Raw genomic sequence first — 288,358 nt, 5'->3', positions numbered from 1 at the left:
TTGAGAAGGTCCGACCAGAGTGTTGTCAAAAATGTGGACCATTCGAAATTGTCTCATGTAGTTGGTACCAAAAAACAGGTCTAATATTAGCGCTTTAAAAAAAAATCATGACGTCATAAAAACCAGATGGAGTTGATGTCGTGGGGCCCCATCTTCATCCTGGAAACTTCAAAGATTACTGTAGGAAAATTTGTTGCTTGTTATGGGAAATTTAAACATTAACAACAAGGACATACACTGACATATAAAGAAAGACACAGATATGAGGAAAAGCAAAGAAAGTTTAAGACATATATATATATATATATATATATATATATATATAAATTAATACTTACAGAACATGTCCCTCCATCAGTAATTAAATATTAGGGGTACCTTAAATTCTTTGAAGATGGGTATTTTCCTGTGGAGATAAGAAGAGAACCCTGCCCCCAACTTATCTGTATTACTTACCATCAGTATGATTGCCATCCATGTGATTGAATTGTTATTTATCTTTCCCAACTGGCTTCTCTTCATCAAAACGAACCTTTATCAATTTTGATGGTATCCACAATTTTTCCTCACCTGTGGAGACAAGAGCAAATCCCCTTCCCCAACGCAGCACATCTCCTGGCTTCCATTGTGAGGTCAGCACATCCTTGAAATAAACTGGTTGATTTAGTTCAGTAGACTTTTCCATTATCCAATGTCTTTCTGCAGCCAATGTTCCCTTCTCATTAGCGTTGAGGAAATTCAAGGTTAACAAAGCATTATGTAACCTATTTCTGGGGTTGTTTTCCACCCCTTTCTGTTTGTTCAACATATCCTTTATAGTTCGATATGATCTTTCTATGACTGCTTGACCTGTAGGATTGTATGGTATACCTGTAACATGCTTGATATTGTAATAATCAAAAAACCGTTTCATTTTCCTAGAGATATAAGCAGGACCATTATCTGTCTTTATTTGTGCAGGTATACCCATGATAGCCATGACTTCTAATAAATGAGTGATAACTGAATCAGCTTTTTCTGAACTTAAAGCCGTTGCCCACTGAAAGCCTGAATACGTGTCAATGGTGTGATGAACATATTTTAATTTGCCAAATTCTGCAAAGTGGAACACATCCATCTGCCAGATTTCATTCCTTTGGGTGCCCTTTGGATTAGCCCCTGCAGGCAGTGGCGTTTGGTTATAGAAAGAACAAGTAGGGCATTTCTTTACAATCTCCTTAGCTTTTTGCCATCCTTTTGGCAATAAAGAGGGCAAAGGAATTCCAGATTGCAGAGGGCCCATAGGTTGAATAACCTTGTTGATAGCCCTGAGATCTGTCACCATTCTCCATTTACCTGATTTCTTCTTAACCACAAATACAGGAGATTTCCAAGGGCTGGTAGATTCTTCTATATGTCCAGCATCTAATTGCTCTTGTACCAACTGATCTAAAGCCTGTAACTTTTCCTCAGCTAAAGGCCATTGCTTTGTCCATATTGGTTTCTCAGTCAACCATTTTAAAGGCAAGGCTGTTGCTATCTCTGAAGGAACATCAATTGCTTTTTCTTGTACAGCCCGAATGGCCGGTTTTCTCCGTTTGTAATATCTTTTAATATTATCCCCAGAAATATAGGCTCTAGAAGTAGCAGGAATGTTAATTTGGGTATTCCATTGTTGTAATAGGTCACGACCCCATAAATTCATTGCAATATTGGCTACATATGGCCTTAATTTTCCTGTTTGTCCCTCTGAACCTATACATTCAACCCATCTCGTGCTCTGCCTTACTCGAGATAGGGTTCCAATTCCCAGGAGCTGAACATTTACATTCTGAAGAGGCCAATATGGATGCCAAGATTCTGGGGTAATGATACTTACATCCACACCTGTGTCCAGCAGGCCAGTAATAAAAATGCCATTTACACACACTCTCAGCTTTGGTCTTTGGTCATTTATAGAAGTTTGCCAAAACACACGGAACTCATCTTTCTGATCATTATTGGTTGTAACAGCAGGCATGGGGCTTTCTAATTGTCCTGACGAGTCACGTTTTCTGTAGTAACTGGAAATGACTGAACCATGTTTGCCATGGGGGCCTGTGAGGCCGCCCCTCGCACGTTTCCCGTCCGTATCAGGTTGCCTTGTCTATCTCTTGTAGACCTGCACTCATTCGTCCAATGTCTGCCCTTTCCACATCTTCTACATAAACCTGAAGGCTGAGTCCTCCTATTTCTGTTATTTCTAGAAGATGCATTATTATTATTTCTGAAAATCCGTTGTCTACAATTCCTTTTCATATGACCCATTTTGCCACAATTAAAACATTTGGTATTCTGATGTCTCCTTTTACCATTGGAAATTGCTTCTTCTACCCATGCTTCAGTGCCATAGTCAAATGTATCAACATCTAGTGTATGCAAGACCCATTCTTCTAATGGCGCTGATCTGAGCTTTAAAGGTCCCAAAATCCTTTTGCATTCCACATTTGCATTTTCATAAGCCAAAGTCTCGATCATTATACGTCTTGCTTCTGGGTCAGATATCCCTATTTGTACAGCTTTAGTTATTCCTTGTAAAAAGTAAAGGGTTCTCTCTGACTCTGTTTAACTCTGACAAATGATTCCATCCTCTGTCCTGGGTCTTGCACCCTGTTCCAAGCCCTTAAGGCTGCTGTAGTACACATGGAGAGTGTATTTTCATCCCAATTAACTTGATCCTGAGGGTCAGAAAATAGCCCCTCTCCCAAAATTTGATCTATGGAAATCTCAATTCCCTTTGCTCTTTCCTGCTGTTCTAAAAGTCTAGCCTCTTGCCTGAATAAGCATTTCCATTTCAATTGCATTCCACTCTCAAGGACAGCAGAGCTCAGTTGAAACCAGTCAGAGGGCGTGACTTTATTTTTTGTGGCCCAAGATCTTAGCATCTCTTTAACAAAAGAGGCATTCATTCCAAAAGTCATTACAGCCTGTTTAATTTCTTTGAGATCATTCATACGGACAGGTTCCCATGTATCTTCCTTGATGACCCTAGGGTTTCTGGAAGCAACTACTTTCTCTGTTGTTACAACTGGAAAGGCAGGTAGAACTGTAGGTAGAGCTTTGTGGGAATTGTCCCGGAGAGATTTACCCACAGATTTAGTTAAAATTTGCCTTTCTACCTCTTGCTCTTCTTCCTCAGAATTTAGAAATTCCTCAATCTTTTCAATTCTATTCACCATTGCCTTCTTTAATGTCTGAATCTCCTGTCCAGAATTATGTTCTAAAGCCTTCATTGAGGATTCTAAAGTATGAAGTTTGGCCATTAGAGATAACATCTCATCTTTGGACATAATTTTTATAGTATATACCGTGCCTTCTGGTATCGATAATCTTTCCACCAATCTGTCATAAGCTTTAGACAAAATCCGATTGTCACATTCAGCAGTTTTGATTCTCTCAGTTAATGTTTCAGTTCCTACTGAAAGGGACTGAATCTTACGACTCAAATCAGCTGTTCCCTCTTCCATAGTAATGAATTTCTCCTTAACATCAGCCTGTACCTCTTCTAAATTTTGTTCAGTTTGTCGAGTTGTGTTAAACAAAGATCTGTTCTCTGCCTGGATGACTTCAAACTGATTTTTGAGAAGACTGCTGTCATTCTCAATTGTTTTTAAGCGTTCAACCTCGTCTCTTAAAGACTTTATCATATTTCTATTATCAAACCACACAGTACCAAGGAAAACTACGAATCCCAGAAAGATCCATATCTGTGGGCTGACAGACACTTCTTGTAAAATATCACACATGGTACAACTGAAAAGGCTGTTAAAGTCTTGAATGGTAATGTTTTCAGACATTTTTCTTATTTATAAAAGAAAATTATGTACCTGTAATGAAGTTTTCCTGCCAGTGGTGGCGAAAGAAATGCACCTGAGTCCACGTGGTCTAAGCCAGAGCCGGTCTGAAACAATTAACTCAAAACAAAAATTATTGTACTGCCTGTTAAGGGAAGGGGTTGGCGGCTTTTGCTTCAAAACCGCAGGTGCTTCCCTTAAATCAGGCAGTGAGGGTTTGGAAGAAGTAGGGAGCTATTAAATGCTCTGTGGAGGTCGCTGCTCTGAGATTGGAGTGGCCTGGAATGGGGGAAGGGAAAGTGAGCAAGGAGCGCACTGTAAATCACACTTCCTGAGCTCGGGTAACTAGCTGGGAAAGATGGAGCTTGCGCCCCACCCCGTGCCTGGTCGGGGGCAAAATAGCCCCATTGGGCGCCAAAATGTGGCGGCGTAAATGAATGCAGACAGATTATATAGATATATACAGCTTTAAAAAGGAAATAGACTTACAGGACCACAGGTTCCCGCGGAGAACAGGAAAAGCAGAGCAAAAAAAAAGGGCTGCTGGGAACACGCACGGCAGATTTATCCGTAAACATTAGCCGGAGGCGAAAACGCCCCCAATGGGTAGGGCTATATCACTACCAAAAGGAACACTGTTTTCAGTTCTAACAATGCTTTCACATGTAGCAAACAACTGCTTGTCTTTCCAAAGAAACACATTTGCGTTTCTTACTAAAGCTTTTGTGAAATTAATAAACTTTCAAAAGAACGTGATTATCTTTCAAAGTAAAGTTTGTAATGATAAAAGGAACACTGATCTCTGTTCTAACAATGCTTTCACACGTAGCAAACATCTGCTTGTCTTTACAAAGAAACACATGTGCGTTTCTTACAAAAGCTTTCATGAAATTAATAAACTTTCAAAAGAACGTGATTATCTTTCAAAGTAAAGCTTGTACTGAGAAAAGGAACACTGATCTCAGTTCTAACGATGATTTCACACGTAGCACACAACTGCTTGTCTTTACAAGGAAACACATGTGCGTTACTTACTAAAGCTTTCGTGAAATTAATAAACTTTCAAAAGAACGTGATTATCTTTCAGAGTAAAGCTTGTACTGAGAAAAGGAACACTGGTCTCAGTTCTAACAGTGCTTTCACACCAGGCAAACAACTGCTTGTGTTTACAAAGAAACACATGTGCGTTTCTTACTAAAGCATTCGTGAAATTAATAAACTTTCAAAAGAACGTGATTATCTTTCAAAGTAAAGCTTGTACTGAAAAAAGGAACACTGATCTCAGTTCTAACAGTGCTTTCACAAAAAGCAAATAACAGCTTGTCTTTAGAAAGAAACACATGTGCCTTTCTTACTAAAGCTTTTGTGAAATTAATAAACTTTAAAAAGAACGTGATTATCATTCAAAGTAAAGCTTGTACTGAGAAAAGGAACACAGTCATTGTTTTTTACCGCAGAGTAGTACTCTAATGTGTATATATTCCACACTTTCTTCATCCATTCTTCCATTGAAGGGCATCTAGGTTGCTTCCAGGTTCTGGCTATTACAAATAATGCTGCTATGAACATAGTTGGACAAATGCTTTTGTCATATGATAGGGCATCTCTTGGGTATATTCCCAAGAGTGGTATTGCTGGGTCCAGGGGTAGGTTGATCCCAATTTTTCTGAGAAACCGCCACACTGATTTCCAAAGTGGTTGCACAAGTTTGCAGTCCCACCAGCAATGGATGAGGGTACCCCTTTCTCCACAACCTCTCCAGCAAAGGCTATCCTTGGTGTTTTTGATTTTAGCCATTCTGACAGGTGTAAGATGATATCTCAAAGTTGTTTTGATTTGCATTTCTCTGATTGCTAAGGAGGTTGAGCATGACCTTAAGTATCTTTTGGCCATTTTAACTTCTTCTGTTGAGAATTCTCTGTTCAGTTCAGTGCCCCATTTTTTAATTGGGTTAATTATCCTTTTAAAGTCTAGTTTCTTGAGATCTTTATATATTTTGGAGATCAGACCTTTGTCTGTTGCGGGGTTGGTGAAGATCTTCTCCCAGTCAGTAGGCTGCCTTTTTGTCTTAATGACAGTGTCCTTTGCTTTACAGAAGCTTCTCAGTTTCAGGAGGTCCCATTTATTCAATGTTGCCCTTAATGTCTGTGCTGCTGGGGTTATACATAGGAAGCGATCTCCAGTGCCCATATGTTGTAGGGTACTTCACATTTTCTCTTCTATCAGGTTCAGTGTGTTCAGATTGATATTGAGGTCTTTGATCCATTTGGACTTGAGTTTTGTGCATGGTGATAGATATGGGTCTATTTTCATTCTTCTACAGGTTGACATCCAATTGTGCCAGCACCATTTGTTGAAGATGCTTTCTTTCTTCCATTGTATACTTTTAGCTCCTTTATCAAAAATCAGTTGTTCATAGGTTTGTGGGTTAAAATCCGGGTCTTCTATACGATTCCATTGGTCGACTTCTCTGTTATTATGCCAGTACCACGCTGTTTTCATTACTGTAGCTCTGTAATAGAGTTTGAAGTCAGGGATGGTAATGCCTCCAGAAGTTCCTTTATTGTATAAGATTGTTTTGGCTATCCTGGGTTTTTTGTTTCTCCATATAAAGTTGATTATTGTCCTTTCAAGATCTGTGAAGAATTTTGATGGGATTTTAATGGGGATTGCATTGAATCTATAAATTGCCCTTGGTAGAATTGCCATTTTTACTATGTTGATTCTCCCAATGCAAGAGCAAGGGAGATCCTTCCATTTTCTGGTATCCTCTTCAATTTCTTTCTTCAATGCCTTAAAGTTTTTGTCAAATAGATCTTTCACTTCCTTGGTTAGAGTTACCCCAAGATATTTTATGCTGTTTGTGGCTATCGTGAAAGGTGATGATTCTCTTATTTCTCTCTCTGCTTCCAGATCCTTTGTGTATAAGAGGGCGACTGATTTTTTGGAGTTGATCTTGTATCCTGCCACATTACTAAAGGCGTTTATCAGCTGTAGGAGTTCTTTGGAGGAGTTTTTGGGGTCGCTCATGTAGGAACACAGACCTCAGTTCTAACTGTGCTTTCACACGTAGCAAACAACTGCTTGTCACTACGAAGAAACACATGTGAATTTCTTACTAAAGCTTTCGTGAAATTAATAAACTTACAAAAGAACGTGATTATCTTTCAAAGTAAAGCTTGTACTGAGAAAAGGAACACTGATCTCAGTTCTAACAGTGCTTTCATACGTAGCAAACAACTACTTGTCTTTACAAAAAAACACATGTGCATTTCTTCCTAAAGCTTTTCTGAAATTAATAAACTTTCAAAAGAACGTGATTATCTAACAAAGAAAAGCTTGTACTGAGAAAAGGAACACTGACCTCAGTTCTAACAATGCTTTCACACGTAGCAAACAACTGCTTGTCCTTACGAAAAAACAAATGTGCATTTCTTATTAAAGCTTTTGTGAAAATAATAAACTTTAAAAAGAACGTGATTATCTTTCAAAGTAAAGCTTGTACTGAGAAAAGCAACACTGATCTCAGTTCTAACTGTGCTTTCACACGTAGCAAACAACTGCTTGTCTTTACGACGAAACACATGTGCATTTCTTAATAAGCTTTTGAGAAATTAATAAACTTTCAAAAGAACCATTTCTTTCAAATTAAAGCTTGAACTGAGAAAAGGAACACTGATCTCAGTTATAAAAATGCTTTCACACGTAGCAAACAATTGCTTGTCTTTACAAAGAAACACATGTGCGTTTGTTACAAAAGCTTTCGTGAAATTAATAAACTTTCAAAAGAATGTGATTATATTTCAATGTAAATCTCGTAATGAGAAAAGGATCACTGATCTCAGTTCAAACAATGCTTTCACACAGCAAAAAACTGCTTGTTTTTCAAAAAAACACATGTGCGTTTCTTACTAAAGCTATCGTGAAACTAATAAACTTTCAAAAAACGTGATTACCTATCAAAGAAAAGCTTGTACTGAGAAAAGTAACACTGATCTCAGTTCTAGCAATGCTTTCACACGTAGCAAACAACTGCTTGTCTTTACAAAGAAACACATGTGCGTTTGTTACTAAACCTTTCGTGAAATTAATAATCTTTCAAAACAACGTGATTATCTTTCAAAGTAAAGCTTGTACTGAGAAAAGGAACACTTATCTCAATTCTAACAATGCTTTCACAAGTAGTAAACAACTGCTTGTATTTCCAAAGAAACACATGTGCGTTTCTTACTAAAGCTTTCATGAAATTAATAAACTTTCAAAAGAACGTGATTATCTTTCAAATTAAAGCTTGTACTGAGAATAGGAACTCTGATCTCAGTTCTAACAATGCTTTCACACTTAGCAAACAACTGCTAGTCTTTACAAAGAAACACATGTGCGTTTCTTACTAAAGCTTTCATGAAATTAATAAACTTTCAAAAGAACGTGATTATCTTTAAAAGTAAATTTGTTCTGAGAAAAGGAACACTGATCCCAGTTCTAGCAATGCTTTCACATGTAACAAACAACTGCTTGTCTCTAGAAAGAAACACATGTGCATTTCTTAGTACAGCTTTCGTGAATTTAATAAACTTTCAAAGAACGTGATTAACTATCAAAGAAAAGCTTGTACTGAGAAAAGGAACACTGATCTCAGCTCTAACAATGCTTTCACACGTAGCAAACAACTGCTTGTCTTTACAAGGTAACACATGTGCGTTACTTACTAAAGCTTTTGTGAAATTAATAAAGTTTCAAAAGAACGTGATTATCTTTCAAAGTAAAGCTTGTTCTGAGAAAAGGAACACTGATCTCAGTTCTAACAATCCTCTCACATGCAGCAAATAACTGCTTGTCTTTATAGAGAAACACTAGTGCGTTTCTTACTAAAGTTTTCGTGTAATTAATAAACTTTCAAAAGAACGTGATTATCTTTCAAAGTAAAGATTTACTGAGAAAAGGAACACTGATCTCAGTTCTAACTGTGCTTTCACACGTAGCAAACAACGGCTTAAATTTACAACGAAACACATGTGCGTTTCTTACTAAAGCTTTCATGAAATTAATAAACTTTCAAAAGAACGTGATTATCTTTCAAAATAAAGCTTGTACTGAGAAAAGAAAGACTGATCTCAGTTCTAACAGTGCTTTCACACGTAGCAAACAACAGCTTGTATTTACAAAGAAACACATGGGCGTTTCTTAGTAAAGCTTTCGTGAAATTAATAAATTTTCAAAAGAACGTGATTATCTTTCAAAGTAAAACTTGTACTGAAAAAAGGAACACTGATCTCAGTTCTAACTGTGCTTTCACACGTAGCAAACAACTGCTTGTCTTTACGACGAAAGACATGTGCGTTTCTTAATAAAGCTTTCTTAAAATTAATAAACTTTCAAAAGTACGTGATTATCTTTCAAAATAAAGCTTGTACTGAGAAAAGAAACACTGATCTCAGTTCTAACAATGCTTCCAGACATAGCAAACAACTGCGTGTCTTTACAAAGAAACACATTTGCGTTTCTTACTAAAACTTTCGTGAAATTAATAAACTTTCAAAAGAACGTGATTATCTTTCAATGTCAAGCTTGTACTGAGAAAGGGAACACTGTTCTCAGTTCTAACAATCATTCACACATAGAAAACAACTGCTTGTCCTTACAAAGAAACACATGTGAGTTTCTTACTAAAGCTTTCGTGAAATTAATAAACTTTCAAAAGAACGTGATTATCTTTCAAAGTAAAGCTTGTACTGACAAAAGGAACACTGATCTCAGTTCTAACAATGCTTTCACACGTAGCAAAGAACTGCTTGTCTTTACAAAGAAACACATATGCGTTTCTTACTAAAGCTTTCGTGAAATTAATAAACTTTCAAAAGAATGTGGTTATCTTTGAAAGTAAAACTTGTACTGAGAAAAGGAACACTGATCCCAGTTCTAACAATGCTTTCACACGTAGCATACCACTTCTTGTTGTTCCAATAAACACATGTGCGTTTCTTACTAAAGCTTTCGTGAAATTCATAAACTTTCAAAGAACGTGATTATCTTTCAAAGCAAAGCTTGTACTGAGAAAAGGAACACTGATCTCAGTTCTAACAGTGCTTTCACACGTAGCTAACAACTGCTTGTCGTTAGAAAGAAACACATGTGCGTTTCTTACTAAAGCTTTCATGAAATTAATAAACTTTGAAAAGAACATGATTATCTTTGAAAGTAAAGTTTGTTCTGAGAAAAGGAACACTGATCTCGGTTCTAACAATCCTCTCACATGCAGGAAATAACTGCTTGTCTTTACAAAGAAATACATGTGCGTTTCTTACTAAAGCTTTCGTGAAATTAATAAACTTTCAAAAGAACATGATTATCTTTCAAATAAAAGCTTGTACTGAGAAAAGGAACACTGATCTCAGTTCTAGAAATGCTTTCACAAGTAGCAAAAAAATTCTTTGTCTTTACAAATACACACATGTGCGTTTGGTACTAGAGCTTTCGTGAAATTAATAAACTTTCAAAAGAAAGTGATTATCTTTCAAAGTAAAGATTGTACTGAGAAAAGGAACACTGATCTCAGTTCTAACAGTGCTTTTACACATAGCAAACAACTGTTTGTTTTTCCAAAGAAACACATGTGCGTTTCTTACTAAAGATGTCGTGAAATTAATAAACTTTCAGAAGAACGTGATTATCTTTCAAAGTAAAGCTTGTACTGAGAAAAGCAACACTGATCTCAGTTCTAACAGTGCTTTCACACGTAGCAAACCACTGCTTGCCTTTCTGAAGACACACATGTGCGTTTCTTATTAAGCTTTCGTGAAATTAATAAACTTCCAAAAGAACGTGATTACCTATCAAAGAAAAGCTTGTACTGAGAAAAGAAACACTGATCTCAGTTCTAGCAATGCTTTCACACATAGCAAACAACTGCTTGTTTTTCCAAAGAAACACATGTGCGTTTCTTACTAAAGCATTCGTGAAATTAATAAACTTTCAAAAGAACGTGATTATCGTTCGAAGTAAAGCTTGCACTGAGAAAATGAACACTGATCTCAGTTCTAACAATGCCTTCACACGTAGCAAACAACTGCTTGTCTTTCCAAAGAAACACATGTGCGTTTCTTACTAAACCTTTCGTGAAATTAATAAACTTTCATAACAACGCGATTATCTTTCCAAGTAAAGCTTGTAATGAGAAAATGAACACTGATCTCAGTTCTAACAATGCTTTCACAAGTACGAAACAACTGCTTGTCTTTACAAAGAAACACATGTACGTTTCTTACTAGAGCTTTAGTGAAATTAATAAACATTCAAAAGTACCATTTATCTATCAAATTAAAGCTTGTACTGAGATTAGGGACACTGTTCTCAATTCTAAGATTGCTTTCACACGTAGCAAACAACTGCTATTCTTTACATGATACACATGTTCGTTTGGTACTAGAGCTTTCGGAAAATTAATAAACTTTCAAAAGAAAATGATTATCTTTCAAAGTAAAGATTGTACTGAGAAAAGGAACACTGATCTCAGTTCTAACAGTGCTTTCACACGTAGCAAACAACTGCTTGTCTTTCCAAAGAAACACATGTGCGTTTCTTACTAAAGCTTTCGGGAAATTAATAAACTTTCAAAAGAACGTGATTATCTTTCAAAGTAAAGCTTGTACTGAGAAAAGGAACACTGATCTCAGTTCTAACAGTGATTTCACACGTAGCAAACAAATGCTTGTCTTTACAAAGAAACACATTGCGTTTTTTACTAAAGCTTTCGTGAAATTCACAAACGTTCAAAAGAACGTGATTATCTTTCAACGTAAAGCTTGTACTGAGAAAAGGAACACTGATCTCAGTTCTAACAATGCTTTCACAACTACCAAACAACTGCTTGTCTTTACAAAGTAACACATGTTGTTTTTTTACTAAAGCTTTCCTGAAATCAATAAATTTTCAAAAGAATGTGATTTTGTTTCAAAGCAAAGTTTGTAATGAGAAAAGTAACACTGATCTCAGTTCAAACAATGCTTTCACACGTAGCAAACAACTGCTTGTCTTTACATAGAAACACATGTGCGTTGCTTACAAAAACTTTCGTGAAAATAATAAACTTTCAAAAGAACGTGATTATCCCTCAAAGTAAAGCTAGTTCTAAGAAAAGAACACTGATCTCAGTTCTAACAATGCTTTCACACGTAGCAAACAACTGCTTGTCTTTACAAAGAAACACATGTGCGTTTCTTAATAAAGCTTTCTTAAAATTAATAAACTTTCAAAAGAACGTGATTATCTTTCAAAGTAAAGGTTGTACTGAGGAAAGGAACATTGAACTCAGTTCTAACAATGCTTTCACAAGTACAAACAACTGCTTGTCTTTTTGAAGAAACACATGTGCGTTTCTTAGAAAGCTTTCGTGAAATTAATAAAGTTTTAAAAGAACGTGATTATCTTTCAAAGTAAAGCTTGTACTGAGAAAAGGAACAATGATCTCAGTTCTAACAATGCTTTCACACGTAGCAAAAAACTGCTTCTCTTTAGAAATAAACACATCTATGTTTCTTACTAGACCTTTCGTCAAATTAATGAACTATCAAAAAACGTGATTATCTTTCAAAGTAAAGCTTGTTCCAAGAAAAGAACAGTGATCTCAGTTCCAACAATGCTTTCACACGTAGCAAACAACTGCTTGTCTTTAAAAGATACACATGGGCGTTTCTTATTCAGCTTCCGTGAAATTAGTAAACTTTCAAAAGAATGCGATTATCTTTCAGAGTAAAGCTTGTACTGAGAAAAGGAACACTGATCTCAGTTCTAACAGTGCTTTCACACGTAGCAAACAACTGCTTGTCTTTACAAAGAAACACATGTGGGTTTCTTACAAAAGCTTTCGTGAAATTAATAAACTTTCAAAAGAACATGATTATCTTTCAAAGTAAAGCTTCTACCGAGAAAAGAACAGTGATCTCAGTTCCAACAATGCTTTCACACGTAGCAAACAACTGCTTGTCTTCAAAAAGTAACATATGAGCTTTTTTTACTAAAGCTTTCGTGAAATTAATAAACTTTCAATAGAACGTGATAATCTTTCAATGTAAAGCTTGTACTGAGAAAAGGGACACTGATTTTACTTCTGAAAAGGCTTTCACATGTAAAAAACAACTGCTTGTCTTTACAAAGAAACACATGTGTGTTACTTACTAAAGCTTTCATGAAATTAATGAACTTTCAAAAGAACGTGATTATCTTTCAAAGTAAAGCTTGTACTGAGAAAATGAACACTGATCTCAGTTCTAGCAATGCTTTCACACGTAGCAAACAACTGCATGTCTTTACAAAGAAACACATGTGCGTTTCTTACTAAAGCTTACGTGAAATTAATGAACTATCAAAGAACGTGATTATCTTTCCAACTAAATCTTGTACTGAGAAAAGGAACACTGATCTCAGTTCTAACAATGCCTTCACACGTAGCAAACAACTGCTTGTCTTTCCAAAGAAACACATGTGCGTTTCTTACTAAACCTTTCGTGAAATTAATAAACTTTCATAACAACGCGATTATCTTTCAAAGTAAAGCTTGTAATGAGAAAAGGAACACTGATCTCAGTTCTAACAGTCCTTTAACACGTAGCTAACAACTGCTTGTCTTTCTGAAGAAACACATGTGCGTTTCTTACTAAAGCTTTCTTAAAATTAATAAACTTTCAAAAGAACGTGATTATCTTTCAAAGTAAAGCTTGTACTGAGAGAAGGAACACTGATCTCAGTTCTAACAATACTTTCACAAGTACCAAACAACTGCTTGTCTTTACAGAGTAACACATGTGGTTTTTTTACTAAAGCTTTCGTGAAATAAATAAATTTTCAAAAGAATGTGATTTTCTTTCAAAGCAAAGCTTGTACTGAGAAAAGGAACACTGATCTCAGTTTTAACAGTGCTTTCACACGTAGCAAACAAATGCTTGTCTCTACAAAGAAACACATTGCGTTTCTTACGAAAGCTTTCGTGAAATTAATAAACTTTCAAAAGAACGTGATTATCTTTCAAAGTAAAGATTGAACTGAGAAAGGGAACACTATCTCAGTTCTAACAATGCTTTCACAAACAACTGCTTGTCTTTACAAAGTAACATATGTGCTTTTTTTACTAAAACTTTCGTGAAATCAATAAATTTTCAAAAGCACATGATATTCTTTGAAAGCAAAGCTTGCACTGAAAAAAGGAACACTGATCTCAGTTCTAACAATGCTTTCACACGTAGCAAACAACTGATTGTCTTTACAAAGAAACAAATGTGCGTTTCTTTAAAAAGCTTTCGTGAAATTAATAAACTTTCAAAAGAACGTGATTATCATTGAAAGTAAAGCTTGTACTGAGAAAAGGAACACTGATCATAGTTCTAACAATGCTTTCACACATAGCAAACAACTGCTTGTCTTTCTGAAGAAACACTTGTGAGTTTCTTATTAAGCTTTCGTTAAATTAATAAAATTTCAAAAGAAGGTGATTATCTTTCAAAGTAAAGCTTGTTCCGAGAAAAGAACACTGATCTCAGTTCTAACTATGCTTTCACATGTAGGAAACAACTGCTTGTCTTTACAAAGAAACACATATGCGTTCCTTATTCAGCTTCCGTGAAATTAGTAAACTTCAAAAGAACGTGATTATCTTTCAGAGTAAAACTTGTACTGAGAAGAGGAACACTGATCTCAATAATAACAGTGCTTTCACATGTAGCAAACAACTGCATGTATTTACAAAGAAACACATGTGCGTTTCTTACTAAAGTTTTCATGAAATTAATAAACTTTCAAAAGCACATGATTATCTTTCAAAGTAAAGTTTGTTCCGAGAAAAGAACAATGATCTCAGTTCCAACAATGCTTTCACACATAGCAAACAACTGCTTGTCATTACAAAGTAACATATGAGGTTTTTTTACTAAAGCTTTCGTGAAATTAATAAATTTTCAAAAGAACATGATTTTCTTTGAAAGCAAAGCTTGTACTGAGAAAAGGAACACTGATCTCAGTTCTAACAATGCTTTCACACGTAGCAAACAACTGCTTGTCTTTACAAAGAAACACATGTGCGTTTCTTTAAAAAGCTTTCATGAAATTAATAAACTTTCAAAAGAACGTGATTATCTTTGAAAGTAAAGCTTGTACTGATAAAAGGAACACTGATCTCAGTTCTAGCAATGCTTTCACATGTAGCAAACAACTGCTTGTCTTTCTGAAGAAACACTTGTGCGTTTCTTTTTAAGCTTCGTGAAATTAATAAACTTTCAAAAGACGTGATTATCTTTCAAAGTAAAGCTTGTTCCGATAAAAGAACACTGATCTCAGTTCTAACTATGCTTTCACACGTAGCAAACAACTGCTTGTCTTTCTGTAGAAACCCATGTGCGTTTCTTACTAAAGCTTTCGTGAAATTAATAAACTTTCAAAAGAACGTGATTATCTTCCAAAGTAAAGCTTATTCCGAGAAAAGAACACCGATCTCAGTTCTTACAATGCTTTCACACGTAGCAACAACTGCTTGTCTTTACAAAGAAACACATGTGTGTTTCTTAAAAAAGGTTTCTTGAAATTAATAAACTTTCAAAAGAACGCGATTACCTTTCAAAGTAAAGCTTGTACTGAGAAAAGGAACACTGATCCTAGTTCTAACAATGCTTTAACATGTAGCAAACAACTGCTTTTTTACAAAGAAACACATTTGCGTTTCTTACGAGAGCTTTCGTGAAATTAATAAATTTTCAAAAGAAGGTGATTATCTTTCAAAGTAAAGATTGTTCCAAGAAAAGAATACTGATCTCAGTTCTACAATGCTTTCACACATAGCAAAAACTGCTGGTCTTTACAAAGAAACACATGAGCGTTTCTTACTAAAGCTTTCGTGAAGTTAATAAATTTTCAAAAGAACGCGATTGTCTGTCAAAGTAATGCTAGTTGAGAAAAGGAACACTGATCTCAGTTCTAACAATGCTTTCAGCTTTCGTGAAATTAATAAAATTTCAAAACGCGATTATCTTTCAAAGTAAAGCTTGTACTGAGAAAACGAACACTGATCTCAGTTCTAACAATTCTTTCACACTTTGCAAACAACTGTTTGCCTTCACAAAGAAACACATGTGCATTTCTTACTTATGCTTTCCTGAAATAAATAAACTTTCAAAAGAACGCGATTATCTTTCAAAGTAAAGCTTGTACTGAGAAAAGGAACACTGATGTCAGTTCTAACAATGCTTTCACACATAGCAAACAACTGCTTGTCTCTACAAATAAACACATGTGTGTTTCTTACTAAAGCTTTTGTGAAATTAATAAACTTTCAAAACAACCAAATCATTTTTCAAAATAAAGCTCGTACTGAGAAAAGGACACTGATCTCAGTAAAGCTTGTACAGAGAAAAGGAACACTGATCTCTGTTCTAACAATGCTTTCACACGTATCAAAAAACTGCTTGTCTTTACGAGGAAACAGATTTGTTTTTCTCACTCTAGCTTTCTTGAAATAAATAAACTTTGAAAAGAATCGATTATCTATCAAAGTAAAGCTTGTACTAAGAAAAGGAACACTGATCTCTGTTCTAACAATGCTTTCACACGTAGTAAACAACTGCCTGTCTTTACAGAGAAACACATGTGCGTTTCTTACTAAAGCTTTCCTGAAATTAATAAACTTTCAAAAGAACGCAATTATCTTTCAAAGTAAAGCTTGTACTGAAAAAAGGAACACTGATCTCAGCTCTAACAATGCTTTCACACGTAGCAAACAACTCCTTGTCTTTACACAGAAACACATGTGCGTTTCTTAAAAAAGCTTTCGTGAAATTAATAAAATTTCAAAAGAAGGCGATTATCTTTCAAAGTAAAATTAATACTGAGAAAAGGAACACTGATTTCAGTTCTAACAATGCTTTCAGAGGTAGCAAACAACTCCTTGTCTTTACAAAGAAACACATGTGCTTTTCTTAGTAAGCTTTCGTGAAATTAATAAACGTTCAAAAGAACGCGATTATCTTTCAAAGTAAAGGTTGTACTGAGAAAAGCAACACTGATCTCACTTCTAACAATGCTTTCACACGTATCAAACAACTGCTTGTCTTTACAAAGGAACACATGTGCGATTCTTACTGAAGCTTTCGTGAAATTAATAAACTTTCAAAGGAACGCAATTATCTTTCAAAGTAAATTTTGTACTGAGAAAAGGAACACTGATCTCAGTTCTAACAATTCTTTCACACTTTGCAAACAACTGTTTGCCTTCACAAAGAAACACATGTGCATTTCTTACTTAAGCTTTCGTGAAATAAATAAACTTTCAAAAAAACGCGATTATTTTTCAAAGTAAAGCTTGTACTGAGAAAAGGAACACTGATGTCAGTTCTAACAATGCTTTCACAGGTAGCAAACAACTGCTTGTCTTTACAAATAAACACATGTGTGTTTCTTACTAAAGCTTTTGTGAAATTAATAAACTTTCAAAACAACCAAATCATCTTTCAAATAAAGCTCGTACTGAGAAAAGGAACACTGATCTCAGTAAAGCTTGTACTAAGAAAAGGAACACTGATCTCTGTTCTAACAATGCTTTCACACGTAGTAAAGAACTGCCTGTCTTTACAGAGAAACACATGTGTGTTTCTTACTAAAGCTTTCCTGAAATTAATAAACTTTCAAAAGAACGCGATTATCTTTCAAAGTAAAGCTTGTACTGAGAAAAGGAACACTGATCTCAGTTCTAACAATGCTTTCACATGTAGGAAACAACTGCTTGACTTTACAAAGAAACACATGTGCGTTTCTTACTCCAGCTCTCATGAAATTAATAAACTTTCAAAAGAACGCGATTATCTTTCAAAGTAAAGCTTGTACTGAGAAAAGGAACACTGATATCAGTCCTAACAATGCTTTCAGCTTTAGTGAAATTATTAAACTTTCAAAACGCGATTATCTTTCAAAGTAAAGCTTGTACTGAGAAAAGGAACACTGATCTCACTTCTAACAATGTGTTCACACGTAGCAAACAACTGCTTGTCTTTACAAAGAAACTCATGTGCGTTTCTCACTAAAGCTTTCGTGAAATTAATAAATTTTCAAAAGAATGCAATTGTCTGTCAAAGGAAAGCTTGTTGATAAAAGGAACGCTGATCTCAGTTCTAACAATGCTTTCACACGTAGCTAACAACTGCTTGCCTTCACAAAGAAACACATGTGCATTTCTTACTTAAGGTTTCGTGAAATAAATTTTCAAAACAACGCGATAATCTTTCAAAGTAAAGCTTGTACTGAGAAAGGAACACTGATCTCAGTTGTAACAATGCTTTCACACGTATTAAAAAACTGATTCACTTTACAAAGAAACACTTGTCCGTTTCTTAATAAAGCTTTCCTGAAATTAATAAACTTTCAAAAGAACGCGATTATCTTTCAAAGTAATGTTTGTACTGAGAAAAGGAACACGGATCTCAGTTCTAACAATGCTTCCACACTTATCAAACAAATGCTTGCCTTTACAAAGAAACACATGTGCGTTTCTCACTAACCTTTCGTGAAATTTAAAAACTTTCAAAAGAACGCGATTATCTTTCAAAGTAATGCTTGTACTGAGAAAAGGAATACTGATCTCAGTTCTAACAATGCTTTCACACGTAGTAACAACTGCTTGTCTTTACAAAGAAACACATGTGCGTTTCTTACTAAAGCTTTCGTGAAATTAATAAATTTTCAAAAGAACGCTATTGCCTGTCAAAGTAAAGCTTGTTGAGAAAAGGAACACCGATCTCAATTTTAACAATGCTTTCACACGGAGCAAACAACTGCTTGTCTTTAAAAGAAGCACATGTGCTTTTTTTACTAAAGCTTTCGTGAAATTATTAAGCGTTCAAAGAACACGATTATCTTTCAGAGTAAAGCTTGTACTGAGAAAAGGAACACTTATCTCAGTTCTAACAATGCTATGACACATATCAAACAACTGCTTGTCTTTACCAAGAAACACATGTGCGTTTCTTACTAAAGCTTTCGTGAAATTAATAAACTTTCAAAGAACACAATTATCTTTCAAAGTAAAGCTTGTACTAAGAAAAGGAACACTGATCTCAGTTGTAACAATGCTTTCACACGTAGCAAACCACTCCTTGTCTTTACAAAGAAACACATGTGCGTTTCTTACTAAAGCTTTCGTGAAATTAATAAACTTTCAAAGAACGCGATTATCTTTCAAATTAAAGCTTGTATTGAGAAAAGGAACACTGATCTCAGTTCTAACATGCTTTCACACATTGCAAACAACTGCTTGTCTTTACACAGAAACATATGTGCGTTTCTTAAAAAAGCTTTCGTGAATTTAATAAAATTTCAAAAGAAGGCGATTATCTTTCAAAGTAAAACTAATACTGAGAAAAGGAACACTGATTTCAGTTCTAACAATGCTTTCAGAGGTAGCAAACAACTCCTTGTCTTTACAAAGAAACACATGTGCTTTTCTTACTAAGGCTTTCGTGAAATTAATAAACGTTCAAAAGAACGCGATTATCTTTCAAAGTAAAGCTTGTACTGAGAAAAGGAAGACTATCTGAATTCTAACAACGCGTTCACACGTAGCAAACAACTGCTTGTCTTTACAAAGAAACACATGTGTGTTTCTTACTAAAGCTTTTGTGAAATTAATAAACTTTCAAAAGAACATGATTATCCTACAAAGTAATGCTTGTACTAAAAAAGGAACACTGATCTAAGTTCTAACAATGCTTTCACACATACCAAGCAACTGCTTGTCTTTACAAAGAAAGACATGTGCATTTCTTACTAAAGCTTTCGTGAAATTAATAAACTTTCAAAAGAAGGCGATTATCTTTAAAAGTAAAGCTCATACTGAGAAAAGGAACACTGATCTCAGTTCTAACAATGCTTTCACACGTAGCAAACAACTGCTTGTCTTTACAAAGAAACACATGTGCGTTTCTTACTAAAGCTTTTGTGAAATTAATAAACTTTCAAAAGAATGCGATTATCTTTCAAAGTAAACCTTTTTTTTTTTTTTTTTTTTTTTTTTTGGTTTTTCGAGACAGGGTTTCTCTGTGGTTGTGGAGCCTGTCCTGGAACTAGCTCTTGTAGACCAGGCTGGTCTCGAACTCGCAGAGATTTGCCTGCTTCTGCCTCCCAAGTGCTGGGAATAAAGGCGTGCGCCACCACCGCCCGGCTCAAAGTAAATCTTGTACTGAGAAAAGGAAGACTATCTCAGTTCTAACAACGCGTTCACACGTAGCAAACAACTGCTTGTCTTTACAAAGAAACACATGTGCTTTTCTTACTAAAGCTTTCGTGAAATTAATAAACTTTCAAAGAACGCAATTATCTCTCAAAGTAAAGCTTGTACTGAGAAAAGGAACACTGATCTCAGTTCTAACAATGCTTTCACACGTAGCAAACAACTGCTTGTCTTTACAAAGAAACACATGTGCGTTTCTTACTAAAGCTTTTGTGAAATTAATAAACTTTCAAAAGAATGCGATTATCTTTCAAAGTAAATCTTTTTTTTTTTTTTGGTTTTTCGAGACAGGGTTTCTCTGTGGTTGAGGAGCCTGTCCTGGAACTAGCTCTTGTAGACCAGGCTGGTCTCGAACTCACAGAGATTTGCCTGCCTCTGCCTCCCAAGTGCTGGGAATAAAGGCGTGCGCCACCACCGCCCGGCTCAAAGTAAATCTTGTACTGAGAAAAGGAAGACTATCTCAGTTCTAACAACGCGTTCACACGTAGCAAACAACTGCTTGTCTTTACAAAGAAACACATGTGCTTTTCTTACTAAAGCTTTCGTGAAATTAATAAACTTTCAAAGAACGCAATTATCTTTCAAAGTAAAGCTTGTACTGAGAAAAGGAACACTGATCTCAGTTCTAACAATGCTTTCACACGTAGCAAACAACTGCTTGTCTTTACAAAGAAACACATGTGCGTTTCTTGCTAAAGCTTTTGTGAAATTAATAAACTTTCAAAAGAATGCGATTATCTTTCAAAGTAAATCTTTTTTTTTTTTTTTTTTTTTTTTGGTTTTTCGAGACAGGGTTTCTCTGTGGTTGTGGAGCCTGTCCTGGAACTAGCTCTTGTAGACCAGGCTGGTCTCGAACTCACAGAGATTTGCCTGCCTCTGCCTCCCAAGTGCTGGGAATAAAGGCGTGCGCCACCACCGCCCGGCTCAAAGTAAATCTTGTACTGAGAAAAGGAAGACTATCTCAGTTCTAACAACGCGTTCACACGTAGCAAACAACTGCTTGTCTTTACAAAGAAACACATGTGCTTTTCTTACTAAAGCTTTCGTGAAATTAATAAACTTTCAAAGAACGCAATTATCTTTCAAAGTAAAGCTTGTACTGAGAAAAGGAACACTGATCTCAGTTCTAACAATGCTTTCAAACGTAGGAAAAACCTCTTGACTTTAAAAAGAAACACATGTGCGTTTCTTACTAAAGCTTTCGTGAAATTAATAAACTTTCAAAAGAACGCGATTATCTTTCAAAGTAAAGCCTATACTGAGAAAAGGAACACTGATCTCAGTTCTAACAATGCTTTCACACGTAGCAAACAACTGCTTGCCTTTCCAAAGAAACACATGTGCGTTTCTTGCTAAAGCTTTCGTGAAATTAATAAACTTTCAAATGAACGCGATTATCTTTCAAAGTAAAGATTGTACTGAGAAAAGCAACACTGATCTCAGTTCTAACAATGTTTTCACACGTATCAAACAACTGCTTGTCTTTACAAAGAAACACATGTGCGTTTACTACTAAAGCTTTTGTGAAATTAATAAACTTTCAAAAGAACATGATTATCTTACAAAGTAAAGCTTGTACTGAGAAAAGGAAGACTGATCTCAGTTCTAACAATGCTTTCACACATATCAAACACTGCTTGTCTTTACAAAGAAACACATGTGCCTTTCTTACTAAAGCTTTCCTGAAATTAATAAACTTTCAAAAGAAGGCGATTATCTTTAAAAGTAAAGCTCATACTGAGAAAAGGAACACTGATCTCAGTTCTAACAATGCTTTCACACGTAGCAAACAAATGCTTGTCTTTACTAAGAAACACATGTGCGTTTCTTACTAAATCTTTCGTCAAATTAATAAACTTTCAAAAGAACGCGATTATCTTTTAAAGTTAATCTTGTACTGAGAAAAGGAACACTATCTCAGTTCTAACAATGTGTTCACACGTAGCAAACAACTGCTTGTCTTTACAAAGAAACACATGTGAGTTTCTTACTAAAGCTTTCGTGAAATTAATAAACTTTCAAAAGAAGGCGATTATCTTTAAAAGTAAAGCTCATACTGAGAAAAGGAACACTGATCTCAGTTCTAACAATGCTTTCACTCGTAGCAAACAACTGCTTGTCTTTACAAAGAAACACATGTGCCCCCTTTCTCAACTGCAGTCATCCAGCCCTTGGAAGCTAATATAACCCTTTTCTTTGGGATCTGGGAGAGTCTGTTGAGATGTGATAGTCACAGACCTAAGTCCCTTGCCCTGTCACGACAACACAGGTATCCTCTGTGAAAGCATAGATGATGTTGGGTAGGCGTGGGGCATCAGGCAGAGGGTCCACAGCAGCAAAAGCAAACAACTCAAGAATACATGGACAAAACCTAAATAGGGCCACCAAGCTGTCTCAGCATGTAAGGGTGCTTGCTACCAAGCTTAAAGATCTAAGTTTAGTCTCCAGAATGCATGTGGTGGACAGATCTTACCTCCACAGGTTTTCCCCAAACCCCTCCACAAACATGCCATGTGTGGCACACACACACACACACACACACACACACACACCTTATTTAAGAATTCAGACTCATTAAAGCAGTTACTTGGGGGGATACACTAGGTGTTTAAGAGCCTGAGCCAGCCAGCTGGTACGAGAGCCCGTCTGTAGACAGGCATGTGAAGGCTCTGTCAGGACACCTGTGATAAAGCACATCCTGTCCTCCCACTGTCACAGTCTGTAGGGACTAGCCTCCCAGTGCACATAGCAAGAGCACTGCCTGGAGCCAGCAGCTACATGGGGAAGAAATAAATGTGAGTTTCCAGGTCCCCTCCCTGTGGAGTCCTAACAGTCCATTCAGGACCTGGCCCCTTGCTGAAGACCTGCTGTGCCTACCCCAGTTCCCCCACAGGTCAAATGGGCCCAGGGCCTGAGGCAGGTCACCCCAGGTGCTGCTCCTGCAGGAGCTTCCTGCAGACAGGCCTTTCTTCCCTAGATGGCTTCCGTGGCTCTGTCTTGCTTAGGTATTTAAGCCCACCCCTTTTCCTTCATCAGTTGGCAGTACAGCAGTCTACCTTCTAACCCCTTTGCTTTCTGCCATTCACCGTAACACGCACGGGTCCCGGGCTGCTGCAGTCTCTCAATGGCTGATTCAGTCGCAGAGCTGATAGCATAATGAATCCGCCACTGCAGACTTTTGTGATTCACGTTTTCTGGGGTTCACTGCCTACGTTATCCTGGGAGTCTGGGGCTTGGGTGACAACTCCTGTCTGTGACCCACCACTCCATCACTGCCCAGCCCAGAAGCAGGGAAAAGATGTCCCATCAAAGTCGGCCTTCTGGCTTTCACTCAAAGCTCATTTTTCATGTCCAGTTGCAACAAGTATGGATTTTTGCATTTCACCAGCTGCAGAAACGGAGCCTCAGATCAGGAGGGGTGCAGCGCATCCCTCCTACCGGGCACACTAGTAGGGGCGTGGGTAACAGAAGGCCACAAATGTCCACCTTGGGTTGAAGAGAGGGGTCAGCTGCTAAGAGCACCTGATGCTCTTGCAGAGGGCCCAGACTGGGTTCCAGCACACACATGACGGCTTACAACCCCCTGTAGTTCCTCTTGCAGGTATCCAATCCTGCTGGCCTTGGCACCTACATGCACGTGGTACACTAATGAGCACTCAGGCGCCCGCGCCCGCGCGCACACACACACACACACACACACACACACACACACACACACACACGAGAGTGTCAAACTTCAGAGAGCCCAGTCCTGGCAGTCGGCGGTGACTTTACATGTCCCGGGTACTTGAAAAGGACAGCCCTCAGAAACATGGAAGACCACACATTGTGAACAGTGTACGTCCGTGTCTGTAAGACAGGCAGCGTGTCCTCAGAAAGCTCCACCACGCTGTCCTGAGGCACTGCTGCGCACGGCTGTGAAGACAGACTCAGCAGGGGCAATGGTTCCGTCCGGCTGCTGTTATTGTGCCCTTGGCCCCACACTTTTTTAGACACATCTATTTTTCAAAAATATCTTTAATGTATTAAAAATGTAAAAATATAAAAATAAACCCTGTCCCAAAAAACCAAAAAAAAAAAATATATATATATATAAACAATTATAAAAGATATAAAATATGCCATCTCCACTGCCATGAGTGGGAGGAGCCCCCAGGCCCAGCAATCCCTCTGTGAGAGTGAGCAAGCACGGGTCCAGGCTGCTCGGAAGCACACCCTGGTATGGGCCTTGAGGCAGAGGCCCCCTGCAGACTGGAACCTCCCTCTACCACCGGAGAAGGACAAGTAGTGAGTGATCAGCAACTGCAATCCTGTCCTTGCCTGGGACTTGGACTAGCTTCCGCCTGACCTGGAACACAGAGGAAGGCACTTTCAGGTCTGCCATTGTCCACCTGTACCCGGGCATCTCACCACTGTGACACTCTGAAAGACACCTGTGTCCGCAATAGCAGGAAGCCAAGCACTGTGGTAGGTACCTGTGAGCAGTCTGGTTGGTCCATCTTGTCCATGCCACCACCCCTGAGACCAACCACACCAGAGGTGGCAGTCCTGATGTGTGAAAATCTCAAGTATACAGTGGCAGCCCTGCCCTGTGTGGGCATGTTGCACAGAGTCAGAATAAGGCTGCTAAATGATTCTGCTGTACATGGCTCTCTTTGACCATGAGAAATGGACCTCGATGGCTTGGTTTTGCTGATTACCATGTTATCCAAGCATGGAGCTCTTACTTGCTCTGTTCCCCTGGAGATACAGTAGAACCTCCTTAGTGGGCAGGGCAACTTGCCCCTCTCAACCGGCACCTTTTACTGTTTTTTGAAGACTTTTAAAAAGAAATACACATGGCCTTGTAGGAACTACAGAATTTGGGGTCTAGAAATCCAAGTCACAAGCAGAGTCAGAGTTCAAGTACAAGGAATATGGGATTTAGGTCTTCTGATTTCTTCTCGTCGTTATTGTATTAAAAAGTGTTTCCCATGTTCAATTCCAAAAGTAACCTGAAAATTAAAGCCACGTTTGCTACACTTTAAAAAAATAAATAAATAAAGGGGCTGGAGAGATGGCTCAGCGGTTAAGAGCATTGCCTGCTCTTCCAAAGGTCCTGAGTTCAATTCCCAGCAACCACATGGTGGCTCATAACCATCTGTAATGAGGTCTGGTGCCCTCTTCTGGCCTGCAGGCGTACATGCTGACAGAACACTGTATACATAATAAATAAATAATAAATAAATCTTAAAAAAAATGCTCAAGGGGGCCGGAGAGATGGCTCAGTGATTAAGAGCATTGCCTGCTCTTCCAAAGGTCCTGAGTTCAATTCCCGGCAACCACATGGTGGCTCACAACCATCTGTAATGAGGTCTGGTGCCCTCTTGTGGCCTGCAGACACACGGACAGACAGAATATTGTATAAATAATAAATATTAAAAAAATGCTCAAAAACAATAAAATAAAATATACCATCTTTTAAAAACAGAACTCAGGCTGGGGCTTCTAGCGTGACAAAATGTAAGGGTAATAGTCCCATCACCACTGCTCTACCTCAGAGGTCCTCGTGTCTGCGGCTAGCCGACTGCTTCTTGGATCTTGCCAAGGGCCGGTAGATCTTATTATGGTCACACTGAAGCTTGTGCGCTGTCTTCTTATGGCAAGCAATGTGAACCAGCTTCAGGTTATCAGACGTAAAGAGTAAATTATAGAAATATGCACAGTTGATCTTCCTCCTTTGCTGAACTGCCTTCAGAAGTGTACGCACCACAATTCGCCTCTCTATTCTGTCAAGTCAGAGAAGACTGTCAGTGCCATGCACCGCAGGGTGCTGTGCACTTCCCACCAGCCACAGACACTCATAGCACAGTCAACCATAGCTAATATCCCTGCTGTGCTTCTTAGATTTTGGTCAACTTGACACAAACTGGAGTCATTTAGGAAGAGGGACCCCCAAGTGAGAAAATGCCTGCATCAGACTGGTGTGTATAAAGGCTGTGAAGCATTTTCTTGGTTAATGATTGGTGTGGGAGGGCCCAGCTCACAGTGGGCAGTGCCACCCCTAGGCCAGTGGTCCTGGACTGTATAAGAAAGTAGGCTGAATAAGCCAGTAAACAACAGCCCTCCGTGGTCTCCGCATCAGTTCCTGCCTTGAGTGACTGTCCTGACCCCTTCATGATGAACTGTATAGTTTCAGATGAAATAAATCCTTTCCTCCCCATGCGGCTTTTGGCTGGTGCTTTACCGCAACAGTAGAAACCCTCAGACACCTGCTAATAGGTGTAACAGATGTGAGGATCTTGAAGATTCTTAAGGAACCTAAGCTGGGAATATCCCAGAAGGGCAGGGGCAGTGGAATGGGTGGGGCTTGTGGATAAGTCACCAGACGAACCCAGCACCGTGCTTCACAGACCGGTGGCACTGGCCCAACACTGACATGGCCGTGGGCGGGCATGGGCAGTGTAGCAGAGTTTGGAGCTAGCGATGCTGTTGTCTTACTTTGCAAACTTGAATTGTGGGTACTGCTTAACATACTAGAAAGAATACAAGGCCAGGCTGCTCACATGGCCATTCAACAAAGCCGAGCCCCACATGGGAGTGCTTCTTGGCCCAGAGTGACTCCCATTTACACAGAACCACCCTCCCCAATCCCGTGTCTCCCACAGGCATGTGACCCAAGTGTGTATGACCAATGTGACACAGAAGTGGCAAGCAAAAAGAATGTCGTGTTGCTTCAGAGCTACTGAAACTGAGACGCCTACAGGGAAGAAGTGCAGACTACTCTGCAGAGACACTTTGACAAGCCAGTGACAGAAAAATGGTCACCAAAGAAACTCAGATTCAAACACAGTCCCAAGAACAGCAGAGTGGAAAGCAAGCCACCTCCCCCTCATCTATCGTTCCACAGCTCTGAGCTGGAAGTCTAAGCCGTTGCACAGTCTGGTCTGATCAGAGCCAACTTGCTGGCTTGTCCTCACACGGCAGTGACACCATGAACATGCTCTCCCATGCACAAGATTATCTGTTCTTGTTGAATCACTCTCCTCCCTAGGACACCAATTCACCTGAACTGTTTACCAAAGGACCAATCTCTGGATGTGGTCTCATTGTGTGACAGTTTCAATCTACGGGCAGTGGTGGGGGGTGGGGGGAGGTGTTTGCAACCAATTCCACAGCAGGAAGTTATCCCAAAACAACAGCACTGAGCCAGAGCAGGCAAGCAGAGTCAGCATAAAGTGGGTGGGTAGGTGGCAAGGAGTTCCCAGAATGCCCATGGGAATCCAAGGGACTGCAGAGGAGAATCAGAACGGAGGACAAGTCACAGCAGAAGCAAAGAGAAAGAGCTGGCTCTGGATGTGTACCCCTTTCAGGTAAGGGGGACAAACCAGTCTTCACTGTGTACCCCTTTCAGGTAAGGGGAACGGACGAACCAGTCTTCACTGAAAAGGCAGAATGCTGACTGGCACCAGCTCCCATGAGTAGGCACCAGGGATCAATGTGATCAGCCTCCTCCAGGGAGTGCAGAAGGGACCTAGATGCCTGTGATCCCAGACCCAGTGTGAGACAGTCACCCTACACTCACTCAGTGGTTGACGTTCTAGGAGGGAGTTCACCCCTAGGCCCTCCTTAAGAAGCACGAGGGTCACTCATTAGCCAGCCCTTAGCAGGAACAGGGAGATGCAGGAGGCAGTGAGCAGAGACATGGACAGCCTAAGTAGGTACTGAGATGAAAATGAGCATCCGTGCAGGCTTACGGCCAGGCAGGACAGCACTCAAAACACAGCCCTGCAAGAGAGACAGGTGGGTCCAGGGTGCACAGTGAGACCAGGACAACAGGTACAGCAAACAGAAAATGAGACAAACCCAGTCACACTTATTCATGCTGAGCAGCCACTAGGAGGAGGGACCCATGCAGGACAAAAGGCAGTTAATGTGCCAACTAGAGACCTCCTGTTTGATGGCAACAGAAACCGAGTCGGGGGAGTGTGAGGCAAAGAGCAGAGTGGGCGTAGGAGTCGCAACCTTCAGGTACCAGAGCAGAATGAGGGAACAGCCCTGGGACTCCGAGACCTGCCAAAGGCCACATGTCAGAACAATCACACTGACCCCAAAACACTAAGGTCAGGTGCAGCCGGAGACACTAGCCTTCAGCATTTGTTAAAAGACAAAAGAGAGAAACTAGAGAACAAGGAGAAACCCTAAGAGGAGTGCAAAGTAGGAATAAAAATAAAAGCAAAACACCCTGCAGTTAAACACAGGGCAAACGCAGGTTCAGCAAACAGAGGCCCCTGCACCTGCAGGAGGAATGGCAGGATCTGTGCAGGCTCTGGGCCTGCAGTCAGGATCCTGACAACTCAGTGGCTCAGACCCTAAGAAAGGGGCCCAGTCTCCAAGGGCTCGCCAAGGCCACCCCATCCAGTTGTTATAAAAGACATCAGAAATGTGGCAAAACGATTGCAACAATGTCTCTCACAGACAGCCAGGAGAGAAGCAGTGCCGGGGACAAAAAGTAAACACTGAGCAAAAGGAAGCAACATGAAAGAAAGCCATGAATGGCAAAGAGGCCTCAGCCTTCCTGGGAGCCAGGAAAACACAGAAGTTGCAGAGTGGGTGCTCTCCTCAGTCAGGGAAATGCAAAGAGGCACAGTGACACCGAGTGGTGGTGAGGACATGGAGCAACTTGCAAGTGTGTGAGCTGGAACATTCAGAGAAGGCTGGAGATACTCGGAAGGGGAACACCGGTATCGATTTCCCAAGGAGCCTGGAGGTCAGAGCCAGGGCACTCTTTCTCATCGAGAGTCCACACCAGACCCTGGATGCCCTCTTGATGCTGGGTGGGGTCCAAATCTGCATTGCTCACCAGCTATGGATGCAGCCGGTCCACAGATCAGACGGACAGGGATAGAACTGGGAGACAGTTTCATCCCAGGGTTAGGTAACGGCCTAAATGCCCAGGAGGGAACAAATGTGGGCTAGTCTGCAAACAGTGAAGGAGTCTGCTGTGCACTGAGTTGTGTGGACAGAGCACCGTGGAGCCAGAGAGCAGCAAAGGCATGGAAGTCCACACTTGCTGGCAAAGGTGTACAGCAGGCATTAACGGGGCACATTTCAGGACAGTGGTTTTCTGTGGCAACAGGGCAGGGGCACTGAGTACTGAGGGATAAAGGGGCCCTCAAATAAAACTCACTCTTTGTATATGTTTCATAGTTTGACTCCAAGAGTCAAGTAGCCATTTGTGGACACTTGGAGCACTTTGCCTTCACAAAGCAAGGTCAAGGGTAGTTACAGTCAAGAGCTGTAAGAATATGTCCCGCCCTGCCCTGGTTGGGAGTGGCTGCAGCTTGCCCAGCTGCGATACCATCCTACTGGCCCTGACCTCCCACGACACAGCCCAAAATCAGACTCCTGGTTCAAACACAGAGCACCCACTCTCTTAGAATCCACCACTGGGCCATGAAGAGTCAGGCCACCAGATCCGCCCACAGATGGGGGTGGGAGGGCAGAGGGACAGTTTAGCACTGGGCACTGACAGCTGAGAGGTCAGGAGCATCACTCCAGACGCTTGGGGTCTATCCCTGAGCCTGAAGCACACAGGTGTAATGGATCAGACCTGAGCAAGGGTAGGAGCCCAAGCAGATGCTGGGTTAGTTCTGGTTAGTGACTTGGAATCTCGGTGACAGATACTCACATATGATCCAGGTTCCAGGTGCTGAAGAGGAGCCGGCTCTCCCTTTTGCTATAGGGGTTTATGTAATGCTTGTAAAGACACATCTCCAGGTCAAAGGGGCCCTGCAGGGACCGAGGTAGGGGTTGGAAAGGCAGAGGGAGGTACGTTACTGCTCTCCTCCAAGCCAACAAGCTTGCGAAGGAGTAGGCCCCACAAGGCATTCAATCCATGAACCAACATTTGAACCAGGCAGTGGCATCCCCAGCACTAAGAGGCAGAGGTAGGAGGATTTAGAGGTAAAGGCCAGGGAGATGGCTCAGCAGGAAGAGCACTTTCTATGCAAACCTGAGACCAATGTTTGGATCCTGAAGTCCTCGTAAAAGCCAGGTGTGGTCTGTCCTCTGACCACACCCATGCTGTGGCATGTGCACACTCACACACAAACACTACACACATATACATAAAAGGAAATAAATATTAAGTCAGCCTCAGCTACATAGTGATCTTAAGCCTAGCCTCAACTACATATTAAGACCTCATTTTAAAAAATGAAAGTGTTTGCTGTTCATTAGAGATTGAAAATTCTCTCTTTGTGGGGTGGAGAGACGGTTCAGAAGTTCAGAGCACTGTCTGTTCTTCTAGAGGACCAAGGTTTGATTCCCAGCACCCATATGTGGCTCACACCCATCTGTAACCTCAGTTCCAGGGGATCTGACACCCTCTTCTGGTCTCCACAGGCACCAAGCACACATGGGCACAGACATATACACAGGCAAAACACTCATATTCAAAAACTAAGCCTAATTTTTAAAAATGCTGTCTTTGGAATTCGACCTGCCCCTAACATTCCATTGCCCCTGATCTTAATATTTTGAGTTTTCAAAAGATGAAGGCATTTCTGTCCCTGATACTAGAGAATCATCCTTTGCTAGGTGCCTCTACAGATCCACACAGGAGAAGACCTGTTATTCCCAACATGTTCCTGTGCAACTGCGGTACCATATACTAACAACTGTACACCCCAACAATTGCACGCCCCCATCCCTGCGACTACGGTACCACATACTAACAAGTGTACACCCCAACAATTGCACGCCCCCATCCCTGCGACTATGGTACCATATACTAACAATTGTACACCCCAACAATTGCATGCCCCCATCCTTGCGACTACGGTACCATATACTAACAATTGTACACCCCAACAATTGCACGCCCCCATCCTTGCGACTACGGTACCACATACTAACAAGTGTACACCCCAACAATTGCACGCCCCCATCCCTGCCTCCTCCCGCACTTTGAACTTGAGGGCTACCAGCACCTATTCTTAGGCCAGCTGCTGGATGCCCTACCCGCCTCTCACCCCTGGAGAGCTGTGCTCAGCAGTGACCCCAGAATGAAGGGCACAGAGCTCACCTGACAGGTGAACCAGCCTTCTAAATTGCAGAGCCTGTCACTGGCCTTTGCTTTTCTGTCGAAATAGCTGCTGTTATACTTCTTTGACTTGAGTTTTCGGCACATAGAGGTGAGAACTCGTTTTAATTCTTTTTGAGCCACTCTGTTCATCACAGAGGCACGAGCGTGCACCTGTGAGAGTGAGAAAGAGGCATCGCTGAGCCCGTGGCCTGCCCGTGCCCTGTCCGTGCCCGAAAGCCTGCCTTCAGTTACCAACTTACGCCACGCATTGGAGCCAGCCTACGCCTAGTTCTACAGTCAGAGTGTCTGACCACTGCTCAGCTATCACATCATGGCCATTGGGGGGCCGTGAAGTGGAATCAACAGTGCTCCCATCAGGCTGGGAGAACGAAACAAGATCAGGCCAGGCAGAGAGGTTCACATCTGTAAGCCTATCACTTGGGAAGCTGCAGTAGGGGGATCCAAAAGGCCAGCCTGCTCTACAGAGCAAGATCCCATGGTGGGGGAGGGGCGAATTAAGATCCCATAGTCAGCAGGAAGAGCGTTCCCTCTGGGCTAAGGTGAGCAGCACTGACAAGAGGGCCCCATCCATACAGCCAGTACTAGGATCAGTCTGGGTTAGGTCATGTGGGGACAGTCACCAAGGCCACATGAAGTACAGAACACTGGACACCATACATCAGCAGCTGTGACGCAGTGAGCAGGTTGAGGTAGATATGGGGAGTATGGGGACAGCACACAGCCACATTAGGGCTCCTGCAGCACTTTCTACCCGCCAATCAATATAAAGCCTGACATGCAAGTGAGCAGCAAGGAAGGTCAAGCTGACCCCACTGTGGGAGGGAGAGGAGAAAGGGAAAAGGTTTAAAAACAAAAAAAAGTGCAGGGTGAAGGGGGACCCATGCCTGGCTTTGTTCCTGCAAACTCGAGCTGTGTATTCTACCAGCCCTCCCGTCTGTCTGGGGTTGTTACTGCCACCTAGAAGAAACCTGGGCAGAGCAGTTAGGCATGGAGCACCACTGTGCCCACTGCCCACCACACTGCCCCTATGGACCTCACTCCGGTGTGGAGGACAGCTAACAGATAGGTGAGTACAAGCAGTTCCACAGCAGCCTGAGAAGGAAGTCCTAGAGCATGCCCAGTGGAGATTCTGAGCCCAGCTAGCCAGGAGGCAGTGTCCATGGCGACAAGAGAACAGGCAAGGCAGTCAGGTTCCAGGCCTGGTCAGGAAGGGAGGGTGGCTTCAACCAGCAAGGGGCTCTGTCAGGTTTTCCCCATAGACACCCAGCTTGAGCTATACCACGAGATAAGAAGATTTCGGAGGAGGGTGTGCACGGAGGAAGAAGGCAGCCTTAGAATCTACTTTTAACCAAGAAGCTCAGGGGTAGGAACCCAAGCAGATGCTGGGTTAGTTCTGGTTAGTGAACTGGAATCTTGGTGACAGACACTGACATATGATCCATGTTCTGGGTGCTGAAGAGGATGCTGTAAAGACAGACAGATGGAGAAGCCCCAGGTCTGTGCCACTAGGCAACTGCTGGGTGGTTACCCAAGTTACCCCAAAGAGAGCAGGGAGAAGCAGGTCCCCAAGAACAAGCTGCTGTCCCCAAACCACCCATCTGCTGCTTATCCTATCTGAATGAAGGCAGTCACGTGGAGCCCAGTGCAGAGAGGCACAGAAGGCTCACCTGGCAAAATGAGGGGCACCTCATGCCCTCGGTATGGGCAGATCCCATCCACCATAGAGGGTCCTCCTTCCACTCTGCACCTCACTGGCATTCATGTCTTCATGAAAGGAAGCCAGACAATGAGGGTATCAGGACACCAAGGACAGCCTCCTCCTAGAGTTCAGGCTAGGTGCAGTGGAGCCGCTGGCCACCCCTCCCAGGGAAGACCGGAATTGAGTCCCAACAGTCACCTATCTACAAAGCACCTCAAGCAAAGGTATCTTCAGTCCTGTGTTCCACTTTTCAAGGTCACAGGACGGCAAATGTGCCCAGAGAAAAAATAAGCCCAAGTGTTGGGGAAACAACCACCTGATCATGAAGGTGTCATCAAAGCAATGGAGGAGACACAGAAAACTTCTCCATAACAGAATGAAGCTCATCAGAACAGACCTGCCCGCTGCACAAGATGCCAGCTGGTGCTATTCTACATAACAGCATCCTTGCCAAAGAGGTGAGGCTGAGGCCTCTGACCCTCTCCAAAGGACACGGCCCAAAAAGGTTCTAATATCTGCTAGATGACAGGGTCAGAGGCTAAAGTACAGAAGAGCTCAGATGCAGGAGACAGGAAGCTCTTGCTCCTCTGAGGTATACAATCCTTCTGCTGCCTCAGAAGCAACCTTACAGACATGCATCAGCAGTGGAGTGGCAACCCCACCAACCGCACCATCCTCCCTCAGCGTGATCTGAGCACGGCCTTACCTCTTTAATATATCCATGGATTCTTTGCTTACAACAAGACCTCAGGTAACTTGACTTACTCCTGAACCGAGATGGCAAACCTACAAGAAAGATAACTCTGGGATCTACAGGCAGACCACGACCTCTTGGTTTATGTCCTGCATGGCTCAGGAGCCAAGCAGATGAGAAAGGGGCAGAGGGAGGTGTGTCAGGGACTGCATCAGCCGCAGAGATGCCTGATAGCAGGGTGTGTGTTCTCCAGTTGAGGGAGCTGGTTTTGAGGCACCTCAAACACTGCTAAGAGGTTTCTGCTTGGCTGGCCCTCAAACCCTCAAGAAATTCCAATTACTCAAGGTCACCCCCATCTGGACTTAACCCAAGTAGTCAGCAGCAGAGGAGAGGGTCAAAATGTGCTCCATCCGTATGATTGGACACTATTAAAAGAGAAGGACGCTGGTCACCCAGGCGAACATAAAGGGCAGCATGCTGACGAGAGGAGCTGTGGGACAAACACTGCTCCAAGTCTGCTTCATACTCAAAACTCAGTGAGATCCACTGTGTTAACAAGCTGAAGAAATAAGGTCTTGTGGGCATAGCAACAGATGCAGAAAATGCAGGGGGAAACCTCAGGAAGACAGGACTCACCAAGAGATTCCTGAACAGTGAAAATGCACAGGAACATGAAGAAACATCAAAAATAAGTAAACTAGTAATATTAATGAAGAAAAGAAAAGAAAATGCACAGCGAAGAAAATGACAATCTGGATGTCATCGAAATCAAAAATTTTGAAGCTGGGTGTGGGACACATGCCTGGAATGCCAGCAGTTGGTAGGTGGAGGCAGGAGAAACAAAAGCTTTAGGCCAGCCTTAGCTACAGGGTGGATTTAAGGCCAGCCTCAGCTACATGTAACCTTGGCCTCCATTTCCCTCCCAAATCTGAACCGTTTGCATTACAGAGCACGAAAAGAGCAAGGTCGGTTAGTTCAGCTGGTTGGAGCTCGGTTCCAAAACAGAGAATGAAAGGGAACCCAACAGACGATATTAGAAAACCACATTATCTGACATGGAAGTCATAACCAGGATTTGCTGGGGGTGGGGTAAATATTTCAACAGCTTAAAAAATCCTATTAAAAAGCACAAAAGACATGAAGACTGCTTCACCAAGGAGTGCCTGCAGGTGGCAAATAAGAACACAGAATGATATCCAATCCCATTAGCCACCGGGGAAATTCGGATTAAGGCCACACTGAGCTGTCATCACACACCTACCTAGAAGAGCTTTAATAAAAACTACGATCCCTGAGAGCATTTCAACACTCACATGTCGGAGAACGGCCCTGAGCAAGGGTGAGCGATGCCCAGCACAGCACAGCAAAACCTTCCCCAGGCTCCCCCAATCCTTCCCCCTTGCTTTTCCAGTTACGAAATAAATAAATAAAACACTGGAAATAGAGTTCTTCATCAAAAGCTCTTGGCATTCAGCGCCCCTGACCTGATCTACTAGGCTCGGACACTGCACGCACTGGACAACGACGAGTGACCCTCGCTCCTCGCCCCTCCTGGAACTATGGCGCGTAGGCGCCTCCCGGAACGCTTTTCTCTACTCCTTGGAGGGCACGACCCGGAACATCTGTAGGACCTTTCCCCGGCCGGAACCGGCGAAGCGTGGCTGCGCGCGCAGGCGCCTACGGACCGCCGCTCCTCCGCTGCCCTCTCCTCAGTGGCCCCCTCCTCAGTGGCCCCGGGTGGGGGCGGCCGGACAGAGGCGAGGCCCCTCCGAAGCGAGTGGAGACCGGCATCACGGCAGCGTCCCGCCTGCTCGTCTCCGCGGCGCCCGGTGACCCCGCGCGGGCTCGGTCCTCAGCAGGCACCGAGGAGGAAGACTTCTGACAGTGGAGAGACGTGGCCGCTGCCTGCTTGAGGCCTCTGGGCAGCGCATCTCGGCTTTCCTGTCGGGAATCCGGTTCCAACCCCGACTTGTCCTCTACTGCATGCATTATTGAACAGAACCAGTTACCACGAGGCTGAAGACTGTAGCTCTGGCCCCTGGTAAGCCAGACACTTTGATCCGTGTTGTTTGCGGGGTTTGAGATTTTTTTAAGCTTAAAAGTTCTGTTCTTTTGGAGACAGGGCCACGCATGAGCAGAAAATACAGCCTCAGTGGACTACGAATCCCAGTGGTACAATGGAAAGCCATGCATGCACAGGACATTTTCTCCCAGACACACCTGAGCTCCCCTTTAAAAACGGGGGGACACCTTAACCCGCCCCTTTTTTCCCCTCTCCTTTCGTCTCTTCACCCCCCGTCCCTTACCTGTTGTACCCATTAATGTTCGCTCACGTGGGACCCCACGTGTCTCGGCTCTCCTTCCCCAAGCCTGCATGTCTTGTCTCTCCTTCCAGCAACCCCGCATAAAAAATAATAACAAAAAGATTCTCTAAAAACACTTTGTTTCTTCCCGCAGGGTGGAAAGGAACACAAGGCCGAAGGTGGTCGCACGGTGGTGAGGGTGGTGAAGAGAAAAAAAGCGGCGCGAATTATGGCGTTCTCCATTTTTAAAAGGAAGCCAGATGCGTCTGGGAAATAAGCCCTGCGCATGCGTGGCTTTTTTCGAACGTTGAATGCTTTTGGGAATTGTAATCTGGTGGGGCGCTGTATCTTCTGCTACACCAGAAGGTGCTAGTTAAGACCAGAGATCCAGACCCAGCTGAGTTAAGCTGTTGTCAAGGCAGAAATCTCTCTCTCTCTCTCTCTCTCTCTCTCTCTCTCTGTCTCTCTGTCTAAAACTGTCTCACTATGTAGCCCTGTTATTCCCACATAGACCATGCTGACCTCAAACTCAGAGATCCTCCTTCCAAGTGCCGGGATTAAAAGTGTATGCTACCACAACTGGCATAGGCCAGGCCCTTGAAGATGGTCAAAGAATTGAAGTCAGAGCCAGGGGTATACCTCTTAAGTGTTTGGATCCTTCTAAATTTCACAACACGCTGAAGCATAGTGGCACATGCCTTTAATCTCAGTACTTTGCGTGCCAAGGCAAGAGGATCTCTGTGAGTTTGAGGCCAGTGTAGTCTACATACTGAGTTCTAGGCTAGTCGAAGCTAAATATTGAGACTCTGTCTCAAAAATAACAAATTTCAAGATAAGAAGTAAGAATGGAGGAAACGAGTGTCAGAACAGAAGCAGCATTTTAATTCCTAGATGGAAGCCACAGAGGGCTTTGGAATTAAGACCTGAATAGAGGTAACTGAAATTGGGTGTAAGAAATGTTGTCTGGTAGGAACATGCGAGGAACAGAAGAGCCAAGTCAGTGGAAGTGACTGAATGCAGTAGACTTTACATGCTTCCGTGGGTGTTGAAGGGGAGTGTAGTGCCTGAGAGTAGCTCCAGGCTTGGGGACCTGAGTGACCTAGGAGTGTGGTTCCCCCCAAGTCCACTCCTCTATTTCTGTTCCGGAAGGGGAAGGCCTCCCATGGGTATCAGCAAAGCGTGACATATGGAGTTGCGGTAGGACTAAGCACCTGCCTTTGTACTAAGGCTGGGCAAGGCAACCCAGTATGAGGAATATGTTCCCAAAAGCCAGCCAAAGCGCTAGGGACAGGCTGTGTAGCCCAGCGCTAGAGTGTTTGGTAGAACTCAGTCCCACCCTGACAAAGAAGATCAGGTGTGCCCAGAACAATCTTGTTTGCACACACATTTGTACCCCTTGCTGCCTCTCCAAGAGCAGTAGGAGAAAGCCAACAGGTCACATTGTGGCAGGTGAATGAGCTGTGAGATGCTCAGCTGCTAGGAACTGGTTTGGTTTTTTTTTTTTTTTTTTTTTTTTTTTTTGGTTTTTCGAGACAGGGTTTCTCTGTGGTTTTGGAGCCTGTCCTGGAACTAGCTCTTGTAGACCAGGCTGGTCTCGAACTCACAGAACTCACAGAGATCCGCCTGCCTCTGCCTCCCAAGTGCTGGGATTAAAGGTGTGCGCCCGGCTTGCTGCTAGGAACTGGTTAGGAACCTGGACCACAGTGATGGGTGGGAAGGAGAGCGACTTCCCTGCCAAGGCGAGAGGTGAAGCACCTGGGTTAGCTGGGCTGTGTCAATTTAGTTTCTTTTCCTCGTCTGGGGTAATGTGGGTAGAGACCTCTTATTGGGAGACTGCTAAAAGTCTAGGTTAGTGGTTACTGTTTTAGAAACCTATAAGCCATAGCAACTTGGTTGAGCATGAGAAGAGCAGTTGTTGTTATCTGCTGAGCACGTCACAGTTCTCTACATCAGCGTGACCCTTACTGTCATTGCACACCCTCCTACCCGATAACAACATGGGCAAGATATGGTTCAAGAGCTTAAGGCATCTCAAACACTTCATACTTGATTTCTGCTGATTTAACTATTTCTTAGGTGGCTTTGGTTGCGATAAACATCATTGGAGACCCTGCAGATTTTGGTGATGAAAGCAATATTGTAAGTATGAGAAGTTTAGTTCCTAAAGTAAAGGGAATTTCTGTGGGAGGAGGAATCATTAATTCTCATCACAAACACACACACACACACACACAGACACACACACACACACAAAATGTATCAATTATGAAGGCCTCAAAACTTTCCTCAAGGATTTTAGCTGCCTGTCCAGAAAACTAGGGCCACTGAGTCTTACTGGCACCTCTCTGTTAAACAGTTGTAAAATTAAGGTTTGTTTTGTCCTTTGTTTGCTGAGAGTCTAAGAAGATGTTTTGTCCCCAAAGACCTCTAGAGAGAAGCTGATTGACCATTACCTTGGCCACAGTCCCCACAATGAAGGAACTTTTGCCCTAGAAGGAACTTTTGCCGGGTAAGACCTTTCCCCATTTCTTCACAAGACAGCTCATAACACCTTGGTCATTCCAGAGGATTTGGGTCTCCATGAGGCTTAGGTCAGGTGAGAGTAGGAAGCCACTGGTCGGGTTGTGTTATGTCCATGCCGAGATTAAGGTGACTGCATATCTTGCACACCTGCACTGCTGCACTGCTGCCATTCAGAGATGCTTCAGTTCCGAGTGTTCAAGTGTTAGCACGGGTGCCTGAGAACAGTGATGCAGCTGCCCACTGTGCCTCAGCTCTCAGTGTGTGCTCAGAGAGAGCCAGTGCACCCTCATCTCTCAGCCTGCTGGAGGGCCAGTGCACCCTCAGCTGTGTCATCGCTAGTCAGCTCCTTCCTGGTAGCCACCCCTTGGTTTCTGCCTCCCCAAAGCCTGAGCCCACACAGCAGCCACAGCAGCAATGGCACGCTCCAGCAGAGCTTCCAGCTTCGGTGGTAGGGCAGGCTGTGCCTGGCCTGACCTGTCTGGCCCCCAGGACTCTGTGGAGTTGAGTCTTGGTGCTGAGATTCATGGTGTGAGAACCTGACCTTCCCTGGGGTGCTGCATAAGAGTGAGTGTGCTCCTGCCCTGCAAATTCTGACTATGGCAACATGGAATTTTTTTTTCCTTTTTTCTGGTAAGGTTTTTAAAAATAAAACCTAATTTCTGGGACATCGTGGCCAAGTGATGTAGAGTTGCAAGCATAGTGTTGAGAGTTAATAATGTGGCGTGTGGGGCAGCATGTATGTTATATCAACCCTGAGACCACTTGACGGAAGGAATGGCCAGAGCCGCTGCAGCTGTCCCTTACAGTCACTGGGCTGCCAGGCAAAGGGCATGGAGTGGCAGAAAGGAACCTGGGGATTTTTAAATGTGGTGTGTGCCCAAGTCCCACTTGAACTTATTATTAAAGTTTTCCAACTAAAGTCTTTGTGATAAATAATATCTAATTAAGCTTTACTTCTATGTAAAATACCCAGATCACAGCTTGTGTTTGGCTTACTTGATGCAGCCAGTGCAGCTGCTGTGAGACCCTGAGCTGGTCCTGAGTCTGCAGTGGTCCCAGCAATGCTATTATACTTTGTGACCGCAGAGTGAAGTTCATCACTACCATGCTGTAAATTTTAAGAATAGTGGCATAATCACGTGGTCATGGATGCTAAATTTATCTGTGGTTTGGCCTGACACACAGCTCGGTCAAGCACCAGGAGCAAGAGCCCCAGATAGTTCATGGCTGCAGCCTGACCAGCCGAGGCTGTACTCCCTCACATAGGAGACCTTCTCACCTGTGTGTGCAGCATGAGCTCTTGACTGTCCTGACCTGAGGTCGTCTTCTCTCCTTAGGAGATCTGACTATATCTCTCCACTCGATGACTTGGCGTTTGACATGTACCAAGACCCCGAAGTTGCAAGATCATTCGCAGGCTGGATGAAAAGAAACAGGATGCTGTCAAGAAGGAGCGCTCTGATTATGCAAAGAAACTGAAGCAAGCTATCGCTGATTTACAGAAGGTCGGTGAGCGCCTGGGGCGCTTCGAGGTGGAGAAGCGCTGCGCAGTGGAGAAGGAAGACTATGACCTGGCCAAAGTGAAGAAGCAGCAGATGGCACGCTACTGTGCCCAGGTGTACGAACACCTGGAGCTGCACAGCCTCCTGCAGGGCGAGCCAAAGGTCAGAATGGGCCACAGGGTAGGGGCAAGTGGGAGAGAGTGAAAGGCTAACCAGAGTTGTGCTTGGGCTCTGTGAATGTGTGGGCTAAAGCAGCTGCTCCGTGCCATGTGCAGTCAGCAGGTTTCTGCTGGGATGGGATCTTCTAGAGTTCACATAGAAGATGAGGAGAGGGAGCTCAGGGCTGGAAGATCAAGGCACTGTCACTTTTCAGGGACCCCTCCAGCCCAGTCACCATATTGTATGGAGTGTGGTACCTGCGCCACATGCCCTCAGGTGTAAACCCCCTGAGTAGTCTAAGTGAGTGGAGACTGACTTCTAGCAAGATCCATAGGAGCCTGACTTCTAGCAAGATCCATAACCTTACGATTCATCAGGCAGATGCTGAATGCAGATGGGGGTAGGCGTGGTGTGCATACAGACTGCCAGTTCTCACCAGTCCCACCCTCCAGGCTGCTGGTCTCAGGCTGGTACTGCCGGCTCTATATCTACCTCTGCCTTCCTGACAAGTAAAACATAGATCAGTGAGGATCACAGTGTGCCATCCGTCAGCCCTGCCTGTTTGGATTGTGAAGAGTCACTTGACCAGCTGTGAACAGCATAGACCAGTTCTGAACCCAGAGTCCTGCCCAAGTGCCACCTGCCTACTGTTGTGCTTCTAGCACAAGTATGTTTGTGATCATGCCCAAGCACGCATGCTCAGGCTGTCAGGTATTTGGGGCTGCTGTGATCTGCACTGTAACTGTGGCAGAGACAGCTGAGGTGATGCCATGGTCCCGTGACTAACCAATAGGCCATTGTGTGCTCAGCACAGCTTCCTTCAGATGGCCTGCAGTGGTCATGGCCCCTTGTCCTTCAGATGATCTGCAGTGGTCATGGCCCCTTGTTTTCAGATGATCTGCAGTGGTCGTGGCCCCTTGTCCTTTAGATGGCCTGCGATGGTCATGGCCCCTTGTCCATCTTTCCTCCAGATGCAGAGGCCCTTCGTTTTGCCCCTCCAGCCCCTTGCATCTCCCAGCAGTCCCCAGCACTGGAAGGCAGCGTCCTCACTGCCGCGCATGGAAGAGCTGGAAACAGAAGGCACATTTGCAGGCCCTGCGCTCCAGGAAAAGCCCTCGGCATATCCCTCGGCATCATCTCCTCGACATTCAGCAGTGGACCAGTCCCCACCTGCCGCAGGCCCTGTACCTAGGAGCCATGTAAGTTACTCCACGCCAGCTTGACTCCTATCAGCTGCATCGCTGAGGACCTGGGTTGGACTGGGTACTAATCCCAAGGCATAGGTACGTGCCTGTCTCCAAGGCCAGCCCTCCTCCCCGAGTCCAGAAGGGACCTGGGATGCTGGCTAGAGTAGAGCACAAGCAAGCATAGTCCATTGGCCACGTCCCTTGAGAGGCACATCTGTCACCTGGCCTGTCGGGCCCTCTGGGTCTGCCATGTCATCTGTGGGCTCACAAAGTCTTTACGTCTACTTCAAGCATTGCTTCAAGGAATAAGAGAACATGTGTAAAATGCCCATTCCTGGAGCGCTCAAGAAGCTGAGGCAGGATGGCTGCCAGGTCAGCTTGGACTACATAGCGAGGACCAGGACATCCAAGGCAATAGAGTGAGATCCTGTCTCAAAATAAACGGGTAAATTCCCTATCCATACTTTTCCAGATGACACCTTAGTCATGTACCTGTGGTCACTATGCCTCTTAGAACAGCTTGGTAACAGGAAACCTGAGTCAAGCTGGGCTTTATATTGACTGTTCTAGCTGGGAACACAGTAGGTCCTGCAGGTTTCAGGACTGGTTTGACTTGGGAGCTCAGTATTGTCATTAGTAACCTGATTTCTGTTGCTGATTATAATAAAGCCCCACACTAGCCCAGAATGGAGTACAATAAAGGTCTCTTTATCTGGGGTAGACTCACAGACCATCAGTCTTCTACATGAGTGGGGCACAGGAGCCAAATCCAGCAGCCAAGGGGCCGCACACGTTTTATATCTGTATATGTAGTGTGTTTGACCATGCCCCAAGTGGGTCAGTATCTTAAAGGCTGTTGGCTGAAGGAGTTCCCACAGCAGATTTCCTCCCATCACGTGACTCCCCGGCTCCTTGTCTCTGGGCTGCCTGCTGTCACGGTAGCACCTTTTGCCCATGGGTCCTCACTTCAGTCAGCTGGACCAACTTAGTCATGCACTCCAGCCTCTGCAGCAGCCTCGAGAGCAGAGCAGATCCCTGTGCTGACTGCCACCAGGCCTCTACAGAAGGGGCCTTGACCCATGTGTCCATCTTAGGGTCCCGATGTCCTTGTGCCTAGCCTTCCATGTGTCTCAGGGATTCACACAGTGATTTCACTCACGTGTGCACTCACCCGCTCTCTCAGCACCGTGTGCTCCCTCTCCGCTCTCACCCTGCTGTGTCCTTGCCTCTTCAGTTCTGTGCCTTTGTCTCTGGCAGAATGGAGCTGTGAGGGCAGAAGGTCCATCTTCCCTGCTGTGTGGGCACCAAGAGCAGCACCTGGTGATTTAGGTGTTGAGGACTGAAGGCTGGGTTGGCAGCTGCCTCACCAAGGAGCACCACAGAGGAGGCTTGTTACAGCTTCCCTCACTGGGCCCCAGAGGAGAAGCATGTTTATTGCTCTATGCAATGCAGTAAGAGTATGTCAACAGACACTAGTCTGAAAAATAATGGGATGACCCTTCCTCCTGTCCTCTGTGTCAGCCGAACTGGAGTGGCTGCAGGTGACTAGTGTGTGTCTGAGCTGACTTCTGAGGTGGCACTGCTGCTGCTCCATGTTTGGGCGAGTCTGACAGGAATGGAAGGCTTCATCAATTTTTTCCAGTTACAGCCCACTTGTAGGAATTATTCTAATCTGGTGCTTAGCAGACTGACTCCTTTAGAGCTCTCGCCCAGCAGTCTGTGAGGAGACACCCCAGCAGAGCACCCACCCCCAGCACTCTGCTCACCTCCAGGTGGACGCCGTGCCCTACGATGAACGGCCTCTTCCCATTACTCGGAAGCAACTGAGGGAAGCATCCACTGAGCCCGAAGTGAAAGACGCAGACAGCAATGACGTCCGGAGACGAGATGTCTCAGGAGAACCAGAGCCCTTGACAGAGAAGGCCTTGAGAGAAGCCAGTTCTGCCATTGACATCTTAGGTAAAAATCAAAACCAAGTTATGCAGGTGTATGGCATGCAAGTGTGCAGATACATGCAGACACAGAGCACACCAGCATAGGGAAAGAAGGGAAAACAGATACAGAGAACACCAGCATAGGGAAAGAAGGGAAAACAGATACAGAGAACACCAGCATAGGGAGAGAAGGGGAAACAGACACAGAGCACACCAGCATAGGGAGAGAAGGGGAAACAGAAAAAGAGAACACCAGCATAGGGAAAGAAGGGAAAACAGATACAGAGAACACCAGCATAGGGAGAGAAGGGGAAACAGACACAGAGCACACCAGCATAGGGAGAGAGGGGAAAATTGCTGCAGGGGTTTTGCTTTGTTTAATGTGTGTGTGTGTCCTAACCCTAACCGTGTGTGTGTGTGTGTATACATCCTGCCGTTCACATGTGGAGGTCTCAGGTCTTAATTTCCCCCCAGTGTAGCTGAGCTCTCCCCCTCAATTCTGCAGAGGGCTTCCTCCTACAGAAGAGTTTTGAAGTGCAGGATGGCAGTTGGGATGGCTGTGTGGGGCTGGACAGTCTGCCTCCTGAGCTGAGACAGGACTGCTGTTGGCTGGCAGGTGGCTGGGGCCTATTCTAAGACGCGGTCCTGCCGGAAAGATGCCCTGCTGGCGCTGTACCAGAAGCTGATGGAGATGCCTGTTGGAACCCAGAAGGAGGATTTGAAAAACATGCTCAGAGCATCTGTCTTTCTCATCAGAAGAGCCATAAAGGACATCGTGACCTCAGTAAGTCCCTCTGCCTGCTGTCCCCAGGTCATTGACATAACTGTGACTTAGCTTTCAGTGAGACCAGGAATGAGGATTCTCCAGTAAGAGGCACATCCTAGCTCCAGGACAATGGCAGATGGGAGATGCCATGCTTCCTGGGCACGTCTCTGCTCTGCACAGCCCGTTTCCACAAAGAGCTCAGCAGGTGTGCTGAGTGCTCTCCTTCTCGTGAGACTGTGGGGTCAATGAGCTGAGTTCCTTTTTGTAGCTCCGGACAGGCTTTATATTGAGTGTTCAGAAATGAAAAGTGGAGAGGCTGGGTGTCTCTCAGGAGTGCTGAGCTGGCATCACGTGGTCAGGAGGGTCAAGTGGGGGGGGGCACAGTGAGCAGGTGGGGTGCTGTACTTGGAAGCAGTTTGTAGTATAAGGTTCACATTAGTTGGTCTCCTGTTTCCTCCTGAACTCCCACCACAGTGGCTGATGTGTCTGACCTCGTTTCTTCAGGTCTTTCAGGCCTCATTGAAGTTGGTGAAAATGATAATTGCCCAGTACATTCCCAAGCACAAGCTGAGCAAACTGGAGATGATGCACTGTGTAGAGAGGACTGTTCCCCTTTTACTCACCAGAACCGGAGATTCCTCTGCTCGCCTCCGTGTCATGGCTCTGAATTTCATTCAGGTCTGAACCTCCCCATCACCTTCCTGTGACTGTCTGACTCTGCCTCACAGGGTTCTCTACTGCTGATCCTCAGACAGCTGCCGTGATGCTCGCCAGTGCTGGGAGGAATGAGCTCTGTCTATACCAGCTTGTGTTGTTTGTTTTGAGACAGCCTCATTCTGTAATGCAGGCTGGACTTGAACTCACCATGTAGTCCAGGCTGGCTCCTTGAGACTCAGTGATCTTCCTGCCCTAATTTTCCAAGTGCTCAGATTGCAAGCATGACTCCACGCCCAGCTTATCGGAGATAAAAAGAAGGATTGTATAAAGCTAGGGAGATGATTCAGCAGTTAGAGCAGTTGCTGATTCACAGATACAATCTTTTGAACCCACATAAACACAGGGTGAGCATGGAGCAAGCTGCCTAGCAAGACTAGCCATGTCGGCAGTCTCTGGGTTCAATTAAGAGACCCTTCCTCAAATAAGATGGACTAGGTATGGACGAAGATTCCTGAAATCAACTCGAGCCTCCACATGCACCTACACACATGCTGGTATACATAGATATTCACACACTTGCCATTCACGTGAACAAAGAAAGGGCCGGAGCAATGGCTGAGTGGGTAAAAGGCGCGCCTGTCACCAAGCCTGACAACCTGAGTTTACTCCCTGAGATGGACTCACAGGGTTGAAGGAAAGAACTCCAGCAAACTGTCTTTTGCCCTTCACTCTCCCTCTGTGGTATGCTCACACCCACACACATACCGAGATCAGAGGAACGGGGTGCGGTCACCTAGAGGGCTGCTAACAAAAATGGAAAGGAAACCCAGTCCTGTCTGAGTCCGTGCTCACCCTTTCACCAAGCACACTTAACTCTATCCTCGGTGTGAAAGTCACACAACATACCTGGGCAAGAATTTAGGAAGTGCTGTGAAAGTATTGGATTTATTTAAGTTAGCTGATGAGCGCTTCTAGTTGAGGAAGCTGTTTTGTTTTGCTTTGCTTTGCTTATTATGAGACATGGTCTCATGTAGCCCTGGCTCAGCTGGTACTGTGCGTAGCCAAGAGTAACCCGGAACTAGATATGGTGCTCCCGGCTCGGCCTCCTAAGCCCTGGGGTTGTACAGGTGTGCACTGCCCAGCAGATTTTGGGATCCTAAAGCTCCGTATCTGGACTGGAGAAAACCTAAGAACTCCTTAAAATTTGATGCAAGTTTTGTGACTTAGAACATCTGTCTTAGGGCTCTTGTCATTCATCAAGATGTGAGGAATCCCAGACTTGGTTTATTAAGAAACTTATTTTCAGGGAAAGCAATTATGGGAAAAAATAAGCAGAACAGGCTGGCGGTGGTGGCGCACACCTTTGATCCCAGCACTTGGGAGGCAGAGGTTTGTGGATCTCTGAGTTCAAGGCCAGCCTGGTTTACAGAGTGAGTTCCAGGACAGCCGGGACTGACACACAGAGAAACCTAGTCTCATGAAAAGAAAGAACAAAAAGCGGAAGTGCTGCCATGTGCTTGTAGCACAGAGATTGGCAGGGTATCACCGTAAAAAGATTCGTCAGCCCTTGAAAGACAGAGGCAGGAGGATTTCATGAGTCTCAGCACAAATGAAAATGTGTATTGCTTCATTTCTTTTCTATGTGTGAAGTCGGTTTGTTTTTTGTTTTCCTGAAGAGACAGGGTCTGTCATGTCACCCAGGCCGCCTCCTTCTGGGCACAGGTGTTCCTCCTACCTCAGCCTTCCCACAGCCAGAACTGCAGGAGTGTGCCACCACACTCAGCTCACATTCAATATTTTTTTAAGACAATTTTACCATATAGCCATGCTACCCTCAACTCACAGGTCCCCTGCCCCAGCATCCCTTTTGGTAGTGCTCCAGGAGTGTGCCTCTCTGCCTGGCTTTTCCTGTTAGTTTCTGGGTGGTCTAAAGCTCCCTCACTAGAGCTGAAGAGACAGCTCTGTGAAGAGTGCTTACTGCTCTTTCCAAGGACTGCAGTTAGGTTCCCAGAACCCATGTGTGGTTTCTCACACTGTCCTGTGACTCCAGCTCACAGAATCTAGCGCCCTCTTATGGCCTCCACCTACACTCCTGTGGCATATACACACAGACACATAGCACAAGTGCACACGTAGACACACATGAATAAAAATAAATTTTCAAAGTTGCCAGGTTACCTGTCCCTGAGCCTTCATGCTCAGGCCCACTTGTCATTTCAGGAACCTGTTGTCCTGACCTCTGGAGGCCATATTTACTGTGCCTTTGTCTTTTGTATCTGAGCCATCTCTCATCACTCATGGCCCAAATACCAAGAGAGATTGTGACTACATACTGAGCACAGTATAGCAAGTTCAAGGAGACTAAGCATCATAGTGAGACCCTGTCACCCAACAATGGAAGCAATAGATAGGACTTTCTTCTGGCCCACCGGTCATCACATTACTAGAGAATCACTGACACTTGATGCTGAAATTCTATCTCTAAGCCTAATCTTTTCCCACATTTTACATTCAGAAAATGGTTTTATTGGGGTTGAGAAATTCCAAGAACAGAAGCCTTCAGGTTTTCAACGTTCTCCTGACTCTCATGTTGATCTCTTCTGTTTCAGATCTGTGGTTCTACCCCCTCCCTAACTGTTTCCAAGAAACCCCAGCTCCCATTCATAATTCTCGTCCCTTCACTTCCCTGTTTGTTCCTTCGGGTGTTCAATGTGACAGTCATACTAAGTTGTACTGAATTACCTCTAGCTTTTTACCTGTAATAATTAACAAATCATGCTATGTTTTGTAGGAAATGGCCTTGTTTAAGGAGGTGAAACCTCTCCAACTCATTCCATCCTACTTAGTACAGCTACTGAAACCCAATGCTTCCACTCATCTGGCAATGAGCCAGGTGGACCTTCTGGCCTGGCTGCTGAGAGACCTGGGCACTGGGAACTCAGGCTTCACTGTGGACAGTGTGATGAAGGTGAGCCAGCCTCATGCGACAGGATATTGGTCACAGCTTAGGGCAGGGCTATCCAATCAGTGACTGAGCCAGGGAACATGCGGGAGCGGTCACTGTCCAAAGTGGGGAGAAAATCATGAGAGTCATTCTTTGGGGAGTTGACTGAATGCTCACCTGGCAAGCATAGATCCCGCAGGTTCAATCTGCAACACTGCATACGCCAGGCTTTACACTCCTGCAATCCCAGCACGTAGGAGGTAGAGGCAGGAGAATCAGGAGGTCAAAATTGTCATTGGCTGCATGGTGAGTTTGAGACCAGCCTGGGCTACATAATATTCTGTCTCAAAAAACCTGAAAAACAAAAAAACTTATTTGCTTAAGAGTACATCAGAGAACATAAACAAACCATCCCTACCTTGGTCTCCGGCCTGGATCATTGCCAGACACTTGTTTCATGACTGAACCTCGCTGTCCATGGTACAAGACACCCCTAGTGTGTGTGACCCAAGACTGAGGTGAAACAAAATAAACCAGTGGGGCATTGATGGCTGCCGTCACATTCAGCGCCCCCTGATGATATGAAGGAAAGGAAGAAGGATACGGGGTGACTGCAAGCCAGGGTGAGCAGGACCTGGGGTGGCTGTGCAGTGCAGACCCAGTACAGAGGCCGGGAGACTCGGCAGCAGGGTGGATCAGAATCTCTGATGTAAGAGTAGAGGAAACACAGACGCAGTGTGAGAGCCAGATGGTGCCAGCGCACAGCCAGGCCTAGGTAGAGCCTAAGAGTGGGGCTCAGGCTCTTCAGAAATGTGGGGGGTGGGAGGCCCAGGGCCCAGAGCCACTGGGGAGGCATTGACCTGGGTATGACAGCACCACAGTGCAGTGAAAACGAAAGTCATAGGCAGAGGTTCTCAGCCTTCCTAATGCTGGGACCCTTTAATACAGCTTTCATGTTGTGACCCAACCATAACATTATGTTTGTTGCTACTTCATAACTAATTCTGCTGCTGTTAGGAATTATAATGTAGATATCTGTGTTTTCCGATGGTCATTTGGGGGTTGGGAACCACTGACACAAGATGCGTGAGCTCAGGGTGTGGAAAGCATGGTGTTGAGCGCTGCTGGAGCAGAAGACACAGTGTACATGTGGAGATGACCAGGTTGAGGCCAGCCTGGGCTGCATAGATGAGACTGTCATAGATAGATAGACAGAGAGAACGAGCAGAAAGCACAACGTGCGTGTGGAGGTCAGAGGATAATTTTGTAAGAGTCATATTCTCTTTCTACTCTGGTTCCCAAGGCCAGGACTCAGGCAGTCAGGCTGGGTGGCAAGTACCTTTACTGGCTGAGCCATCTCGCCAGTATTTTTGGTGGTCTGATCGATTACGGTTCTAGGGAAAGAACACATGGATATGTTAGACCAGTGCTCTTAACACTAGCTGCATCCCAGCACCCTGCTCATAATGCCAAAACAACAAACTACACAGACACTGCTATGCGCAGACACTGTGCAAAGTGACAGCCTGCAGGCAGCAGCACGTGTCAGCTGCCGATAAATGGGAACCTGCAGGCAGGGGAAGAAAACAGCCCAGGCAGACAGACAGACAAAAGTCCCAGAGGCGCCACCCACTTCATCCCTGTTTGGAGTGTTTCCCAGTAGGAAGTATGTGGATGTAAATTAAGGAGGGCTTCCCAGTGCACCAGTGGTGCTAGACTCGAGTGGGCTGTGTCACATGTGGAAGAGAACTCTGGGTGTGTGGCCCCCTCTGCTCTTGTCTTTATTTTTCCAAGTCTCTGCGGTATACCTGGGTCTCTCCTGTGCTGGGGGAAGTTAACTTTGTTATTAGAAAGTCAGTAGCAGAGCTGAGACTGCTTTCTTTGCAGTTTGCACTGAGTGCCCTGGAGCACAAGGTGTATGAGGTGCGAGAGACAGCAGTCAGAATCATCCTGGACTTGTACAGACAGCACCCAGCCCCTCACCCTGGAGCACCTTCCCCCGGAAGACAGCAGCACACACAGGAACCTGCTGTACAAAGCCATTTTTGAGGGAATCGCTAAGATAGATGGCAGGCCGACAGAGGCTGAAGTCAGGGTGAGTGCCTCACGGATCGATGAAACTGCAGTCTGGGTTGAAGAAGTAACCTGGACCACGGACCAGCCTCGCTGACTCATACCTGTGGTCTCAGCGTTGGGAGGCTGAGCTGAGAGGATTGCTGTGAATACAGGACAGGCTGGGCTGAGGAGAGAGAGAGAGAGAGAGAGAGAGAGAGAGAGAGAGAGAGAGAGAGAGGTGTCAGTAAACGGCCAGTTTCTTTCTAGGAGCCCATATGGAGAAGCACAGTCTGGTAAGAAGCATACCCCTGAGCGAGGCCCTGGCCTGTCTGTGCCCTGCCTGTAAGACCAGTGTTTCCTGTCTAGGAAGAGTGGGATCAGTGCTGTACAAACCTTTAGTAAATTACCGAAGAATTTCCTTTTAATACGAGTTACAGTCATGTCCAAATTAGATGCTTCAGTTTGTCTCCCAATGTCTGAAGCTACCCTAAGAAAGTTCCTCTAATGGGGAAAATGTTTTTTTAACCAGGCCCAGAAAAGAGCAGCCACTAAAGAAGCAGAAAAGCAGAAGAAGGAAGAGGCGAAGGCTCTGCAGGGCCAGTTGGCAGCGCTGAGAGAGACCCAGGCCGGAGCCCAGGTCAGAACGCCAGCACCTTCCACCTGAGTGTGTGGAGTGCCACGGTGATGCAGATGGTGCCTTGCTTTCTTTCTGGTTGGCATGGGCACAGATAAAAGAGGGCCTGCCTCAGGCCTTTGGTGCCCATGTCAGTAGTTAGCCAGCTCCACTGCTGCTCTGAGGCTTGGGGGGAGCATCCTCCTGCCTGTTCTCAAGACAACCTGAGTTCAGTCTCCCTGAGAGCCATGTGGTAGGACTGACTCCATAAAGTGGTCCTCTGACCTCTTCACTTTGCACCGTGGTATGCATGCAGCCGCCCCCATACACGTGTACACACAAAGTAAAGTAATTTTGAAACTGTAGGAGGGCAGAGGAGTTAAGGAGGGCCACAGTCCCAGATGAAGGCTCAGTCTTACCAGGTGTACTTGGAGCCTGCCTCCGAGCTGCTTGTGCCTGTGGCCACAGCTACTACACAAACCCAAGAATGCTGTGGAGAGGGCGGAGGTCTACACGCTACTGTCCACACAAATGGGAAAGAATAAAGAGAGAAGCAGAAAACACATCTACAAATACATTTGCCCAAGAAGGGCTGGAGGTCCCTAGACCTTCCCACCAAAGGCCAAAGTGAGAGGAACAGTAAGGAAAGGAGAAGTGGTGGGGGCAGGAGCTGGCCGCTTCCTTCCCCTGCCTCCTCTACCACTGTAGCACTATGGCAGCCATGCTGTGTTTTTCCCACTGGTTCACAAGTGTGATAAACAAGAGACTCACTCCAGGTCACATGCTAGCTAGAACATGACCAGGCCCTGCTGCCCATCATACCTGTGCTGGGGCTGATGATCACTTGGCTCCTAAGAGTGACAGTCACCTGTGGAGGAGATTGGTAGCCTTGGTATTTGTGTGTCTATGGAATGGTGGAGCTAAGGGGCTTAAAGAAAGCAGGAGAAAATGTTGGAGTTGTTTTGTTCTTGTTTTTAGCAGTGAGTCTCACAGTTGTAGCTAAGGCTGCCCTAGAACTCATTCAGTAGCACAGACTGGCCTCAAATTTGTGATCCTCTTGCTTCTGCTTAAGAAGTGCCAACATCACAAGTGTTCACCACCAGGTTTGGCTTGAAAAGATTGCTGATAACCCTTTCATAGTTTTGTGGAGCCCAGTGCCTATAATTACAGCACTAAAGAGGCTGAGGTGGGAGGATTGCAATGTTGCGACCAGATGAGACTGTTACAGACAGATGGATGGACGGACGGACAGACGGGAAGGAAGGAAGGAAGGAAGGAAGGAAGGAAGGAAGGAAGGAAGGAAGGAAGGAAGGAAGGAAGAAAGGACTGTCCTGAACGAATGAATAGAAAAACATGATTCTGTTATTCTTTGATAGAAATATCAAACAAAACCTAGACATGCACTTTGAGGACAGTGAGTCCTGAGTAGACTAACTCACAGCTGCAGTTCACTCTGACCGTTGCTGTCTGTGTCCTAGGAGAATGAGAATGATGGCGTGAAGCTCAGAAATCAAGGTGAGCGAATTCCAACCAAGACACCACAACACTGACCTCACTTCCTTTGCCGAGCACAAGACACCGCAACATTGACCTCACTTCCTTTGCCGAGCATGGTTATGCATTCCTTTAATCCCATGCCTCAGAGACTGGAGAATTTCTTGTGGGTTTGATGCCAGCCTGGGCTACAAAACAAGTTTCAAGCCAGCCAGGGCTGCATAGTGAGACTGTGTCAAAACAAAATAAAATCGCTTCCTCTAGCAGGCCTGGTGCCAGACATCTGAGTCCAGTGAATGGCAGATGAGGCAGGAGGATGGCAAATGCCTTAGTTACTTTTTTGTTGTGATAAGATGTCAATAACTAAGGCACCTTATAAAAGAAAAACTTTATTTGGGGCTTGCGGTTTCAGAAGTTGAGCCATGACTACCCTGGCAGGAGCATGACTGCAGGCAGGCAGGCATGGTGCTGGAGCAGTAGCTGAGAGCTCACATCTGATCCACGGGCACCAGAGAGAGGGACAGATACTGGGAATGACACACCTCCTCCAACAGGCCACACCTCCTAATCCTTCCCAAACAGTTCTGCCACCTGGGGACATGTGTTCAGACATGAGCCTGTGGGGGCCGTGCTCACTCGGAGCACTGCAGCAAGTTTGCAGCTACTCCAAGCTGCGTAGCCGCAAGGCCTTGGCCACAAACCTGAGGCTGCAGCTGTAGCTCATGGTGCCAGTGCTTGCCTGGGATGTGTAAGGCCTCGATTTGGCTCCTAGCACATGAAGAAAAGGAAAGAAAGCTGCTTCTCTTGATTCTGCAGCCCCAACTGGAGCTTACTTTGTGCTTGGACACCTGACCACTGGTTTATAGAAACCAAACTGGCAGTTTCATAAATTACTATTTTTTGCTGAAACTTTAAACATTTCAACCAAACATTACTTAGATTATGCTTTTTTAATCTCCTCAGACCCTCAAGGAAGGAAAGCTGCCCCACCAGATGCTCCAGAAATCCCATATAACTGTGGCGGAGCAAATGAATGTAGACAGATTATATAGATATATACAGCTTTAATAAGGAAATAGACTTACAGGACCACAGGTTCCCGCGGCGGAGCAAAAGACAAAAAAGGGCTGCTGGGCTCACGCCCGGCAGATTTATCCGTAAACATTAGCCCGAGGCGAACACGCCCCCAATGGGTGGGGCTATGTCCCTACATCTCCCCCTTTTGTCTAAATAAGATAGAACCAAACCAAATACAACTATATACAATAATAACAAATAATAAATATAACAAACAATATTGAGAACAAAACTTTTGCTAAACATTCTATCTCAAGGAGTCTAAATAACATAGAGAGTAACTACAATTATATAATCTTCAACTCCGTCAAAGATCTGAGAAGGGAATAAAGATTACTTAACAATCGAGAGATATCCAAAATGTGCAACAATTGACAGAGACAACTGACTACCTGGGCAATCACCCAAAGTCTCGTTTGCAATGTTGAGTCAACCAACTTTGGCTAAGGCCTAACATAACTGGCATACCATTATTAAAGGCAAGGAACTTTCTTAGGACTATCCTACCCTGTCTTGGCAAGATAAGACAATCCTGTTTCATCCACTTAGGGATATTCTGTATCTTTGTCAGAAGTTGAGGTATGGGCTTTTCTTAACCCAAAGGCCAGTTCTGCCAAGAAGACAAACTCCCAGTGGAGTGTCTTTGGTGCTCAACGTTCTCTCGGGAGTAGAGTGGTGTTGCCAGGAGTAATTGTGTCTCTTTGGCATAGAAATTTTAGGTTAGATTAAAGGCCATTTTCTACAGCTCTTCGAAGAGGCTGAAGATCATACTATCTATACTAAATATAATCTCTATGTAACTAAAAGACCTGATAAACTTAAAAATAAATATGACAAACATATAATTCTCAATACCTATCTAACTTTGAAGACTAAAAGAATAAACAACTGTGCAATATATGAAGACAATGATCTTCAACTGTAAACAATGTCATAGTATCAGAGGTAGAAATGTACAATGTAATATGGTAGAAGTATCAATACAATATAGACAAAGTTATAAGCATACTCATACAAAAATAGAGGTAGGAACACTCACATTCAATATTCAACATATCAGTATACAAGAAACAGTACCAGTACAATTTTCTATAAACAGTAATTCACAAATACCAATCATCCCAAAAAACCAGTTAATCCCCCTTCTTCTTCCTCTTCTCTCTCTTTTTTTTTTTTTTTTTTTTCAAAAAATTATCACCCCATCCCCTCAACCCTAAACCAACCACTAAAAGATGTCCCCAACCCTGAGGGCAAACTCTGTTGGGAGAGGGGACGTCGTCCTCTAAGATTGCTTCTAGCTGACATGGGGGCGACGTTCTTCTTAGGGGGTCCTGTGAAAGCAAATGATGGTAAAATTCCCAAATTAACCTTTGACCTAAGAAAATTGTAACTAGTCTCAGAGCATTTTGAGAAGGTCCGACCAGAGTGTTGTCAAAAATGTGCACCATTCGAAATTGTCTCTTGTAGTTGGTACCAAAAAACAGGTCTAATATTAGCGCTTTTTTTAAAAAAAAAATCATGACGTCATAAAAACCAGATGGAGTTGATGTTGTGGGGCCCCATCTTCATCCTGGAAACTTCAAAGATTACTGTAGGAAAATTTGTTGCTTGTTATGGGAAATTTAAACATTAACAACAAGGACATATACTGACATATAAAGAAAGACACAGATATGAGGAAAAGCAAAGAAAGTTTAAGACATATATATATATATATATATATATATATATATAAATTAATACTTACAGAACAAGTCCCTCCATCAGTAATTAAATATTAGGGGTACCTTAAATTCTTTGAAGATGGGTATTTTCCTGTGGAGATAAGAAGAGAACCCTGCCCCCAACCTATTTGTATTACTTACCATCAGTATGATTGCCATCCATGTGATTGAATTGTTATTTATCTTTCCCAACTGGCTTCTCTTCATCAAAACGAACCTTTATCAATTTTGTTGGAATCCACAATTTTTCCTCACCTGTGGAGACAAGAGCAAATCCCCTTCCCCAACGCAGCACATCTCCTGGCTTCCATTGTGAGGTCAGCACATCCTTGAAATAAACTGGTTGATTTAGTTCAGTAGACTTTTCCATTATCCAATGTCTTTCTGCAGCCGATGTTCCCTTCTCATTAGCGTTGAGGAAATTCAAGGTTAACAAAGCATTATGTAACCTATTTCTGGGGGTGTTTTCCACCCCTTTCTGTTTGTTCAACATATCCTTTATAGTTCGATTTGATCTTTCTATGACTGCTTGACCTGTAGGATTGTATGGTATACCTGTAACATGCTTGATATTGTAATAATCAAAAAACCGTTTCATTTTTCTAGAGACATAAGCAGGACCATTATCTGTCTTTATTTGTGTAGGTATACCCATAATAGCCATGACTTCTAATAAATGAGTGATAACTGAATCAGCTTTTTCTGAACTTAAAGCCGTTGCCCACTGAAAGCCTGAATACGTGTCAATGGTGTGATGAACATATTTTAATTTGCCAAATTCTGCAAAGTGGAACACATCCATCTGCCAGATTTCATTCCTTTGGGTGCCCTTTGGATTAGCCCCTGCAGGCAGTGGCGTTTGGTTATAGAAAGAGCAAGTAGGGCATTTCTTTACAATCTCCCTAGCTTGTTGCCATGTAATAGAAAACTCTTTCTTCAAACCTTTGCTATTAACATGATGTTTTTTATGAAATTCAGAGGCTTGTAGCACACTACCAATCAATAATTGATCAATTTCTGCATTACCTTGTGCTAGAGGACCTGGCAGACCCGTATGGGATCGGATGTGTGTTATGTACATAGGGCAAAGCCTGTTCCTAATCAAATCTTGCACCTGGATAAACAAAGAGGTTAGTTCTGTATCATCAGGTATAAATTCAGCAGTTTCAATATGTAAAATAACTCTTTCTGCATATTGTGAATCAGTAACTATATTAATAGGTTCTTTAAAATCCCTTAGCACCATAAGAATGGCATATAATTCTGCCTTCTGGACAGAATCATAAGGACTTTGTTCCACCTTACCCAAGTCTTCTGATTTGTAACCTGCCTTCCCTGATTTACTGGCATCAGTATAGAACGTACGGGCTCCAGTTATTGGAGTATCACGGACGATTCGAGGAAGGATCCAAGAAGTTCTCTTTATGAAGTTAAGCCTCTTGCTTTTTGGATAGTTGTTATTAATGTCTCCCAAGAAATTAGCACAAGCTCTTTGCCATGGTTCATTATCTTCCCATAATTTCTTTAGTTCATCAGCAGTGAAAGGCACTATAATTTCTGCTGGGTCTATGCCTGCTAGTTGACGAAGTCTCAACTTGCCTTTTATAATTAACTCAGAGACTTTTTCTACATAAGTTTTCAGTTTCTTACTTGGTTTATGTGGTAAAAAGATCCATTCCAAGATAATATCATCTCTCTGCATTAAAATTCCTGTAGGGGAAATTTTTGATGGTAGTATGACGAGAATACAGTCGAGCTCTGGATTTACCCTGTCCACATGCGCCTGTTGTAATTTTTCCTCAATCATTGTCAGTTCCTTTTCTGCTTCAGCTGTTAATTCTCTGGGACTGTTTAAATCTTTGTCACCATCCAAGGTTTTGTTCAAATGAATTATTAGATCAGGTGTTATCCCAATAGCTGGCCGTAGACTGGAAATGTCCCCTAATAGTCTTTGAAAGTCATTAAGAGTCCGTAGGCGATCTCTCCGAATTTGTGCCTTTTGTGTCTTAATTTTTTGTAAACCTATTTTATAACCTAAATAATTAACAGAATCTCCCTTCTGAATCTTTTCAGGAGCAATTTGCAATCCCCATTTTGGTAAAAGTATTTTTATTTCTTCAAACAGTCTGTTCAAGGTATCCATGTTTGAATCGGATAACAAAATGTCGTCCATGTAGTGATATACTATCGATTTGGGAAATTTCTTGCGTATTATTTGCAATGGTTGATTCACAAAATATTGGCACAGGGAGGGGCTATTTAACATACCCTGGGGGAGGACGGTCCAGTGGTACCTCCTCGAAGGTTGAGAATTATTATAAGTAGGCACTGTGAAGGCAAATTTTTCTCTATCTTCTTTTTGTAAAGGTATAGTGAAAAAAACAATCCTTTAAATCAATAACTATGAGAGGCCATCCTTTTGGCAATAAAGAGGGCAAAGGAATTCCAGATTGCAGAGGGCCCATAGGTTGAATAACCTTGTTGATAGCCCTGAGATCTGTCACCATTCTCCATTTACCTGATTTTTTCTTAACCACAAATACAGGAGAATTCCAAGGGCTGGTAGATTCTTCTATATGTCCAGCATCTAATTGCTCTTGTACCAACTGTTCTAAAGCCTGTAACTTTTCCTCAGCTAAAGGCCATTGCTTTGTCCATATTGGTTTCTCAGTCAACCATTTTAAAGGCAAGGCTGTTGGTATCTCTGAAGGGACATCAATTGCTTGTTCTTGTACAGCCCGAATGGCCGGTTTTCTCCGTTTGTAATATCTTTTAATATTATCCCCAGAAATATAGGCTCTAGAAGTAGCAGGGATGTTAATTTGGGTATTCCATTGTTGTAATAGGTCACGACCCCATAAATTCATTGCAATATTGGCTACATATGGCCTTAATTTTCCTATTTGTCCCTCTGGACCTATACATTCAACCCATCTCGTGCTCTGCCTTACTCGAGATAGGGTTCCAATTCCCAGGAGCTGAACATTTACATTCTGAAGAGGCCAATATGGATGCCAAGATTCTGGGGTAATGATACTTACATCCGCACCTGTGTCCAGCAGGCCAGTAATAAAAATGCCATTTACACACACTCTCAGCTTTGGTCTTTGGTCATTTATAGAAGTTTGCCAAAACACACGGAACTCATCTTTCTGATCATTATTGCTTGTAACAGTAGGCATGGGGCTTTCTAATTGTCCTGACGAGTCACGTTCTCTGTAGTAACTGGAAATGACTGAACCATGTTTGCCATGGGGTCCTGTGAGGCCCCCCCTCTCACGTTTCCCGTCTGTATCAGGTTGCCTTGTCTATCTCTTGTAGACCTGCACTCATTCGTCCAGTGTCTGCCCTTTCCACATCTTCTACATAAACCTGAAGGCTGAGTCCTCCTATTTCTGTTATTTCTAGAAGATGCATTATTATTATTCCTGAAAATCCGTTGTCTACAATTCCTTTTCATATGACCCATTTTGCCACAATTAAAACATTTGGTATTCTGATGTCTCCTTTTACCATTGGAAATTGCTTCTTCTACCCATGCTTCAGTGCCATAGTCAAATGTATCAACATCTAGTGTATGCAAGACCCATTCTTCTAATGGCGCTGATCTGAGCTTTAAAGGTCCCAAAATCCTTTTGCATTCCACATTTGCATTTTCATAAGCCAAAGTCTCGATCATTATACGTCTTACTTCTGGGTCAGATATCCCTATTTGTACAGCTTTAGTTATTCTTTGTAAAAAGTCACTAAAGGGTTCTCTCTGACCCTGTTTAACTCTGACAAATGATTCCATCCTCTGTCCTGGGTCTTGCACCCTGTCCCAAGCCCTTAAGGCTGCTGTAGTACACACGGAGAGTATGTTTTCATCCAAATTAGCTTGTTCCTGAGGCTCAGAAAATAGCCCCTCTCCCAAAATTTGATCTATGGAAATCTCAGTTCCCTTTGCTCTTTCTTGCTGTTCTAAAAGTCTAGCCTCTTGCCTGAATAAGCATTTCCATTTTAATTGCGTTCCACTCTCAAGGACAGCAGAGCTCAGCTGAAACCAGTCAGAGGGCGTGACCTTGTTCGTGGTGGCCCAAGACCTTAGCATCTCTTTAACAAAAGAGGCATTCATTCCAAAAGTCATTACAGCCTGTTTAATTTCTTTGAGATCATTCATACGGACAGGTTCCCATGTATCTTCCTTGATGAACCTAGGGTTTCTGGAACCAACTACTTTCTCAGTTGTTACAACTGGAAAGGCAGGTAGAACTGTAGGTAGAGCTTTGTGGGAATTGTCCCGGAGGGATTTACCCACAGATTTAGTTAAAATACGCTTTTCTACCTCTTGCTCTTCTTCCTCAGAATTTAGAAATTCCTCAATCATTTCAATTCTATTCACCATTGCCTTCTTTAATGTCTGAATCTCCTGTCCAGAATTATGTTCTAAAGCCTTCATTGAGGATTCTAAAGTATGAAGTTTGTCCATTAGAGATAATGTCTCATCTTTGGACATAAGTTTTATAGCATATACCGTGCCTTCTTGTACAGATAATCTTTCTGTCAATCTGTCATAAGCTTTAGACAAAATCCGATTGTCACATTCAGCAGTTTTGATTCTCTCAGTTAATGTTTCTGTTCCTACTGAAAGGGACTGTAGCTTACGATCCAAATCAGCTGTTCCTTCTTCCATAGTAATGAATTTCTCCTTAATATCAGCCGTTAATATTTCAGTTCCTACTGAAAGGGACTGAAGCTTACAACTCAAATCAGCTGTTCCCTCTTCCATAGTAATGAATTTCTCCTTAACATCAGCCTGTACCTCTTCTAAATTTTTTTCAGTTTGTCGAGTTGTGTTAAACAAAGATCTGTTCTCTGCCTGGAGAACTTCAAACTGATTTTTGAGAAGATTGTTGTCATTCTCAATTGTTTTTAAGCGTTTTTCAGTTTGTCGAGTTGTGTTAAACAAAGATCTGTTCTCTGTCTGGAGAACTTCAAACTGATTTTTGAGAAGATTGTTGTCATTCTCAATTATTTTTAAGCGTTCAACCTCGTCTCGTAAAGACTTTATCATATTTCTATTATCAAACCATACAGTACCAAGGAAAACTACGAATCCCAGAAAGATCCATATCTGTGGGCTGACAGACACTTCTTGTAAAATCTCCCACATGGTACAACTGAAAAGGCTGTTAAAGTCTTGAATGGTAATGTTTTCAGACATTTTTCTTATTTATAAAAGAAAATTATGTACCTGTAATGAAGTTTTCCTGCCAGTGGTGGCTAAAGAAATGCACCTGAGTCCACGTGGTCTAAGCCAGAGCCGGTCTGAAACAATTAACTCAAAACAAAAATTATTGTACTGCCTGTTAAGGAAAGGGGTTGGTGGCTTTTATTTCAAAACCGCGGGTGCTTCACTTAAATCAGGCAGTGAAGGTTTGGAAGAAACAGGGAGCTATTAACTGCTCTGTGGGGGTTGCTGCTCTGCGACCGTAGTGGCCTGGAGTGGGGGAAGGGAAAGCGAGCAGGGAGCACGCTGTAAATCGCCTTCCTGAGCTCAGGCAACTAGCCGGGAAAGGTGGAGCTTGCGCCCCCCCTGTGCCGGGTCGGGGGCAAAATAGCCCGACGTTGGGACGCCAAATGTGGCGGAGCAAATGAATGTAGACAGATTATATAGATATATACAGCTTTAATAAGGAAATAGACTTACAGGACCACAGGTTCCCGCGGCGGAGCAAAAGACAAAAAAGGGCTGCTGGGCTCACGCCCGGCAGATTTATCCGTAAACATTAGCCCGAGGCGAACACGCCCCCAATGGGTGGGGCTATGTCCCTACATATAACCATTATTTGGATAAGTGAGTGACGCTGCCTGTGTCTGTGACATGGGGGCTCTCAGGGGGAATAGCCTGCCTGTAGAGCACCAGGCCTTTCAGGACAGGAGGGGCCTAGCGAGTTCTGAGTCTAATGCATTGGGGGTTGAGTGGTCATGGTAGCCAGAGCAAAGCCTTCTCTTCTGCCTTTTCTTATTCATTGTAGTCTGTGCATCTTTTGTGGGGAGAGGAATGAGTCTTTCACAGAAGAGGGCCTGGACCTCCACTACTGGAAACACTGCCTCATGCTGACAAGATGCGACCACTGCAGGCAGGTCAGGTGCTGGGCATGGGCCATGGCCACTCACAGGTGACCACTGCAGGCAGGTCAGGTACTGGGCATGGGCCATGGCCACTCACAGGTGACCACTGCAGGGCACTAAGACACCAAGGTTTTGAGAAAAAGACCAAAGCATGGGTAACCCCGATCTTTGAAGCTTGAGAGGGAAGTCATGAAGAGAGCAGAGAAGTCTGTGCTGTGACCCAGAGTGACTGACTGTGTCAGGCACCCTCTACCACCTACAACCCAGTCTGTCCCTGTCCCCCTTTGACAACATTTACAGCATTTGTTGCTTGGCCTTCCTGTAAGTGGAATCCTGTTGTGTGGGCCCACGCTCTCCTGTGTCCATTGCCTGTTGCTATGTATGTGTTTTGCATAGACCATGATTGATTCATACCCTGACTATTTCAGTTTGGGACTGCTGGGAATAGCTTTGCTGTTGGCATTCTCATGTTTCATTACTCCTGGAACACACAAAAACATCCATTGTCCCCAGCTAGGACACTAATTAGGATCCTCTAAGTCCAACTTACCAGGAAGTTTATTAGTTACTTATGGCTCGTGGGCATTGTGTGGCCCTCCATCTCCAGCAAGTAGCCAGGTGATGGGCACTACTGTGGCCTGCTTCCAGTCCTGTCCCCAGTATGCTCCAGTTGAGTGTGTTTTCAGGACCTCCAGCTATACAAGACAAGAACAGTCACACTGAGATTCTCCTGCACATGCTCCAACCTTAGATGGTTCGGCCGCGGTTGCAGATGCCTCTTGTTTCCCATAACAGGCAATGCAGCAGCTTGTCCAACACTATTCCTTGGCTCTATTGTGTCTATAGTCAGGCTCTGATTTGCTGTGTGGATTTTCCTAGGGAGATATACAGAACATTTGTTCACCTCCATAAGACACCAGCTCAGGGTACAGCTGACAAAAGCCATGTCAGTGGAGTGCCATCCTCAGTGAACCTTCCACTTCCTGTGTGTTGCAGCTGAGGGGCAGGATCAGGAATGGTAGGTGGAATCTTGGAGGGCTGCAGTTCCATCCCTTACCATGTATCAGGCTATCGGTGTATTGTTTTGCATAATTTTATTGCCATAACTATGGGTTCAAGATCAGCACAGCAATCTCTGCTCTACAATGGCCATGGTCGAGTTAATTATGGAGTCTCAATGTGACCACAGCACTGGGGCACATGCCTAGCCTGGTCCTGTTGATGGGCCATAGTGCAGCACTAGGCCATATGTCCAATCGTGGTCCTGTGGATGTGACCACAGGGCAACTCTGGGCCACATGTCTAGCCGGGTCCTGTTGGACAGACATTTTCTACTGAACTAGTGCCCAGAGGTGCAGAGTCCCGACCACCTTACAGCTCATGGCAATGAGAAAGAGGGCACCTCTGTTCTCACATGCTACATGCTGCCTGTGACTGAGGGAGGCACCATTTGTCTACTGGTCATTGGCCTCCGTTGCTAGGTGTCTTTTTATCGTCATCTTCTACATCTGGGTATATCCCTCGGTCTCATTCTTGGCAGCGTCTCTTGGATGTGCCGCCAGCCGACAAATGATGGCAAAGACTCTGTTAATTATGAGAGCTCGGTCCTTGGCTCGGGCTTGTTGCACCAGCTCTTATAACTTACATTAGCCCATATTTTTATAAATCTACATTCTACCACATGGCTTCTGCTGCTCTCGTGTTCAGTGTGTTCAACTTGTTCTGCATTTCAATGGTGTCTCCTGCGTTCCTTGATTGCCTCCTCTTCCTCTCTCTGTCCAGAAGTCCTGCCTCTACCTCCTGCCTAGCTATTGGCTGGTCAGTTTCTTATTACACCAATCACAGCAGTACGTCTTCACACAGTGTGCAAATATCCTCAACATTTCTCCCTTTTTTCTAAATAAAAAGGAAAGATTTTAACTCTAATACAGTAAAACTATTTGGCAAATTTGCAATACAGTAAAACTATTTGGCAAATTTGGAAAGATTATTTTATTATGTATTCTATCTTGATAAATCCAAGATTTTACACCTAAGTTGTTTTTTTTTTTAATTGGTTTTTCAAGGCAGGGTTTCTCTGGAGCTTTGGAGCTTTGGAGCTTTGGAGCCTTGGAGCCTGTCCTGGAACTCACTCTGTAGACCAGGCTGGCCTCAAACTCACAGAGATCCATCTGCCTCTGCCTCCTGAGTGCTGGGATTAAAGGTGTGTGCCACTATCACCCAGCCCTAAATCATTTTTTATTATAATTTATATTGCCACTTTGAAAATATCCTTTTACCTTTTAGACCTTAAAATGTTTTCGTAGATAAACAACTTAGGTTTATATGTCTCTCAACCTTTATAAGCTTGACATCTCTTATATGAGTGTCTTTTCTGAATTTGGTAACAAAATCATAACTTTAACTGTCTCATCTTCAACCCCATCAGAGACCCGAGACGGATATAATATTACCTGAGTAAACAGGAAGTGCAGAGCAAGCAACTTCTAAAATTGTAGAAATGATAGAGCAGCTGACTTCCTGGACAATCAGCAAAGTTTCCCCTACAGTGTTGGGGCATTACGTCTTCAGCCTACAGGCTTAGAATATTCGACAGACTTTTCTGTGAAGCAGGAATTTTGGAGGACTGTCCTACTGTGTCTTGACAAAGTTCAGCAGTCACTCTTTTGTGTCCTGCTAGTCCAATTTGGACAGTACACTGTCAGCAGTCAAGGCAAGGGCAGTTTCTTGCCCAAATGGCTAGCTTTACTCCAATGAAAGCAAACTCTTCAATGTCTGTCATCATTTTTTAGAGTAAAATGGTGCTGCCAGGAGCAGATGTGTCTCACTATCACGAAAAGTTTTATGCTATTAAAAACATCTTTTTTTTTTAATTTTTTTTATTTATTATGTAATATCTGCCTGCATGCCAGAAGAGGGCACCAGATCTCATTACAGATGGTTGTGAGCCACCATGTGGTTGCTGGGAATTGAACTCAGGACCTTTGGAAGAGCAGGCAATGCTCTTAACCGCTGAGCCATCTCTCCAGCCCTATTAAAAACATCTTAAATGCCATATCCTGTAGGTCTCTGAAGTATTTGAAGACCATCTACCAAAAATACCTGTTTGACCTGGAAAACATACCTAACATGGCTACAAGTTTGACTGTTATAGATGACTAACTACTAGCCTACATTTTCTTAATTGTCCTAAACAATTTGTAATAATAGCATTTAAGGACTAGAGCTTTACATTGCATTTTAAAATGAGCTGCATAGGTACAATACCTTAAACAAGAGTAGGAACATATATACAGTATATTAAAATAAAAATAACTTTAAATTTGTATCAGTATACAAAAATCCTTACCAATATAAACTACTTAAGACTAGTAGTTGCTTTTTTTTACTTTAAAAGTTGATTCAATAATTTACCCTTTTATCCTATCATTCCTATATCCCCCTTTTTATTTTCAAAATGAGATCCATGAATATAATCTCTTTTGGTCAATTTATTTTCTTGACTATGATCAACAACAATTTGTAACCAATTCCCCTAAATGATGATAAACATCTTTAACCTTCCAAAAGACCAAAAACCATTCACCCCACCTTTTGGGGATGCAGATGTTAGGTTTTCTAGACTGCTTCCTGTTGTCTGGGGTGATGGTACCTATAGGGGATCCTGATAAAATTGGGATAATGGTCAAGTCCTGAGAGAGCTAGCTATATTATTTTTTGTATAGTTTCTGTGTGATGGGAAAGTGCAGGGAAAGTCCTGGCTGGAGTAGTCTGTGAGATTGGACCATCTTAGTTTAGCAGCTTTGAAGTTGTTCTGGATGCAGAATTTTGAGGAAGTTCTGAGAGACTGGATCAGCTGGGCTACTTGACTTCATTGGTGTCTGATCATTTTTTTCTGAAAACATAGACTTTTAAAGGTAGCATACATATCAGCATTAACACAAGAACCAGAATGTGCCGTAAGCACAGTCAGCTAAAGATGATTCTCTGCTCTATGTTCTAGCAGGTAAAAGGCATCTGCCAACCTTATGAACAGTCTCTCTGAACTGTATAACCAACCTCTATCCACGCCATGGAAAGACTACGATGTCTCATACAATCTCAGAGCTATTCCCATGTCAAGGAATCAGCGTACATGTCATCTGTCCTGTGGTCTTTCCTGTCTTCCTCCCTCACGTCTGCAGCCAAGATCCTCGGAGGTCTCCGCTGGTCAGATCTGATCTTTGTTCACTTTGAGGGAAACACTGTGCAAACAAAACACAACCTCTCTCGCATTCTGTGTGTCAGAGTTGTTCTGTGTCTCGTTGGTGTCTCCTGCATGCCTCCATTATCGCCCCTTCCACTCTTGACCCAGAAGTCCCGCCTATACCTCCTGCCTAGCTATTGGCCATTCGGATGTTAAAGTTAAAGCCTTCCTTCCTTTTTGTTTAAACAGAAAAAGGGTTTTTTTTGTTTGTTTGTTTTTTGTTTTTTTTTTGGTTTTTCGAGACAGGGTTTCTCTGTAGCTTTGGAGCCTGTCCTGGAACTCCCTTTGTAGACCAGGCTGGCCTTGAACTCAGAGATCCGCCTGCCTCTGCCTCCCGAGTGCTGGGATTAAAGGCATGCGCCACACCGCCCGGAATTTAAACAGAAAAAGGGGAAATGATGGAGGAAGGTCATTGGTTAAACAAAGAAACTGCCTTGGCCCTGATAGGACAGAAAATTAGGTAGGTGGAGTAAACAGAACAGAATGCTGGGAGGAAGAAGAAGTGAGCTCAGACTCGATAGCTCTCCTCTCTGGGGCAGACGTGATGAAGCTCCGACCCAGGATGGACCGTAGGTTAGAATCTTCCCGGTAAATGCACCTTGGGGTGCTACACACATTAATAGAAATGGGTAATCAAGATGTAAGAATTAGCCATTAAGAAGCTAGAGCTAATGGGCCAGTCAGTGTTTAAATGAATACAAAAAAAACCATTTTCTGGCTGGATGGTGATGGTGCACACATTCAGGAGGTGGAGGCAGGTGGGTCTCTGTGAGTTCGAGGCCAGCCTGATCTATAGAGCTAGTTCTAGGACAGCCAAGGCTATACAAAGAAGCCATATCTTGAAAACTGCCCCCACAAACTCCTTTTGTAAACGAAGCTATAAGACTGTGTGTGTGTGTATGTCTGTGTGTCTGTGTGTGTGTGTGTGGGGGGGTGGGTGGTGCTGCAAGTTTGTGCAATATGCCAGCCTGGAATTTAGAGAATAACTTCCAGTGTTAGCTTCAGGCTATTTCTAACCTTTATTTGGGATAGAGTCTCTCACTTGAACATTGACAAGCATGCCCAGGGGGCTACCTGTCTCCCACCCATCTCGCCCTCTCTGGGATTACAGGCAAACCCTGCCTTCATTACAGAGGTTCTCAAATGTGGGTGGAGACACCTTTGGGGGGGTTGAACAATGACATTTCCACAGGGGTCACATGTCAGATAGCCTGCATATCAGTTATTTACATTACAGTCCATAACAGTAACAAAATAAATTACAGTTATGGAGTAGAAACGGCATATCGTTTTTGTTTTGTTTTATTTTTTCAGGACAGGATTTCTCTGTAGCTTTGGAACCTGTCCTGGAACCTGCTTGGTAGACCAGGCTGGCCTCAAACTCACAGAGATCTGGCCATCTCTGCCTCTTGAGTGCCAGTATTAAACATGTGTGCCACTACTGCCTGGCTACAATGAAATAATTTTATGGTTGAGGGTCACAACTTGAGGAGCTGTATTAAAGGGTCAAAGCATTAGGAAGATTGAGGATCATGGCTTTATTACTTTCTACTTTATAGTTTGCAATATGGGTTTTCACTGAACTTCCAGCTCACTTGATGATGTGGGAGTCCCCTCTGTGTGCTGTGATTACCATTAATGAATAAAGAAACTGCTTTGGACCTATAGCAAGGCAGAACTTAGGTAGGCAGAGAAAGCTAGGCTGAATGCTGGGAAAAAGAAGAGCAGAGTCAGAGAGAAGCCTTGGAGCCACCAGAGATAGATGCTGGGAACTTTACCCGGTTAGCCACAGCCACATGGCAATACACAGATCAATAGAAATGGGTTAAATTAATATAAGAGTTAGTCAATAAAAAGCTAGAGCTAGGCCGGGTGGTGGTGGCACACGCCTTTAATCCCAGCACTCGGGAGGCAGGGGCAGGTGGATCTCTGTGAGCTCGAGGCCAGCCTGGTCTAGTTCCAGCTAGTTCCAGGACAGGAATCAAAAGCTATGGAGAAACACTGTCTTGAAAATCAAAAAAAAAAAAAAAAATGGCTAGAGCTAATGGACCAAGCAGTGATTTAATTAATAGTTTCTATGTGATTATTTCTGGCCTAAGCTAGCTGGAATCAACAAGTAGCCTCCATACAACACTCACTGATAGGCTGGACCTGCAGGCCAGCAGGACCCCAGGATCCTCCTAACAAACAGGCAGAATCAGTTGCTCATATTTGCACAGTTGTTGTGGGAATTCCTTCAGCCACTAGTCTTTAAGATACTGGCCCACTTAGGGCATGGTTTCATGTACTATAAGTGCAGACAAAAAGCGCCAAATTGTAGTAGCATCAAAGAGTTCCACAATAGCCAGGAATGGACTATAACAAAGGTTTATTTATTCGGAAATAAACTCACAGCAAGGGTAGCGATCCACAGCCCTCTGTGTGCCGAGGAAACTGGAACCGAATTCAGCAGAAAAGGGGGCAGTGCACGCTTTTCATCTGCACTTCTAGTACATGAGATCATGCCCAAAGTGGGCCGGTATCTTAAAGACTATTGGCTTAAGGAGTTCCCACAGCATACAGTGATTGTGCTCTGAAACATCTCCCAGCCCCTCCTTATGGTCTCGGTCTCTCTCTCATTCTCTCTCTCTCTCTCTCTCTCTCTCTCTCTCTCTCTCTCTCATTCTCTCATTCTTTCTCTCTCTCTCTCATTCTCTCTCTCTCTCTCTCATTCTCTCATTCTTTCTCTCTCTCTCTCTCTCTCTCTCTCTCTCTCTCTCTCTCTCCCTCTCTCTCTCTCTAAAGGATGGTCTCATGTAGTCTAGGCTGGCCTCAAACTTACTATGTAGTTGAGGATGATCACCTTGAACCCCCTAAGTGCCGGGACTGCAAGCCTGTGCCTGGCTTCTTCTTTGAGGCAGTTTATGAAGTTCACTGTTCAGGCTTACAGATGGGAGAAGAATGTTTACAAAGTTCAAGTCGAGGTTGCAAAGTTTGATTCATTACACGGGAGGGTCTGTTGTGGACTACCACTTTAACTGTGTAAAGCGATGTTACATTTGCTTAGGCTGCGTTTGTCTAACAGTATAAAGATGTGTTGCTTTGCCTGCTTAAGGTACCTGACTGGTCTAATAAAAAGCTGAACAGCCAATAGCTAGACAGTAGGCAAGCAGAGAGGAGGAGGAGGAGGAGGAGGAGGAGGAGGAGGAGGAGGAGGAGGAGGAGGAGGAATCTAGACTCAATAGGAGAGAGGGAACAAGGGAGAAACAGAGGGAGATGCCTGAGGCCAGCTAGGCAGCAGCCAGACAGACAGACACGGAAGAAGCAGGAAAGTAGAACATATAGAATGAAAGGTAAAAGCCCTAAGGCAAAAGGTGGATGAAGAGAAACAGGTTAAAATAAGTTATAAGAGCTAGTGGGACAAGCCTAAACTAAGGTCGTGCATTTGTAATTAATAATAAGTCTCTGCATCATGATTTGATTTTTTTTGTTTTGTTTTGTTTTGTTTTTTTGATTTTTCGAGACAGGGTTTCTCCGTAGTTTTTGGTTCCTGCCCTGGAACTAGCTCTTGTAGACCAGGCTGGCCTCGAACTCACAGAGATCCACCTGACTCTGCCTCCCGAGTACTGGGATTAAAGGCGTGCGCCGCCCGGCTTTTTTTTTTTTTTTCTGCGTCATGATTTGGGAGCTGGTTCGTGGCCCAGAGTAAACCTGCTAAAAGGGTCAGTCCTTGCTTCAACAGACACTGCTCAGAAATGGGATAATTGTCACCATACAGGAACATTTAATAGTGGATTTTGTTATTTGGGTGGAGGATTTTGATTGTCAATGTCAAGAAATGCAATCCAGATTTGGAGGAATGTGTGTCCCCTGAGCTTTCCTGGTCTTTCTGTCCCACCTGTATCTGGAAGACACCCCGACCTTCAGGCTATTTTGAAGGAAGTCAGATTTAAATATAGAACATTAATTTTCAATCTTGCCAAAAGGGAAATGAAGTCACTTTAGAGAAAAGAAGTTAAAATATTTATTTATAAATATTTAAATAAGATAAATACTAAAATATTTATCTATATGAATGTTTTACTTGCATGTACTTGCATGTATCACACTTGTCTGGCGCTGGCCGAGGCCAGAGAAGACACAGCAGATGCCCTGCACCTGGAGTTCTGGAAGGTTGTGAGCCACCAGGTGGGTGCTGGGGATCAAACCCGGGGTTCTCTGCAAGAGAAGCCAGAGCTCTTAACTGATAAGCCATCTACCAGCCATCTATCCTTAACTACATAAAAAAGGTTGCTAAGGGCTGTAGAGATGGCTCAGTGATTAAAAGCACTGGCTGCTCTTCCAAAGGACCTGGGTTCAATTCCCAGCACCCACATGGCAGCTCACAACTGTCTGTGACTCCAAGATCTGACACCCTCACACAGACATACTCGCAGGCAAAACACCAACGCACATAGAAAAAGTTTGCTAAACAGCAGTATCAGGAGAGCGTTGCTGTAGACTAGGTTGTTGCTTTAGACCCCAACAAAAGGGCCTAAAAATCAAAATACAGACTCGGAGCGGCTCAATTCTAGAATACTTGCCTAGCCTGAACAAGACCAAAAGTCTGATCTCTAGTATGGGAGGGAGGATACAATTATGCTAAGATTCCACATTACTGAATTGCGATGTGGAGGTTTATCTGAACCTCCCAGAAACCAAGATTAGAGGGAGATTTCTCAAAAAGGCTCTCTCTGCTTGGCAAGATCATGGAGTTCCCTCTGCCTTAATTCTTACACAAGGCAACCTGACACGGCCTGATGTTGCCTCACCAGTTACTTTCCTATTGTTTTATCTCCTTGTCTTTGATTCGCAAGGCCTGCAACTTTGACGTGATGAATCCTCTTCCTTTCTTTTCCGCACTTTTTCTGGCTATAAACCCAACCTTTTCTGTCCTGTTCATCGAAGTGGTGCATGATTATAGAATTGAAAATAAATAGAAGTGGAAATTAAGAAAATTTGTCCTCTGGAAAGACAGAATGATGAGATCGAAAATCAGAAAATAAAGGAAAAATGTAAATTACAGAGATATTTGAAATGTTCAGACTCAGCTTGGCAACACATTCCTCCTGCCTCTAATACAAGCTTGTTTTTCATTGTGGAATATTACTTTAACTATGTAAAGATGTGGGGCTGGAGAGATGGCTCAGGGGTTAAGAGGACTGGCTGCTCTTCCAGAGGTTCTGAGTTCAGTTCCCACAACCACATGGTGGCTCACAACCATCTATAATGAGATCTGGTGCCCTCTTCTGGTCTGTAGGCATACATATAAGCAGAACACTATACATGATAAATAAATCTTTTCTTTTCTTTTTTTTTTTTTTTTGGTTTTTCGAGACAGGGTTTCTCTGTAGCTTTGGAGCCTGAACTAGCTCTTGTAGACCAGGCTGGCCTCGATCTCACAGAGATCCACCTGCCTCTGACTCCTGAGTGCTGGGATTAAAGGCGTGTGCCACCACCGCCCAGCTATGATAAATAAATCTTAAAAAAATCTATGCCCTCTCCCTATAATCAGATTGATGACTAACTTAATTGTCATCGTAGATTCTTTATCCAGTAACTGATGGCAGCAGATGCAGTGATCCACAGCTACTAAACACTGGGCCAAGTCATAGAGAGGGAAGAGCAATAATATAAGCATGGGTCAAGACCATAATGGGGAAACCCACAGAAACAGCTGACTAGAGCTAATGGGAGCTCACTGACTCCCAGACTGTCAGCTGGGGAACCTGCATAGAACCAAACTAGACCCTCTATATGTGGGGAACAGATGTGTGGCTTGGGCAGTTTGTGGGGCCACTCACAGTGGAACCAGTATTTATCCCTAGTTCATGAACTGGCTTTTTGGAACCCATTCCCTAGGTACAGGGAGGAAGGCCTTGGTCCTGCCTCAAGTGGTGTGACAGACTTTGTTGACTTTGCAAATCCATGCAGTGCATTTAAGGTTTGGCTCATGGGATCAGAAAAGGCTAGAGATAGCCGGGCGGTGGTGGTGCATGCCTTTAATCCCAGCACTTGGGAGGCAGAGGCAGGCGGATCTCTGTGAGTTCGAGACCAGCCTGGTCTACAAGAGCTAGTTCCAGGACAGGCTCCAAAACCACAGAGAAACTCTGTCTCGAAAAACCAAACCAAACCTAAACCAAGAAAAAAAAAGGCTAGAGATATGCAGGAAAGACAGGTCTAGATGAAAAAAAACCCTCTCTAAACAGATTACAGTGCTTTTAAAATGTGCATAGGCTGAGAAATAAAAAATGGGTATAGACAGCCATAGAAAAAAGTAGTTTTCAAATAATAAAGTCTGTAGAGTAATATAAAAAGAAAAATGCCATATAAAGATGGGAAATACACAGGGAGTCTGGGTCCTGTATGGAGCTGTGTTGGCTTGGAATCTTTTGATTGCTAATCAGTGAACAGCAGTTGCTGAGAGACATGGGATTGTAAAAAGGATTGCTGAATTAAACCAGCCTACATATTTTAGGGATGCCTTAACTTTAAAATGGAATTCAAAAATTGTTTTGAGTTGGGGAAGAGGTTAGTCTTTTGATTTCACAGGAAACATAAAGGCTGTGGATTCTTTCAAGGTTGATAGAGATCAGTTTTGATTGGGGGAGATCCCCTGAAAACCTTGACTACCGACATAAGAAATGAACCAAGAAGAAAGTATGTGACATGTGACCTGTATGCAGATCCCTGGGTATGGGAACAGTTCTGAGACTTGGCAACAAAGTTACAACTGGTTTTCCCAGGACTTGACCTTTATCTCAATGTTCTCAGGATTTTCTAAAGATGCCTTTGCCCACAAACAACAGGAAGCAGTCTAGAGAACTCAGTGGCCACATTTCCAAGAATGGGGTGGGTGATTTTTAGTCATTCGATGGGTTATGGATGACTGCTGTCTGAGGGGTCAGCCTCCAGCCGCAGCACAGGGCTTCGAGAGGAATCCACACAGAACTGACATAAACTAGCCTTTTCTATCTGGGGGGTCTAGGAGAGGAAATGCGCACTTTCTTGATGGCTTGCTCCTTTAGTCTCTGCTCTTCTCATGTTCTTTGTGTTCTTTCACTTTCTGTGTTCTTTCTACTGTATACATTTTTCCTACAGCTTATACATCCCAATGAAGTTTTTTCAGGCAATGTAAGAATTACAATGTGGTTACATTCTATTTTTAGAATGAATGATTGCAAAGAATGCAAAACAAACAGTAAAAAAAATCATGTTTTTCATATCCCTTACATGACTAAACATTTTATGCACTACAGGTGAAAAACAAACCATCCCAGGAACCCACATGCATTCCTATGACGGGGAAGCCTTGTTGACCAATTATCTTTCAGAGGTGAGACCAAGTTAGGGTGTGATTTTTCTGGGACCCGGAGACATTCTGGGGTCTGTAGTCCCATGACCTTGCCTAAATGAGATTCAACCATCAGAGAGTTGCCTGGTGGCTGACACCTTGGACATCAATTGCCACTTGCTGATCCTTTGTCATTGTCATCCTTTTTTCTTTCTTTCCTTTTTTAAACAGTGTCAGGTAGCCTAGGTTGGCCTTGAACTCAGACTATCCTTGAACCAGCCAGACGTGGTGGCGCACGCCTTTAATCCCAGCACTCGGGAGGCAGAGGCAGGTGGATCTCTGTGAGTTTGAGACCAGCCTCGTCTACAAGAGCTAGTTCCAGGACAGGCTCCAAAACCACAGAGAAACCCTGTCTCAAAAAACCAAACAAACAAACAAACAACAACAACAACAAAAAAAACCCAGAATATCCTTGAACCTGATTCTCCTGCCTCAGCCTCCCAAATGCTGTGATCACAGGTGTGGACCACCAGACAGGTATGTAAGGTGCTAGAATCCAGTTTTTTAGTGCATACTACTAACTGAGCTACAAATCCCATCTGAAGAATCAGTTGCAATGTAGATTAACTACAGGCATTAGGAGAGACGGTCTGAGAGAGCATCGCATATTAGTATATACTTGGGTTTCTCAACAGAGTTGCTGAGTATGGGCTCTTTTTATTTCTAGTACCTGTGAACACTTCTGAGAAATGGTAGGTACTCAAGGATTAATAGTGTACCAAGTAGCTAAAACTTTAATTTCCATTTTCATGTGTTTACTAAATAGTCAACAAATGTGACCACAGTGCTCTGAGAATAGGGAGGGTTTTAATTCAAGAATTAAAATGTGAAGAAAAAATCCCTTTAATCCCAGCACTCGGGAGGCAGAGGCAGGTGGATCTCTGTGAGTTCGAGACCAGCCTGGTCTACAAGAGCTAGTTCCCGGACAGGCTCCAAAACCACAGAGAAACCCTGTCTCGAAAAACCAAATAAATAAATAAATAAATAAATAAATAAAAATAAAAAATGAAAAAAATAAAATGTGGGGGCTGGAGAGATGGCTCAGCGGTTAAGAGTACTGCCTGCTCTTCCAGAGGTCCTGAGTTCAATTCCCTGCAACTATATGGTGGCTCACAACCATCTGTAGTAAGATCTGGGGCCCTCTTCTGGCCTGTAGAATACTGTATACATAATGAATAAATTAATTCTTAAAAAAAAGAATTAAAATGTGTGTGGTACACACCTGTAATCTCAGCATCGGGAGGTGGAGGCAGGAAGATCAGGAGTCCATCCTGGGCTACACAGGAAGTTTGAGGCTATTTTGAACTACATGAGGCCTTGTCTAGAAAACAGAAACAAATGAAAATCCCCTTTAAATGTCCAAACATGTAAATCAATTTATTTTTAAAAAGAAGGGGAACCTGGTGGGCCATATGGGGAGAGTGAGGGGAAGGAGTTGAAGGCAAACGTGACTAAACCCCAAAGTCAACATAAGAACAATGTAAAACCACAAGAAAAGATATCCTATTAGAAATCGAGAACGGGGACCATGGGCTTTCCTGTAAACTGCAAGGTAACCCCTGACACCGGGCTCATCCCTTTCTGCCAGGAGCACGCCCACATCGACAGGCTCAGGTCCTTCTACTTTGGTCTTGCCTGAAGAGCCAGAGCGAGCGCTCTCGAGAGACACTCGGGCCAGCGGCGGTCGATTAGTCAGGTCTCAGAAAGATGGCATCCTCGGAACAGGCAGAGCAGCAGAGCCAGGTGAGGGGAGTGGGACTGCCCCGCCGCGAGTGGCGGGGACCGGGGCCGCCGCGGCACTCGGCGCTCGGCTGGCACTGGGGTGGCGACCCGAGTCCTGGAAGCCGAGGTCCCCCGACGTGGTCTCTCCCCCGGGCCCCGCCCCTCTGGGGTCCTCGGCGCCCGGCTCCTGCCCCGGTGACCCCTGTCTCCCCACATCCCGGAGTTGGGGTCTCGGCCGCAGCCTCAGGCCCCCTAGGAGTCCGCTGGACTTGGTCGTGGGGGACGGCGGGCCCCGGCTGGGTCCTCGGCGCACTGATGTGAGGGCCCTGCCGGAGGAGAGGTGGGGAAGGAAAGAGCTGGTACCAGGCTGTCTCCCCCGTGGGGAGGGGCCCGACGACTCCCCTCCCGCCGCCGCGGCCCCTCCAGGGCCGGCATCTTGGTATTCGGTCCCCTGGAGGCTCCCTTGCCAACTTGGAGGGTCGCTCCGAGGACTTCTTCGCCTCAGTGCGTTCGTGGAGAGTGGACGGAGTGTCAATAACAGACGCAACCGAGCTTTTGGCTGAGGACCCAACCCGCGCTTCTCTGCTTCTCCGTTCGGTTGGTTTTCTTGGCCGAGGACTCCCCTCCGAGTTCTTCACCTGTAGACAGGAGCAAACCCCGCTTCGGTTATGGGGCAGGGTTGCTGCTTGGGCTTCTGGGTGGGGAGGTCGTGATGCCCAGGAGGCTTGGGATGAGGAGCGATGTTAAGGGACAGCCCACTTACTGATTGAACTTTGTCATTGTCGGGCTATGTTTACTTTTAAATTGTGTTTTATTTCTGTGAATATGCGCAAGCCGTGGCACTGGGGGAGGGCGGAGGACAACTTTGAGGGAGTCGTTCCTCTCCTTCCACCTTGAGAAAGGCGAAGATGGGCCTCAGCTGTGTTAGACTGTCTGCTGTTTGGGTGTCTTATTTGTCCTCGATATACTCACAGGGGTGGCACTTCTGTTGGAGTGGGTGTGGCCTTGGAGGAATGTGTCACTGTAGGGGTGGGCTTTGAGGTTTTCCATGCTCAGGACCCCCGCCCCCCGCCCCCCCAGTGTCTCAGTTAACTTCCTGTGGCCTGCAAGATGCAGGACTCTAAGCTACTCCTCCAGCACCATGTCTACCTTCATGCCGCCATGATGATAATGGACTAAACCTCTGAGAACTGTAAGTGAGCCACCCCAATGAAATGTTTTCCTTGTAAGAGCTGCTGTGCCAGGCAGTGGTGGTGCACGCTTTTAAACCCCAGCACTTGGGAGGCGGAGGCAGAGGCAAGGCCGATCTCTGTGATTTCAAGGTCAGCCTGGTCTACAGAATGAGTTCCAGGACAGACTCCAAAGCTACAAAGAAACCCTGTCTTGAAAACAAAAACAAAAACCCTAACTGAGACAGAATGGATCCATATGCTCATGATTAATACATGATTAATAAGTTGGGCATAGGTGAGTGAAGTACTTGCGCTCATGAGGACCTGAGTTTGGGTCCCTGGCACTCATGTAAAGAAAGCCAGGAGATGTAATGTACACTTGTGAACTGACTCCAGTGTTGGGGTCAGAGGCAGATCCTGTGAGTTCAGTGACTAACCCATGCGCCTGAAATGGCCAGCTTCAGGTTCCGTGAGAGACTCTGTCTTGCTGTGGGATCATGCTCTTGTACCCGGTAAAGATTTGCCACGTGTATTGGTTTAATGGAATGCTGAGTGGCCAGTAGCCAGGCAGGAAGTATAGGTGAGGCGTCCAAACTAGGGGAATTCTGAGAAGAGTAAAGGTTCAGTCTGCAGTCGCCACCCAAATGCAGAGGAAGCAAGATGAGAATGCCTTACTCATAAAATGTACCAGGCCACGTGGCTAAACATAGACAAGAATTATGGGTGAATTTTAGTTGTTAAGAGCTAGTTAATAATAAGCCTGAACTAATAAGCCAAACAGTTTATAATTAATATAAGTCTCTGTGTGTTTCTTTGGGAATAGACAGCTGCGGGCCCAGGTGGAATAGAAACTTCTGTCTACACTGTCACAAATGAGCTTGAGAGGGAAAGGAAGACAGCCCATCAACCTCTGGTTTCTCATGTGCCGGACCCACACACATCCATACTACACACACACACACACACACACACACAAATAAATGAAGAAAAAGCTGTAACGGGTAAAGAGGTAACTTCCTGCATCAGGATTTAGGTATACTGTTTCCTTCTTAAAAACATTGATTTATAGCCAGGCAGTGGTGGCGCACACCTTAAATCCCAGCACTTGGGAGGAAGAGGCAGGCGGATCTCTGTGAGTTCGCGGCCTGCCTGGTCTACAAGAGCTAGTTCCAGGACAGGCTCCAAAGCTACAGAGAAACCCTGTCTCGAAAAACCAAAAAAAAAAAAAAAAAAAAAAAAAAAGATTGATTTATTTACTGGGTGGTGTTGGTGCATGGCTTTAATTCCAGTGCTCAGGAGGCCAGCAGATCTCTGTGAATTAAAGGGCAGCCTGGTCTGCAGAGCGAGTTCCAGGACAGACTACAAAACTACAGAGAAACCCTGTCTCGAAAAACAAAAACAAAAAAGATTTATTTTATATAGTGTTCTGCCTGCCCACCAGAAGAGGGCACCAGATCTCATTACAGATGGTTGTGAGCCACCATGTAGTTGCTGGGAATTGAACTCAGGACCTCAGGAAGAACAGCCAGTGCTCTTATCCTCTAGGCCATCTCTCCAGCCCCAGAGCAAACTTGTTCTTGTTTTTGTGTTTTGGAGACAGGGCCTATGTAGTCCTGGCTATCCTGGAACTCACTGTGTAGACCAGGTTGGCCTCAAGCTCAGAGATCCACCTGCTTCTGCATTCTGAGTACCACCACACCAGTTTAGAGCATGCCTTTCTGTAGCTGGTGTAGTCAGGATATGGCCAGTGTCACAAGACCTGGTCAGCTGATTCGTCCACTCTAACCCAGAGTTTATCACTGGTTATTTGACTGCTGAGGAAGAGTTGAGTGTCCTTCACTTCCTCCACAGGATTTGTATTTTTGGGGTAACAGCAGAGGATGCCAGGCTTTGGAGCCTTGCTTGGCCCAGTAAACTCAAGGGATACACCTTGCACATCTTAATCAGTAGCTTCCACAGGAACAAACCAGGAAAGAAAGCATCTAGTTATTTGACAAAAGAGACACTCTCTTTTTAGGTGGGGAAGAAGCAAGAGCAGCCAAGCGACCCATTATTTATGACTTCTTTCTGAGGCCGCATCTCATGTCACTGTGCTGGTTTGAAGATGTCCCCGTAAGTCCCAGGCATTTGGATGCTTGGTCCCCAGCTGGCAGATGTTTGAGGAGGATGAGGGGAAATACGTCACCTGAGGGGTGATGTTTCAGAGGACGAGGACGTTATCTGCTCTGCCTGTGGTCCGAGACGTGCGCTCCCTGTTGTCAGTGCCTGGCTCAACATGGACTTAACCATCTGGAACTGTAAATACAATTCAACTTTGTGAGTGTGTGTGGGGGAGGTGGTTGTTTTATCTATGGGTGTTTTGCCTGCATGTGTGCCTATGCACCATGTGTCTGGCTGGAGCCAGAAGAGGTAACACTTGTGGAACTGGAGTTATGGACACTTGTGAGCCACCATGTGGTGCCAGGAATCCAACCCAAACCTCTGTAAGAGCCAGTATTGTTGTTGTTGTTGTTGTTTTTCAAGACAGGGTTTCTCTGTGTAGCTCTGACTGTTCTGGAACTTGCTGTGTAGATCAGGCTGGCCTCAAACCCAGAGATGTATCTGCCTCTGCCTCCCAAGTGCTGGGATTAAAGGCCTGAACAGCACCATATCTGGCCCCAAGTTTCTTAAAAACCACAGGTAGGAGCCAGGCAGTGGTGGCATACGCCTTTAATCCCAGCACTTGGGAGGCAGAGGTAGGTGAATCTCTGTGAGTTCGAGGCCAATCTCGTCTACAGAGTGAGTTCAGTCAGTTCCCAGTACCACATCAGGTAGCTCATACACTGCCTGTAACCATCTCCAGGAATCTGATGACTCTGACCTCCGAGGGCACGTGTGTGTGTGTGTGTGTGTATGCATGTGCATAATTAAAACTTCAGAAAAGATGTAACAGAAAACTAATAAAAATACAGCAGAAAGCCAACACAGTGGTGCACACTTTAATCCCAGCACTCAAGAGGTAGAGGCAGATGGATCTCTGTGAATTTGAGGCCAGCCTGGTTTACAGAGCTAGTTACAGGACAGCCACGGCTCTGCTACACAGAGAAACTCTTTTTTGAAGAAAAAAAAAACTATTAAAAAAAACCAAAATAATCAAAAAAACAAAATAAAAATAAACAAACAAGCAAAAGTATAGTATACACCAAACGTACAAAACCCTACAAATAAAATATAATAGACAAATCTGAAGAAGCAAGATGCATAGCCAATTAGGAACTGAATGGCTAGATAGTCGAGTAAGGACCCGGTAATAACTCTTGTCATGAATGAGATATATATATATATAATTCAGAGACGACCATTAGCCCTTTCTCTCTGGAAAATGAAAAATCCACTCATTTTAATCTCTTGCTTTTATCTGGAAATGAAAGGTTAGTAAGTGGTGATTAGCAGGGCTCCTGTCAAAGCCAATTGCCTAGCAGAGACCGACATTTGGACCAGAGTGGAAAGAGCGCAGTAAGGTTAATGGAGAGGTCATTATCCCCGCGTGGCCTCAACATTCTTTTCTCCTACCGGACAGGCAGGCCTCACTCAGCCTCTCTCTCTAGCACACAACAGTCTGGCCTCACTCAGCCTCTCTCTCTAGCACACCACAGCCTGGCCTCACTCACCAGCTCTCTCTCTAGCACACCACAGGCAGGCCTCACTCAGCCTCTCTAGCACACTGGCAAGCAGCTGCATTTCCCTTGCAGGTCAGGTTCCATGGTGGAGTGGGAAGGGGATGGGGGGGTGAGCTCGCGCTCTCCAGCTGCTCTCAGCCCATCTTGGGGCAGGGCTTCCCTAGACTCACTGACAGTGCTGACGATGTTCCTGCCTCACACCTCCTGATGCTGGGGTGTGAAAGGGATCCTGCCTTCTCCCGAGGTCACGCAGCATTTTATGTAACCTCTGCAGCCTTGGGGATTTAACACCCAGTGTCCTGAGCAGATGACCCAGTGGCAAAGGTCAGAGCGAGGGAGCCTGGTGACTTCGTCTCTCGAACTCGCGTGTGTGCCCTGGTACCCACAATGTCTGCATCTGACTTGCGTGTGTGCCCTGGTACCCACAATGCCTGCATCTGACTCGAATGTGTGCCCTGGTACCAAAATGCCTGCATCCACTTCAAATCTCACACACACATACAATTTTTAAAAATGGCGGAGGGGCTGGAGAGGCGGCTCAGCGGTCAGTTAAGAGCACTAGTTGCTCTCGAAGAGGACCTTGAGTTTGAGGCTCTCAGTACCCACGTGGCAGCTCACAATCATCCATAACTCCAGTTCCGGGGTATCCAGTGCCCTCTTCTGATCCCCAGGGACACCAGACACACCTGTGGTACACAGCGACTCATGCAACCAAACACTCTTCCACTGTAAGTCAATCTAAACATTTTAATAAGTAAATCTTTAAAATTGTACAGAATGCAAAGAATTGTTCCATGTCCCATAGTACTACTTTCCTATCTGAGATGATTTTGCCCAGGCTGGCCTCAAATGATCCTCCTGCCTCAGCCTCTCAAGCAGTGGGTAACAGGTGCACCATAACATGGTACCTGGCTTCCTGCAAGACTCAATCATGCTGATGATCCACACGGATGGAATCTGTTCCGTGTCTGGCAAGCTGGCTCGGCGGAAAAGGGCGCTTACCCCCTCCAGGTCTGAAGAACTGCGTTCAGTCGTCAGGGCCCACGTGGTAGGAGAGAAAGACCATTCCCAGAACAGGTAAATAACCCAAAGCAAACTCCTGGACCAAATTATTTTTGCCCCAAACCTGATTCTATTTTGAAATTCTCTCATATTTTTTGAGACTGGGTCTTCCTCTGTAACCTTGACTGGCTTGGAATTCACGCTGTAGACCAGCCTGGCCTCAAACTCAGAGGTCCTGAGTGCTGAGGTTATTAATGTTGTTAGTATTCTTAGTTCTGATATAACCTGGACTTCTAGGAACCTACACATTTAACACGAAGCCTAAGGACAGATGTTACTCTGTTCAGAACCTCACTGGGGAAATGGCACTGCCAGGACTGCTGTTAGGGCTCACGGCCCACTCACTCTGCCAGCCTGCCTCTGAGAACCCACGGTCATCAGTGACCCGACAGCTGGCTGTGCATGCGCTCACACGCAGACAGCGGCACACACACTATTTTATCGGAAGGCATTTCCCTTAGTGTTTGTGTACTTTACACTCAGAAGGGACTGGTGTTTCTGAACAAGTGACAGAAAGGACCAAGAGGCAACATCAGCAGAGGCTTTATTTAAGGACTGAGCGGCGTCACAGAGATGCTGGGAGCTGGCGGTGCTGACACAGGAACTGACGTGACTCTGACGTGTAAGGCACTGAGATGTAAAAGGGGCTGGTGGACATGACTCCTGCTATAGGCAAGGAAGCAAATCTATCTGTTCTCTGTACCCCACCTTCACCCCAAGACTTAATGCTATATTTCTTTGCTTAACTGGTCAGTGCTGAGGGATGGGTCATTAGGGGAACATGCTCAGCATGTATGAAGCCCTAGTTCAATCCCCAGCACCCAGAACCTACACACACAGACACACACATACAGACACACACAAAATGAAAAGTAACTGAGGCAGGTGTCTCTCAACAGCACTAGGTTTGTTTGTTTTATTTTGGTTTTGTTTTTTTTTTGTTTTGTTTTGTTTTTTATTTTTGGTTTATCGAGACAGGGTTTCTCTGTGGCTTTGGAGCCTGTCCTGGAACTAGCTCTGTAGACCAGGCTGGTCTCGAACTCACACACAGAGATCCGCCTGCCTCGGCCTCCCGAGTGCTGGGATTAAAGGCGTGCGCCCCCATCGCGCAGCTGGTTTTGTTTTTTTGAGACAGGGTTTCCCTGTGTAGTAGTTTGGAGCCTGTCCTGGAACTCGCTTCTAGACCAGGCTGGCCTCGAACCCACAAAGATCCACCTGCCTCGGCCCTCCTAGTGCTGGGATTAAAGGCGTGCGCCACCACTGCCTGGCTGGCAGCGCTGTTTTCTTCCCAGAATACATAAATCAAATGCCCCCAAACTGAGCATCCTTTCCCTGAAAGCAGCCAGCACTGTAGGCTGCGAAGTTGCAGAAGCCTGAGCAGATACGGGAGAGAAAGCCAGAAGTGCTGTGCTCTGCTCCGAGGAGACAGGGACCCACAGAGCATGCGAGAATCACTTAATGGCGCTTTGGACACCCTGCTGCAGAGCATATTAGAAAATGGAACGGAGTTTTGCAGTGGCCACAGCTCTGCAGCCCTGAGTCGGGTACCAGAGATGGTGGCTTAGACTCCACATCCCTGGGGGCTGCAGATTCAGAATATACCTTTAAACAAACAGCAGCCACACTCATTAGCTTGAGAAGCAAGTTCATGGCCACGATCACTGCATTAGCCTTTTCTTTCCTTATCTGTGTCTAAAACTCTACTGTTCAAGTTGTTGAATAAGGACATTGAGTCCAAAGTAGGGGAGATTTTCACAGTCTTGGACAATACTTTTACTTGGCACCTAAGGCCGAACATACATTCTGGGAGCTGGAGAGTTGGCCCAGTGGCTAAATGAAGTGGCTACTCTTTCAGAGTACCCAGAGTCTGTAACTCCAGTTCCAGGGGACCTGACACCCTCTTCTGGCCTTTGTGGAGTCAAGATACACACGTGGTAACATGGACATACATGCGAGCAAAACGCTCATACACATACAAGAAACAAAAATGAAGATCTAAGCCGGGCGGTGGTGGCGCACGCCTTTAATCCCGGCACTCGGGAGGCAGAGGCAGGCGGATCTCTGTGAGTTCGAGGCCAGCCTGATCTAGAAGAGCTAGTTCCAGGACAGGAACCAAAAAGCTACGGAGAAACCCTGTCTCGAAAAATCAAAAACAAAAGAAAAAAAATGAAGATCTAAGGGGCTGGCGAGATGGCTCAGTGGTGAAGAGCACTGACTGCTCTTGCAGAGGTCCTGAGTTCAATTCCCAGCAACTACATGGTGGCTCACAGACATTTGTAATGAGATTTCGTGCCCCCTTCTGGTGTGCAGGTATACATGGAAGGAATGTTGTATACATAATAAATAAATAAATCTTGGTAAAAAAAAGATCTAAGTACGCTGAGAGGAGGTAGAAGCATTCCTGCGTAAATGAACGGCAGACAGAAATTATAATAAAATATTAGGCTTTAATAATGAAAAGATATTTAATAATACAATAATATTTAATAATGATATAATACGACGTTCCCCAGGAGAACAGGAAAGCAGAAGGAAGGGCGGGGAGCACACCAGGAATATTACTAAAAAATATCCTAAGGGGGCCACGCCCTACAAGCTAGCTGATTGGCTGGGGGGCACTTGTGGACTGGAGCCGCCTTTCTGGAGGGCGTGGCCACCTCTGCTACAACAGCATCCTGGAAGGCAGGAGGTAGAGCGGCACAGAGGCAGTACAGTGGGAAGGGAGGTTGTTCACTGCTAACAAAACCAAGGGCTTCCTCAGCAAAGCGTGCTTCTGGTGGAGCTACTTGGGGTCTTGTCTGGCGCGTTTGGGGCTCTGCTGTTCCTCAGGCAGTGGATCTCCCTCACCAGACATTCCTGAGGGAACGTATCCCCTGCACAAGCTCCAGGCGAGCTCCTTGCTGCAGGCCCGCTGGACTGTCTCTGCTTTCTTTAAGTCCCGCTCAAGGCAACAGCCAGGGCCCTGGGGTCCTCCTTGGAGACCAGCTGCAGCGAGAATAAGAACCACTGAGCCCACAGCTTCCGGGACCCTTGCCTGTGCGGTGCGTGCCCGCTTTTTCCTCTTCTTCTCTTTAGAGACAGGGTCCGGGACTGTGGCCCAGGCTGGCCTCGAATGCCCAGCAATGCGCCTTTGAGCACAGGATCGCTCAAGGCCAACAGGAAGCTGAACGAGGCTGGAGTGGCTGTCACTCCCTTTCCTTCTACCTAGAATTGGGAGGCACCTGGTGCACAGGAACAAGAACAAAGGGTGAAGAATACCCACCCCAAGGGACTCCCTCTAGGTAGCCAGCACAGGACGGACCCCACAGACTGCCTGCTCGCCCCATGGTACTGAGGATGAAACCCACATTCACAAGCCGTGAATGTCCGCCAAGGGCTGATCGTCACCCCCAGCCCATGTTTGCCTCCTGTGCTACTACTGTACTGGCTGTGCAGTACGTAGGGATTTTTGACTCTATCTTGAAGCCACCTCAGAAGCTCGAACCCAGCAGTTCCTCCAGGTCAGGTCATTGTCAACTTGAACTAAAGACTAATGTTCTGTGACCTGAGGATCCCTTTTCTCTTAAAAGCCACTCGGATCTGGGTGGCCGCGGCACCTTTAATCCCAGCACTTTTGAGGGAGAGACAGGTCGATGTGAGTTCAAGGGCAGCCTGGTTCCACAGCTACACAGCAAGTTCCAGGACAGCCAAGGCTACACAGAGACCCTGTCTTGAAAAAAAAAAGGGAAAAAAGCCACTTGGATTTAGATCGAGATGTTCGCAAATGTGTTAAAAGGCAAACATCAGCTGTGGGTCAGCCTGCAGAGGTGAGAGAAACCATGAACATGATACCACGTACATGAAACCACATACATGATACATGCCTCCGCACCTTCACACTACACTTCCTGGGAAGGTCATTCTCTGCAGGTCAGGGCCCCTAGTTCTTACCCACCTCCAAATCCTGACTAGATAAGCTCAGGCTTCTCCTTCAGCACAGTGAGGATCTGGCTTTAAGTGCCACTTCGGAAGCCATCTCTTTGCTGATGCCCATGTCCACTGCATCCACTTCTCCACCGAGGGCGGCTTTGGGCTCTGCAGAGCAGACCAGGGGAAAGCAGCAGGTGGTGAGCCCACAATCACTCAGCCAAGCAAGAACCCGCCATGGTGACAGAAGCCACAAGCCCAGGGGACTGTCGTCTTCAGGGAATCGAGCTGCTCTGCTGACAAGGCCCCACCCTCCAGGAGGCTCTCAGAGTAGCCGACTCCTACCTTCCTGATTGGCTAAGATGGCGGCTTCCTTAGCCCGATAAAACTGTTCTAGCATCTGATTGAACTGGCGGGCATCCTCTATCTGGTCAAGCGCCTCCTGGAGCGTGTTCTGGACCCTTTGGGCAGTGGCACAGCTTTGGCAAAGCTCCTGAGCCAGTTCTGAACACGGGATGTCAATGAGCACCTGGCAGACAATAAAGGCTCTGAGAAACCTCAAGGGAGTGTGGCAGCTCTCAGGCACACCCCCCCTTTCCAAAACTCTAGTGTGAAAACCGGGAGAATCATGTATGGGGTCTTGTTAAAAACATAATTAAGGGCTGGGCAATGGGGCACACACCTTTAATCCTAATACTCAGAGGCAGAAGCAGGTGGATCTCTGCGAGTTTGAGGCCAGCCTGGTCTATAGAAGTAGTTCCAGAACAGCTAGGGCTACAAAGAGAAATCCTACCTCAAACAAACAAGCCTCCACTTAGAAATTCAACTCCATGGGCTGCCGAGATGGCTCAGCACCTTATGGACTAAGCATGCAGAGGACCTGAGATTAGTTTCCTACAGCCATGCGAGGTGTCTCACATCCTCCTGGAGCTCCGGCCTCTACCAGCACCTGTGCTCACGTACACAGGCCACTCCCCCTCCTAGGACACCCGTGTGTGTGCGCGCGCGCACACACATACCTCATTAAATCTTACCAAAAAAAAAAAAATCCAACACAGAAACTAAAGGATGCAACTGACCGTTTCCACAATCAATCAACATAAAGGGTTTTAAAATCTGTTATTGTTGTCACTGTGTATACAGTGTCTGTGAGCGGAGCCATGAAGACGACGCTAGTGTGCACAGAGGGGAATTGAGTCTTTCTACCCTGTGAGCTCCGGGGATGAAAGAAACTGAGGCCCCTGAGCTTGGTGGGGAATGCCTCTACCCACTAAGCCAAGTCGCTGGACCTGTTTCTTAAGAATATTTATGTATTTATTTTTGTCTGTGCATGTGGAGACGAGAAGGTAGCGTGGCTTTTTACTGGGGTCTGGGGCTCTGAACTCAGGTCGTCAGGCCTGTGCTGCAAGCACTTTTACTGCTGAGCCATCGCGCCACCCAAGAGTCTGCTTCTGTTTGGTTTGGTTTGGTTTTTTGAGACAGGGTTTCTCTGTGCAGCCGTGGCTGTCCTGGAACTCACTCTGTAGACTAGGCAGGCTTTGAACTCAGAGATCTCCTTCCTCTACCTCCTGAGTGCTGGGTTAAAGGTGAGCACCACCACTGCCCAGTTTGTTTATTTATCTTTAAGTCAGGGTCTTACTGTGTAGCCCAGGCTGGCCACACTCTCATGGTCCCTTTGTCTCAATCTCCCAAGTGCTGGGATATGGTCCAGTGACTGCTACCCTCAGCTAAATCAACTTTTAATCTCCACTGTAGGGACATAGCCCCACCCATTGGGGGCGTGTTCGCCTCGGGCTAATGATTACGGATAAATCTGCTGGGCGTGAGCCCAGCAGCCTTTTTCTTTTGCTCCGCTTTTCCGGTACACCGCGGGAACCTTTGGTCCTGTAAGTTTATTTCCTTATTAAAGCTGTATATATCTATATAATCTGTCTACATTCATTTGCGCCACCACATTTGGCGTCCCAACGTCGGGCTATTTTGCCCCCGACCCGACACAGGGGGGGGCGCAAGCTCCACCTTTCCCGGCTAGTTGCCTGAGCTCAGGAAGGCGATTTACAGAGCGCTCCCTGCTCGCTTTCCCTTCCCCCACTCCAGGCCACTACAGTAGCAGAGCAGCGACCCCCCACAGAGCAGTTAATAGCTCCCTGCTTCTTCCAAACCCTCACTGCCTGATTTAAGTGAAGCACCCGCGGTTTTGAAGTAAAAGCCACCAACCCCTTCCCTTAAACTTCCCTTAACAGGCAGTACAATAATTTTTGTTTTGAGTTAATTGTTTCAGACCGGCTCTGGCTTAGACCACGTGGACTCAGGTGCATTTCTTTAGCCACCACTGGCAGGAAAACTTCATTACAGGTACATAATTTTCTTTTATAAATAAGAAAAATGTCTGAAAACATTACCATTCAAGACTTTAACAGCCTTTTCAGTTGTACCATGTGCGAGATTTTACAAGAAGTGTCTGTCAGCCCACAGATATGGATCTTTCTGGGATTCGTAGTTTTCCTTGGTACTGTATGGTTTGATAATAGAAATATGATAAAGTCTTTACGAGACGAGGTTGAACGCTTAAAAACAATTGAGAATGACAACAATCTTCTCAAAAATCAGTTTGAAGTTCTCCAGGCAGAGAACAGATCTTTGTTTAACACAACTCGACAAACTGAAAAAAATTTAGAAGAGGTACAGGCTGATGTTAAGGAGAAATTCATTACTATGGAAGAGGGAACAGCTGATTTGGATCTTAAGCTTCAGTCCCTTTCAGTAGGAACTGAAACATTAACTGAGAGAATCAAAACTGCTGAATGTGACAATCGGATTTTGTCTAAAGCTTATGACAGATTGACAGAAAGATTATCTATACAAGAAGGCACGGTATATGCTATAAAACTTATGTCCAAAGATGAGACATTATCTCTAATGGACAAACTTCATACTTTAGAATCCTCAATGAAGGCTTTAGAACATAATTCTGGACAGGAGATTCAGACATTAAAGAAGGCAATGGTGAATAGAATTGAAAAGATTGAGGAATTTCTAAATTCTGAGGAAGAAGAGCAAGAGGTAGAAAGGCATATTTTAACTAAATCTGTGTGTAAATCCCTCCGGGACAATTCCCACAAAGCTCTACCTACAGTTCTACCTGCCTTTCAAGTTGTAACAACTGAGAAAGTAGTTGGTTCCAGAAACCCTAGGGTCATCAAGGAAGATACATGGGAACCTGTCCGTATGAATGATCTCAAAGAAATTAAACAGGCTGTAATGACTTTTGGAATGAATGCCTCTTTTGTTAAAGAGATGCTAAGATCTTGGGCCACGACGAATAGGGTCACGCCCAATGACTGGTTTCAACTGAGCTCTGCTGTCCTTGAGAGTGGAACGCAATTGAAATGGAAATGCTTATTCAGGCAAGAGGCTAGACTTTTAGAACAGCAGGAAAGAGCAAAGGGAATTGAGATTTCCATAGATCAAATTTTGGGAGAGGGGCTATTTTCTGAGCCTCAGGAACAAGCTAATTTGGATGAAAACATACTCTCCGTGTGTACTACAGCAGCCTTAAGGGCTTGGGAGAGGGTGCAAGACCCAGGACAGAGGATGGAATCATTTGTCAGAGTTAAACAGGGTCAGAGAGAACCCTTTAGTGACTTTTTACAAAGAATAACTAAAGCTGTACAAATAGGGATATCTGACCCAGAAGCAAGACGTATAATGATCGAGACTTTGGCTTATGAAAATGCAAATGTGGAATGCAAAAGGATTTTGGGACCTTTAAAGCTCAGATCAGCGCCATTAGAAGAATGGGTCTTGCATACACTAGATGTTGATACATTTGACTATGGCACTGAAGCATGGGTAGAAGAAGCAATTTCCAATGGTAAAAGGAGACATCAGAATACCAAATGTTTTAATTGTGGCAAAATGGGTCATATGAAAAGGAATTGTAGACAACGGATTTTCAGAAATAATAATAATGCATCTTCTAGAAATAACAGAAATAGGAGGACTCAGCCTTCAGGTTTATGTAGAAGATGTGGAAAGGGCAGACATTGGACGAATGAGTGCAGGTCTACAAGAGATAGACAAGGCAACCTGATACGGACGGGAAACGTGCGAGGGGCGGCCTCACAGGCCCCCATGGCAAACATGGTTCAGTCATTTCCAGTTACTACAGAAAACGTGACTCGTCAGGACAATTAGAAAGCCCCATGCCTGCTGTTACAACCAATAATGATCAGAAAGATGAGTTCCGTGTGTTTTGGCAAACTTCTATAAATGACCAAAGACCAAAGCTGAGAGTGTGTGTAAATGGCATTTTTATTACTGGCCTGCTGGACACAGGTGTGGATGTAAGTATCATTACCCCAGAATCTTGGCATCCATATTGGCCTCTTCAGAATGTAAATGTTCAGCTCCTGGGAATTGGAACCCTATCTCGAGTAAGGCAGAGCACGAGATGGGTTGAATGTATAGGTTCAGAGGGACAAACAGGAAAATTAAGGCCATATGTAGCCAATATTGCAATGAATTTATGGGGTCGTGACCTATTACAACAATGGAATACCCAAATTAACATTCCTGCTACTTCTAGAGCCTATATTTCTGGGGATAATATTAAAAGATATTACAAACGGAGAAAACCGGCCATTCGGGCTGTACAAGAAAAAGCAATTGATGTTCCTTCAGAGATAGCAACAGCCTTGCCTTTAAAATGGTTGACTGAGAAACCAATATGGACAAAGCAATGGCCTTTAGCTGAGGAAAAGTTACAGGCTTTAGATCAGTTGGTACAAGAGCAATTAGATGCTGGACATATAGAAGAATCTACCAGCCCTTGGAAATCTCCTGTATTTGTGGTTAAGAAGAAATCAGGTAAATGGAGAATGGTGACAGATCTCAGGGCTATCAACAAGGTTATTCAACCTATGGGCCCTCTGCAATCTGGAATTCCTTTGCCCTCTTTATTGCCAAAAGGATGGCAAAAAGCTAAGGAGATTGTAAAGAAATGCCCTACTTGTTCTTTCTATAACCAAACGCCACTGCCTGCAGGGGCTAATCCAAAGGGCACCCAAAGGAATGAAATCTGGCAGATGGATGTGTTCCACTTTGCAGAATTTGGCAAATTAAAATATGTTCATCACACCATTGACACGTATTCAGGCTTTCAGTGGGCAACGGCTTTAAGTTCAGAAAAAGCTGATTCAGTTATCACTCATTTATTAGAAGTCATGGCTATCATGGGTATACCTGCACAAATAAAGACAGATAATGGTCCTGCTTATATCTCTAGGAAAATGAAACGGTTTTTTGATTATTACAATATCAAGCATGTTACAGGTATACCATACAATCCTACAGGTCAAGCAGTCATAGAAAGATCATATCGAACTATAAAGGATATGTTGAACAAACAGAAAGGGGTGGAAAACAACCCCAGAAATAGGTTACATAATGCTTTGTTAACCTTGAATTTCCTCAACGCTAATGAGAAGGGAACATTGGCTGCAGAAAGACATTGGATAATGGAAAAGTCTACTGAACTAAATCAACCAGTTTATTTCAAGGATGTGCTGACCTCACAATGGAAGCCAGGAGATGTGCTGCGTTGGGGAAGGGGATTTGCTCTTGTCTCCACAGGTGAGGAAAAATTGTGGATACCATCAAAATTGATAAAGGTTCGTTTTGATGAAGAGAAGCCAGTTGGGAAAGATAAATAACAATTCAATCACATGGATGGCAATCATACTGATGGTAAGTAATACAGATAAGTTGGGGGCAGGGTTCTCTTCTTATCTCCACAGGAAAATACCCATCTTCAAAGAATTTAAGGTACCCCTAATATTTAATTACTGATGGAGGGACATGTTCTGTAAGTATTAATTTATATATATATATATATATATATATATATATATATATATATATATATATATATATGTCTTAAACTTTCTTTGCTTTTCCTCATATCTGTGTCTTTCTTTATATGTCAGTGTATGTCCTTGTTGTTAATGTTTAAATTTCCCATAACAAGCAACAAATTTTCCTACAGTAATCTTTGAAGTTTCCAGGATGAAGATGGGGCCCCACGACATCAACTCCATCTGGTTTTTATGACGTCATGATTTTTTTTTAAAGCGCTAATATTAGACCTGTTTTTTGGTACCAACTACATGAGACAATTTCGAATGGTCCACATTTTTGACAACACTCTGGTCGGACCTTCTCAAAACGCTCTGAGACTAGTTACAATTTTCTTAGGTCAAAGGTTAATTTGGGAATTTTACAATCATTTGCTTTCACTGGACCCCCTAAGAAGAACGTCGACCCCATATCAGCTAGAACAATCTTAGAAGATGACATCCCCTCTCCGAACAGAGTTTGCCCTCAGGGTTGGGGACATCTTTTAGTGGTTGGTTTAGGGTTGAGGGGATGGGGTGATATTTTTATGAAAAAAAAAAGAAGAAGAAGAGGAAGAAGAAGGGGGATTAACTGGTTTTATGGGATGATTGGTATTTGTGAATTACTGTTTATAGAAAATTGTATTGGTACTGTTTCTTGTATATTGATATATTGAATATTGAATGTGAGTGTTCTTACCTCTATTTTTGTATGAGTATGCTTATAACTTTGTCTATATTGTATTGATACATCTACCATATTACATTGTACATTTCTACTTCTGATCCTATGACATTGTTTACAGTTGCAGATCATTGTCTTCATATATTGCACAGTTGTTTATTCTTTTAGTCTTCAAGTTAGATAGGTATGGAGAATTAAATGTTTGTCATATTTATTTTTAAGTTAATCAGGTCTTTTAGTTACATAGAGATTATATTTAGTATAGATAGTATGATCTTCAGCCTCTTCAAGAGCTGTAGAAAATGGCCTTTGATCTAACCTAAAATTTCTGTGCCAACGAGACACAATTACTCCTGGCAACACCACTCTACTACCGAGAGAACGTTGAGCACCAAAGACACTCCACTGGGAGCTTGTCTTCTTGGCAGAACTGGCCTTTGGGTTAAGAAAAGCCCATACCTCAACTTCTGACAAAGATACAGACTATCCCTAAGTGGATGAAACAGGATTGTCTTATCCTGCCAAGACAGGGTAGGATAGTTCTAAGAATGGTATGCCAGTTATGTTAGGCCTTAGCCAAAGTTGGTTGACTCAACATTGCAAACGAGACTTTGGGTGATTGCCCAGGTAGTCAGTTGTCTCTGTCAATTGTTGCACATTTTGGATATCTCTTGATTGTTAAGTAATATTTATTCCCTTCTCAGATCTTTGACGGAGTTGAAGATTATATAATTGTAGTTACTCTCTATGTTATTTAGACTCCTTGAGATAGAATGTTTAGCAAAAGTTTTGTTCTCAATATTGTTTGTTATATTTATTATTTGTTATTATTGTATAGTTGTATTTGGTTTAGTTCTATCTTATTTAGACAAAAGGGGGAGATGTAGGGATATAGCCCCACCCATTGGGGGCGTGTTTGCCTCAGGCAAATGTTTACGGATAAATCTGCCGGGCGTGATCCCAGCAGCCCTTTTTCTTTTGCTCCGCTTTTCCTGTTCTCCACGGGAACCTGTGGTCCTGTAAGTCTATTTCCTTATTAAAGCTGTATATATCTATATAATCTGTCTGCATTCATTTACGCCACCATAGAACTGAGCTCCCAAGGTCATAACGAGGAGCAGAAGGAGGAAGAACATGAACAAGGAAGGCAGGACCAAGAAGGGTGCACCCACCCACTGAGACAGTGGGTCTGATCTATTGGGAGCTCGCCAAGGCCAGCTGGACTGTGACTGAAAAAGCATGGGATAAAACCGGACTCTCTGAACATGGCGGACAATGAGAGCTGATGAGAGGCCAAGGACAATGGCACGGGGTTTTGATCCTATTTCATGTTCTGGCTTTGTGGGAGCCTAGACAGTTTGGACGTTCACCTGCCTAGACCTGGATGGAGTGGGGAGGACCTTGGACTTTCCACAGGGCATGGAACCCTGACTGCTCTTGGGGCTGGAGAGGGAGGAGGAGAGGAGGGGGAGAGGGGTGGGAGGAGGGGGACGGAAATGGGAGGCTGGGAGGAGGGGGAAAATTTTTTTTCAATAAAAAAAATGAATAAAAATAAAAAACAGAAATGTATAAAAAATAAGGTAGAAAATAATTCTGTGTGGTTAACCCAAAAAAAAGAAGTAAAGCTTGTACAGAGGAATGGAACACTGATCTCACTTCTAACAATACTTTGACAAAACCCACACAAATGCAGCTCTTTACTAAGAAACACATGTGCGTTTCTTACTAAAGCTTTTCATGAAATGAATACACTTTCAAAAGAATGTGATTAACTTTCAAAGTAAAGCTTGTACAGAAAAGGTACACTGATCTCACTTCTAACAATATTTTGACATGTTGCAAACAACTGTTCTCTTTACAGAGAAACATATGTACGTTTCTTACTACATCTTTTCATGAAATGAATACACTTAAAAAAACGTGATTATCTTTCAAAGTAAACCTTGTACAGAGAAAAGGAACTCTGATCTCACTTCTAACAATACCTTGATATGTCCCATACAACTGCTTCTCTTTACAAAGAAACACATGTGTGTTTCTTACTAAAGATTTTCATGAAATGAATACACTTTCAAAAGAACGTGATTATTTTTCAAAGTAAAGCTTGTACAGAGAAAAAGAACATTAATCTCACTTCTAACAAAACTTTGACATGTCGCAAATGACTACTTCTCTTTACAAAGAAACACACTTGCATTTCTTACTAAGGCTTTTCATGAAATTAATATACTTTGAAAAGAACGTGATTATCTTTCAAAGTAAAGCTTGTACAGAAAAGGAACACTGATCTCACTTCTAACAATATTTTTACATGTCACAAACAACTGTTTTCTTTTCAGAGAAACACATGTGTGTTTCTTACTACAGCTTTTCATGAAATGAATACACTTTCTAAAGAACGTGATTATCTTACAAGTAAAACTTGTGCAGAGAAAAGGAACACTGATCTCACTTCTAACAAAACTTTGACATGTCGCAAATGACTGCTTTTCTTTACAAACAAACACAATTGCGTTTCTTACTAAAGCTTTTCATTAAAGGAATACACTTTCAAAGAACGTGATTATCTTTAAAAATAAAGCTTGTACAGACAAACAGAACACTGATCTCACTACTAACAATCCTTTGACTTTTGCAAACAAATGTTTCTCTTTACAATGAAACACATGTGCGTTTCTTACTCAAGTTTTCATGAAATGAATACACTTTCGAAAGAACGTGATTACCTTTCCAAGTAAAGCTTGTGCAGAGAAAAGGAACACTGATCTCACTTCTAACAAATCTTTGACATGTCACAAACAACTGCTTCTCTTTACAAAGAAACAAATGTGTGTTTCTTACTAAAGCTTTTCATGAAATTCATACACATTCAAAGAACGTTATTATCTTTCAAAATAAAGCTTGTACAGAGAAAAGGAACACTCACTTCTAACAAAACTTTGACATGTTGCAAACGACTACTTCTCTTTACAAAGAAACACATGTGCGTTTCTTACTAAAGCTTTTTATGAAATTAATAACTTTCAAAAGAACATAATTATCTTTCAAAGTAAAGCTTGTACAGACAAACGGAACACTGATCTCACTTCTAACAATACTGTGACATGTCGCACACAACTGCCTCTCTTTACAAAGAAACACATGTGCTTTCTTGCAAAAGCTTTTCATGAAATAAATACACTTTCAAAATAACGTGATTTCTCTGTTAGGTTTCTGTCTAATTGACCTGTCCATTGGTGAGAGAGGAATGTTAAAGTCTCCTACTATTAATGTGTGCGGTTTGATGGTTGCCTTCAGTTTTAGCAATGTTTCTTTTACATAGGTGGGTACTTTTATATTAGGGGCATAGATATTCAGGATTGAGACTTCATCTTGATGAATTGTTCCTGTTATGAGTAGAAAATGTCCCTCTCCATCTCTTCTGATTGATTTAAGTTTGAAGTCAACTTTGTTAGAAATTAGTATGGCCACACCTGCTTGTTTCTTAGGTCCATTTACTTGATAAGCCTTATCCCAACCCTTTACTCTGAGTAGGTGCCTGTCTTTGTGGTTGAGGTGTGTTTCTTGTAAACAGCAGAATGTTGGATCCTGTTTTCGTATCCAATCTCTTAGTCTGTTCCTTTTTATAGGTGAATTGAATCCATTGACATTAAGTGATATTAATGACCAGTGGTTGTTAACTCCGGTCACTTTTTTAGTAGTAGATTTTGTGTGTTTCCCTTCTTTGAGTTGCACTGATAAAGGGTCTCTAGATGTCTGAGTTATTGTGGTCATTGTTGGACTCCTTGGTTAGTGATTTTCCTTCTATTACTTTCTGTAAGGCTGGATTTGTGCCTACGTATTGTTTAAATTTGTTTTTTTCCTGGAAATTTTTGTTTTCTCCATTTATAGTGAATGAAAGTTTGGCTGGGTATAGTAGTCTGGCCTTGCATCCATGGTCTCTTAGTTTCTGGGAAACTCATATCTTAGTTAAGGGAGCCACCTAAGGGTTGGCAAGAGACTTGAACTTGGAGTGGCTACCAGGTTTCCAGGGCAATGTCCTCAGTTAGTTCCTTGGGCACCTGAGGATAGGGAACCTGAAATGAACCTATCCTATAGCCATACTGATGAATATCTTGCATATCACCATAGAACCTTCATCTAGCAATGGATGGAGATAGAGACAGAGACCCACACTGGAGCACCGAACTGAGCTCCCAAGGTCCTAATGAGGAGCAGAAGGAGGTAGAACATGAACAAGGAAGTCAGGACCACGAAGGGTGCACCCACCCACTGAGACAGTGGGGCCAATCTATTGGGAGCTCACCAAGGCCAGCTGGACTGTGACTGAAAAAGCATGGGATAAAACCAGACTCTCTGAACATGGCGGACAATGAGAGCTGATGAGAGGCCAAGGACAATGGCACGGGGTTTTGATCCTACTTCATGTTCTGGCTTTGTGGGAGCCTAGACAGTTTGGATGTTCACCTTCCTAGACCTGGATGGAGTGGGAGGACCTTGGACTTTCCACAGGGCAGGGAACCCTGACTGCTCTTGGGACTGGAGAGGGTGGAGAAGAGGAGTGGGGGGAAGGGGAGAGAGGTGGTAGGAGGGGGAGCGAAATGGGAGGTGGGAAGGAGGCGGAAAATTGATTTTTATCAAAAAAAGAAGAACATGATTATCTTTCAGTGTAAAGTTTATACAGAGAAAAGCAACACTGCTCTCACTTATCACCATTATTTGACATATCCCAAACAACTGCTTCTCTTTTAAGAGAAACACATGTGCGTTTATCACTAAAGCTTCTCATGATGTTAACACTATCAAAAGAACGTGATTATCTTTCAACGTAAAGCTTGTACAGAGAAAAGCAATCCTGCCCTCTCTTCTTACCATTATTTGACATGTCCCAAACAACTGCTTCTCTTTCCATAGAAACAAATGTGCGTTAATCACTAAAGCTTTTCGTGAAATTGATACACATTCAAAGAACGTGACTATGTTTAAAATAAAGCTTGTACTGCGAAAAGCAACCCTGTTCTCACTTCTCACAATGCTTTGACATGTCCCACACAACTGCTTATATTTTCAGACAGAACATGTACATTTCTCAATAAAGCTTTTAATGAAATTAAAACACTTTCATAAGAATATGATTATCTTTCAAGTAAAGCTTGTATAGAGAAAAGCAACACCACTCTCACTTTTAAAATGCTTTGACATGCCGGGCGGTGGTGGCGCACGCCTTTAATCCCAGCACTCGGGAGGGAGAGGCAGGCAGATCTCTGTGAGTTCGAGGCCAGCCTGGTCTACAAGAGCTAGTTCCAGGACAGGCACCAAAGCTACAGAGAAACCCTGTCTCGAAAAACCAAAAAACAAAAATGCTTTGACATGTCCCAAACAACTTCTTCTATTTTCAGACAAACCCATGTGCATTTCTCACTAAGGTTTCTCATGAAATAAATACACATTCAAAGAACATGATTATCTTTCAAAGTAAACCTTGTACAGAGAAAAGCAACCCTGCTCTTTCTTCTCACAATGTTTTGACATGTCCCAAAAAAGTGCTTTTCTTTTCAGAGAAACAAATGTGCGTTTCTCACTAATGGTTCTCTTATAATTGATACACTTTCAAAAGAACATGATTATTAAAATAAAGCTTGTACAGAGAAAAGCAACACTGCTCTACCTTTTGACAATGCTTTTATATGTCCAAAACAACTGCTTCTCTTTTCAGACAAACACATGTGCATTTCTCACTAAACCTTCTCATGAAATTAATACACTTTCAAAAGAATGTGATTATCTTTCAAAGTAAACCTTGTACAGAGAAAAGCAACCCTGCTCTCAAATCTCACAATGCTTTGGCATGTCCCAAAAAACTGATATTCTTTTCAGAGAAACACATGTGCATTTCTCACTAAAGCATCTCATGAAATTGATACACTTTCAAAGAACGTGACTTTCTTTCAAAGTAAAGTTTGTACAGAGAAAAGCAACCCTGCTCTCACTTCTCACAATGCTTTGACATGTCCCACAGAACTGCTTATCTTTTCAGAGAAGAACATGTGCATTTGTCAATAAAGCTTTTCATGAAATTAATACACTTTCCAAAGAACCTGATCATCTTTCAAGTAAAGCTTGAATAGAGAAAAGCAACACTGCTCGCAATTTCAACAATGCTTTGACATGTCCCAAACAACTGCTTCTCTTTTCAGAGAAGCATATGTGCATTTCTCACTAAAGCTTCTCATGAAATGAATCCACTTTCCAAAGAACATGACTATCTTTCAACATAAAGCTTGTACAAAGAAAAGCAACCCTGATCTCACTTTGCACAATGTTTTGACATGTCCCAAACAACTGCTTCTCTTTTCAGAGATATACATGTGCATTTCTCAATAAAGTTTCTCATGCAATGAATACACTTTCAAAAGAATGTAATTTTCTTTGAATTAAAGGTTTTACAGGGAAAAGAAAGCCTGCTCTCACTTCTCACAATGCTTTGACATGTCCCAAAAAACTGCTTTTCTTTTCAGAGAAACACATGTACTTTTCTCACTAAAGCTCTTCATGAAATTAATACACTATCCAAATAACATGATTATCTTTCACGGTAAAGCTTGTACAGAAAAAAGGAACCCTGCTCTCACTTCTCACCATTATTTGACAATGCCCAAACAACTGCTTCTCATTTCAGAGAAACACATGTGCGTTTCTCACTAAAGCTTCTCATGAAATTAATAAACTTTCAAATGAACATGAATATCTTTCAAAGTAAAGCGTGTACAGAGAAAATCAACCCTGCTCTCACTTTTCTCCATGATTTGACATTTTCAAAAGAACATGATTACTTTCAAAGTAAAGCTTGTACAGTGAATAGCAACACCACTTTTACTTTCAACAGTGCTTTGACATATTCCAAACAACTGCTTCTCTTTTCAGAGAAACACATGTGCATTTATCACTAACGCTTAAAATTGATACACTTTCAAAAGAATGTAATTATCTTTCAAAGAAAAGATTGTCTAGAGAAAAGCGATACCAACTCAATTTCAACAATGCTTTGACATGTCTGAAACAACTGCTTCTCTTTTCAGAGTAACAAATGTGCGTTTATCCCTAAAGCTTCTCATGAAATTAATACATTTTTGAAAGAACATGATTATCTTTCAAAGTGAAGCTTGTACAGATAATAGCGATACTGATCTCACTTCTCACAATGTTTTGACATGACCCAAACAACTGCTTCTCTTTTCAGGAAACACATGGGCATTTCTAACTAAAGCTTCTCTTGAAATAAATACACTTTCAAAAGAAGGTGATTATCTTTCAAAGTAAAGCTTGTACAGAGAAAAGCAACCCTGCTCTCACTTCTCACAATGCTTTACATGTCCAAACAACTGCTTCTCTTCTCATAGAAAAACATGTGCTTTTCTCACTAAAGCTTCTCAGAAAATTGATACACTTTCAAAGAACAAAATTATCTTTCAAAGTAAAGCTTGTACAGAGAAAAGCAACCCTACTCTCACCTCTCACCATTATTAGACATGTCCCAAACAACTGCTTTTCTTTTCAGACAAACACATGTGCATTTCTCACTTAACCTTCTCATGAAATTAATTCACTTTCTAATGAACATGATTATCTTTCAAAGTATAGTTTGTACAGAGAAAAGCAACCCTACTCTCACTTCTCACAATGCTTTGACGTGTCCCAAAAAAGCTTCTGATGAAATTAATACACTTTCAAAAGAAGGTGATTATTTTTCAAAGTAAAGCTTGTACAGAGAAAAGCAACATGACTCTCACTTTAAACAGTGCTTTGACATGTCCCAAACAACTGCTTCACTCTTCAGACAAACACAGGTGCATTTTTCACTAAAGTTTCTCATGAAATATTCCACGTTCAAAAGAAATTGATTATCTTTCAAAGTACAGCTTGTACAGAGAAAAGCAACCATGCTCTCACTTTTCACAATGCTTTGACCTGTCCCAAACAACTGTTTCTCTTTCAGAGAAATACATGTGCTTTTCTCACTAAAGCTTCTCAGAAAATTGATACACTTTCAAAAGAATGTAATTATCTTTCAAAGTAAAGCTTGTACAGAGAAAAGCAACCCTGCTCTCACTTCTCACAATGCTTCGACATGTCCCAAACAACTGCTTCTCTTTTCAAAGATACACATGTGTGTTTCTCACTAAAGCTTCTCATGAAATTGATACACTTTTAAAAGAACGTGATTATCTTCCTAACTAAATCTTGTACACAGAAAAGCAACCCTGCTCTCACTTCTTAACATTATTTGACATGTCCCAAGCAACAGCTTCTCTTTTCAGAGAAACACATGTGCTTTTCTCACTAAAGCTTCTCATAAAATTAATACACTTTCAAAAGAACGTGATTATCTTTCAAAATAAATCTTGTACAGAGAAAAGCAACACCGCTCTCACTTTCAACAATGTTTTGCCATGTCCCAAACAACTGCTTCTCTTTTTGGACAAAGAACATGATTATCTTTCAACATAAAGCTTGTACAGATAAAAGCAACCCTGCTCTCACTTCTCACGATGCTTTGACATGTCCCAAATAAGTGCTTCTTAATTCAGAGAAACACATGTGCATTCCTCACTAAAGCTTCTCATGCATTGAATACACTTTCAAAGAATGTATTTTTCTTTGACATAAAGCTTTCAAAGAGAAAAGCAAGCCTGCTCTCACTTCACACAATGCTTTGACATGTCCCAAAAAACTGCTTCTCTTTTCAGAGAAACACATGTTTGTTTATCACTAAAGCTTTCATGAAATTGATACACTTTCATAAGAACATGATTACTTTCAAAGTAAATCTTGTACAGAGAATAGCAACACGGCTTTCACTTTCAACCATGCTTTGACATATTCCAAACAGCTGCTTCTCCTTTCAGAGAAACACATGTGCGTTTATCACTAATGCTTCTCATAAAATTTATACACTTTCAAAAGATCGTGATTATCCTTCAAAGTAAAGATTTTACAGAGATAAGTGACACCACTCTCAATTTCAACAATGCTTTGACATGTCCCAAACAACTGCTTCTCTTTTCAGAGAAACAAATGTGCGTTTATCCCTAAAGCTTCTCATGAAATTAATACACTTTTGAAAGAACATGATTATCTTTCAAAGTAAAGCTTGTACAGATAATAGCAATACTGCTCTCACTTCTCACAATGCTTTGACATGTCCCAAACAACTGCTTCTCTTTTCAGAGAAACACATGTTTGTTTATCACTAAAGCTTTCATGAAATTGATACACTTTCATAAGAACATGATTACTTTCAAAGTAAATCTTGTACAGAGAATAGCAACACGGCTTTCACTTTCAACCATGCTTTGACATATTCCAAACAGCTGCTTCTCCTTTCAGAGAAACACATGTGCGTTTATCACTAATGCTTCTCATAAAATTTATACACTTTCAAAAGATCGTGATTATCCTTCAAAGTAAAGATTTTACAGAGATAAGTGACACCACTCTCAATTTCAACAATGCTTTGACATGTCCCAAACAACTGCTTCTCTTTTCAGAGAAACAAATGTGCGTTTATCCCTAAAGCTTCTCATGAAATTAATACACTTTTGAAAGAACATGATTATCTTTCAAAGTAAAGCTTGTACAGATAATAGCAATACTGCTCTCACTTCTCACAATGCTTTGACATGTCCCAAACAACTGCTTCTCTTTTCAGAGAAACACAAGTGCATTTCTCAGTAAAGCTTCTCATGAAATTAATACACTATCAAAAGAATGTGATTATTTTTCAAAGTAAGGCTTATACAGAGAAAAGCAAACCTGCTCTCACTTCTCACCATTATTTGACATGTCCCAAACAACTGCTTCTCTTTTCAGAGAAACACATGTGCGTTTCTTTCTAAGGTTTCTCATGAAATTAATACTCTTTGAAAAGAATGTGATTATCTTTCAAACTAAAGGTTGTACAGAGAAATGCAACCCTGCTCTCACTTCTCACAGTGCTTTGACATGTCCCAAACAACTGCTCTTGAACATGTAAAAATTACCTAATCTGGAAAATGGTCTTCACGCAAGTGATTGGGAATGCTGATGTGAGAGAAGCCTGTATTATGCAGCTGTGCCTTAAACATCATCATAGGTCACTGTAAGATACAGGCAAATGGAGAGTTCATGCAGATAGGAAGATGAAGACTTAGGGACCAGAGAGCTGCACAGCAGGTGAAGAACTTAGTGCTCTTCCAGAGGGTCCAGGTTTAGTTCCCAGAGCCTACATGGGTAGCTTACAACCATCTGTCACTCCAGTTCCAGCAGATCTGACACCCTCTTCTGACCTGAGGGTATCAGGTACACATGTGGTACACATAAACTTAACATACACATAAAACTTAAAAAAAAAAGCTGTGCAGTTATGGCACACACCTTTAATCCCAGCACTCGGGAGGCAGATCTCTGTGAGTTCAAGGACAGCCTAGTCTACACAGAGAGTTCCAAGACAGCCAACACTACAAAGGGAAACCCTATCTTCGAAGAAAAAAAAAACAAACCAACAAACCAAAAGGAAAAAAGAAAAAAGAAAAGACAGAGGAGAGAAGGGAGAAGGGTGTGGTGGCAATTTATATTTCTAATTCTTGGAGGCAATATTTTGAGTTTGAGGCGAACTTAGGTTATGTATTATTACAGGCCCTGGATGCTGGGGCCAGAGCATCTTCAATTCAAAACCAGCATGGGATACAAATATAGTCTTAAAAATGAAGAAAATAGAGGATGCAGAGAAAAGACAGAAGATGGAGGTAGAGATTAGATTGATGTGGACATAAACCCAGGTATGCTATCAGCCATAGAACCTGGAAAAAAAACCAGATTCTTCCTGAGTCCTTTGGCAAGCACATATTTATTGGCTCTTAGATTACATTTAAAGGTATGAGAGAAAAAATAATTATTATTTGTTGCAGGACAATTGACTATATTCGGTCAATTATGTTTTAAATAAATGTTGATTGGCCAGTAGAGGTGGGCAAAGCAGAACAAAAGAATTCATTCCTTCCCAGTCCTGTCCCAACCACAAAAGAAGGAAAATGTGATTGCTCCGCTGAACTGAGCCATGTGGCCAATATAGATAAGAATAATGGGTTAATATAAGTTATAAGAGTTAAGAAGCCTGACCTGATGGGCCAATCAGTTTGTCATTACTCTAGACCTCTATGTGATTTCTTTGGGGATAAATGTCTGTGGGACCTGGTGGGAGGACAGAAACCAGGCAGGACGAAAATGCAGACAATTATTGTTTTGGTTTTTTTGAGACAGGGTCTCACGATACAGCTCTGGCTGTCCTGGAACACATTTTGTAGACCAGGCTGGCTTCAGCCTCACAGAGATCAACCTGCCTCTGCTTCCCACGTGCTAGGATTAAAGGTGTGTGCTCCTATGCCTGGTTGAAAGAACTAATACTGAAACCTTCATAACTACTACAGAAAGTTATCAAAGAAGGAAAAGATCACATAGCTATTTATAGAGGGCCATAGGACAATCTAAATGATCCCTTAGCTTTGCTTACCTAGTCTACTAATTTCTTCATTGAGGCCACTCAGTTTCTTATCTAGGATGGGCAAATGTGACTCCAAACTGCTCATGTATGCTTTACACTTTTCAACATCTGATTGCAAGGAAGCTTTCAATTTCTTTAATGATAGTAGATGATTCTTGAAGAAAAAAATACTAAATTAGTTATTTTTACCAAGAAGCATTCTGTATTTTGAAGAAAGCAATATTGTTTACACTTATCTTAGAACCAGTCAAAAGAACTAAAAGAAAAAAAGAACTTTGGTATTACTACTGTAACGTAATAATTTAATGAAAGACTTCAGTTTCAGATAGGGAAAAACCAAGGATAATGTAGAAACACAAATACTTAATATCTGATTACTTTTCAGAACAATCTAGGTGCTCCACTAATAAAACCAAGATAAAGTTAAGTTTCTGTTATCAGGGTTATGAGTGATGCCTGCTTTCACAGGACCTGGATTCAATTTAACAACTCTCTGTATCTTGCGTTCAGATTTGACATCTTCTTCTGTTCTCCACAGGCACTGTGAGTATGTGGTACACAGATATGCATGTGGGCAAAATACCCTTACATATTAAAATAAACACCCACATTATCATCTTGCTTTTATAAAATCATGCATATTACAGTATACTCTATATGTATACACTATACCACCATGTTTTCACTACCTAAACTCAGGACCTCTTGAGAACAATGCTCCTTGCAAGTAAATACCCCAGGGACCCTGTCCAAAGGGTAGTTTGAGCCTTATATAAAGAGGCAGGAGTCTTTCATCATATTCTGAGCACCATTAGTCCACGACTGATAGACCACAAGGGAAAACAAAGTACCACAGATACCACACATGGCTTCACTGACAGTCTATATTATCTTATCTTACCTTTAAGAAGCTTATTTGTTAACCCATTTAAAAACACCTTCCATAAGAAGGTCTTCTCAAACAGGCTCAAAAGTCTAAAAAGTTGTCAAGTAAGTTCAAAAACACAGTTACTAACTGGTTCTTTTTCTCTTTCTTTCTCCAATCTTGCAATCTCTTCATGGAGTGCTTTGTTTTCTGCCTCTAATGACTCCAGCTTGGAGTCATTATATAAATCCTCTGGAAAAAAGCCCAAACATTTCATCAGAATTAACCTACAGCATCCTTCAGGTTTTCAGTACCTTATCCCCTCTCTTCCCCCAATGCAGTAGATACTACCTTCTAAAATAGCAAGTGTTATTTTTAACTCCATGGAATAGCTTATGGCCCTCAACCTGCTTCAGCTTTCTTTCATAGCACCTGTTGTTATTTACCTAATGGTTCCTCATTTAATTATCATTACTTTCTTTCTAACAGAATAAAGTCAAGATTTTCTGTTCTTTATTACTGCGTTTTTGGTGCCTGGCACACAGTAGGTATGTAAAAAATATTTGAGTAGATTAATTTATATGTTTAATTATATATAGAAATATTAAATAACTCACTAAATGTTTTCCATATTAGATCACAATGAATTTTCCCTTGTGTGTGTTATGCGTGTTTATGTGGTCATGAGTATGCATGTGTACATACAGAAGTCAGAGGTTACATTGTGAGCCTTACTCAGCTGCTTTCATCTAATGTCTTAGATAAGATCTCTCCTTGGTTTGGTCAGTTTGGCTGGCTGACAAGCTCTAGGGATCTCAAGTCTCCACCTTTCCACCTGCTACACTTGACATTTTTATGTCTATGTGCTCCCTGGACAGATGGAGGATAGTTACAACAGCTGAACTGTTCTCTACTCTTACATCCCTAGTGCATCCTGAGGAATGTTGGTTTTCCCCACTGATCTTTTGTGTCATAGGTGTCAAAGTGATATTCCCCCATCACTACATAACACTGAGAGAAAAATAATTTACATGAAAATATAATGACTTGTTAACTTCCTCCTCTCTCTCTTCTCTCTCTCTCTCTCTCTCTCTCTCTCTCTCTCTCTCTCTCTCTCTTCCCCCTGAAACAGGGTTTCTCTGTGAAGCCTTGACTCTCCTGGAACTTACTTTGTAGACCAGGCTGGCCTCAAACTCTGCCTCCCAAGTGCTGCGATTAAAGGCGTGCACCACTGTCACCTGGCTCATTTGGTATTTTATTACATTGCTTTCTAGTTCATTAACTTTCAAAGAGGTCATACATGTCTTGAATTCACATAACTAGAAAGGGGTATGACTCAGAGCTGACTATTTTTTGCTTAACTATTACTTGTCCTCATTAAAGAACCATCAAAGAACAATTCATAGATACCCACCTCATAACGTAGCTATTGAAAAAATCAGGCATGACAAAACAAGCAAGCACCCAGAGGTAAGTGGCAGCACAGCATGAAGGGCACTTACTCAGCTTCGACTTCAGCTCTGCATTCTCCTCTTCAAAGGTGTCAGCACCGGTCATGAAACTCTCATAGCATTTGATGGTGTAGTCCAGAAAAAACTGATTATGATAAGTAGATTTTAAAAACAAAAACATGATTCTGTATTTAGTGTGTTTCATTTTTTTTTCAAATTGGAAATTTAAATTTGAATAAAAATGGAGTAGGCAGGTAAATAAATTCCTTAGAATAAGAGATTGAAAACCTGCCATTAACTGTGTTATAAAGATGTAAACATGCTCCTTCCTCAGCATTCAAACAATTCAAACAGCATAATAAATAAATATATATATATATATATATATATATATATAAAGATGTAAACAATCTATTACTTCTAAACATGAATAGGGATGAAAATACACAATTTGGCAGATATTTTGAAGTCAACACAGGAAGCTTACTAAAAAATATAATTCGACATAAAATGCACAAACTTAGTCTTCTTTTTTTTCTTTTTTTTCCCCATTTTTTTATTCTTTTTTAATTAAAATTTCCAACTGCTCCCCGTTTCCCATTTCCCTCCCCCTCCTCCCACATATTGCCCCCTCCCCCCACTCTCCTCCCCCTATCCCCACTCCACTTCTCCTCCCCCCCAGTCCACTCCCCCTCCCTCTCAATACTGAAGAGCAGTCCAAATTCCCTACTCTACAGGAAGACCAAGGTCCTCCCACTTCTATCTAGGTCCAGGAAGGTGAGCATCCAAACAGGCTACGCTCCCACAAAGCCAGTTCATGTGTTAGGATCGAAACCTAGTGCCATTGTCCTTGGCTTCTCATCAGCCTTCATTGTCCGCCTTGTTCAGAGAGTCCAGTTTCAACCCATGCTTATTCAGTCCCAGTCCAGCTGGCCTTGGAGAGCTCCCAATAGATCAGTTCCACTGTCACAGTGGGTGGGTGCACGCCTCGTGGTCCTGATTTCCTTGCTCATGTTCTCCCTCCTTCTGCTCCTCATTTGGACCTTAAGAGCTCAGACGGTTGCTCCAAATTGGGTCTCTGTCTCTCTCTCGATCCATCGCCAGATGAAAGTTCCTGTGCCATTCTCCTTGGCCTCTCGTCAGCTCTCATTGTCCGCCACATTCAGAGAGTCCGGTTTTATCCCATTTTTTTTCAGTAGCAGTCCTTGGTGAGCTCCCAATAGATCGGCCCCCCTGTCTCAGTGGTTGGGTGCACCCCTCATGGTCCTGACTTCCTTGTTCATGTTCTCTCTCCTTCTGCTCCTCATTATAACCTTCAATGACTTCTCGAATTTTGCATGCAAATGGATGGAAATAGAAAATACGATCCTGAGTGAGGTAACCCAGACCCAAAAAGAAGATCATGGGATGTACTCACTCATAATTGGTTTCTAGCCATGGATAGGGGCCACTGAGTCTATAATTTGTGATCCTAAAGAAGCTAAACAAGAGGGTAAACCCAAGGAAAAACATATAGATATCCTCCCAGCTATGGGAAATAGACAAGATTGATGGGCAAAAAATTGGAATCTTGGGGGGTGGGGTGGGATGGGGATGAGGGGTGATGGGGAGAGAAAAGTGTGAAGGAGAGGATGAGGGGAACTGGGGGAATCGGGGTGATTGGGGTTAAAGGAAGGTTGGATTGGGGAGCAGGGAAACTCATACCTTAGTTAAGGGAGCCACCTAAGGGTTGGCAAGAGACTTGAACCTGGAATGGCTACCAGATGCCCAGGGCAATGTCCCCAGTTAGTTCATTGGGGCACCTGAGGATAGGGAACCTGAAATGAACCTATCCTATAATCATACTGATGAATATCTTGCATATCGCCATAGAACCTTCATCTAGCGATGGATGGAGATAGAGACAGAGACCCACACTGGAGCACCGGACTGAGCTCCCAAGGTTATAATGAGAAACTTAGTCTTCTTTAAAGGGAATGCTGGGAATGCTGGGGCTGGCGAGGTTCAGTGGTCCTCCTGCACAGGGCCTGGTTTGTTCCCATCACCAACACAGCACCACACAACATTTCACAGCACCAGTCCCAGAGGATCTGATGCCCTCTCTCTGACATCCTGGGGCAATAGGCACATATGTGGTTCACACACATATGCAGGCAAAATAGGCCATAAAAAAGCAAACAGAACATAACAATAATGTGGTGATGATGATGATGAAGCAGCGGCTACAGAGATAGCTCAGTAGTTAAGAGTAATTGTTGCTAATGTAGAGGAGCTGGTTTTGGTTCTCTGCACCTACATGGTGACTCACAACTCTTTATCATGCTAGTCCAGAGGATCTGACACTCTCTTTTGGCCTCCAGGGGCATTGCACACATATGGTACACAGACTTACATGCAGGCAAATCATCAACACATATAAAATAATAGTATTTTTTAAACAAAGAAACAAACAAGCCAAAACAAAAGCTCCGAGTCACTACTATGCATCTATAAGACTGGAAGAAAAAAAAAAAGAAGGATTTGCACCTTATGAAAAATTGAAATGGATTATGATTGTCTAATTCCAATTAGACAGACAGGGACTAATTATGAAAGTCAGAAACTTCAGGTGAATAATGCCATGGAAGGTGGAGCCCTAAGAGGAAACTATTAGAGCTGTGACCCTACAGAAAATTCTGTTTTCAAACATGAAGCATTTTGACCAATGTAGTTCAGCCTGCCTTGGAACTCACTATGTAGCCCAGTGTGGCCTCCGACTGGTGATTCTCCTTCCTCAACCTCCCTGAATGTTAGAATCATATTGTATCACAACACATGACTCTGAGAACAGCTAATCAGAGTGTTCCACAGCCTAGATAAAGTACATATTTCCCAAGACAAACACATACCCTTTCACCAATACTGTGCTTACTAAGAAACCCTCTCATTACCCTGTTGATATGGAAGAGGTAGCCTAGATAGGCAGTGAACACTCCTGTAACCAGAAAGGGACCCCACTGGTGGCAAATGACTATACCTTCATGCCACTTCAGTCTGCTCTCTTGTAAATCACTTTCCTTAGTGTGGTAAGTTTGAATCCTATGTAGTTTGTAGTCCCACAAAGCTGATGACCAGAAGCTGAGTTATCCTGTGATAAACTGTGCTAGAAGTGTAATCCACTGTTCATGCCCTGCCATGATGGGTTCTTCCCTAGGAGCTTTACTGTTACTGCTGAGGGGCTGATAGAGCTCAGGTCTCTGGATGCTTCAGGCAAGCACTCTGAAAGAGCTCTGTCTCCAGCCTGAGGATTCTCAAGAGGAAAAGGTAAAAGGTTCTCCAGCAGCCTCTGCAGCTTGGATCACTGCTTAATGTGGAGGTTTATTTTTGTTTAAAACAAAGGGGTAGGTTGGTTGGACAGCTGAGTGGGTGAAAGTACTTCCTCTGCAAGTCTGCCCACTTGAGTTTGAGACTCAGGGTCTATAGTGGGAGAAGGAGCCAACCCCTGATAGTTGTCCTCTGACCTCAAATGTGCATGTGACACACATGAATGTACACATATACACTCTGAGCAAAACAGGTCACTGATACTATGCTAGTCAGTTAATATAACTTTAAACTATTTCTCAGTCATTGATAAAAAAATAAGTCTAGAATGATTACCACTTTCATTTTGTGAGACACGCTTTAACAAGACACAGTTAAAACTAGTGCACAAAGCAATTTTTATTCTGAGATGCCTATGGTCCTTAATATATATCAGGCAATATGAATAAGGTAAAGTTCATTCTCAAGCTAATGTTTGTATTTTAGAATAAAGTGGGGTTTGTCATGCATTTTATGTTCTAATAAAGCATATGGAACGAACTTATACTTATTTTTTAAAAAATAATTGGTGCGGGACATTTGTCTATATTCTGTCAATTATGTTTTAAATAAATGTGGATTGGCAGTAGCAAGGCAGGAAGTATAGGTGGGACAACCAGACAGGAAGGAGAGGCAGGTCAATGAGAACAGGAGAATTCTGGGAAGAGGGAAGCTCCATCTGCTGTCCTGTCCAGAGACAGTGACTACGCCACTGAAAAAGGTACTGAACCATGCGGCTAACACAGATAAGAATAATGGACTAATGTAAGTCATAAGAGTTAATAAGATCCCGAGCTAATGGGCCAATCAGTTTATAACTAATGTAGACCTCTGTGTGATTTCTTTGGGACTTAATGATTGTGGGAACTGGGCAGGACAGAAATCTTGCCAACAAATAATTACTTTTCTCTTTGGCATTTATGGCCTTCTGTGTGCTGAAGTTATGGAAGTGTACCACCACACCCAACTGTTTATTACATTTAGCACAACTACTTTTGGAAGTGGTAACTGAGCTAAGTAACAATATGCCTAACTACAGCAGCCAAAACAAAATAAACCAGAACAACCTACATGCAGTATTTTAAGGGTCAATATGTGCCAATCCTGCAGTCTCAGCTACTTGTGAAGCCAAAGCGGAAGTTGTGTGAGTTCAAGGCTTCCTTGAGTACAGAGTAGTTTAAGGCCAATCTGAGTAATTAAGAGGACTTTTTGGCATGCAACATGCCTTGGATTCAAGCCCCAGCAATTCCCTAACCCCTCTTCTCACCGAATAGTAATGTTTTGTATTGACAAATAATTACATTAAAGTAAGAAACAGGAGGAAAAGGAATCTTACCTATAACACATATATTAGTTTCAATACTTTTCTTTCTTTCTGTCTTTCCTTTCTTTTCTTTCTTTCCCTTGCTTGCTTGCTTCCTTCCTTTCAGTTCTTTTTGAGACAGGTCTCACTATGTAGCCCTGGCTAGTCTGGGATTTACTATATAGACCAGGCTGGCCATGAACTCACAGAGGTCTGCTTGCTTCTGCCTCCTGAGTGCAGGGATTAAAGGGGTGCACATGGTTAAATTTGCATTTTTCAGTAAACATTTTTAAGTTGTTGTGGTTAGTAATTTTAGAAAATTATAATGTCATTTGAATAGAAGGCACACTAAGCTTTTTTTAAAGATCAATTTTTTAAAAGAGTCATTTACTTATTATGTATACAATGTTCTTTCTGCCTGTACACCTCCATGCCAGAAGAGCTCACAAGATCTCATTTACAGACAGTTGTGAGCCACCATGTAGTTGCTGGGAATTGAACTCAGGACCTTTAGAAGAGCAGTCAATGCTCTTAACCTCTGCGCCATCTCTCCAGCCCCAGACCAATCTTATTTTACTAAAAATATTTTCCTTTAGATTGATCTGTTTTACGCAATTTGCTTGGGAATGGCTTTCCATGTTGTCAGTCCCAGCATTTGGAAGCCAAGCAGGGACATCTCTTTGAGTCAGGAGCAGCCTGGTCTACATAGAAAGTTCTAGGACAGTCAGGAATACATAGTAAGAATTTGGGCAACCTTGACAAGGCCACCTTTGAGGCCATCTCCATGACTTACAGTTACCTGACCCCTAACCTCCAGAAAAAGACTATATTCACCAAATCTCCTTTTCAGGAATTCATTGACCATCAGTGAAACTCACAACAGAGTCTCTGCTCAGAGGACATAGGCTCTAGCTGTGGCCACCACATGAGAGATTTTACACAGGAAAAATTCATGAATTAAATCTGGTTTTAAAAAATCAAACTCAAAAATTTCCTAGAAAGCCAAAGACAAGTTCTATAAAAGAACACCTTTTAGTGAAGAATATAAAAGCGTCCTCTTTATATATTGTTTATAGTAATATATAGTACCTTATCATGATTAATTCCATCTTCTGTTTCTTCTCCACAAGATGTGCTTTCTTTCTTGGCACGATAAATCTAAATAGTAAACAAACAGCACACTAGATTAGTGGTTTGATAGTTTGTAAAATTTATTCTTTTTTAAAGATTTGTTTATTATATATACAGTGTTCTGCAAGGTCAGAAGAGGGCACTGGACTCACTGTAGCTGGAGTTATAGGTAATTAAGAGCTACCTGGTGTGGGTGCGGGGACTCTGGTTCTCTTGAAGGGTAGGAAGTTCTCATAATCAAGTCATCTCGCAAGCCCTTTGCTAATATTGTTTTGAGACAGAGTCTTCACCTAACACTATAGAGTGGAGCTCCCACCAGGTGAAGGTGGCATTGTCTAACAAAATACTATTTCTGAGCATTGTTCAGGGCACAGGAGATCCAAGCCAGGCCCTAACCAAAATTTATTTTGGAGGTCATGCAACCTTGTTATTTAGTCTCTAAAAGAGATGGAGCCATGGTCAAATTGCTGCTATGCAGACAGACTGTGTGCCAAATGAGCAAAGAGGCACAGTGAAGAATGAGAGAAACTATCAAGCCACTTATAAAATATTATGAAGCAATTCGGGATCAGAAAAAATAACAAATAATGGACAGAGGCCATTAATCAATATATTATATATGGAGGTGAAGAGAATAATAATATTTTCAGATTTGGAGAGAGGGCTCAAATTGTTAAGAGTGCTTGGTGCTTTTCTTGAGGACTCAAGTTCGTTTCCCAGCACCCATGTTGCATAGCTCACAAATGCGTGTGACATTGGTTCTAGTGGACCCAGTGCTCTCTTCTGGCCTCACACAGAGATTCACACACATAGATAAGTAAAAATAATATTTTAAAGGAATATTTTGAATTGTTCCTGTAGGGATATAGCCCCACCCATTGGGGGCGTGTTCGCCTCGGGCTAATGTTTACTGATAAATCAGCTGGGCATGATCCCAGCAGCCCCTTTTCTCTGCTTTTCCTGTTCTCCGCGGGAACCTGTGGTCCTGTAAGTCTATTTCCTTATTAAAGCTGTATATATTTTTATAATCTGTCTGCATTCATTTACGCTGTCACATTTGGTGTCCAACGTTGGGCTATTTTGCTCCCACCCCAGCACAGGGTGGGCACAAGCTCCATCTTTCCCAGCCTTTGCGAGCAAGCTAGTTACCCAAGCTCAGGAAGTGCGATTGGGTGAGCATAGCCTGATAGCTTTCACAACGCGCTCCCTGCTCGCTTTCCCTTCCCCCATTCCAGGCCACAAGACAGTCACAGAGCGGCGACCCCCACTCGGCCCCTTACGCCTATGTTGGGCCTGCCCCTTCTTTCAGACTTACTCGGGCCAGAGGAGGTAACCGATCCCTGCTTGTCTTCCAAAGCCTCACTGCCTGAATTAACGGAAGCACCTGCAGTTTTGAAGCAAAAGCCGCCAATGCGGCAAAGTAACCCCTTCCCTTGTCAGGCAGTACAATAATTTTTGTTTTGAATTAATTGTTTCAGACCAGCTCTGGCTTAGACCACGTGGACACAGGTGTTTATTTCGCCACCACTGGCAGGAAAACGTCATTACAGGTAAATAATTTTCTTTTATAAATAAGAAAAATGTCTGAAAACATTACCATTCAAGACTTTAACAGCCTTTTCAATTGTACCATGTGCGAGATTTTACAAGAAGTGTCTGTAAGCTCACAGATATGGATCTTTCTGGGATTCGTAGTTTTCCTTGGTATTATATGGTTTGATAATAGAAATATGATAAAGTCTTTATGAGACGAGGTTGAACGCTTAAAAACAATTGAGAATGACAGCAATCTTCTCAAAAATCAGTTTGAAGTCATCCAGGCAGAGAACAGATCTTTGTTTAACACAACTCGACAAACTGAACAAAATTTAGAAGAGGTACAGGCTGATGTTAAGGAGAAATTCATTACTATGGAAGAGGGAACAGCTGATTTGGATCATAACCTTCAGTCCCTTTCAGTAGGAACTGAAACATTAACTGAGAGAATCAAAACTGCTGAATGTGACAATCGGATTTTGTCTAAAGCTTATGACAGATTGGTGGAAAGATTGTCAATACAAGAAGGCATGGTTTATGCTATAAAAATATGTCCAAATATGAGATGTTATCTCTAATGGACAAACTTCATACTTTAGAATTTTCAATGAAGGCTTTAGAACATAATTCTGGACAGGAGATTCAGACATTACAGAAGGCAATGGTGAATAGAATTGAAAAGATTGAGGAATTTCTAAATTCTGAGGAAGAAGAGCAAGAGGTAGAAAGGCAAATTTTAACTAAATCTGTGGGTAAATCTCTCCGGGACAATTCCCACAAAGCTCTACCTACAGTTCTACCTGCCTTTCCAGTTGTAACAACAGAGAAAGTGGTTGGTTCCAGAAACCCTAGGGTCATCAAGGAAGATACATGGGAACCTGTCCGTATGAATGATCTCAAAGAAATTAAACAAGCTGTAATGACTTTTGGGATGAATGCCTCTTTTGTTAAAGAGATGCTAAGATCTTGGGCCACAAAAAATAAAGTCACGCCCTCTGATTGGTTACAACTGAGCTCTGCTGTCCTTGAGAGTGGGCCGCAATTGAGATGGAAATGCTTATTCAGGCAAGAGGCTAGACTTTTAGAACAGCAAGAAAGAGCAAAGGGAATTGAGATTTCCCTAGATCAAATTCTAGGAGAGGGGCTATTTTCTGACCCTCAGGAACAAGCTCATTTTGATGAAAACACACTCTCCATGTGTACTACAGCAGCCTTAAGGGCTTGGAACAGGGTGCAAGACCCAGGACAGAGGATGGAATCATTTGTCAGAGTTAAACAGAGTCAGAGAGAACCCTTCACTGGCTTTTTACAAAGACTAACTAAAGCTGTACAAATAGGGATATCTGACCCAGAATCAAGATGTATAATGATCGAGACTTTGGCTTATGAAAATGCAAATGTGGAATGCAAAAGGATTTGGGGACCTTTAGAGCTCAGCTCAGTGCAATTGGAAGAATGGGTCTTGCATATACTGAATGTTGATACATTTGACTATGGCACTGAAGCATGGGTAGAAGAAGCAATTTCCAATGGTAAAAGGAGACATCAGAATACCAAATGTTTTAATTGTGGCAAAATGGGTCATATGAAAAGGAATTGTAGACAACGGATTTTCAGAAATAATAATAATGCATCTTCTAGAAATAACAGAAATAGGAGGACTCAGCCTTCAGGTTTATGTAGAAGATGTGGAAAGGGCAGATATTGGACGAATGAGTGTAGGTCTACAAGAGATAGACAAGGCAACCTGATACAGATGGGAAACGTGAGAGGGGGGCCTCACAGGCCCCCATGGCAAACATGGTTCAGTCATTTCCAGTTACTACAGAGAACATGACTCATCAGGACAATTAGGAAGCCCCATGCCTGCTGTTACAAGCAATAATGATCAGAAAGATGAGGTCTGTGTGTTTTGGCAAACTTCTATAAATGATCAAAGACCAAAGCTGAGAGTATGTGTAAATGGCATTTTTATTACTGGCCTGCTGGACACAAGTGCAGATGTAAGTATCATTACCCCAGAATTTTGGCATCCGTATTGGCCTATTCAGAATGTAAATGTTCAGCTCCTGGGAATTGGAACCCTATCTCGAGTAAGGCAGAGCACCAGATGGGTTGAATGTATAGGACTAGAGGGACAAATAGGAAAATTAAGGCCATATGTAGCCAATATTGCAATGAATTTATGGGGTCGTGACCTATTACAACAATGGAATACCCAAATTAACATTCCTGCTACTTCTAGAGCCTATATTTCTGGGGATAATATTAAAAGATATTACAAACGGAGAAAACCGGCCATTCGGGCTGTACAAGAAAAAGCAATTGATGTTCCTTCAGAGATAGCAACAGCCTTGCCTTTAAAATGGTTGACTGAGAAACCAATATGGACAAAGCAATGGCCTTTAGCTGAGGAAAAGTTACAGGCTTTAGAACAGTTGGTACAAGAGCAATTAGATGCTGGACATATAGAAGAATCTACCAGCCCTTGGAAATCTCCTGTATTTGTGGTTAAGAAGAAATCAGGTAAATGGAGAATGGTGACAGATCTCAGGGCTATCAACAAGGTTATTCAACCTATGGGCCCTCTGCAATCTGGAATTCCTTTGCCCTCTTTATTGCCAAAAGGATGGCCTCTCATAATTATTGATTTAAAGGATTGTTTTTTCACTATACCTTTACAAAAAGAAGATAGAGAAAAATTTGCCTTCACAATGCCTACTTATAATAATTCTCAACCTTCGTGGAGGTACCACTGGGCCGTCCTCCCCCAGGGTATGTTAAATAGCCCCTCCCTGTGCCAATATTTTGTGAATCAACTATTGCAAATAATACGCAAGAAATTTCCCAAATCGATAGTATATCATTACATGGACGACATTTTATTATCCGATTCAAACATGGATACCTTGAAGAGACTGTTTGAAGACATAAAAATACTTTTACCTAAATGGGGATTGCAAATTGCTCCTGAAAGATTCAGAAGGGAGATTCTGTTAATTATTTAGGTTATAAAATAGGTTTGCAAAAAATTAAGACACAAAAAACACAAATTCGAAGAGATCGCCTACGGACTCTTAATGACTTTCAAAGACTGTTAGGGGACATTTCCAGTCTATGGCCAGCTATTGGGATAACACCTGATCTAATAATTCATTTGAACAAAACCTTGGATGGTGACAAAGATTTAAATAGTCCCAGAGAATTAGCAGCTGAAGCAGAAAAGGAACTGACGATGATTGAGGAAAAATTACAACAGGCACATGTGGACAGGGTAAATCCAGAGCTCGACTGTATTCTCGTCATACTACCATCAAAAATTTCCCCTACAGGAATTTCAATGCAGAGAGATGATATTATCTTGGAATGGATCTTTTTACCACATAAACCAAGTAAGAAACTGAAAACTTATGTAGAAAAAGTCTCTGAGTTAATTATAAAAGGCAAGTTGAGACTTCGTCAACTAGCAGGCATAGACCCAGCAGAAATTATAGTGCCTTTCACTGCTGATGACCTAAAGAAATTATGGGAAGATAATGAACCATGGCAAAGAGCTTGTGCTAATTTTTTGGGAGACATTAATAACAACTATCCAAAAAGCAAGAGGCTTAACTTCATAAAGAGAACTTCTTGGATCCTTCCTCGAATTGTCCATGATGCTCCAATAACTGGAGCCCGTACATTCTATACTGATGCCAATAAATCAGGGAAGGCAGGTTACAAATCAGAAGACTTGGGTAAGGTGGAACAAAGTCCTTATGATTCTGTCCAGAAGGCAGAATTATATGCCATTCTTATGGTGCTAAGGGATTTTAAAGAACCTATTAATATAGTTACTGATTCACAATATGCAGAAAGAGTTATTTTACATATTGAAACTGCTGAATTTATACCTGATGATACAGAACTAGCCTCTTTGTTTATCCAGGTGCAAGATTTGATTAGGAACAGGCTTTGCCCTATGTACATAACACACATCCGATCCCATACGGGTCTGCCAGGTCCTCTAGCACAAGGTAATGCAAAAATTGATCAATTATTGATTGGTAGTGTGCTAAAAGCCTCTGAATTTCATAAAAAAACATCATGTTAATAGCAAAGGTTTGAAGAAAGAGTTTTCTATTACATGGCAACAAGCTAAGGAGATTGTAAAGAAATGCCCTACTTGTTCTTTCTATAACCAAACGCCACTGCCTACAGGAGCTAATCCAAAGGGCACCCAAAGGAATGAAATCTGGCAGATGGATGTGTTCCACTTTGCAGAATTTGGCAAATTAAAATATGTTCATCACACCATTGACACGTATTCAGGCTTTCAGTGGGCAACGGCTTTAAGTTCAGAAAAAGCTGATTCAGTTATCACTCATTTATTAGAAGTCATGGCTATCATGGGTATACCTACACAAATAAAGACAGATAATGGTCCTGCTTATATCTCTAGGAAAATGAAACGGTTTTTTGATTATTACAATATCAAGCATGTTACAGGTATACCATACAATCCTACAGGTCAAGCAGTCATAGAAAGATCAAATCGAACTATAAAGGATATGTTGAACAAACAGAAAGGGGTGGAAAACAACCCCAGAAATAGGTTACATAATGCTTTGTTAACCTTGAATTTTCTCAACACTAATGAGAAGGGAACATTGGCTGCAGAAAGACATTGGATAATGGAAAAGTCTACTGAACTAAATCAACCAGTTTATTTCAAGGATGTGCTGACCTCACAATGGAAGCCAGGAGATGTGCTGCGTTGGGGAAGGGGATTTGCTCTTGTCTCCACAGGTGAGGAAAAATTGTGGATACTGTCAAAATTGATAAAGGTTCATTTTGATGAAGAGAAGCCAGTTGAGAAAGATAAATAACAATTCAATCACATGGATGGCAATCATACTGATGGTAAGTAATACAGATAATTGGGGGCAGGGTTCTCTTCTTATCTTTACAGGAAAATACCCATCTTCAAAGAATAAGGGACCCTGAATATTTAATTACTGATGGAGGGACATGTTCTGTAAGTATTAATTTATATATATATATATGTCTTAAACTTTCCTTGCCTTTCCTCATATCTGTGTCTTTCTTTATATGACAGTATATGTCCTTGTTGTTAATGTTTAAATTTCCCATAACAAGCAACAAATTTTCCTACAGTAATCTTTGAAGTTTCCAGGATGAAGATGGGGCCCCACGACATCAACTCCATCTGGTTTTTATGACGTCATGATTTTTTTTAAAGCGCTAATATTAGACCTGTTTTTTTGGTACCAACTACATGAAACAATTTTGAATGATGCACATTTTTGACAACACTATGGCCAGACCTTCTCAAAACGCTCTGAGACTAGTTACAATTTTCTTAGGTCAAAGGTTAAATTGGGAATTTTACCATCATTTGCTTTCACAGGACCCCTTAAGAAGAACATTGCCCCTATGTCAGCAAGAAGCAATCTTAGAAGATGACATCCCCTCTCCCAACAGAGTTTGCCCTCAGGGTTAGGGACATCTTTTAGTGGTTGGTTTTGGGTTGAGGGGATGGGGTGATATTTTTATGGACTTAGGGGTATATTAAAAAAAAAAGAAGAGGAAGAAGAAGGGGGATTAACTAGTTTTATGGGATGATTGGTATTTGTGAATTACTGTTTATAGAAATTGTATTGGTACTGTTTCTTGTATTTTGATATATTGAATATTGAATGTGAGTGTTCCTACCTCTATTTTTGTATGAGTATGCTTATAACTTTGTCTATATTGTATTTATACATCTACCATATTACAATATACATTTCTACCTCTGATACTATGACATTGTTTACAGTTGAAGATCATTGTCTTCATCTATTGCACAGTTGTTTATTCTTTTAGTCTTCAAGTTAGATAGGTATGGAGAATTATATGTTTGTCATATTTATTTTTAAGTTAATCAGGTCTTTTAGTTACATAGAGATTATATTTAGTATAGATAGTATGATCTTCAGCCTCTTCGAAGAGCTGTAGAAAATGGCCTTTAATCTAACCTAAAATTTCTGTGCCAACGAGACACAATTACTCCTTGCAACGCCACTCTTCTCCCGAGAGAACATTGAGAACCAAAGACACTCCACTGGGAGTTTGTCTTCTTGGCAGAACTGGCCTTTGGGTTAAGAAAAGCCCATACCTCAACTTCTGACAAAGATACAGAATATCTCTAAGTGGATGAAACAGGATTGTCTTATCCTGCCAAGACAGGGTAGGATAGTTCTAAGAATGGTATGTCAGTTATGTTAGGCCTTAGCCAAAGTTGGTTGACTCAACATTGCAAACGAGACTTTGGGTGATTGCCCAGGTAGTCAGTTGTCTCTGTCAATTGTTGCACATTTTGGATATCTCTCGTTTGTTAAGTAATATTTATTCCCTTCTCAGATCTTTGACGGAGTTGAAGATTATATAATTGTAGTTACTCTTTATGTTATTTAGACTCCTTGAGATAGAATGTTTAGCAAAACTTTTGTTCTCAATATTGTTTGTTATATTTATTATTTGTTATTATTGTATATAGTTGTATTTGGTTTAGTTCTATCTTATTTAGACAAAAGGGGGAGATGTAGGGATATAGCCCCACCCATTGGGGGTGTGTTCGCCTCAGGCTAATGTTTACTGATAAATCTGCCGGGCATGATCCCAGCAGCCCTTTTTCTCTGCTTTTCCTGTTCTCCGCAGGAACCTGTGGTCCTGTAAGTCTATTTCCTTATTAAAGCTGTATATATTTTTATAATCTGTCTGCATTCATTTACTCCGTCACATGTTCCTACAACCATTATGTCAGGATCTAATACTTGCTTAGATAAGCTCCCTATCACTCTGTTCCATCACCAGCCAGCAGTAACTTTATTGGGGGGGGGGCTGAATTAACAGGCATTTGTATGCCAGACCAGCAACTTATCACTGAGCTATCCTTAAGTTCTCTTTTCCTTTTTATCTTGCAACAGGATCTAAGTTGCACAGGCTGGCCTAAACCTTTCTTTGTAGAAGCACTTGTAAGGACAGATACCTGTGATTCTTCTGCCTTAGCTTCCTGGTTAGATGAGATTACAAGCCAGAATCAATAAGCCTGGCTTCAAAAGCCATTTTTGAGATAATAGCAGATCCACTTCTGTAGGGAAAACACTACCTTTTATCTGAATATATCATAATTAAGTAACAAAAAAACCTTTCTTTTTAAACAGTAGTAGTAATAGAAAATGATTTAGAATGGGGTAAGATAGTTTATTAAGACTAGTGAGACAAGAAAGTCTTGAAATATTACTACAAGTCTCAGCATTAATAACATAGAAATATAGTTAAGAAAACGTCAAAACAAATGGAACTTAAAAACATGGTACTTGATATTAAGAAAGCTATATCTTACTGAAGAAATAGAGATGAATAAATGAGAAAATCAATACTTCCCCAAATTATAACGTTAAATATTGTCAAGATGAGAATTTTTCCCTAATGTTTATGAATGCAATTTGAAACCAGTGGGGGGAGGGTAAGCAAAACACAGAATTTTAAATAATATCGATAGGCTGGGAAAATGTTCTGTGAATAAAATGCTTACCATACAAGTATGAGGAATTGAGTTTGGAGGCCCAATAACTGTAGTGATGGATTTTTTTATGTTTTAACAAAGAAAGCTTGCCTGAAGATCAGAGTAAACCACTAGAAGGCATGGAGTCGTGGCACACACCTTTAATCTCAGGACTCAGGAGACAGAGACAGAGGGATCTGTTAGTTCAAGACCACTCTGGGTTACACATGACTGAATGTCTAAAAGAGAAACAGAGCTCCCGCAGAGGTGATCCCACATCTTCAATCCCAGCACTAGAGTGGTGGAGACAGGAGTAATAGGGCTGGATGGAGAGAGGAATATAAGAGGGGAGGAGACAAGAGCTCAGAGTATTCTGAGGATTGTCCTTTTATTCTGAGGAGAGAGCCTGAGGAGGGAGACTGAGGAGAGGATTGCCCCTTAGGTTTAAGCATTGGTAGAAGTTAAAGGTCTCTCTAGTGCCTGGCCACTCTGCTTCCTGGATTGCTCAGTTTACCCTGATAGCTGACTCCAGGTTTTTATTTGAATTTGTGCTAAGGTAACCATGTAAAAGCTGAATGTGGAGATGAGCATTTGCAGTTCCATTAGTAGGAAGTGGAGACAAGTTTTTGTAAATTGATAAGATAAAAGAAAAAAGGGCTAGCGAGAAGGAGGTAAAAGCATGATATACAGTGTTGGCAACCTGGGCCTGATTCCACATATATGTTGTAGAATGCATACATGTGCCCATGAGCATGCAAATACACAGTAATATCATTATTTTTTTGCATCATTACCAAAGGAAAAAAGGAAATGACAGACAATTACTCTTTTTTTCAATAAAGATTTATTTGCTATGTATACAGTGTTCTGTCTGCATGTCAGAAGAGGGCATCTGATCTCATTAAAGTTGGTTGTGAGCCACCATGTGGTTTGTGGGAATTGAACTCAGGACCTCTGAAAAAGCAGTCCAATGCTCTTATCCTCTGTGCCATCTCTCCAGCCCAGGCAATTACTCTTTTGTGATACTTTGAATTTCAACTTTAAAAACAGAAAAATATAAAAAATAGCAATATTCTTTTTGTCATGTTGTCAGTTATTAAAAACATGAACAGCAGACCTGGCTCAGTAACCAACTCCAAAATATTATGCTATGACTTTCACATGTGTGCCACAGCATAAGCATGTCTACACATCACTCACACACACAGAAATAACAAGTTAAAGCCTTCAAAGGCATCATCAGGACTGGGAAGTGCGGTTCAGCTGAAGAGTGCCTACATAGAAAAAAAGAGGCTCTAACACTAACATGGGGGACCATAAATCTAGGGAATGTGAAGTCAACTCCAAAAACCAACAACAACAAACAACAAACCTGGATATAATTCCAAGGACTGGTGGTCCCAGTTAAGACTATCAGTGAAATACAGTTTCTTTTTTTAAATATTTATTTATTTATTATGCATACAATATTCTGTCTGTGTGTGTTTATGCCTGAAGGCCAGAAGAGGGCACCAGATCTCATTACAGATAGTTGTGAGCCACCATGTGGTTGCTGGGAATTAAACTCAGGACCTTCGGAAGAGCAGGCAATGCTCTTAACCACTGAGCCATCTCTCCAGCCCCCTGATATACAGTTTCTATTCCAAAATGATGAACCAAAACAACCACTCACCATATCCCAGTCATTCCTTTTAGACACAGCAACTTGACAACAAAACCAAACCAAACCCAACAATATGCCTTCCCAAATCATTGGCTCGGTTTGAGACAGAAAGAATTTCGTACAAAAAGGTTCAAATTAAATGCTGGATTAAAAGCTGGATGCAGTGACACATACCTGTAGTTCCAGCTATTTACCAGAAGGGTGTGCTATCACATCTGGAGGCTGAGTATTTTTAATTGCTATAAGTTTCCTTGGAGGAAAGCTTTTTAATATGTAGAAAAAAGAGGCTGCTACAGATTTACACGGCACTGTTTTACAATGCCATGGGAAGATTATTTGACCTTTGACCCCAGAGTACAGACTAGGCAACATGGTGAGATTCACTCACAGAAAAAACCAACCAACCAACCAAAGAAGAAAAGTTTCAAATTAATAGCAAAAGCACATAGCGGGATATAAAACTGAGGAAACACACAGCTTTAAAGTTTCCACATAGGTAGAGTTTGAAACAGTAATGCCTCTTCATAGGCACGCAATGCTCACCCATAGCTGTGTAAAGAAGGGCTGTCTCTGCATAGACCAGGTTGTCCCTGTACTCAGAGATCTGCCTGCCTCTGCCCCAAGTGCTAGGACTAAAAGGGGTGTGCTATCACATCTGGAGGCTGAGTATTTTTAATTGCAATAAGTTTCCTTGGAGGAAAGCTTTTTAATATGTAGAAAAAAGAGGCTGCTACAGATTTACACGGCACTGTTTTATAATAAAAAAAAAACTATCTGTTTAAAAAAATGGCATACACTCTAAAATAAGTAGGGTAAACATGTTAGGCAACATTAACTTATGTGTTATACTTTTATATGTTTGCAGCACAGGTTTATATCAGTATCACCAGAGATGAGCAATTTTGCAATGGTTCCATCACTAAGTGACAGAAATTAGTTCAGATCTGTGATAATCTTATGGGACCACCATGCCATCCATCAATGACTGAACATCAGCATGCAAAACATGACTGTACACATTTTTAGAGTAAACAGAACTTTGAAACCGATATCCAGGGCTGAAGTGCACCTCAATGGTAGAGCCACCCATGATTCAACACCTAATACCAAAAAAATAAATAAATAAATAAAAATAAATAAATAAATAAATAAATAAATAAAACAAACTATATCCAAAGAAAATGACTTAAAAGTTATCTGTAAGTTGGGAGAATATTCATTCTATATTTCCCTATTTTGTGATTAACACTGATTTCATTTTTAAAAAAGAAGAAAATGAATTTCGCACAGAAAAATGATGGGTTCATTTTTGTCTAAACTCTAACACCCCAGGAAAACAATTTGTCGAGCAGAGCTTCTCCCTGCTCACCATTCTTACACTAACAGTTTGAAGAACTTCAAATCAAACGTGCTTTGCAAGCAGAAGCAGGTTTGGAGACAAGTTGCAAAAGTCAGATAGAGAGAGAATAGAAATTCATTGTGAGGAAAAACAAAACAAAAACTAAACGTTTAAAGGTAAGATTTAAACTATCAATCAAATACCTTGATGCAGTCTATCAGCCATACCAAGGCTGCCAGGATGTTAGGCCAGGTATGAGGGGCTCCCACTGCATAGACGGGGCTCTTGGACAGTGCAAAGGGATACCTATGAGAAACAGGAAGATAAGGAGCAACCATGTTAGCAAGCATAAAGGCTACAGTAAAAGTGCATGTATACCTGCTGTGAAGATATTTGAGTCTACTCTGAAGATCTTATTCATCAATGATTTTTGTGTATTTATTCACATTCCACAGATTACTTTGCATGGTGTTTAACAGCTGAGTATAGAAGGATTCTCAAAAAAAAAAAAAACTTTTCATTTTTCTACATTCAATGTACTTTTATTACAAAGTAGTGGTTATCTGTCACTAAATCTCCTTCCGTCCCTGTGTCTCCAAACAAACAGCTATCCTTCCTCAGTTTCCTGAAGTGTTGGGATCACATGTGTGTAACACCACATCTGATCTGTGCTTGTCTTTATTTATAATGCTTTTAAACTTCATCTCTCTGCTGGTTAGCTTTGTCAACCAGACACAAACTAGAGTCATCTGGAAAGATGGAACCTCAATAAAGAAATGTCTCCATTAGGCTGGCCCATGGGCATATCTATGAAGCACTCCCTTAACTCATGGGAGAGGGCTAGTCCTCTGTGGGCAGTGCCGCCCAAGTAGGTAGTACTGGACTGTAGGAGAAAGCAAGCTGAGCAAGCTATAGAGAATGAGTCAGTAAACAGCTTGGCTTCATAGTTCCCACCTCTGTTCCTGCTTGAGTTTCTACCCTTAATTCCCTTGATGATTAATGTAATAAACTCTTCCCTCCGTTAGTGTTTTTTTTTTTGAAAGATTTATTTATCTCCTATGCATACAATGTGCTGCTAGCATGTATGCCAACACACCAGAAGAGGGCACCAGATCTCATTACAGATGGTTGTTAGCCACCATGTGGTTGCTGGGAGTTGAACTCAGTCCTCTGGAAGAGGAGACAGTGCTCTTAAACTCTGAGCCATCTCTCCAGCCCCCTTCATTAGTTTTATTCTGTGTTTTATTCAAGTATCAGGAAATCAAAACAAGAGAATCTCACCATTTTCATCAGATTTTATTGCTATGGTTTTGCCACTATAAACAGTGGTACCCAGGCTGCACTTTATGTTTTCTTGAGACCAGGACTGAGTAGCTTTGGCTAGCCTGGTATTCATCATGTAGATCAGGGTAGCCTTGAATTCAGAGGATCTATTTGCCTCGGCCTTTGGAATTCTGGGATTAAAAGCCTACCACCATACCAGGCTGTACTTTATATTCCTCGTGGTTTGAGCTTTATGTTCTATCACCTAAACTTCTGTTATAATGGACTGCTACAGTTTGAATGTTTATTCTGCAGAATTCATGTTGGGAACTTAGTCCCCAGAGTCAGATACTAATGATACATGAGACTTCAGGCAGGTGAGAGTCCTATGAATGAATCTATTCCAATACAAATGGGAGTTTGAAGGCATGGCCTTGTTATAAAGGTAATCCTTTTCTGACACACATGCTCTTCCTTGTCGTATGGTATTTTCTGGCAAGTCATGACCACCAAGAAGGCCCTTCCTTATTAGAGGCTGAGTACATGCGGATGCCATCTTTTGGGATTTCCATTCTTTATAACCATGAGTTAAGTCAGTCACACGTGTGTGTGTGTGTGTGCATGCGTGAGTGTATGTGTGTGTGTGTATAAATATATGTGTGTTTAAGCCCATAGATCTTCTGTAACAAGTAGTCTACAATAAACATATATATATGTATATATATATGTATATATATCATAAATATATATGTATTGTATATTTAAAATTTATGTATATTGATGTTTTGCCTACATATATGCATAACATGTGTGTGCCTGGTGGCTATGGAGGTCAAAAGAGTAATCATTGTATATGACTGTGAGGCACCATGTGGGTGCTGAGAACCTAAACTGAGTCCTCTGGAAGAGCAGCCAATACTCTTAACCACTGAGCCATCTCTTTAGCTCAATAACTCCTATTGGTGTTTTGTTACAGGAACCAAAATGTTGAATATGCTACAATCTATCAATTTTCCGTTCTTTTCAGTACATCGTACACATAGTGTTAACAGTGATCATCCTAAAACTGAACCTACTAATTCAGAGGATTCACAAATTTATAATACGTGTTTCTTCTGTGTTTTGATAAGATCTTAGACAAATAAAAATATTACATACCCAAGGTCTTTAAAAATTCTTGGAATCTCTTCAAATTTCCTCTCAGGAAATTTATACGATGGACATAAGAAACCGTAAAGAAATGCAAAAATCTTAAGAAAATCTTTTGGAATCATGAGGGCAAGTGGGCAGGCAGTAGGTCCTTTATATCAATAGCCTGCCTGCAGCAAGCAAGGTAAGCCCTTTATTTACCAGCTACCCAACCAGCACGGAGACCTGATCTCAGCACCAGGAGAGCCATCACTGGGGTGAGTGATTTTCTGACCTGTGGCAGCAGCCCAGGACACAGAACTCAGACATTCCTCATCCCCCCCTATACTTCCTGGTCTTCCTGCAGGGGCTATACTCCCCAGATACTGCCTCTCCCTTCCTATATGACCCAGCTTGCATCCAGAACCACCCGCCCCCTTCTGTCTCCCTTCCCTCTTCAGGCACAAAACATCACCCAGCTCAGCCTGTTTGGGTGCTGGGACCGAATCATGAGGGCAACTGGGAGGGCGGTAGTTCCTTTGTCTCAATAGCCTGCCTGAAGCAAGCAAGGTAGGCCTTTGTTTACAAGCTACCCAACTAGAATGGAGAACAAATCTAGGCACCAGGAGAGCCATCACTGGGGAGTGAAATCACTGGGAAGGTACATCAGTGAGCAAGGAAACCTGATCCTGTAAAGAAGATCCATAGGGGAGCATTCAGAGGAAAAGATCGGCAGACGCCAAAGCAAGACTTCACCCAATAATCTGAAAAACAACAAGAAACCACCAGAACCCAGAGACGTTACAACAGGAGGGCATGAACACCTTAATCAAGAAGAAGTAGAAAAAATTGACTTTATGAAAGTGATAGAGGCCCTTAAACAGCATGTAAAAAAGGCCCTTATAGAAATGGATGAGAAGTATAACAGAAAGTTTGAAGAACTGAGTAAATCAGTGAATGATACCCTAGGAAACCAAGGAAAAACAATCAAACAGATAATGGAAACAGTTCAAGACTTGAAAACTGAAATGGAGGTAAAGAAGAAAACACAAACAGAGGGCCAGCTGGACATGGAAAATCTAGGTAAACGAATAGAAACTACAGAAACAAGCATAACCAACAGAATACAAGAGATAAAAGAAAGAATCTCAGATTCTGAAGATACCATAGAGAAAATAAATGCACTGATCAAAGAAAACAGAAAATCCAACAAACTCTCATCAGAAAACATTCAGGAAATCTGGGACACAATAAAAAGACCAAACCTAAAAATAATAGGAGTAGAAGAAGGAGAAGAAGTGCAGATCAACGGTCCAGAAAATATATTTAATAATATTGTAGAAGAAAACTTTCCCAGCCTAAAGAAAGATATACCTATGAATGTTCAAGAAGCATACAGAACACCGAATAAACTGGATCAAAAAAAAAAACATCCCTTCACCATATAATAATCAAAACACAAAGCATACAGAATAAAGAAAGAATATTAAGAGCTGCAAAGGAAAAAGGCCAAGTTACTTATAAAGGTAAACCTATCAGACTTACACCTGACTTCTCTATGGAAACCATGAAAGCCAGAAGGTACTCGATAGAGGTACTGCAGAAACTAAGAGACCATGGATGCAAGCCCAGACTACTATACCCAGCCAAGCTTTAGTTCACTATAAATGGAGAAAACAAAATTTTCCAGGATAAAAACAAATTTAAACAATACGTAGCCATAAATCCAGCCTTACAGAAAGTAATAGAAGGAAAATCACAAGCCAGGGAGTCCAACAATGCCGAAAATAACTCAGACATCTAGAGACTCTTCACCAGCACAACCCAAAAAAGGGAAACACTCAAACTCTACTACCAAAAAAGTGACCGGAGTTAACAACCACTGTTCATTAATATCACTTAATGTCAATGGACTCAACTCACCTATAAAAAGGCACAGGCTAAGAGATGGGATACGAAAGCAGGATCCAACATTCTGCTGTGTACAAGAAACAGCAGAAAAGACAAGTAAAAGGCTGGGAAAAGGCTTATCAAGCAAATGGACCTAAGAAACAAGCAGGTGTGGCCATACTAATTTCTAACAAAGTTGACTTCAAACTTAAATCAATCAGAAGAGATGGAGAGGGGCATTTTATACTCATAACAGAAACAATTCATCAGGATGAAGTCTCAGTCCTGAATATCTATGCCCCCAATATAAAAGCACCCACCTATGTAAAAGAAACATTGCTAAAACTCAAGGCAGTCATCAAACCGCACACACTAATAGTAGGAGACTACAACACTCCTCTCTCACCAATGGACAGGTCAATCAGACAGAAACCTAACAGAGAAATAAGAGAATTAATGGAGGTAATGAATCAAATGGATTTAACAGACATCTATAGAACATTCCACCCAAATAGGAAAGAATATACCTTCTTCTCTGCAGCTCATGGAACCTTCTCAAAAGTTGACAACATAGTCGGTAACAAAGCAAACTTCCACAGTTACAAAAAAATATTAGTAACCACATGTGTCTTATCAGATAACCATGGATTAAAGTTAGAATTCAACAACAATGCTACCTCCAGAAAATCTACAAACTCATGGACACTGAACAGTCAACTACTCGACCACACCTGGATCAAGGAAGAAATAAAGAAAGAAATTAAAGTCTTCCTTGAACTCAATGAAAATAAAGAAACAACATACTCAAACTTATGGGACAATATGAAAGCAGTCCTAAGAGGAAAGTTCATAACACTAAGTGCCCACTGAAAGAAAACAGAGAAAGCACACGTTGGAGACTTAACAGCCCACCTGAAAGCTCTAAGAAAAAAAGAAGCAGACTCACCAAGGAGGAGTAGAAGACTGGAAATAACCAAACTGAGTACAGAAATCAACAAAATAGAAACACAGAAAACAAACCAAGGAATCAATAAAACAAAAAGCTTGTTCCTGGAGAAAATCAACATGATTGATAAACCCCTATCGAAACTAATCAAATGGCAGAGAGAGAATATGCAAATTAATAAGATCAGAAATGAAAAGGGGGACATAACCACAGACACAGAGGAAATTCAGAGAATCATTAGATCTTACTACAAAAGCCTGTATGCCACAAAATTGAAAAATGTAAAAGATATGGACACTTTTTTAGATAAATACCATATACCAAAGTTAATCCAGGACCAGGTAAACAATCTACATAGACCTGTTAGTCATGATGATTTAGAAGCTGTTATCAAACACCTTCCTACAAAATAGAAGCCCAGGACCAGATGGTTTCAATGCAGAATTCTACCAGAACTTCCAAGAAGACCTAATACCTATACTCCTTAATGTATTTCACAATATAGAAACAGAGAAATCATTGCCCAATTCCTTTTATGAACTGCAGTTACTCTGATATCAAAACCACACAAAGACCCAACCAAGAAAGAGAACTACAGGCCAATCTCACTCATGAACATCGATGCAAAAAACCTCAATAATATACTGGGAAACCGAATCTAAGAACACATTAGAAAAATTATTCATTATGATCAAGTAGGCTTCATCCCAGGGATGCAGGGCTGGTTCAACATATGAAAATCTATCAATCCAACATATAAATAAACTGAAAGAAAAAAACATATGATCATTTCATTAGATGTTGAAAAAGCATTTGACAAAATTCAACATCTCTTTATGATAAAGGTCTTAGAGAGATTAGGTATACAAGGTTTGCACTTAACTATAATAAAAACTATTTATAGCAAGCTGACGGCTAACATCAAATTAAATGGATAGAAACTCAAAGCCAAACCACTAAAATCAGGAACACATAAAGGCTGTCCACTCTCTCCATACCTCTTCAATGTAGTGCTTGAAGTTCTAGCAATAGCAACAAGACAACATAAGGGGATCAAAGGGATTCACATTGGAAAGGAAGAAGTTAAACTTTCATTATTTGCAGATGATGTGATAGTGTACATAAGCGACCCCAAAAACTCCAACAACGAACTCCTACAGCTGATAAACACCTTTAGTAGCATGGCAGGATACAAGATCAATTCCAAAAAATCAGTTGCCATCCTATACACAAAGGATAAAGAAGCAGAGAGGGAAATCAGAGAAGCATCACCCTTCACAATAGCCACAAATAACATAAAATATTTTGGGGTAACTCTAACCAAGGAAGTGAGGGATCTATTTGACAAGAACTTTAAGACATTGAAGAAAGAAATAGAGGAGGATACCAGAAAATGGAGGATCTCCCTTGCTCTTCGATTGGGAGGATCAACATAGTAAAAAGGCAATTCTTCCAAGGGCAATTTATAGATTCAATGCAATCCCCATTAAAATCCCATCAAAATTCTTCACAGATCTTGAGAGGACTTAAATCAACTTTATATTGAAAAACCAAAAACCCAGGATAGCCAAAACAATCTTATATAATAAAGGAACTTCTGGAGACATTACCATCCCTGACTTCAAACTCTATTACAGAGCTTCAGTATTGAAACAGCTTGGTGCTGGCATAAAAACAGAGAAGTCGATCAATGGAACCGAGTAGAAGACCCTGATTATAACCCAAAAACCTACGAACACCTGATTTTTGATAAAGGAGCTAAAAGTATCAATGGAAGAAAGAAAGCATCTTCAACCACTGGTGCTGGCACAACTGGTTGTCAATCTGTAGAAGAATGAATATAGATCCCTATCTATCACCATGCACAAAACTCAAGTCCAAATGGATCAAAGACCTCAATATCAATCTGAACACACTGAACCTGATAGAAGAGAAAGTGGGAAGTACTCTACAACATATGGGCACAGATCAATTTCTACGTATACCCCAGCAGCACAGACATTAAGGACAACATTGAATAAATGGGACCTACTGAAACTGAGAAGCTTCTGTAAAGCAAAGGACACTGTCACTAAGACAAAAAGTCAACCCACTGACTGGGAGAAAATCTTCACCAACCCTGCAACAGACAAAGGTCTGATCTCCAAAATATATAAAGTACTCAAGAAACTAGACTTTAAAATGTTAATTAACCTAATTAAAAAATGGAGCACTGAACTGAACAGAGAATTCTCAACAGAAGAAATTCTAATGGCCAAAAGACACTTAAGGTCATGCTCAACCTCCTTAGTGATAAGGGAAATGCTAATTAAAACACTTTGATATACCATCTTACACCTGTTAGAATGGCTAAAATCAAAAACACCAATGATAACCTTTGCTGGAGAGGTTGTGGAGTAAGGGGCATACTCATCCATTGCTGGTGGGAATGCAAACTTGTGCAACCACTTTGGAAATCAGTGTGGCGATTTCTCAAGAAATTTGGGATCAACTTACCCAAGATCCAGTAATACCACTCTTGGATATGTACCCAAGAGATGCCCTATCATATGACAAAAGTATTTGTTCAACTATGTTCATAGCAGCATTGTTTGTAATAGCCAGAACCTGGAAGCAACCTAGATGCCCTTCAATGGAAGAATGGATGAAGAAAGTGTGGAATATATACATATTAGAGTACTACTCAGTGGTAAAAAACAATGATATCGTGAATTTTGTATGCAAATGTTGGAAATAGAAAACACTATCCTGAGTGAGGTATCCCGGACCCAAAAAGATAAACATGGGATATACTCACTCATAATTGGTTTCTAGCCATAAATAAAGGACATTGAACATATAATTTGTGATCCTAGAGAAGCTAAATAAGAAGGTGAACCCAAAGAAAAACGTAGAGTCATCTACCTGGATAGGGGAAGTAGACAAGATTGCCAGGCAAAACCTGGGAACTTGTGGGTGAAGTGGCATGGGGCTAAGGGGAAATGGGGTGAGAAACGTGAGAAGGGGAGGATGGGGGGAGCTTGGGGGAATGGGATGGTTGGGATATAGGAAGGGTGGATACGGGAGCAGAGAAATATATATCTTAATTAAGGGAGCCATCTTAGGGTTGGCAAGAGACTTGACTCTAGAGGGGTTCACAGGTGTCCAGGGAGATGTCCCCAGCTAGTTCCTTGGGCAACTGAGGAGAGGGATCCTGAAATGACCCTATCCTATAGCCATACTGATGAATATCTTGCATATCACCTTAGAACCTTCATCTGGCAATGGATCGAGATAGAGACAGAGACCCAAATTGGAGCAATGGACTGAGCTCTTAAGATCCAAATAGGAGCAGAAGGAGGGAGAACTTGAGCAAGGTAGTCAGGACCAGAAGGGGTGCACGCACCCACTGTGACAGTGGAACTGATCTATTGGGAGCTCATCAAGGCCAGCTGGACTGGGACTGAATGAGCATGGGATGAAACCGGACTCTCTGAACATGGTGGACAATGAAGGCTGATAAGAAGACAAGGACAATGGCACTAGGTTTCGATCCTAATACATGAACTGGCTTTTTGAGAGCCTAGTCTGTTTGAATGTTCACCTTCCTGGAGCTAGATAGAAGTGGGAGGACCTTGGAGTTCCCGCAGGGCAGGAAATTTGAACTGCTCTTCAGTATCAAGGGGGAGGGGGAATGGAGTGGGTGGAGGCGAGAGGAGTGGGGAGAGGGGGAGGGGAGTGGGTGGAGGGGGCGATGTGTGGGAGAAGGGGGAAGGAAATGGTAAACGGGGAAGAGGTGGAAATTTTAATAAAAAAGAATAAAAGAAAAAAGGGAAAAAAATTAAACGGAGTGAAACTCAAAGCCATCCCACTAAAATCAGGAAACGACAAGGCTGTCCACTCTCTCCATACCTCTTCAATATAGTGCTTGAAGTTCTAGCAATAGCAATAACACAACAAGAGGGGATCAAGGGGATTCGAATTGGAAAGAAAGAAGTTAAACTTGCGTTATTTGCAGATGATATGATAGTGTACATAAGGGACCCCAAAAACTCCACCAAAGAACTCCTACAGCTGATAAACACCTTTAGTAATGTGACAGGATACAATATCAACTCCAAAATATCAGTTACCCTCCTATACACAAAGGATATGGAAGCAGAGAGGGAAATCAGAGAAGCATCACCTTTCACGATAGCCACAAACAGCATAAAATATCTTGGGGTAACTCTAACCAAAGAAGTGAAAGACCTATTTGATAAGAACTTTAAGACATTGAAGAAAGAAATTGAAGAGGATACCAGAAAATGGAAGGATCTCCCTTGCTCTTGGATTGGGAGGATCAACATAGTAAAAATGGAAATTCTACCAAAGGCAATTTATATATTTAATGCAATTCCCATCAAGGTCCCATCAAAATTCTTCACAGATCTTGAGAGGATAATAATCAAATTTATATGGAAAAACCAAAAACCCAGGATAGCCAAAACAATCTTATATAATAAAGAAACTTCTGGAGGCATGACCATCCCTGACTTCAAACTCTATTACAGAGCTACAGTAATGAAAACAGCTTGGTATTGGCATAAAAACAGAGAAGTCGACCAATGGAATCGTATAAAAGACGTGGATTTTAACCCACAAACATATGAACACCTCATTTTCAATAAAGGAGCTAAAAGTATACAATGGAAGAAAGAAAGCATCTTCAACCACTAGTGCTGGCACAACTGGATGTCAACCTGTAGAAGAATGAAAATAAGCCAGGTGGTGGTGGCGCACGCCTTTAATCCCAGCACTTGGGGGGCAGAGGCAGGCAGATCTCTGTGAGTTCGAGGCCAGCCTGGTCTACAAAGGGAGTTCAGGGCAGGCTCCAAAGCTACAGAGAAACCCTGTCTCGAAAAACCAAAAAAAAAAAAAAAAAAAAATGAAAATAGACCCATATCTATCACCATGCACAAAACTCAAGTCCAAATGGATCAAAGACCTCAATATCAATCTGAACACATTGAACCTGATAGAAGAGAAAGTGGGAAGTACTCTACAACATATGGGCACAGGAGATCGCTTCCTATGTATAACCCCAGCAGCACAGACATTAAGGGCAACATTGAATAAATGGGACCTCCTGAAACTGAGAAGCTTCTTTAAAGCAAAGGACACTGTCACTAAGACAAAAAGGCAACCCACTGACTGGGAGAAAATCTTCACCAACCCTTCAACAGACAAAGGTCTGATCTCCAAAATATATAAAGATCTCAAGAAACTAGACTTTAAAATGCTAATTAACCCAAATAAAAAAAATGGGCCACTAAATTGAACAGAGAATTCTCAACAGAAGAAGTTAAAATGGCCAAAAGACACTTAAGGTCATGCTCAACCTCCTTGGTGATCAGGGAAATGCAAATCAAAACAACTTTGGGATATCATCTTACACCTGTCAGAATGACTAAAATCAAAAACACCAAAGATAGCCTTTGCTGGAGAGGTTGTGGAGTAAAGGGTACACTCATCCATTGCTGGTGGGAATGCAAACTTGTGCAACCACTTTGGAAATCAGTGTGGCAGTTTCTCAGGAAATTCGGGATCTACCTACCCCAGGACCCATCAATTCCACTGTTGGGAATATACCCAATAGATGCCCTATCATATTACAAAAGTATTTGTTCAACTGTGTTCATAGCAGCATTATTTGTAATAGTCAAAACCTGGAAACAACCTAGATGTCCTTCAATGGAAGAATGGATGAAGAAAGTGTAGAATATATACACATTAGAGTACTACTCAGCAGTAAAAAACAATGACTTCTTGAATTTTGCGCAAATGCATGGAAATAGAAAACACTATCCTGAGTGAGGTGTCCCAGACCTAAAAAGATGAACATGTGATGTACTCACTCATAATTGGTTTCTAGCCATAAATAAAGGACATTGAGTCTATAATTTGTGATCCTAAAGAAGCTAAGTAAGAAGGTGACCCCAAAGAAAAAACATATAGTTATCTTCCTTGATATGGGAAGTAGACAAGATTGCCAGGCAAAAAAATTCGGATCTTGGGAGTGGGATGGGATAGGGGTAAGGGGAGATAGGGAGAGAAAAGTGAGAAGGGAAGGATGGTGGGAATTGGGGAATTGGGATGGTAGGGATAAAGGAAGGATGGATATGGGCGCAGGGAAGCATACATTTTAATTAAGGGAGCCATCTTAGGGTTGGCAAGAGACTTGAACCTAGAGGGGCTCCCAGGTGCCCAGGGTGATGTCCCCAGTTAGTTCCTTGGGCAGCTGAGGATAGGGAACCTGAAATGGCCCTAACCTATCGCAATACTGATGAATATCTTGCATATCACCATAGAACCTTCATCTGGTGATGGATGAAGATAGAGACAGAGACCCACATTGGAGCACCGGAATGAGCTCCCAAGGTCCCAATGAGGAGCAGAAGGAGGGAGAACATGAGCAAGGAAGTCAGGACCGCAAGGGGTGCACCCACCCACTGAGACAGAGGGACTGTTCTATTGGGAGCTCACCAAGGCCAGCTGGACTGGAACTGAAAAAGCATGGGATAAAACTGGACTCCCTGAATATGGCGGACAATGAGGGCTGATGAGAAGCCAAGGATAATGGCACTGGGTTTTGATACTACTTCATGTTCTGGCTTTGTGGGAGCCTAGACAGTTTGGATGCTCACCTTCCTAGACCTAGATGGAGGGGGGAGGACCTTGGACTTTCCACAGTGCAGGGAACACTGACTGCTCTTCGGACTGGAGATGGAGGGGGAAAGGAGTGGAGGGAGGGGGAGAGGAGTTGGGTGAGTGGGAGAGGGAAATGGGAGGCTGGGAGGAGGCGGAAATTTTTTTTCCAGTAAAATCAATTTTCACATCAAAAAAGGAAAGGAAAAAAAAGAAAATCTTTTGTTGATGGGGTTAGAAGAGACATTCTGGATAAACAATGTGAATAACCATTTTCTGTAAGAAAGTACAATTATTTTTATGAGGCATTGTAAGTTTTGGATTAGAAAAAGTGTTGGGAGCAAAATCACTCAAATCAGACAATTTAATACCTTATATAGATGTTGGATATTTTTCTGAATGAATACTTTATCATGGATAGGTCTTGTATCCTTTATTGTTTTAGAGCTGGAAAACATACCAAGTTGCACATTAAGAATATTTTAAGAAGGCAATCAAAAACATTTCCTTCTGTGTTCAAGTCTGCATTATTTCAAGGCTATCCATCACACACACACACACACACACACACACACAAATTGTAACAACATCATCAAACATTAGTCTTTAAGCTTTAAATAACTAAACACAATGCATTCCTTAAAGGAGGAGAGCATATCATGAGGTTACAGCAGTTTTAGGTATAAAATATGGGGGGAAGAAAATGTACTTCTGTGACAGGGATATATCTCAGTGTTTTGTTCACCTTGTGCTCAATCCTCAGCATCACAAATAACAAACCAAATTTCCTTGTGCATGACATTATCAACACACATATTATCCTTAAAGGTGTGTTTCAGGCCCATAGATCTTCTGTACCAAGTAGTCTACAAGCCTGTTCAATAACCTAAACACTTCCATCTCTATTTATGCCCCTATAACTGCTCCCTTGCTTTTACTCCCTTGTTTGCCATTATGCCTTAAGGGAAAGTTGTCTCTGAGTATCAAGAGTTAATATGCATGAAGAACTTAAGAACAGTTGACCTATATGAACACTCAATAAATATTCAGACCTACTTGTAAAGGAGAGTCTGCCATTATCTCCATTAAAAAGGTGAAAAGTTCTATTTTATTTATGTATTGTGTCTGTATAGGCATAATCACACATGCACAAGAGTGCCTATGGAGGTCAAAAAAGGGGCATCAGATCTCCTTGAGCTGGAGTCACAGGTGGTTGTGACCTGCCCAATGTGGGTAATGGGAACTGAACTTAGGTCCTGTGGTAGAATAAGAACAACTCTAAACCACTGATTAATCTCCCAGTATCTCCACTCTTTTTCTTTCTTGTTTTTTTTTTGGAAGACAGGTTTTTCTGTGTAGCTCTGGTTGTCTTGGAATTTGTCTGTAGACCAGGCTGGCCTCAAACCCAGAGATTAGACTGCCTCTGTTTAATTAAAAGCGTGCACCACCACTCCACTCAACCTATCTCCATTCTTATACACAAGGGATTCAAAGTACAAAAAGGTGAGGTCATACCCCAGGTCATACAAATAACAGACTGCTTCCTATCAGTCTATATCAAACTTACCCACCTCCAATCCAGACAACTGCTGATCTAGTCTAGAAATGTTCTCCAAGGTATAAATATCTAGGTATCACTACATCAAAACTAAGATGCTGTTTGTTCTTCTCATGCTCATCCTTTCATGCATACATTGCTTCCTAGAGACTGGCTGCTAGGACAGTCTGAATGCAGTCGCAGACATAGATTCTAACTGTCTTTCATTAGTCAGATATTAAAGGGATCTGACCTTAAAGGGGAAGACCATGTATGCTGCCCAATGAAATTGTTTTGCATTGGAAATATTTTAATTTTATTACATTTATTATTGTGTGTGTGTGTCAGAGAGAAAGAGAGAGATAGACCGAGAGAGAGAGCAGCTAGTGGTCAGTAGCTGCTGAAGCAGCAGTTCTCTTCTACCATGTGCGTCTGGGGTTTGGGTGTTGATAAGCAGGTGTTTGGGCTTGTTGATAAGTGCCTTTACCTGCTGAGCCATCTTGCTTACCCAGAATTTTTTTTTAAATTAAAAGCATCGTAGGTGATGGTGGCACGCACCTTTAATCCAAGCACTTTGGAGGCACAGACAGGTAGATCTCAAAGTTCGATGCTAGCCTGGTCTACAGAGTGAGTGCCAGGAAAGCTAGGGCTACATCAAGAAATCTTGTCTCCAAAAACCAAACCAAAACAAACAAAGAAGCAAATAAATAAATAAAACCATTTTATTTTTGAAACCATATAATGAGATTGTTATTTTAAATTGAGTTTATATTGACATTTTCTTAGTTTAATCGCTAATATAATTAATACTGACAGACTTAGAAAGTAAAATCAAAGCTCTCTGAAGGAATTATTAACCTTTGAAGAGTGAAAGACTCAAATGTGGAACTAGACCCAATTTCACCACCTGATTCTACAGTTTCTGAGAACTAGGTACAGAACATGGCAGCATGCAGCTGAGACCCATAGTTGGAGGCACTTACGCTTGACGGGTATAAAGGTCTGGTTTATCGAGGTCCTGAGATTTTAATTCCTGTGTGGAGAGGCAGCCAGCACCACCGGTGGAAATGGAACTGTGCTTCATGCTCAGAACCTAATTCATGATTTCAATATCAGAAAAATGTTCCAGATGTAAGTGGTTCATTAAGCAATAATTATCACTTTTATTCTGAAGTAGAAGAGTAACTAAGTTTATTCCTTTACGATAGTATTTTCCCTGTGTGCTGTATTTGTTTGTCATGTATACTTAAGTCCTCACTAAAGATAACACCTATGCAACTTCAAGTATTCAATACACTCAAGCAAGGCAATGCAAAAACGAACATATATGATTCCTGCATCACAAGGCAATTCATGATCGCAAAATTTCAATGTGTTATCCTGAGTACATCACTGCTATCTCTTATGTCTATTTCAATGGTAACTCACAGACTGCTTGACAAGAAATCTCAGGCTCCTTAACTCTCCTCAAAATGTTTCCTTTGGCTTCAAAACCAGGATTCATTCTCTTTTCCTAATATCTACTTTTCTTGCTTTATGTTTAACCCCATAGTTTAATACCCACTATTGTCTTTCTGGTTCTAATCTCCCTTTCAGTAAAGATGTGCAATCCGTTCCATAACATAATGTAGAGGCTGCTTCCATTCTCAAAATATTTTAGTATCATAAGCATGCCTATGTCAGACCCTGTCTTCGTCTCTGCAGCACTAGACGCTAGCCACTCAGCTTTTTCAGGTCCTGCCCTGGCTTCCTTCTAGGGTGAGACAGAACTCACTGTTGAAAAAAAATTTATATATATATATATATATATATGTATATATATATATATATATACATATATATATATATATATATATAAAATATGCAGCGAAGAGAAGTCACGCTATACGATAAGGCTTACATAGGAGGCTTATTGGAAGACGAGAGAGGAGGGACAGAGGAGGCAGAGAGGGGAGCAGGCTAGTCCCTGGGGTAAAGAGTTGGGAGAGAGAGGGAGGTAGAGACAGGAGAAGGGGGAGGTTGGGGGGTAGGTCCACCTGTTACAAGGAACCATAGCAAATGTGCCCAGAAGTGGCTACAGGTGAAGTGCTCTTAGTGGCTACAGGTGAAGAGGTTTCCTGTCAGGACCCTAAGGGCAGGCAGGCCAATGCAGATGCCCAAATATTAACAACAAATACTAACACCCACTTTATTGTTTGTTTGAGCTGGGGACTTTAGCACAATAGGCTATCCACTGAGTCACATCACTCCTTGTTCGGCTGCTTACATTCCACTTAGGTTTTATTCTCAAGCCTTCAGTTTCCCAGACTTTTTCTTCTTACATGGCTTTTCAGATGTTGCATTACCACAGGAATGCAGCGTTTTAACCTGTCCCTCCCAGGCAGTCCTCCCCTTCCCCCCCTCCCTGCCGAACACCTCGGTCAGCAATCAGCATCCTCTTTTCCCTCTCCAGGCGCTGCCCGCACAAACTTACTGATCCCTGAACCCAGAGCCTGGCAGATGCCGCCCCAGGTCTCTGATGCCACAGAGTTTCTTAGCAGGAACAGAGTTAACCCCATGTCAGCAGTTACCTTTCTCTCTGGTTCTTGACCCCCAGCACCTACTTCCACTAAAATGCACAACTGCTTAGGAAGACACCCACCAACACCAACCAAGAGCCATTTGGATTTTAAAGTCTCCGCCCACGTGACATAAGAACGCCTGTTGAGTACTCTTAAGCAAGAAGGTTATGCCAGTTCCCAGACAGTGGTGGGAAGTCCTAGGGCAAAAGCTTAGATTTCTGAATCTTGGAGCTGTTGTGCCTCTAGCTAGAATTGTAGTTTTGTCCCTAGCAGCCCTTTTGAGTTTCAATCTTTCCTAGCCATCACTGTGTCTCCTCATTTGTGTTTGAGACAATTAAGTACTTTTGCAACAGTGCCCAGTTGTTTTCCATAGTGTCTTTTATTGTTGTTTTGTTTTGTAAAATAGCCCTGGAGCTGGTGAAATAGCTCCATGGGTAAGAGCACTGCCTGCTCTTTCAAAGAAATGGGTTAAATCCCCAGGATTCATAACTATAACTCTAATTTCAGGAGGTCTTATGCCCTCTTCTGGCCTTGGTGGGCACCAGACACAAATGTGGTATACAGACATACATGTAGGCAAAACACTTTATACATAAAATAAAAATAATAAAGATCTTTTTTTAAAAAAAAAAGACAAACAAAAAGTATTCCTGTGCAGTTTTATCATGACTAAAAGTTCTTTTTTTTTTTTAAGTGCTAAATGGTAACTTTTATTTATTGTTACTATTTCTTGGTTTTATTTAGTTTAATTTAGCATTCCAGAGCACCCGAATGAAGGCCTGCATCCTGAGGGAGCAGTGCTAAAACCAGGGACATTGTTTGCTCCTTGATTTCATGCCTGGGCAGCCCGAGCTAGGCAGACATCACCTCATCGGTGAATTCATTTCAACCACTGTGGGCTTACACTCATCTTAGTTTCAAGATGCCTTAAGAAATACAAAATTTGCGGGTCAGTGGTGGTGCATTCCTTTACTCCCAACACTCAAGAGGCAGAGGCAGGGGGATCTCTGTGAGTTTGAGAAGAGTCTACAGAAGAAATATAAAATCACTTTAGCTAAGATATTTGAATTCGAAGTATTATCTCTGTTTGGCCAAGATCTCCCATCCCATATTTTGTCATTACAAGGTCAATTAGTAAGACTATTATAATAGCTATTGCTTATACATTAACTATTCCTGGATTCTTTATATAGAAGACTGAAGTGAAAAAGGATTAATGTTCTACGGGTGCTTAAATAAAACAAGTTTTCACATACTAATCCTTCTAAAATCATTCCTTATCAAAGAACTTCTAGAAACATTTTTTTTGTACAAAGTTTAAAAAGTTGAAGTCTACAGTCACCAGGCTGGTAGTCATAGACACACAAAAACCTAACAAGCTTGCTTTCTATGCCTACTTCTGAAGGCCACTCAGGATCAAGTGAGATAATTTTATCAGGATTTTAGCTTAGTGATACATGGTGTTAATAAATTATAATTCATCCTAAGGAATGTAGTGGGAAGAATTGATAATGTAATCAAGTTGAATTTAATTTACTAGATATTTTATAATGACATTTTAAGTCATAAGCAACTGTAATATACTTTACTATTAGAAACTCTTTTAATTAATGCAGGCCACCTTATTCCCATGCGGTTATGCCGTGGCAGTATCTGTGAAAAATTCTTCAGAGCAGGTAATAGAGATAAGTTACATCTCTTTTTTTCTTTGTTTTTTCTGAGACAAGCTTGTCTATTTAACAGTCTTGGCTATATCCCTTTGTTATCTTTTATGTTAATGCTTTAAAAACAGCTACTTCTTTATTTTATTTATTGTATTATGTGTAGTTGGAATTTTCCTTGGGCCACCAAGGAACTCCCAAATAATTTACTATGAATACTTATTATTAATTATAAGTGCTTAGTCTTAGGTTAGGCTCATCCTGCTAGCTTTTTTAACTTAATTTACCTGTTTCTATTCATCTACATTTTTCCTTGGGGCTTTTTACCTTTCTTTCATTCTGTATGTCTTGCTTTCCTGCTTCCTCCGTGTGTGTCTGACTGGCCACTGGTGACAAAGATTTAAACAGTCCCAGAGAATTAACAGCTGAAGCAGAAAAGGAACTGACGATGATTGAGGAAAAATTACAACAGGCACATGTGGACAGGGTAAATCCAGAGCTCGACTGTATTCTCGTCATACTACCATCAAAAATTTCCCCTACAGGAATTTTAATGCAGAGAGATGATATTATCTTGGAATGGATCTTTTTACCACATAAACCAAGTAAGAAACTGAAAACTTATGTAGAAAAAGTCTCTGAGTTAATTATAAAAGGCAAGTTGAGACTTCGTCAACTAGCAGGCATAGACCCAGCAGAAATTATAGTGCCTTTCACTGCTGATGAACTAAAGAAATTATGGGAAGATAATGAACCATGGCAAAGAGCTTGTGCTAATTTCTTGGGAGACATTAATAACAACTATCCAAAAAGCAAGAGGCTTAACTTCATAAAGAGAACTTCTTGGATCCTTCCTCGAATCGTCCGTGATACTCCAATAACTGGAGCCCGTACGTTCTATACTGATGCCAATAAATCAGGGAAGGCAGGTTACAAATCAGAAGACTTGGGTAAGGTGGAACAAAGTCCTTATGATTCTGTCCAGAAGGCAGAATTATATGCCATTCTTATGGTGCTAAGGGATTTTAAAGAACCTATTAATATAGTTACTGATTCACAATATGCAGAAAGAGTTATTTTACATATTGAAACTGCTGAATTTATACCTGATGATACAGAACTAACCTCTTTGTTTATCCAGGTGCAAGATTTGATTAGGAACAGGCTTTGCCCTATGTACATAACACACATCCGATCCCATACGGGTCTGCCAGGTCCTCTAGCACAAGGTAATGCAGAAATTGATCAATTATTGATTGGTAGTGTGCTACAAGCCTCTGAATTTCATAAAAAACATCATGTTAATAGCAAAGGTTTGAAGAAAGAGTTTTCTATTACATGGCAACAAGCTAGGGAGATTGTAAAGAAATGCCCTACTTGCTCTTTCTATAACCAAACGCCACTGCCTGCAGGGGCTAATCCAAAGGGCACCCAAAGGAATGAAATCTGGCAGATGGATGTGTTCCACTTTGCAGAATTTGGCAAATTAAAATATGTTCATCACACCATTGACACGTATTCAGGCTTTCAGTGGGCAACGGCTTTAAGTTCAGAAAAAGCTGATTCAGTTATCACTCATTTATTAGAAGTCATGGCTATCATGGGTATACCTACACAAATAAAGACAGATAATGGTCCTGCTTATGTCTCTAGGAAAATGAAACGGTTTTTTGATTATTACAATATCAAGCATGTTACAGGTATACCATACAATCCTACAGGTCAAGCAGTCATAGAAAGATCAAATCGAACTATAAAGGATATGTTGAACAAACAGAAAGGGGTGGAAAACACCCCCAGAAATAGGTTGCATAATGCTTTGTTAACCTTGAATTTCCTCAACGCTAATGAGAAGGGAACATCGGCTGCAGAAAGACATTGGATAATGGAAAAGTCTACTGAACTAAATCAACCAGTTTATTTCAAGGACGTGCTGACCTCACAATGGAAGCCAGGAGATGTGCTGCGTTGGGGAAGGGGATTTGCTCTTGTCTCCACAGGTGAGGAAAAATTGTGGATTCCAACAAAATTGATAAAGGTTCGTTTTGATGAAGAGAAGCCAGTTGGGAAAGATAAATAACAATTCAATCACATGGATGGCAATCATACTGATGGTAAGTAATACAAATAGGTTGGGGGCAGGTTTCTCTTCTTATCTCCACAGGAAAATACCCATCTTCAAAGAATTTAAGGTACCCCTAATATTTAATTACTGATGGAGGGACTTGTTCTGTAAGTATTAATTTATATATATATATATATATATATATATATATATATATATATGTCTTAAACTTTCTTTGCTTTTCCTCATATCTGTGTCTTTCTATATATGTCAGTATATGTCCTTGTTGTTAATGTTTAAATTTCCCATAACAAGCAACAAATTTTCCTACAGTAATCTTTGAAGTTTCCAGGATGAAGATGGGGCCCCACAACATCAACTTCATCTGGTTTTTATGACGTCATGAATTTTTTTTTTTTAAAGCGCTAATATTAGACCTGTTTTTTGGTACCAACTACAAGAGACAATTTTGAATGGTGCACATTTTTGACAACACTCTGGTCGGACCTTCTCAAAACGCTCTGAGACTAGTTATAATTTTCTTAGGTCAAAGGTTAATTTGGGAATTTTACCATCATTTGCTTTCACAGGACCCCCTAAGAAGAACGTTGCCCCCATGTCAGCTAGAAGCAATCTTAGAGGACGACATCCCCTCTCCCAACAGAGTTTGCCCTCAGGGTTGGGGACATCTTTTAATGGTTGGTTTAGGGTTGAGGGGATGGGGTGATATTTTTTTTTGGAAAAAAAAAAAAAAAGAAAAAAAAAAAAAGAAGAAGAGGAAGAAGAAGGGGGTAACTGGTTTTTTGGGATGATTGGTATTTGTGAATTACTGTTTATAGAAAATTGTACTGGTACTGTTTCTTGTATACTGATATGTTGAATATTGAATGTGAGTGTTCCTACCTCTATTTTTGTATGAGTATGCTTATAACTTTGTCTATATTGTATTGATACATCTACCATATTACATTGTACATTTCTACCTCTGATACTATGACATTGTTTACAGTTGAAGATCATTGTCTTCATATATTGCACAGTTGTTTATTCTTTTAGTCTTCAAAGTTAGATAGGTATTGAGAATTATATGTTTGTCATATTTATTTTTAAGTTTATCAGATCTTTTAGTTACATAGAGATTATATTTAGTATAGATAGTATGATCTTCAGCCTCTTCGAAGAGCTGTAGAAAATGGCCTTTAATCTAACCTAAAATTTCTATGCCAAAGAGACACAATTACTCCTGGCAACACCACTCTACTCCCGAGAGAACGTTGAGCACCAAAGACACTCCACTGGGAGCTTGTCTTCTTGGCAGAACTGGCCTTTGGGTTAAGAAAAGCCCATACCTCAACTTCTGACAAAGATACAGAATATCCCTAAGTGGATGAAACAGGATTGTCTTATCTTGCCAAGACAGGGTAGGATAGTCCTAAGAAAGTTCCTTGCCTTTAATAATGGTATGCCAGTTATGTTAGGCCTTAGCCAAAGTTGGTTGACTCAACATTGCAAACGAGACTTTTGGGTGATTGCCCAGGTAGTCAGTTGTCTCTGTCAATTGTTGCACATTTTGGATATCTCTCGATTGTTAAGTAATCTTTATTCCCTTCTCAGATCTTTGACGGAGTTGAAGATTATATAATTGTAGTTACTCTCTATGTTATTTAGACTCCTTGAGATAGAATGTTTAGCAAAAGTTTTGTTCTCAATATTGTTTGTTATATTTATTATTTGTTATTATTGTATATAGTTGTATTTGGTTTGGTTTTATCTTATTTAGACAAAAGGGGGAGATGTAGGGACATAGCCCCACCCATTGGGGGCGTGTTCGCCTCGGGCTAATGTTTACGGATAAATCTGCCGGGCGTGATCCCAGCAGCCCTTTTTCTTTTGCTCCGCTTTTCCGGTACACCGCGGGAACCTTTGGTCCTGTAAGTTTATTTCCTTATTAAAGCTGTATATATCTATATAATCTGTCTACATTCATTTGCGCCACCACACTCCACGGCACTGCCAATTCTAGCAAATTCCTACAAATGTAATCACAGGGCCAACATCTCAAGTTCCAGCACTTGGGAGGTAGGAGCAGCAAGATTACTTACTACAAGTTCGAGGCCAAGCTGAGCCATGTAGTAAGATCCAGGCCACCCAGGGCTTCAAAGCAAGGCTTGTCCCAAAGAAAACAACCAAAATAAAGTAAATACATAAAAATCTTCAGATGCTGCAATGATAATTATATGGCCTGTGTCTGGCTTCTTTCACCCACTACAGTGCTTTCAAGATCACTGATGTTGGGCTGGCGAGATGGTTCAGAGCATGGAGCACTTGCTGTGCAAGTCTGAGGACCTAGTTCAATTCCCGAATCCCACATAAAGGTGGCCGGACTGGGAGGACTGCCTCCACTATGTCATTCTCCTCCTTCCACACGCGGCCACGAGAGGCCAGCCTCTCCCATCACACACACTGCTAAACTTAATAAAGACTCCATGGTATTGTAGCGTGTGATAAGAGCATTTCTTTCTGTGTACATGCTGCTGTGTATACATGCATGCGGAGGACGGATGACAGCCTCGGCTAGGGTCCGTCTAGTCCTATCCACCCTTGTGTCTCTCTCTGAGCACACAGGTGAGGCTGGCTAGCCAGCAAGCTTCCCAGGGACCATCCGCCTGCCGCTCCAGTAGCTGGGACGCAGCGGGCCCCATCACAGGGGACTGTTTTCATATGGCCTCTGAGGATGGACTCATCTTTGTTCTTGCTGTCTCCTCAGCCCTGAGAGCCCAGCCTTTTTATGGACACACTCACCACACTCTGCTGACCTGGTCAGCAGTGGATGAACACCTCTGTTTCCCTTACGGAGGACATTATCTTTTTATTACTTTTTTTTTCCCAAGGCAGGGTCTCATTCTGTAGCTCTGGCTGGCGTTGAACCCATAGAGCTCCTTCTGCCTCTGCCTCCTGAGTGCTGGGATTAAACGTGTGCACCACCACGTCAGCTTATTTTTTTATACCTCTTGGATTTTCAACTATGTGAATGTATTTATTGGTTGGGGTTTCCCTCTGTATGCTGTGAATGTTTTATTACCATTGCTTAACAAAGGAAGCTGCTTTGACCTATGGCAAGACATAGAATATAACCAGGTGGGAAATTCAAGCAGAGGGTCAGGGAGAAAGAAGGCAGAGTGAGGAAGACGCCAGCAGTTGCCAGAGAAGCAAGATGTGAGGTAACGAGCCACATGCCTCATGGTAAAATATACAACAAAAGAAATGGGTTCATTTAAGTTGTAAGAGCTAGTTAATAATAAGCCTGAGCTGACAGACCAAACTGTTTGTGATTAATATTAAGCCTCAGAGTGGTTATTTTAAAAGCGGCTGCAGGACCAGGCAGGATGAGAAACCTCCAGTTACAATTTATCTTATTTATTCAAAATAAACTTGTAAGTTTAAAAAGTAATAAGAAGGTCACTTCCTTATCATCTCCCAATCTACATAGTAGCCCCCACCACTCCCTATATACCACTCTGTGTATTCTCTTGAATAAGTCTAGGGCGGGGCCTGGAAATTTACATTTTAAAAAGTTCACTCATGAATCTGATGCAAACTGAATGTTGACGAGACTGGAGAGACAGTTCTGAGGCTAAGAGCTCTCGCTGATCTCGCAGAAGACCCAAGATGAGTATCTAGGCACGGACCTGGTTATTCATGGCTCTTCGCAATTCCAGTTCTAGGGGATGGGACACCTTCTTCTGGTCCCCAAGGGCATCAGGCATGTAAATGGTGCATAGACAAACATGCGGACAAAACACTCATACGCATAAAGATCAAATACTAGATTTTGAAAAAGACTAGAGGAGGCAGGAGGTGGTGGCACATGCCTTTAATCCCAGCACTTGGGAGGCAGAGGCAGGTAGATCTCTCTGAGTTCGAGGCCAGCCTGGCCTACAGAGTGAGTTCCAGGACAGTTAAGGCTGTTACATAAAGAAACCCCGTCTTGAACCCCACCCCACCCCTCCCCCCGCCAAAAAAATGGAATTACTACAGAAGGAGAGGTGGGGGCACAGAATCTAAGGTCCCAGGGCAGCAGACACTAGGGAGCGTTGTGGGCTGTGGAGGGGACTCACTTGGAGCTCGTCTTCTGACAGCAGGATGATGTTGGACAGGTCCTCTTTCAGCATCCTGGCCAAATCCTTCCACTTTACCTGTTTTCCTCTGTCTGTTTCGTCGGCATCAAAGGACTCTTGGGAAACCCAGGCTGTTGCTCCATCTGCTACAGAGAGAATGCCAGTCAGGTCAGTAATTCAGGGGTCGCTTTGCCTTCAACGCCAGCACTCAGCAGCATGGAGAATGAGCACATCCTCCGGCCTGTCATGATGTCATGACAGGGACGCACCTTTTCACAGGATGTCACAGGAAAGCTAATCCCCACCTCGGGCCTTGTTCTCTCTTCTGTCTTCTGTGTCCCACCCCCTATTTCTGTGTGAAATTGTACTGCATTAAGTATGGTGGCTAACATCATCTTTAATCCCAGCCCTCAGGACATTGAGGCAGGGGGACTGCAGTGAGTCTGAGGCCAACCTGATCTTTGGATGAAAACCTTGTCTCAAAAGGAAAAAAAAAGGAAGCAGCAGCCACTTTAGGTCACACAGGGGCCAAAGGTCCGACCACACCTCTCTTTGATTAGTCTTTGTGCTTGGGTGTGTTCTTTTTGGGGGAGGTAGGGTTTCATGTAGCCTGAGCTAGGCTTGAATTCACGGTGTCGTGGAGGTTAGCCTAGGACTTCTGATCCGCCTGCCTCTGACTCCTAAGTTCTGGGATAACAGGCGCCGGCCACCATGCTTGGCTGAGTTTTTTTTGTACGTGACTCTGACCAGCAGCACTGGTCCTGGGGTGGTGAGGGGTGGGGACAATGGTGGCTGATAAAGCTATGGCTGAATGGTATTTCCTCAGCATAGCAGCAATGTTTAATTCCCGCAGACGCTTCGCCACCTCTCTGCTGCTGGCGCTTCTCTAGCTCTCGGATGAGCGAGCGTTAATTTGAATCTGCCGTGGTGATGATGGCGGTATCACTAACCTCTACTGAAGCCCTGTGTGCCAGAGAAGAGCAGTTACGAAGACGAGGCCTTGGATCGTGTCTGGAGACATACTCGGTTGTGGTTGTCACAGTCGCGACAGACAGATACTGTAATTATCATTTCCATAAGGACCTGGCAGGCTGTGTAATTTGCCCAGTCACCTGGCTAGACACGGCAGAGCCACAGTCTCACTCGTCTACATCCCTTAGCCCTGTGCCTGGTACACTAGGGGCTCAGGTAGCATGGCCGTGTAAGGGTTTAATTTAGACAGTCGGACGAACAGCAACCGCTTGCCCGTGAAGCCAAATGAATCGTGACAGCAACACTGGCTGTCCAGCCCAAAGTTCTTACCCGAATTGTCATACGCCCCCTTCTCATTACAGGTCAATGCCACAAACTTGGTCTTTGAAGGGAGACGAAGGAAGTAGTCGTCATCGTCCACTATTGAATTGTCCTCTGCCAGGACCAGGGTGACTGGTGTCAGGGACTCATCAATGGCCAGTACTTCGCAAGCTGAAAATAGAATGTTCGGCAGGTGACAAACATCTCCAGGAAATTACACCTCTTTTGGTACTTTCGTGTGTGCCCCAAGAGCTAGGTAGAATTGCTGGAAGATAATAATAGATAAATCATAACTATAACTCTTAGTACCAATGCAACACTTACCATATGCCCGGTACTATTCTAACTGCTTGTCAGGTCAACTATGAATCCTGAAGGGAGGCCCTATTCTTATTCCCAATTTACAGACAATGAACCCATGCTCAGAGAGATTAGGTAACCTATTCAAAATCCCACAGTAAGTGGCACAGCTGAGATGCATTTTTAGTTTTTAGATTTTGTATGTATGAATGTTTTTTCTGAATGTATGTATATGGGCCACATTCATGTCTTGTGCCAAGGAGGCCAAAAGAGGGCGCTGGATGCCCTGGAACTGGAGGTAGAGATGGTTGGAAACTGTCATATGGGGCCTTAGATCTGAACCCAGATCTGCAAGAGCAGCCAGTGCTTTTAACAGATGAGCCAAGTTGGGCGGTGGTGGCGCACACCTTTAATCCCAGCACTTGAGAGGCAGAGTCAGGCGGATCTCTGTGAGTTCGAGACCAGCCTGGTCTACAAGAGCTAGTTCCAGGACAGGCTCCAAAACCGCAGAGAAACGCTGTCTCGAAAAAACAAAACAAAACAAAACAACAGCCGAGCCATCTTTCCAGCACCCCAAACTGAGTGGCTCCTGAGAACGTTTCCCGCAGCTTCTCTGCACCCTGACTTAGGAGCCATTACCCAGAACCTGGTCTAATTTCCTGTGGACAAGTAACACTGCCTCTTGTTCACTTATTCAGTGCTCGTCTTGAGTTCTACATATCCAGTGTCAGAAAAGAGAGAAAAGTGCTTGCTTGCTTGCAGCTATATACAATAGCTTGTAGCTATCGTCCTTCACGGCTCTTCTAACCAAAGGAAAATACAGCAGCGGCAGAAGCTTGTCTCAATAGCTTCTCATTTTTATTATTGCCAGGCAAGAGGCCCTCTACAATGCTGTCATCCCCCAAAAGAGGACAGCCAGTCTCCTTTAGGCTCAGCTGCAGAGAACACAGTTCTCTGTGCCAAGGACACCCAGCCGATGCAACAGAAGTAGCCTAGTGCCAGGGGTGAAACGCAAACACTGATGTGGCAGAATCTCGGTCACCAACTCAAACCCTGCTCCTGGGTCTCAGTGGCTTTGAGGAAGAGCTGCACACCCAGCATGCACTATGACTACAGGCCCTGGGCTAGTTTCCATGGAAACCCTGCAGAACTTCTTTGGCTACACAATTTGTCGCTGCGGGATAATAACGCTTGTAAAGAATATTAACAGAACATCTCCTTTGAGAGCTCCAACAATCCCTTGACACGAGGCTGGAAATGCACCCACTACGCTGCTGAAAAACTAAGGCTCCAAAGATAAGCGCAAGGTCCAGCCGTGTAGTCAGTCAGGCTCAGAACCTGGGTCAGCTCACGTTCCTTGTATGAACTCAAGGGGGCAGGTACTGGCAGCTCCCTTTTAATGGGACAGGTACTGACTGTGGCCACCCGTCCCGACCCGGCCAACGACCCCAGGACCGCCTCTGTGAGCCAGAGTAGAGAGAATACGCTGGACTCCGTTGGATCCACAATCAGGCCAGTGAGCCTGGATCCACACAGAGCCTCACACTGGAGATAAATGAAAGCGCCAACCAAAACCCTGTCAATCGCTCGACCCACGTGGCCGCTGCAGTCCCTAGGTGACTGGGGTCACCTTCCCGACCCCTCCCGGTCCCCTCAGCAGCCCACCTTTGCGCCTCAGCTCCTCGAGGCAGGAGGCCGCCACGCCGTACTGATCGCGGTTGTGTTGGCGGTGCAGCAGACAAGGCTTGAGAGGCCGGATATCGGCCGGGTCTGGGTCCGGGTCCGGGTCGGTGGCTCCCCGCGACAGCGCCGTCCTCCTCAAAGTGCAACCTGATAGACTGGGAAATCGCGGGCAGTCCAGAGCCGCTTTCCGGGTCTTGCCACAGCAATTGACGTGAGAGCAAGGCACGCCGGGAGATGTAGTGCTGGCTAATCGCGTGCATTTCAGGGCACTACTAGAGTCCTGGGGATTCTGGGTTCAAAGTTGGGGTCAGGGATTCAGCTCAGGAAAGTGGGAGAGGTTGTTGGCTTTCCTTCTTAAAATTCTTTTCTTTCCTCTCTCCTCCCTTTCTCACCCATCCCCTCCCTTCTCTTCTTTAAAACACTGTAAGGTAATGCCTGGTGGTGGTGGCAGCGGCCAAGGCACACGGCTTTAATCCCAGTACTTGGGAGGCAGAGGCCGGCAGATCTGGACCTACAGAGCTAGTCTACAGAGCTAGTTCCAGGACAGGTTGCAAAACTAAAGAGAAACCCTGTCTCGAAAAACTAAAAAAGAAACAAACAAAAACAAACTAATAAACAAAAAACAAAAAAAGCAAGAAACACGGTATGATGGAACCCAGGATAGCACAGTTCCATACATTGCTAGCCATGTTCTTATGTTTAAGAGTTGTCAGCCGGAGCCGGGCTGTGGTGGCGCACGCCTTTAATCCCAGCACACGGGAGGCAGAGGCAGGCGGATCTCTGAGTTCGAGGCCAGCCTGACAGGCACCAAAGCTACAGAGAAACCCTGCCTCGAGAAACCAAAAAAAAAAAAAAAAAAAAAGAGTTGTCAGCCAGGCAATGATGGTGCAAGCCTTTAATCCCAGTACTCAGGATGCAGAGGTAGGCAGATCTGTGAGTTCAAGGTCAGCCTGCTCTAAAGAGCGAGTTACAGAATAGCCAGAGCTACACAGAGAAACCTTGTCTCAAAAACAACAACAAAACCCCAAACAGACAAACAAAAAGCTGACATTGAGTTGCGTGGTGGCACAGACCTCTACTCCTCAGGAGACAGAGGTAGGAGAATCTTAGTGAGTTCAAGTTGGCCTGGTCTGCATTGGGAGTTTCAGGACAGCTAGAGTTACATAAACGAAGAGAGATACTGTCTTAAAAATACATACATACCGAGAAACCCTGTCTCGAAAACAAAAAACAAAAAACCAAAAAACACACCGAAAAGCAAAAACAAAAAAATACATGCATACATAATGACTCCTGGTAAAAGAGAAGAGATAATTTTTTTTTTTTTTTTTGAATTTTTCGAGACAGGGTTTCTCCGTGGCATTTGGTTCCTGTCCTGGAACTAGCTCTTCTAGACCAGGCTGACCTCGAACTCACAGAGATCCGCCTGCCTCTGCCTCCCGAGTGCTGGGATTAAAGGCGTGCACTACCACCGCCCGGCGAGATAATGTCTTTAAAATAAACAAATAAATAAACGAAGACTCCAGGCAACCCTCCTGACTTAGCACAGCAAATGCTGGCATTAGGGTATAATAGTATAAGCCACTCTTCCAAGCCTTGCTTTTCCTTTTCCAGCCTTAGAGATCTTGTCAGTCTGCAGGAGATGCTGCCTGGCCCTGCCTGCTGTGTAGGCCGAGTTCTCAGAAACCATTAGACCTGAGGTTAATTTGCCCCAACCTGCCCAAGGACCAGGTAACTTCCTGGGAGTCTGGGAAAGTACAGTGACCTATGGGCTTTGTCCACAGAAGCTCCGCCCACACTGTCTCAAGGCCACTCACCTGGAACGTTTTCGTCTTGGTCAGTGTTCTTCTTCTCTTCCGCGGCATGTTCTTCTTCTCGGGGAGTGTTCTTCTTCTCGGAGACGAAAGGAGGACGCAAGACTCAACAAAACCCAAAATCCACGTGGCGAGGTTTATTGCAGCCTGCGCAACAGCAAAGGGAGAGAAGGGAAAGACAAAGAACGTACAGCATCTCAGCTTTTAAAGGGAGCCCACACCCACGTGCGGCAAACTACGTTTAACGTCACGTCCCCCGCCTGCGTGGCCCTGGCTTTGAACACTGCATGCTTCTGGGAAATGTAGTTCTCCAGGCAAGCAACGCTCAGGAGCCTGAGGAATAACAGTCAGTATTTAATATTTTAAGAAATGCTTGCTGCCGGGCGGTGGTGGCGCACGCCTTTAATCCCAGCTCTCGGGAGGCAGAGGCAGGCCGATCTTTGTGACTTTGAGACCAGCCAGGTCTACAAGAGCTAGTTCCAGGACAGGCTCCAAAACCACAGAGAAATCCTGTCTCGAAAAAACCAAAAAAAAAAAAAAAAAAAAAAAAAAAAAAAAACAACAACAACAAAAAAACAATGCTTGCTTTCAAAATGGTGGGGCTGTTTTTTCTCTGGCAAATTTCAGGATTATCAAGACCTCTACCCAGATGAAGCCAGGATTGTGGTTTAAGCTCTTGCATTGAAGAATCCCCAGGGAGTTAGATTGAAGAAAGGGTTTCTTAAGTAAAATAGGGTACCCGGTATATTTAGAAGCAAATAGGAGGGCATGTGTCCTTTCTTTTCTCGCGATAGCAGGCCTTATACATGCTGGGCAAATGCTTTATCACAGACCTATATCACCAGCCCTTTTTATCATTATTATTTTTTTGACAGGGTCTTGCTAAATTGTCCAGACAAGCCTTGAACTCATCCTGTTCCTGTCTCAGCTTCCTAAGTAGCTAGAATGACAGGAACATACTACTGGGCCTGGCTGATGTTGTGGCTTTTAGTTTTTTGGTGCTAGGGACCCAATCCAGGGCCCCATGCAAGCACTTCAGGACTGATTTTGTGATTTGAAGGACAATGTTCAAAGGATACAGTTTACAGTCAAGCTGAAGGATTAACTAAGCATTTGACATTACGGTAAATGGCTGGCAAAATGGCTCAGTGGGTAAAGGTGCTTGCTGTCAAGCCTTACAACCCAAGTTTGAGCCAAGGGTCCAACATGATAAAAGATAACAGATTTCCAAAAGTTGTCCAGCGATCTCCACAAGCACAATGTGACATTTGCGTGCACCTGTGCACTCACACTCTCTCTCTCTCTCTCTCTCTCTCACACACACACACACACACACACACAAACAAATATTATAAAAATATTATTAAGTAAAAAAAAAAGAGCTGATTTACTGTTTCTCTTAAAAAACATTTTCTAGGGCTGGAGAGATGGGTCAGCGGTTAAGAGCACTGCCTGCTCTTCCAAAGGTCCTGAGTTCAATTTCCGGCAACCACATGGTGGCTCACAACCATCTGGAAAGAAATCTGGTGCCCTCTTCTGGCCCACAGGCAATACACGCAGAAAGAATATTGTGTACATAATAAATAAATAAATATAAAAAAACAAAAACAAAAAAAAAACCATTTTCTAGAGACTCCATAGCTCTCCTCTCTGGAGCAGACGTGATGAAGCTCCGACCCAGAATGGATGTAGACTAGAATCTTCCCGGTAAGTGCACCTTGGGGTGCTACACACATTAATAGAAATGGGTAATCAAGATGTAAGAATTAGCCATTAAGAAGCTAGAGCTAATGGGACAAGCAGTGTTTAAATGAAAAAAAAAATACATTTTCTGGCTGGGTGGTGACAGTGCACACATTCAGGAGGTGGAGGCAGGTGGAAAATACTGCTTTCTCCCTCCCTCCCTCTCTCCCTCCGTCCCTCCCTCCGTCCCTTTCTTTGTCTTTCTTTTTTTCCTTTTTTCTCCTCCTGGTCCTCTTTCTCATCCTTATTTTCTTCATAGACAGGGTCCCTCATAGCCCAGCTCAGACTCTATGAGACCCAGGATAACCTTGCTCCCCCCTCCCCGCACTCTCCCCCCCCCCACCTCCACCATTCCCATACACTAGGACACACAGACCCCTGCTACCTAATCCGGCTTCCACCGCCTTTTCAAAGGAAGGGACGGAAAGAAATTGAGGCTTTGTCATTCACTTGTTCTAAAGAACAGCAGGAAGAACTCTAAACCACAATGGGTGGATTACAGCTGCAGCAGCCAGAGCTGGCCAGAAACATTCCTCCCCATTTTTAACCAAAAGCCTTTCACTGCAGCCTCATTGTTAGGCTCCCTATGTTCATTCAGCCGAGGGCTTGGCGTGTGGGGGGGAAACAGCTCGAATTCCCTTGCTCTGTATTTAGCATCATTGAACCAGATTTCTTTTTTAAAAAGAGTTTTGGTTTTTTTCCATTTTATTTTTCCCAGCTGGGTGATGGCGGCATACACCTTTAGTCCCAGCACTCCGGAGGCAGAGGCAGGTGGATCTCTGAGTTCCAGGACAGGCTGGTCTACAAAATGAGTCACAGGATGGGGTGGGGGTGGGGCACACTACACAGAGAAACCCAAAAAAGGGTTTTAATTTTTAATTAATCGTTTTATTTCTAATTATGTGTGGAGGAGCATGCACGTGAGCACAGGTGGTCTTGGAGGCCAGAAAGGGTATCTGGTCCCCCAGAGTAAGGGAAGGCCTGCCTAACTTGGGTGCTGGGTGCCAAGTGAAGTCCTCTGCAAGCTTTTAACTCCTGAGCCGTCCCTCGAGCCCCGAACCAGTCGAATTTAAGTAGGAAACCCCACACTGAAGGCCTCCAAGAAACCAAAGCAAAAATTCTCAGAGACAGGGAGGGACCCGGTCACTAGGGGAAAGGTTTAGGCTAGGTATTCATTTAGGCCCGAGGCCCCCTCCTCTTCTAAAGGGGTAAGATAGGAACTTTCTAGATGTAGCTTAGTAGCTAGGACGAGAAACGCAAAACCTCCGCGTGTGTAGGAGAGAGCTAAAAAGAGGAGCCAAGGAGAAAGACCTTCTTCGGGGCTCTGGAAAGATGCCTCATGGGGAAAAGCTGCTAGGGCATTTGGATCCCCGTGTGACAGGCCAAGACTGCACGCCAAGAGGTTCCTGGAGGGGGATTATTATATTCGGGGGCCCTCATCCCAGCCCCTGGCACCCATCTTTAGAATGGGGTCACTAGGTTTAACTAAAACTTGATCTCCTTGATGGTGAACCCCATGGAAAACTGTCCAGCTTCATTCTAGAACCCAAGGTCAAGATGCAGCCGGGCGGTGGTAGCGCACTTTAATCCCAGCACTTGGGAGGCAGAGGCAGGCGAATCTCTGTGAGTTCGAGGCCAACCTGGTCTAGAAAAGGTAGTTCCAGGACAGGAACCAAAAAGCTACGGAGAAACACTGTCTCGAAACTCAAAAAAAAAAAAAAAAAAAAAGGAAAAGAAAAAAAAGAAAACCAAGGTCAAGATGCTCCAACTAACTTCTCAAAGCTGCTGTTCAACATTCTGAGGTGTGAAGCATCCCCTGCAGCTGCCAAGCAAGATGCCAGGGATGTGGCTCTTGCCTTTAAATACCTCGTACCCATCTGGCAGTGGTGGTGCACACCTTTAATTCCAACACTTGGGAGGCAGAGGCAGGCAGATCTCTGTGAGTTCGAGGCAAGCCTGGTCTACACAGCAAGTTTCCAAATCTACACAGAGAAACCCTGCCTAAAAAACAAAACGAAAACAAAACAAAACCCAAAAATCCTCTTACCCTATACACTTGGGGCCACGCTTGGGTCCCCAATGCCTGAGTGTTGTCCCAGCTGGCTGGAATAAAGATTTCCAATTGTCTATAAACTGTGTCTTAGCCGGGCGGTGGTGGTGCACGCCTTTAATCCCAGCACTTGGGAGGCAGAGGCAGGCGGATCTCTGTAAGTTCGAGACCACCCTGGTCTACAAAGCTAGTTCCAGGACAGGCTCCAAAACCACAGAGAAACCCTGTCTCGAAAAACCAAAAAAAAAAAAAAAACTGTGTCTTGTTGCTCACCTCTTGTCAGGAGCCATGTCCCCCCCGAAATTATTATAAGGATCATTGCCCTGAGAAGTTTGCAGAGGGCTCCACTTCCCAATTGTATTGAGAATTGTTTTATTGACAAAGCCTATCCCACATCCAAATTAACTATTAATAGAGAGCTATCTGTTAGCAGAACCCGCCTCACATTCCAAACTATCTAGAGAACTAGGTGTGTCAACTCGTGACTTCCTGACCAAGGAACCGTGACCTGACCGAATGTAACCTTCTGGCCAACGACCTCGTGACAGGCTTGGACCACGTGTCAAGATCCCGTGCCCCAGCCCCCCAAGCTCCTCATCCAGGGGCTGCAACCATTACTCTAATAAACGGAGGCTTCGACAAATCTGCCTAGCCTCCTTCCTCTGATCAGGCCAAGTCTTTCAGGTGGTGCCACTACGTGACCCTGGAATAACTGACCAGCCAGGCGGGTTACAGACCCTAGACAGAGGGCGGTTGACACTTCACGAATTTGCACATCCTCCTTGCACAGGGGCCGTGCTAATCTCTGTATCATTCCAGTTTTAGTATACGTGCAGCCAAAGTGAGCACAAAAGGCTTAATTTTTGAGGAGTTAAGAGCCCTGGCTGCTCTTGCAGAGGGTCTAGGTTTGACTCCTAGCACCCACATGACAGCTCACAGCCATCTATAAATCCAGTTCCAGAGGATCCAGTGAACTCTTCCGGCCTCCACGGGCACCAGGCATACATGCAGTAAAACACCCAAACACATTAAATAAATCAATCTTACAAGTATTTGTGTATATGTGTATGTGAGTGGAAGCCATATGTGTGCGGCTGGCCACAGTGGTCAGAGTGGGTGTTGTGTCTTCTGAGGTCAAGGTACAGGCACTGTGGACCACGTAATGTGGGTGCTGAAAACATAATTTGGGTTCCCCAGACGAACAGCAATTGTTCTTCACCACAGAACCATCTTTCCAGCCCCTAAAGGCATTTTTAAAATAAAATGTTATTTATTTATTTGTGTGTATGTGGGGGATGTGGACACATTCCAATTTCTGCAATATGCTATCTCCCTCCACCTTGTGGGCTGTGGAGATTGAATTCAGACCCCGATCTTGGCAGCATTTATCTTTCTTTCTGAGCCATCTTGCCAGGCCTACGAGATATTTTTAAATATAGATGCTAAGCCAGAGGCATTTGAGGAGAAAGTAAGACACGCCTGAGAACATGAGCTTGGGCTCCTATAAGACAGCCTCATTTTTAGTTAAGATTTTTTTATTACCTTCATGTTGCGGAGAGAGGTAGGCACTGTGGAAGTCTGTCTCTGTTAGGTCTCAGAAACCGGGGACAAATGGCTAACTGAGGTGACTGGTATGTCTCAAAGCAGATGCTGGCCAGCTCTCCCAGCACCACGCAGTACCTGAGGCCCCTCCCAGCATTCCTCGCTGCACCCCAACTCTAAACCTTTCCCTCCCAGGTGCTGGGCTTCTGCACCTCACCGCTGCCCCCTCTCCTGATCCCCATCTAGCATCCGTGTTGACATCACGTGGCCTCTTGGCTCCTCTCTTGCTCTCTCCTCTCTTGGTCTGGTTTAGTCTGCTGGCCGTGTTCAGCCTGGACTCTTTCCTGGGTTGCTTTCTTCCTTATATCTACAATAAAAACCTCTCCATATTTTAGGAGAAGTCAGTCCTCGTCCTTTTATTTCATTTTTATCTTTCTTTCTTTCTTTCTTTCTTTCTTTCTTTCTTTCTTTCTTTTTCTTTCTGAGACAGGGTTTCTCTGTAGCTTTGGATCTTGTCCTGGAACTAGCTCTTGTAGACCAGGCTGGCCTTGAACTCACAGAGACCCACCAGCCTCTGCTTCCCAAGTGCTGGGATTAAAGACCTGCGCCACCACCGCCCAGTTTATTTCATTTTTAAATTGCTCTCTACTTCCATTATGTGGGTCCTGAGGCTTGAACTCAGGTCCTAGGGCTGAAGCAGAGGCAGGTGGATCTCGGTGAGTTTGAGGCCAGCCTAGTGTACAGACTGAGTTCCAGGGCTATGTAGACTCTGTAATAATAATAATATAATAATCATCCAAACAACAACAAAATGAGCAGGGCTGGAGAGATGCTCAATGGTTAGGAGCACTGGCTGCTCTTTGCAGAGGACCCAAGTACTGTTGTGGGATTTTAGTTTACACTGTGTTGCTGTAATTGATTTAATAAAAAAAAGTGAATGGCCAATAGCTAGGCAGGAGAGGTAGGTGGGACTTCCAGGCAGAGACCTCAGGAGAGGAATCTAGGTGTGCTGATTTTGCCAGCAAGATGCCGAGCAAGTAGGATAAACAAGAGGAATTGGGCATGGTGATCCATTTGCGTGATCCCAGCCTTTTAGAGGTAAGAGGATTGCTTTAAGTGTGAGGTTAGCTAGGAATAGGACTGGACTACACAGTGAATTCCAGGTCACCCTTCTCAAAAAACAAACAGTATGTGAGCAGAAGTTTCTTGTGTTACAATGACAACAACCCCTGGGGTCCTTTCTTGGAACCTTTGTCCTTGTTTCTTCCCCATTGTCTAGCTAGGTCTTCTACCCACAACTGCATGTGCAACCTCCGGGAGGCAGCACTGGCCAGCTTGATTCCAAAGTCCACCCTGACCGCCAACCAAAAAAAGAGTATGTTGTCCTGTCCAGAGAGGAAGGAAAAAGGGAAGAAAAGACCAGAAACGGCTGGAACTGCTCGGGATGACGACATAGACACCCGCTTTAGTGTAAATGTAAAGGGTTGTCTCTTCTCTTCTCTTCTCTTCTCTTCTCTTCTCTTCTCTTCTCTTCCCTCACTCCCTCTCTCCCTCCCTCCCTCCCTCCCTCCCTCTCTCTTTTTTACTAGAGAATTCAAGCACAAAAGACATTTAGCCAGAGCCGGGCAACGCTGGTGCACCTTTTTAATTCCAGCACTTGGGAGGCAGAGGCAGGCGGATCTCTGTGAGTTCGAGACCAGCCTGGTCTACAGAGCTAGTTCCAGGACAGGCTCCAAAGCCACAGAGAAGCCCTGTCTCGAAAAACCAAAAAAAAAAAAAAAAGAAGAAGACATTTAGCCAGACTAAATAAAGAGACCTACTCAGCGGCAAAAGCCAGCCTGGCCTTTCAGAGGCGCCTCTAGTCACTTTTGTTTGCAGACTCCTAGGAGCAAGGGGCTGGGGCCATTCTCACAGGCTCAGAACCAAGTGTTTAAGCAGGCAAATGGAGCTGGGCTCCTGACCCAGGTTTGTCCTTCATCGGAGGCTGCCCAATCATAAGACGGAGGTAGCAGGGCAAGCAACTCAGTATCAATGAGGTGTTTGAGGAGCGTAATTACCGTTTGCTAGGCGCCGAGTCCTTCAGATGACAGAGCGCCCCATGCACAGCAAGGTGAACTGGTGCTGCTTGGAGAGCAGGCGTATTTTGTGGGTGCTGCTTGGAGGGCAGGCGCATTTTGCGGGTGCTGCTTGGAGGGTGGGTGCTGCTTGGAGGGCAGGCGCATTTTGTGGGTGTCACTGCAGCTGTTATTTGCTGAGGCACTGGGGGAAACAAAGTAGGTAGGTTAAGATCACGTGGAACCGCCTTACAACGCCACCCAGAACTGGGCCACAGGAAACAAGTACAGGCAGACTCCCATCAGTGGGGGGAGAGAAATTTCACAGTAAACAGCAGGCAAAGATCCCCAGAGGTTAAATGGTTGACTTCATTCTTTTTTTTTTTTTTTTTTGGTTTTGAGACAGGGTTTCTCTGTGGTTTTGGAGCTTGTCCTGGATCTAGCTCTTGTTGACCAGACTGGTCACCTGCCTCTGCCTCCCAAGTGCTGGGATTAAAGGCGTGCGCCACCACCACCCGGCTGGTTGACTTCACCATAGCACACTGGCCTAGAAAAATCTGCTGGGGCCAATTTAGAAGCGCACACGCAGGGCTCCTGGCTTTACAGGTGCTGTTCTTTTGGAGACAAGGCCATGCATGCGCAGAAAATACAGCCTCAGTGGACTACGAACCCCAGTGGTACAATGGAAAACCATACATGCGCAGGACATTTTCTCCCAGAATTCCCAGAGCCCTTTAAAAACGGGCGTTCCAACCCGCCCTCCCCTTTTTTCCCCTTTCGTCTCTTCACTCCTGCTCCTTGTCTGTTACCCTCCCCCATTAAAGCTCACCCACGTGGGACCCCGCGTGTCTCGTCTCTCCTTCCCGACCCTCATATAAAAAATAATAACATTTTGGTGCCGTCTGCTCGGGGACCTTCTCGCCCCGGGGCCCTCACCTGAGGCCTTGACTCTGGGTTTTGGCGCCTCCTGGAGCTCGGGGCCTCCCCGGGACTAGGTCTGGACCGGACGACCTGCAACCACTCCACGTGCTCTAGCCATCTCGACACAGCCCTCTCCAACCGTCCGCGGCTAATTCGTGAGTCTACCTGGGTTGACTAACCATCCCCTCCTACCCGGAGGAGGCCGGCCGAGCTCCTGGCTTCCTCTGGTGTGTCCTGGGTGCGGTTGCTAACACCCCCCTCCCCTGGCCTTCCACCCTAGACTAGACCTGTTTTTATCTGCGCCCAAAAGTTTGGTGCTTTTGGTTCTTCCTCCTCTCCTTTCCGTTCTTTCTCTGTCCTCTGTACGTATGGTTCGGCTGCAACAGGCAGCCTTCGGGCTTAACTGTCCCCTCCTAGCCGAGACCCCCGTCTCCCGTCGAAAACTAGGACCGGGTCAGTTAGCCCATAACACGGTCCTCTGGACACTCGGACGCCTGTGTCCAGAGCAACTGTGTTCGGAGCATCTTCGGGTGCCTTCTGCGGATATTTTCACGTTTCTAGCCATGGGCGCTAAGCCTTCAAAACCAATTCCCCCTTCTTCTCCCCTGGGACAGCTGTTGGAAGCTCTGCAGCCTCACGCCTTAATCCAGATTCGTTGGTGACGCAGCTGCTTCTTCTCCTGGCCCCACAATCTCCTGATACTAACACGCCCTTTCCTCTTCCAGCCTCCCAAGTGGACCCTCTCGTGTGGGACACCCAAAATCCCGCCATCGCTAAACACCATTCCCCATCGTTATTCCGTTGAAAAAAAAATCCCACCCACTAATCCCCTCACCCTTCTAACATTCCTTCAGGAACCTCCCACTTCTCAGTTTTAGACCTCAAGGATGCCTTTTCTCTATTCCTCTCAGCCCTCAATCTCAAAACATCTTTGCCTTCACCTGGACAGATCCGGATGCTGATTTCTCCACACAACTAACCTGGGCCGTCCTCCCTCAGGGATTCCGGGACAGCCCATATCTCTTTGGCCAGGCTCTGGCCTCTGATCTGCTCTCACTGTCCCTCCTCACCAAGCCAGGGGCTCCCTTCCGGGAACTGACTGACAGCTGGATTTTACTCATATGCCCACAGTCAAAAACACTAAATATCTCCTGGTGGATACAATGTCTGGGTGGGTTGAAGCTTTCCCCACCTCTAACAAGAGAGCCCAGACAGTGTCTGATATTCTCCTCCGAGAAATTGTTCCGCGGTTTGGGCTTCCAACTTCTCTTCAGTCAGATAACGGCCCAGAGTTTACTTCCCAGATTTCTCAAAATCTGTCTAGGGCACTTGGAATCCCCTGGAATTTTCATATACCTTACCACCCCCAGTCTTCAGGTAAGGTAGAACGGACTAACCGCTCTTTAAAGGATGCCCTCATTAAGATGTCACAAGAACTTCACCTCGACTGGGTAAGGCTTCTGCCTCTGGCCCTTCTCAGACTTCGGGCTCTCCCAAAGGGCCCTCTTTTCATTTCACCATTTGAACTTATGTATGGGCGGCCAGTTTTAACCCCTGGCCTCCCATCGGGAACCTCTCCCCTTCCTGATCACCTGCTCATTCCCCTCCTTTTCCACCTACGTTCACTGCTGTGGGACTTCACAGATCACTCACTACCTCAACCATGTGCTAACACATGTCCACCACCGGTTAAAATAGGAGATAAGGTTTTATTCTCACCTCCAGGTCAACGTCCCTCACCCCTTTCCCCTAAATGGCAGGGTCCCCTCAGGGTAATCCTTCTAACTCCCACAGCTGCCAAGCTCGAGGGAATTCCTCACTGGATTCACCTGTCACATCTGAAACCGTTCATCCCCACAGCTCAAAACAATCCTCCATACACGGTAACTCAGACGGGACCTTGTTCTCTTAAGTTCCGAAAGACAACAGGTCCAACCCCCTCTACTCCAGCCTAAGGAAAACAATGGTCTCATTTTTCATTTAATCCTCCTGTGCTAATACACCCTCCCTTTTCTAAATTCCTAAATAACCATCCAGTTGTCTCTACAGAAATCATCATCAAACATGGAGTCAAGAGGTTCAGGTGATAAGCAAATGCTTAACCAAGTTCCTGACATAACAGGTTCGTCACTGACTGCAGCAGTGACTCCTAAAATGTTAAGGAATGTATGATTAAAATCTATTTCTTTTAAGACATTTTCTTTAAGCTCCAAGACACCAGCCTGACCCACCTGGACAAAGCAGACACAAGCGGAACGGAATAAGTATCATTCAATTAACGGAATAAGTATCATTTACTTTTTTTATTCTTAACCCTTGGCCTCCTAAAGCTCCCCCCTCCACCCCAACCTCCTCCACCCCAAATTTCCCCTCTAATTTTTTCTGTCTACTAATGCGACTTTTGTTTTCCAGCATCTTAACGATGACCCAGCTACTCAAGAGCCAGACAGATGCGATCTCCAGACAGATGCGATTTCTTCAATCAGCCACTTGATGCCAGCGGACAAAACATCGATAGGACATCATCAGGACAATCGGACGCTCCCCGGATCCCTCGACGCCCAAAGTCAGCAGGAAGCAGTCATGAGAGACCGGGCTATGCCCCTATTCCCTACCCGTTAAGACCCTCAACCCCCCTCAATTTTTTTTTAATAAAACCAAAAGGGTGAAATGCTGTTCTTTTGGAGACAAGGCCATGCATGCGCAGAAAATACAGCCTCAGTGGACTACGAACCCCAGTGGTACAATGGAAAACCACGCACGCGCAGGACATTTTCTCCCAGAATGCCCAGAGCCCTTTAAAAACGGGCGATCCAACCCGCCCTCCCCTTTTTTCCCCTTTCGTCTCTTCACTCCCGCTCCTTGTCTGTTACCCTCCCCCATTAAAGCTCACCCACGTGGGACCCCGCGTGTCTCGTCTCTCCTTCCCCAACCCCGCGTGTCTCGTCTCTCCTTCCCGACCACCGCATAAAAAATAATAACAACAGGAAGAGGACCCATCTCTTTACTCAGCAAAACTCTTCCCTCAGCCTGCCATTGGCTTCTGCAATTTTCTGAGAACCGAGCATTTGTTTTTAATTAATCCCAAAAGGCCTAGTGCTGGGTAACAGCAGGTAGTCTAATTAAGCATCCCCACGTTGCCACACTTAGGAACACATATGGGAACCCCAAAGAGTTCCTAATGTCGCCTTCCTAAATTTAATCCTAAACTGTTCCATAGAATCCCTTTATGTGACTAATTATGTAACATCTTAGTCTCTAGCGGTGAAAGTGAGCGATGGGGAGATGATGCCCTCAGGTGATTCTCTTCCCCTCCCAGGATAGATCAGGACCCAAGTATGGCTGTCCAAAGACTAAAGCAGAGGAGGAATCAGCTTGCAGACCTCAGCAATAAGGGCTGCTGAAGAATAAGGGAAGGCACTGACTTCTTTAGGCACTCACAGAGGTCAGAAGAGAATGTCAAGGGGTCTTGCTCTTGCTGTATCAGACTTACCTTACTCCTCTTCCTTCCTTCCTTCCTTCCTTCCTTCCTTCCTTCCTTCCTTCCTTCCTTCCTTCTTTCATTCCCTCCTTTTCTCCCTCCCTCCCTTCCTTTCTTTTTTTTGCTTTGGCTTTTCTTTTCTTTTCTTTTTTTTTTTTTTTTGTTTTTCTTGTAGACCAGGCTGGTCTCGAACTCACAGAGATCTGCCTGCCTCGGCCTCCCAAGTGCTGGGATTAAAGGCGTGTGCCACCATCGCCCGGCTGCTTTGGCTTTTCAAGACAGGCTTTCTCTGTATAGCCCTGGCTGTCGTAGAACTCAACTTGTAGACCAGAGTGGCCTCAAACTCACAGAGACCAGGACTAGAGAGAGAAACCCTGACTCAAAAAACCCAAAAAGAAGTAGAAGAGGAGGAGGGTTGGGATGTAGTTCAATTGCCAAACACGCACAACATCCTGGGTCCCATTCCGAGGGCCATATAAACTGGCCATAGGACTCTAAAGGTAGAAAGAGAACTCTGAACATCAAGGTCATCCTAGGTTACACAAGGAGTTCAGAGCCAGCCTGGGCTACATGGGACCTTGTCTTAAAAAAGAGGTAATATAATTGTAGGGTCCAAGGAAACGCTGAAGGAAAACCCAAGACTCAAATGGTATGTAAAGGTTCTTTTCTTTTCTTTTTTTGGCTTTTTGAGACCGGGTTTTTTTTTTTTTTTTTTTTTTTTTTGGTTTTTCGAGACAGGGTTTCTCTGTGGTTTTGGAGTTTGTCCTGGAACTAGCTCTGGTAGACCAGGCTGGTCTCAAACTCACAGAGATCCGCCTGCCTCTGCCTCCCGAGGGCTGGGATTAAAGGCGTGCGCCACCAAGCATGGCTAGACAGGGTTTCTCTCTAGCTTTGGAGCCTACCCTGCAACCAGCTTTTATAGACCAGGCTGGTCTTTAACAAAGAGATTATCAGGAGCCATGCCCCCCCCCCAAATTATTATAGGGATCACCGCCCTGAGGAGTTTTGCAGAGGGCTCTACTTCCCAATTGTATTGAGAATTGTTTTATTGACAAAGCCTCACCCACACCCAAATTGTCTGTTAATAGAGAGCTATCTGTTAGCGGAACCCGCCTCACATTCCAAATTATCCAGAGAACTAGGTGTGTCAACTTGTGAACTCCTGGCAGAGGAACCGTCACCTGACCGATCGTAACCTCTTGGCCTAAGTGACCGAAAAGGACCAGGTGGCAAGATCCCGTGCCCCAGCCCCCCAAGCTCCTCATCCAGGGGCTATATAAGCTGCAACCATGATGCTAACAAATGGAGGCTTCGACAAATCTGCCTAGCCTCCTTCTTCTTATAGACCCATGTCTTTCATGTGGTACCTCTCGGTGACCCTGGAATAACTGACCAGCCAGGCGGGTTACAGACCCTAGACAGAGTAGCTCACCAAGGTGGTCTACAAGAGATCTGCCTGCCTCTGCCTCCCTAGTGCTGGGATTAAAGACGTGCACCATCACGACCTGGTGCTGTGTTTACTTTTAATGAAATTATTATCATCACGTGTGAGTGTAGATGTACAGAGGTCAGAGCCAACGTCCAGGATCAAACTTAGGCTGCACCTTTGGTGTTTGAGACGGTGTGTCATCACACCCAGCTTTCCTACCTGGGACCTAGGGATGGAGAAGGCATCTGTGCCTGAAAGCTAAGAGTTTTCCTGCCTGAGGCTTCTCAGTTAGAGCCAAACTATTTTAAATATTGCACTTTGTCTTCTAGGTACAAACAAATTGACAGATCTTTACAGATTAATATATCCCTCTAATCTAAAAAAAGAAAAACTTCATATATAGACTATAAAGAAACCCGGTGGACAGTCTCCTCATGCTCTGTAACATTCTCACATAAACAGTTAAATATTAAACAACATTTCAGTCATGACAAAAGCATTTTTACACGTATTGCATCTTTTGTCTAAATTAAAAAAAAAACAGACTCCTGTTTCTTAATTGATAATTTCAATACATAGAGTATAATGTCATTTTTGTGGAGACAGGTCTCATGTAGCTCAAATTGGCCTGAAACTTCCTGTGGAGTCAAAGGTGGTCTTGAGTTCTTGACCTCCTGCTTCAGTCTCTGTCTTAAGGTTTATATTGCTGGAATGAAATACCATGAACAAAACACAAGTGTGGGTAGACTTTTCTTTCCTACCAGCCAATTCCCAAATAACCAACACAGAGACTCACTATTAGTTATAAATGCTCAGCCATTAGCCCAGGCTTATGACTAACTAGCTCTTACAACTTAAATTAACCCATTTCTATTAATCTACATTCTGCCATTTGACATTCCTTCTCTTTCACCTTGCACCTCCTGTTTCCTCCCCATGTCTCGCTGGTGACTCCTCTCTGACTCCACCACTCTTTCTTTCCCAAAACTTTTGCCTAGCCATTGGTCTATCAGCTGTTTATTAACAATAAGAGCAATACATATTTACAGTGTACAAAGACTGTTCCACAGCAGATAAGTTGGGGAGGAAAGGATTTATTCACCTTACATTTCCACATTCACAGTCCATAATTGAAGGGAGTCAGGATAGGATCTCAAACGGGGCAGAAACCTGGAGTCAGGGGTTGATGCAGAGGTCACGAAGGGGTACTGCTTGCTTTCTCAGCCTGCTTTCTTGTTTTTTGTTTTTTGTTTTTGTTTTGACAGAATTTGGAGCCTGTCCTGTCCTGTACTGGAACTAGCTCTTGTCGACCAGGCTGGCCTCGAACTCACAGAGATCCACCTGCCTCTGACTCCCAAGCGCTGGGATTAAAGGCAGGTGCCACCACCACCGCTGCTTTCTTATAGAACCTAGGGCCATCAAAGCCCAGGGATGTGTCAACCCACAATGGACTGGGCCTGTCCCCATCAATCACTAATTAAAAATAGGACCTGCAGGCTTGTGTACAGTCCAATCTTATGGAGGGATTTTATTTTTCCTTACTTTCTCTCTCTGTCTCCTTTTTCCTTTCTCTCTCTCTCTCTCTCTCTCTCTCTCTCTCTCTCTCATGTTTCTTTTTGTTTTTTTGGTTTTTTTTGTTTTTTTTTTTTTTTTTTTTTGAGACGGGGTTTCTCTGTGTAGTCTTGGCTGTCCTGGAACTCTTTTTGTAGACCAGGTTGGCCTTGAACCCACAGAGATCCGTCTGCCTTTGCCTCCAGAGTGCTGGGATTAAAGGCGTGCGCCACCACTGCCCAGCTTGGAGGCACTTTCTTACATGAGGTTTCCTCTTCTCACATGTTTAGCTTGTGTCAAGCTGACTTAAAACACTAGCTTGCAGGTTCTCGTACACTGGATCATGGATGTAACAAAACAAAACAAAAACAAAAACAAACAAACAAACCAAAAAAAACCAGGCAGTGGTGGCGCACGCCTTTAATCCCAGCACTTGGGAGGCAGAGGTAGGTGCATCTATGTGAGTTCGAGGCCAGCCTGGTCTACAAGAGCTAGTTCCAGGACAACCTCTAAAGCTACAGAGAAACCCTGTCTCGGAAAACAAAGAAAACAAACAAACAAACAAAAAAACAAAAAAAAAACTGGATCACAGATGTGCACTGACACACTCAGCTGAGTTGTTTAACGTTGGTACAGCGGCTGCACCTGAATTGCTCCTGTTTCAGCTACTGACTGCGGCTCTGCAATCACAACTGTGCTTTTCTGGCAGAGCCCTCCTCTGCAGCCACATGTAGTTTTAACTCAGTCTCTATTGTTCAGTTTACCAGTAGAGACTCGGGAGTCAGATGCTGGAGTGAAACCTGCAAGCTCAGAGAGGCTGAGAAGCAACCAGCTGGCCTTCCTCCTTAGCTGGCAACACAGCAAGAGAAAGGATCCTCCACTGTCCCAAGTCAAAAAGGACCACCACAGTCAAAGTTCCTCCTTACTACTTCCTGTGCATTTTGCCTGAATGTATATATGTGTACCCTAAGCATACCTGGTACCTAGAGAGACCAGAAGAAGGCTTCGGATCCCCTGGAACTGGAGTTTTACAAACTTGTGACCTGCCACGTAGAATTAAATTTGGGTCTTCAGAAAGAGCAATAGCTGCTCTTAACTGCTGAGCCGTCTCTCCAGCCTGAGATATATAGTCTTCTGTAACCCAGCCAATTCTGAAACCCATGGTATAGCTAGAGAGGACTTGAATTCTGGTCCTTCTGTCTTAGCCTTCTAACTTCTTTTGTTTGTTTGTTTTGAGACAGGGTTTCTTTGTAGTTTTTTTTTTTTTTTTTTTTTTGGTTTTTTTGAGACAGGGTTTCTTTGTGGTTTTGGATTTGGAGCCTGTCCTGGAACTAGCTCTTGTAGACCAGGCTGGTCTCGAACTCACAGAGATCTGACTGCCTCTGCCTCCGGAGTGCTGGGATCAAAGGCGTGCACCACCACTGCCCGGCTTTCTTTGTAGTTTTGGAGCCTGTCCTGGAACTAGCTCTTTTTTTTTAAAGATTTATTTATTTATTGTATACACAGTGTTCAGCCTCCATGTATGCCCTCAGGCCAGAAGAGGGCACCAGATCTCATTACAGATGGTTGTGAGCCACCACGTGGTTGCTGGGAATTGAACTCAGGACCTCTGGAAGAGCAGTCAGTGCTCTTAACCTCTGAGCCATCTCTCCAGCCCCCTGGAACTAGCTCTTGTAGACCAGACTAGCCTCAAATTTACAAAGATCCACCTGCCTCTGCCTTCCAAGTGGTAGAATTAAAGGTGTATTCTGCTTCCAGCCCTCTGTTAGAGAGCTATTTATATTCCCATCTGCAGGCAGTCTTTCCTCAGGCAGCCCAGCTCTTTAGGACATGGACCGTGTGCTTAACTCTTTCCATTCCTGCACACTCAGACACTTCCTTTGTCATCAGCAGGGCTGTGCAAACGGATTGGGTTTCTTCTGCATTCAAAGCAAATAAGACAGGTGATGGTGGCGCACACCTTTAATCCCAGCACTTCAGACGCAGAGGCAGGAGGATCTCTGTGAGTTTGAGACCAGCCTGGTCTACAGAACGAGTTCCAGGACAGATAGGGTTACATAGAGAAACTCTGTCCTGGAAAACCAGGAAGAAAAAAAAAGGCAAATAAATGCCTGTAGTTGCAACTACTCCAGAAGCTGAGGTGAGAGATCACTTGTTCATAGGCGTCTGAGACGAGCCTGGGAGACACAGTAAGACAACTCCACCTCAAAACAGATAAAGACAAAAGTAGGCTTGTGGAGGATAATGTCGGGGGATCCAGTTCAAAGGTACTGGGTTAGAAAACATAAATAATAAAGACTTAAAAAAACCTTTACCACCATCATACATCTTCAGCCCCTGACATTCTAGTTTTTATTTTCTCTTTCTTTGGAAAAAGGTTCTTTCTGTGAACTATCCACTGCCTCACCTTTCTGGCAATCCTCCTGCTTCAACCTCCCCTGGACTGGGATTACGGGTATTTGCTGCTGCTGCTACACTCTGATTTATTCTCAAAATTTGTATGCTTTTAGCAAACCCCTGCCAACAAATATTTACTCAACAAATGCAGAATATTATCCAGGGAAGTTTAGCATAAAGACGATACTGTATGTAAATTCATGTAAATAGAAAACTTGTGTCTAAAACCAAAATTTGGTCCAGTTTCTTCAGAAGGCCAATAACCAATGGTTAGAAAAACACCCGGATGATCTTTGCACAAATGGTTTCGATTTTCCCAATATAATGGATACCACACTTTTTTTTCTTATTTTTGAAAGGAGACATAAACATTTAACGTTTTCCAATATATCTGTTGGCTCTTTAAAGGAAGTAGGATTTTCATAACAAAACCTCCAGTAAGGTTCCAGGACAACCAAGACAGTTATGCAGAGAAAAGCTGTCTCAAAAACAAACAAAACAAACCTCCTTGAATGGCCTGGCGGTGGTGGGGCACACCTTTAGTCCCAGCACTCAGGAGGCAGAGGCAGGCGGGATCTCTGAATTCAAGACCAGCCTAGTCTATAGAGCAAGGTTCAGGATTGCCAGGGCTATATAGAGAAACCCTGTCTCGAAAAATACTTAAATAAATAAATAAATAAAACAAAAATCCCTCTACAAAGAACAAATAATCAGATACTCAGAGCATTACAGATACATTTGAGTCGATTAGTTTGTTAAAGTAGGCCTTGGTTCAATGTGTGTGTGTGTGTAAAGAGAGAAAGAAATAGAGAGAGAGAGAGAGAGAGAGAGAGAGAGAGAGAGAGAGAGAGAGAACACTCACATGCTCTCATACCATAGCATATGTGTGGAGGTCACAGGACAATTTAGGGGCATCAGTTCCTGCTTCCTCCTTGCTGATACAGGGTCTCTCTTCTTTCTCTCGCGGCAGCTGCACACTCCAGTATAGCTGACTTCTGTCTCCCAATGGGAGTAACGGTATTACAGATGCTCGCAACCAAAGCCAGCTAATTACATGGGTTCAGGGCTTCGGTAGCTAGTACTTTTACCTCCCTGCTATCTTAGTTAGGGTTTCTATTTCTGTGAAGAGACACCATGACCACGGCAACTCATATGAAGGAAAATTTGTTTTGTTTTGTTTTTTGAGATAGGATTTTTCTGTGTAGCTTTGGTGCCTGTCCTGGAACAAGCTCTGTAGACCAGATTGGCCTCGAACTCATACAGATCCACCTGCTTCTGCCTCCAGTGTGCTGGAATTAAAGACATGCGCCACCACCACCACTGGGTTTTAAAAGGAAAACCCAGTTTTGTTTTGTTTTTTAGTTTTTTGAGATGGGGTTTCCCTGTGTAAGAGCCCTAGCTGTCCTAGAATTTGCCCTATATACCAGGCTGGCCTTGAACTCACAGAGATCTACCTCCCTCTTCCCTCTCAAGTACTGGGATTAAAGATGTATGCCACAATTACCCAGCTAAAGTAAACATTTAATTGAGGTTTAGTCCATTGTCATGATTGGAGGGTAGCTGGGAGTTCTATACCCCAATCTGCTGGCAGCAGGGAAGGGGAAGAGAGAGAAAAAGACAATGGGCCTGCCTTGAGCATTTCAAATGCCAAAATCCACCCACAGTGACATACTTCCTTCAACAAAGTCACACCTACCCCAAGAAGGACACACCTTCTAATAGTGCCACTCCCTGTGAGGCTGTGAGGGCCAATTACACTGAAGCCACCACACCGGTAAACCATCTTCACAGCCTGTTTCTTTTCTTTCTCTCTCTTTCTCCTTCCTTCCTTCCTTCCTTCCTTCCTTCCTTCCTTCCTTCCTTCCTGAAATGGGGTCTCACACATTCCAGACTGGCCTCAATCCCATTATGTAGCCGAGGCTGACCCTGAATTCCTGATCCTCCTGTTTCTACCTCCCACACTTAGATTAAGAGGTGGTTTTTTTTTCCTTTTTCCTGTTATGTGATGTTCATGTGGTGTGTGCAACTGTGTTTATCTGCTGTGGTATATGCAATTGTGTACTGTTGGACATCTACTGTCCAAACTCCGAGAGGGAGTCGCCCCCAGAGACCACCTCACACACCACAGCCGATGCAAAAGCATGAAGATTTTATTAATTCTGTCATGACAGGGTCTCCCAGCATTCGGGAAGCCGAGGGACCTCGAATAGCTGGTACAGTCTACTTTTAAAGGGGCCACAGAAGCAAGGGGGATTGTTCTTTGACTATTCTGATTGGCTTATTCGAAAGGGCTATTACCAATAATTGACTGGAGAGCTGTTGCCAGATCAGATGAGGTAAGAAGTCATTTTGACCCCATTTCCCAGGGGACTGAATCAAAACATACGTATATGGGTAATTGTTCAGGAACTGAGTATGTGCATGTGTAGCTGTTAGGTCCTTGGTTCCCAGGGGAGGAGAGGAAGCACTATGGCACAGAGGCTGAGAGGATTCAGAATTGTCAAAAATGGCTTCAGGATTGTCTTAAAGTCTTACAGTACACCCATTGTGGTGTGTCCAGTTGTATGCACATGACCGTGTCATGGTTCTTCCTTGATAGCTTTACTTGTTTATTTTTGTTTGTGTTTTTGAGACAGAGTCTTACTATGTGGAGCAGGGTAGCCTGGAACTTGCTCTGTAGACCAGTCTGGCCTCAAACTCCCAGAGATCCTCCTGTTTCTGTCTTCTGAGTGCTGAATCTAAAGGCATGTGCAACCACCACCTGTTAAGATATTTTATTTTTATTGTGTCTGCATGTATGTCTTTACACTTGCATGCAGGTATCCTTGGAAACCAGAAGATGGTCTTGTATTCCCTGAATCTGGAGTTACGGAGGACCACAGTGCCAGGTCCTCTGACTTCTCTGATGGAACAATCCAATCACTTTCTCCAATTCATCCCAGTGAAGGGCTCTGCTCCCTCCTTTCCAGGCAACAGTCTGTCATTCCACAGCTGCTGCTCTCTCCTCTTCAGCTGGTTTTCTGGATCCTACTCTCCACCGGGCTTTCGGCCTCACTTGTGGCTCCTCCCACTCAGCTCTGCTGATTCCTACCTTCCACACTTTTATAGATAAAGGACTTCCCTTTTTTGTCTCTGTTTATGAGCTCACTTAGTTCCCAGGCATTAAGTGCTACCTCTACGGGAAGAACACAGTACAAATACCCCCAAGTCTGAAGATGTCAGATGCAGGGTGGGGTGGAGGGGTGCCCTTGTGACTACCAAGGCCAGCAGAGTGACTATCCGCAGGAGGCAAGGTAGTTTGCTTTTTGTTTGTTTGGTTGGTTTTTGTTTTTGTTTGTTTGTTTGTTTGTTTTAAAGAGACAGGGTTTCTCTGTAGCTTTGGAGCCTGTCCTGGAACTAGCTCTTATAGACCAGGCTGTCCTCAAACTCACAGAGATCCTCCTGCCTCTGCTGGAATTAAAGGCATTTGCCACCACCGCCCGGCTAAGGTAGTAGCTAGTGTTGGTTCCAGCTTCAGGAGTCCTGACGCCAAGTAGCTTATTTTTAAGCATAGCACAATTTGGTGAAAAACTTCCTGGGGCTAATTAACTCAGTCCTGTGCTAATTAACTCAATCCGGCTTAAGAACCGACTACATCAAACTCTTTGTAAAGTACATGTGACGTCATCCATAAAGATGGGTTCTATAGATTGACTACGTGTGACACCATCCATAAAGATAAGTTCTATAGATTGACTCACTCATGATAAGCATCTGAGAGAGGTTCAGCCACACCAATAGTGCAAAGGTCACCAGGTTATTAACCGCATCCACTCCCAGTCTTCTGGGCAGATAATAGGTTATGTGTCCCTCCCTTTGAATTAACAACCTTGTGTGTGTGACATGAGTTTTAGCTGGTTTTAATAAAAACCCAGAGTCAGACATAGGGGTTAATGCTGAAGATCAGAGAAGTGGAGAGGCCACTAGAGAGTTCTTTTACCTCTACCAATGTTCAGACTGAAGGGGCGATCCTGTCCTCAGACTGCCTCCATTGGAAAGTCATTGGCTAATAAAGAAACTGCCTTGGCCCATCTGATAGGGCAGAATTTAGATAGGCAGAGTAAACAGAACAGAATGCTGGGAGGAAGAAGAACTGAGCTCAGAAATCATGCAGCTCCTCTCAGAGCCAGACGCGATGAAGCAAGCCGCCAGGTCAGACATGCTGAATCTTTCCCGGTAAGCACACCTAGTGGTGCTACACAGATTATTAGAAATGGGCTAAATTAATACGTGAGAATTAGCCAAGAAGAGGCTAGATATAATGGGCCAGGCAGGGTTTAAATGAATACAGTTTGTGTGTTGTTATTTCGGAGTATAAGCTAGCCAGTCGGCCGGGAGCAGGGCGGCAGGAATGCAGCCCGCAGCTCCTTCAACAAAGGTTTATATTCATTATTTATTCATATGTGTGTGCAAGCACATAAAACCATATGTGTGTTTGAGTCCACAGAGGCCAGAAAAGGCGATCAGAACCCCCTTGATCTGGAGTGACAGGTAATTGTGAGCTACCTGATGTGGGTGCTAGAAACTGAAGTCCAGTCCTCTGCAAAAATAGCAAAACCTCGCAACCACTGAGCCATCTCTCTAGCCTGTTTGGTGTTTACTTATCTGTAACAGAATTTCAGTGTATATCCTCAGCTGGTCTCCAGCTCAGTACCCTCCTATCTGCGTGGGAAAGCCAGGGGTGACATCAGTGTCTTCCTTTATGGCTTTCCACCTTGTCTTTTGAGAGAAGATCTTGCACTGAACTGGTACTCACTTATTGGTTAGATTAGCTGGCTGCTGAGCTCTGAGGACTCTGCCTGTCTCTGACTCCCCTTGCATCAAAGCTACAGAGGTGCACGGCTACCTGGGTGCCAGGGATTGGAATTCAGGTCCTTACATTCAACAGCAAGCACTGAACAATCTGATCCATCTCCCTGACCACTTCTGATAGCAAGCTCTGTTTCTATTGCTATTATGCATCAGGTATAATATATAAACCAAGGTTCCCAGACACAAGAATCTGGAAATCAGTGGGTGCTCTCTGGACCCCAATCCACACCTACAATAGGGTGGGGACACAATTCAACACTAACAGTCTCTGGGTCTCTGTGGGCAGCACCTGGGAGACTGTCAGCTTATAAAGGGCCTTGCACCACCCAGCTATCCTGTGACCACCGGGCTCCTGGGCAATGAAGGACATTAGCACTCCACCAGCAGAGAAAATCCTCTTAGAGAAGCCAAGGTTCCTTGAAGGGGTCAACATGGGGTCAGCACCGCCAAGTCCGACAATTCACCTCTCCGGCTAATTATGCCGCCCACTGGTGGACAGCGTTACATGCTCGCTAGGATTAGCGCTTCAGAGGTAATAAAAAAAGAAAGGCAAAAATGGCAGCCCCTGGGTGGAAGGGCTTTGGCGGTTCATTTGGATTCCATCATGAATAATGTATAGGAAAGCTTTTTCCTGGAGCCCAGCTTTCCACAGTAAATGTTCCACGAGAATGTATGCAAATATTTCAACACCGATATCTCTCCGGTAGATTCGACTGATGACGCAAATCAGATTTCAGTTGCTACATTGCTTATTTACGAAAAATATCACAATCTTGCTTTTATTTGCATTTTTCCAAGCACTGGCAGGTGATTTGAGAGCATGACTATGAACACAGCAGCTACTACTGGCTCCAGGGGCAAGGAGGGAGGGATGGAAGGGATGGGAAGAGAAGGAGGGAGTGGGGGAAGGAAGGAGTAGGATGAGGGAGAGATGGAGGAGGAATAGAGGGGAAGAAAAGGGAGGTGGAGAGGAAGGAAACAAGGGAGGAGCTAGAAAGAGAAGGGAAACAGAAGGCAGGATGGAGGGGAGTAGAGAGGGGATGGTAGAGGGACAGGAAGAAGGGAAAGGGGAGAGAGGTGGAAGGGTAGGAGAGAGATGGGTGGAAGGATAGAGGAGGGAGCTGGAAGAGGGACAGCAGGGAAAGAGCACAGGGAGGGAAAGCAGGAGGAGTAGGGATGAGGAGAAAGGGGATGAGAGGGAAGAAGGGGGAGGAAGGAAGAAGGGGGTAAGAAGAATGAGAGAATGAGAGGGAGGAAGGGGGAGGAAGGAGGGGAGGAGGAAAGCAGGAAAGGGTAGGTATGGAAGGGAAAGAAGAAGACAGGAAGAAAGGAGAGGGGATGGAGTAGGGGAAAGAGAATGAGAGGGGAGAAGGGGGAAGAAGGAAGAAGGGGGTAAGAAGAATGAGAGAAGGAGAGGCAGGAAGGGGGAGGAAGGAGGGCCTGTGTCTGGGTCAGGGAAAGGGGACATGGGCGCTGGCCCCAGCTCTACTGCTGACCAGCAGTTGGACTTGGACATGTTTGTTAGCTTCTCTGCACTCTGTTTCCTGGCTTCTCAGTGGGTGACCACAATCCCTTCCCAAGGGGAGCCTGAGAGGCCCCCAGGTCGCTGTGATCCATAATCTTGATACAGAGCTGAGGTAGTTAACTCCATGGGGCTCTTAGAATGGTTTGTTGTTGGACCCCATATAAGTCTTTCTTGAGGGGAAGGTAGGTGACCCAGGATGTGGCATTTCCCCTGGGCCCTCAATGAGCTGCTAATGAAACCAGGCCTCTGACTACTGCCCCTCCCCACCCCACTCCCACTCCCGTTCTTCTCACCAAAACCCAACATGCATCTCTCAATAGCCAGCATGCATCTCTCGATATCCAACATGCATCTCTCATTAGCCAGCATGCATCTCTCAATACTCAACACGTATCTCTCAATAGCCAGCATGCATCTCTCAATACCCAACACGTATCTCTCAATACCCAACACATATCTCTCAATACCCAGCATGCATCTCTCAATACCCAACACACATCTCTCACTACCTAGCATGCATCTCTTACTTCCCCATTCCCTACAGATTGTTATCTTACTCTAGAAGGATCTTCATTAACCAATCACAGTTCACCCTCTTTCTTGCTGATGATACATCAGTCAATCGGCATGCAAATTCTCTGGTTGCCTATTATAGGTCTTGGAATGGTCACACAACCTGTATTAGCCGATCAGAAACAGAATGAGGACTGTCCATCTTCTTCCCCCTGTGGGTGAATGAGTGAGCTTAGCTCAGAAGGAAGTCTTTAGGGTGGCAGGAAGAGGCAGAGACAAAGTTAAGGGGCAGAGCCCTGGTCACATGTGCCCGAAGCCTACCCTGTCTCAGAACCAGTTTGCAGAAGTGAAGCAGCTCCGTGAGGTCCAGCTTGTCCATCACAAGTCTCAGACTCCTTCATTTTCATCCTCATCTAATGACGCCTTCCACTCTCAGCGCAAAGAACGAAAGCACAAGGAAAGCCCCTTGCCCTGCGTGCTGACAGCCTCTGAAGGGGAGGCAGACAAGCTAGCCAACACCCAAGGAAGTCAGAGGATGAAAGAGAGGCAGGCAGGCTGCCTACAAGGCTGTCCTAAGAGGGCAGAGCTCAGGGAAGCTTCCAGAAGTTCTCAGAGGAGGCAGACCTGGCTCGTGACTGGATTACTTCCCCATCATCATGTGGGTGGCAGACCCTCTTGTCCTGAGAGCACTGACACTCAGAGAAGAGAAATGCAGGCAGTTTATTTTAGAATCTCGAAAAGTCGGGGCATCGGCCTAGAAGGGCAGGTGCTGATTGAAGCATAGAACAAATTTCTAGAATTTATCTCTAACCTTGATTTTCTGTGGGTGGGACAGTTGCTCTCGGAAATTAGAAAGAGGCATCAGATCCTCTACAGCTGGAGTTCCAGACAGCTGCAAGTCATCATGCAGGTGCTGGGACCTATACCTGGGTCCTCTGTACATGTTCCTAACCTCTGAGCCACCTCTTCAGCCCCTGAGAACAATCTTTACAAACCGTCACTTGTAGCCCTTCCACCATTTCCTCTTGGGCTGAGTATCAAGAGGGTTCAACCTTACACATCATCCAGACTGATCTTCTCCTCTGCCGTGTAACATCTGTCATTTCCTCAACAAAAGCCGGGCGTTTGCTCATCTTTACATTTTACATTCTGCTTATTTTAAGCCTTATCAGACTCGTGACCTTTCAGAAGAACTTAGAACCTTAGCTTCTATTCTAAGCTTCTAGCTGGGTGTGAGGCAGCGGTGACCTGAAGTAGGATCCAGGCACCTTTGGAAATGAGCCACCAGTGCCTTTTCTAACAAGACAAACCATGCAACCTTCGATGTCCCCATGTGTAAAATGAGAAGGACCTCAACAGCAGCTGGACTTCCATGGGCTGCGTGTACCCAGACCCGGAAATATCCAAGCCAGAAGATGAGCACACAACAAAGTGAGGGAGGAAATGCTTGACCAGACAAAGGTGGGGAGGAAAGGCTCCACCCAGCCCTGGCTGCTCTGGAGGGGCCTGACACAACGCGCACAGATGCACTGTGGTATTGTCTGTGGCTGGCACTCCAGCTGGATGGTATAGCAGTGTGATCCGGCTAGTGGTCACTTAGGAACTGAGTGGCCTGGGCAAGAATCAGTTGTTCCATGTGCAGGAGGGAGTGACAGTGATGCCCACCTTACCAAATCACAAGGAAGATGTGATGATAAGAAAAACAAAGTTCTCCCCAGTGTGTCTGGCAGAGTGAGTGCTCACTAAGTGTTCATGCCATTTTCTCAGCAGTTAAGGCACGAGCTTGTCTCACCAAGTACAGTAACAGAGACTGGATGTTCCCTCTCGGTAGAAACAGCGAACAAACACGTGAAGTCGTGGTTGTCAAGCCGTGCCAGACAGACAGCCACGCAGCGATTCTTCAGCAAAGGCAAACAGAAACAAGTCCCAGCGTCACCACAGATGACAGCATCAGGGAACAAGAGTGCAACAGACCCCTAAGCGGAAAAGACAAAGCTCACTGTCCAGAGAGGCCATGAGAGCCTGTGGAAGTGTCATTGTTCAACCCCCCCAAAGGTGTCTCCACCCACATTAGAGAACCTCTGTAATGAAGGCAGGGTTTGCCTGTAATCCCAGAGAGGGCGAGATAGGTGGGAGACAGGTAGCACCCTGAGCATGCTAGCTAATCTAGTCTACTTGTCAATGTTCAAGTGAGAGACTCTATCCCAAATAAAGGTTAGAAATAGCCTGAAGCTAACACTGGAAGTTATTCTCTAAATTCCAGGCTGGCATATTGCACAAACTTGCATCACCACCTACCCACCCACCTCTTCCCCCAACACACAGACATACACACACAAACAGTCTTATAGGTTCATTTACAAAGGAGTTTGTGGGGGCAGTTTTCAAGATATGGCTTCTTTGTATAGCCTTGGCTGTCCTGGAACTAGCTCTATAGATCAGGCTGGCCTTGAACTCACAGAGTCCCACCTGCCTCCACCTCCTGAATGTGTGCACCGTCACCATCCAGCCAGAAAATGTTTTTTTTTTTTTTTGTTTGTATTCATTTAAACACTGACTGGCCCATTAGCTCTAGCTTCTTAATGGCTAATTCTTACATCTTGATTACCCATTTCTGTTAATGTGTGTAGCACCCCAAGATGCACTTACCGGGAAGATTCTAGCCTACGGTCCATCCTGGGTCGGAGCTTCATCACGTCTGCCCCAGAGAGGTGAGCTATCGAGTCTGAGCTCACTTCCTCTTCCTCCCAGCATTCTGTTCTGTTTACTCCACCTACCTAATTTTCTGTCCTCTCGGGGCCAAGGCAGTTTCTTTGTTTAACCAATGACCTTCCTCCATCATTTTCCCTTTTTTTGTTTAAACAAAAAGAAAGGAAGGCTTTAACTTTAACATAGTAAAATTACATATAACAAATCAATTATCAAGTAAGAATTACAGTTACAATATTTATATCTATTTTATCTTTTACCATAACAAAGGAAAAGTATAAGTATAACTAACCATTCTTCAACTCCATGAAAGACTCCAGAAGGATATAATATTACCTACGTAAACAAGAAAGAAGCAACTTCCAAACTCTAGAAATGACAGAGACATCTCACTGCCTGTACAGTCAGTCACCCAAAGTTCCTCTGTACCGTTGGGGCATCCATCTTCGGCCTACAGGCCCATAGTTTCCAGCAGACATTTCCATGAAGCAGGAAATTTCAAAGGCAGTTCAGTCACTATCTCCTGTGTCCTGCAGACTCTTTCATGAATCAGGAACCCCGAAAGATCATTTCACCTTTAGGCAGGTTCAGTAGTCCTCTCTCTGTGGGTTCTCTGTGTCCAGTTTATGCAATAGTCCAGGCAAGAGCAGTTTCTTGCCCAAATGGCTATCAAACTCCATAAGGTGCCTCTTTGATGCCCATCTTCTTCTTGAAGTAGATTGGTGCTGTCAGGAGCAGACATGTCTCATTGTCATGAAAAACCCTAAGTTATTAAAACATTAAATGTCCTATTCTGTAGTCTTTGAAAGATATGATGAATGTCTATCTATAATATATCTATGTACATCTAGAAAATCTAACATAACTACAAGCTTGACTATATTTGATGACTATCCATTAACAACCTATATACATTACATTTTTACATGAACTACACAATCACAATACCATATTCAATATCAGAAATACATATACATATATATACATATAACAAAATTGACCTTAAATTTATATTAACAAAGCAAAATTTATATCAATGGAAATTATTCATATCTCTATCATATCCCCCTTTAAATGTAAAAGGACATTTATAAGCAATATTTGGGAACATGGGCACAGTTTTTTCTCTCCAAACTGCTTCCTGCTGTATGGGGGCACTGTTAATCAGGTCTTTCATGGTATAACCTGTGTGCTAGGTTCATCTCAGTCAGCAGTCGAGTGAAGTAATTTTTTTAAAATATTTATTTATTTATTTATTTATTTATTTATTTATTATGTATACAATATTCTGTCTGTGTGTATGCCTTCAGGCCAGAAAAGGACACCAGACGTCATTACAGATGGTTGTGAGCCACCATGTGGTTGCTGGGAATTGAACTCAGGACCTTTGAAAGAGCAGGCAATGCTCTTAACCTCTGAGCCATCTCTCCAGCCCCGAGTGAAGTAATTTTTTGAAGGTGTTCGCAGCAACCTTTCAGGAGGGCGTGGTCTATCATACCATATTGAGATGGAAGCAGTCCACAGGGTCTCATCGTCTGTGAAAACAAAAGAAGAAACTCCTTTCCAAAGCATCATGTCCTTAGATCCAAATTTTAAAGTCAAGATATTTTCAAAATATCTATGTTGGAATAGTTCAGCAGCATTTATAAACAAATATCTTTTAGCGCTGTTGCTCTTTTCTCAGCATTCAAACAATTCAAAGAGAGCATAATAGCATACAGTATCAAGATTTTCTGTGTATTTCCATCTTTGTGCGGCTTTATTTTTTTAATTTATTTATTTCCTATGTGTACAGCATTCCTCCCATGTGTGTCTGCATTTCCAGAAGGGGGTGCCAGGTCTCATCATAGATGGCCATGAGCCACCATGTGGTTGCTGGGAACTGAACTCAGGACCTCTGGAAGAACAGTCAGCGCTCCTAACCAATGAGCCATCTCTCCAGCCCCAAGTGCGGCTCTATTTTAACCTCTATTTCATTTAGTTTTACTTTTATTTTTTGCTTTTTCAGACAGGTTCTCTGTATACCTTTGACCTGGAATAACTCTGTTCACCAGGCTGTCCTTGAACTCTCAGAGATCCTTTTGTCTCTGCCTCCCAGGCATTGGGATTAAAGGCGTATGCTACCACACCTTGAAGTCACACAGGTCAATCTCCCTCTGCCTCCCAAGTGTTGGGATTAAAGGTGTGTACTACCACACCCAACTGCTCTCTTTCTTCCTTTTTTACTTTTAAGAACTTTAACTTGTAGCCTGCATATATTTTTAACACACTGTAAATCATTTAGAAGGTTTTGTTTTGTTTTTGAATCTCTCTTTACTGTATCTCTCTCTCTCTTTCTGACCACATGAGCCTTTAAATTACTGAGCAATATGGGGAGGATTAAAGCCGTGGCTTTGTGGGCTAGATCCAGCCCTTTCCCTAGCTTTCCAGCCTCATTGCAGAGGTAACAGCTGTAGCCATTTTTATTGCCACAACTCTATGTCATTTCAAGATCCCTGCCAGCAATCAAGATGCAACACTATGTCCAGAGACAACACTCAAGTTCTCTCTCTGTAGTGGGCCCTCCTGCCTCAAACAGTCAGTTTGCCCTGGCAGGACAGCCCAGAAAGCTGGCATTTTTAAACAGCGCAGCTTTTTTCCTGCTATGGCTGAAAACCGAAAAGCATGAGTTCCGCTTTTCATCAACACCGTTTAAGTGTTTCATGGCAGGACCTCTTAAAAGAGCTGCAGGGTTTTGCAGTTAAAGCTGAGTCAGGAAGCCTCTCTTAGACAAGAGCAGTTGCTTGCCTCTGGCAAGCAGAGCAGACCCGAGAAATTGCTGCTACCAAGAAGCCATGCTGTACTGTATTCTTTCCCAAGCTTTCTCAGGCTTTCTGTGGATATAGTTGTCCACACGTTGGGCAGCCATTCTGTAGTAGGAACTGCAGGCTGCGTTCCTGCCACCCTGCTCCCAGCTGCCTGGCTAGCTTATGCCCCAAAATAACAACACACAAATTGTATTCATTTAAACACTGCCTGGCCCTTTAGCTCTAGCTTCTTAATGGCTAATTCTTACATCTTGACTACCCATTCCTATTAATGTGTGTAGCACCCCAAAGTGCACTTACCGGGAAGATTCTAGTCTACATCCATTCTGGGTTGGAGCTTCATCACGTCTGCCCCCGAGAGGAGAGCTATCGAGTCTCTAGAAAATGTTTTATATATATATATTTATTTATTGTGTACACAAAATTCTTTCTGCGTGTATTGCCTGCAGGCCAGAAGAGGGCACCAGACCTCATTCCAGATGGTTGTGAGCCACCATGTGGTTGCCGGGAATTGAACTCAGGACCTTTGGAAGAGCAGGCAGTGCTCTTAACCTCTGACCCATCTTAGATGAGAGCCGTTGCTTGCCTCTGGCAAGCAGAGCAGACCCGAGAAATTGCTGCTACGGGGAGTCACAGTTTAGCCGTGGCTGGCCCGCGCCTTGGTGTGCAGACAAGGCTGGCCTCCAGTGTACATTGAGCCGCCTCTTTCTGCCTCTCATGTCCTGGGACTTGGGGTCTGTACCACATTGCCTGGCTTGCCTTGACTTCTGAGACAGGTACCCCCAAAATCCAGTATCCATGATGAATGAGAGAAAGGAGGGAAAGGCCATGACTGCTCCTAGGTGTGATGGAGAACGTTTACCATAGATAAAAGCGAGAGCCTCGCCAGAGGCAGGAACATCTGGGAGAGTCCAGAGTGAACGTGACCAGGCTGAACTGTGGGCCATGTGTGAAGAGATGGGGTGTGGGTAGAGGACATGTGCAGCAGCCAGGAGGCCAAAGGTAAAAGGGGAGGTTACCAAAATGTCAGGATTATATAGGAAAGAGAGCCTCTGGGGAAGGGCAGCCCAGCCCCTGGGCTGGAAAGTTCAGGGCAGAGGGCAGGTGTGCCAGCCATACCCTGTAACAGGTAGGGACTGAGGGATGCTGGGAGAACCTGGCAGCCAGATCGGCTTTGATGAGTTAAACAGGCACTCAGCCGCTTGTCCCGGGCTTGAAACTTGACACAGACTTTGTCCAGTGAAATACTTAATGCACAATTGTCACGGCAGCTTTTCATTTTAATTTCCAGTGAGTAACAGATGAGAGGCCATTCTGTGTCTGATCTGACAGTGAGCAGCACTGACCTCCCAGCTAAGCAGGATTTTGGTCTTCCCCAGGAATCAGGAGAGAAATCACTGTTCCCAAGTTTAGCATGTTTCAATGCTCCCCCAGAGCCCTGAAATCCTTTCTGGTCATGTACACTTGAACTGTTGAGCCACAGTCATTAAGAGAAACACCAAGTGTGAAGGCTCAAGATGCTAAACTTTTGGTCACTGCACACGTGGCATCAGCAAGGCTGCAGACAACAGTTCTCTAGTCCACTGTGTTGCTTCCAGGGATCAAACCAGGGTTCTCAGGCTTGAGAGCGAGCAATCGCCTTTTATCACTGAGTTGTCTTGCAGACTACCAAGACTGTGGCAGGTTGGGTGTGGTGGTTCAAGGTGGTGATTGCTGCCCTCAGGAGATTGAGTCAGGAGGGTTGCTGTGAGTTCAGGATCAGCCTGGGCTGTATAGTTCAGGGTGAAATCCTGACTTACACCCCCTCCTTCTTCAAAAGGCCGTGGCAGTGGCTGAAGGCCTCTGCAGTGGGTGGATCTTTCTTTCACTGTGTGGCAAGAGGCTGGGATGCAACTGCCTACAGCTCTGCATTTAGAATTACATCAGCTTCTGAGAGTTGGGCCTAAAATGGGGGAAAAGCCCAGGGCTGGCTCACCGGGATGAGCTTCATCCTCTTCTCTGGACGCCAGGGAACAGACTCCAACTGTGACTGCTGACTAGGCTCTGTGCTCCTCAGAGCTGAGGCCGGCAGGCCATAATTACTAGCTGAGTATGGCAACATGGTGATGGATGGAGCTGCATCTCACTTCTGCACAGCAGGATAGGTGAAAGACCCCAGTAGGGAACTTCCCTCAGGTGGAGATCCCTGGACCCAGAGAACAGGCCGAGACCATGGGTCGGATGCAAACTGTAAGAGGTTTATTAGGTAGACACAGGTACCTGCGGGTGGCAAAGTCTTTCGGAGGACTTGCACGCCTGCAGACTAGGAGGAGGACTTTTTATAGGAAAGAGGGCAGCAAAAAGCAATTTACAGAAGCAGAAGCTTGGTTATCGGAATGAGGTGGGGGGGGGGCATGAATGGTTTTTCTGCTCCCAGCATGAATGTTTGGCAGCAGACATCCTGCTCTTATCTTATAGATATCTTACTTTGCAGTCTTCCTGCTTTGTAGATGTCCTATCTTATAGATATCTTGTTTTCCTCTCATGAGAGCAGGCTAGCTGCTGATCCTGAGAATCTTTCAAGCAAACAGGATGTTCTCCTGGGGAGCCTGCTAGCAGCGGGTACTGAGGAGGGGGTCTATAGGGTCTTTCATTCCCCCCTTTTTCTTTTTATCATAGAGTTAAATCTTTTACACTAAGCAGTTACGGAACCTCGGTTTCTTGTTGTTGTAACATGATACTGATGGGTCAGTACTAGGGCCTGAATAACTGACAGCCTGTCTTTCATAAACTGGACCAAGCGGTTTAAGATGCAGGGCCCAAACAGGAGTATCAGAAGGAGGATAATCAATCAAGGGACCCATCAGAGGAGACAATAGAGTCGTAAAGCAGGGAGACTTATTACACCATCCTTTGAACCATCCTTGTTGTGATTCGAGCAGCTTTTGTGTCTGTCTTAACCTCTCTCTAAGCTTTGTCATAGTGTGGTCCACATAGAAACAACATTCCTCTTTGAGTGCCGTGCATAACCCTCCCTCTTGCAAAAACAGCATGTCCAGCCCCTCCTGTTTGGTAGGACTACCTCTGAGAGGGAGGTTAATGACTCTTCAAGTGCGCTAACTGATTCTTCCAGCGCCTTGATATCAGTATGCATGGCTGCCTGAAGTTTTCTAAATTGGCTGGTCTCCATAATCTAGGACTAAGGGGTTGCGTCTACCTCCTGGGGTGGCGCCCTGGACAATGGTAGCGGTAGTGATATCATAGCAGGGGCCACAAGCTTCCCGCCCCCCGCCCGGCAAGTCCAGGGTCCCCTTCCTGAGTACGCAGGTGTGGTTCCTCGTCTGAGCATGATTAGATCCCAGGTTGAGGAGGGTTTCCAGTAAGCCTCCCCCGTCGTTTCACAACCCCATTGGGCACAGTAACCATCCCCCGGCCCTCCACGTCCCTTTTGTGTGTTTTGTCCTGGACAAACATAGAAGTCTTTGTTCCTGGTCCCATGTCGCACCCCCCCCGGGTGATGGCAGCCATATCCCGGGAATGTCGCCATCCCCAGTCTTAGTAGGGCCCATATAACGATCCAAGGGCCCCACGGGTAAGCCTTATCTTTAAGGGGTTTCGAGTGCGTTGGGCTCTCCATGCTGGGGTCACCGCGGGCTCCACTTTTTCAGTCATATGGGCAGCCTTAACATGTGAGGCGTGGATCCAGGCTGCGATGCCATCAACCTTTAGTGCCGTTGGGGGTCAGAAGGACAGTGTAAGGGCCTTTCCAGTGAGGTTCCAAGTTTTTGGTCTGGTGTCTGCAGACCCAAACAGTATCTCCTATCTGGAAGGAATGCGGTACCACCGGCTGGTTCGGTTGGTCTCGGTAAGCAGTGGTGAGTGGCTACCAAACCTCTCTGCACAATCTGTAGACACCTGTAAATGAGCCTCCAGAGAAGGACTGTTAGCAAAATTGGCAATGTTTGAATTAAAGAAATTTATAAATGGGGGAGGAGCCCCATATAGGATTTCAAAAGGAGTCAGTCCATGAGGCCCCGGAGTGTTGCGGGCCCTGTACAGGGCCAGTGGTAAGAGGAGCACCCAGTCTCTAGTGCCAGTTGCAAGCGTTAATTTGGATAAGGTCTCCTTAATTGTTCTATTCATGCGTTCTACCTGTCCTGAACTTTGGGGTCTATGCACAATGTAATTTCCATTCGACCCCTAGGAGTTTGGCCACCAACTGACTTACCTGGGAGACAAAGGTGGGCCCATTATCGGTGCCTAAGACTTGAGGCATTCCGTACCTGGGAAATATTTCTTCCAGAAACTGATGCCATTTTTAAAGGCCAGGAAATCAAAAAGAAGGTGAAACGCTGCAACAAAGAAGGTCAACGCTAAGAGATATAAGTTGGTGTCTACAAAAATTCCCTTCACTTCATCTGCGTCTTTTTCTGAAAACCCGAACTGCTGCAAGGAGTACACGGCATCCTGCATGTGGATCCAGAAGCGCAGCCGCCCCAGTGAGATTTGGGGGTGTGGCAGCTCAGTGGCAGAGTGGTTTATCACCATCAGGTCTTTAACCCAGTTGCTCAGCTGGTCAATGAACAGGATGGGGAGGTAGTGCACTGTCTTTCCAAGCTGAATCATCTTCACGTTCCGATGCACATCTGCAGGCAGGGAGGACCCATCAACGACAAAGTCATCCACCATCACATTCAGGGTCAGCCTGGGTCGCCAGTGAGAAACGGGTTCATCCAGGGCATTAGACGGCTTCTTCTCTGCTTCTATCTGCTGCTGTGTGGCAGACTCCCCTGTGAGCAGGCTAATTTCTTCTGGTTTGGGGATCATGTAGGTAGTCAGACTGATCAGGTGTACCTGTTTCCCATCGTGCCAGGGCAGAATCCCAGCATGATGTAGGAAAATATATGCGCACAGCGTCCCATTGTTTCTTGTTTTCTTTGGTACAGAAACATTAACTGTCCTTTCAAATTTAGACTCCACATCAAAGTCTTCCACATTCAAGACCAGGTCCACATTGTTCTCTGCACCAAGGCTGGACCGTGTGGTGGTGTAAACACTTAGCTGCAGCTCTGGCCGCCGGGCCAGATACGGCTGGATGCAGTTGGAGTCGCCCGAGCACGGACGGGTGTAGACGATACCGTACATGACCCAGCAGGAGTGCACTACATACACCACAAACATGCCCACCACCTAGCTGGTGAAGGAGCTGCGGCCGCTCCGTACGGCGCTGCCAACGCCGCCTGCGGGCCAACTGCCACCCTTCACGCCCAGCAGCCGCCCACCGCTCACAGGAAAGCCGCCGCGCGACGCCAAAGCCGCCGCGGGGAGACCAACGCCTAGTGTGGGCCTGCTGGATGCCCCGCATGCTCCCGCTGCCCACACCCGGTCCGCATCCAGGAGCAGGGCTTGGTAATGAGTCATGCGGGCATTGGAGAGCCAGCGGTAGGGATGTTAGTGATAGTCTGTTTGCGCGCCTCGGTCAGCCATCTCTGTCCATCTTTTAATTGCTAATCTAGGTAAATGACTTGCTGCTGGCATATCTGAGCCTTCCTGGCTGATGCCCGATATCCTAATTGTCCCAATGTCTGTAGGAGGGCCTTTGTGCCCTCCTGACATTCTTTCTCTGAAGCGGCCGCCAGAAGGAGGTCATCAATGTATTGGAGCAATGTTAGGGCAGGGTACTGGACACGAAAGTCTGCCAAGTCCCAGTGTAAGGCCTCTGGTCTCTGTCCACCTTGGCCCTGAGTCGTCCTCCCTTCCTGTCTCCCTCTCTATTCTGTCCCTGATCCACGGTGGCCAACACCCTAGTCAATTCCTTGTTTCTCTTTTTGTTTCTTTCCTCCTCCCGATCTTTCATTCTCTGCCATAATCTTTCCTCTTTTAGTAAGTCTTGTATAGTATGTCCCTGGAGACCCTCAAGCCTCTCAATTTGCTTCTAATATCTGGACTAGACTGCCAAATGAAAGACATGGATACACTTGTAGCTTGCCCTGGATCTTCAGGGTCATAGGGGGTATACATTCTATAAGCGTCCTTAAGCCTCTCTAAGAAAGCTGAGGGCATCTCTTCATTTCCCTGTATTACTTGCTTAACCTGGGCCAAATTGGTGGGGTGGCATGCCGCCCCACGGAGACCCGCTATGAGCAGCTGATGATAGAGGCGTAGCTGTCCCCTACCTGCAAGCGTCCGTCAGGCCCTCTCTTGAGGGGAGGGCCTGAGAAGTGGAATCAGGGGGGCGGCTTGCGTTTGCCCCGAAGTCTTCCGGCAAGGGAGCCGGAGATCCCTGTGGCGGTAGTCTGCCCACCACTACTTCTGGTCCCTCTGGGCTTTCTGGAGGTGCAGATGTGGGGCCACAACCAGGGTCACTGCCATTCCCCGCCTTGCGCCCTGCTGAGAAGCTTGCTCTGGGCTGAGACTGGTTGCCCCGCCTAGACCTGGCTCCAGGCTGCGCTGCAGGAGATCACCAGCCCTCTGGGGAGAAAGCAGGCCTGCAGGGCGGCAATCGCCTCAGCAAGGCATAGCCTAGAGAAGTGAAGGAGGGGCAGACTGTCAGCGTTTCTTTTGGATTTCCACAGCTGGGTCTGCAAAGAGATGGTTACTTACTGCCCCATGGTACCAAATTTAGACTCGAGTACAAACAGATATACAAAAACAAGAACATATTAAACACAAAAATCCAACAATTAGGCACAGACAATATAGCCACCTAATTTCGGGCTCCAGATTCAGACCCAAGTCAGCAAAGCAAGACTTTGGGTCCGATACAGATTGAGCTCCGGAAAGCTGCCACCTAATTCCGGGCTCCAGACACCCTTGGAACGTCTTCCAGGGCTGCGGGGTGGAAGTCCGAGCTCGTCAGCTCCTTCCTGGGCCCGCCAGATACAGATACCCAGATCTGAGTGTACAGACTTAACAAAGAACATAAACGATGCAGACACAGACTAACAAATCGGTGCTGGCTAGCTCACCTCCCGATGGTGGGTTGGTGGTCCCTGGGTGGGGGCCTCTTTTCCCGGCCCGTGCACCAAATGAAAGACCCCGGTAGGGACCTTCCCTCAGGTGGAGATCCCCGGACCCAGAGACCAGGCCGAGACCACAGGTCAGATGCAAACTGCAAGAGGTTTATTAGGTAGACACAGGTACCTGCGGGTGGCAAAGTCTTTCGGAGGACTTGCGCGCCTGCAGACTGGGAGGAGGACTTTTTATAGGAAAGAGGGCAGCAAAAAGCAATTTACAGAAGCAGAAGCTTGGTTATCGGAATGAGGCGGGGGGGGGGGGCATGAATGGTTTTTCATCTCCCAGAATGAATGTCTGGCAGCAGACATCCTGCTCTTATCTTATAGATATCCTACTTTGCAGTCATCCTGCTTTGTGGATGTCCTATCTTATAGATATCCTGTTTTCCTCTCACGAGAGCAGGCTAGCTGCTGATCCTGTGAATCTTTCAAGCAAACAGGACGTTCTCCCGGGGAGCCTGCTAGCTGCGGGTTCTGAGGAGGGGGTCTGTAGGGTCTTTCATTGGGACCAGTGCTGGGTCCGTGTACTGGTGGCCGATGTCTGGCTGAATGGCCGAGAGGCTCCAGAAACTGGTCTTGGAAATTTTTTTCTACAACTGAGGTGTACTAGTGTTTTAAATTCACCTGGATTCTTCTCTGCACTGTCCTTGAGCCTGTGAATTTACCTTAGCTATGCCTCCCTGGAAGACAAAGCTAATGATCCTGCTGGCAGTCTGTTAGTTCAGGCTACCTAAGTTCAGGACTTTGTTGTTGGCCTCAGCTGTGTTAGACTGTCTGCTGTTTGCATGTTGTATTTGGCCTCGATATACTCACAAGGGGTGGCACTCTTAAGACGTGTGGTTCTGTTGGAGTGGGTGTGGCCTTGGAGGAATGTGTCACTGTAGGTGTGGGCTTTGAGGTTTTCCATGCTCAGGACCCCCCCCCCCCCCAGTGTCTCAGTTAACTTCCTGTTGCCTGCAAGATGCAGGACTCTAAGCTACTCCTCCAGCACCATGTCTACCTTCATGCCGCCATGATGATAATGGACTAAACCTCTGAGAACTGTAAGTGAGCCACCCCAATGAAATGTTTTCCTTGTAAGAGCTGCTGTGCCAGGCAGTGGTGGTGCACGCTTTTAAACCCCAGCCCTTGGGAGGCGGAGGCAGAGGCAGGCAGATCTCTGTGATTTCAAGGTCAGCCTGGTCTACAGAATGAGTTCCAGGACAGACTCCAAAGCTACAAAGAAACCCTGTCTTGAAAACAAAAACAAAAACCCTAACTGAGACAGAATGGTGAGTGAAGTACTTGCGCTCATGAGGACCTGAGTTTGGGTCCCTGGCACTCATGTAAAGAAAGCCAGGAGATGTAATGTACACTTGTGAACTGACTCCAGTGTTGGGGTCAGAGGCAGATCCTGTGAGTTCAGTGACTAACCCATGCGCCTGAAATGGCCAGCTTCAGGTTCCGTGAGAGACTCTGTCTTGCTGTGGGATCATGCTCTTGTACCCGGTAAAGATTTGCCACGTGTATTGGTTTAATGGAATGCTGAGTGGCCAGTAGCCAGGCAGGAAGTATAGGTGAGGCGTCCAAACTAGGGGAATTCTGAGAAGAGTAAAGGTTCAGTCTGCAGTCGCCACCCAAATGCAGAGGAAGCAAGATGAGAATGCCTTACTCATAAAATGTACCAGGCCACGTGGCTAAACATAGACAAGAATTATGGGTGAATTTTAGTTGTTAAGAGCTAGTTAATAATAAGCCTGAACTAATAAGCCAAACAGTTTATAATTAATATAAGTCTCTGTGTGTTTCTTTGGGAATAGACAGCTGCGGGCCCAGGTGGAATAGAAACTTCTGTCTACACTGTCACAAATGAGCTTGAGAGGGAAAGGAAGACAGCCCATCAACCTCTGGTTTCTCATGTGCCGGACCCACACACATCCATACTACACACACACACACACACACACACACACACACACACAAATAAATGAAGAAAAAACTGTAAAGGGTAAAGAGGTAACTTCCTGCATCAGGATTTAGGTATACTGTTTCCTTCTTAAAAACATTGATTTATAGCCGGGCAGTGGTGGCGCACACCTTAAATCCCAGCACTTGGGAGGAAGAGGCAGGCGGATCTCTGTGAGTTCGCGGCCTGCCTGGTCTACAAGAGCTAGTTCCAGGACAGGCTCCAAAGCTACAGAGAAACCCTGTCTCGAAAAACCAAAAAAAAAAGATTGATTTATTTACTGGGTGGTGTTGGTGCATGGCTTTAATTCCAGTGCTCAGGAGGCCAGCAGATCTCTGTGAATTAAAGGGCAGCCTGGTCTGCAGAGCGAGTTCCAGGACAGACTGCAAAACTACAGAGAAACCCTGTCTCGAAAAACAAAAACAAAAAAGATTTATTTATTTTATATAGTGTTCTGCCTGCCCACCAGAAGAGGGCACCAGATCTCATTACAGATGGTTGTGAGCCACCATGTAGTTGCTGGGAATTGAACTCAGGACCTCAGGAAGAACAGCCAGTGCTCTTATCCTCTAGGCCATCTCTCCAGCCCCAGAGCAAACTTGTTCTTGTTTTTGTGTTTTGGAGACAGGGCCTATGTAGTCCTGGCTATCCTGGAACTCACTGTGTAGACCAGGTTGGCCTCAAGCTCAGAGATCCACCTGCTTCTGCATTCTGAGTACCACCACACCAGTTTAGAGCATGCCTTTCTGTAGCTGGTGTAGTCAGGATATGGCCAGTGTCACAAGACCTGGTCAGCTGATTCGTCCACTCTAACCCAGAGTTTATCACTGGTTATTTGACTGCTGAGGAAGAGTTGAGTGTCCTTCACTTCCTCCACAGGATTTGTATTTTTGGGGTAACAGCAGAGGATGCCAGGCTTTGGAGCCTTGCTTGGCCCAGTAAACTCAAGGGACACACCTTGCACATCTTAATCAGTAGCTTCCACGGGAACAAACCAGGAAAGAAAGCATCTAGTTATTTGACAAAAGAGACACTCTCTTTTTAGGTGGGGAAGAAGCAAGAGCAGCCAAGCGACCCATTATTTATGACTTCTTTCTGAGGCCGCATCTCATGTCACTGTGCTGGTTTGAAGATGTCCCCGTAAGTCCCAGGCATTTGGATGCTTGGTCCCCAACTGGCAGATGTTTGAGGAGGATGAGGGGAAATACGTCACCTGAGGGGTGATGTTTCAGAGGACGAGGACGTTATCTGCTCTGCCTGTGGTCCGAGACGTGCGCTCCCTGTTGTCAGTGCCTGGCTCAACATGGACTTAACCATCTGGAACTGTAAATACAATTCAACTTTGTGAGTGTGTGTGGGGGAGGTGGTTGTTTTATCTATGGGTGTTTTGCCTGCATGTGTGCCTATGCACCATGTGTCTGGCTGGAGCCAGAAGAGGTAACACTTGTGGAACTGGAGTTATGGACACTTGTGAGCCACCATGTGGTGCCAGGAATCCAACCCAAACCTCTGTAAGAGCCAGTATTGTTGTTGTTGTTGTTGTTTTTCAAGACAGGGTTTCTCTGTGTAGCTCTGACGGTTCTGGAACTTGCTGTGTAGATCAGGCTGGCCTCAAACCCAGAGATGTATCTGCCTCTGCCTCCCAAGTGCTGGGATTAAAGGCCTGAACAGCACCATATCTGGCCCCAAGTTTCTTAAAAACCACAGGTAGGAGCCAGGCAGTGGTGGCATACGCCTTTAATCCCAGCACTTGGGAGGCAGAGGTAGGTGAATTTCTGTGAGTTCGAGGCCAATCTCGTCTACAGAGTGAGTTCAGTCAGTTCCCAGTACCACATCAGGTAGCTCATACACTGCCTGTAACCATCTCCAGGAATCTGATGACTCTGACCTCCGAGGGCACGTGTGTGTGTGTGTGTGTGTGTATGCATGTGCATAATTAAACCTTCAGAAAAGATGTAAAAGAAAACTAATAAAAACACAGCAGAAAGCCAACACAGTGGTGCACACTTTAATCCCAGCACTCAAGAGGTAGAGGCAGATGGATCTCTGTGAATTTGAGGCCAGCCTGGTTTACAGAACTAGTTACAGGACAGCCACGGCTCTGCTACACAGAGAAACTCTTTCTTGAAGAAAAAAGAAAGTATTAAAAAAAAATAATCAAAAAAACAAAATAAAAATAAACAAACAAGCAAAAGTATAGTATACACCAAACGTACAAAACCCTACAAATAAAATATAATAGACAAATCTGAAGAAGCAAGATGCATAGCCAATTAGGAACTGAATGGCTAGATAGTCGAGTAAGGACCCGGTAATAACTCTTGTCATGAATGAGATATATATATATATAATTCAGAGACGACCATTAGCCCTTTCTCTCTGGAAAATGAAAAATCCACTCATTTTAATCTCTTGCTTTTATCTGGAAATGAAAGGTTAGTAAGTGGTGATTAGCAGGGCTCCTGTCAAAGCCAATTGCCTAGCAGAGACCGACATTTGGACCAGAGTGGAAAGAGCACAGTAAGGTTAATGGAGAGGTCATTATCCCCGCGTGGCCTCAACATTCTTTTCTCCTACCGGACAGGCAGGCCTCACTCAGCCTCTCTCTCTAGCACACAACAGCCTGGCCTCACTCACCAGGCTCTCTCTCTAGCACACCACAGCCTGGCCTCACTCAGCCTCTCTCTCTAGCACACCACAGCCTGGCCTCACTCACCAGCTCTCTCTCTAGCACACCACAGGCCGGCCTCACTCAGCCTCTCTAGCACACTGGCAAGCAGATGTATTTCCCTTGCACGTCAGGTGCCATGGTGGAGTGGGAAGGGAATGGGAGGGTGAGCTCGCGCTCTCCAGCTGCTCTCAGCCCATCTTGGGGCAGGGCTTCCCTAGACTCACTGACAGTGCTGACGATGTTCCTGCCTCACACCTCCTGATGCTGGGGTGTGAAAGGGATCCTGCCTTCTCCCGAGGTCATGCAGCATTTTATGTACCCTCTGCAGCCTTGGGGATTTAACACCCAGTGTCCTGAGCAGATGACCCAGTGGCAAAGGTCAGAGCGAGGGAGCCTGGTGACTTCGTCTCTCGAACTCGCGTGTGTGCCCTGGTATCCACAATGTCTGCATCTGACTTGCGTGTGTGCCCTGGTACCCACAATGCCTGCATCTGACTCGAATGTGTGCCCTGGTACCAAAATGCCTGCATCCACTTCAAATCTCACACACACATACAATTTTTAAAAATGGCGGAGGGGCTGGAGAGGCGGCTCAGCGGTCAGTTAAGAGCACTAGTTGCTCTCGAAGAGGACCTTGAGTTTGAGGCTCTCAGTACCCACGTGGCAGCTCACAATCATCCATAACTCCAGTTCCGGGGTATCCAGTGCCCTCTTCTGATCCCCAGGGACACCAGACACACCTGTGGTACACAGCCACTCATGCAACCAAACACTCTTCCACTGTAAGTCAATCTAAACATTTTAGTAAGTAAATCTTTAAAATTGTACAGAATGCAAAGAATTGTTCCATATCCCATAGCACTACTTTCCTGTCTGAGATGATTTTGCCCAGGCTGGCCTCAAATGATCCTCCTGCCTCAGCCTCTCAAGCAGTGGGTAACAGGTGCACCATAACATGGTACCTGGCTTCCTGCAAGTCTCAATAATGCTGATCATCCACACGGATGGACTCTGTTCCGTGTCTGGCAAGCTGGCTCGGCGGAAAAGGGCGCTTACCCCCTCCAGGTCTGAAGAACTGCGTTCAGTCGTCAGGGCCCACGTGGTAGGAAAGAAAGACCATTCCCAGAACAGGTAAATAACCCAAAGCAAACTCCTGGACCAAATTATTTTAGCCCCAAACCTGATTCTATTTTGAAATTCTCTCATATTTTTTGAGACTGGGTCTTCCTCTGTAACCTTGACTGGCTTGGAATTCACGCTGTAGACCAGCCTGGCCTCAAACTCAGAGGTCCTGAGTGCTGAGGTTATTAATGTTGTTAGTATTCTTAGTTCTGATATAACCTGGACTTCTAGGAACCTACACATTTAAACACGAAGCCTAAGGACAGATGTTACTCTGTTCAGAACCTCACTGGGGAAATGGCACTGCCAGGACTGCTGTTAGGGCTCACGGCCCACTCACTCTGCCAGCCTGCCTCTGAGAACCCACGGTCATCAGTGACCCGACAGCTGGCTGTGCATGCGCTCACACGTAGACAGCGGCACACACACTATTTTATCGGAAGGCATTTCCCTTAGTGTTTGTGTACTTTACACTCAGAAGGGACTGGTGTTTCTGAACAAGGGACAGAAAGGACCAAGAGGCAGCATCAGCAGAGGCTTTATTCAAGGACTGAGCAGCGTCACAGAGATGCTGGGAGCTGGCGGTGCTGACACAGGAACTGACGTGACTCTGACGTGTAAGGCACTGAGATGTAAAAGGGGCTGGTGGACATGACTCCTGCTATAGGCAAGGAAGCAAATCTATCCGTTTTCTGTACCCCACCTTCACCCCAAGACTTAATGCTATATTTCTTTGCTTAACTGGTCAGTGCTGAGGGATGGGTCATTGGGGAATATGCTCAGCATGTACGAAGCCCTAGTTCAATCCCCAGCACCTACACACACAGACACACACACACAGACACGCACACACAGACACACACAAAATGAAAAGTAACTGAGGCAGGTGTCTCTCAACAGCACTAGATTTGTTTGTTATATTTTTTGTTGTTGTTTGTTTTTGTGAGACAGGGTTTCCCTGTGTAGTAGTTTGGAGCCTGTCCTGGAACTCGCTCCTAGACCAGGCTGGCCTCGAACCCACAAAGATCCACCTGCTCCGTCCTCCTAGTACTGGGATTAAAGGTGTGCGCCACCACTGCCTGGCTGGCAGAGCTGTTTTCTTCCCAGAATACGTAAATCAAATGCCCCCAAACTGAGCATCCTTTCCCTGAAAGCAGCCAGCACTGTAGGCTGCGAAGTTGCAGAAGCCTGAGCAGATACGGGAGAGAAAGCCAGAAGTGCTGTGCTCTGCTCCGCGGAGACCGGGACCCACAGAGCATGCGAGAATCACTTAATGGTGCTTTGGACACCCTGCTGCAGAGCATATTAGAAAATGGAACGGAGTTTTGCAGTGGCCACAGCTCTGCAGCCCTGAGTCGGGTACCAGAGATGGTGGCTTAGACTCCACATCCCTGGGGGCTGCAGATTCAGAATATGCCTTTAAACAAACAGCAGCCACACTCATTAGCTTGAGAAGCAAGTTCATGGCCACGATCACTGCATTAGCCTTTTCTTTCCTTATCTGTGTCTAAAACTCTACTGTTCAAGTTGTTGAATAAGGACATTGAGTCCAAAGTAGGGGAGATTTTCACAGTCTTGGACAATACTTTTACTTGGCACCTAAGGCCGAACATACATTCTGGGAGCTGGAGAGTTGGCCCAGTGGCTAAATGAAGTGGCTACTCCTCCAGAGTACCCAGAGTCTGTAACTCCAGTTCCAGGGGACCTGACACCCTCTTCTGGCCTTTGTGGAGTCAAGATACACACGTGGTAACATGGACATACATGCGAGCAAAACGCTCATACACATACAAGAAACAAAAATGAAGATCTAAGTACGCAGAGAAGAGGTAGAAGCATTCCGGCGTAAATGAACGGCAGACAGAAATTATAATAAAATATTAGGCTTTAATAATGAAAAGATATTTAATAATACAATAATATTTAATAATGATATAATAAGAGGTTCCCCAGGAGAACAGGAAAGCAGAAGGAAGGGCGGGGAGCACACCAGGAATATTACTAAAAATATCCTAAGGGGGCCACGCCCTACAAGCTAGCTGATTGGCTGGGGGGCACTTGTGGACTGGAGCCGCCTTTCTGGAGGGCGTGGCCACCTCTGCTACAACAGCATCCTGGAAGGCAGGAGGTAGAGCGGCACAGAGGCAGTACAGTGGGAAGGGAGGTTGTTCACTGCTAACAAAACCAAGGGCTTCCTCAGCAAAGCGTGCTTCTGGTGGAGCTACTTGGGGTCTTGTCTGGCGCGTTTGGGGCTCTGCTGTTCCTCAGGCAGTGGATCTCCCTCACCAGACATTCCTGAGGGAACGTATCCGCTGCACAAGCTCCAGGCGAGCTCCTTGCTGCAGGCCCGCTGGACTGTCTCTGCTTTCTTTAAGTCCCCGCTCAAGGCAACAGCCAGGGCCCTGGGGTCCTCCTTGGAGACCAGCTGCAGCGAGAATAAGAACCACTGAGCCCACAGCTTCCGGGACCCTTGCCTGTGCGGTGCGTGCCCGCTTTTTCCTCTTCTTCTCTTCAGAGACAGGGTCCGGGACTGTGGCCCAGGCTGGCCTCGAATGCCCAGCAATGCGCCTTTGAGCACAGGATCGCTCAAGGCCAACAGGAAGCTGAACGAGGCTGGAGTGGCTGTCACTCCCTTTCCTTCTACCTAGAATTGGGAGGCACCTGGTGCACAGGAACAAGAACAAAGGGTGAAGAATACCCACCCCAAGGGACTCCCTCTAGGTAGCCAGCACAGGACGGACCCCACAGACTGCCTGCTCGCCCCATGGTGCTGAGGATGAAACCCACATTCACAAGCCGTGAATGTCCGCCAAGGGCTGATCGTCACCCCCAGCCCATGTTTGCCTCCTGTGCTACTACTGTACTGGCTGTGCAGTACGTAGGGATTTTTGACTCTATCTTGAAGCCACCTCAGAAGCTCGAACCCAGCAGTTCCTCCAGGTCAGGTCATTGTCAACTTGAACTAAAGACTAATGTTCGGTGACCTGAGGATCCCTTTTCTCTTAAAAGCCACTCGGATCTGGGTGGCCGCGGCACCTTTAATCCCAGCACTTTTGAGGCAATGTGAGTTCAAGGGCAGCCTGGTCTACACAGCAAGTTCCAGGACAGCCAAGGCTACACAGAGACCCTGTCTTGAAAAAAAAAAGGGAAAAAAGCCACTTGGATTTAGATCGAGATGTTCGCAAATGTGTTAAAAGGCAAACATCAGCTGTGGGTCAGCCTGCAGAGGTGAGAGAAACCATGAACATGATACCACGTACATGAAACCACATACATGATACATGCCTCCGCACCTTCACACTACACTTCCTGGGAAGGTCATTCTCTGCAGGTCAGGGCCCCTAGTTCTTACCCACCTCCAAATCCTGACTAGATAAGCTCAGGCTTCTCCTTCAGCACAGTGAGGATCTGGCTTTAAGTGCCACTTCGGAAGCCATCTCTTTGCTGATGCCCATGTCCACTGCATCCACTTCTCCACCGAGGGCGGCTTTGGGCTCTGCAGAGCAGACCAGGGGAAAGCAGCAGGTGGTGAGCCCACAGTCACTCAGCCAAGCAAGAACCCGCCATGGTGACAGAAGCCACAAGCCCAGGGGACTGTCGTCTTCAGGGAATCGAGCTGCTCTGCTGACAAGGCCCCACCCTCCAGGAGGCTCTCAGAGTAGCGGACTCCTACCTTCCTGGTTGGCTAAGATGGCGGCTTCCTTAGCCCGATAAAACTGTTCTAGCATCTGATTGAACTGGCGGGCATCCTCTATCTGGTCAAGCACCTCCTGGAGCGTGTTCTGGACCCTTTGGGCAGTGGCACAGCTTTGGCAAAGCTCCTGAGCCAGTTCTGAACACGGGATGTCAATGAGCACCTGGCAGACAATAAAGGCTCTGAGAAACCTCAAGGGAGTGTGGCAGCTCTCAGGCACACCCCCCTTTCCAAAACTCTAGTGTGAAAACCGGGAGAATCATGTATCCGGCGTCTTGTTAAAAACATAATTAAGGGCTGGGCAATGGGGCACACACCTTTAATCCTAATACTCAGAGGCAGAAGCAGGTGGATCTCTGCGAGTTCGAGGCCAGCCTGGTCTATAGAAGTAGTTCCAGAACAGCTAGGGCTACAAAGAGAAATCCTACCTCAAACAAACAAGCCTCCACTTAGAAATTCAACTCCATGGGCTGCCGAGATGGCTCAGCACCTTATGGACTAAGCGTGCAGAGGACCTGAGATTAGTTTCCTGCAGCCATGCAGGGTGGGCTCACAACCTCCTGGAGTTCCGGCCTCTACCAGCACCTGTGCTCACCTACACAGGCCACTCCCCCTCCTAGGACACACGTGCGCGCGCGCACACACATACCTCATTAAATCTTACCAAAAAAAAAAAAAAATCCAACACAGAAACTAAAGGATGCAACTGACCGTTTCCACAATCAATCAACATAAAGGGTTTTAAAATCTGTTATTGTTGGCCGGGCGGTGGTGGCGCACGCCTTTAATCCCAGCACTCGGGAGGCAAAGGCAGGCGGATCTCTGGGAGTTCGAGGCCAGCCTGGTCTACAAAGGGAGTTCCAGGACAGGCTCCAAAGCTACAGAGAAACCCTGCCTAGAAAAACCAAAAAAAAAAAAAAAAAAAAAAAATCTGTTATTGTTGTCACTGTGTATACAGTGTCTGTGAGCGGAGGCATGAAGACGACGCTAGTGTGCACAGTGGGGAATTGAGTCTTTCTACCCTGTGAGCTCCGGGGATGAAAGAAACTGAGGCCCCTGAGCTTGGTGGGGAATGCCTCTACCCACTAAGCCAAGTCGCTGGACCTGTTTCTTAAGAATATTTATGTATTTATTTTTGTCTGTGCATGTGGAGACGAGAAGGTAGCGTGGCTTTTTACTGGGGTCTGGGGCTCTGAACTCAGGTCGTCAGGCCTGTGCTGCAAGCACTTTTACTGCTGAGCCATCGCGCCACCCAAGAGTCTGCTTCTGTTTGGTTTGGTTTTTTGAGACAGGGTTTCTCTGTGTAGCCCTGGCTGTCCTGGAACTCACTCTGTAGACTAGGCAGGCTTTGAACTCAGAGATCTCCTTCCTCTACCTCCTGAGTGCTGGGTTAAAGGTGAGCACCACCACTGCCCAGCTTGTTTATTTATCTTTAAGTCAGGGTCTTACTGTGTAGCCCAGGCTGGCCACACTCTCATGGTCCCTTTGTCTCAATCTCCCAAGTGCTGGGATATCGTCCAGTGACTGCTACCCTCAGCTAAATCAACTTTTAATCTCCACGGCACTGCCAATTCTAGCAAATTCCTACAAATGTAATCACAGGGCCAACATCTCAAGTTCCAGCACTTGGGAGGTAGGAGCAGCAAGATTACTTACTACAAGTTCGAGGCCAAGCTGAGCCATGTAGTAAGATCCAGGCCACCCAGGGCTTCAAAGCAAGGATTGTCCCAAACAAAACAACCAAAATAAAGTAAATACATAAAAATCTTCAGATGCTGCAATGATAATTATATGGCCTGTGTCTCTGGCTTCTTTCACCCACTACAGTGCTTTCAAGATCACTGATGTTGGGCTGGCGAGATGGTTCAGAGCATGGAGCACTTGCTGTGCAAGTCTGAGGACCTAGTTCAATTCCCGAATCCCACATAAAGGTGGCCGGACTGGGAGGACTGCCTCCACTATGTCATTCTCCTCCTTCCACACGCGGCCACGAGAGGCCAGCCTCTCCCATCACACACACTGCTAAACTTAATAAAGACTCCATGGTATTGTAGCGTGTGATAAGAGCATTTCTTTCTGCGTACATGCTGATGTGTATACATGCATGTGGAGGCTGGAGAACAGCCTCGGCTAGGGTCCCTCTAGTGCTATCTACCCTTGTGTTTCTCTCCGAGCAGGCTGGTGAGGCTGGCTAGCCAGCAAGCTTCCCAGGGACCATCCGCCTGCCTCTCCAGTGCTGGGACACAGCGTGCCCCATCACAGGGGTCTGTTTTCATATGGCCTCTGAGGATAGACTCATCTTTATTCTTGCTGTCTCCTCAGCCCTGAGAGCCCAGCCTTTTTATGGACACACTCACCACACTCTGCTGCCCTGGTCAGCAGTGGGTGAACACCTCTGTTTCCCTTACCGAGGACATTATCTTTTTATTACTTTTTTTTTCAAGGCAGGGTCTCATTCTGTAGCTCTGGCTGGCCTGGAACTATGTGGACCAGGCTGGCCTTGAACCCACAGAGCTCCTTCTGCCTCTGCCTCCTGAGTGCTGGGATTAAAGGTGTGCACCACCACGTCAGCTTATTTTTTTATACCTCTTGGATTTTGAACTATGTGAATGTATTTATTGGTTGGGGTGCCCCTCTGTATGCTGTGAATATGTTTCATTACCATTGATTAACAAAGGAAGCTGCTTTGACCTACGGCAAGACAGAATATAACCAGGTGGGAAATTTAAGCAGAGGGTCAGGGAGAAAGAAGGCAGAGTGAGGAAGACGCCAGCAGTTGCCAGAGAAGCAAGATGTGAGGTAACGAGCCACATGCCTCATGGTAAAATATACAACAAAAGAAATGGGTTCATTTAAGTTGTAAGAGCTAGTTAATAATAAGCCTGAGCTGACAGACCAAACTGTTTGTGATTAATATTAAGCCTCAGAGTGGTTATTTTAAAAGCGGCTGCAGGACCAGGCAGGATGAGAAACCTCCAGTTACAATTTATCTTATTTATTCAAAATAAACTTGTAAGTTTAAAAAGTAATAAGAAGGTCACTTCCTTATCATCTCCCAATCTACATAGTAGCCCCCACCACTCCCTATATACCACTCTGTGTATTCTCTTGAATAAGTCTAGGGCGGGGCCTGGAAATTTACATTTTAAAAAGTTCACTCATGAATCTGATGCAAACTGAATGTTGACGAGACTGGAGAGACAGTTCTGAGGCTAAGAGCTCTCGCTGATCTCGCAGAAGACCCAAGATGAGTATCTAGGCACGGACCTGGTTATTCATGGCTCTTCGCAATTCCAGTTCTAGGGGATGGGACACCTTCTTCTGGTCCCCAAGGGCATCAGGCATGTAAATGGTGCATAGACAAACATGCGGACAAAACACTCATACGCATAAAGATCAAATACTAGATTTTGAAAAAGACTAGAGGAGGCAGGAGGTGGTGGCACATGCCTTTAATCCCAGCACTTGGGAGGCAGAGGCAGGTAGATCTCTCTGAGTTCGAGGCCAGCCTGGCCTACAGAGTGAGTTCCAGGACAGTTAAGGCTGTTACATAAAGAAACCCCGTCTTGAACCCCACCCCACCCCTCCCCCCGCCAAAAAAATGGAATTACTACAGAAGGAGAGGTGGGGGCACAGAATCTAAGGTCCCAGGGCAGCAGACACTAGGGAGCGTTGTGGGCTGTGGAGGGGACTCACTTGGAGCTCGTCTTCTGACAGCAGGATGATGTTGGACAGGTCCTCTTTCAGCATCCTGGCCAAATCCTTCCACTTCACTCCGGCTCCGCTGTCTGTTTCATGGGCATCAAAGGACTCTTGGGAAACCCAGGCTGTTGCTCCATCTGGTACAGAGAGAATGCCAGTCAGGTCAGAAATTCAGGGGTCGCTTTGCCTTCAACGCCAACACTCAGCAGCGTGGAGAATGAGCACGTCCTCCGGCCTGTCATGATGTCATGACAGGGACGCACCTTTTCACAGGATGTCACAGGAAAGCTAATCCCCACCTCGGGCCTTGTTCTCTCTTCTGTCTTCTGTGTCCCACCCCCTATTTCTGTGTGAAATTGTACTGCATTAAGTATGGTGGCTAACATCATCTTTAATCCCAGCCCTCAGGACATTGAGGCAGGGGGACTGCAGCGAGTCTGAGGCCAACCTGATCTTTGGATGAAAACCTTGTCTCAAAAGGAAAAAAAAAGGAAGCAGCAGCCACTTAGGTCACACAGGGGCCAAAGGTCCGACCACACCTCTCTTTGATTAGTCTTTGTGCTTGGGTGTGTTCTTTTTGGGGGAGGTAGGGTTTCATGTAGCCCGAGCTAGGCTTGAATTCACGGTGTCGTGGAGGTTAGCCTAGGACTTCTGATCCGCCTGCCTCTGACTCCTAAGTTCTGGGATAACAGGCGCCGGCCACCATGCTTGGCCGAGTTGTTTTTGTACTGACTCTGACCAGCAGCACTGGTCCTGGGGTGGCGAGGGCTGGGGACAATGGTGTCTGATAAAGCTACGGCTGACGGGTGATTTCCTCAGCGTAGCAGCAATGTTTAATTCCCGCAGACGCTTTGCCACCTCTCTGCTGCTGGCGCTTCTCTAGCTCTCGGATGAGCGAGCGTTAATTTGAATCTGCCGTGGTGATGATGGCGGTATCACTAACCTCTACTGAAGCCCTGTGTGCCAGAGAAGAGCAGTTACGAAGACGAGGCCTTGGATCGTGTCTGGAGACATACTCGGTTGTGGTTGTCACAGTCGCGACAGACAGATACTGTAATTATCATTTCCATAAGGACCTGGCAGGCTGTGTAATTTGCCCAGTCACCTGGCTAGACACGGCAGAGCCACAGTCTCACTCGTCTACATCCCTTAGCCCTGTGCCTGGTACACTAGGGGCTCAGGTAGCATGGCCGTGTAAGGGTTTAATTTAGACAGTCGGACGAACAGCAACCGCTTGCCCGTGAAGCCAAATGAATCATGACAGCAACACTGGCTGTCCAGCCCAAAGTTCTTACCCGAATTGTCATACGCCCCCTTCTCATTACAGGCCAATGCCACAAACTTGGTCTTTGAAGGGAGACGAAGGAAGTAGTCGTCATCGTCCACTATTGAATTGTCCTCTGCCAGGACCAGGGTGACTGGTCCCAGGGACTCATCAATGGCCAGTACTTCGCAAGCTGAAAATAGAATGTTTGGCAGGTGACAAACATCTCCAGGAAATTACACCCCTTTTGGTACTTTCGTGTGTGCCCCAAGAGCTAGGTAGAATTGCTGGAAGATAATAATAGATAAATCATAACTATAACTCTTAGTACCAATGCAACACTTACCATATGCCCGGTACTATTCTAACTGCTTATCAGGTTAACTACAAATCCTGTAGGGAGGCCCTATTCTTATTCCCAATCTACAGACAATGAACCCATGCTCAGAGAGATTAGGTAACCTATTCAAAATCCCACAGTAAGTGGCACAGCTGAGATGCATTTTTAGTTTTTAGATTTTGTATGTATGAATGTTTTTTCTGAATGTATGTATATGAGCCACATTCATGTCTTGTGCCCAAGGAGGCGAAAAGAGGGCGCTGGATGTCCTGGAACTGGAGTTACAGATGGTAGGAAACTGTCATGTGGGGGCTTAGACCTGAACCCAGATCTGCAAGAGCAGCCAGTGCTTTTAACAGCTGAGCCATCTTTCCAGCACCCCAAACTGAGATTTAAATCGAGTGGCGCCTGAAAACGTTTCCCGCAGCTTCTCTAAACCCTGACTTTGGAGCCATTACCCAGAACCTGGTCTAATTTCCTGTGGACAAGTAACACTGCCTCTTGTTCACTTATTCAGTGCTCGTCTTGAGTTCTACATATCGAGTGTCAGAAAAGAGAGAAAAGTGCTTGCTTGCTTGCAGCTATATACAATAGCTTGTAGCTATCGTCCTTCACGGCTCTTCTAACCAAAGGAAAATACAGCAGCGGCAGAAGCTTGTCTCAATAGCTTCTCATTTTTATTATTGCCAGGCAAGAGGCCCTCTACAATGCTGTCATCCCCCAAAAGAGGACAGCCAGTCTCCTTTAGGCTCAGCTGCAGAGAACACAGTTCTCTGTGCCAAGGACACCCAGCCGATGCAACAGAAGTAGCCTAGTGCCAGGGGTGAAACGCAAACACTGATGTGGCAGAATCTCGGTCACCAACTCAAACCCTGCTCCTGGGTCTCAGTGGCTTTGAGGAAGAGCTGCACACCCAGCATGCACTATGACTACAGGCCCTGGGCTAGTTTCCATGGAAACCCTGCAGAACTTCTTTGGCTACACAATTTGTCGCTGCGGGATAATAACGCTTGTAAAGAATATTAACAGAACATCTCCTTTGAGAGCTCCAACAATCCCTTGACACGAGGCTGGAAATGCACCCACTACGCTGCTGAAAAACTAAGGCTCCAAAGATAAGCGCAAGGTCCAGCCGTGTAGTCAGTCAGGCTCAGAACCTGGGTCAGCTCACGTTCCTTGTATGAACTCAAGGGGGCAGGTACTGGCAGCTCCCTTTTAATGGGACAGGTACTGACTGTGGCCACCCGTCCCGACCCGGCCAGTGACCCCAGGACCGCCTCTGTGAGCCAGAGTAGAGAGAATACGCTGGACTCCGTTGGATCCACAATCAGGCCAGTGAGCCTGGATCCACACAGAGCCTCACACTGGAGATAAATGAAAGCGCCAACCAAAACCCTGTCAATCGCTCGACCCACGTGGCCGCTGCAGTCCCTAGGTGACTGGGGTCACCTTCCCGACCCCTCCCGGTCCCCTCAGCAGCCCACCTTTGCGCCTCAGCTCCTCGAGGCAGGAGGCCGCCACGCCGTACTGATCGCGGTTGTGTTGGCGGCGCAGCAGACAAGGCTTGAGAGGCCGGATATCGGCCGGGTCTGGGTCCGGGTCCGGGTCGGTGGCTCCCCGCGACAGGGCCGTCCTCCTCAAAGTGCAACCTGATAGACTGGGAAATCGCGGGCAGTCCAGAGCCGCTTTCCGGGTCTTGCCACAGCAATTGACGTGAGAGCAAGGCACGCCGGGAGATGTAGTGCTGGCTAATCGCGTGCATTTCAGGGCACTACTGGAGTCCTGGGGATTCTGGGTTCAAAGTTGGGGTCAGGGATTCAGCTCAGGAAAGTGGGAGAGGTTGTTGGCTTTCCTTCTTTAAATTCTTTTCCTTCCTCTCTCCTCCCTTTCTCACCCATCCCCTCCCTTCTCTTCTTTAAAACACTGTATGGTAATGCCTGGTGGTGGTGGCAGCTTGCAGCATGCCTTTAATCCCAGTACTCGGGAGGCAGAGGTCGGCGGATCTGGACCTACAGAGCTAGTCTACAGAGCTAGTTCCAGGACAGGTTGCAAAACTAAAAAGAAACCTTGTCTCGAAAAACTAAAAAACAAACAAAAGCAAACTAATAAACAAAAAACAAAAAAGCAAGAAACACTGTATGATGGAACCTAGGATAGCACAGTTCCACACACTGCTAGCCATGTTCTTCTGTTTAAGAGTTTTCAGCCGGAGCCGGGCGGTGGTGGCGCACGCCTTTAATCCCAGCACACGGGATGCAGAGGCAGGCGGATCTCTGAGTTCGAGGCCAGCCTGGTCTACAAGAGCTAGTTCCGGGACAGGCACCAAAGCTACAGAGAAACCCTGCCTCGAGAAACCAAAAAGAGTTGTCAGTCGGGCAATGATGGTGCAAACCTTTAATCCCAGTACTCAGGATGCAGAGGTAGGCAGATCTGTGAGTTCAAGGTCAGCCTGCTCTAAAGGGCGAGTTACAGAATAGCCAGAGCTACACAGAGAAACCTTGTCTCAAAAACAACAAAACCCCAAACAGACAAACAAAAAGCTGACATTGAGTTGCGTGGTGGCACAGACCTCTACTCCTCAGGAGACAGAGGTAGGAGAATCTTAGTGAGTTCAAGTTGGCCTGGTCTGCATTGGGAGTTTCAGGACAGCTAGAGTTACATAAACGAAGAGAGATACTGTCTTAAAAATACATACATACCGAGAAACCCTGTCTCGAAAACAAAAAACAAAAAACCAAAAAACACACCGAAAAGCAAAAACAAAAAAATACATGCATACATAATGACTCCTGGTAAAAGAGAAGAGATAATTTTTTTTTTTTGAATTTTTCGAGACATGGTTTCTCCGTGGCATTTGGTTCGTGTCCTGGATCTAGGTCTTCTAGACCAGGCTGACCTCGAACTCACAGAGATCCGCCTGCCTCTGCTTCCCGAGTGCTGGGATTAAAGGCATGCACCACCACCGCCCGGCGAGATAATGTCTTTAAAATAAACAAATAAATAAACGAAGTCTCCAGGCAACCCTCCTGACTTAGCACAGCAAATGCTGGCATTAAGTGTATAATAGTATAAGCCACTCTTCCAAGCCTTGCTTTTCCTTTTCCAGCCTTAGAGAGTTTGTCAGTCTGCAGGAGATGCTGCCAGGCCCTGCCTGCTGTGTAGGCCGAGTTCTCAGAAACCATTAGACCTGAGGTTAATGTGCCCCAACCTGCCCAAGGACCAGGTAACTTCCTGGGAGTCTGGGAAAGTACAGTGACCTATGGGCTTTGTCCACAGAAGCTCCGCCCACACTGTCTCAAGGCCACTCACCTGGAAAGATTTCGTCTTGGTCAGTGTTCTTCTTCTCCGCGGCATGTTCTTCTCGGTGGAGTATTTTTCTTCTTCTTCTTCTTCTTCTTCTTCTTCTTCTTCTTCTTCTTCTTCTTCTTCTTCTTCTTCTTCTTCTTCTTCTTCTTCTTCTTCTTCTTCTTCTTCTTCTTCTTCTTCTTCTTCTTCTTCTTCTTCTTCTTCTTCTTCTTCTTCTTCTTCTTCTTCTTCTTCTTCTTCTTCTTCTTCTTCTTCTTCTCAGAGACGAAAAGAGGACACAAGACTCAACAAAACCCACGTGGCGAGGTTTACTGCAGCCTGGGCAACAGTGAAGGGAGAGAAGGGAAAGACAAAGAATGTACAGCATCTCAGCTTTTAAAGGGGATTACACCCACGTGCTTCAAACTGCATCAAACATCACTTCCTCGCCTGCTGTGGCCTTGGCGTTGAACACTGCGTGCTTCTGGGAAATGTAGTTCGCCATGTAAGCAACGCTCAGGAGCCTGAGGAATAACAGTCAGTATTTAATATTTTAATAAATGCTTGTTGCTGGGCGGTGGTGGCGCATGCCTTTAATCCCAGCACTCGGGAGGCAGAGGAAGTCGGATCTTTGTGACTTCGAGACCAGCCAGGTCTACAAGAGCTAGTTCCAGGACAGGCTCCAAAGCTACAGAGAAACCCTGTCTCGAAAAAACCAAAAAAAAAAAAAAAAAAAAAAAAAAAAAGCAAAAAACAAAAAACAATGCTTGCTTTCAAAATGGTGGGGCTGTTTTTTCTCTGGCAAATTTCACGATTATCAAGACCTCTACCCAGATGAAGCCAGGATTGTGGTTTAGGCTCTTGCATTGAAGAATCCCCAGAGGAGTTAGATTGAAGAAAGGGTTTCTTAAGTAAAATAGGGTACCCGGTATATTTAGGAGCAAATAGGAGGGCATGTGTCCTTTCTTTTCTCTCGATAGCAGGCCTTATACATGCTGGGAAAATGCTTTATCACAGACCTATATCACCAGCCCTTTTTATCATTATTATTTTTTTGACAGGGTCTTGCTAAATTGCCCAGACAAGCCTTGAACTCATCCTGTTCCTGTCTCAGCTTCCTAAGTAGCTAGAATGACAGGAACATACTACTGGGCCTGGCTGATGTTGTGGCTTTTAGTTTTTTGGTGCTAGGGACCCAATCCAGGGCCCCATGCAAGCACTTCAGGACTGATTTTGTGATTTGAAGGACAATGTTCAAAGGATACAGTTTACAGTCAAGCTGAAGGATTAACTAAGCATTTGACATTACGGTAAATGGCTGGCAAAATGGCTCAGTGGGTAAAGGTGCTTGCTGCCAAGCCTTACAACCCAAGTTTGAGCCAAGGGTCCAACATGATAAAAGATAACAGATTTCCAACAGTTGTCCAGTGATCTCCACAAGCACAATGTGACATTTGTGTGCACCTGTGCACACACACTCTCTCTCACACACACACACACAAATATTATAAAAATATTATTAAGTAAAAAAAAGAGCTGATTTACTGTTTCTCTTAAAACACATTTTCTAGGGCTGGAGAGATGCGTCAGCGGTTAAGAGCACTGCCTGCTCTTCCAAAGGTCCTGAGTTCAATTCCCAGCAACCACATGGTGCCTCACAGCCATCTATAATGAGACCCAGCGCCCCCTTCTGGCATTCAGGCACACATGGAAGGAATGTTGTACACATAATAAATAAATAAATCTTAAAAAAAAAAAGAGTGCAACAGACCCCTAAGTGGAAGAGACAAAGCTCACTGTCCAGAGAGGCCATGAGAGCCTGTGGAAGCGTCATTGTTCTCCCCCCCCCCCCCAAAGGTGTCTCCACCCACATTTGAGAACCTCTGTAATGAAGGCAGGGTTTGCCTGTAATCCCAGAGAGGGCGAGATGGGTGGGAGACAGGTAGCCCCCTGGGCATGCTAGCTAACCTAGTCTACTTGTCAATGTTCAAGTGAGAGACTCTATCCTAAATAAAGGTTAGAAATAGTCTGAAGCTAACACTGGAAGTTATTCTCTAAATTCCAGGCTGGCATATTGCACAAACTTGCAGCACCCCACCACCACGGACACTCAGACATACACACACAAACAGTCCTATAGCTTCGTTTACAAAAGGAGTTTGTGGGGGCAGTTTTCAAGACATGGCTTCTTTGTATAGCCTTTGCTGTCCTAGAACTAGCTCTATAGATCAGGCTGGCCTCGAACTCACAGAGACCCACCTGTCATCCACCTCCTGAATGTGTGCACCATCACTACCCAGCCAGAAAATGTTTTTTTTTATTCATTTAAACACTGCCTGGCCCATTAGCTCTAGCTTCTTAATGGCTAATTCTTACATCTTGATTACCCATTTCTGTTAATGTGTGTAGCACCCCAAGGTGCACTTACTGGGAAGATTCTAGCCTATGGTCCATCCTGGGTCGGAGCTTCATCACGTCTGCCCCAGAGAGGAGAGCTATCGAGTCTGAGCTCACTTCCTCTTCCTCCCAGCATTCTGTTCTGTTTACTCCACCTACCTAATTTTCTGTCCTATTAGGGCCAAGGCTGTTTCTTTGTTTAACCAATGACCTTCCTCCATCATTTCCCCTTTTTCTGTTTAAACAAAAAGGAAGGAAGGCTTTAACTTTAGCATAGTAAAATTACATATAACAAAACAGATATCAAGTAAGAATTAGTTACAATATTTACATCTATTTTATCTTTTACCATAACAAAGGAAAACTATAACTATAACTAACCATTCTTCAACTCCATGAAAGACTCCAGAAGGATATATTATTACCTACGTATACAAGAAAGAAGCAACTTCCAAACTCTAGAAATGACAGAGACATCTCGCTGCCTGTACAGTTAGTCACCCAAAGTTCCTCTGTACCATTGGGGCATCCATCTTCGGCCTACAGGCCCATAGTTTCCAGCAGACATTTCCATGAAGTAGGAAATTTCAAAGGCAGTTCAGTCACTATCTCCTGTGTCCTGCAGAATGTCTCGCAGACTCTTTCATGAATCAGGAACCCTGAAAGATCATTTCACCTTTAGGCAGGTTCAGTAGTCCTCTCTCTGTGGGTTCTCTGTGTCCAGTTTATACAATAGTCCAGGCAAGAGCAGTTTCTTGCCCAAATGGCTATCAAACTCCATAAGGTGCCTCTTCGATGCCCATCTTCTTCTTGAAGTAGATTGGTGCTGCCAGGAGCAGACATGTCTGATTGTCATGAAAAACCCTAAGTTATTAAAACATTGAATGTGCTATTCTGTAGTCTTTGAAAGATATGAAGAATGTCTATCTATAATATATCTATGTACATCTAGAAAATCTAACTAACATAACTACAAGCTTGACTATTTATTGATGACTATTCATTAACAACCTATATACTTTTTTTATTTTTTTTAATTAAAATTTCCACCTGCTCCCCGTTTCCCATTTCCCTCCCCTCCTCCCAAATATTGCCCCTTCCCCCCAGTCCCCTCCTCCTATCCCCACTCCTCTTCTCCTCCCCCCACACCATTCCCCCTCCCTCTCGATACTGAAGAGCAGTCCAAATTCTCTGCACTGCGGGAAGACGAAGGTCTTCTATCTATGTCCAGGAAGGTGAGCATCTAAACAGGCTAAGCACCCACAAAGCCAGTTCATGTATTAGGATCGAAACCTAGTGCCATTGTCCTTGGCTTCTCATCAGCCTTCATTGTCCACCATGCTCAGAGAGTCCAGTTTCAACCCATGCTTATTCAGTCCCAGACCAGATGGCCTTGGTGGGCTCACAATAAATCATTCCACTGTCACAGTGGGTGGGTGCATCCCTCGTGGTCCTGGTTTCCTTGCTCATGTTCTCCCTCCTTCTGCTCCTCATTTGGACCTTAAGAGCTCAGACCGTTGCTCCAAATTGATATTCTGTCTCTACCTCGATCCATCGCCAGATGAAGGTTCTAAGGTGATATGCAAGATATTCATCAGTATAGGATAGGGTCATTTCAGGTTCCCTCTCCTTAGTTGCCCAAGGTACCAGCTGGGGACATCTCCCTGGACACCTGCTAACCCCTCTAGAGTCAAGTTTCTTGCCAACCCTAAGATGGCTCTCTTAGTTAGGATATATACTTCGCTGCTCCCGTATCCTTCCTTCCTATATCCCAACCATCCCAATCCCCCGAGCTTCTCGCATCCTCCCCTTCTCATGTTTCTCATCCCATTTCCCCTTTGCCCCTTGCCACCTCACCCGCAAGTTCCCAGTTTTTGCCCTGCAATCTTGTCTACTTCCCCTCTCCAGGCGGATGACTATATGATTTTCTTTGGGTTCACTTTCTTATTTAGCTTCTCTAGGATCACAAATTATATGCTCAGTGTCCTTTATTTATGGCTAGAAACCGATTATGAGTGAGTACATCCCATGTTCCTCTTTTTGGGTCTGGGATACCTCACTCAGGATAGTGTTTTCTATTTCTATCCATTTGCACGCAAAATTTGAGAAGTCATTGTTTTTTACCGCTGAGTAGTACTCTAATATGTATATATTCCACACTTTCTTCATCCATTCCTCCATTGAAGGGCATCTATGTTGTTTCCAGGTTTTGGCTATTACAAACAATGCTGCTATGAACATAGTTGAACAGATACTTTTGTCATTTGATGGGGCATCTCTTGGGTATATTCCCAATAGTGGTATTACTGGATCTTGGGGTAGGTTGATCCCAAATTTCCTGAGAAATCGCCACACTGATTTCCAAAGTGGTTGCACAAGTTTGCATTCCCACCAACAATGAATGAGTGTGCCCCTTTCTCCACAACCTCTCCAGCAAAGGCTATCATTGCTGTTTTTGATTTTAGCCATTCTGACAGGTGTAAGATGGTATCTCAAAGTTGTTTTAATTTGCATTTCCCTTATCGCTAAGGAGGTTGAGCATGACCTTAAGTGTCCTTTGGCCATTCGAATTTCTTCTGTTGAGAATTCTCTGTTCGGATCAGCGCCCCATTTTTTTATTGGGTTCATTAGCATTTTAAAGTCTAGTTTCTTGAGTTCTTTATATATTTTGGAGATCAGACCTTTGTCTGTTGCAGAGTTGGTGAAGATCTTCTCCCAGTCAGTGGGTTGCCTTTTTGTCTTAGTGACAGTGTCCTTTGCTTTACAGAAGCTACTCAGTTTCAGGAGGTCCCATTTATTCAATGTTGTCCTTAATGTCTGTGCTGCCGGGGATAAACGTAGGAAGTGATCTCCTGTACCCATATGTTGTAGAGTACTTCCCACTTTTTCTTCTATCAGGTTCAGTGTGCTCAGACTAATATTGAGGTCTTTAATCCATTTGGACTTGAGTTTTGTGCATGGTGATAGATATGGATCTATTTTCATTCTTCTACACGTTGACAACCAGTTCTGCCAGCACCATTTGTTGAAGATGCTCTCTTTTTTCCATTGAATACTTTAGCTCCTTTATCAAAAATTAGGTGTTCATATGTTTGTGGGTTAAAATCAGGGTCTTCTACTCGGTTCCATTGATCGACTTCTCTGTTTTTATGCCAATACCAAGCTGTTTTCAATACTGAGGCTCTGTAATAGAGTTTGAGGTCAGGGATGGTAATGCCTCCAGACGATCCTTTATTATATAAGATGGTTTTGGCTATCCTTTGTTTTCTGTTTCTCCATATAAAGTTGATTATTGTCCTCTCAAGATCTGTGAAGAATTTTGATGGGATTTTAATGGGGATTGCATTGAATCTATAAATTGCCCTTGGTAGAATTGCCATTTTTACTATGTTGATCCTCCCAATCCAAGAGCAAGGGAGATCCTTCCATTTTCTGGTATCCTCAATTTCTTTCTTCATAGACTTAAAGTTCTTGTCAAATAGATCCTTCACTTCCTTGGTTAGAGTTACCCCAAGATATTTTATGCTATTTGTGGCTATCGTGAAGGGTGATGCTTCTCTGATTTCCATCTCTGCTTCCTTATCCTTTGTGTATAGGAGGGCAACTGATTTTTTGGAATTGATCTTGTATCCTGCAACGCTACTAAAGGTGTTTATCAACTGAAGGAGTTCTTTGCTGGAGTTTTTGGGGTCGCTTATGTATACTATCATATCGTCTGCAAATAATGAAAGTTTAACTTCTTCCTTTCCAATTTGAATCACTTTGATCCCCTTATGTTGTCTTATTGCTATTGCTAGAATTTCAAGCACTATATTAAAGAGGTATGGAGAGAGTGGACAACCTTGTCGTGTTCCTGATTTTAGTGGAATAGCTTTGAGTTTCTCTCGATTTAATTTGATGTTAGCTGACGGCTTGCTATAAATAGCTTTTATTATACTTAGGAACGACCGTTGTATTCCTAATCTCTCTAAGACCTTTATCATAAAGGGATGTTGAATTTTGTCAAATGCTTTTTCCGCATCTAATGAAATGATCATACGGTTTTTTTCTTTCAGATTATTTATATGATGGATTACATTGATAGATTTTCATATGTTGAACCAGCCCTGCATCTCTGGGATGAAGCCTACTTGATCATAATGGATAATTTTTCTAATGTGTTCTTGGATTCGGTTTGCCAGTATTTTATTGAGTATTTTTGCGTTGATGTTCATGAGTGAGATTGGCCTGTAGTTCTCTTTCTTGGTTGTGTCTTTGTGTGGTTTTGGTATCAGAGTAACTTCAGCTTCATAAAAGGAATTTGGCAATGACTTCTCTGTTTCAATATTGTGAAATACATTAAGGAGTATAGGTATTAGGTCTTCTTGGAAGTTCTGGTAGAATTCTGCATTGAAGCCGTCTGGACCTGGGCTTTTTTTGGTGGGGAGGTTTTTTATAACAGCTTCTAATTCTTTGCGACTAACAGGTCTATTTAGATTGTTCACCTGGTCCTGGTTTAACTTTGGTATATGGTACTTATCTAAAAACGTGTCCATTTCTTTTACATTTTCCAATTTTGTGGCGTACAGGTTTTTGTAGTAAGATCTAATGATTCTCTGAATTTCCTCTGTGTCTGTGGTTATGTCTCCCTTTTCGTTTCTGATTTTGTTAATTTGTGTATTCTCTCTCTGCCGTTTGATTAGTTTGGATAGGGGTTTATCAATCTTATTGATTTTCTCCAAGAACCAGCTTTTTGTTTCATTGATTCTTTAGATTTTTTTTTGTGTTTCTATTTTGTTGATTTCAGCCCTCAATTTGATTATTTACAGTCTTCTACTTCTCCTAGGTGAGTCTGCTTCTTTTTTTTTCTAAAGCTTTCAGGTGGGCTATTAAGCCTCCAATGTGTGCTTTCTCTGTTTTCTTTAAGTGGGCACTTAATGCTATGAACTTTCCTCTTAGCACTGCTTTCATAGTGTCCCATAGGTTTGAGTATGTTGAGTCTTCGTTTTCATTGAATTCAAGAAAGACTTTAATTTCTTTATTTCTTCCTTGATCCAGGTGTGGTTCAGTAGTTGACTGTCCAGTTTCCATAAGTTCATAGGCTTTCTGGGGATAGAATTGTTGTTGAATTCTAACTTTAATCCATGGTGATCTGATAAGACACAGGTGGTTACCGATATTTTTTTGTAACTGTGTAAGTTTGCTTTGTTACCGAGTATGTGGTCTATTTTTGAGAAGGTTCCATGAGCTGCAGAGAAGAAGGTATATTCTTTCTTATTTGAGTGGAATGTTCTATAGATGTCTGTTAAGTCCATTTGATTCATTACCTCCCTTAATCCTCTTATTTCTCTGTTAGGTTTCTGTCTGATTGACCTGTCCATTGGTGAGAGAGGAGTGTTGAAATCTCCTACTATTAGTGTGTGTGGTTTGATGACTGCCTTGAGTTTTAGTAACGTTTCTTTTACATAAGTGGGTGCTCTTATATTAGGGGCATATATATTCAGGATTGAGACTTCATCCTGGTGAATTGTTCCTGTTATGAGTAAAAAATGTCCCTCTCCATCTCTTTTGATTGATTTTAGTTTGAAGTCAACTTTCTTAGAAATTAGTATGGCCACACCTGCTTGTTTCTTAGGTCCGTTTGCTTGATAAACCTTTTCCCAGCCCTTTACTCTGAGTAGATGTCTGTCTTTGTGGTTGAGGTGTGTTTCTTGTAAGCAGCAGAACGTTGGATCCTGTTTTCGTATCCAATCTCTTAGCCTGTGCCTCTTTATAGGTGAGTTGAGTCCATTGATATTAAGTGATATTAATGACCAGTGGTTGTTAACTCCGGTCATTTTTCCTTTCTCTCTTTCTTTCTTTTGGTAGTAGAGTTTGTGTGTTTCCCTTCTTCAAGTTGTGCTGGTGAAGGGTCATTAGATGTCTGAGTTATTGTGGGCATTGTTGGACTCCTTGGTTTGTGATTTTCTTTCTATTACTTTCTGTAGGGCTGGATTTGTGGCTACGTATTGTTTAAATACTGTAGCCTTTGAAAGATATGATGAATGTCTATCTATAATATATCTATGTACATCTAGAAAATCTAACATAACTACAAGCTTGACTATATTTGATGACTATCCATTAACAACCTATATACATTACATTTTTACATGAACTACACAATCACAATACCATATTCAATATCAGAAATACATATACATATATATATACATATAACAAAATTGACCTTAAATTTATATTAACAAAGCAAAATTTATATCAATGGAAATTATTCATATCTCTATCATATCCCCCTTTAAATGTAAAAGGACATTTATAAGCAATATTTGGGAACGTGGGCACAGTTTTTTCTCTCCAAACTGCTTCCTGCTGAATGGGGGCACTGTTAATCAGGTCTTTCATGGTATAACCTGTGTGCTAGGTTCATCTCAGTCAGCAGTCGAGTGAAGTAATTTTTTGAAATTTCACAGCAACCTTTCAGGAGGGCGTGGTCTATCATACCATATTGAGATGGAAGCAGTCCACAGGGTCTCATTGTCTGTGAAAACAAAAGAAGAAATTCCTTTCCAAAGCATCATGTCCTTAGATCCAAATTTTAAAGTCAAGGTATTTTCAAAATATCTATGTTGGAATAGTTCAGCAGCATTTATAAACAAATATCTTTTAGCAGCTGTTGCTCTTTTCTCAGCATTCGAACAATTCAAAGAGAGCATAATAGCATACAGTATCAAGATTTTCTGTGTATTTCCATCTTTGTGCGGCTTTATTTTTTTAATTTATTTATTTCCTATGTGTACAGCATTCCTCCCATGTGTGCCTGCATTTCCAGAAGGGGGTGCCAGGTCTCATCATAGATGGCCGTGAGCCACCATGTGGTTGCTGGGAACTGAACTCGGGACTTCTGGAAGAACAGTCAGCACTCCTAACCAATGAGCCATCTCTCCAGCCCCAAGTGCGGCTTTATTTTAACCTCTATTTCATTTATTTTTACTTTTATTTTTTGCTTTTCGAGACAGGTTCTCTGTTTACATTTGACCTGGAATAACTCTGTTCACCAGGCTGTCCTTGAACTCTCAGAGATCCTTCTGTCTCTGCCTCCCACACATTGGGATTAAAGGCGTGAGCTACCACGCCTTGAAGTCACACAGGTCAATCTCACTCTGCCTCCCAAGTGTTGGGATTAAAGGTTTGTACTACCACATCCAACTACTCTCTTTCTTCCTTTTTTTACTTTTAAGAACTTTACCTTTTAGCCTGCTCAAATTTTTAACACACTGTAAATCATTTAGAAAGTTTTGTTTTGTTTTGTTTTTGAATCTCTCTTTACTGTATCTCTCTCTCTCTTTCTGACCACATGAGCCTTTATATTACTGAGCAATATGGGTAGGATTTAAGCCGTGGCTTTGCAGGCTAGATCCAGCCCTTTCCTTAGCTTTCCAGCCTCATGGCAGAGGTAACAGCTGTAGCCATTTTTATTGCCACAACTCTATGTCATTTCAAGATCCCTGCCAGCAAGCAAGCTGCAACACTATGTCCAGAGACAACACTCAAGTTCTCTCTCTATAGTGGGCCCTCCTGCCTCAAAGAGTCAGAGTTTGCCCTGGCAGGACAGCCCAGAAAGCTGGCATTTTTAAACGGCACAGCTCTTTTTCTGCTACGGCTGAAAACCAAAAAGCATGGGTTCAGCCTTTCATCAACACCTTTTAAGTGTTTCGTGGCAGGACCTCTTAAAAAAAATCTGCAGTATTTTGCACCTAAAGATGACTCAGGAAGCTTCTCTTAGATGAGAGCAGTTGCTTGCCTCTAGCAAGCAGAGCAGACCTGAGAAATTGCTGCTACCAAGAAGCCATGCTGTATTCTATTTTTTTCCCAAGCTTTCGCAGGTCTTTTGTGGATATAGTTGTCCACATGTTGGGCAGCCATTCTGTAGTAGTAGCGGCGGGCTGCGTTCCTGCCACCCTGCTCCCAGCCGCCTGGCTAGCTTATGCCGTGAAATAACAACACTCAAATTGTATTCATTTAAACACTGCCTGGCCCTTTAGCTCTAGCTTCTTAATTGCTAATTCTTACATCTTGATTACTCATTTCTATTAATGTGTGTGGCACCCCAAGGTGCACTTACTGGGAAGATTCTAGTCTACATCCATTCTGGGTCGGAGTTTCATCACGTCTGCCCCAGAGAGGAGAGCTATCGAGTCTCTAGAAAATGTTTTTTTTTATATTTATTTATTTATTAAGTACACAATATTCTTTCTGCATGTATTGTCTGCAGGCCAGAAGAGGGCACCAGACCTCATTCCAGATGGTTGTGAGCCACCATGTGGTTGCCGGGAATTGAACTCAGGAACTTTGGAAGAGCAGGCAGTGCTCTTAACCTCTGACCCATCTTAGATGAGAGCAGTTGTTTGCCTCTGGAAAGCAGAGCAGATCCGAGAAATGGCTGCTACGGGGAGTCACAGTTTAGCCGTGGCTGGCCGGCGCCTTGGTGTGGAGACCAGGCTGGCATCCAGTGCACATTGAGCCGCCTCTTTCTGCCTCTCATGTGCTGGGACTTGGGGTCTGTACCACATTGCCTGGCTTGCCTTGACTTCTGAGACAGGTACCCCCAAAATCCAGTATCCATGATGAATGAGAGAAAGGAGGGAAAGGCCATGACTGCTCCTAGGTATGATGGAGAATGTTTACCATAGATAAAAGCGAGAGCCTCACCAGAGGCAGGAACATCTGGGAGAGTCCAGAGTGGACGTGATAAGGCTAAAATATGGGCCATGTGTGGTTATTTGACTGCTGAGGAAGAGTTGAGTGTCCTTCACTTCCTCCACAGGATTTGTATTTTTGGGGTAACAGCAGAGGATGCCAGGCTTTGGAGCCTTGCTTGGCCCAGTAAACTCAAGGAACACATCTTACACATCTTAATCAGTAGCTTCCACGGGAACAAACCAGGAAAGAAAGCATCTAGTTATTTGACAAAAGAGACACTCTCTTTTTAGGTGGGGAAGAAGCAAGAGCAGCCAAGCGACCCATTATTTATGACTTCTTTGAGGCCGCATCTCATGTCACTGTGCTGGTTTGAAGATGTCCCCATAAGTCCCAGGCATTTGGATGCTTGGTCCCCAGCTGGCAGATGTTTGAGGAGGATGAGGGGAAATACGTCACCTGAGGGGTGATGTTTCAGAGGACGAGGACATTATCTGCTCTGCCTGTGGTCCGAGACATGCGCTCCCTGTTGTCAGTGCCTTGCTCAGCATGGACTTAACCATCGGGAACTGTAAATCCAATTCAACTTTGTGTGTGTGTGTGGGGTGGTTGTTTTATCTATGAGTGTTTTGCCTGCATGTGTGTCTATGCACCATGTGTCTGGCTGGAGCCAGAAGAGGTAACACTTGTGGAACTGGAGTTATGGACACTTGTGAGCCACTATGTGGTGCCAGGAATTCAACCCAAGTCCTCTGTAAGAGCCAGTATTGTTGTTGTTGTTGTTGTTGTTGTTTTTCAAGACAGGGTTTCTCTGTGTAGCTCTGACTGTTCTGGAACTTGCTGTGTAGACCAGGCTGGCCTCAAACTCAGAGATGTATCTGCCTCTGCCTCCCAAGTGCTGGGATTAAAGGCCTGAACAGCACCATATCTGGCCCCAAGTTTCTTAAAAACCACAGGTAGGAGCCAGGCAGTGATGGCACACCCCTTTAATCCCAGCACTTGGGAGGCAGAGGCAGGCAGATCTCTGTGATTTCGAGGCCAGTCTCATCTAAAGAGTGAGTTCAGTCAGTTCCCAGTACCACATCAGGTATCTTATACATTGCCTGTAACCATCTCCAGGAATCTGATGACTCTGACCTCCGAGGGCACCTGTGTGTGTGTGTCTGTGTGTGTGTGTGTATGCATGTACATAATTAAAACTTCAGAAAAGATGTAAAAGAAAACTAATGAAAACACAGCAGAAAGCCAACACAGTAGAGCACACTTTAATCCCAGCACTCAAGAGGTAGAGGCAGATGGATCTCTGTTAATTTGAGGCCTGCCTGGTCTACAGAGCTAGTTACAGGACAGCCAGGGCTCTGCTACACAGAGAAACTCTTTATTGAAGAAAAACAAAAACTATTTAAAAAAACCCAAAATAATAAAAAAAATAAAAATAAACAAACAGGCAAAAGTATAGTATAAGATCCAGCCAAGCAGGGCGGTGGTGGCACACGCCTTTAATCCTAGCACTCAGGAGGCAGAGGCAGGCTGATCTCTGTGAGTTCGAGACCAGCCTCATCTACAGAGCTAGTTCCAGGACAGGCTCCAAAGACACAGAGAAACCCTGTCTCGAAAAACCAAATATAAATAAATAAATAAATAAATAAAAATAAAAAAATAAAAAAAAAATCCAGCCAATACACCAAATGTATAAAACCCTACAAATAAAATATAATAGACAAATCTGAAGAAGCAAGATGCATAGCCAATTAGGAACTGAATGGCTAGATAGTCGAGTAAGGACCCGGTAATAACTCTTGTCATGAATGAGATATATATATTTCAGAGACCACCATTAGCACTTTCTCTCTGGAAAATGAAAAATCCACTCATTATCTTCTCTTGCTTTTATCTGGAAATTAAAGTTTAGTAAGTGGTGATTAGCAGGGCTCCTGTCAAAGCCAATTGCCTAGTAGAGACCGACATTTGGACCAGAGTCGAAAGAGCACAGTAAGGTTAATGGAGAGGTCATTAGTCCCATCATGGCCTCGACAATATTTTCTCCTACTGGACAGGCAGGCCTCACTCAGCCTCTCTCTCTAACACACCACAGCCTGGCCTCACTCAGCCTCTCTCTCTAGCACACCACAGCCTGGCCTCACTCAGCCTCTCTCTCTAGCACACCACAGCCTGGCCTCACTCAGCCTCTCTCTCTAGCACACCACAGCCTGGCCTCACTCAGCCTCTCTAGCACACTGGCAAGCAGCTGCATTTCCCTTGCTGGTCAGGTGCCATGGTGGAGTGGGAAGGGGATGGGGGGAGGGTGAGCTCGCGCTCTCCAGCTGCTCTCAGCCCATCTTGGGGCAGGGCTTCCCTAGACTCACTGACAGTGCTGAAGATGCTCCTGCCTCACACCTCCTGACGCTGGGGTGTGAAAGGGATCCTGCCTTCTCCCTAGGTCACAGGGCATTTTATGTAACCTCTGCAGCCTTGGGGATTTAACACCCAGTGTCCTGAGCAGATGACCCAGTGGCAAAGGTCAGAGCGAGGGAGCCTGGTGACTTCATCTCTCGAACTCAAGTGTGTGCCCTGGTACCCACAATGCCTGCATCCACTTCAAATCTCACACACACATACAATTTTTAAAAATGGTGGAGGGGCTGTAGAGACGGCTCAGCGGTCATTTAAGAGCACTAGTTGCTCTCGAAGAGGACCTTGAGTTTGAGGCTCTCAGTACCCACATGGCAGCTCACAATCATCCATAACTCCAGTTCCGGGGTATCCAGTGCCCTCTTCTCATCCCCAGGGACACCAGACACACTTGTGGTACACAGCCACTCATGCAATCAAACACTCCTCCACTGTAAGTCAATCTAAACATTTTAATAAGTAAATCTTTAAAATTGTACAGAATGCAAAGAATTGTTCCATGTTCCATAGTACTACTTTCCTATCTGAGATGATTTTGCCCAAATTTCAAAAGAATGCGATTATCTTTCAAAATAAAGCTTGTTCTGAGAAAAGGAACACTGATCTCAGTTCAAACAATGCTTTCACATGTAGCAAACAACAGTTTGTCTTTACGAAGAAACACATGTGCGTTTCTTACTAAAGCTTTCGTGAAATTAATAAATATTCAAAAGAACGCGATTGTCAAAGTAAAGCTTGTTCTGAGAAAAGGAACAATGATCTCAGTTCAAACAATGCTTTCACACGTAGGAAACAACAGCGTGTCTTTACAAAGAAACAGATGTGCGTTTTTTACTAAAGCTTTCGTGAAATTAATAAACTTTCAAAAGAACGCGATTATCTTTCAAAGTAAAGCTTCTACTGAAAAAAGGAACACTGGTCTCAGTTCTAACAATGCTTTCACACGTAGCAAACAACGGCTTGTCTTTACACAGAAACACATGTGCGTTTCTTACTAAAGCTTTCGTGAAATTAATAAACTTTCAAAACAACGTGATTATCTTTCAAAGTAATGCTTGTACTGAGAAAAGGAACACTAATCTCAGTTCTCACAATGCTTTCACACGTAGGAAACAACTGCTTGTCTTTACAAAGAAATACATGTGCGTTTGTTACTAAAGCTTTCCTGAAATTAATAAACTTTCAAAAGAACGCGATTATCTTTCAAAGTAAAGCTTGTACTGAGAAAAGGAACACTGATCTCAGTTCTAACAATGCTTTCACAGGTAACAAACAACTGCTTGTCTTTACACAGAAACACATGTGCGTTTCTTACTAAAGCAATCGTGAAATTAATAAACTTTCAAAAGAACGCGATTATCTTTCAAAGTAATGCTTGTACTGAGAAAAGGAACACTGATCTCAGTTCTCACAAGGCTTTCACACGTAGGAAACAACTGCTTGTCTTTACAAAGAAATACATGTGCGTTTGTTACTAAAGCTTTCCTGAAATTAATAAACTTTCAAAAGAACGCATTTATCTTTCAAAGTAAAGCTTGTCCTGAAAAAAGGAACACTGATCTCAGTTCTAACAATGCTTTCACATGTAGCAAAAAACTGCTTGTCTTTACACAGAAAAACATGAGCGTTTCTTACTAAAGCTTTCGTGAACTTAATAAACATTGAAAAGAACACGATTATCTATCAAAGTAAATCTTGTACTGAGAAAAGGAACACTGATCTCAGTTCTAACAATGGTTTCACACGTAGCAAACAACTGCTTGCCTTTACAAAGAAACACATTTGCGTTTCCTACTAAAGCTTTCATGAAATTAATAAACTTTCAAAAGAACGCGATTATCTTTCAAAGTAAATCTTGTCCTGGAAAAGGCACACTGATTTCATTTCTAACAATGCTTTCACACATAGCAAACATCTGCTTGTCTTTACAAAGAAACACATTTGAGTTTCTTACTAAAGATTATGTGAAATTAATAAACTTTCAAAAGAAAATGATTATCTTTCAAATTAAAGCTTGTACTGAGAAAAGGAACATTGATCTCAGTTCTAACAATGCTTTCACACATAGCAAACAACTGCATGTCTTATAAAGAAACACATGTGCGTTTCTTACTAAAGCTTTCCTGAAATAAATAAACTTTCAAAAAACGTGGTTATCTTTCAAAGTAAAGCTTGTACTGAGAAAAGGAACACTGATCTCAATTCTAACAATGCTTTGAAACGAAGCAACAACTGCTTGTCTTTACAAAGAAACACATGTGTGTTTCTTACTAAGCTTTCCTGAAATTAATAAACTTTCAAAAGAACGCGATTATCTATCAACGTACAGGTTGTACTGAGAAAAGGAACACTGATGTCAGTTCTAACAATGCTTTCACACGTCGCAAACAACGGCTTGTCTTTAGAGAGAAACACATGTGCGTTTCTTTCTGAAGCTTTCGTGAAATTAATAAACTTTCAAAAGAACGCGATTATCTTTCAAAGCAAAGCTTTATCGAGAAAAGGAACATTGATCTCAATTCTAACAATGCTTTCACATGTAGCAAACAACTGCTTGTCTTAACACAGAAACACATGTGCGTTTCTTACTAAAGCATTCGTGAAATTAATAAACTTTCAAAAGAACGCAATTATCCTTTAAAGTAAAGCTTGTCCTGAGAAACGGAACACTGATCTCAGTTCCTACAATGCTTTCACACATACCAAACAACTGCTTGCCTTCACAAAGAAACACATGTGAATTTCTTACTTAAGCTTTCGTGAAATAAATAACCATTCAAAAGAACGCGATTGTCTTTCAAAGTAAAGCTTGTACTGAGAAAAGGAACACTGATGTCAGTTCTAAGAATGCTCTCACACGTAGCAAACAACTGCTTGTCTTTACAAAGAAACACATGTGCGTTTCTTACTAAAGCTTTCGTGAAATTAATAAACTTTCAAAACAACGCAATAATCTTTCAAAGTAAAGCTTGTATTGAGAAAAGGAACACTGATCTCAGTAAAGCTTGTACAGCGAAAAGGAACACTGATCTCTGTTCTAACAATGCTTTCACACATATCAAACATCTGCTTGTCTTTACGAAGAAACACGTGTGCTTTTCTCACTAAAGCTTTCGTTAAATAAATAAACTGTGAAAAGAATGCGATTATCTTTCAAAGTAAAGCTTGTACTGAGAAAAGGAACACTGACCTCAGTTCTAACAATGCTTTCACACGTAGCAAAAATTGCTTGTCTTATAAAGAAACACATGTGCGTTTCTTACTAAGCTTTCCTGAAATTAATAAACTTTCAAAAGAATGCGATTACCTATCAAAGTAAAGGTTATACTGAGAAAAGGAACACTGATCTCAGTTCTAACAATGCTTTCACACGTAGCAAACAACTGCTTGTCTTTACAGAGAATCACATGTGCGTTTCTTTCTGAAGCTTTCGTGAAATTAATAAACTTTTAATAGAAGGCGATTATCTTTCAAAGTAAAGCTTTACGGAGAAAAGGAACACTGATCTCAGTTCTAACAATGCTTTCACATGTGGCAAACAACTGCTTGTGTTAACACAGAAACACATGTGCGTTTCTTACTAAAGCTTTCGTGAAATTAATAAACTTTCAAAAGAACGCAATTATCCTTTAAAGTAAAGCTTGTAGTGAGAAAAGGAACACTGATCTCAGTTCTAACAATGCTTTACCACGTAGCAAACAACTGCTTGTCTTTAAAAAGAAACACATGTGCGTTTCTTACTAAAGCTATTGTGAAATTAATAATAGTTCAAAAAAACATGATTATCTTTCAATCTAAAGCTTGTACTGAGAAAAGGAACACTGATCTCCGTTCTGACAATGCTTTCACATGTAGCAAACAACTGCTTGTCTTTACAAAAAACACATGTGCGTTTCTTACTAAAGCTTCCGTTTAATTAATAAACTTTCAAAAGAATGTGATTTTCTTTCAAAGTAAAGCTTGTCCTGAGAAAAGGAACACTGATCTAAGTTCCAAAAATGCTTTCACACATAGCAAACAAGTGATTGCTTTCACAAAGAAACACATGTGCATTTCTTACTTAAGCTTTCGTGAAATAAATAACCATTCAAAAGAACCGATTAACTTTCAAAGTAAAGCTTGTAGTTAGAAAAGGAACACTGATCTCAGTTCTTACAATGCTTTCACACGTAGCAAACAACTGCATGTATTTACAAAGAAACACATGTGTGTTTCTTACTAAGCTTTCCTGAAATTAATAAACTTTCAAAAGAACGCGATTATCTATCAAAGTACAGGTTGTACTGAGAAAAGGATCACTGATGTCAGTTCTAACAATGCTTTCACACGTCGCAAACAACGGCTTGTCTTTAGAGAGAAACACATGTGTGTTTCTTTCTGAAGCTTTCTTGAAATAAAAAACCATTCAAAAGAAATCGATTATGTTTCAAAGTAAAGCTTGTACTGAGAAAAGGAACACTGATGTCATTTCTAAGAATGCTTTCACATATAGCAAACAACAGCTTGTCTTTACAAAAAAACACATGTGCGTTTCTTACTAAAGCTTTTGTGAAATTAAGAAACTTTCAAAACAACGCAATTATCTTTCAAAGTAAAGCTTGTATTGAGAAAAAGAACACTGATCTCAGTAAAGCTTGTACAGCGAAAAAAAACACTGATCTCTGTTCTAACAATGCTTTCACACGTATCAAACAACTGCTTGTCTTTACGAAGAAACACATGTGCTTTTCTCAGTAAAGCTTTCGTTAAATAAACTGTGAACAGAATGCGATTATCTTTCAAAGTAAAGCTTGTACTGAGAAAAGGAACACTGATCTCAGTTCTAACAATGCTTTCACACGTAGCAAAAAACTGCTTGTCTTATAAAGAAACGCATGTGCGTTTCTTACTAAAGCTTTCGTGAAATTAATAAACCTTCAAAAAACGTGATTTTCTTTCAATCTAAAGCTTATACTGAGAAAAGGAACACTGATTTCAGTTCTGACAATGCTTTCACACGTAGCAAACAATTGCCTGTCTTTACAAAGGAACACTTGTCTGTTTCTTACTAAAGCTTCCATTAAATCAATAAACTTTCAAAAGAACGCGATTATCTTTCAAAGTAAAGGCTGTACTGAGAAAAGGAACACTGATCTCAGTTCTAAAAATGCTTTCACACGTAGCAAACAACTGCTTGTGTTTACACAGAAACACATGTGTGTTTCTTTCTGAAGCTTTCGTGAAATTAATAAACTTTCAAAACAACGCGATTATCTTTCAGAGTAAAGCTTTACCGAGAAAAGGAACACTGATCTCAGTTCTAACAATGCTTTCACATGTAGCAAACAACTGCTTGTCTTAGCACAGAAACAAATGTGCGTTTCTTACTAAAGCTTTCATGAAATTAATAAACTTTCAAAAGTACGTAATTATCCTTTAAAGCAAAGCTTGTAGTGAGAAAAGGAACACTGATCTCAGTTCTAACAATGCTTTCACACGTAGCAAACAACTGCTTGTCTTTACAAAGAAACACAATTGCGTTTCTTACTAAAGCTTTCGTGAAATTAATAAACTTTTAAAAGAACGCGATTATCTTTCAAATTAAAGCTTGTACTGAGAAAATGAACACCAATCTCAGTTCTAAAAATGCTTTCACACGTAGCAAACAACTGCTTGTCTTTACAAAGAAACACTTTTGCTTTTCTTACTAAGGCTTTCGTGAAATAAATAATTTTCAAAAGAACACAATTATCTTTCAAAGTAAAGCTTGTACTGAAAAAAGGAACACTGATCTCAGTTCCAAGAATGCTTTCACACGTAGCAAACAACTGCTTTCCTTACACATAAAAACATGTGCGTTTCTTTCTAAAGCTTTCGTGAATTTAGTAAACATTCAAAAGAACGCGATTATAAATCAAAGTAAAGCTTGTACTAGAAAAGGAACACTGATCTCAGTTTTAACAATGCTTTCACACGTAGCAAACAACTGCTTGTCTTTACAAAGACACCCAAGTGCGTTTCTTACTAAAGCTTTTGTGAAATTAATAAACTTTCAAAATGACGCGATTATCTTTCAAAGTAAAGCTTTACCGAGAAAAGGAACACTGATCTCAGTTCTAACAATGCTTTCACATGTAGCAAACAACTGATTCACTTTACAAAGAAATGCATGTGCGTTTCTTAATAAAGCTTTCCTGAAATTAATAAAGTTTCAAAAGAACGCGATTATCTTTCAAAGTAAAGCTTGTCCTGAGAAAAGGAACACTGATTTCAGTTCTAACAATGCTTTCACAAGTAGCAAACAACTGCTTGTCTTTACAAAGAAACACATGAGCGTTTCTTACTAAAGCTTTCGTGAAATAAATAAATTTCCAAAGAACGCGAATATCTTTCAAAGTAAAGCTTGTACTGAGAGAAAGACCACTGATCTCAGTTCTAACAATGCTTTCACAGGTAGTAAACAAGTGATTCATTTTACAAAGTAAGGCATGTGAGTTTCTTAATAAAGCTTTCCTGAAATGAATAAAATTTCAAAAGAACGCGATTATCTTTCAAAGTAAAGCTTGGACTGAGAAAAGGAACACTGATCTCTGTTCTAACAATGCTTTCACTAGAGCAAATAACTGCTTGTCTTTACAAAGAAACACATGTGCGTTTCTTACTAAAGCATTCCTGAAATTAATAATCTTTCAAAAGAACGCGATTATCTTTCAAAGGAAAGCTTGTCCTGAGAAAAGGAACACTGACCTCAGTTCTAACAATGCTTTCACACATAGCAAACAACTGCTTGTCTTTACAAAGAAACACATGTGCGTTTCTTACTAAAGCTTTCGTGAAATAAATAAACTTTCTAAAGAACGCGATTATCTTTCAATGTAAAGCTCATACTGAGAAAAGGAACACTGATCTCACTTCTAACAATGCTTTCACACGTAGGAAACAACTGCTTGTCTTTATAAAGAAAGACATATGAGTTTCTTACTAAAGCTTTTGTTTACTTATTAAACTTTCAAAAGAATGTGATTATCTTTCAAAGTAAAGCTTGTCCTTGAAAAGGAACACTGATCTCAGTTCTAACAATGCTTTCACTAGTAGCAAACAACTGCTTGTCTTTAAAAAGAAATACATGTGCGTTTGTTACCTTAGCCAACGTGAAATTAATAAACTTTCAAAAGAACGCGATTATCTTTCAAAGTAGGGCTTGTAGTGAAAAAAGGAACACTGGTCTCAGTTCTAATAATGATTTCACACGTAGCAAAAAACTGCTTTTCTTTACAATGAAACACATGTGCGTTTCTTACTAAAGCTTTCGTGAAATTAATAAACTTTCCAAGAATGCGATTATCTTTCAAATTAAAGCTTGTACTGAGAAAAGATCACTGATCTCACTTCCAACAATGCTTTCACACGTTGCAAACAGCTGCTTGTCTTAACAAAGGAACACATGTGTGTTTCTCACTAAAGCTTTCGTGAAATTAATAAATTTTCAAAAGAACGCAATTATCTTTCATGGTAAAGCTTGTTGAGAAAAGGAACACTGATATCTGTTCTAACAATGCTTTCACATGTAGAAAACAACTGCTTGTCTTTACACAGAAACACATGTATGTTTCTTACTAAAGCTTTCATGAAATTATTAAATTTTCAAAAGAACGCGATTGTCTGACAAAGTAAAGCTTGCTGAGAAAAGGAACACTGGTCTCACTTCTAACAATGCTTTCACAGGTAGCAAACAACTGCCTGTCTTTACACAGAAAAGCCTGAGCGTTTCTTACTAAAGCTTTCGTGAAATTAATAAACTTAAAAAAGAACGCGATTATCTTTCAAAGTAAAGGCTGTACTGAGAAAAGGAACACTGATCTCAGTTCTAACAATGCTTTCACACGTAGCAAACAACTGCTTGTCTTACAGAGAAACACATGTGCGTTTCTTTCTAAAGTTTTCGTGAAATAAATAAACTTTCAAAAGAACGCGATTATCTTTCAAAGTAAAGATTTACCGATAAAAGGAACACTGATCTCAGTTCTAACAATGCTTTTACAAGTAGCAAACAACTGCTTGTCTTTACAAAGAAATACATCTGCGTTTCTTACTATAGCTTTCGTGAAATAAATAAACTTTCAAAAGAATGCGATTATCTTTCAAAGTAAAGCTTGTACTGAGAAAAGGAACACTGATCTCAGTCCTAACATTGCTTTCACACGTAGCAAACAACTGCTTGTCTTTAGAAAGAAACACATGTGCGTTTCTTACTAAAGCATTCGTGAAATTAATAAACTTTCAAAACAACGCGATCATCTTTCAAAGTAAAGCTTGTACTGAGAAAAGAAACACTGATCTCAGTAAAGCTTGTACAGAGAAAAGGAACACTGATCTCTGTTCTAACAATGCTTTCACACATATCAAACAACTGCTTGTCTTTAGGAAGAAACACATGTGCTTTTCTCACTAAAGCTTTCGTGAAATAAATAAACTTTCGAAAGCATGTGATTATCTTACAAAGTAAAGCTTGTGCTGAGAAAGGGAACACTGATCTCTGTTCTAACAATGCTTTCACTACTAGCAAACAACTGTGTGTCTTTACACAGAAACACATGTGCTTTTCTTAACAAAGCTTTCCTGAAACTTATAAACTTTCAAAAGAACGTGATTATCTTTCAAAATAAAGCTTGTACTGAGAAAAGGAACACTGCTCTCTGTTCTGACAATGCCTTCAAACGTAGCAAACAACTGCTTCACTTTACCAAGAAACACATGTGCCTTTCTTACTAAAGCTTTCGTGAAATAAACTTTCAAAAGAAAGCAATTATCTTTCAAAATTAACGTTTGTACTGAGAAAAGAACCACTGATCTCAGTTCTAACAGTGCTTTCACACGTAGCAAACAAATGCTTGTCTTTACAAAGAATCACATGTGTGTTTCTTACTAAAGCTTTCGTGAAATTAACAAACTTTCCATAAAATGCCATTACCTTTTAAATTAAAGCTTGTACTGAGAAAGGATCACTGATCTCAGTTCTAACAATGCTTTCACACGTTGCAAACAACAGCTTGTCTTAACAAAGAAACACATGTGTTTTTTTACTAAAGCTTTCGTGAAATTGATAAATTTTCAAAAGAACGCGATTGTCTGTCAAAGTAAAGCTTGTTGAGAAAAGCAACACTGATCTCAGTATTAACACTGCTTTCACAGGTAGCAAACAACTGCCTCTCTTACACAGAAAAGCATGAGCGTTTCTTACTAAAGCTTTCGTGAAATTAATAAACTTTCAAAACAAAGCGATCATCTTTCAAAGTAAAGCTTGTACTGAGAAAAGCAACACTGATCTTAGTAAAGCTTGTACAGAGAAAAGGAACACTGATCTCAGTTCTAACAATGCTTTCACAAGCAAACAACTGCTTGTCTTACAGAGAAACATATGTGCGTTTCTTTCTAAAACTTTCGTGAATTAAATAAACTTTCAAAAGAACGCGATTATCTTTCAAAGTAAAGCTTTACCGAGGAAAGGAACACTGATCTCAGTTCTAACAATGCTTTCACAAGTACCAAACAAGTGCTTGTCTTTACAAAGAAACACATGTGCATTTCTTACTAAAGCTTTCGTGAAATAAATAAACTTTCAAAAGAACGCGATTATCTTTCAGATTAAAGCTTGTACTGAGAGAAGGACCACTGATCTCAGTTCTAACAATGCTTTCACAGGTAGCAAACAACTGCTTGTCTTTATAAAGAAACACATGTGCGTTTCTTACTAAGGCTTTCGTGAAATTAATAAACTTTCCAAACAACGTGATCATGTTTCAAAATAAAGCTTGTACTGAGAAAAGGAACACTGATCTCAGTAAATCTTTTACAGGGAAAAGGAACATTGAACTCTGTTCTAACAATGCTTTCACACGTATCAAACAACTGCTTGTCTTTACGAAGAAACACATGTGCTTTTCTTACTAAATCTTTCGTGAAATAAATAAACTTTCAAAAGAATGCGATTTTCTTTCAAATTAAAGCTTGTACTTAGAAAAGGAACACTGATCTCTGTTCTAACAATGCTTGCACTCGTAGCAAACAACTGCTTGTCTTTACAGAGAAACACATGTGCGTTTCTTTCTAAAGCTTCCGTTGAATTAATAAACTTTCAAAAGATAGTGATTATCTATCAAATTAAATCTTGTACTGAAAAAAGGAGCACTGATGGTGTTCTAACAATGCTTTCACACGTAGCAAACAACTGCTTGTCTTTAAAAAGAAACACATGTGCATTTCTTACCTTATCTTTCGTGAAATTAATAAACTTTCAAAAGAACGCGATTATCTTTCAAAGAAAAGCATGTACTGAAAAAAGGAACACTTGTCTCAGTTTTAACAATGATTTCACATGTAGGAAACAACTGCTTTTCTTTACAAAGAAACATATATGCTTTTCTTACTAAGCTTTCGTGAAATTAATAAACTTTCAAAAGAAGGCGAATATCTTTCAAGGTAAAGATTGTACTGAGAAAAGGAGCACTGATCTCAGTTCTGACAATGCTTTCACACGTAGGAAAAAACTGCTTGTCTTTAGCAGAAACACATATGTGTTTCTTACTTACGCTTTCGTGAAATTAATAAATTTACAAAGAACGCGATTATCTTTCAAACTAAAGCTTGTACTGAGAAAAGGAACACTGATCTCGGTGCTGACGATGCTTTCACATGTAGCAAACAACTGCTTGTCTTAACAAAGAAACACATGTGGGTTTCTCACTAAAGCTTTCATGAAATTAATAAATTTTCAAAAGAACGCGATTGGTTGTCAAAGTAAAGCTTTTGGAGACAAGCAACACGGATCTCAGTTCTAACAATGCTTTCACAGGTAGCAAACAACTGCTTGTCTTTACTCAGAAACGCATGAGCGTTTCTTACTAAAGCTTTCATGAAATTAATAAACTTTCAAAAGAACACGATTATCTTTCAAAGCAAAGCTTGTACTGAGAAAAGGAATACTGATCTCAGTTCTAACAATGCTTTCACACGTAGCAAACAACTGCTTGTCTTTACACAGAAACATATGTGCGTTTCTTACTAAAGCTTTCCTGAAATTAATAAACATTCAAAAGAAAACGATTATTTTTCAAAGTAATGCTTGTACTGAGAAATGGAACACTGATTTCAGTTATACCAATGCTTTCACACGAACCAAACATCTGATTCACTTTACAAAGAAACGCATGTGCGTTTCTTAATAAAGCTTTCCTGAAATTAATCAACTTTCAAAAGAACGCGAGTATCTTTCAAAGTAAAGCTTGTCCAGAGAAAAGGAACACTGATCCCAGTTCTAACAATGCTTTCACAAGTAGCAAACAACTGCTTGTCTTTACAAAGAAACACTTGTGCGTTTCTTACTAAACCTTTCGTGAAATAAATAAACTTTCTATAGAACGCGTTTATCTTTCAATGTAAAGCTTGTATTGAGAAAAGGAACACTGATCTCAGTAAAGCTTGTACAGAAAAAAGGAACACTGGTCTCTGTTCGAACAATGCTTTCACACCTTTCAAACAACTGCTTGTCTTTACGAAGAAACCATGTGCTTTTCTCACTAAAGCTTTATGGAAATAAACTATCAAAAGATTGCGATTATCTTTCAAAGTAAACCTTGTACTGAGAAAAGGAACACTGATCACAGTTCTAACAATGCTTTCACACGTAGCAAACAACTGCTTGTCTTTACACAAAAACATATGTGCGTTTCTTACTAAAGCTTTCCTGAAATTAATAAACTTTCAAAAGAACGCGATTATCTTTTAAAGTAAAGCTTGTATTGATAAAAGGAACACTGATCTCAGTTCTAACAATGCTTTCCCACGTAGCAAACAACTGCTTGTCTTTAAAAAGAAACACATGTGCGTTTCTTAGTTTAGCTTTCGTGAAATTAATAAACTTTCAAAAAAACGCAATTATCTCTCAAAGTAAAGCATGTACTGAAAAAAGGGACACTGGTCTCAGTTCTAACAATGATTTCACATGCAGCAAACAACTGCTTGTCTTTAAAAAGAAACACATGTGCGTTTCTTACTAAGCTTTCGTGAAATTAATAAACTTTCAAAAGAAGGCGATTATCTTTCAAAGTAAAGATTGTACTGAGAAAAGGACCACTGACCTCCGTTCTGACAATGCTTTCACACGTTGCAAACAACTGCCTGTCTTACAGAAAAACACATGTGCGTTTCTTTCTAATGTTTTCGTGAAATTAATAAACTTTCAAAAGAACGCGATTATCTTTCAAAGTAAAGCTTTACCGAGAAAAGGAACACTGATCTCCGTTCTAACAATGCTTTCACAAGTACCAAACAACTGCTTGTCTTTACAAAGAAACACATGTGCGTTTCTTACTAAAGCTTTCCTGAAACTTATAAACTTTCAAAGAACGTGATTATCTTTCAAAGTAAAGCTTGTACTGAGAAAAGGAACCCTGATCTCACTTCTAACAATGCTTTCACACGTTGCAAACCACTGCTTGTCTTTACAGAGAAACACATTTGCGTTTCTTTCTAAAGCTTCCATTTAATTAATAAACTTTCTAAAGAACGTGATTGTCTGTCAAAGTAAAGCTTTTTTAGAAAAGGAACACTGATCTCAGATCTAACAATGCTTTCACACATAGCAACAACTGCTTGTCTTTACACAGAAACGCATGAGCGTTTCTTACTAAAGTTTTCGTGAAATTTATAAACTTTCAAAAGAACGCGATTAACTTTCAAAGTAAAGCTTGTATTGGGAAAAGGAACACTGATCTCAGTTAAGCTTGTACAGAGAAAAGGAAAAATGATCTCTGTTCTAACAATGCTTTCAGACATATCAAACAACTGCTTGTCTATACGAATAAACACATGTGCTCTTCTCACTAAAGCTTTCATGAAATAAATAAACTTTCAAAAGAATGTGATTATCTTTCAAAGTAAGCTTGTACTGAGAAAAGCAACACTGATCTCGTTTCTAACAATGCTTTCACTAGTAGCAAACAACTGCTTGTCTTTACAAAGAAACACATGTGCGTTTCTTACTAAAGCTTTCTGAAAATTAATAAACTTTCCAAAGGACATGATTATCTTTCAAATTAAAGCTTGTACTGAAAAAGGAACACTGATCTCGGTTCTAACAGTGCTTTCACACGTAGCAAACAACTGCTTGTCTTAACAAATAAACACATGTGTTTTTCTTACTAAAGCTTTCGTGAAATTAATAAATTTTCAAAAGAACGCGATTGTCTTTCAAAGTAAAGCTTGTTAAGAAAAGCAACACTGATCTCAGTTCTAACAATGCTTTCACAGGTAGCAAACAACTGCTGTCTTTACACAGAAATGCATGAGCATTTCTTACTAAAGCTTTCATGAAATTAATAAGCTTTCAAAAGAACATGATTATCTTTCAAAGCAAAGCTTGTACTGAGAATAGGAACAGTGATCTCAGTTCTAACAATGCTTTCACATGTAGCAAACAACTGCTTGTCTGTACACAGAAACATATGTGCGTTTCTTACTATAGCTTTCGTGAAATTAATAAACTTTCAAAAGAACGCGATTATCTTTCAATGTAAAGATTGTACTGTGAAAAGGAACACTGATCTCAGTAATAACAATGCTTTCACACGTAGCAAACAACTGATTCACTTTACAAAGAAACGCATGTGCGTTTCTTAATAAAGCTTTCATGAAATTAATAAACCATCAAAACAAAGCGATCATCTTTCAAAATAAATTTTGTACTTTGAAAAGGAATACTGATCTCAGTAAAGCTTTTACAGAGAAAAGGAACACTGATCTCTATCTAACAGTGCTTTCACACGTATCAAACACTGCTTGTCTTGACAAAGAAACGAATGTGCGTTTCTTACTAAAGCATCCGTGAAATTAAAAAACTTTCAAAAGAACGCGATTATCTTTCAAAGTAAAGCTTGTACTTAGAAAAGCAACACTGATCTCATTTCTAACAGTGCTTTCACACGTAGCAAATAACTGCTTGTCTTGACAAAGAAACGCATGTGCGTTTCTTACTAAAGCTTTCGTGAAATTAATCAACTTTCAAAAGAACGCGATTATCATTCAAAGTAAAGCTTGTACTGAGAAAAGCAACACTGATCTCAGTTCTAACAGTGCTTTCAAACGTAGCAAACAACTGCTTGTCTTGACAAAGAAAGGCATGTGCGTTTCTTACTAAAGCTTTCGTGAAATTAATAAACTTTTGAAAGAACGCGATTATCTTTCAAAGTAAAGCTTGTACTGAGAAGAGCAACACTGATCTCAGTTCTAACAGTGCTTTCACACGTAGCAAACAACTGCTTGTCTTTACAAGGACATGCAGGTGCCTTTCTTACTAAAGCTCTCGTGAAATTAATAAACTTTCAAAAGAACGCGATTATCTTTCAAAGTAAAGCTTGTACTGAGAAAAGCAACACTGATCTCAGTTCTAACAGTGCTTTCACAAATAGCAAACAACTGCTTGTCTTTACAAAGAAACACTGTCTCAGTTCTAACAATGCTTTCACATGTAGCAAACAACTGCTTGTCTTTTGCAAAAAACACATGTGAATTTCCTACTAAAGCTTCCCTGAAATTAATAAACTTTCAAAAGAACGCGATTATCATTCAAAGTAAAGCTTGTCCTAAGAAAAGGAACACTGATCTCAGTTCTAACAACGCTTTCACACGTAGCAAACAACTGCTTGCCTTTACATAAAAACACATCAGCGTTTCATACTAAAGATTTCGTGAAATAAATAAACTTTCAAAAGAACGCGATTATCTTTCAAAGTAAAGCTTGTACCGAGAAAGGAACACTGATCTCAGTTCTAACAATGCTTTCACAGGTAGCAAACCACTTCTTGTATTTAAAAAGAAACACAGGTGCGTTTCCTACTAAAGGTTTCGTGAAATTAATAAAGTTTCAAAAGAACGCGATTATCTTTCAAAGTAAGCTTGTACTGAGAAAAGGAAGACTGATCTCAGTTCTAACAGAGCTTTAACACGGAACAAACAACTGCTTGTCATTACAAGGAAACACATGTGTGTTTCTTAATAAAGCTTTGCTGAAATTAATAAACTTTCAAAAGAACGCGATTATCTTTCAAAGTAAAGCATGTCCTGAGAAAAGGAACACTGATCTCAGTTCTAACAATGCTTTCACATGTAGCAAACAACTGCTTGTCATTAAACAGAAACACATGTGCAATTCTTACTATAGTTTTCGTGAAATAAACCTTCAAAACCATGTGATTATCTTTCAAAGTAAAGCGTGACCTGAGAAAAGGAACACTGATCTCAGTTCTAACAATGCTTTAACACGTAGCAAACAACTGCTTGTCTCCACAGAAACGCATGAGGGTTTCTTACTAAAGTTTTCGTGATATTGATAAACTTTCAAAAGAACGCGATTGTCTTTCAAAGAAAAGCTTGTACTGAGAAAAGGAATTCTGATCTCAGTTCTAACAGTGCTTTCCCACGTAACAGACACTGCTTGTCTTTACAAAGAAACGCATGTGCGTTTCATACTAAAGCTTTCGTGAAATTAATAAACTTTCAAAAGAAAGTGATTATCTTTCAAAGTAAAGCTTGTACTGCGAAAAGGAACACTGATCTCAGTTCTAACAGTGCTTTCACACCGAGTAAACAACAGCTTGTCTTTACAAAAAAACGCATGTGCGTTTCTTACTAAAGCTTTAGGGAAATTAATAAACTTTAAAAGAACGTGATAATCTTTCAAAGGAAAGCTTGTCTTGAGAAAAGGAACACTGATCTCAGTTCTAACAGTGCTTTCACACGTAGCAAACAACTGCTTTTCTTTACAACGAAACGCATGTGCGTTTCTTACTAAAGCTTTCTTAAAATTAATAAACTTTCAAAAGAACGCGATTATCTTTCAAAGTAAACGTTGTCCTGAGAAAAAGAACACTGATCTCCGTTCTAAAAGTGCTTCCACATGTCGCAAACAACAGCTTGTCCTTACAAAGAAACGCATGTGCGTTTCTTACTAAAGCATTCGTAAAATTAATAAACTTTCAAAAGACCGCGATTATCTTTCAAAGTAAAGCTTGTACTGAGAAAAGGAACACTGATCACAGTTCTAACAATGCTTTCACACGTAGCAAACAACTGCTTGTCTTTACACAAAAACATATGTGCGTTTCTTACTAAAGCTTTCGTGAAATAAACTTTCAAAACAACGTGAATATCTTTCAAAGTAAAACTTGTACTGAGAAAAGGAACACTGATCTCAGTTCTAACAGTGCTTTCACACGGAGCAAACAACTGCTTGTCTTTACAAAGAAACGCATGAGGGTTTCTTACTAAAGCTTTCGTGAAATTAATAAACTTTCAAAAGAACGCGATTATCTTTCAAAGGAAAGCTTGTACTGAGAAAAGCAACACTGATCTCAGTTCTAACAGTGCTTTCACATGTAGCAAACAACTGCTTGTCTTTACAAAGAAACGCATGTGCTTTTCTTACTAAAGCTTTCGTGAAATTAGTAAACTTCCAAAAGAACATGATTATCTTTCAAATTAAAGGTTGTACTGAGAAAAGGAACATGGATCTCAGGTCTAACAATGCTTTCACACGTAGCAAACAACTGCTTGTCTTTACAAAGAAACACATATGCGTTTCCTACTAAAGCTTTCCTGAAATTAATAAACTTTCAAAAGAACGCGATTATCTTTCAAAGTAAAGCTTGTACCGAGAAAGGAACACTGATCTCAGTTCTAACAATGCTTTCACAGGTAGCAAACAACTGCTTGTATTTAAAAAGAAACACATGTGCGTTTCTTAATAAAACTTTCGTGAAATTAATAAAGTTTCAAAAGAACGCGATTATCTTTCAAAGTAAAGCTTGTACTGAGAAAAGGAACACTGGTCTCAGTTCTAACAGTGCTTTAACGCGCAGTAAACAACTGCTTGTCTTTACAAAGAAACGCATGTGTGTTTCTTAATAAAGCTTTGCTGAAATTAATAAACTTTCAAAAGAACCTGATTATCTTTCAAAGTAAATCTTGTCCGGAGAAAAGGAACGCTGATCTCAGTTCTCACAATGCTTTCACATGTAGCACACAACTGCTTGTCTTTAAAAAGAAACACATGTGCATTTCTTACTATAGTTTTCGTGAAATAAACCTTCAAAACCATGTGATTATCTTTCAAACTAAAGCTTGTACTGAGAAAAGGAACACTGATCTCAGTTCTAACAATGCTTTAACACGTAGCAAACAACTGCTTGTCTCCACAGAAACGCATGAGGGTCTCTTACTAAAGTTTTCCTGAAATTAATAAACTTTCAAAAGAACGCGATTATCTTTCAAAGTAAAGCTTGTATTGAGAAAAGGAACACTGCTCTCAGTTCTAACAATGCTTTCACACGTAACAGACACTGCTTGTCTTTGCAAAGAAACGCATGTGCGTTTCATACTAAAGCTTTCGTGAAATTAATAAACTTTCTAAAGAACGCGATTATCTTTCAAAGTAAAGTTGGTACTGAAAAAAAGGAACACTGATCTCAGTTCTAACAGTGCTTTCACACGGAGCAAGTAAATGCTTGTCTTTACAAAAAAACGAACGTGCGTTTCTTACTAAAGCTTTCGTGAAATTAATAAACTTTCAAAAGAACGCGATATTCTTTCAAAGGAAAGCTTGTCCTGAGAAAAGGAACACTGATCTCAGTTCTAAAAGTGCTTTCACACGTAGTAAACAACCGCTTTTCTTTACAAAAAAACGTATGTGCGTTTCTTACTAAAGCTTTCGTGAAATTAATAAACTTCCAAAAGAACATGATTATCTTTCAAAGTAAAGGTTGTACTGAGAAAAGGAACATGGATCTCAGGTCTAACAATGCTTTCACACGTAGCAAACAACTGCTTGTCTTTACAAAGAAACACATATGCGTTTCCTACTAAAGCTTTCCTGAAATTAATAAACTTTCAAAAGAACGCGTTTATCGTTCAAAGTAAAGCTTGTACCGAGAAAAAAACACTGATCTCAGTTCTAACAATGCTTTCACAGGTAGCAAACAACTGCTTGTATTTAAAAAGAAACACATGTGCGTTTCTTAATAAAACTTTGGTGAAATTAATAATGTTTCAAAAGAACGCGATTATCTTTCAAAGTAAAGCTTGTACTGAGAAAGGGAACGCTGGTCTCAGTTCTAACAGTGCTTTAACATGGAGTAAACAACTGCTTGTCTTTACAAAGAAACGCATGTGTGTTTCTTAATAAAGCTTTGCTGAAATTAATAATCTTTCAAAAGAACGTGATTATCTTTCAAAGTAAATCTTGTCCGGAGAAAAGGAACGCTGATCTCAGTTCTCACAATGCTTTCACATGTAGCAAACAACTGCTTGTCTTTAAAAAGAAACACATGTGCATTTCTTACTATAGTTTTCGTGAAATAAACCTTCAAAACCATGTGATTATCTTTCAAACTAAAGCTTGTACTGAGGAAAGGAACACTGATCTCAGTTCTAACAATGCTTTAACACGTAGCAAACAACTGCTTGTCTCCACAGAAACGCATGAGGGTTTCTTACTAAAGTTTTCCTGAAATTAATAAACTTTCAAAAGAACGCGATTATCTATCAAAGTAAAGCTTGTATTGAGAAAAGGAACACTGCTCTCAGTTCTAACAATGCTTTCACACGTAACAGACACTGCTTGTCTTTACAAAGAAACGCATGTGCGTTTCATACGAAAGCTTTAAAAATTAATAAACTTTCAAAAGAACGCGATTATCTTTCAAAGTAAAGCTTGTACTGCGAAAAGGAACACAGATCTCAGTTCTAACAGTGCTTTCACACGGAGCAAATAAATGCTTGTCTTTACAAAAAAACGAATGTGCGTTTCTTACTAAAGCTTTCGTGAAATTAATAAACTTTCAAAAGAACGCGATAATCTTTCAATGGAAAGCTTGTCCTGAGAAAAGGAACACTCTGATCTCAGTTCTAACAGTGCTTTCACATGTAGTAAACAACCGCTTTTCTTTACAAAAAAACGCATGTGCGTTTCTTAAAAGCTTTCTTGAAATTAATAAAGTTTCAAAAGAACGCTATTATCTTTCAAAGTAAAGCTTGTACCGAGAAAGGAACACTGATCTCAGTTCTAACAATGCTTGCACGGGTAGCAAACAACTGCTTGTATTTAAAAAGAAACACGTGCGTTTCTTAATAAAACTTTTGTGAAATTAATAAAGCTTCAAAAGAACGCGATTATCTTTCAAAGTAAAGCTTGTACTGAGAAAAGGAACACTGGTCTCAGTTCTAACAGTGCTTTAACACGGAGTAAACAACTGCTTGTCTTTACAAAGAAACGCATGTGTGTTTCTTAATAAAGCTTTGCTGAAATTAATAAACTTTCAATAGAACGTGATTATCTTTCAAAGTAAATCTTGTCCGGAGAAAAGGAACGCTGATCTCAGTTCTCACAATGCTTTCACATGTAGCAAACAACTGCTTGTCTTTAAACAGAAACTCATGTGCATTTCTTACTATAGTTTTCATGAAATAAACTTTCAAAACCATGTGATTATCTTTCAGAGTAAAGCTTGTACTGAGAAAAGGAACACTGTTCTCAGTTCTAACAGTGATTTCACACGTAGCAAACAACTGCTTGTCTGTACAAAAAACTCATGTGCGTATCTTTTCAACGCATTCCTGAAATTAATAAACTTTCAAAAAACGTGATTATCTTCCAAAGTAAAGCTTGTACTGAGAAATGGAATTCTGATCTCAGTTCTAACAGTGCTTTCACATGTAACAGACACTGCTTTTCTTTACAAAGAAACGCAGGTGCCTTTCTTACTGAAGCTTTCTTGAAATTAATAAACTTTCAAAAGAACGCGATAATCTTTCAAAGGCAAGCATGTCCTGAGAAAAGGAACACTGATCTCAGTTCTAACAATGCTTTCACACGCAGCAAACAACTGCTTTTCTTTACAAAGAAACACATGTGCCTTTCTTACTAAAGCTTTCGTGAAATTAATAAACTTTCAAAAGAACGTGATTATCTTTCAAAGTAAAGCTTGTAATGAGAAAAGGAACACTGATCCTAGTTCTTACAATGATTTAGCACGTAGCAAACAACTGCTTGTCTTTACAAAGAAACACATGTGCGTTTCTTACTAAAGCTATCGTGAAATTAGTAAACTTCCAAAATAACACGATTATCTTTCAAAGTAAAGGTTGTACTGAGAAAAAAAATGAATCTCAGGTCAAAAATGCTTTCACACGTACCAAATAACTGCATGTCTTTATAAAGAAACACATATGCGTTTCGTACTAAAGCTCTCCTGAAATTAATAAAGTTTCAAAAGAATGCGATTATCTTTCAAAGTAATGCTTGTACCGAGAAAGGAACACTGATCTTAGTTCTAACAATGCTTTCACAGGTAGCAAACAACTGCTTGTATTTAAAAAGAATTACATGTGCGTTTCTTAATAAAGTTTTCGTGAAATTATAAAAGTTTCAAAAGAACGCAATTATCTTTCAAAGTAAAGCTTGTACTGAGAAAAGTAACACTGATTCTCAGTTCTAACAATGCTTTAACACGTAGCAAACAACTGCTTGTCTTTACAAAGAAACACATGTGCGTTTCTTACTAAAGCTTCCGTGAAATTAATAAACTTCCAGAAGAACGCGATTATCTTTCAAAGTAACGGTGGTACTGAGAAAAGGAACACTGATCTCAGTTCTAACAATGCTTTCAAAGGTAGCAAACAACTGTTTGTCTTTACAAAGAAACATATGTGCGTTTCCTTCTAGGGCTTTCCTGAAATTAATAAACTTTCAAAAAAACGCGATTATCTTTCAAAGTAAAGCTTGTACTGAGAAAAGCAATACTGATCTCAGTTCTAACAGTGCTTGCACACGTAGCAAACAACTGCTTGTCTTTACAAAGAAAGGCATGTGCGTTTCTTACTAAAGCTTTCATGAAATTAATAAACTTTCGAAAGAACGCGATTATCTTTCAAAGTAAAGCTTGTACTGAGAAAAGCAATACTGAACTCAGTTCTAACAGTGCTTTCACACATAGCAAAAAACTGCTTGTCTTTACAAAGAAAGGCATGTGCGTTTCTTACTAAAGCTTTCATGAAATTAATAACCTTTCAAAAGAACGCGATTATCTTTCAAAGCAAAGCTTGTACTGAGAAAAGCAACACTAATATCAGTTCTAACAGTGCTTTCACACGTAGCAAACAATTCCTTGTCTTTACAAAGATAGGCATGTGCGTTTCTTACTAAAGCTTTCATGAAATTAATAAACTTTCAAAAGAACGTGATTATCTTTCAAAGTAAACCTTGTACTGAGAAAAGCAACACTGATATAAGTTCTAACAGTGCTTTCACACGTAGCAAACAACTGCTTGTCTTTACAAAGAAAGGCATGTGCGTTTCTTACTAAAGCTTTCATGAAATTAATAAACTTTCAAAAGAACGTGATTATCTTTCAAAGTAAAGCTTGTACTGAGAAAAGCAACACTGAACTCAGTACTAACACTACTTTCACACGTAGCAAACCAATGCTTGTCTTTACAAAGAAACTCATGTGCGTTACTTACTAAAGCTTTCGTGAAATTAATAAACTTTCAAAAGAACGCGATTATCTTTCAAAGTAAAGCTTGTACTGAAAAAGCAACAGTGATCTCAGTTCTAACAGTGCTTTCACACGTAGCAAACAACTGCTTGTCATTACAAAGAAACGCATGTGCGTTTATTACAAAAGCTTGCGTGAAATTAATAAACTTTCAAAAGAACGCAATTATGTTTCAAAGTAAAGTTTGTACTGAGAAAAGCAACACTGATCTCAGTTCTAACAGTGCTTTCACACGTAGCAAACAACTGCTTGCCTTTACAAAGAAAGGCATGTGCGTTTTTACTAAAGCTTTCGTGAAATTAATAAACTTTCAAAAGAACGCGAGTATCTTTCAAAGTAAAGCTTGTACTGAGAAAAGCAACACTGATCTCAGTTCTAACAGTGCTTTCACACGTAGCAAACAACTGCTTGTCTTTACAAAGAAACGCATGTGCATTTCTTACCTAAGCTTTCGTGAAATTAATAAACTTTCAAAAGAACGCGATTATCTTTCAAAGTAAAGCTTGTACTGAGAAAATTAAACCTGATCTCAGTTCTAACAGTGCTTTCACACGTAGCAAACAACTGCTTGTCTTTACAAAGAAACGCATGTGCGTTTCATACTAAAGCTTTCGTGAAATTAAAAAACTTTCAAAAGAACCGATTATCTTTCAAAGTAAAGCTTGTACTGAGAAAAGCAACACTGATCTCAGTTCTAACAGTGCTTTCACACGTAGCAAACAACTGCTTGTCTTTACAAAGAAATGCATGTGCATTTCTTACTAAAGCTTTCGTGAAATTAATAAACTTTCAAAAGAACGTGATTATCTTTCAAAGTAATGCTTGGACTGAGAAAAGCAACACTGATCTCAGTTCTAACAGTGCTTTCACACGTAGCAAACAACTGCTTGCCTTTACAAAGAAAGGCATGAGCGTTTCTTACTAAAGCTTTCGTGAAATTAATAAACTTTCAAAGAACCGGTTATCTTTCAAAGTAAAGCTTGTACTGAGAAAAGCAACACTGATCTCAGTTCTAACCGTGCTTTCACACGTAGCAAAAAACTGCTTGTCTTTACAACGAAACGCATGTTCATTACTTACTAAAGCTTTCGTGAAATTAATAAACTTTCAAAAGAACGCGATTATCTTTCAAAGTAAAGCTTGTACTGAGAAAAGCAACACTGATCTCAGTTCTAACAGTGCTTTCACACGTAGCAAAAAACAGCTTGTCTTTACAACGAAACGCATGTCCATTACTTACTAAAGCTTTCGTGAAATTAATAACTTTCAAAAGAACGCGATTATCTTTCAAAGTAAAGCTTGTACTGAGAAAAGCAACACTGATCTCAGTTCTAACAGTGCTTTCACACGTAGCAAATAACTTCTTGTCTTGACAAAGAAATGCATGTGCGTTTCATACTAAAGTTTTCGTGAAATTAAAAACTTTCAAAAGAACGCAATTATCTTTCAAAGTAAAGCTTGTACTGAGAAAAGCAACACTGATCTCAGTTCTAACAGTGCTTTCACACGTAGCAAACAACTGCTTGTCTTTACAAAGAAACGAATGTGCGTTCCTTACTAAAGCTTTCGTGAAATTAATAAACTTTCAAAAGTATGCGATTATCTTTCAAAGTAAAGCTTGTACTTAGAAAAGCAACACTGATCTCAGTTCTAACAGTGCTTTCACACGTAGCAAACAACTGCTTGTCTTGACAAAGAAACGCATGTGCGTTTCTTACTACAGCTTTCGTGAAATTAATAAACTTTCAAAAGAACGCGATTATCTTTGAAAGTAAAGCTTGTACTGAGAAAAGCAACACTGATCTCAGTTCTAACAGTGCTTTCACATGTAGCAAACAACTGCTTGTCTTTACAAAGAAACGCATGTGCGTTTCGTACTAAAGCTTTCGTGAAATTAATAAAGTTTCAAAAGAACGCGATTATCTTTCAAAGTAAAGCTTGTACTGAGAAAAGCAACACTGATCTCAGTTCTAACAGTGCTTTCACACGTAGCAAACAACTGCTTGTCTTTACAAAGAAACGCATGTGTGTTTCTTACTAAAGCTTTCGTGAAATTAATAAACTTTCAAAAGAACACGATTATCTTTCAAAGTAAAGCTTGTACTGAGAAAAGCAACACTGATCTCAGTTCTAACAGTGCTTTCACACGAAGCAAACAACTACTTGTCTTTACAAAGAAACGCATGTGCGGTTACTACTAAAGCTTTCGTGAAATTAATAAACTTTCAAAAGAACGCGATTATCTTTCAAAGTAAAACTTGGACTGAGAAAAGGAACACTGATCTCAGTTCTAACAGTGCTCTCACATGTAGCAAACAACTGCTTGCCTTTACAAAGAAAGGCATGTGCGTTTCTTACTAAAGCTTTCGTGAAATTAATAAACTTTTGAAAGAACCCGATTATCTTTCAAAGTAAAGCCTGTACTGAGAAAAGGAACACTGATCTCAGTTCTAAGAGTGCTTTCACAAGTAGCAAACAAATGCTTGTCTTTACAAAGAAACATGCGTTTCTTACTAAAGATTTTGTGAAATTAATAAACTTTCAAAAGAATGTGATTATCTTTCAAAATAAAGCTTGGAATGAGAAAAGGAACACTGATCTCAGTTCTAACAGTGCTTTCACACGTAGCAAACAACGGCTTGTCTTGACAAAGAACGCATGTGCGTTTCTTACTAAAGCTTTCGTGAAATTAATAAACTTTCAAAAGAACGCGATTATCTTTCAAAGTAAAGCTTGCACTGAGAAAAGAAACACTGATCTCAGTTCTAACCGTGCTTTCACACGTAGCAAAAAACTGCTTGTCTTTACAAAGAAAGGCATGTGCGTTTCTTACTAAAGCTTTCGTGAAATTAGTAAACTTTCAAAAGAACGCGATTATCTTTCAAAGTAAAGCTTGTACTGAGAAAAGCAACACTGATCTCAGTTCTAAGAGTGCTTTCACACGTAGCAAACAACTGCTTGTCTTGACAAAGAAACGCATGTGCTTTTCTTACTAAAACTTTCGTGAAATTAATACACTTTCAAAAGAACACGATTATCCTTCAAAGTAAAGCTTGTACTGAGAAAAGCAACACTTATCTCAGTTCTAACAGTGCTTTCCCACGTAGCAAACAAATGCTTGTCTTGACAAAGAAACGCATGTGCGTTTCTTACTAAAGCTTTCGTGAAATTAATAAACTTTCAAAAGAACGCGATTATCTTTCAAAGTAAAGCTTGGACTGAAAAAATCAATACTGATCTCAGTTCTAACAGTGCTTTCACAGGCAGCAAACAACTGCTTGTCTTTAAAAAGAAACGCATGTGCGTTTCTTACTAAAGCTTTCATGAAATTAATAAACTTTCAAAAGAACGCAATTATCTTTCAAAGTAAAGCTTGTACTGCGAAAAGCAACACTGATCTCAGTTCTAACAGTCCTTTCACACGCAGCAAACAACTGTATGTCTTTACAAAGTATCGCATGTGCGTTTCTTACTAAAGCTTTCGTGAAATTAATAAACTTTCAAAAGAACGCGATTATCTTTCAAAGTAAAGCTTGTACTTAGAAAAGCAACACTGATCTCAGTTCTAAGAGTGCTTTCATACGTAGCAAACAACTGCTTGTCTTTACAAAGAAACGCATGTGCGTTTCTTACTAAAGCTTTCGTGAAATTAATAAACTTTCAAAAGAACGCGATTATCTTTCAAAGTAAAGCTTGTACTGAGAAAAGCAACACTGATCTCAGTTCTAACAGCGCTTTCACACGTAGCAAACAACTGCTTGTCTTTACAAAGAAACGCATGTGCGTTTCTTACTAAAGCTTTCGTGAAATTAATAAACTTTCAAAATAACGCGATTATCTTTAAAAGTAAAGCTTGGACTGAGAAAAGGAACACTGATCTCAGTTCTAACAGTGCTTTCACATGTATCAAACAACTGCTTGCCTTTACAAAGAAAGGCATGTGCGTTTCTTACTAAAGCTTTCGTGAAATTAATAAAATTTCCAAAGAACGTGATTATCTTTCAAAGTAAAGCTTGTACTGAGAAAAGTAATACTGATCTCAGTTCTAACAGTGCTTTCACAGGCAACAAACAACTGCATGTCTTTACAAAGAAACGCATGTGCGTTTCATACTAAAGCATTCGTTTAATTAATAAACTTTCAAAAGAACGCGATTATCTTTCAAAGTAAAGCTTGTACTGAGAAAAGCAACACTATTCTCAGTTCTAACAGTGCTTTCACACGTAGCAAACAACTGCTTGTCTTTACAAAGAAACGAATGAGCGTTTCTTACTAAAGCTTTCGTGAAATTAATAACCTTCAAAAGAAGGCGATTATCTTTCAAAGTAAAGCTTGTACTGAGAAAAGCAACACTGATCTCAGTTCTAACAGTGATTTCACAAGTAGCAAACAACTGCTTGTCTTGACAAAGAAAGGCATGTGCGTTTCTTACTAAAGCTTTCGTGAAATTAGTAAACTTTCAAAAGAACGCGATTATCTTTCAAAGTAAAGCTTGTACTGAGAAAAGCAACACTGATCTCAGTTCTAAGAGTGCTTTCACACGTAGCAAACAACTGCTTGTCTTGACAAAGAAACGCATGTGCTTTTCTTACTAAAACTTTCGTGAAATTAATACACTTTCAAAAGAACACGATTATCCTTCAAAGTAAAGCTTGTACTGAGAAAAGCAACACTTATCTCAGTTCTAACAGTGCTTTCCCACGTAGCAAACAAATGCTTGTCTTGACAAAGAAACGCATGTGCGTTTCTTACTAAAGCTTTCGTGAAATTAATAAACTTTCAAAAGAACGCGATTATCTTTCAAAGTAAATCTTGTACTGAGAAAAGCAACACTGATCTCAGTTCTAACAGTGCTTTCACACGTAGCAAACAACTGCTTGTCTTTACAAAGAAACGAGAGTGCGTTTCTTACTAACGCTTTCATAAAATTAATAAACTTTCAAAAGAACGTGATTATCTTTCAAAGTAAAGCTTGTACTGAGAAAAGCAACACTGATCTCAGTTCTAACAGTGCTTTCACACGCAGCAAACAACCACTTGTCTTTACAAAGTATCGCATGTGCGTTTCTTACTAAAGCTTTCGTGAAATTAATAAACTTTCAAAAGAACGCGATTATCTTTCAAAGTAAAGCCTGTACTTAGAAAAGCAACACTGATCTCAGTTCTAACAGTGCTTTTACACGTAGCAAACAACTGCTTGTCTTGACAAAGAAACGCATGTGCGTTTCTTACTAAAGCTTTCGTGAAATTAATAAACTTTCAAAAGAACCGATTATCTTTCAAAGTAAAGCCTGTACTGAGAAAAGCAACACTGATCTCAGTTCTAACAGTGCTTTCACACGTAGCAAAAAACTGCTTGTCTTTACAAAGAAACGCATGTGCATTTCTTACTAAAGCTTTCGTGAAATTAATAAACTTTCAAAAGAACCGATTATCTTTCAAAGTAAAGCTTGTACTGAGAAAAGCAACACTGATCTTAGTTCTAACAGTGCTTTCACACGTAGCAAAAAACTGCTTGTCTTTACAAAGAAACGCATGTGCATTTCTTACTAAAGCTTTCGTGAAATTAATAAACTTTCAAAAGAACGCGATTATCTTTCAAAGTAAAGCTTGGACTGAAAATATCAATACTGATCTCAGTTCTAACAGTGCTTTCACAGGCAGCAAACAACTGCTTGTCTTTACAAAGAAACGCATGTGCGTTTCTTACTAAAGCTTTCGTGAAATTAATAAACTTTCAAAAGAACGCGATTATCTTTCAAAGTAAAGCTTGTACTGAGAAAAGCAACACTGATCTCAGTTCTAACTGTGCTTTCACACGTAGCAAACAACTCCTTGTCTTTACAAAGAAACGCATGTGCGGTTAGTACTAAAGCTTTCGTGAAATTAATAAACTTTCAAAATAACGCGATTATCTTTCAAAGTAAAGCTTGTACTGAGAAAAGGAACACTGATCTCAGTTCTAACAGTGCTTTCACATGTATCAAACAACTGCTTGCCTTTACAAAGAAAGGCATGTGCGTTTCTTACTAAAGCTTTCGTGAAATTAATAAACTTTCAAAAGAACCGATTATCTTTCAAAGTAAAGCCTGTACTGAGAAAAGCAACACTGATCTCAGTTCTAACAGTGCTTTCCCACGTAGCAAACAACTGCTTGTCTTTACAAAGAAACGAGAGTGCGTTTCTTACTAAAGCTTTCATAAAATTAATAAACTTTCAAAAGAACGTGATTATCTTTCAAAGTAAAGCTTGTACTGAGAAAAGCAATACTGATCTCAGTTCTAACAGTGCTTTCACACGCAGCAAACAACCACTTGTCTTTACAAAGTATCGCATGTGCGTTTCTTACTAAAGCTTTCGTGAAATTAATAAACTTTCAAAAGAACGCGATTATCTTTCAAAGTAAAGCCTGTACTGAGAAAAGCAACACTGATCTCAGTTCTAACAGTGCTTTCACACGTAGCAAACAACTGCTTGTCTTGACAAAGAAACGCATGTGCGTTTCTTACTAAAGCTTCCGTGAAATTAATAAACTTTCAAAAGAACGCGATTATCTTTCAAAGTAAAGCTTGTACTGAGAAAAGCAACACTGATCTCAGTTCTAACAGTGCTTTCACACGTAGCAAACAACTGCTTGTCTTTACAAAGAAACGGATGTGCGTTTCTTACTAAAGCTTTCGTGAAATTAATAAACTTTCAAAAGAACGCGATTATCTTTCAAAGTAAAGCTTGTACTGAGAAAAGCAACACTGATCTCAGTTCTAACACTGCTTTCACACGTAGCAAACAACTGCTTGTCTTTACAAAGAAACGCATGTGTGTTTCTTACTAAAGCTTTCGTGAAATTAATAAACTTTCAAAAGAACACGATTATCTTTCAAAGTAAAGCTTGTACTGAGAAAAGCAACACTGATCTCAGTTCTCACAGCGCTTTCACACGTAGCAAACAACTGCTTGTCTTTACAAAGAAACGCATGTGCGGTTAGTACTAAAGCTTTCGTGAAATTAATAAACTTTCAAAATAACGCGATTATCTTTCAAAGTAAAGCTTGGACTGAGAAAAGGAACACTGATCTCAGTTCTAACAGTGCTTTCACATGTAGCAAACAACTGCTTGCCTTTACAAAGAAAGGCATGTGCGTTTCTTACTAAAGCTTTCGTGAAATTAATAAAATTTTGAAAGAACCCGATTATCTTTCAAAGTAAAGCCTGTACTGAGAAAAGCAACACTGATCTCAGTTCTAAGAGTGCTTTCACACGTAGCTAACAAATGCTTGTCTTTACAAAGAAACATGCGTTTCTTTCTAAAACTTTTGTGAAATTAATAAACTTTCAAAAGAACGTGATTATCTTTCAAAGTAAAGCTTGGACGGAGAAAAGGAACACTGATCTCAGTTCTAACAGTGCTTTCACAGGTAGCAAACAACTGCTTGCCTTTACAAAGAAAGGCATGTTTGTTTCTTACTAAAGCTTTCGTGAAATTAATAAACTTTCAAAAGAACGCGATTATCTTTCAAAGTAAAGCTTGTACTGAGAAAAGCAACACTGATCTCAGTTCTAACTGTGCTTTCACACGTAGCAAACAACTCCTTGTCTTTACAAAGAAACGCATGTGCGGTTAGTACTAAAGCTTTCGTGAAATTAATAAACTTTCAAAATAACGCGATTATCTTTCAAAGTAAAGCTTGGACTGAGAAAAGGAACACTGATCTCAGTTCTAACAGTGCTTTCACATGTATCAAACAACTGCTTGCCTTTACAAAGAAAGGCATGTGCGTTTCTTACTAAAGCTTTCGTGAAATTAATAAACTTTCAAAAGAACCGATTATCTTTCAAAGTAAAGCCTGTACTGAGAAAAGCAACACTGATCTCAGTTCTAACAGTGCTTTCCCACGTAGCAAACAACTGCTTGTCTTTACAAACAAACTAATGTGCGTTTCTTACTAAAGCTTTCGTGAAATTAATAAAATTTCAAAAGAACGTGATTATCTTTCAAAGTAAAGCTTGTACTGAGAAAAGCAACACTGATCTCAGTTCTAATAGTGCTTTCCCACGTAGCAAACAAATGCTTGTCTTGACAAAGGAACGCATGTGCGTTTCTTATTAAAGCTCTCGTGAAATTAATAAACTTTCAAAAGAACCCGATTATCTTTCAAAGTAAAGCTTGTACTGAGAAAAGCAACACTGATCTCAGTTCTAACAGTGCTTTCACACGTAGCAAACAACTGCTTGTCTTTACAAAGAAACGAGAGTGCGTTTCTTACTAAAGCTTTCATAAAATTAATAAACTTTCACAGGTAGCAAACAACTGCTTGTCTTTACAAAGAAATGCATGTGCGTTTCTTACTAATGCTTTCGTGAAATTAATAAACTTTCCAAAGAACGCGATTATCTTTCAAAGTAAAGCTTGTACTGAGAAGAGCAACACTGATCTCAGTTCTAACAGTGCTTTCACAGGCAGCAAACAACTGCTTGTCTTTACAAAGAAACGCATGTGCGTTTCTTACTAAAGCTTTCGTGAAATTAATAAACTTTCAAAATAACGCGATTATCTTTCAAAGTAAAGCTTGGACTGAGAAAAGGAACACTGATCTCAGTTCTAAGAGTGCTTTCACATGTATCAAACAACTGCTTGCCTTTACAAAGAAAGGCATGTGCGTTTCTTACTAAAGCTTTCGTGAAATTAATAAACTTTCAAAAGAACCGATTATCTTTCAAAGTAAAGCCTGTACTGAGAAAAGCAACACTGATCTCAGTTCTAACAGTGCTTTCACACGTAGCAAACAACTGCTTGTCTTTACAAAGAAACTAATGTGCGTTTCTTACTAAAGCTTTCTTGAAATTAATAAAATTTCAAAAGAACGTGATTATCTTTCAAAGTAAAGCTTGTACTGAGGAAAGCAACACTGATCTCAGTTCTAATAGTGCTTTCCCACGTAGCAAACAAATGCTTGTCTTGACAAAGGAACGCATGTGCGTTTCTTATTAAAGCTTTCGTGAAATTAATAAACTTTCAAAAGAACACGATTATCTTTCAAAGTAAAGCTTGTACAGAGAAAAGCAACACTGATCTCAGTTCTAACAGTGCTTTCACACGTAGCAAACAACTGCTTGTCTTTACAAAGAAACGAGAGTGCGTTTCTTACTAAAGCTTTAATAAAATTAATAAACTTTCAAAAGAACGTGATTATCTTTCAAAGTAAAGCTTGTACTGAGAAAAGCAATACTGATCTCAGTTCCAACAGTGCTTTCACACGCAGCAAACAACCACTTGTCTTTACAAAGTATCGAATGTGCGTTTCTTACTAAAGCTTTCGTGAAATTAATAAACTTTCAAAAGAACGCGATTATCTTTCAAAGTAAAGCATGTACTGAGAAAAGCAACACTGATCTCAGTTCTAACAGTGCTTTCACACGTAGCAAACAACTGCTTGCCTTTACAAAGAAAGGCATGTGCGTTTCTTACCAAAGCTTTCGTGAAATTAATAAACTTTCAAAAGAACCGATTATCTTTGAAAGTAAAGCTTGTACTGAGAAAAGCAACACTGATCTTAGTTCTAACAGTGCTTTCACACGTAGCAAAAAACTGCTTGTCTTTACAAAGAAACGCATGTGCATTTCTTACTAAAGCTTTCGTGAAATTAATAAACTTTCAAAAGAACGCGATTATCTTTCAAAGTAAAGCTTGGACTGAAAAAATCAATACTGATCTCAGTTCTAACAGTGCTTTCACAGGCAGCAAACAACTGCTTGTCTTTACAAAGAAACGCATGTGCGTTTCTTACTAAAGCTTTCGTGAAATTAATAAACTTTCAAAAGAACGCGATTATCTTTCAAAGTAAAGCTTGTACTGAGAAAAGCAACACTGATCTCAGTTCTAACTGTGCTTTCACACGTAGCAAACAACTGCTTGTCTTTACAAAGAAACGCATGTGCGTTTCTTACTAAAGCTTTCGTGAAATTAATAAACTTTCAAAAGAACGCGATTATCTTTCAAAGTAAAGCTTGTACTGAGAAAAGCAACACTGATCTCAGTTCTAACAGTGCTTTCACACGTAGCAAACAACTGCTTGTCTTTACAAAGAAACGGATGTGCGTTTCTTACTAAAGCTTTCGTGAAATTAATAAACTTTCAAAAGAACACGATTATCTTTCAAAGTAAAGCTTGTACTTGAGAAAAGCAACACTGATCTCAGTTCTAACAGTGCTTTCACATGTAGCAAACAACTGCTTGCCTGTACAAAGAAAGGCATGTGCGTTTCTTACTAAAGCTTTCGTGAAATTAATAAACTTTAAAAGAACCGATTATCTTTGAATGTAAAGCTTGTACTGAGAAAAGCTACACTGATCTCAGTTCTAACAGTGCTTTCACACGTAGCAAAAAACTGCTTGTCTTTACAAAGAAACGCATGTGCATTTCTTACTAAAGCTTTCGAGAAATTAATAAACTTTCAAAAGAACGCGATTATCTTTCAAAGTAAAGCTTGGACTGAGAATATCAATACTGATCTCAGTCCTAACAGTGCTTTCACAGGCAGCAAACAACTGCTTGTCTTTACAAAGAAACGCATGTGCGTTTCTTACTAAAGCTTTCATGAAATTAATAAACTTTCAAAAGAACGCGATTATCTCTCAAAGTAAAGCTTGTACTTAGAAAAGCAACACTGATCTCAGTTCTAACAGTGCTTTCACACGTAGCAAACAACTGCTTGTCTTGACAAAGAAACGCATGTGCGTTTCTTACTAAAGCTTTCGTGAAATTAATAAACTTTCAAAAGAACGCGATTATCTTTCAAAGTAAAGCTTGGACTGAAAAAATCAACACTCATCTCAGTTCTAACAGTGCTTTCACATGTAGCAAACAACTGCTTGTCTTTACAAAGAAACGCATGTGAGTTTCGTACTAATGCTCTCGTGAAATTAATAAACTTTCAAAAGAACGCGATTATCTTTCAAAGTAAAGCTTGTTCTGAAAAAAGCAACACTTATCTCAGTTCTAACACTGCTTTCACACGTAGCACACAACTGCTTGTCTTTACAAAGAAACGCATGTGTGTTTCTTACTAAAGCTTTCGTGAAATTAATAAACTTTCAAAAGAACACGATTATCTTTCAAAGTAAAGCTTGTACTGAGAAAAGCAACACTGATCTCAGTTCTAACAGCGCTTTCACACGTAGCAAACAACTGCTTGTCTTTACAAAGAAACGCATGTGCGGTTAGTACTAAAGCTTTCGTGAAATTAATAAACTTTCAAAATAACGCGATTATCTTTCAAAGTAAAGCTTGGACTGAGAAAAGGAACACTGATCTCAGTTCTAACAGTGCTTTCACATGTAGCAAACAACTGCTTGCCTTTACAAAGAAAGGCATGTGCGTTTCTTACTAAAGCTTTCGTGAAATTAATAAAATTTTGAAAGAACCCGATTATCTTTCAAAGTAAAGCCTGTACTGAGAAAAGCAACACTGATCTCAGTTCTAAGAGTGCTTTCACACGTAGCTAACAAATGCTTGTCTTTACAAAGAAACATGCGTTTCTTTCTAAAGCTTTTGTGAAATTAATAAACTTTCAAAAGAACGTGATTATCTTTCAAAGTAAAGCTTGGACGGAGAAAAGGAACACTGATCTCAGTTCTAACAGTGCTTTCACAGGTAGCAAACAACTGCTTGCCTTTACAAAGAAAGGCATGTTTGTTTCTTACTAAAGCTTTCTTGAAATTAATAAACTTTCAAAAGAACGCGATTATCTTTCAAAGTAAAGCTTGTACTGAGAAGAGCAACACTGATCTCAGTTCTAACAGTGCTTTCACACGTAGCAAACAACTGCTTGTCTTTACAAAGAAATGCATGTGCATTTCTTACTAAAGCTTTCGTGAAATTAATAAACTTTCAAAAGAACGTGATTATCTTTCAAAGTAAAGCTTGGACTGAGAAAAGCAACACTGATCTCAGTTCTAACAGTGCTTTCACACGTAGCAAACAACTGCTTGCCTTTACAAAGAAAGGCATGAGCGTTTCTTACTAAAGCTTTTGTGAAATTAATAAACTTTCAAAGAACCGGTTATCTTTCAAAGTAAAGCTTGTACTGAGAAAAGCAACACTGATCTCAGTTCTAACCGTGCTTTCACACGTAGCAAAAAACTGCTTGTCTTTACAACGAAACGCATGTCCATTACTTACTAAAGCTTTCGTGAAATTAATAACTTTCAAAAGAACGCGATTATCTTTCAAAGTAAAGCTTGTACTGAGAAAAGCAACACTGATCTCAGTTCTAACAGTGCTTTCACACGTAGCAAATAACTTCTTGTCTTGACAAAGAAATGCATGTGCGTTTCATACTAAAGTTTTCGTGAAATTAAAAACTTTCAAAAGAACGCAATTATCTTTCAAAGTAAAGCTTGTACTGAGAAAAGCAACACTGATCTCAGTTCTAACAGTGCTTTCACACGTAGCAAACAACTGCTTGTCTTTACAAAGAAACGCATGTGCGTTCCTTACTAAAGCTTTCGTGAAATTAATAAACTTTCAAAAGTATGCGATTATCTTTCAAAGTAAAGCTTGTACTTAGAAAAGCAACACTGATCTCAGTTCTAACAGTGCTTTCACACGTAGCAAACAACTGCTTGTCTTGACAAAGAAACGCATGTGCGTTTCTTACTACAGCTTTCGTGAAATTAATAAACTTTCAAAAGAACGCGATTATCTTTGAAAGTAAAGCTTGTACTGAGAAAAGCAACACTGATCTCAGTTCTAACAGTGCTTTCACATGTAGCAAACAACTGCTTGTCTTTACAAAGAAACGCATGTGCGTTTCGTACTAAAGCTTTCGTGAAATTAATAAACTTTCAAAGAACGCGATTATCTTTCAAAGTAAAGCTTGTACTGAGAAAAGCAACACTGATCTCAGTTCTAACAGTGCTTTCACACGTAGCAAACAACTGCTTGTCTTTACAAAGAAACGCATGTGTGTTTCTTACTAAAGCTTTCGTGAAATTAATAAACTTTCAAAAGAACACGATTATCTTTCAAAGTAAAGCTTGTAATGAGAAAAGCAACACTGATCTCAGTTCTAACAGTGCTTTCACACGAAGCAAACAACTGCTTGTCTTTACAAAGAAACGCATGTGCGGTTAGTACTAAAGCTTTCGTGAAATTAATAAACTTTCAAAAGAACGCGATTATCTTTCAAAGTAAAACTTGGACTGAGAAAAGGAACACTGATCTCAGTTCTAACAGTGCTCTCACATGTAGCAAACAACTGCTTGCCTTTACAAAGAAAGGCATGTGCGTTTCTTACTAAAGCTTTCGTGAAATTAATAAACTTTTGAAAGAACCCGATTATCTTTCAAAGTAAAGCCTGTACTGAGAAAAGGAACACTGATCTCAGTTCTAAGAGTGCTTTCACAAGTAGCAAACAAATGCTTGTCTTTACAAAGAAACATGCGTTTCTTACTAAAGATTTTGTGAAATTAATAAACTTTCAAAAGAATGTGATTATCTTTCAAAATAAAGCTTGGAATGAGGAAAGGAACACTGATCTCAGTTCTAACAGTGCTTTCACACGTAGCAAACAACGGCTTGTCTTGACAAAGAACGCATGTGCGTTTCTTACTAAAGCTTTCGTGAAATTAATAAACTTTCAAAAGAACGCGATTATCTTTCAAAGTAAAGCTTGCACTGAGAAAAGAAACACTGATCTCAGTTCTAACAGTGCTTTCACACGTAGCAAAAAACTGCTTGTCTTTACAAAGAAAGGCATGTGCGTTTCTTACTAAAGCTTTCTTGAAATTAATAAACTTTCAAAAGAACCGATTATCTTTCAAAGTAAAGCTTGTACTGAGAAAAGCAACACTGATCTTAGTTCTAACAGTGCTTTCACACGTAGCAAAAAACTGCTTGTCTTTACAAAGAAACGCATGTGCATTTCTTACTAAAGCTTTCGTGAAATTAATAAACTTTCAAAAGAACGCGATTATCTTTCAAAGTAAAGCTTGGACTGAAAAAATCAATACTGATCTCAGTTCTAACAGTGCTTTCACAGGCAGCAAACAACTGCTTGTCTTTAAAAAGAAACGCATGTGCGTTTGTTACTAAATTTCATGAAATTAAGAAACTTTCAAAAGAACGCAATTATCTTTCAAAGTAAAGCTTGTACTGCGAAAAGCAACACTGATCTCAGTTCTAACAGTCCTTTCACACGCAGCAAACAACTGTATGTCTTTACAAAGTATCGCATGTGCGTTTCTTACTAAAGCTTTCGTGAAATTAATAAACTTTCAAAAGAACGCGATTATCTTTCAAAGTAAAGCTTGGACTTAGAAAAGCAACACTGATCTCAGTTCTAAGAGTGCTTTCATACGTAGCAAACAACTGCTTGTCTTTACAAAGAAACGCATGTGCGTTTCTTACTAAAGCTTTCGTGAAATTAATAAACTTTCAAAAGAACCGATTATCTTTCAAAGTAAAGCCTGTACTGAGAAAAGCAACACTGATCTCAGTTCTAACAGTGCTTTCACACGTAGCAAACAACTGCTTGTCTTTACAAAGAAACGCATGTGCGTTTCTTACTAAAGCTTTCGTGAAATTAATAAACTTTCAAAAGAACACGATTATCTTTCAAAGTAAAGCTTGTACTTGAGAAAAGCAACACTGATCTCAGTTCTAACAGTGCTTTCACATGTAGCAAACAACTGCTTGCCTGTACAAAGAAAGGCATGTGCGTTTCTTACTAAAGCTTTCGTGAAATTAATAAACTTTAAAAGAACCGATTATCTTTGAAAGTAAAGCTTGTACTGAGAAAAGCTACACTGATCTCAGTTCTAACAGTGCTTTCACACGTAGCAAAAAACTGCTTGTCTTTACAAAGAAACGCATGTGCATTTCTTACTAAAGCTTTCGAGAAATTAATAAACTTTCAAAAGAACGCGATTATCTTTCAAAGTAAAGCTTGGACTGAGAAAATCAATACTGATCTCAGTTCTAACAGTGCTTTCACAGGCAGCAAACAACTGCTTGTCTTTACAAAGAAACGCATGTGCGTTTCTTACTAAAGCTTTCATGAAATTAATAAACTTTCAAAAGAACGCGATTATCTCTCAAAGTAAAGCTTGTACTTAGAAAAGCAACACTGATCTCAGTTCTAACAGTGCTTTCACACGTAGCAAACAACTGCTTGTCTTTACAAAGAAACGCATGTGCGTTTCTTACTAAAGCTTTCGTGAAATTAATAAACTTTCAAAAGAACGCGATTATCTTTCAAAGTAAAGCTTGGACTGAAAAAATCAACACTCATCTCAGTTCTAACAGTGCTTTCACATGTAGCAAACAACTGCTTGTCTTTACAAAGAAACGCATGTGAGTTTCGTACTAATGCTCTCGTGAAATTAATAAACTTTCAAAAGAACGCGATTATCTTTCAAAGTAAAGCTTGTTCTGAAAAAAGCAACACTTATCTCAGTTCTAACACTGCTTTCACACGTAGCACACAACTGCTTGTCTTTACAAAGAAACGCATGTGTGTTTCTTACTAAAGCTTTCGTGAAATTAATAAACTTTCAAAAGAACACGATTATCTTTCAAAGTAAAGCTTGTACTGAGAAAAGCAACACTGATCTCAGTTCTAACAGCGCTTTCACACGTAGCAAACAACTGCTTGTCTTTACAAAGAAACGCATGTGCGGTTAGTACTAAAGCTTTCGTGAAATTAATAAACTTTCAAAATAACGCGATTATCTTTCAAAGTAAAGCTTGGACTGAGAAAAGGAACACTGATCTCAGTTCTACCAGTGCTTTCACATGTAGCAAACAACTGCTTGCCTTTACAAAGAAAGGCATGTGCGTTTCTTACTAAAGCTTTCGTGAAATTAATAAAATTTTGAAAGAACCCGATTATCTTTCAAAGTAAAGCCTGTACTGAGAAAAGCAACACTGATCTCAGTTCTAAGAGTGCTTTCACACGTAGCTAACAAATGCTTGTCTTTACAAAGAAACATGCGTTTCTTTCTAAAGCTTTTGTGAAATTAATAAACTTTCAAAAGAACGTGATTATCTTTCAAAGTAAAGCTTGGACGGAGAAAAGGAACACTGATCTCAGTTCTAACAGTGCTTTCACAGGTAGCAAACAACTGCTTGCCTTTACAAAGAAAGGCATGTTTGTTTCTTACTAAAGCTTTCTTGAAATTAATAAACTTTCAAAAGAACGCGATTATCTTTCAAAGTAAAGCTTGTACTGAGAAGAGCAACACTGATCTCAGTTCTAACAGTGCTTTCACACGTAGCAAACAACTGCTTGTCTTTACAAAGAAATGCATGTGCATTTCTTACTAAAGCTTTCGTGAAATTAATAAACTTTCAAAAGAACGTGATTATCTTTCAAAGTAAAGCTTGGACTGAGAAAAGCAACACTGATCTCAGTTCTAACAGTGCTTTCACACGTAGCAAACAACTGCTTGCCTTTACAAAGAAAGGCATGAGCGTTTCTTACTAAAGCTTTTGTGAAATTAATAAACTTTCAAAGAACCGGTTATCTTTCAAAGTAAAGCTTGTACTGAGAAAAGCAACACTGATCTCAGTTCTAACCGTGCTTTCACACGTAGCAAAAAACTGCTTGTCTTTACAACGAAACGCATGTTCATTACTTACTAAAGCTTTCGTGAAATTAATAAACTTTCAAAAGAACGCGATTATCTTTCAAAGTAAAGCTTGTACTGAGAAAAGCAACACTGATCTCAGTTCTAACAGTGCTTTCACACGTAACAAAAAACTGCTTGTCTTTACAACGAAACGCATGTCCATTACTTACTAAAGCTTTCGTGAAATTAATAACTTTCAAAAGAACACGATTATCTTTCAAAGTAAAGCTTGTACTGAGAAAAGCAACACTGATCTCAGTTCTAACAGTGCTTTCACACGTAGCAAATAACTTCTTGTCTTGACAAAGAAATGCATGTGCGTTTCATACTAAAGTTTTCGTGAAATTAAAAACTTTCAAAAGAACGCAATTATCTTTCAAAGTAAAGCTTGTACTGAGAAAAGCAACACTGATCTCAGTTCTAACAGTGCTTTCACACGTAGCAAACAACTGCTTGTCTTTACAAAGAAACGAATGTGCGTTCCTTACTAAAGCTTTCGTGAAATTAATAAACTTTCAAAAGTATGCGATTATCTTTCAAAGTAAAGCTTGTACTTAGAAAAGCAACACTGATCTCAGTTCTAACAGTGCTTTCACACGTAGCAAACAACTGCTTGTCTTGACAAAGAAACGCATGTGCGTTTCTTACTACAGCTTTCGTGAAATTAATAAACTTTCAAAAGAACGCGATTATCTTTGAAAGTAAAGCTTGTACTGAGAAAAGCAACACTGATCTCAGTTCTAACAGTGCTTTCACATGTAGCAAACAACTGCTTGTCTTTACAAAGAAACGCATGTGCGTTTCGTACTAAAGCTTTCGTGAAATTAATAAACTTTCAAAGAACGCGATTATCTTTCAAAGTAAAGCTTGTACTGAGAAAAGCAACACTGATCTCAGTTCTAACAGTGCTTTCACACGTAGCAAACAACTGCTTGTCTTTACAAAGAAACGCATGTGTGTTTCTTACTAAAGCTTTCGTGAAATTAATAAACTTTCAAAAGAACACGATTATCTTTCAAAGTAAAGCTTGTAATGAGAAAAGCAACACTGATCTCAGTTCTAACAGTGCTTTCACACGAAGCAAACAACTGCTTGTCTTTACAAAGAAACGCATGTGCGGTTAGTACTAAAGCTTTCGTGAAATTAATAAACTTTCAAAAGAACGCGATTATCTTTCAAAGTAAAACTTGGACTGAGAAAAGGAACACTGATCTCAGTTCTAACAGTGCTCTCACATGTAGCAAACAACTGCTTGCCTTTACAAAGAAAGGCATGTGCGTTTCTTACTAAAGCTTTCGTGAAATTAATAAACTTTTGAAAGAACCCGATTATCTTTCAAAGTAAAGCCTGTACTGAGAAAAGGAACACTGATCTCAGTTCTAAGAGTGCTTTCACAAGTAGCAAACAAATGCTTGTCTTTACAAAGAAACATGCGTTTCTTACTAAAGATTTTGTGAAATTAATAAACTTTCAAAAGAATGTGATTATCTTTCAAAATAAAGCTTGGAATGAGGAAAGGAACACTGATCTCAGTTCTAACAGTGCTTTCACACGTAGCAAACAACGGCTTGTCTTGACAAAGAACGCATGTGCGTTTCTTACTAAAGCTTTCGTGAAATTAATAATCTTTCAAAAGAACGCGATTATCTTTCAAAGTAAAGCTTGCACTGAGAAAAGAAACACTGATCTCAGTTCTAACAGTGCTTTCACACGTAGCAAAAAACTGCTTGTCTTTACAAAGAAAGGCATGTGCGTTTCTTACTAAAGCTTTCTTGAAATTAATAAACTTTCAAAAGAACCGATTATCTTTCAAAGTAAAGCTTGTACTGAGAAAAGCAACACTGATCTTAGTTCTAACAGTGCTTTCACACGTAGCAAAAAACTGCTTGTCTTTACAAAGAAACGCATGTGCATTTCTTACTAAAGCTTTCGTGAAATTAATAAACTTTCAAAAGAACGCGATTATCTTTCAAAGTAAAGCTTGGACTGAAAAAATCAATACTGATCTCAGTTCTAACAGTGCTTTCACAGGCAGCAAACAACTGCTTGTCTTTAAAAAGAAACGCATGTGCGTTTCTTACTAAATTTCATGAAATTAAGAAACTTTCAAAAGAACGCAATTATCTTTCAAAGTAAAGCTTGTACTGCGAAAAGCAACACTGATCTCAGTTCTAACAGTCCTTTCACACGCAGCAAACAACTGTATGTCTTTACAAAGTATCGCATGTGCGTTTCTTACTAAAGCTTTCGTGAAATTAATAAACTTTCAAAAGAACGCGATTATCTTTCAAAGTAAAGCTTGGACTTAGAAAAGCAACACTGATCTCAGTTCTAAGAGTGCTTTCATACGTAGCAAACAACTGCTTGTCTTTACAAAGAAACGCATGTGCGTTTCTTACTAAAGCTTTCGTGAAATTAATAAACTTTCAAAAGAACGCGATTATCTTTCAAAGTAAAGCTTGTACTGAGAAAAGCAACACTGATCTCAGTTCTAACAGCGCTTTCACACGTAGCAAACAACTGCTTGTCTTTACAAAGAAACGCATGTGCGGTTAGTAATAAAGCTTTCGTGAAATTAATAAACTTTCAAAATAACGCGATTATCTTAAAAGTAAAGCTTGGACTGAGAAAAGGAACACTGATCTCAGTTCTAACAGTGCTTTCACATGTATCAAACAACTGCTTGCCTTTACAAAGAAAGGCATGTGCGTTTCTTACTAAAGCTTTCGTGAAATTAATAAAATTTCCAAAGAACGTGATTATCTTTCAAAGTAAAGCTTGTACTGAGAAAAGTAATACTGATCTCAGTTCTAACAGTGCTTTCACATGCAACAAACAACTGCATGTCTTTACAAAGAAACGCATGTGCGTTTCATACTAAAGCATTCGTTTAATTAATAAACTTTCAAAAGAACGCGATTATCTTTCAAAGTAAAGCTTGTACTGAGAAAAGCAACACTATTCTCAGTTCTAACAGTGCTTTCACACGTAGCAAACAACTGCTTGTCTTTACAAAGAAACGAATGAGCGTTTCTTACTAAAGCTTTCGTGAAATTAATAACCTTCAAAAGAAGGCGATTATCTTTCAAAGTAAAGCTTGTACTGAGAAAAGCAACACTGATCTCAGTTCTAACAGTGATTTCACAAGTAGCAAACAACTGCTTGTCTTGACAAAGAAAGGCATGTGCGTTTCTTACTAAAGCTTTCGTGAAATTAGTAAACTTTCAAAAGAACGCGATTATCTTTCAAAGTAAAGCTTGTACTGAGAAAAGCAACACTGATCTCAGTTCTAAGAGTGCTTTCACACGTAGCAAACAACTGCTTGTCTTGACAAAGAAACGCATGTGCGTTTCTTACTAAAACTTTCGTGAAATTAATACACTTTCAAAAGAACACGATTATCCTTCAAAGTAAAGCTTGTACTGAGAAAAGCAACACTGATCTCAGTTCTAACAGTGCTTTCACACGTAGCAAACAACTGCTTGTCTTTACAAAGAAACGAGAGTGCGTTTCTTACTAAAGCTTTCATAAAATTAATAAACTTTCAAAAGAACGTGATTATCTTTCAAAGTAAAGCTTGTACTGAGAAAAGCAATACTGATCTCAGTTCTAACAGTGCTTTCACACGCAGCAAACAACCACTTGTCTTTACAAAGTATCGCATGTGCGTTTCTTACTAAAGCTTTCGTGAAATTAATAAACTTTCAAAAGAACGCGATTATCTTTCAAAGTAAAGCCTGTACTGAGAAAAGCAACACTGATCTCAGTTCTAACAGTGCTTTCACACGTAGCAAACAACTGCTTGTCTTGACAAAGAAACGCATGTGCGTTTCTTACTAAAGCTTTCGTGAAATTAATAAACTTTCAAAAGAACGCGATTATCTTTCAAAGTAAAGCTTGTACTGAGAAAAGCAACACTGATCTCAGTTCTAACAGTGCTTTCACACGTAGCAAACAACTGCTTGTCTTTACAAAGAAACGGATGTGCGTTTCTTACTAAAGCTTTCGTGAAATTAATAAACTTTCAAAAGAACGCGATTATCTTTCAAAGTAAAGCTTGTACTGAGAAAAGCAACACTGATCTCAGTTCTAACACTGCTTTCACACGTAGCAAACAACTGCTTGTCTTTACAAAGAAACGCATGTGTGTTTCTTACTAAAGCTTTCGTGAAATTAATAAACTTTCAAAAGAACACGATTATCTTTCAAAGTAAAGCTTGTACTGAGAAAAGCAACACTGATCTCAGTTCTAACAGCGCTTTCACACGTAGCAAACAACTGCTTGTCTTTACAAAGAAACGCATGTGCGGTTAGTACTAAAGCTTTCGTGAAATTAATAAACTTTCAAAATAACGCGATTATCTTTCAAAGTAAAGCTTGGACTGAGAAAAGGAACACTGATCTCAGTTCTAACAGTGCTTTCACATGTAGCAAACAACTGCTTGCCTTTACAAAGAAAGGCATGTGCGTTTCTTACTAAAGCTTTCGTGAAATTAATAAAATTTTGAAAGAACCCGATTATCTTTCAAAGTAAAGCCTGTACTGAGAAAAGCAACACTGATCTCAGTTCTAAGAGTGCTTTCACACGTAGCTAACAAATGCTTGTCTTTACAAAGAAACATGCGTTTCTTTCTAAAACTTTTGTGAAATTAATAAACTTTCAAAAGAACGTGATTATCTTTCAAAGTAAAGCTTGGACGGAGAAAAGGAACACTGATCTCAGTTCTAACAGTGCTTTCACAGGTAGCAAAAAACTGCTTGCCTTTACAAAGAAAGGCATGTTTGTTTCTTACTAAAGCTTTCTTGAAATTAATAAACTTTCAAAAGAACGCGATTATCTTTCAAAGTAAAGCTTGTACTGAGAAGAGCAACACTGATCTCAGTTCTAACAGTGCTTTCAGACGTAGCAAACAACTGCTTGTCTTTACAAAGAAACGCATGTGCGTTTCTTACTAAAGCTCTCGTGAAATTAATAAACTTTCAAAAGAACGCGATTATCTTTCAAAGTAAAGCTTGTACTGAGAAAAGCAACACTGATCTCAGTTCTAACAGTGCTTTCACACGTAGCAAACAACGGCTTGTCTTGACAAAGAACGCATGTGCGTTTCTTACTAAAGCTTTCGTGAAATTAATAAACTTTCAAAAGAACGCGATTATCTTTCAAAGTAAAGCTTCTACTGAGAAAAGAAACACTGATCTCAGTTCTAACAGTGCTTTCACACGTAGCAAACAACTGCTTACCTTTACAAAGAAAGGCATGTGCGTTTCTTACCAAAGCTTTCGTGAAATTAATAAACTTTCAAAAGAACCGATTATCTTTCAAAGTAAAGCTTGTACTGAGAAAAGCAACACTGATCTTAGTTCTAACAGTGCTTTCACACGTAGCAAAAAACTGCTTGTCTTTACAAAGAAACGCATGTGCATTTCTTACTAAAGCTTTCGTGAAATTAATAAACTTTCAAAAGAACGCGATTATCTTTCAAAGTAAAGCTTGGACTGAAAAAATCAATACTGATCTCAGTTCTAACAGTGCTTTCACAGGCAGCAAACAACTGCTTGTCTTTACAAAGAAACGCATGTGCGTTTCTTACTAAAGCTTTCGTGAAATTAATAAACTTTCAAAAGAACACGATTATCTTTCAAAGTAAAGCTTGTACTTGAGAAAAGCAACACTGATCTCAGTTCTAACAGTGCTTTCACATGTAGCAAACAACTGCTTGCCTGTACAAAGAAAGGCATGTGCGTTTCTTACTAAAGCTTTCGTGAAATTAATAAACTTTAAAAGAACCGATTATCTTTGAAAGTAAAGCTTGTACTGAGAAAAGCTACACTGATCTCAGTTCTAACAGTGCTTTCACACGTAGCAAAAAACTGCTTGTCTTTACAAAGAAACGCATGTGCATTTCTTACTAAAGCTTTCGAGAAATTAATAAACTTTCAAAAGAACGCGATTATCTTTCAAAGTAAAGCTTGGACTGAGAAAATCAATACTGATCTCAGTTCTAACAGTGCTTTCACAGGCAGCAAACAACTGCTTGTCTTTACAAAGAAACGCATGTGCGTTTCTTACTAAAGCTTTCATGAAATTAATAAACTTTCAAAAGAACGCGATTATCTCTCAAAGTAAAGCTTGTACTTAGAAAAGCAACACTGATCTCAGTTCTAACAGTGCTTTCACACGTATCAAACAACTGCTTGTCTTTACAAAGAAACGCATGTGCGTTTCTTACTAAAGCTTTCGTGAAATTAATAAACTTTCAAAAGAACGCGATTATCTTTCAAAGTAAAGCTTGGACTGAAAAAATCAACACTCATCTCAGTTCTAACAGTGCTTTCACATGTAGCAAACAACTGCTTGTCTTTACAAAGAAACGCATGTGAGTTTCGTACTAATGCTCTCGTGAAATTAATAAACTTTCAAAAGAACGCGATTATCTTTCAAAGTAAAGCTTGTTCTGAAAAAAGCAACACTTATCTCAGTTCTAACACTGCTTTCACACGTAGCACACAACTGCTTGTCTTTACAAAGAAACGCATGTGTGTTTCTTACTAAAGCTTTCGTGAAATTAATAAACTTTCAAAAGAACACGATTATCTTTCAAAGTAAAGCTTGTACTGAGAAAAGCAACACTGATCTCAGTTCTAACAGCGCTTTCACACGTAGCAAACAACTGCTTGTCTTTACAAAGAAACGCATGTGCGGTTAGTACTAAAGCTTTCGTGAAATTAATAAACTTTCAAAATAACGCGATTATCTTTCAAAGTAAAGCTTGGACTGAGAAAAGGAACACTGATCTCAGTTCTAACAGTGCTTTCACATGTAGCAAACAACTGCTTGCCTTTACAAAGAAAGGCATGTGCGTTTCTTACTAAAGCTTTCGTGAAATTAATAAAATTTTGAAAGAACCCGATTATCTTTCAAAGTAAAGCTTGGACGGAGAAAAGGAACACTGATCTCAGTTCTAACAGTGCTTTCACAGGTAGCAAACAACTGCTTGCCTTTACAAAGAAAGGCATGTTTGTTTCTTACTAAAGCTTTCTTGAAATTAATAAACTTTCAAAAGAACGCGATTATCTTTCAAAGTAAAGCTTGTACTGAGAAGAGCAACACTGATCTCAGTTCTAACAGTGCTTTCACACGTAGCAAACAACTGCTTGTCTTTACAAAGAAATGCATGTGCATTTCTTACTAAAGCTTTCGTGAAATTAATAAACTTTCAAAAGAACGTGATTATCTTTCAAAGTAAAGCTTGGACTGAGAAAAGCAACACTGATCTCAGTTCTAACAGTGCTTTCACACGTAGCAAACAACTGCTTGCCTTTACAAAGAAAGGCATGAGCGTTTCTTACTAAAGCTTTTGTGAAATTAATAAACTTTCAAAGAACCGGTTATCTTTCAAAGTAAAGCTTGTACTGAGAAAAGCAACACTGATCTCAGTTCTAACCGTGCTTTCACACGTAGCAAAAAACTGCTTGTCTTTACAACGAAACGCATGTTCATTACTTACTAAAGCTTTCGTGAAATTAATAAACTTTCAAAAGAACGCGATTATCTTTCAAAGTAAAGCTTGTACTGAGAAAAGCAACACTGATCTCAGTTCTAACAGTGCTTTCACACGTAACAAAAAACTGCTTGTCTTTACAACGAAACGCATGTCCATTACTTACTAAAGCTTTCGTGAAATTAATAACTTTCAAAAGAACGCGATTATCTTTCAAAGTAAAGCTTGTACTGAGAAAAGCAACACTGATCTCAGTTCTAACAGTGCTTTCACACGTAGCAAATAACTTCTTGTCTTGACAAAGAAATGCATGTGCGTTTCATACTAAAGTTTTCGTGAAATTAAAAACTTTCAAAAGAACGCAATTATCTTTCAAAGTAAAGCTTGTACTGAGAAAAGCAACACTGATCTCAGTTCTAACAGTGCTTTCACACGTAGCAAACAACTGCTTGTCTTTACAAAGAAACGAATGTGCGTTCCTTACTAAAGCTTTCGTGAAATTAATAAACTTTCAAAAGTATGCGATTATCTTTCAAAGTAAAGCTTGTACTTAGAAAAGCAACACTGATCTCAGTTCTAACAGTGCTTTCACACGTAGCAAACAACTGCTTGTCTTGACAAAGAAACGCATGTGCGTTTCTTACTACAGCTTTCGTGAAATTAATAAACTTTCAAAAGAACGCGATTATCTTTGAAAGTAAAGCTTGTACTGAGAAAAGCAACACTGATCTCAGTTCTAACAGTGCTTTCACATGTAGCAAACAACTGCTTGTCTTTACAAAGAAACGCATGTGCGTTTCGTACTAAAGCTTTCGTGAAATTAATAAACTTTCAAAGAACGCGATTATCTTTCAAAGTAAAGCTTGTACTGAGAAAAGCAACACTGATCTCAGTTCTAACAGTGCTTTCACACGTAGCAAACAACTGCTTGTCTTTACAAAGAAACGCATGTGTGTTTCTTACTAAAGCTTTCGTGAAATTAATAAACTTTCAAAAGAACACGATTATCTTTCAAAGTAAAGCTTGTAATGAGAAAAGCAACACTGATCTCAGTTCTAACAGTGCTTTCACACGAAGCAAACAACTGCTTGTCTTTACAAAGAAACGCATGTGCGGTTAGTACTAAAGCTTTCGTGAAATTAATAAACTTTCAAAAGAACGCGATTATTTTTCAAAGTAAAACTTGGACTGAGAAAAGGAACACTGATCTCAGTTCTAACAGTGCTCTCACATGTAGCAAACAACTGCTTGCCTTTACAAAGAAAGGCATGTGCGTTTCTTACTAAAGCTTTCGTGAAATTAATAAACTTTTGAAAGAACCCGATTATCTTTCAAAGTAAAGCCTGTACTGAGAAAAGGAACACTGATCTCAGTTCTAAGAGTGCTTTCACAAGTAGCAAACAAATGCTTGTCTTTACAAAGAAACATGCGTTTCTTACTAAAGATTTTGTGAAATTAATAAACTTTCAAAAGAATGTGATTATCTTTCAAAATAAAGCTTGGAATGAGGAAAGGAACACTGATCTCAGTTCTAACAGTGCTTTCACACGTAGCAAACAACGGCTTGTCTTGACAAAGAACGCATGTGCGTTTCTTACTAAAGCTTTCGTGAAATTAATAAACTTTCAAAAGAACGCGATTATCTTTCAAAGTAAAGCTTGCACTGAGAAAAGAAACACTGATCTCAGTTCTAACAGTGCTTTCACACGTAGCAAAAAACTGCTTGTCTTTACAAAGAAAGGCATGTGCGTTTCTTACTAAAGCTTTCTTGATATTAATAAACTTTCAAAAGAACCGATTATCTTTCAAAGTAAAGCTTGTACTGAGAAAAGCAACACTGATCTTAGTTCTAACAGTGCTTTCACACGTAGCAAAAAACTGCTTGTCTTTACAAAGAAACGCATGTGCATTTCTTACTAAAGCTTTCGTGAAATTAATAAACTTTCAAAAGAACGCGATTATCTTTCAAAGTAAAGCTTGGACTGAAAAAATCAATACTGATCTCAGTTCTAACAGTGCTTTCACAGGCAGCAAACAACTGCTTGTCTTTAAAAAGAAACGCATGTGCGTTTCTTACTAAATTTCATGAAATTAATAAACTTTCAAAAGAACGCAATTATCTTTCAAAGTAAAGCTTGTACTGCGAAAAGCAACACTGATCTCAGTTCTAACAGTCCTTTCACACGCAGCAAACAACTGTATGTCTTTACAAAGTATCGCATGTGCGTTTCTTACTAAAGCTTTCGTGAAATTAATAAACTTTCAAAAGAACGCGATTATCTTTCAAAGTAAAGCTTGGACTTAGAAAAGCAACACTGATCTCAGTTCTAAGAGTGCTTTCATACGTAGCAAACAACTGCTTGTCTTTACAAAGAAACGCATGTGCGTTTCTTACTAAAGCTTTCGTGAAATTAATAAACTTTCAAAAGAACGCGATTATCTTTCAAAGTAAAGCTTGTACTGAGAAAAGCAACACTGATCTCAGTTCTAACAGCGCTTTCACACGTAGCAAACAACTGCTTGTCTTTACAAAGAAACGCATGTGCGGTTAGTAATAAAGCTTTCGTGAAATTAATAAACTTTCAAAATAACGCGATTATCTTTAAAAGTAAAGCTTGGACTGAGAAAAGGAACACTGATCTCAGTTCTAACAGTGCTTTCACATGTATCAAACAACTGCTTGCCTTTACAAAGAAAGGCATGTGCGTTTCTTACTAAAGCTTTCGTGAAATTAATAAAATTTCCAAAGAACGTGATTATCTTTCAAAGTAAAGCTTGTACTGAGAAAAGTAATACTGATCTCAGTTCTAACAGTGCTCTCACACGCAACAAACAACTGCATGTCTTTACAAAGAAACGCATGTGCGTTTCATACTAAAGCATTCGTTTAATTAATAAACTTTCAAAAGAACGCGATTATCTTTCAAAGTAAAGCTTGTACTGAGAAAAGCAACACTATTCTCAGTTCTAACAGTGCTTTCACACGTAGCAAACAACTGCTTGTCTTTACAAAGAAACGAATGAGTGTTTCTTACTAAAGCTTTCGTGAAATTAATAACCTTCAAAAGAAGGCGATTATCTTTCAAAGTAAAGCTTGTACTGAGAAAAGCAACACTGATCTCAGTTCTAACAGTGATTTCACAAGTAGCAAACAACTGCTTGTCTTGACAAAGAAAGGCATGTGCGTTTCTTACTAAAGCTTTCGTGAAATTAGTAAACTTTCAAAAGAACGCGATTATCTTTCAAAGTAAAGCTTGTACTGAGAAAAGCAACACTGATCTCAGTTCTAAGAGTGCTTTCACACGTAGCAAACAACTGCTTGTCTTGACAAAGAAACGCATGTGCGTTTCTTACTAAAACTTTCGTGAAATTAATACACTTTCAAAAGAACACGATTATCCTTCAAAGTAAAGCTTGTACTGAGAAAAGCAACACTGATCTCAGTTCTAACAGTGCTTTCACACGTAGCAAACAACTGCTTGTCTTTACAAAGAAACGAGAGTGCGTTTCTTACTAAAGCTTTCATAAAATTAATAAACTTTCAAAAGAACGTGATTATCTTTCAAAGTAAAGCTTGTACTGAGAAAAGCAATACTGATCTCAGTTCTAACAGTGCTTTCACACGCAGCAAACAACCACTTGTCTTTACAAAGTATCGCATGTGCGTTTCTTACTAAAGCTTTCGTGAAATTAATAAACTTTCAAAAGAACGCGATTATCTTTCAAAGTAAAGCCTGTACTGAGAAAAGCAACACTGATCTCAGTTCTAACAGTGCTTTCACACGTAGCAAACAACTGCTTGTCTTGACAAAGAAACGCATGTGCGTTTCTTACTAAAGCTTTCGTGAAATTAATAAACTTTCAAAAGAACGCGATTATCTTTCAAAGTAAAGCTTGTACTGAGAAAAGCAACACTGATCTCAGTTCTAACAGTGCTTTCACACGTAGCAAACAACTGCTTGTCTTTACAAAGAAACGGATGTGCGTTTCTTACTAAAGCTTTCGTGAAATTAATAAACTTTCAAAAGAACGCGATTATCTTTCAAAGTAAAGCTTGTACTGAGAAAAGCAACACTGATCTCAGTTCTAACACTGCTTTCACACGTAGCAAACAACTGCTTGTCTTTACAAAGAAACGCATGTGTGTTTCTTACTAAAGCTTTCGTGAAATTAATAAACTTTCAAAAGAACACGATTATCTTTCAAAGTAAAGCTTGTACTGAGAAAAGCAACACTGATCTCAGTTCTAACAGCGCTTTCACACGTAGCAAACAACTGCTTGTCTTTACAAAGAAACGCATGTGCGGTTAGTACTAAAGCTTTCGTGAAATTAATAAACTTTCAAAATAACGCGATTATCTTTCAAAGTAAAGCTTGGACTGAGAAAAGGAACACTGATCTCAGTTCTAACAGTGCTTTCACATGTAGCAAACAACTGCTTGCCTTTACAAAGAAAGGCATGTGCGTTTCTTACTAAAGCTTTCGTGAAATTAATAAAATTTTGAAAGAACCCGATTATCTTTCAAAGTAAAGCCTGTACTGAGAAAAGCAACACTGATCTCAGTTCTAAGAGTGCTTTCACACGTAGCTAACAAATGCTTGTCTTTACAAAGAAACATGCGTTTCTTTCTAAAACTTTTGTGAAATTAATAAACTTTCAAAAGAACGTGATTATCTTTCAAAGTAAAGCTTGGACGGAGAAAAGGAACACTGATCTCAGTTATAACAGTGCTTTCACAGGTAGCAAAAAACTGCTTGCCTTTAAAAAGAAAGGCATGTTTGTTTCTTACTAAAGCTTTCTTGAAATTAATAAACTTTCAAAAGAACGCGATTATCTTTCAAAGTAAAGCTTGTACTGAGAAGAGCAACACTGATCTCAGTTCTAACAGTGCTTTCAGACGTAGCAAACAACTGCTTGTCTTTACAAAGAAACGCATGTGCGTTTCTTACTAAAGCTCTCGTGAAATTAATAAACTTTCAAAAGAACGCGATTATCTTTCAAAGTAAAGATTGTACTGAGAAAAGCAACACTGATCTCAGTTCTAACAGTGCTTTCACACGTAGCAAACAACGGCTTGTCTTGACAAAGAACGCATGTGCGTTTCTTACTAAAGCTTTCGTGAAATTAATAAACTTTCAAAAGAACGCGATTATCTTTCAAAGTAAAGCTTCTACTGAGAAAAGAAACACTGATCTCAGTTCTAACAGTGCTTTCACACGTAGCAAACAACTGCTTGCCTTTACAAAGAAAGGCATGTGCGTTTCTTACCAAAGCTTTCGTGAAATTAATAAACTTTCAAAAGAACCGATTATCTTTCAAAGTAAAGCTTGTACTGAGAAAAGCAACACTGATCTTAGTTCTAACAGTGCTTTCACACGTAGCAAAAAACTGCTTGTCTTTACAAAGAAACGCATGTGCATTTCTTACTAAAGCTTTCGTGAAATTAATAAACTTTCAAAAGAACGCGATTATCTTTCAAAGTAAAGCTTGGACTGAAAAAATCAATACTGATCTCAGTTCTAACAGTGCTTTCACAGGCAGCAAACAACTGCTTGTCTTTACAAAGAAACGCATGTGCGTTTCTTACTAAAGCTTTCGTGAAATTAATAAACTTTCAAAATAACGCGATTATCTTTCAAAGTAAAGCTTGGACTGAGAAAAGGAACACTGATCTCAGTTCTAAGAGTGCTTTCACATGTATCAAACAACTGCTTGCCTTTACAAAGAAAGGCATGTGCGTTTCTTACTAAAGCTTTCGTGAAATTAATAAACTTTCAAAAGAACCGATTATCTTTCAAAGTAAAGCCTGTACTGAGAAAAGCAACACTGATCTCAGTTCTAACAGTGCTTTCCCACGTAGCAAACAACTGCTTGTCTTTACAAAGAAACTAATGTGCGTTTCTTACTAAAGCTTTCTTGAAATTAATAAAATTTCAAAAGAACGTGATTATCTTTCAAAGTAAAGCTTGTACTGAGGAAAGCAACACTGATCTCAGTTCTAATAGTGCTTTCCCACGTAGCAAACAAATGCTTGTCTTGACAAAGGAACGCATGTGCGTTTCTTATTAAAGCTTTCGTGAAATTAATAAACTTTCAAAAGAACACGATTATCTTTGAAAGTAAAGCTTGTACAGAGAAAAGCAACACTGATCTCAGTTCTAACAGTGCTTTCACACGTAGCAAACAACTGCTTGTCTTTACAAAGAAACGAGAGTGCGTTTCTTACTAAAGCTTTAATAAAATTAATAAACTTTCAAAAGAACGTGATTATCTTTCAAAGTAAAGCTTGTACTGAGAAAAGCAATACTGATCTCAGTTCTAACAGTGCTTTCACACGCAGCAAACAACCACTTGTCTTTACAAAGTATCGCATGTGCGTTTCTTACTAAAGCTTTCGTGAAATTAATAAACTTTCAAAAGAACGCGATTATCTTTCAAAGTAAAGCATGTACTGAGAAAAGCAACACTGATCTCAGTTCTAACAGTGCTTTCACACGTAGCAAACAACTGCTTGCCTTTACAAAGAAAGGCATGTGCGTTTCTTACCAAAGCTTTCGTGAAATTAATAAACTTTCAAAAGAACCGATTATCTTTGAAAGTAAAGCTTGTACTGAGAAAAGCAACACTGATCTTAGTTCTAACAGTGCTTTCACACGTAGCAAAAAACTGCTTGTCTTTACAAAGAAACGCATGTGCATTTCTTACTAAAGCTTTCGTGAAATTAATAAACTTTCAAAAGAACGCGATTATCTTTCAAAGTAAAGCTTGGACTGAAAAAATCAATACTGATCTCAGTTCTAACAGTGCTTTCACAGGCAGCAAACAACTGCTTGTCTTTACAAAGAAACGCATGTGCGTTTCTTACTAAAGCTTTCGTGAAATTAATAAACTTTCAAAAGAACGCGATTATCTTTCAAAGTAAAGCTTGTACTGAGAAAAGCAACACTGATCTCAGTTCTAACTGTGCTTTCACACGTAGCAAACAACTGCTTGTCTTTACAAAGAAACGCATGTGCGGTTAGTACTAAAGCTTTCGTGAAATTAATAAACTTTCAAAATAACGCGATTATCTTTCAAAGTAAAGCTTGGACTGAGAAAAGGAACACTGATCTCAGTTCTAACAGTGCTTTCACATGTATCAAACAACTGCTTGCCTTTACAAAGAAAGGCATGTGCGTTTCTTACTAAAGCTTTCGTGAAATTAATAAACTTTCAAAAGAACCGATTATCTTTCAAAGTAAAGCCTGTACTGAGAAAAGCAACACTGATCTCAGTTCTAACAGTGCTTTCACACGTAGCAAACAACTGCTTGTCTTTACAAAGAAACGCATGTGCGTTTCTTACTAAAGCTTTCGTGAAATTAATAAACTTTCAAAAGAACGCGATTATCTTTCAAAGTAAAGCTTGTACTGAGAAAAGCAACACTGATCTCAGTTCTAACAGTGCCTTCACACGTAGCAAACAACTGCTTGTCTTTACAAAGAAACGGATGTGCGTTTCTTACTAAAGCTTTCGTGAAATTAATAAACTTTCAAAAGAACACGATTATCTTTCAAAGTAAAGCTTGTACTTGAGAAAAGCAACACTGATCTCAGTTCTAACAGTGCTTTCACACGTAGCAAACAACTGCTTGCCTGTACAAAGAAAGGCATGTGCGTTTCTTACTAAAGCTTTCGTGAAATTAATAAACTTTAAAAGAACCGATTATCTTTGAAAGTAAAGCTTGTACTGAGAAAAGCTACACTGATCTCAGTTCTAACAGTGCTTTCACACGTAGCAAAAAACTGCTTGTCTTTACAAAGAAACGCATGTGCATTTCTTACTAAAGCTTTCGAGAAATTAATAAACTTTCAAAAGAACGCGATTATCTTTCAAAGTAAAGCTTGGACTGAGAAAATCAATACTGATCTCAGTTCTAACAGTGCTTTCACAGGCAGCAAACAACTGCTTGTCTTTACAAAGAAACGCATGTGCGTTTCTTACTAAAGCTTTCATGAAATTAATAAACTTTCAAAAGAACGCGATTATCTCTCAAAGTAAAGCTTGTACTTAGAAAAGAAACACTGATCTCAGTTCTAACAGTGCTTTCACACGTAGCAAACAACTGCTTGTCTTTACAAAGAAACGCATGTGCGTTTCTAACTAAAGCTTTCGTGAAATTAATAAACTTTCAAAAGAACGCGATTATCTTTCAAAGTAAAGCTTGGACTGAAAAAATCAACACTCATCTCAGTTCTAACAGTGCTTTCACATGTAGCAAACAACTGCTTGTCTTTACAAAGAAACGCATGTGAGTTTCGTACTAATGCTTTCGTGAAATTAATAAACTTTCAAAAGAACGCGATTATCTTTCAAAGTAAAGCTTGTTCTGAGAAAAGCAACACTTATCTCAGTTCTAACACTGCTTTCACACGTAGCACACAACTGCTTGTCTTTACAAAGAAACGCATGTGTGTTTCTTACTAAAGCTTTCGTGAAATTAATAAACTTTCAAAAGAACACGATTATCTTTCAAAGTAAAGCTTGTACTGAGAAAAGCAACACTGATCTCAGTTCTAACAGCGCTTTCACACGTAGCAAACAACTGCTTGTCTTTACAAAGAAACGCATGTGCGGTTAGTACTAAAGCTTTCGTGAAATTAATAAAATTTCAAAATAACGCGATTATCTTTCAAAGTAAAGCTTGGACTGAGAAAAGGAACACTGATCTCAGTTCTAACAGTGCTTTCACATGTAGCAAACAACTGCTTGCCTTTACAAAGAAAGGCATGTGCGTTTCTTACTAAAGCTTTCGTGAAATTAATAAAATTTTGAAAGAACCCGATTATCTTTCAAAGTAAAGCCTGTACTGAGAAAAGCAACACTGATCTCAGTTCTAAGAGTGCTTTCACATGTAGCTAACAAATGCTTGTCTTTACAAAGAAACATGCGTTTCTTTCTAAAGCTTTTGTGAAATTAATAAACTTTCAAAAGAACGTGATTATCTTTCAAAGTAAAGCTTGGACAGAGAAAAGGAACACTGATCTCAGTTCTAACAGTGCTTTCACAGGTAGCAAACAACTGCTTGCCTTTACAAAGAAAGGCATGTTTGTTTCTTACTAAAGCTTTCTTGAAATTAATAAACTTTCAAAAGAACGCGATTATCTTTCAAAGTAAAGCTTGTACTGAGAAGAGCAACACTGATCTCAGTTCTAACAGTGCTTTCACACGTAGCAAAAAACTGCTTGTCTTTACAAAGAAACGCATGTGCGTTTCTTACTAAAGCTCTCGTGAAATTAATAAACTTTCAAAAGAACGCGATTATCTTTCAAAGTAAAGCTTGTACTGAGAAAAGCAACACTGATCTCAGTTCTAACAGTGCTTTCACACTTAGCAAACAACGGCTTGTCTTGACAAAGAACGCATGTGCGTTTCTTACTAAAGCTTTCGTGAAATTAATAAACTTTCAAAAGAACGCGATTATCTTTCAAAGTAAAGCTTCTACTGAGAAAAGAAACACTGATCTCAGTTCTAACAGTGCTTTCACACGTAGCAAACAACTGCTTGCCTTTACAAAGAAAGGCATGTGCGTTTCTTACCAAAGCTTTCGTGAAATTAATAAACTTTCAAAAGAACCGATTATCTTTCAAAGTAAAGCTTGTACTGAGAAAAGCAACACTGATCTTAGTTCTAACAGTGCTTTCACACGTAGCAAAAAACTGCTTGTCTTTACAAAGAAACGCATGTGCATTTCTTACTAAAGCTTTCGTGAAATTAATAAACTTTCAAAAGAACGCGATTATCTTTCAAAGTAAAGCTTGGACTGAAAAAATCAATACTGATCTCAGTTCTAACAGTGCTTTCACAGGCAGCAAACAACTGCTTGTCTTTACAAAGAAACGCATGTGCGTTTCTTACTAAAGCTTTCGTGAAATTAATAAACTTTCAAAATAACGCGATTATCTTTCAAAGTAAAGCTTGGACTGAGAAAAGGAACACTGATCTCAGTTCTAACAGTGCTTTCACATGTATCTAACAACTGCTTGCCTTTACAAAGAAAGGCATGTGCGTTTCTTACTAAAGCTTTCGTGAAATTAATAAACTTTCAAAAGAACCGATTATCTTTCAAAGTAAAGCCTGTACTGAGAAAAGCATCACTGATCTCAGTTCTAACAGTGCTTTCCCACGTAGCAAACAACTGCTTGTCTTTACAAAGAAACGCTTGTGCGTTTCTTACTAAAGCTTTCATGAAATTAATAAACTTTCAAAAGAACGCGATTATCTTTCAAAGTAAAGCTTGTACTGAGATAAGCAACACTGATCTCAGTTCTAACAGTGCTTTCACACTTAGCAAACAACTGCTAGTCTTTACAAAGAAACGCATGTGCGTTTCTTACTAAAGCTTTCGTGAAATTAATAAACTTTCAAAAGAACGCGATTATCTTTCAAAGTAAAGCTTGTACTGAGAAAAGCAACACTGATCTCATTTCTAACAGTGTTTTCACACGCAGCAAACAACTGCTTGCCTTTATAAAGAAAGGCATGTGCGTTTCTTACTAAAGCTTTCGTGAAATTAATTAACTTTTGAAAGAACGCGATTATCTTTCAAAGTAAAGCTTGTACTGAGAAAGGCAACACTGATCTCAGTTATAAGAATGCTTTTACACGTAGCAAACAAATGCTCGTCTTTACAAAGAAACATGCTTTTCTTACCAAAGCTTTCCCGAAATTAATTAACTTTCAAAAGAACGCGATTATCTTTCAAAGTAAAGCTTGGACTGAGAAAAGGAACACTGATCTCAGTTCTAACAGTGCTTTCACATGTAGCAAACAACTGCTTGCCTTTACAAAGAAAGGCATGTGCGTTTTTTACTAAAGCTTTCGTGAAATTAATAAACTTTCAAACGAATGCGATTATCTTTCAAAGTAAAGCTTGTACTGAGAAAAGCAACACTGATCTGAGTTCTAACAGTGCTTTCACATGTAGCAAACAACTGCTTGTCTTGACAAAGAAACGCATGTGCGTTTCTTACTAAAGCTTTCGTGAAATTAATAAACTTTCAAAAGAACGCGATTATCTTTCAAAGTAAAGCTTGTACTGAGAAAAGCAACACTGATCTCAGTTCTAACAGTGCTTTCCCACGTAGCAAACAACTGCTTGTCTTGACAAAGGAACGCATGTGCGTTTCTTACTAAACCTTTCGTGAAATTAATAAACTTTCAAAAGAACGCGATTATCTTTCAAAGTAAAGCTTGTACTGAGAAAAGCAACACTGATCTCAGTTCTAAGAGTGCTTTCACACGCAGCAAACAACTGCTTGTCTTGACAAAGGAACGCATGTGCGTTTCTTACTAAAGCTTTCGAGAAATTAATAAACTTTCAAAAGAACGCGATTATCTTTCAAAGTAAAGCTTGGACTGAGAAAATCAATACTGATCTCAGTTCTAACAGTGCTTTCACAGGCAGCAAACAACTGCTTGTCTTTACAAAGAAACGCATGTGCGTTTCTTACTAAAGCTTTCATGAAATTAATAAACTTTCAAAAGAACGCGATTATCTCTCAAAGTAAAGCTTGTACTTAGAAAAGCAACACTGATCTCAGTTCTAACAGTGCTTTCACACGTAGCAAACAACTGCTTGTCTTTACAAAGAAACGCTTGTGCGTTTCTTACTAAAGCTTTCGTGAAATTAATAAACTTTCAAAAGAACGCGATTATCTTTCAAAGTAAAGCTTGTACTGAGAAAAGCAACACTGATCTCAGTTCTAACAGTGCTTTCCCACGTACCAAACAACTGCTTGTCTTGACAAAGGAACGCATGTGCGTTTCTTACTAAAGCTTTCGTGAAATTAATAAACTTTCAAAAGAACGCGATTATCTTTCAAAGTAAAGCTTGTACTGAGAAAAGCAACACTGATCTCAGTTCTAACAGTGCTTTCACACGCAGCAAACAACTGCTTGTCTTGACAAAGGAACGCATGTGCGTTTCTTACTAAAGCTTTCGAGAAATTAATAAACTTTCAAAAGAACGCGATTATCTTTCAAAGTAAAGCTTGGACTGAGAAAATCAATACTGATCTCAGTTCTAACAGTGCTTTCACAGGCAGCAAACAACTGCTTGTCTTTACAAAGAAACGCATGTGCGTTTCTTACTAAAGCTTTCATGAAATTAATAAACTTTCAAAAGAACGCGATTATCTCTCAAAGTAAAGCTTGTACTTAGAAAAGCAACACTGATCTCAGTTCTAACAGTGCTTTCACACGTAGCAAACAACTGCTTGTCTTTACAAAGAAACGCTTGTGCGTTTCTTACTAAAGCTTTCGTGAAATTAATAAACTTTCAAAAGAACGCGATTATCTTTCAAAGTAAAGCTTGTACTGAGAAAAGCAACACTGATCTCAGTTCTAACAGTGCTTTCACACTTAGCAAACAACTGCTTGTCTTTACAAAGAAACGCATGTGCGTTTCTTACTAAAGCTTTCGTGAAATTAATAAACTTTCAAAAGAACGCGGTTATCTTTCAAAGTAAACCTTGTACTGAGAAAAGCAACACTGATCTCATTTCTAACAGTGTTTTCACACGCAGCAAACAACTGCTTGCCTTTATAAAGAAAGGCATGTGCGTTTCTTACTAAAGCTTTCGTGAAATTAATTAACTTTTGAAAGAACGCGATTATCTTTCAAAGTAAAGCTTGTACTGAGAAAGGCAACACTGATCTCACTTCTAAGAATGCTTTTACACGTAGCAAACAAATGCTCGTCTTTACAAAGAAACATGCTTTTCTTACCAAAGCTTTCCCGAAATTAATTATCTTTCAAAAGAACGCGATTATCTTTCAAAGTAAAGCTTTGACTGAGAAAAGGAACACTGATCTCAGTTCTAACAGTGCTTTCACATGTAGCAAACAACTGCTTGCCTTTACAAAGAAAGGCATGTGCGTTTTTTACTAAAGCTTTCGTGAAATTAATAAACTTTCAAAACAACGCGATTATCTTTCAAAGTAAAGCTTGTACTGAGAAAAGCAACACTGATCTCAGTTCTAACAGTGCTTTCACACGCAGCAAACAACTGCTTGTCTTGACAAAGGAACGCATGTCCGTTTCTTACTAAAGCTTTCGTAAAATTAATAAACTTTCAAAAGAACGCGATTATCTTTCAACGTAAAGCTTGTACTGAGAAAAGCAACACTGATCTCAGTTCTAACAGTGCTTTCACACGTATCAAACAACTGCTTGTCTTTACAAAGTATCGAGAGTGCGTTTCTTACTGAAGCTTTCGTAAAATTAATAAACTTTCAAAAGAACGTGATTATCTTTCAAAGTAAAGCTTGTACTTAGAAAAGCAACACTGATCTCAGTTCTAACAGTGCTTTAACACGTAGCAAACAACTGCTTGTGTTGTCAAAGAAATGCATGTGCGTTTCTTACTAAAGCTTTCGTGAAATTAATAAACTTTCAAAAGAACGCGATTATCTTTCAAAGTAAAGCTTGTACTGAGAAAAGCAACACTGATCTCAGTTCTAACAGTGCTTTCACACGTAGCAAACAACTGCTTGTCGTGACAAAGGAACGCATTTGCGTTTCTTACTAAAGCTTTCGTGAAATTAATAAACTTTCATAAGAACACGATGATCTTTCAAAGTAAAGCTTGTACTGAGAAAAGCAACTCTGATCTCAGTTCTAACAGTGCTTTCACACGTAGCAAACAACTGCTTGTCTTTACAAAGAAACGAATGTGCGTTTCTTACTAAAGCTTTCGTGAAATTAATAAACTTTCAAAAGAATGCGATTATCTTTCAAAGTAAAGCTTGTACTGAGAAAATTAAACCTGATCTCAGTTCTAAAGGTCCTTTAACACGTAGCAAACAACTGCTTGTCTTTACAAAGAAACGCATGTGCGTTTCTTACTAAAGCTTTCATGAAATTAATAAACTTTCAAAAGAACGTGATTATCTTTCAAATTAAAGCTTGTACTGAAAAAGCAACACTGAACTCAGTTCTAACAGTGCTTTCACACGTAGCAAACAAATGCTTGTCTTTACAAAGAAAGGAATATGCGTTTCTTACTAAAGCTTTCGTGAAATTAATAAAATTTCAAAAGAACGCGATTATCTTTCAAAGTAAACTTTTACTGAGAAAACCAACAGTGATCTCAGTTCTAACAGTGCTTTCACACCTAGCAAACAACTGCTTGTCATTACAAAGAAATGCATGTGCGTTTCTTACAAAAGCTTGCGTGAAATTAATAAACTTTCAAAAGAATATGATTATCTTTCAAAGTAAAGCTTGTACTGAGAAAAGCAACACTGATCTCAGTTCTAACAATGCTTTGACAAGTAGCAAACAACTGCTTGTCTTTACAAAGAAAAGAATGTGCGTTTCTTACTAAAGCTTTCCTGAAATTAATAAACTTTCAAAAGAACGCGATTATCTTTCAAAATAAAGCTTGTACTGAGAAAAGCAACACTGATCTCAGTTCTACCAGTGCTTTCACACGTAGCAAACAACTGCTTGTCTTTACATAGAAACGCATGTGCGTTTCTTACTAAAGCTTTCGGGAAATTAATAAACTTTCAAAAGAACGCGATTATCTTTCAAAGTAAAGCTTGTACTGACAAAATTAAACCTGATCTCATTTCTAAAGGTCCTTTCACACGTAGCAAACAACTGCTTGTCTTTACAAAGAAACGAATGTGCGTTTCTTACTAAAGCTTTCCTGAAATTAATAAACTTTCAAAAGAACGCGATTATCTTTCAAAGTAAAGCTTGTACTGAGAAAAGCAACACTGATCTCAGTTCTAACAGTGCTTTCACACGTAGCAAACAACTGCTTGTCTTTACAAAGAAACGCATGTGCGTTTCTTACTAAAGCTTTCGTGAAATTAATAAACTTTCAAAAGAACGCGATTATCTTTCAAATTAGAGCTTGTATTGTGAAAATTAAACATGATCTCAGTTCTAAAGGTCTTTTAACACGTAGCAAACAACTGCTTGTCTTTACAAAGAAACGCATGTGCGTTTCTTACTAAAGCTTTCGTGAAATTAATAAACTTTCAAAAGAACGCGATTATCTTTCAAAGTAAAGCTTGTACTGAGAAAATTAAACCTGATCTCAGTTCTAACAGTGCTTTCACACATAGCAAACAACTGCTTGTCTTCAGAAAGAAACGCATGTGCGTTTCTTACTAAAGCTTTCGTGAAATTAATAAACTTTCAAAGAACGCGAATATCTTTCAAAGTAAAGCTTGTACTGAGAAAATTAAACCTGATCTCTGTTCTAACAGTGCTTTCACACGTAGCAAACAACTGCTTGTCTTGACAAAGTTACGCATGTGCGTTTCTTAATAAAGCTTTCGTGAAATTAATAAACTTTCAAAAGAACGCGATTATCTTTCAAATTAAAGCTTGTACTGAGAAAAGCAACACTGAACTCAGTTCTAACAGTGCTTTCACACGTAGCAAACAAATGCTTGTCTTTACAAAGAAACTCATGTGCGTGTCTTACTAAACCTTTCGTGAAATTAATAAAATTTCAAAAGAACGCGATTATCTTTCAAAGTAAAGCTTGTACTGAGAAAAGCAACACTGATCTCATTTCTAAAATTGCTTTCACACGTAGCAAACAACTGCTTGTCTTTACAAAGAAATGCATGTGCGTTTCTTACTAAAGCATTCGTGAAATTAATAAACTTTCAAAAGAACGCGATTATCTTTCAAAGCAAAGCTTGTACTGAGAAAATTAAACCTGACCTCAGTTCTAACAGTCCTTTCACACGTAGCAAACAACTGCTTGTCTTGACAAAGAAACGAATGTGCGTTTCTTACTAAAGCTTTTCTGAAATTAATAAACTTTCAAAAGAACGCGATTATCTTTCAAAGTAAAGCTTGTACTGAGAAAAGCAACACTGATCTCAGTTCTAACAGTGCTTTCACACGTAGCAAACAACTGCTTGTCTTTACAAAGAAACGCATGTGCGTTTCTTACTAAAGTTTTCGTGAAATTAATAAACTTTCAAAAGAACGCGATTATCTTTCAAAGTAGAGCTTGTATTGTGAAAATTAAACCTGATCTCAGTTCTAAAGGTCTTTTACACGTAGCAAACAACTGCTTGTCTTTACAAAGAAACGCATGTGCGTTTCTTACTAAAGCTTTCGTAAAATTAATAAACTTTCAAAAGAACGCGATTATCTTTCAAAGTAAAGCTTGTACTGAGAAAATTAAACCTGATCTCAGTTCTAACAGTGCTTTCACACGTAGCAAACAAATGCTTGTCTTTACAAAGAAACGCATGTGCGTTTCTTACTAAAGCTTTCGTGAAATTAATAAACTTTCAAAGAACGCGAATATCATTCAAAGTAAAGCTTGTACTGAGAAAATTGAACCTGATCTCAGTTCTAACAGTGCTTTCACACGTAGCAAACAACTGCTTGTCTTTACAAAGAAATGCATGTGCGTTTCTTACTAAAGCATTCGTGAAATCAATAAACTTTCAAAAGAACGCGATTATCTTTCAAAGCAAAGCTTGTACTGAGAAAATTAAACCTGACCTCAGTTCTAACAGTCCTTTCACACGTAGCAAACAACTGCTTGTCTTGACAAAGAAACGCATGTGCGTTTCTTACTAAAGCTTTCGTGAAATTAATAAACAATTTATGAGGAACGCCAATATCTTTCAAAGTAAAGCTTGTACTGAGAAAATTAAACCTGATCTCAGTTCTAACAGTGCTTTCACACGTAGCAAACAACTGCTTGTCTTTTCAAAGAAACGCATGTGCGTTTCTTACTAAAGCTTTCGTGAAATTAATAAACTTTCAAAAGAACGCGATTATCTTTCAAAGTAAAGCTTGTACTGACAAAATTAAACCTGATCTCATTTCTAAAGATCCTTTCACACGTAGCAAACAACTGCTTGTCATTACAAAGAAACGCATGTGCGTTTCTTACTAAAGCTTTCGTGAAATTAATAAACTATCAAAAGAACGCGATTATCTTTCAAAGTAAAGCTTGTACTGAGAAAAGCAACACTGATCTCAGTTCTAACAGTGCTTTCACACGTAGCAAATAACTGCTTGTCTTTACAAAGAAACGCATGTGCGTTTCTTACTAAAGCTTTTGTGAAATTAATAAACTTTCAAAAGAGTGCGATTATCTTTCAAAGTAAAGCTTGTACTGAGAAAAGCAACACTGAACTCAGTTCTAACAGTGCTTTCACACGTAGCAAACAAATGCTTTTCTTTACAAAGAAACTCATGTGCGTTTCTTACTAAAGCTTTCCTGAAATTAATAAAATTTCAAAAGAACGCGATTATATTTCAAAGTAAAGCTTGTACTGAGAAAAGCAACAGTGATCTCAGGTCTAACAGTGCTTTCACACTAAGCAAACAACTGCTTGTCATTACAAAGAAACGCATGTGCGTTTCTTACAAAAGCTTACATGAATTTAATAAACTTTCAAAAGAACGCGATTATCTTTCAAAGTAAAGCTTGTACTCAGAAAAGCAACACTGATCTCAGTTCTAACAGTGCTTTGACACGTAGCAAACAACTGCTTGTCTTGACAAAGAAACGCATGTGCGTTTCTTACTAAAGCTTTCGTGAAATTAATAAACTTTCAAAAGAACGCGATTATCTTTCAAAGTAAAGCTTGTACTGAGAAAAGCAACACTGATCTCAGTTCTAACAGTGCTTTCACATGTAGCAAACAACTGCTTGTCTTTACAAAGAAACTCATGTGCGTTTCTTACTAAAGTTTTCGTGAAATTAATAAACTTTCAAAAGAACGCGATTATCTTTCAAAGTAGAGCTTGAATTGTGAAAATTAAACCTGATCTCAGTTCTAACAGTGCTTTCACACGTAGCAAACAACTGCTTGTCTTGACAAAGTTACGCATGTGCGTTTCTTACTAAAGCTTTCCTGAAATTAATAAACTTTCAAAAGAACGCGATTATCTTTCAAATTAAAGCTTGTACTGAGAAAAGCAACACTGAACTCAGTTCTAACAGTGCTTTCACACGTAGCAAACAAATGCTTGTCTTTACAAAGAAACTCATGTGCGTTTCTTACTAAAGCTTTCGTGAAATTAATAAACTTTCAAAAGAACGCAATTATCTTTCAAAGTAAAGCTTGTACTGAGAAAAGCAACACTGATCTCAGTTCTAAAAGTGCTTTCACACGTAGCAAACAACTGCTTGTCTTTACAAAGAAATGCATGTGCGTTTCTTACTAAAGCATTCGTGAAATTAATAAACTTTCAAAAGAACGCGATTATCTTTCAAAGCAAAGCTTGTACTGAGAAAATTAAACCTGACCTCAGTTCTAACATTGCTTTCACACGTAGCAAACAACTGCTTGTCTTGACAAAGAAACGAATGTGCGTTTCTTACTAAAGCTTTCCTGAAATTAATAAACTTTCAAAAGAACGCGATTATCTTTCAAAGTAAAGCTTGTACTGAGAAAAGCAACACTGATCTCAGTTCTAACAGTGCTTTCACACGTAGCAAACAACTGCTTGTCTTTACAAAGAAACGCATGTGCGTTTCTTACTAAAGTTTTCTTGAAATTAATAAACTTTCAAAAGAACGCGATTATCTTTCAAAGTAGAGCTTGTATTGTGAAAATTAAACCTGATCTCAGTTCTAAAGGTCTTTTAACACATAGCAAACAACTGCTTGTCTTTACAAAGAAACGCATGTGCGTTTCTTACTAAAGCTTTCGTAAAATTGATAAACTTTCAAAAGAACGCGATTATCTTTCAAAGTAAAGCTTGTACTGAGAAAATTAAACCTGATCTCAGTTCTAACAGTGCTTTCACACGTAGCAAACAAATGCTTCTCTTTACAAAGAAACGCATGTGCGTTTCTTACTAAAGCTTTCGTGAAATTAATAAACTTTCAAAGAACGCGAATATCTTTCAAAGTAAAGCTTGTATTGAGAAAATTAAACCTGATCTCAGTTCTAACAGTGCTTTCACACGTAGTAAACAACTGCTTGTCTTGACAAAGTTACGCATGTGCGTTTCTTACTAAAGCTTTCGTGAAATTAATAAACTTTCAAAAGAACGCGATTATCTTTCAAATTAAAGCTTGTACTGAGAAAAGCAACACTGAACTCAGTTCTAACAGTGCTTTCACACGTAGCAAACAAATGCTTGTCTTTACAAAGAAACTCATGTGCGTTTCTTACTAAAGCTTTCGTGAAATTAATAAAATTTCAAAAGAACGCGATTATCTTTCAAAGTAAAGCTTGTACTGAGAAAAGCAACACTGATCTCAGTTCTAAAGTGCTTTCACACGTAGCAAACAACTGCTTGTCTTTACAAAGAAATGCATGTGCGTTTCTTACTAAAGCATTCGTGAAATTAATAAACTTTCAAAAGAACGCGATTATCTTTCAAAGCAAAGCTTGTACTGAGAAAATTAAACCTGACGTCAGTTCTAACAGTCCTTTCACACGTAGCAAACAACTGCTTGTCTTGACAAAGAAACGCATGTGCGTTTCTTACTAAAGCTTTCGTGAAATTAATAAACAATTTATGAGGAACGCCAATATCTTTCAAAGTAAAGCTTGTACTGAGAAAATTAAACCTGATCTCAGTTCTAACAGTGCTTTCACACGTAGCAAACAACTGCTTGTCTTTACAAAGAAACGCATGTGCGTTTCTTACTAAAGCTTTCGTGAAATTAATAAACTTTCAAAAGAACGCGATTATCTTTCAAAGTAAAGCTTGTACTGACAAAATTAAACCTGATCTCATTTCTAAAGATCCTTTCACACGTAGCAAACAACTGCTTGTCTTTACAAAGAAACGCATGTGCGTTTCTTACTAAAGTTTTCGTGAAATTAATAAACTTTCAAAAGAACGCGATTATCTTTCAAAGTAGAGCTTGTACTGAGAAAATTAAACCTCATCTCAGTTCTAAAGGTCTTTTAACACGTAGCAAACCACTGCTTGTCTTTACAAAGAAAGGCATGTGCGTTTCTTACTAAAGCTTTCGTGAAATTAATAAACTTTCAAAAGAACGCGATTATCCTTCAAAGTAAAGCTTGTACTGAGAAAATTAAACCTGATCTCAGTTCTAACAGTGCTTTCACACTTAGCAAACAACTGCTTGTCTTTACAAAGAAACGCATTTGCGTTTCTTACTAAAGCTTCGTGAAATTAATCAACTTTCAAAAGAAGGCCATTATCTTTCAAAGTAAAGCTTGTACTGAGAAAATTAAACCTGATCTCAGTTCTAACAGTGCTTTCACACGTAGCAAACAACTGGTTGTCTTTACAAAGAAAGGCATGTGCGTTTCTTACTAAAGCTTTCGTGAAATTAATAAACTTTTGAAAGAACGCGCTCATCTTTCAAAGTAAAGCTTGTACTGAGAAAAGCAACACTGATCTCAGTTCTAAGAGTGCTTTCACACGTAGCAAACAAGTGCTTGTCTTTCCAAAGAAACTTGCGTTTCTTACTAAAGCTTTCGTGAAATTAATAAACTTTCAAAAGAACGCGATTATCTTTCAAAGTAAAGCTGGACTGAGAAAAGGAACACTGATCTCAGTTCTAACAGTGCTTTCACATGTAGCAAACAACTGCTTGCCTTTACAAAGAAAGGCATGTGCGTTTCTTACTAAAGCGTTCGTAAAATTAATAAACTTTCAAAAGAACCGATTATCTTTCAAAGTAAAGCTTGTACTGAGAAGAGCAACACTGATCTCAGTTCTAACAGTGCTTTCACACGTAGCAAACAAATGCTTGTCTTTACAAAGAAACATGCGTTTCTTACTAAAGCTTTCGTGAAATTAATAAACTTTCATAAGAACGCGATTATCTTTCAAAGTAAAGCTTGTACTGAGAAAAGCAACACTGATCTCAGTTCTAACAGTGCTTTCACACGTAGCAAACAACTGCTTGTCTTTACAAAGACACGAATGTGCGTTTCTTACTAAAGCTTTCTTGAAATTAATAAACTTTCAAAAGAACGCGATTATCTTTCAAAGTAAAGCTTGTACTGAGAAAAGCAACACTGATCTCAGTTCTAATAGTGCTTTCACACATAGCAAACAACTGCTTGACTTTACAAAGAAACGCATGTGCGTTTCTTACTAAAGCTTTCGTGAAATTAATAAACTTTCAAAAGAACGCGATTATCGTTCAAAGTAAAGCTTGTACTGAGAAAAGCAACACTGATCTCAGTTCTAACAGTGCTTTCACATGTAGCAAACAACTGCTTGTCTTTACAAAGAAACGCATGTGCGTTTCTTACTAAAGCTTTCGTGAAATTAATAAACTTTCAAAAGAACGCGATTATCTTTCAAAGTAAAGCTTGTACTGACAAAATTAAACCTGATCTCAGTTCTAACAGTCCTTTCACACGTAGCAAACAACTGCTTGTTTTGACAAAGAAACGCATCTGCGTTTCTTACTAAAGCTTTCCTGAAATTAATAAAATTTCAGAAGAACGCCAATATCTTTCAAAGAAAAGCTTGTACTGAGAAAATTAAACCTGATCTCAGTTCTAACAGTGCTTTCACACGTAGCAAACAACTGCTTGTCTTTACAAAGAAACGTATGTGCGTTTCTTACTAAAGCTTTCGTGAAATTAATAAACTTTCAAAAGAACGCGATTATCTTTAAAAGTAAAGCTTGTACTGAGAAAATTAAACCTGATCTCAGTTCTAAAGTTCCTTTCCCACGTAGAAAACAACTGCTTGTCTTTACAAAGAAACGCATGTGCGTTTCTTACTAAAGCTTTCGTGAAATTAATAAACTTTCAAAAGAACGCGATTATCTTTCAAAGTAAAGCTTGTACTGAGGAAATTAAACCTGATCTCAGTTCTAACAGTGCTTTCACACGTAGCAAACAACTGCTTGTCTTTACAAAGAAATGCATTTGCGTTTCTTACTAAAGCTTTCGTGAAATTAATAAACTTTCAAAAGAACGCGATTATCTTTCAAAGTAAAGCTTGTACTGAGAAAATTAAACCTGATCTCAGTTCTAACAGTGCTTTCACACGTAGCAAACAACTGCTTGTCATTAAAAAGAAATGCATGTGCGTTTCTTACAAATGCTTGCGTGAAATTAATAAACTTTCAAAAGAACGCGATTATCTTTCAAAGTAAAGCTTGTACTGAGAAAAGCAACACTGATCTCAGTTCTAACACTGCTTTCACATGTAGCAAACAACTGCTTGTCATTACAAAGATATCATGTGCGTTTCTTACAAAAGCTTGCGTGAAATTAATAAACTTTCAAAAGAACGCGATTATCTTTCAAAGTAAAGCTTGTACTGAGAAAAGCAACACTGATCTCAGTTCTAACAGTGCTTTCACACGTAGCAAACAACTGCTTGTCTTTACAAAGAAACGCATGTGCGTTTCTTACTAAAGCTTTCCTGAAATTAATAAACTTTCAAAAGAACGCGATTATCTTTCAAAGTAAAGCTTGTACTGAGAAAATTAAACCTGATCTCAGTTCTAAGAGTGCATTCATACGTCGAAAACAACTGCTTTTCTTTACAAAGAAATGCATTTGCGTTTCTTACTAAAGCTTTCGTGAAATTAATAAACTTTCAAAAGAACGCGATTATCTTTCAAAGTAAAGCTTGTACTGAGAAAATTAAACCTGACCTCAGTTCTAAGAGTCCTTTCACACGTAGCAAACAACTGCTTGTCTTGACAAAGAAACGCATGTGCGTTTCTTACTAAAGCTTTCGTGAAATTAATAAAAAATTTATGAGGAACGCCAATATCTTTCAAAGTAAAGCTTGTACTAAGAAAATTAAACCTGATCTCAGTTCTAACAGTGCTTTCACACGTAGCAAACAACTGCTTGTCTTTACAAAGAAAAGCATGTGCGTTTCTTACTAAAGCTTTCCTGAAATTAATAAACTTTCAAAAGAACGCGATTATCTTTCAAAGTAAAGCTTGTACTGAGAAAATTAAACCTGATCTCAGTTCTAACAGTGCTTTCACAGGTAGCAAACAACTGCTTGTCTTTACAAAGAAACGCATGTGCGTTTCTTACTAAAGCTTTCGTGAAATTAATAAAATTTCAAAAGAACAGGATTATCTTTCAAAGTAAACTTGTACTGAGAAAAGCAACAGTGATCTCAGTTCTAACAGTGCTTTCACACGTAGCAAACAACTGCTTGTCATTAAAAAGAAATGCATGTGCGTTTCTTACAAATGCTTGCGTGAAATTAATAAACTTTCAAAAGAACGCGATTATCTTTCAAAGTAAAGCTTGTACTGAGAAAAGCAACACTGATCTCAGTTCTAACACTGCTTTCACATGTAGCAAACAACTGCTTGTCATTACAAAGATATCATGTGCGTTTCTTACAAAAGCTTGCGTGAAATTAATAAACTTTCAAAAGAACGCGATTATCTTTCAAAGTAAAGCTTGTACTGAGAAAAGCAACACTGATCTCAGTTCTAACAGTGCTTTCACACGTAGCAAACAACTGCTTGTCTTTACAAAGAAACGCATGTGCGTTTCTTACTAAAGCTTTCGTGAAATTAATAAACTTTCAAAAGAACGCGATTATCTTTCAAAGTAAAGCTTGTACTGAGAAAATTAAACCTGATCTCAGTTCTAAGAGTGCATTCATACGTCGAAAACAAC

The 288,358-nt window shown here is 41.7% G+C and overlaps 4 protein-coding genes, 1 non-coding gene and 1 pseudogene across 5 annotated transcripts; 1 reads left to right on the top strand and 5 right to left on the bottom strand.

The window, feature by feature from the left end:
- Positions 1–22,991: 22,991 nt before the first annotated feature.
- On the bottom strand, positions 22,992–35,541 carry LOC130861986 (DNA fragmentation factor subunit beta-like). The gene is made up of 6 exons (XM_057751354.1): positions 35,238–35,541; positions 33,565–33,644; positions 31,139–31,309; positions 29,741–29,841; positions 25,634–25,838; positions 22,992–23,051 (listed from the first exon to the last, which is right to left on the bottom strand). The coding sequence occupies exons 1-6, from the start codon at positions 35,539–35,541 to the stop codon at positions 22,992–22,994; spliced, it is 921 nt and encodes a 306-aa protein (XP_057607337.1).
- Positions 35,542–36,458: 917 nt separating this feature from the next.
- LOC130861985 (centrosomal protein of 104 kDa-like) lies at positions 36,459–74,507 on the top strand. The gene is given in 18 exon segments (XM_057751353.1): positions 36,459–36,488; positions 37,932–37,994; positions 38,279–38,364; positions 39,716–39,780; positions 39,783–40,042; positions 41,011–41,238; positions 42,999–43,202; positions 43,777–43,944; positions 44,431–44,604; positions 47,375–47,551; positions 49,415–49,498; positions 49,500–49,622; positions 50,112–50,219; positions 51,674–51,710; positions 52,653–52,698; positions 60,306–60,326; positions 60,508–60,621; positions 73,811–74,507. Coding segments are annotated over 18 exon segments (2,685 nt in total).
- Positions 74,508–82,619: 8,112 nt separating this feature from the next.
- On the bottom strand, positions 82,620–182,642 carry LOC130861984 (DNA fragmentation factor subunit alpha-like). The gene is given in 12 exon segments (XM_057751351.1): positions 82,620–82,777; positions 82,780–82,822; positions 83,772–83,911; positions 84,089–84,272; positions 145,879–146,021; positions 147,181–147,342; positions 149,137–149,443; positions 150,972–151,115; positions 151,208–151,301; positions 158,361–158,562; positions 176,818–177,001; positions 182,517–182,642. Coding segments are annotated over 12 exon segments (1,887 nt in total).
- Positions 155,507–155,610, bottom strand: LOC130862474 (U6 spliceosomal RNA). The gene has a single exon (XR_009055647.1). It is a non-coding gene; the product is annotated as a U6 spliceosomal RNA (small nuclear RNA).
- Positions 182,643–184,780: 2,138 nt separating the features above from the next.
- Positions 184,781–185,941, bottom strand: LOC130861983 (lipid scramblase CLPTM1L-like; annotated as a pseudogene).
- Positions 185,942–195,302: 9,361 nt separating this feature from the next.
- Positions 195,303–205,628, bottom strand: LOC130861982 (DNA fragmentation factor subunit alpha-like). The gene is made up of 7 exons (XM_057751350.1): positions 205,584–205,628; positions 203,759–204,065; positions 201,966–202,127; positions 200,665–200,807; positions 196,948–197,131; positions 196,631–196,770; positions 195,303–195,699 (listed from the first exon to the last, which is right to left on the bottom strand). The coding sequence occupies exons 1-6, from the start codon at positions 205,626–205,628 to the stop codon at positions 196,667–196,669; spliced, it is 945 nt and encodes a 314-aa protein (XP_057607333.1). The 3' UTR covers positions 195,303–195,699; positions 196,631–196,666.
- Between the last annotated feature and the right edge of the window lie 82,730 nt (positions 205,629–288,358).

This window comes from Chionomys nivalis, chromosome 19, assembly GCF_950005125.1.
Source record: "Chionomys nivalis chromosome 19, mChiNiv1.1, whole genome shotgun sequence".
NCBI classification, from domain to species: domain Eukaryota; kingdom Metazoa; phylum Chordata; class Mammalia; order Rodentia; family Cricetidae; genus Chionomys; species Chionomys nivalis.
This window is presented reverse-complemented; position numbering and strand designations above follow the sequence as displayed.

Coding starts and splice junctions, on each gene's coding strand:
- LOC130861986 (XM_057751354.1), bottom strand. CDS start 35,541: ATGCATGCAGTAGAGGACAAGTCGGGGTTGGAACCGGATTCCCGACAG. Junction 33,645..35,237: donor AGGGCAGCGGAGGAGCGGCG/GTCCGTAGGCGC, acceptor TCTTTCTTGTAG/GTTTGCCATCTCGGTTCAGG. Junction 31,310..33,564: donor TCCATGGATATATTAAAGAG/GTAAGGCCGTGC, acceptor TCACTCTCACAG/GTGCACGCTCGTGCCTCTGT.
- LOC130861982 (XM_057751350.1), bottom strand. CDS start 205,628: ATGCCGCGGAGAAGAAGAACACTGACCAAGACGAAATCTTTCCAG. Junction 204,066..205,583: donor CCAAGACGAAATCTTTCCAG/GTGAGTGGCCTT, acceptor CTTTGAACCCAG/AATCCCCAGGACTCCAGTAG. Junction 196,771..196,947: donor CATCTTAGCCAACCAGGAAG/GTAGGAGTCCGC, acceptor TCTGCTCTGCAG/AGCCCAAAGCCGCCCTCGGT.